Consider the following 288,358-nt stretch of genomic DNA (forward strand, 5'->3'; position numbering starts at 1 on the left):
TGTAGTTTTGAAAGTACTTGTGTGTGCCAAAACATTTTTTTTTAAAGTGTCATATAGGCGTTAGGAATCTGTGATTTCCAAATGTCATTTGGACTCCAACCCCAATAAGCCCTAGCCAGCATGGTCAATGGACAGGGATGCTTGAAGCTGTAGTCCAACAACATCTGGATGGTCACTGGTTCCCTGCCCATGATCTACAATGTACAAATGTGTGAGTAGTCTTGTGATCAGAGAGTGGTCTTTTTGTCACTTTGAGAGGTAGTAAAGACACTGGGAGATGCCAATGCATAGTGTTTTCTGCCTGACAGAATGGGGATGAATTTGCGTGTCTAGAGCTCAGTTTTTTGATACTATTCTGTTTAAAAGCTGTTCCTACAAAGGAGCTCATCGCTCAGAATTTCTACAGTCAATAAACCACCAGGACTGCAGTGCTATGCACACTTATGTGGGAGTCAATAATTGAACTTCTAAATAAATATGCACAGGACCAGACTGTAGATTAGTGTTGCGGACAACAGTCCAAATACTGACTACAAGGCCTTCAAGTCCAGACCACTGGATTCCTCCTGACCCCTTCCAGGGGTCCCAGCAGCCACTCCATTCAAGTGGTGTTATATGAGTAAATGAAAGCTGGCCAGTCAAGGTTGGCTACGAGGAAGCGGTGTGGTGGTGGTGGTGATGGTGGTGGTGGTGGTGGTGCGGGGGGAGGAACCTCTTATAGCTACTCCCAAAACTCACAATCCAACTTTGGCTCCATCTTTGGAATGTCCTCCAGGAAGCCTGAAGACGCCCCAGCTGCTGGCATGATCTGTGGGAAGGAAGAAGTGATGAGGGGGAAAAACCAAAGAGGAAGGCCCAGAAGAGCCTTTGTGTGTGCTGTCTCCCTCCTCCCACTCCAATGGGGCTAACTCGCAGGTAAGAGCATGTAGGATTGTAGCCGTAGAGTGGGAGATGAAGGCGCTATCCTGTGCACACTTATATGGGACACACACATCTACATACATAGATACATAGAGTGTAGATTGGGTGGAGACACTGTCCCCCATGGGCCATATGCAGACCTCCAGGCCTCTCAGACTGGACTTCCAGACATTCCCCCCACAACCTGCCCTTCTCTCCAGCTACACCTCACAGGCCCCATTCCAGGTTATTAATACCATTTTCCCACTCTCCCTCAACTCTAAAGTTGACAGAGAGATCATTGCACAGGCTGGGGAAGGGATGCAAATGTCTCTTCCTTGTTGTGCACAAGACAAAGGTGACAGTCACATCAGTAACTCTGCCCACATTTGGTGTAGATGTTACTACTTTCCTTTCTAATCTCCACTAGGCTATTCACCTTTACTGGTGGGTTTGGCCCACCAAATAACTTATCTTTCCTGATTTTGATCTTTTATTATTCACACATCTAAATACTCAATATTCTAAATGGTAGTGGAGTGCGCCTGGCATGCAGCAGATCGCAGGTTAATTATTGAACCCACAATTTGCCAACGCTACGTGAGAACTGGGTCTGTGCCTTAGTGCACAAGCTTGAAACCCTGACTTTGATTTCAAGATGTCATGAAGGAAGTGGGGTTCCTAAATCCCTCATGAAAAAAATGTCAGGGTAGAGCTTATCCAGATAGGGGAGAATTGCTGGGCGCAAGTGGGAGCCCAGGCATTCATGTAGCAGAAGGGGGAATGGCTTGGGGCAGGGGAGAGTTTGTGGGTGCAGGAGAGGTTGAGCACCCCTCTGCCAATCCTCTGTATAGTGTCCCTGCAGTCCCATTGTCTTGGCAAATGCCCACAAGTCCTCAGAAGGCCACATCTGAATCACCCCAAAACTGGAACTACATCACCAAAAAAGAGGACGGATGGTGCCAATTTGCATGAAATTTGCATATTCTAATATATAAATGTGTGTAGATGTAAATTTAGAACTAAGAATACTTTAACTAGAAATACAGTACAGCTCACCATAGTGTGGAAGACAGTGTCCAAGTGACGTGTGCTTGCCTGTTCAGTCTGCTGTCTAGGTTCTGTTGATAGGGGGTAGTTCTTGTGGGTGTTTTTTTATTATTATTATTCTTTAAGAACATAAGAAAAGCCGTGCTGGATCAGACCAAGGGCCCATCTAGTCCTCCAATCTGTTCACACAGTGGCCAACCATCTGTCAACCAGGAATCCACAAGCAGGACACGAGTGCAACAGCACCCTCACCGTATTTAAACCAGGATTGGACAGGACGGCTGTTCAAATGGAGGACGGTCCTCTGTAATAAAGGGAACATGACCACCCTAAATTAAGTCCCTTTGAAGCAATCAAGTTTTCCTGTAAATGGCCTGCAAGGATTTGGAGGGCATAGCTCAGTTGATATAGTACATGCTTTGAATACAGTGGGTCCTAGGTTCAATGCCTGGCATCTCCTACTAAAAAAAAATCTTGGGTTATGGGCCTGGAAAAGATAACTGCTGACATTTGTGAGAACCACTGGGCCTGTTCACACATAACACTAAGTCCCCATGAGTTGTTTTCCACGCGGCTCTTAATGGATCATGCTGGCTGCCATTTTGAATATGCAAGCAGCAGTGGTACACTCATAGCTTGCTGTGGGAACCTGGCATCATGAGTTGTTTGAAGGGGTTCACATCCCTCAAATAACCCATGGCTTGTTTTATGCACACCAGTAGGTCCCATGCAAAATGGGTGCCATGGGCACCGCGGCTAAAGTAAGCCATGGTGGGCTGTTGTGTCATGCGAACTAAGACATTGTCCGTCAAAGTTGATTCTACTGAAGTAGATGGACCAATGGTCCAATTCAGTATAAGCGTGCTTCATCTGCTCAGGCAAAGTTTTCAGTACTAGGCAAGGATGAGTTCCTGAAAGTGCCAAACCCATGTTTTTGACTTTTCTGAGTTGCAATGTATTGATTGATTGCATTTTCTAGAGGTTTGATGCTCAGATAATGACCACAATCACGGCATGCCTTGGCAAGGGCATTTTGCCAACTTGGGACAGGACAATGATGACTCAGAACCAGCTGGGCAGTTCTTGAGTCCATCCTAAGAAAACAACACCAACCTTGCAGGTTCTGGTTGCTTTTGAAGCCAACCCATTTTGCTCAAGCCAAATTAGCTATTTGCTCAGCGAACACGTTCACAGATTCTAGCCTATCAGAGGAATGAGAAGAGCAGGGGCGGGGGGACTATTAGGTTATAAAAAGACAAAGGAAGATGGGAAGATCACAATCTTAAGTTGTAAGTGGCATCCACCTTTGTTCCTTAGTGATCACTATGAAATGGCCAGTGTTGTACCTAATTCTGGTTGTCGGTGTATATGTCAAAGGTAAGGAAATTTCCTGTAGACTTATTTTTGTCACACTTTCAACAACTTGGGAAGGTTCACTATTTGCCTGTTATTTTTCCTTCATGTTTATAAAGCAGATTGTAAGAGAATACCAGGAAAACAAGATGTGTATTCTTGCCAGTTGTCATCCGTGAGAGAAACAGCAGGCATGGAGTGGCTCAGTATAGAACACGTAGGCAAAATGAGCTGTTTGCGATAAGCACAGCCTATACTTTTGGCATATCATGGCTCAAACAGCTTTAAAAGGGTTCTGCTGGCATGCAAAACCTGGGTTTGTGCTCATCACAAATCATTCACACACCCGATGGAACACAAACTTTTTTTAAGGCCAGTGTGAGAACAGGGCAATTCACAAGCGGCATGAGGGCTACTGCTGCGGTGGGGAACACGTGGCCCTGCAGACGTTGGACTACAAACCCCATCACCCCTGACCATTGGCTATGCTGGATGGGGCTGATGGGAGTTGAAGTCCAACAACATCTGGAGGGCCACAAGTTCCCCATCCTTGGGCTACATATTAGCAGGTTCATCAGCACTCGGCTATTTCTGTAAGAGCTTCCCAGCACCATTTTGAAAGCCAGAGATTTGAGTTTCTTTCTTTCTATAAGAAACACCTAGAAATCAAATGAAAAATTTAAATAGAATCATAGATTACACATTAATTCCACACACACCCCCACCGCTGCATGCCCTTTCTTTTTCTATAGCATTCATCAATGTCGGTATTGGTGATCACTCAGAAAGTGACAAGACTAATGAAAGTGACAAGACTAATGAAGAAGGTGTGCTAACATTATTGGGTAAGATCCTTGTATTATCCTCCTCTTCCTAAAGTTTCTACCCCCTAATTCAACACCAGATACTGGGGAACTTGGGTGGGAGGAAGCTGTCATGTTCATGTCCTGCTTGTGGGTTTCCCACAGGTACTTGTTTAGTCACTGTGTGAGCAGAATGCTGGACTAGATGGACTTTTGATCTGATCCTGCATGGCTCTTCCTATGTTCTAGGGTGACCTTAGGAAAAGGAGGACAGGGCTCCTGTACCTTTAACAGTCACATTAAAAAGTGAATCTCAGCAGGTGTCATTTGTATGCATGCAGCATCTGGTGAAATGCCCTCTTCATCACCACAGTTCAAGCTGCAAGAGCCCTGCCCTCCTTTGTATCCAGTCACGCTAGGCAGATCTCCTGCAGCTTTAACTGTGGTGATGAAGAGGGCATTTCACCAGGTGCTGAATGCGTACAAATGACACCAGCTGAAATTCCCTTTTCTATACAACTGTTAAAGATACAGAAGCCCTGTCCTGCTTTTCATAGGGTCACCCTAAGAGCTTTAAGCTAAAATATCCTGGCATTTTTGGTATTTACCCCTTTTGCCTTCAGCTGAGCCTACCGCTGGAATGTCAGCCCTGAAAACTATTCTCAAATGGAATTTGGCCCTCGGGCTGCTAGGCCCTGGTCTGTAGCGCCCTGCTGTGCTCAATGAAAGCAGGGTCATGAATGGTGCCGCTCCCACAGGGCCCAGTCATAACCCAGGTCTCTGCCACCGGCGGCCCCTTTGTTTAACGCTGCACTTCTAAATGCACTGCTACTTGGACAGGTCACTTACGTCCCAAGACTTACCTGCCACCATCCTTGCAAATGCTTTTCCTGATATGCCTGGCATTTGGGGCACCAAGGGCCTAGGGAAGAGTGACACCAGGACACTTTCTTTCCTTCCCCTGGCACAGAAAGCCTCAGCTGGACTTGAATGAGCTGCCCAAGTCACAACCTGCTCAGAAGAGCAACAGTGTGCTGGGCATGGAAGTTGCTGATGTGGAGGGGGAGCTATAATGGTACGGGAACAACTAGGCACCCAGGCTGCTTCCAGATGGAGGGCCACAAGCAAGAAGGCATCATCCAGCCAGCAATGCCAACTTTTTCTCCCTAACGGATTTTGTGTATTAAAAGAAAAAGATGGAAGGAGTGGTGGGTAGGGTGACCATATGAAAAGGAGGACAGGGCTCCTGTATCTTTAACAGTTGTATCAAAAAGAGAATTTCAGCAGGTGTCATTCATATGGAGAACCTGGTGAAATTTCTTCTTCATCACACCAGTTAAAACTGCAGGTGCCCTGCCCTCTTTTAAATCTGGTCCCATATAGCTCCTGCAGCTTTAACTGTGGTGATGAAGAGGGAATTTCACTAGGTTCTCCATATATACAAATGACTCCTGCTGAAATTCCCTTTTCTATGCAACTATTAAAGATTCAGGAGCCCTGTCCTCCTTTTCATATGGTCACCCTAATGGTGCGAAAACATGGGGAGGGGGGGGTGCTACGAGTTCTCTGAAATCTCCTGTTCCTATAAGTTTCTGTGAATGAGGCAGTGCTGAAAACCTCATCTGGAAGCACTCCCCACCCTGCTTTTTCCATACATGCAAGCTGCAGGATTGTGGCCTCAGAGTTATATTTCTGAATTTACAATTGATACATTAATTTGATTTTTAAAAAAAAAAAAAAAAGCCAGTAACTTCCTTGTTCATTTTAGGGAGCTCACGTGACACCACAGCACCCAAGATTTCAGTTTCACCGTCAGGTATAGTAATGGTGTTAAAATACATATTATCTGTCTATTTTCAAAGTCAGATTTTGTGTACAGCCCCAGATGTTGGAAAATTGGGGGACAAAACAGGGTAGAAGAAATTAACTCAAGGTAGAAACTAGAGCTGTGCTCAAATGGCTGCTCCAAATCATTTGTGGTCTCATGCCCCTTTCACCAAAGAAAAAAAAATGAGGGTGCGTATCACCTTCTATGATTATCTCCTATACATTTTCATGTATCTCCATTTGTAGTGTCATAATGTTCTTAGATATTACCTCCACTGTGAGAATGGAGGTAATATCTTTTACAGTTTCTTGAGAACACAACCGAAAGTATTCTTCCTGTGCTCATGTCCTGCTTGTAGGCTTCCCACAGGCATCTGGTTGTCCGCCATGTGAACAAAATGGAGATCTAGAGAGTTCACAGGGAGTGTGAACAGAATGGAGGTCTAGAGAGGCCATTCATCTGATCCAGAAGGACTCTTCTTAGGGTCTTATGTTTCAGCTATTCTAAATGTTCAAAGAGCAGATATATAATGATTTACATGGTTGGTGATGGATGTTAGAACACAAAAGGTTTTGCCACTGTAGTTACAGGAGATGCGTTAATTAGGGGGTGGGTGAGGGAAAGGCCTATATTTGATGTGGTATGTGTATCAGTCATCAGCTCATAACAGTCCTATACATGTTATTATGAGCAGATGGTACAAATCCCACACGTGGGAATTTAGAATAGTACATCTACATGACAGGGCTCTGCCAGTATCTGCTGTTGGCCATGATTAGCTACGGCACTGTAGCAAAGGCTAATCCTCAAAGTGATGACTAAGCCGCTTTGGCACGCACAAACCGACAGGCTGATGACTTCATTCCACGTTCTCCTTTGACGTTCGGATGACTCGCAGGAGCACTTCCACTGAGAAATCTAAAATAGGCTGCGACCTTTATTCTCTGGTGCTGCCTTGCTATTTCTAACAGCCGCTCAATGCTGGCAGGCAAGAGGCCCACCCACTCTTTGGGAATAACTTGGCCTTCTGCTTCAGATTTATAGTTTATTGATGTTTCCTTCTGCAGATAAACCACAGCATGTTCCAGATACAACACCGCTCTACTCAAAAAAAGATACCGATGTTCACACAGGTAAAAAAACAGAAAGTTTGTACAGCCTTGCAAATGGCTTCAGAACAGCCCCAGCACCACTCACCCATAATCCTCTCCTCCCCTTGCCTACCAGCCCGCCCCCCCTTGAAACCCCGCCCCCCACATATTGTGATAGGTTTGTGCAGTCTGCCTCTTGGTCTTAAAGAGCCAGAACACTGCTGGTTTCAGTTGCTGGAAAAAAGTAGTGCAGAGAATTGTGAATATTTCTCCTGGCTTTAAACAGATAAGATAGATTGCACTGGGCTTTTTTCCAGCTAAGGTAAAAACACGTGAACACTATTTAGCTCCTCCTTGCATGTGATTATTCCTTGGGAACACCTAAATTTTTGACCAATTAATTGGTTCTATCCATTGAGTGACTCGAGCAGCGTTCCCCAACCTGGCATCTTCCAGATGTGTTGAACTGCAACTCCCATAATCCCCAGTCAGCATGGCTGTTGGCAAACATATCTGTAGGGCACTAGGTTGGGGAAGACTGTACTAGAGTAACAAAGAAGTCTCATTGATTCAATTGTTATAAAGCAGCCTTCTCAAACATGGTGCTCTCCAGATGGTTTGGATAGGAGCTCCTAGGATTCTTGACTATTGGCCATGCTGATGGGAGTTGAAGTCCACCACTTTTGAAGGGCATCAAGTTGGGTAAAGCTGGTCTAAAACATCAGCCTGGATCCATCCCAGTGGGCCTATTCAGACAACACGCTAATATTTTGCAGCAAATGGTCAGTGACTGTGCTTAAACTGTGGTTATGTAGCCACCATGGTTAGGAATAGTTCACTTGACATGCTATGTGTTCACACAACACTCTAAGCCATACTGTTTAGAGCAAAATGCTTAATCACCAGTGTGATTGTCTGAACAGGGTCAATATGTCCAAACTGCAGGCCTTTAAACCTTCCTAAGAATATTAGCCCCTCACCATAACCCTTTTGACCACTTACACTGAAATGGTGACTTTGACTGTGTTTATGGTGGCTGCGGAAAAAGCAAAAAAGTAGGCAACAAAAGAGAAGAAAGGCAGAGGTGCTACCTACAACTCATTTGCTCAGTTGTTATTACCCTGCTAGTAACTTTTTTTAAAGGGAGACCCATGATGGGAATTTTCTGAATTATATCTATTTTGGATCTGACAGAGTGTTTACACAATTGGAATGTTATAAGAGACATTTGTTTACCCTGTGAAATAATAATAATAATAATAATAATAATTAGTATTATTATTATTATTATTATTAGATCACACCCTCCTCCCCACTCCATATTTCGGGCTCCTCCCTACTCCACATTTATCCACACAACAACTATGTGAGTTAGATTCGTTTGAGAGAGTGGCCCAGTGTTACTCAGTCAGTTTCATGGCTCAGTAGGGTTTAGAACCTGGGACACTGGATCCCAAAAGAGTAACTTTGTGGACCTCTAGGAAAAGCCCTAAACTGGAGACAGAGAGGGTCTTACTCATTTTCTTCTCCTCTGTTCGATAGGCAAGGCTTCCACATGGGGCAAAGGGTTATACAAAACCTTTGACAATCGTATGTTCACTTTGAAGTCCATTTGCAACTTTACTTTTTGTCGTCATTGTGTTGAGTCGGGAAGAGAGTTCAACATTGAACTGCGTCGGAACGGGGAAGGAAAGATTGGCCAGGTATCGATTGTGCTTGATGGCAATGATATTACGGTGAAAGACGGCAGAATTCTTGTCAACGCAAAATAGTAAGTGAACCTTAAAACCAATGAGATTATTAGATGCTGTTTGATTGCACTGCTGCTGCTGTTGTTGTTCTAACACTTCACTATTTCATTATTTCTTACTCTCATTAAATTGAACTTTATACCAACTGTATACAAGATGGGGTGAGGGCACATGGCTATAATGTAGCCTGAAACTGGATTTCTGTTCACTTTCTGTGGATAGTTGAGATGCTTAAGATGGGGATTTTAATGTGAAAGTTGCACTTGACAATATTTTTCTATATTGGAACTCCCTCCGCTCCCATCCCATTTACAGTGTGCAAGTGCCATTTGATAATAAAATGATCCATATTAAGAAATTTGGGGACTACACCAAGCTGGAAAGCCGTAGAGGTATTCTGACATTACTATGGAACAATGAAGACAAATTATCGGTAAGTCTATCTTGTGTTTTGCACTTGCCCTGTGTGAGATATTCAGTGGCACGGTGAAGTGGTTTCTAAATCATAATAAACACAGGAACCATCTGTACTTGCCTGCAATTAATATAGCTGAGGAATATGTAGAAACCGGTGTGTTCTCTTTTTCTGCTTAATTGGCGCAAAATCATAACACTGGACCATTAGGGATGATTTGGATATATTGCTTATAAATGGTTTTTTATGTTACGCAGCTTTTGTTTCATTAACCCTAAAACCATCAGTTACAGGCCCATAGGTAGATCATCCGTCCACCTGGAACAGTGAGGGCAACTGTGCTTGTGTTCATACGCATTCTTGGTTTGAAGGTGCCATTTCAGAGTGCAACTCTGACCTCCTGAGGTTGCCAGCTGAAGGGGTCAGGATATTTCTCCAACAGAAAGGTGTTCCACTGACAAGGAGGCTCTTTCGTGGAGTGCTCCATTACACCAGCTGGGAGTTCAGCAGATGAAAAGCTGCTCCCAGGAGAGTTACCATCAATGTTTGCTGATGTAGGGCCCCCAAACAAGACATTCTGGGGGGTAGGAAGGAGCTAATGTTGGCCCCACAGGATCCAAAGCCACTCTGTTAGCCCAAAATGAGCCCCAAACGAGCCCATGACATTATCTCAACATTCCTTCCAATTCAAACCTAGGCAGGTACAAGGAACAGGTTTTTGTTAGTTAGTTTGTTTTTGGTTTGGTGGCAGCGGCAGCAGCGGCGGCGGCATCCATCTTCTGGGTCTTTATCTCAAGGAGAGTTTGCCAGGCCTGTTCACTCCTGGCCTTTAGAAGACTGTTGTTTTAGGTTGTTTTTTTATCATTAGAGCACTGGTTTGTTTTAGTGCTGATCTTTTCTTTGTTTATTTTATTGCTTTAACTGTCAGTGGGGCAATCCTGTGGTTATCTCAGACTCTCCAACATTTCCAATATCTTGGCAGGTTCCTCCTTTCTTCCTCCCAGATTTTTTTTAACCCCCCAAAACCTGTAGACCATCTCTCGTGCTGATCTGAATCCCACCTCCCTGCCCATGTTGGGGGGCATGGCGGTGGAGAGCTGGCAGGGCTTTGGATATGGCATACCTAGGGTTCGCCCAATCTTCCCCTGGCCCAGATCTACCCATTCCCGGCCCCTCCGGTGTCAGAGGGAAAGGCCACAGAAAGATCGGTAGAGGCAGGGAGTGGGGATCTGAGATCAGTTCTCCTCCTCTGAGGTTGGAGCTCCAGTCCCAGAACTCCAAAGTCAGAGAGTTCCAAACTCTGGGCCACCATCCCAAGGACCCTAGGATTGCAGTCTAAGGCTGCAATACTATGGGTTACACCCTCGATATTCATAAGCCCCGAGGCTCGTGACAATCTTATACAGGGAAGGAGGAGTGAAGGAGGTCATCTTTGAATCCCCATCCTCCTGCCCTGCATTTTTCATTAGACAGGCTTTTTGGCCCATGTAGTGAAGATGTTTTGGAAAGGTAGGAAGGGAAGCTGGCAGAGGCTCATGATAGTTTATAACCTGGATTCTCCAGTCTCCGCCCCGCCCACCAAAATGCCCCCCTGCCCCCCACCTCCTCTGAGGTTAGGTTTCCGACCTTGGGGGCCACTGACTATGAGGAGGATTGGGTCAGATCCCTGATTCCCCCCTCCAAAGTTGGAGCACTGTCTGTGGGCCATAGGATTGCTCCTTCCATGTTTTTAATACGTAAATTCTAAATTTCTTAACATACTTTAGGTAGGTTTTCTGTTTTGTGGGCCTACTGCAAGCTGAAAGATGAGGTATAACCTGGATTCAGGTAGCATCAGCACCCAGAATGGTTGGGCAAATGACAGGGCTCATGCAACCTTAAGGGCCACATTGCAGCCAACGCTGGGCTCCTCTTAAAACACACACAACCCAATGCTGTAACAAAAGTACTGAGCAAGGCAGTTGCAGCCTGCCACTACCATGGCCACCATCTTTCTTCTCTTCAGTGCCTTTGGGCCCCACATCCACTGGGAGGGGCCCAGAAGGATTGAGGAGAAGAAAGATATTGGCACTGGGAGTCCTGTCCAGCAGAGGAAGGAAGTGATGGTATCTCAAATGTTCTACACCTTTAATTTAAAGTTTTTCTATTTATTTATTTATTTCTTATTTTATTATTTTATTTATTTATAATAAATAAATAGATAATTTAACATTAAATGTTCCATTATTCTCTATGTGTTTTTAAAGCTCACTCTGCATAAAAAATATGACACCTGTGGTCTTTGTGGAGGCAGCCATGCTAGGATTGGTAAGAACATTCTATAATATATGTTCACCATCTTTAACAGAGAGACGTTGTGATATTTAGCAGCAATAAAATCAGTGTTGTTCGTTTGCCTTCTTGTGACATGTAGATATGAACTATTAGTATGCAACAAAGAAAATAATAATCTAATTTTACCCAAATGTGGGAAGTATTTTCACAGTCCATATGAGTTCAAAGGCCATTTTAAAATGATTGTATTTAGACAGAGCTATATTAGTAAACTTTAAGAAATGTTACTGATACACAGAACAAATGCTTCATGTTTGGACTATGCTAATCTATGGATGAAAGTAACATATAGTAGAGTAAAAAACCTGTACTCTATAGGTTCCGTACATATGGCAAAATAGATGTTTGTTCCATTTTCAGTCATGATGCTATGCTCATTTCCCTAAACCCACATATATCTGGGTAAGAAAAAGGTGGTGTGAAGTTGCCCAAGGTACCATGAACTACCAAATGACAAAAGCAAGCTGCTGGTTGTTCATATGTTCTGAATGCAAAAGTCTAGATCAGAAGTAGGCAACCTGGTGTCCTCCAGATGTTTTGGACTAGAGCTCCCATCAGCCCCAGCCTGCATGGTTCAGGATTATGGGAGTTATAGTCCAAAACATGTGGAAGGCATTGGGTTGCCTACCACTGCTCTAGATGGATTTACAGAATTAAATTCTGCTTTCCCATATATGTGAAACTTAATGTCTTAAATCTGTTTACTCCATTGACTGGGTTCGGACAACACGATAACTAATCGTGGGTTAAATAGTCAATGGTTGGGCTTTCAGGAATCTTTCACACCGTGGTTGGTTATTTGGCCTAAATAAGCAACGCAAATAACCAACACTGTGCAGATTATTTGAACAACCGTTGGTTATCGTGTTGTGTGCCAGGCACCGTGTTGTGTGTCAGGCACAGTTGGTTATTTTTGGCAACTGCAGAGTCCCCTGGCAAGAGTGACCAAAGCGGCAACTGTTGCTTTAGTCCAGTTGGCAGAATTCACAGTGGCCTGAATGATCAACTCAATGCTGGCCTTAATCCACACCATGGTTGATTATAATCATCATCATCATTATTATTATTATTATTATTATTATTATTATTATTATTATTATTTATTTATTTATTTATATAGCACCATCAATGTACATGGTGCTGTACAGAGTAAAACAGTAAATAGCAAGACTCTGCCGCATAGGCTTACAATCTAATAAAATCATAGTAAAACAATAAGGAGGGGAAGAGAATGCAAACAGGCACAGGGTAGGGTAAGCAGGCACAGGGTAGGGTAAAACTAACAGTATAAAGTCTGCACAACATCAAGTTTTAAAAGCTTTAGGAAAAAGAAAAGTTTTTAGTTGAGCTTTAAAAGCTGCGATTGAAGTTGTAGTTCTCAAATGTTCTGGAAGAGCGTTCCAGGCGTAAGGGGCAGCAGAAGAAAATGGACGGAGCCGAGCAAGGGAAGTAGAGGCCCTTGGGCAGGCGAGAAACATGGCATCAGAGGAGCGAAGAGCACGAGCAGGGCAATAGTGTGAGATGAGAGAGGAGAGATAGGAAGGAGCTAGACCGTGAAAAGCTTTGAAGGTTCATGTCATGTGGGGAGTACTGCCTTGATAATCAACTGTGGAGTTGACTATTAACCTGCCATAGACTATTTTGTTGTCCGAATGCAGCTATTGTGTGACTACTGATTTTTTAAAAACAGTAATATCATAGTCAAAAATACCCACCCAGCATCCCTCTGTCCTCCCTTATTTGCTATGACATGCATCACTGTGAAAATAACAGTAGATATTGGGTTAGATCCAGATTTAGCCATACTTGGAGTAGACCCATTGAGAGCCATGGAACTTCAGTTAGTTATTAACTTCAGTCCCATTGATTTCACTATGTCTACTCTGTATATGACTAAATCTGAATTCAACCTCTTGTGTAATGATTGTTTGTCTTCAGGGTGTTTTTTTTTTACTCTGGTATGTTGGCTCATTCTGCAGCTACGTCTTTTAAAGTTGTTTTACTCCTGTATAGGCTCAGAGGGCCTGATCTTAAAATCCCCCCTACCCACTAAAGTAGATTCTTGATCTGGATCGGAGGCCCTACACTTTCTCTAGAGTAAAAATTAGTTGCAGATTTAAAGTAATGCCTGCTTTGGCCCTAAAATCAGAAAATGAGCGTTCAAACCACTTTCACCTCACTTAAAATACTTATACTGTATTTTGTATTTGTGTTTTTAGACTGTGGGTTGTTTTATTATGGTTTTAATTTTTGTGAACCGTCCAGAGAGCTTTGGCTATTGAGCAGTATAAAAATGTAATAAATACAATAAAATAATTAAAATGTCAGTCTTCATTGGCCCTATGAACCTTTGAGCATTTTTCAACCTTTGAGCATTTTTTGTAAGAAAGCATTTAATTCAAATTCTTTGAATATATGTAACTCATCCCTTGAAACACAATAATAGTCTGTGCTAATAATATGGGATATTTTTTGTATGTTGATAATTGTTTAGACAGGAAAAGTTCCTACTAGCTGGGGAATACTGGGAGTTGTAAATCTTTTTTTTGCCTACATATGCATAGAATTGTGCTCTAAATTTTGTATATATATACTTCTATTTCTCTTAAAGGAACAGATATCACAAAGATCATTACAGACAGCAAAATCCCAGGCATGACTTGTCCAGAACCTTTAATTGAACGAGGTCAGCACTGTGTTGAGGGAAGTACGGTAAGAATGAACTGAATCTTCCTTGCAACATACATCAGAATCGCTTCCTCTTCATTGTCAATTCTAAACAAACTTCAGATGGTGGATGTAGCTGCCTCCTCTGTAACTCATATTGACTAAGAGCTCCATCACACCAGTGATTTAATGCACTTTAGGCATGCCTGGTGTGTGGATTTACAGCATGGTACTCACATGACGCAGTGCCTGTCCTGCTGACACATCGCCTCTTCCCCAGCCTTTTCCATCTTTTCTTAGAAAGCCTAAAGTCTGGATTATTTTCCCTAAGCGTGTTTTCCTTTGTGTTGTGATGGGAGACTTGCTGTTGGCTTGAATGGATTGCATCAGGTCCTGGCAGGAAAAGCAATATCTCTCAGCAGTCAGCTCCAAGCCTCAATATAAAACCCAAACCTTGCATCTCAGGCTTGAAAGCATTTTTTTTTAAATCGTACAATGCCTTAATCTCTGCAGAGATAGGATTCTATTCCCTCAATGCCCCCCAAAGAGCCAGACTAAAGGGTTGTTCCATTTTTGCCAGGCAGAAAGGCAGTCTGGTTGAAGTACTCATCTGACAGGACCTGTCTTGTTAAAGGGGGGAAGGAGCTACCAATGAACTGGAGGGAGAAAGGGAAGGGGCGGGGCGGAGTGGAAGAGCAAACAAGCAAAAGCGCATCCAAGGTAAAAAACGCGGAGACAACGCAGGGAAAAAATTACGTGTGATGGAACCCTAACTCATATTTTATTGTAGGATTGCTGTTGTGGTGGAATTAGATGAATTGTGTCCCACCATTATATCAAGAAATTGGGGTGCAGAATAGGTACTACTAGGTTTAAACTTAGAAAATGGCTCAGATTGATCTGATATTGGCAGTGTAGGAAAAGTCAGTTTGAGGATGATTCACACTGATCTTAAGATAGAAAGGGTAAAAATTGGCTTATTTATAGGTGTTTAACATTTGATGATGACTTCCAGCAGTTTGGCATTGTCAGTGTCATTGTCGTCGTCCCACCCCTGGCAAGTCTTTGCAGGGAGAAGTTATTACCTGGTTGTTCTGTTTGTACTGTGTCTTTTGGGAAACTTTTTTTGTTCTAGGGAATGTCTAATATTAGTAGCGTAACATGTTAAGAACACAAATTTCCTGCCCATTTTATAAAAGTGCTAATTTCCTACCCCTTTTATCTGATGGAGGCGATAGGTGTCTCATTGCATGTGCTCAATAGTAGGGGGACCATATGAAAAGGAGGACAGGGCTCCTGTACCTTTAACAGTTGTATAGAAAAGGGAATTTCAGCAAGTGTCATTTGCATAGCTGCTGAGGCATGCTGGGGGTTGTAGACTTTTTTCTGTCTAAACATTTATTTATTTTATTTTATTTATTTATTACATTTTTATACCGCCCAATAGCCAAAGCTCTCTGGGTGGTTCACAAAAATTAAAATCATGAAGAGCATAAAAAACCCAATTGCACCCTAAAGTACTTTACCTGTGGCAGGGGGTTGGACTAGATGACCTTCAGAGTACCTTCCAAATCCTATCATTCAATGCAGATAGTATTGGTTGCCAGTTGGGTACATGCAATTTTTACAATATTTATATACCACTCCCCATTCAGAATTTTGGAGTGGTGGGCAAAATAAAATATAAAAACAGAATAAAAACACATTAAAAGTATATTTTTAAAAGAAACAAATTGCAAAGTAAACCGTGGCTCATCATTAAGGGAAGGCTTCCTGGAACAACTATGTTTTCAGGCGGTGCCGGAAGGAATACAAAGTTGGCGCCTGCCTGGCCTCCAGAGGCAGGGGATTCCCTAGGTGGGGGACCCAGCGTCAGCTGCATAGATTTCATGTGGCAATGCCAGCGAAGAGACAAATGTGGGACATGGGTCCAGCACTCTCCCATTGACAGCTATCCAGTTCCAAGGTAGTAGTGAAGTTGGAGCTTGCCACAGCATAGGATACAATGTCATATCCGTATTGCCTAAATAACTCTTCTGTTAAGGGCATCTGTTAAAGGCATCTGCTAAGCATTTTGAACTCTTTATTCCAGTCCAATCCCATGATCAGGTGGAAGGCTTTCTATATCTAATGTTAAGATGTATGTTTGCATTCAGTTACACAGGATGACAGTATTTGCTTAAATGTGCAATATGAAATGTTTCTGACTTTATAGTCTCGAGCCAAGACAGCTCTTCATGAGATTATATTATTTTTCAGTACTGCCGACGTATAATTGCAACGCACTTCAAATCATGTGAAAATGTTGGCAACCTGTACGATGAATATGAACGGGTGTGCACTGAAGAATACTGCAGAACTGGGAATGGAATAGATGTGTGTCCTACATTTTTTGAATTAGCCAGGGAATGTTCATCTGGAGGTCCTGGTCCGTATGAAAGATGGAGAAGTGATCCTGATATAGTTTGTGGTACGTCTTCCCCTCGCTGATCAGTGTGCAGCCAGTGCAGATTGAAAAGTCCTGGCATAATATGATCACATTGACCAGTCCCCGTGAACAACCTTGATGCCCTATTTTGGCCAGCTGAAGTTTCCGGACCATTTTCAAAGGCAGCCCTGCATGTAAACGCATTGCAGCAACTCAGATAAGAGGTTATCAGAGCATGGATAACTGTAGCTCGGCTATCTCTGTCCAGATAAGAACATAGTTGGAATAACTGTCTAAGCTGAAAAAAGGTGTTCCATGCCACTGAGTCCATCTGTGCCTCCAATGATAATGCTGGATCCAACAAAAACCCCGAACTACGAACCTGTTGAACCTCACTTAGGCAGAGAAACCACCCACTAACAGATTCGTCAACTTGACAGTCTTTTAGCATTTAAAAAGGCTATAAAGACTGATCTATTCTGGCAGGCCTATCCAGTGGAATTTTAGAATGTTTTAAGGATGTTTTAATCATGTATACTATGTTTTTCATCAGTTTTTATGTGTTTTATATTCACTGTTGTTCCCCGCCTCGATCCAAGTGGAGAGGCGGGTAAGAAATAAATTATTATTATTATTATTATTATTATTATTATTATTATTATTATTATTATTACCTCCACCGTGTCTGGATTGAGTTTCAGGCTATTGGCCCTATGCCAGTCCATTACTGCACCCAGTTCATGTGAAACCGAACCATGGTTTAGCATTCTGTCTGAATCAGACAGGGTGATTGTATGATGGCATAGAACAACCTTTTCCACCTGAGCACCCTACAACTCCCATCAACCCCAGCCAACATGGTCCACAAAACTGGAGGGCACCTGGTTGAGCAAAGCTGGCATAAAATTAAAACCGAACTGTGCCAATGGTGAATACAGATTTGTAGGGGTGTGCACTGACCCCCCAATCCGCTTCGTGGCCCCATCCGGAAAATCTGGATCGGGCCCGATCCTCTTCGCGCCGCTCTACCCGTCTCCCGCTCCGCTCCATGGAGCGAGATCCAGCTTCGCCGCCGTCACTAAATGGACGGCGGCAGCGGCGCAAGAGAAACCCCCCCCGCCCCCTTACCTTCCTCCGTTGTGGGATTCAATTGAGGCCCCGGTTGAAGCCGGAAGAGGCCTCGGCCTTCACTTCCGGCTTCAACCGGGACCTCAATTGAAGCTGGCGACAGAGGAAGGTAAGCGTCCCTCATCCCTGCTCCCTTACCTGGTGCTGCCGCCACCGCATGGATGGCGGCGCCGGCAGCGCCAGATTAATCCCCCTCCCCCCCCCACTTACCTTCAGGCGAAGCTCCGGATTGAGGCGATCCTCTTCGCCTCCATCCGCAGCCCCCCTGACTCTCTTCGCCTCCGCCTTAAGGGTAGGCGAAGCCCCCCGTTCCGCTCCTGCTTCTCCGGTCAAGGAGAAGCGGAGCACATCCCTACAGATTTGCATACCTTGCATTTTCTAAAATCTCATGCATTTCTATTCCAGCTACGTTGGCATGCCCAGAACCTGAGATTTACAGAGACTGTGTTCCTCCCAACAAGGCAACATGTTCTTATATGTCTCCTTACCAAGATGCTGGATGTGTGAGTGGTTGTGTATGCCCAGAAGGTAATGGACAGTATACCCAGTGTTTCATTTATCAGTAGCACTGAAAGAATTTCAATAGACAAGTTGCTCTTCTCTCACCTATACAAAAATATTTTTATTTTTATAAGAGTCAGCCCTTAGGCAACTATTTCATGGCACTGAGCATCGCAGTATGATTGGATCAAATCCAGGAATATGCTTCATCTCAATTTTGTTTATACCACGCAGGTGGGATCTGCTGCAACCACTTCTTCTCTTAATGAAAAAAATCCTTTGGGGAATGTACTCAGCATCTCTAGGGATATATATCTTCCTACTATATGGACATTTGCAGACTTGAGCTTTTGCTTGCTCGACAGGAACAAGTTATAGCAATCAGTGAACCTTAATTTAGAGCGATGCAAAATGTCGTTTTCTCAATAGCTATATAGATTAACTATAATTAAGTTTGTACAGAATTACACTTGCTCACTGTCATCATTTTTATTGCATCCATCTCTCCCATGTTTCCCTGTTCTGTTATTCTTTTACTCCTATCTGAAGTTTGGGCTGGGTAGGACTTTTGGATTTAACGTTGCAGATATCTGTTTTGATACACGCAAGGGCTAAACCTGGTAGTAGAGGACTTGCAAAAGATCTCAGGCCAGTCCCTGGTGGTGTTGCTTGATAGGGCTGAGGAAAAAAACCTGTCTGAAACCCTGGAGAATTGCTGGTTGTCAGTGTAGACTGGACTTCACCAGCCTGGCACCCTCCAAATTGGGACTGTAATTCCCATCATTCCCAGCCAGCATGGCCCTTGGCAACTTCCTTTGCTCTATGAGGGAGCCAGACTGATAGTTCTCTGATTGGCTGACAATCCTAGTAGTTGCCTCTTCCTTCTGTCAGGGGCTGAAGCAAGTAGTGGGTGATACCAAAGCCAAAAATGGGAAAGGCCACCTCTCTCTCTCTCTCTCTCTCTCTCTCTCTCTCTCTCTCTCTCTCTCTCTCTCTCTCTCTCTCTCTCTCTCTCGGCATTCCCTTTTCTCTGCCCCCATCTATATAGAGGCGCTTTGGCGCCAGGAGGCACCTTGCACCCACATTTGCCTTCCTTCTCGGCATCTGCACGGGAAGGAAGGCAAGTGCGAATTTTCCTGCCTGGCGCCTCTGAAAAGTTTTTTTAAAAAAAGAAATGGGGTGGGGAAGGAAAGGAACGGAGCTGGGTTTTTTAATTATTATTTTATGAGCTCTATCTGCAGAACTCTGCATAAACATAAATGCGGGTGGGTTGGGAGGGACGGGCAACCTCCAGTCCCCCTCTCGCGTCCTGCTCTGGCTGCCTCGTTCTTTTCTCTCCCCCCCCCCCATATATAAATCTGCGGATTTATGAGCACTGCTGGAATATAGAATTACGATACAGCTCTCTAGCTCTCTCTTTCTCTCTCTGGTCACCCCCTGCATCTGGAAGAGAGCCTCTAAAGATGACCTCAGTTCACAGGCAGGATGATATGGGAGCAGAGGTCCTTCAGGCATCTGTGTCCTGAGCAATATCGGTCTTTCAAGATGGCTGTTTCTTGGATATAATTTGGAGGTGCATGAAGTGGGGTCTACACGGAGCTGCATCATCTGAAAGAGTTCATTGTACAAAGGGGATTCTGAACACTGCTCAAAGCAGGGTGATCTCCATAAATCCATAACTGGAATCCTTCGGATTCCAGATAACCCAGATTAAGATTTAAACCTTAGCGTCTATGTAATACTGCAGCCAAAGTCAAATCCTACATACTTAAATGAACAGCAAAGAACCGGCAAATCCACAAGGACGATATATGCAGCGCACACCTGAGTTCAACTGATATATTCTCATCCATGAATTAAGCATCACCATCATGATTTCCCCCTCCTCCTCCCAATCCTCTTTCTTGTGTCTCATAAGGAAGCCTGAGGACAAGGGCTGTCTGGTTGTTGATTCTTTGAAGCTGCTCTGGGAGTCTTTTTGACTGAAGAACTGGATGTAAATGCTCTGAATAATTAATAAATGTGGAGCCCCCCAGCCCAGTACTGAAAACACCAGATCTTTAAAAGTATATATATACTCTGAGCATCAGCCCTGGCGGGGCCCTCTGGCACCTGTGAGCCCCGACATTTGCCCAGACATTTTATTATTTATTTATTTATTTATTACATTTCTATACCGCCCAATAGCCGAAGCTCTCTGGGCGGTTCACAAAAATTAAAACCACAGTAAAACACCCAACAGGTTAAAACACAATTACGAAATACAGTATAAAAAGCACAACCAGGATAAAACCACACAGCAAAGTTAATATAAGATTAAAATACAGAGTTAAAACAGTAAAATTTAAATTTAAGTTAAAATTAAGTGTTAAAATACTGAGTGAATAAAAAGGTCTTCAGCTGGCGACGAAAGCAGTACAGTGTAGGCGCCAGGCGGACCTCTCAGGACATGTGGGTGCTGATGTGGAGCTCGGTTCAGTAGAGCTGACACCACTCCCATGAGATTTAATTTTCATCTTCGGCAAGCTACTGCAGTGCAGCAGCATCAGATTGGGGGGGGGGGATTGTGGTTCCCTACCATCGCTTCTCCACCTCTGCTCCTGTCCTATGATACTTCCTCTTTCTACCGGGAGAAGAAAGAGGAAGTAAACAAAGGCCACACGGCCCATTCAGGGGCAGTTTTTATCACGCCGCTTTTCCTGCACACAGCAGGAATTGGCAGCACATTCCATTTTTTTTTAAAAAAAAAAGTCTGATTAAAAAGGTCCATTTTGTGATGGAAAAGAGGCATGAAGGTGCGTGGGAGGAGTATGACGTTGTTTAAAGGAGGCACGAACATCTGTAAGTGGGCAGTAGTGAGCGGGCGATAAAACACTTGTCTGATGACGCTCTTAGTCTGCCAGCCTGTTCTTATAAACAAGTTTAAAGCCCATGTCACCATGGGCGTTATTAGTCAGGCTCCTTTCCCACTTTTTTGTCCCAAGTCCCCTCACCACAGAGGGGCTCATGAATAATGCAAATATGGCTGATGCATAGTGAATCCCCCTCTGAAATTTGTATGCAACACGGCCCCATCTCTTCCCTTGTCCTGATTGCCCACCTCCATCCCCTTCCCTCTGGCAGTGACAGCCAGGGCCGGTGCCAGACTATTTTGCGCCCTAGGCAAGGCAAGCTACTTGCACCACCACCACCCCAATTGCGTGGAAGTCCGAACATGTGTGCCGAGTGGAGAGCTGGGACTGACTCACTTCGATTTGGGACCGAGCAGGCTGGAATTCACAGGGACTTCTGTGTGAACACAACCCGCTATGCAGTCTGGCATCCTGATCCCCTCCGCACGTTTAATTGGGGGACTAAGGCTTCCGAGTAAGGAGTGCGGATTGGGCCGCACTGGTGCCTCCCAGTGCAACACTTTCTCGGATGCAAGTCCTGTTGATTCACGCACACAGGATCGGGAAGCAGGAGAGTTTGCCTTGCGAGGAGTCCACAAGTCCTTAGCTTTCCTGGGGGAAGGGAGAGGGAGTCCCGCTTGCCCGCCTGCCTGGACATTGTGGCCTGTTTGAGGAGAGAGGTGACCTGGTGCCCTTTCCTCAGGATTAAGCCAGAGGCTGTCTTGGGCCGCGGTCGAGCTTGCCACATGCTTTTTCTTCTTCTGGTGCCGGTGGCCTCCCGGCTCTGGGAGGGCAGCTTCCAGGCAGCCGCCTGAATGGTCTCTATGGTAGCACCGGCCCTGGTGACAGCTGCCTGGGGCTCGCCTTCATGCCACACTCATTGGCCAAGCAGGGCTGTCTGTCATCCTGTTGGCAAGGGGCTGCCCTCCCTGTTGGGTGCAGAGGAAATTAATTGCTGTTAAATCTGAGCTTTGAATTTTCGTCAGATTTTTCTGCCCATCTATACTGCTCAAGCTTCAGTTTAAAACAAAAATGAGCAAAATAGGTCTGGGAAATCTCAAGTAACAAACTTTCACTACTGTGTACTTACATAAGATGTCCAAAGTTCAAACCTGTCATCTACACCTTTCTATGGCTTTCTAATGAGGTGTTCAGTGTTTTTTTTAAAAAAAGGTCCCACGTTCTGGATGCATATAATAATGTGGGAAGTTCTTTTTAAAAAACAGAAAAGAATTATAGGTAGGTCATTCTGCAAAGACCCATGTGCCTGGATTGTACCTTAAAAGTTGTTTAAGTGCTGTGTCTCGATCATGTTTAATTCTTTCTCCTTTTCCCTTTCTTTTAGGTCATGTGCTTGATGATATTGGAAGCAATGGCAAATGCATTGCGAAAGCAAATTGTGCTTGTCAGTTTCATGGGAAAGTATACAGACCTGGCGAAGTGAGAAAAAGTACTTGTAACTCAAAATGGTAAGTGTCCAAAATAAATCTCGATGCAGCGAGCCAAAAGTTGAGTTTTCATTGCCTAGATGGAGAAGATCCCATGCGCTATTTAAGTAATGCAACTCTGTAAAATTTAACATACTGTGGCATATTTGAAATCAGGCTGCAGTTTCTCTCAATTGTGAATCAGACTCTTTGTCTTTGCCCAGACTGATTTGATTTTGAACTTTTAATTGCCGTATGGAAAAGTCTAAGCTTGGTTTAAGCCTGCCCTGCTTATCAGGCAGGATGAAGTAGTGTGCTTGGGGATGATGGTGCAGCACAGTCATATTCCCTTATAGAGGCCAATACACTGCTAGTAAATGTGAAGAATCCCACTTAGCTTGGTGGCCACCCACTCCCACAAACTAGATTCGATCTGGATTTGGTCCCCTGCATCTATTCTAGAATAAAAATGAAGAAAGAAAACAATGTCATAGCTCTTACAGATTTAAAGTAATAGGCTTCTTTAAATTAAAGGGAAATTGTGTTTGCTTACCGGCGCTTTGCTTGCTGTTTCTCTTCCGCAATTGTAATGAGCTAAATTACATGGGAGGAGAAGGGCAACTCCGTGGTCTGTAACGAAAAACTTCCCTGCTCATTTACTTGAATGGGACAGCACCTTCTAGTGGGTGTTTTGTGGAGCAATATCAGCTGTGCACCGTTTGTTTTTGTTAAAACGGAATAACCGGGGGAAGGAGCAGGAGACATGCAGGAGGCTCATGACGTTGTCAAAATGACCCACAAACCTCTGCGAGTGGCCAGTCACGAGCATGCTATAAATCGCTCGTTTAAAGAAGCCCAATGTCTTGGCCCTGACACTATCACTGATGGAACCACATTGCTAGGTAGGCCCCAGCTCCTTGTGGGACTCTATAGAATATCCAACCAAGTCAAAATATGTACAATCCATGGGTGGGATTATATTTATTTATTTATTTATTTATTTATTACATTTTTATACCGCCCAATAGCCGAAGCTCTCTGGGCGGTTCACAAAAATTAAAACCACAGTAAGACTCCCAACAGTTTAAAACACAATTATGAAATACAGTATAAAAAGCGCAACCAGGATAAAACCACACAGCAAAGTTGATATAGGATTAAAATACAGAGTTAAAACAGTAAAATTTAAATTTAAGTTAAAATTAAGTGTTAAAATACTGAGTGAATAAAAAGGTCTTCAGCTGGCGACGAAAGCAGTACAGTGTAGGCGCCAAGCGGACCTCTCTGGGGAGCTCGTTCCACAACCGGGGTGCCACAGCGGAGAAAGCCCTCCTCCTAGTAGCCACCTGCCTCACTTCCTTTGGCAGGGGCTCATGGAGAAGGCCCCCTGTAGATGATCTTAAGGTCCAGGTAGGTACATATGGGAGGAGGCATGAATGGAAGGGCTCTGCTCATGGAAGGTGCCTCCGCCTGATCTTTGGTGATTCCTCGTCCCTCCACATGCCACAGCTCATCCCATTCAGCAGGGGACCCTGATCCTCTATGTAACATTTTGTCATGGGGAGGAGGGATGTGTGAGGAAGCCAGATTCCACCAGTGCAATTACAAATGCCTCAATCTGGATCCAGCATCTCACAGCCATTTTTGAGGTAGGAAAAGACATATTTCTCCAGATGTAAACGGTAAGAAACTTGCTGTCGGGGCATGGTTCCCAGTTGAAAATGATCATGACACATCATGGCCATAAGGTGACTTCACTGCGAAAAAGGAATATGGCCCCACAAAGATTTGGTCCTAGTAGCTCTGCTCCATATGGTGATGTTTCCCTCATGGAAACAGTTGTGTGCATCAGGCTTTAGATGTGTTCAACTGAAAATCATTGGGCTTTGGGTAATAGCGCTGCAGAATGTGTTCTGCTCAAAAGCAAGGTAGCAAGGATGTACAGCCACACAGTAGAGCTGGGAGAGCAGCAAGGTCACTAAGGCAGGGTGACCATACGAAAAGGAGGACAGGGCTCCTGTATCTTTAACAGTTGCATAGAAAAGGAAATTTCAGCAGGTGTCATTTGTATATATGAGGAACCTGGTGAAATTCCCTCTTCATCACAACAGTTAAAGGTGCAGGAGCTATACTAGAGTGACCAGATTTAACAGATGGCAGGGCACCTGCACCTTTAACTGTTGTGATGAAGAGGGAATTTCACCAGGTTCCCCATATATACAAATGACACCTGCTGAAATTTCCTTTTCAATACAACTGTTAAAGATACAGGAGCCCTGTCCTCCTTTTCATATGGTCACCCTACACTAGGGGGCTGCCTTCACGGCGCCGAGTTGGCGTCATTCCGCTGCCAAACCCTGCGGTATCGGTGCTGCAGGGTGGCTGTGAGCAATCTTAACGGAAGGAGCCAGCGTGGGCTTTCTTGTAGCCATTAGGCTTGCTGCCCCCTCCCAGCTTCTGGCAACCAATCCAAGGTTGCCTTCCACCCAGGAATGCCTCCCACGCAGCATTGGAGTGAGGCCAGACAGCAGAAGAGCTGTGTTGATCTTGCTCCTGCAGGGAAAGTCAGGGTGAGTTCCCTACTTTTCCTCCGCATCCTTGCCTCTTTGCTGCACGGCGGCTCTGAATCGGTGGCTGCGTCATATAACCGAAGCAGCGCCGATTCGGGGTCACTGCAGGGCAAAGACAACGTTTAGACAGCCCCCGAGACTACTCATACATTTCTGCTTTGGACAGATCTACAAGATGCCTTGTCTACCACCCTTTCAAGAGTAAAAGAGGAAGAAACACCACAGAACTTTCTTCCACGCTGAAGAAATGCAAAATTATTTAGAGACTAGTCATACTGTATTAAACTCTTTCATACTAATCATCACAATCTCATGATATCATTTCAGAAACTGATGTATGAAATAGATAAGATTACAATAAATCTGAAACAGAATGCTTTCAGAAAAAGAATCTTTCTTGCAAGCTAAACTGTCCAGGGGAAAAAAACAGGCCTAACACCAAATCTCTGTTAGGAGAAGCAATGAAATGTTTTGCACTGTATTATACAAGAAAAACCATAAGTTACACAGCAGCTTCCTTTCATTACCCCTAAAATTGCATCCTACTTTGAAAGCTCCTAGGAGTCCCTCACCCGAGAAGTTCTGTTATCAGTTTAATTTTTGCTGTAGTCATTTATTTTGTACAATTTCCTTCTACACAATACAGATGACTCAAAACATGGTCACTTCCCTCAAGACTCATTGTCAATGTTCTGGGAATAATTCCGCTATAATGAGAGGCTTATTCTGAGTCATTCATTTGGGGAACAAATTCTAGCATTAAGACATACTAGCCTTGAACAAAATATGGGGAGAATCTTGGATATTTTCATGTTATAAAAAATGTTGTAGATCATTAACAGCACCTTTTGCGCTTGGCCTTTTCCACAATGTGTCTTTTTTTCTCCTTTGTGATCTGAAGCTAGAAATGTGCCAAAACTTGCTTTTCCCTAGAGTAGGCAATCACCTTCTTTCATACGTAAATAAAGTGGAAGGGTTTTGACTAGAATAGAAATGCAAAAAGGACCAGGACATCAGCTCTCTGTTTCCTGCTTTGACTGTCCTTTTTTTTTTTTTTAATGTGTCTGTAGTACTGCACTGCACTGCACTGCAAGACCATTGCTTTCCTGCTTTGGCTGCAGCAGGAGAAATGGCAGCAGAACATGACGCACAAGAACACCACGGCAACATTGCTCCTAGCTGCAGTGCTTGACCCTGATTGTAGTGGAGGTGGATGTTAGCATGGCAAAGTTGAGACTTCCCATCAGTCTAAATAGCATTTCCCCATGCTTTAGATACTCCTTTATTCCCCCCTCCCTTTAAAGTGGGATCAGAAATGGTACCTCTTCTAGAGGTGAGCAGTTTATAACCAGAATCTGTTCATTCCCTACCCCTACCCCCACCCCCATTTCCATTTCAACAGCACTTGCCAAGATGCAAAATGGACATGCACTGAACCTTTATGTCCGGGAAGATGTGAAGTGGAAGGACCTTTCATCACGACCTTTGATGGCACCTCTTTCAGCTATGCCGGAGATTGTCACTTCATAGCAATCCAGGTTATTAGCTTGTTGCTTACATAAAGTTTGCTTGGCTTGTATGCTGCAGTACCCTCCCCATTCTGACTTTTGTTCAGGAACTCCTGCTTATCCATATTTCTTAGCTGATTTTTCCTCGAATCTACGAACTCGTGGCTGCACACTCTTGTACTTTGTCAAAGAATTGTGATCAACTAAACGTTTTACCCCTATGAACAACTATTTAAGGCAATATTTTTGGACCTTATCCAATTGGACCTTATCCAATTCTATTTAATCACAACTACTGCCTAAATTCAGTGGGATTTGTTTCCAGGTAAGTGTGCAGCCATATATATATATAATTTACTCCCAGATAAAGTGAATATAGGAATGCAGCCTTACAGTTCCAATTTACTCTGAAGCAAATCCCAGTGTATACAATGGGGGCTTACTCATAGGTAAGTTTAGGACTGCAACTTTGTTCTTATTTAAATCATAGAGACTAACCTACTGACCTTTATATTTCACCTACTACCAGCAGTCCCATTCTAAAAATCTATTTGTAGGACCATCATTATGGTTTGATGTGAAATTGGTTAAAATATGCATTCTTAAATGTAACTAAGCTTTGAGTCATGTAGGTTGCTTCTTATAACTAGGCTGTTACCCAAAAATGAAAAATCACTGCATTTTTTCTTTTAAAGTTTACATCAGTAAGATATGAAATAGGCACAGTGCATATCACAAGATCTAGGAATCAACGACAGTATAAGACTTATAATTAGAAACCTGGACAAAGTATTTCATTCAACTGAATGTTTTGATATTAAAATTAAAAGCTCTGGTCCATTTTATTTTTATGCTTTACTTCAAATATCTATTCCCAGCTTTGTAAAAAGATCAAAGAGGTTCCTTTAGTATTTTGTATAAATAACAGCAGAACAAAATCAGAAACATCTTTTTTTTCTCCTTTCGCTTTTTGCTAAATGCACCGTAAAGGGGAATGAGTTAAAGCAATGTAGCCACTCTGCTTTTCCTCTGGTTATTGTGACCTTGGCTTTCTTGTGCTGGAACTGTTTTTCAAAACAGCAATTCCCTTAGAGACTTGCTGTGCTTTTCCTGTGCAAAATTGATGCTGACTCTCATATGCAAACTCCCACGCTGAATATTTCTATCCAATTGGCTGCTGAATGTCTCCATCCTCCCATAAATTTGCTTAGGGGTTTTAGGAGATAGAGAACCTGAGATTATCTTGAGCAGCAAAACTGTCCTCCAGGTTTACCCTCCCAAATAAATGCAAATTTGTCCATGACCTTTATTTTCCTACAGGAATTTGTTGATCAGACACCTGCAAGACTGCAGGTCCTTTACATTTCAAATGGAAGAAGCATGAGCTGAAAGGGCAGGCAATTGGCATATAGAATTAATTAAGGGGAAAAGATGCTAAGGCTGTTTATTTATACAACCTCATAGGGTTGTAATCATTTCCTTAGAATTTTTTCCTGCAGACCAAATATGAATGAATTATTATTTATTATTATTATTTATTGCATTTTTATACCGCCCAGTAGCCTAAGCTCCCTGGGTGGTTCACAAAAACTAAAACCATTCAAAGTATAAAACAAACAGTATAAAAACATGATATAAAATACACGTTAAAAAGTGATTAAAACCATACCACACATGATTAAAACATCTTTAAAACATCCTTAAAACATTCTAAAATTTCACTGGATAGGCCTGCCGGAATAGATCAGTCTTTATTGCTTTTTTAAACTCTAAAAGATTGTCAGGTTGATGAATCTCCTCCGGCAGGCCATTCCACAATCTGGGGGCAGCAGAAGAAAAGGTCCTCTGGGTAACAGTTGTTAATCTAGTTTTTGCTAGCTGAAGTAGATTCTTCCCAGAGGACCTGAGTGTGCGGGGCGGATTGTATGGGAGAAGGCGATCCCGCAGGTAGCCTGGACCCAAACCTTGTAGGGCTTAAAAGGTAATAACCAACACTTTGTACTTCGCCCAGAAACTAATTGGCAGCCAGTGAAGAGATTTTAAAACTGGAGTAATGTGGTCACCTCTAGGTGTACCAGTGACCAGCCTGGCTGCCATATTTTGGACTAATTGGAGTTTCCAGACTAGGCACAGAGGTAGCCCCATGTAGAGCGCATTGCAGAAGTCAAGCCTTGAAGCTGCCAGTGTTGCCATTTCAGGATCTCCTGTTAGGATATCAAGGCAGTAACTGTGATCTGCCTTTGGCTGACCTTGAAAACTTTCCTTGCATATGCTAAACCCTGTCATTGTTGTTTTTGTTGTGTTAGCATCACAAAGAACAATTACAAGAAGCAAGTGCCCTAGATGATCCCACTGCCTTTCCCCTACTTCCAACTAATAATACAAATGTAATGAATGAATAAATAAATAAATAAATAAATAAATAAATACTCTTTATGAACACCTAGGGCTCCTCTGAACAAGGGATTTATTGCATCCTCATGATTGGCCACTCATGAAAGTTTGTGGGTCTTTTATACAATGTAGTCAATGACCAGGATGTCTGCCATGGTATCCCCTGGAAATTTCATCATGAAAAAGAACCACTTTAAAAGTGGTAACATCCTGAAAAATGGGATCTTCTGCCACATGATGGTGCTGTCTCAATGGAACTGAACGGAGGGGAAGTATTCGATTCAAACCATGTGGTCACCTCTCTCCGCCCTTGTAATGCAACCCATAAGAATTGCGCCAAAAAGCAAGAAGTACAAACACTCCAGGCAAGCAACGCAATTTCCCCTTAATATAAAGTTGCCCCTAGAATCCCCGCTTGCTTCTCTTCTCCCAAACTTGCCTGGTAGTGGACAGGGGCAACTGCAGCAAGGTCTGTCCCTCTCTTTCTCTCCCTGGAAGGCTCTGCCTTCTCTTTCCAGTCCCTAGAATGCTGTAACAGCAGCATCTCAAGTGAAAGGAGGTTTGGGAAATGTAGTTCTCCAGGGCTCCCGTGTCTACAGGAGACTGAGAGAGCTTGCTGCTACAGCAGCCAATGCCCCTGTCTCACTGCCAGCAGGAAATTTGGGGTGGGGGAGGGGAGAGAAGGAGAGCTGGCTGCCTGACATTACTACTCGTGACAGGCAAATCCTAGTACAAGGCAATATGAGCTCAGTTCCAAATCTGGAAGAGTCTAAAGTTCATCTCATATTATGGCAGAAGCATTTTGAACTGGGGGAATTCAGATTCAGAGCTCTCCAATCGAACTTCACTTCTATCCTGATATCTAAGCTTTGAATACCCTCCACCCCCCCTCCACACAGACATTTTATTTTGATCTATCTTCAAAAGCATATACAAAATTGTTGTTGGCCATCTATTAGTGTACACTTTTAATTTATTATATTTGGACTTGCCTAGGTTTTCAATCTCATTATCATAATTCGTTAAATAATTCATTACTGACTAATTGTGACTGAGCAAATAATATTAAACGGAACACATAACTGCATTTCTTTCCTTCAGCCACTCATATTATCATTTTAACAGTCTTCCTCACAGTATTCCCATTCACCCAATAATACAGGTTTGTTTTATTGCTGCTCATACACCAGTTTGAGAGTTCTCTCTAATCTAGGAGAAGCAGCAGCGGCAGCAGCTGTATTACACCTGTAGTTTGCCCCTGAGCAGCGTGTTCTTTCCATCTGGGTATGTCTTCCTCCATATAGATTAATGGGAAGCCCTTGCATCCATTGGGCTCTGGAACATGTGTTGTATGCATATGTTTGGATTTGTTTGCTTGTTTTCTTATTAGGACGAAGATTGGTCTCTGAGTATGGAAATGCGTCCATGTCTCAATGGTCCGGCTGAGACGTGTTTGGAGAGTGTGACTTTGGCTCTTGGGTTGGTAAGTATTCAAATACGTTAAAACACGTAATAGTTCAAATATCAGGGCAATAGTCTTTTACTGATACATCTAACAGATCGACGGATTTTAGTTGATTGATCATTGTAGCCAATTTGAATTAGTGAAGGCAAATTTTAATTACTGGGGCTGTAAGTTTGTTGGGGTTTTTTTTAATGATATTTTGATATTATGCTACTAGAGCAACAACAACAAAAACCCAACAAACAAACAAAAGGCTAAAACTGTGCTTGTCTTCTAACAACGAATTGTAGCTTTTGCTTATATTGCACTTACTTTAATATCTGGAAGCAAGGGAAATATTCAAATGTACCCACAATTAATCAATAAATTGGTTTAAACAGGGGTGTGAATCCTGTGGCTCTAGGGCCACAGGTGATCCTTGGCCTAATCTCAAAAGACCTCGGCAACTGATTAGTTCAGGCCTCTTGCGAGAATGAGCTGTCTCTCCCTCGGGGGCAGCCTGCTGGGTGGGTAGGGAGGAAAAGGGAGAAACACGCACTTGGGCCATAGCTAGATGGAGCTTTATCCCGGGATATATCCCTTGCTCACCCCATAGCTCTCCCCATTGGCCCCGGTTTTTCCACAGTCCCAGGCTGAGCCCGAGACCATGGAATTTGTGGCCTGGTGCCGTGGGTTAACCCGGCTCTGCATGATTCCTCGCGAGAAGCTGGGAGCTGCGCCCATCGGGGATAGGGTGGGGGGAGTGGGGAAAGTAATTTAAATTTTAAAAATAACTTACCTTTTGCGCACAAGTGTTCGTGTGCTGCTGGTCCTTTAATTTAAAAAAATGGCAGGCGTGATGCCTCTTCTTCTGAGGTCATCACACGTCATGTGTAAACAGAGGAGGGATCTCGCGTTAAACACAACAGGTAGGTCTAGCTAAGGCCAGAGAAGAGGGAGTGTCAGAGAGGGGGAATGACAGCAAGAGAAAGAAAAGGCGGTGACAGAAAGAAGGAGAGAAAATGAACGGCCCTGCCTATTTTTGCACCTTGCTCTGCCCACCCTCTGACAGATTACCCCAGAGGGAAGAGAAAAGCAAGTACAAGGGGCAGAGAAGCCTTGCTTAAAATAATTAAACTTGCTTAAATCAAGTGACATTCTTGCAAAGCACATAATTTCTTTTGTACTTTAACTTGGCCAAAATGGTAAGATCTGTATAATTGATATATAAAGCGGATCATGTTTTTATTAATACAATCTTGTGGATATTAGCCTGTTTCAGCAGACAGATACATATTTCATAACAATGGCAGCTTCTTCAATGACAAGATACACAATCAAGATTATTACACTTCAGGTAAGATAGTGCAGAAGAAGGCAAGGACAGAAACTGAAATCCGAATGGATACGTAACCCTATTGTTCAAATGTGTCTTTGTACAGATACAGTCACCATCTACAGACCGTCCTCATTCTTCATTGAAGTGGAATCAAACTTTGGCCTAAAATTGCAAGTGCAGATAGTTCCAACTATGCAGCTCTATGCCTCACTGCCGGCAAAACAGTTTAAAAAGACAAGAGGTAAGATTCTGGGGAAAAATAATGTTCTGGTGGCTTAACAGCGATCCTTTTATTAGGAGGTGTGTGTATCCGTGTGGGTTCATGGCGCTGGGTTGCCGCCACTTTGAGGAAAACCCCACTTTTTTGCTGCTGTGGGGGGGTGGGGGGTAATCCCGATGCAGGAGACAGTGCAGGCTTTCCAGCGGTCATTTGGCTTGCTGGGCCCACCCTCTTCCCGAGTTTTCAGCGACCAATCAGGGGTCGCCATCCACCCGGAAACACCTACGTCTCGGCGCCAGAGCAAAGTCAGATGGTGGAAGGGCCGTGGTGACCACGCTCCAGTGTAAAAAGTTGGGTTAAGTCCCCAACTTTTTTTTAAATAAGAAGCTTCGTGGGAAAGCCCCGCAGTGACTGTGAATCAGCAGCTGTGTTGTATAACCAATGCAGCGTCATTGGGCAGCTACCGCAGGGCTTTTAAAATGTATAGGTGCCCCCCAGATGTTGGACTGCAGCTCTCACCATGCCTCATCATTGGCTATGCTGGCTAGGGCTTATGGGAGTTGCAGTCCAGCAACCTCTGGAGGCCACACATTCCCCAGAAATATACACTGAAGGGCAGCTTTGGAGATATAGACATGAAATATACACTGAAGGGCAGCTCAGCCTCATAGGACGTTGGACTTGATTACCCATAGACATCCTAACCAGCTCTCTGTTTCTGTGACTCGTTATAACAAATATAAATTTATAGAAACATATGTATCTTCACTCTGCTAATTTACAGGGCTCTGTGGTTCATTCAACAACAAAGCAGAGGATGATTTTATGTCCAGCCAGAACATCCTGGAAGTGTCCTCTGAGGCATTTGCAAGTTCCTGGCAAATGATGACATGTCCAAAAGCCAAGCATCCTTCATGTACTAGCATAGAAAAAGGCAAGCATTTTAGGAATGTGGTTCTGTCTGTATAGAAACGCCTGTTACGAACTGTATTTATATGCCCAGTGGTCTTGTTCTGTTCACAACAGGATAGGTAGGTCCTTTTCTATAGAGGCCATTTTATAGCAGGACAGCTAGTTTCCTGTTTTGAAAGGGCTTAGCCTTGGAGAGTCAGCTCTCAATACCTGACTCAGCCCTGTAATATGTGAAAGAAGAATGCTTAAGTGTGTGCCCAAGCTATCTCCTAGGAGAAATGGTTTTCAGTTCAAAGGAATGGTATCAAACAGGGCCTGTATTCTGCCACTTCTCATTTTAAAAGTTAGATTCCCCCGGTATTTGTGTTCAGCATCCAGTGATAGCTGAAAAACTAACAAATAAGAACAAACCAACTCATCCTTATACAGTGAAAAGTTATATTTTGAATGATCAAAACTCAACTGAGTGCCAGGCTAAGAGTGAGACTCAGTGGGAGCTGAGCAACTATTGTCTTTAGAAGTCTTTGAATGGCCTTTCCCAATATTGTTATAATTAGATACAGCCTGGCTTTAATAGCTATAATTTATCTGGTTAACAACCTCAGCTTAGATGTCCCCAGCATGGGCCTGAGGGAGGTGAAGGCATCTCCCTCCCAGCATCATAGTCTTCTCCAGACAAAGTATTATTTATTTATTTACTGTGAATGTTAACAAAACAGAAAAAAAATTAATTATGAAAAAGAAAAAACAAAGAAACAGACAAAGTATGAGGTAGCAACGCTCAGCACTGGAGCGGGGCTTGAATCCGATGGTAGTCATGAGGAGATGAATTGCTACTTTGAGTATACACAACATCTACTCACAAGTACTGGAATACTATGACAGCCCAACAAGCAAATGAATAGTCACAGCTATTTATATTGTAGCAAATAAATAGTCACAGCTATTTATTCATTTTTGCCTCTCTATTTAAACTATACTATCCCTTGTTGTTAACAAAATGTGCATTTTTAGGCTACTAAGGAAAACAAAAATTGAAACTCCACTTTGGGATGGTTATTTATTGTTTATTGAAAAGTTTTAAAGATTTTTACAATGGAAGAATCCTCTTTTCCCTATTATACAGTTAGTGATTCAGGACATAAATAAATAAGCCTCCATTTCCCACAGTTCCCTCATCCTCCCCCCACCCCACCCCCGATTTCAATCCCTTCCGCTCTCTTGTTCACACACACACACACACACACACACGCCTCAGGTTGGTCATGCGTTAAGTTCTGTGCTTAACTAAAGAGCTGAATTTACATTTGTAGCTGACTCATATACTGATTTCTTTATTCTGGAAGTATATAAAGAAAATGGTGTGTCGTTAACAGCACTGGTTTTTCAGTGTATATTTTAAAATTGATTGCTTTTCTATACCGTCCAATAACCGAACCTCAAAATCATAAGTACTATTTGAAGTATAAAACTTAAATCATAATGTAGATACACAATATAAAAGTGCAGTATAAAAGTACAACCAGAATAAAACCGAGCAGCAATAGAAAGCTTTAAAATATAGATTTAAAACAGGAGTTAATAAAATGTTAAAATACTGAGAAAATAAAAAGGTCTTCACCTGGCGTCAGAAAGAGTATAATGTAGGTGCCAAGCGAACCTCTCTAGGGAGCTTATTCCAAAGCCGGGGTGCCACAGCAGAGAAGGCCCTCCTCCTGGTAGCCACCTGCCTCACTTCATTTGGTGTTAGCTGTGCTGATTATTGCAATACAATGTAGATTTTACATTGTTCTCAGTTTTAGGAAATCAATATCATCTTGTTGTGTTACAACACTAGGTTAAGGATTAGCAAGATGTGATTAGTTTCTTCAAGATGATTTTTTTTAAAAAAAAAATGCACAGGGTAATATTACATATTTAAGTCCACAGGAAATGTTGATTTCCCCCCCCTTGCATTTGGGATATGGGGGTGTATTATGACATTTAATTAATTCCAAATAGTTTCATATTCCAAAGTTCCAAAACAATATTGCTGTTTTCTGGGGTTTTTTATTTGTATTAGTGTATATTAAAAAAATATAAGTAGCTTTTCCACCCACAGGGGCCTTCAAAGTGGATTTATTTCTTATAATAATTCATATTCCAAAATCCCACTCCAAATAATGTAGTTGTGGAGTAGTGGTGGCATCTAGTGACTAGTAAGGCAAATGACAACAGCTGATAGGAAAGAATAGCTTAATTTTTTTAAAAAAAACATTCTTAATTTTCGGGGATAATTGTGAGATTGGACCACCAAACCATGTGCAAAGTATTTCCCCATACACTCAGGCCATATCTACTCCAAGCAGAATGCACTTTGAAAACAGTTTGAAAACTGCATACGGAGTGTGTCCTGGGCCCAAGCAGTTGTCACTGCTGCTCTAAGCCATTTTAAAGCAGTAGCGTAGATCCTGCCTCAGTTGTCCTCACACCTCTCAAGCTATGGATCATGTCTTCTAGGTCAAGGGTTTGACTTTCCTGATTATGCCAAAATTTATTCATTGCAGCTGTATAATTATGGCAGCTGGGATGTGAGGAGACCATGTTGTTGTAAAGGAGAACAGATAGGCTGCGCTGAGCAGGAGACCAATGGGTTATGTAGTTAGCCTGATATCAGTGAATACAAATTCTGAATGTCAAAAACCTTGGCCAACTGGAGGCCAAAGGAGGGGTGAAACGGAGGTCAGAAGGGTAATCCTGTTTAGCATTGATATGCACCAAGTCTGTATGACAAAGGGCCCTGGCCAAACACCTGGAGGAGGAAGGAGGGGCAGACAGCGGTTAAAAAAGGCAGCAAACCTTGGCACCAAGAAAGAAGGGGGAGGAGGAAAGGAAAGGTGGGAAAACAGAACCCTCCCCCAACCATCCAGTTCTGATCTTTTGGTGAAAGGATGTGGAGAGAACCATGATGAAGGGAATGAGGTGCTACCTGCGAGTAGGTAGCAACAGTTAAGGTTTTTTTGTTTTATACGTTACTGGGGTTTTTATGCTATACATGTTTTCAAGTTATTCTTGCTTAGTCTTCCCATGTATTTATCCTACCCTTAGTTTTAATAAAGCTTTCTGCTTTACAATCTGTGAGCTCTCTTTGTCTTGGCTTGGGTCCATGCTAAATCCAGTATTAACAGGTCACAGAAAACCATGCTCAGTCTTTACAGTTGTTACTAACGTTAAAAAACTGGGAGTCGGTAATCGTTGCCGAACTACTGCAAATCACCCAGAGATCAACATCTACCTTCTGCTAGCAAAGGATGAACCTGTCATTTCAGAGGAGAATTATGAGGGAGGAATGCATTTGGTTTGCCTTTAAATGTGAACTTACTAGTTTAGCACCTTTGAACCAATCCAAAAACTAAAAGTCAGTTATCCTTCAAAATTCGCTCTTCTCCAAATTTTGCAATTACATATATTAGTGAAAAGCGCATACACAAACGTGTAAATTAGTGAAAATAATGTACAAAATGCATTATATTAGGAAAATACTTATAATTAAAATACTTATACCATTTTCGTCTGCTGCCCCTTACGCCTGGAACGCTCTTCCAGAACATTTGAGAACTACAAGTTCAACCACAGCTTTTAAAGCTCAACTAAAAACTTTTCTTTTTCCTAAAGCTTTTAAAACTTGATGTTGTGCAGACTTCTACTGTTACTTTCTACTGTTAGTTTTTCCCTACCCTGTGCCTGCTTACCTTACCCTGTACCTGTTTGCATTCTCTTCCCCTCCTTATTGTTTTACTATGATTTTATTAGATTGTAAACCTATGCGGCAGGGTCTTGCTATTTACTGTTTTACTCTGTACAGCACCATGTACATTGATGGTGCTATATAAATAAATAATAATAATAATAATAATAATAATAATAATAATAATAATAATAAAAATGTGTATATTATGCAAATGTGGGTAGAAAAATGTATGTATTAGGAGAATTGCACACAAAAATACATATGGATTTTTTACAAACTTTTAAAAAAACTCTTTAAAAAATTATGTTCAGGACAAACCGAATTTAAGATTTGAAAAATGAGAAATTAAGAGAAGCCCAAATTGCTAGATTTGTCGGTCCCTACTATCAACATTTTCCCAAATCTGATATTACTACAAATTATAATCATACAGAGATATTTCCTAGAGAAACTAATTTATGCTGTGGCTTTATTGCCGATTACAGAAAGATTTGCAAAAGAAAACTGTGCACTGCTCACAGATCCCAATGGAGTATTTGCTTCTGGCCATTCCACAGTAGACCACCGGCCTTACTATGAGGTATGTAAATATTCATTATAGCTAAGTGTTAAGAGAGCCAAAGTTCACTTATGCGCTGATTCAGCAAGTTCTTACGGCTGCAAGGACAATGAAGAATACACAGAGCTTCCTCAGATTGGATCCAGGATCTGTCTTCTGAAAGCAAAAGGGACCTTCTGCAAGGGAATGAGCTCTGCTTGCAGAAAGTCCCTCAACTTTATTTTTGGGGATCCCTCTCCCTCACCTACCACAGCTCACCCAGTTCACCACAGTCTCCTGACTCTCTGTGTAGGATTTTTAAGGCCTTGAGGAAGTCCACTTCTGTCAGTGCTGCTGATCCAGCTAAAATCTGGATCCACCCACTTAAATCTGGATCCACCCCCACCCCTCTTCAAGGCTTGTCCCATTTATTACATTGGGATACAATGACTGTTTTATGCATTCCTACAGATTAGCTGGAACAGATTAGTTCTGAGTGGCTTTTTCTTGCACAATTTCCAATTTCCAAGTCCAATTTCCAGTATGGGGCTTAACTTGGGCCACAGCTAGACCTAAGGTTTATCCTGGGATCATCCAGGGTTCGCCCCTGCCTGAGCATTGGATCCCCTGTGTGTCACCTAGATGAACAGGTTTGACCCCTGGACGATCCAGGGATAAACCTTAGGTCTAGCTATGGTCCTGGAGTTTGCTTTAAATATTTTGGAAGGTGAAACGTTCATTGGCCACAATGCCATTGCACAACCAATTTAAAAATGAGTGTCTTTCTGTAGAAGACCTTTCCAAGGGAAATCCACCTGGTATCTTCACTGTATATGTTTAGATGTCATGTTAAGTCCTTCCTCTTCCAGCAGGCATTTAAGTTCTAATATGTTGCTCTGATTATTAACTTACTGCTGGCTCCTTTATTTATTTATTTTTTAATATCTTCATTCTTGCATTTAGCTGTTTTGTTTTTTGTTTTCGTTGTGATTATAAACCTCCCTGAGAGCATCTTCCAACTGGGCAGTATATAAATTTAATAAGTAAATAAGTACAATTTCTATTTTGCATTACCAGCGTTCACACATGTGAAAGAGAAGCTATGTGACAACCAAGTGTAAGTCAAATGTTATAGGGCCTATTCAGACAACATGCTAAGCCATGGTTAGGTCACTAACCCCTTTGCTGCAAATAGTGAGCATGTTTAAACCGTGGTTATGTAGCCACCATGGTTAGGAATGGTCCACACAACACACTGAGACACTAAGCCATAATGTTTAGCTCCAAGTGTTTAACCACCATGGCTTAATGTGTCATCTGAACAGGGTCATAATTTTGCTAGAGGCTCTGCTCATTTGTTTGCTAGACTGCTGAATAGGGGGCTGCATTGACGGCACTGCATTGGTACCGCGTTCCCCTTAAACCTCACATTTTTGCCCCTGCGGAGTGGTGTTGGCTAATCCCCATGCCAAGGTGAGAGAGAGTGTGGGGTTTCCGGTGGTCATCCAGGTACTGGAGCCACTCCCCACCTTCCTGGCTTCTGATGACCAATCTCTGGAGGCCATCCTCCTGGAACCACCCCCACCCCCCGAATTGTCCATGGGGGAAGGTCAGACAGAAGAAGAGCTGGGATGACTTCACTCCCACTGAAAATGTTGGGGCCAGACCCTGACTTTTGAACAGCGCAGCTTTGCGGAAAAGCCCTGCTGTGGCTGCGAATCTGTGGCTGCGTCATATAACTGACGCAGTGCTGATTTGCAGCCAGTGGGGAGACTTTGAACATGTATAGACAGCCCCCCTAGCCTCTAATCCTCCAAGGTGTTTGAGAAACTCGTGAGTGCATTTGATAGCAATTATAGAGAAATAATAACAATAATAATAATACATAGAGCTTTCAAGGAAGGGTATGAGTTTTTGTTTGTTTATTTGTCTTACAGAGATGTCTGATATCAACCTGCGTATGTGAAAAAGTCAAGGATTGTTTGTGCATAGCACTGGGAAACTATGTCAAGGCATGTGCTAAACATGGGATATACATAACTGGTTGGAGAAAAGGGATTTGTGGTAAGATGAAATAGAGCTGTCTAAGTTCATAGAAATTACCTGAACCCCAAATCTGGCTTGTGGAACTGTATCTTGAAGGCACCAGCCAGACTGTGTCTTGGGCTTGATATAATCGTGTTCTTTCTGGCTTCGTTAGAGCAGAGCATGCAATTGTGATGTGAAAAGTTGCCAAGTGCTAGGCCTCATTAACACATGTATAATAGCTTTTACCTGTTCAAGGGAGCTTTGCTAGGCCCAATTAGTCCTGAACACTTGGCTGGCGTCAATCATCAGACACTAGAAGAGAGCTGCAAATTGCTCCTTTCTGCAATAATGTGAAGTGGAGCTCTTATCGCTGAACTGGAGATTTATATAGATTGAAATTCATAGAACTTTCACATTTCATATATTTCATTTCTGTACTGCTCAGTAGTCGAAGCTCTCTGGGCAGTTCACAAAAATCAGAAATCAAAATACAACATGATAAAAACTTTATATAAACTATATATATATAAATAAAACAACTAAAACAGTTACCTATACAATAGATACTTGATAAACAGCTGACATTAAAAGCCCCATCACATGCCGTCAAATGCCTGGGAGCAGAAGAAAGTCTTAACCTGGTGTCAAAAAGATGACAGCCCGCCATCGATAAGGCCCTCTCTCTTGTTGCCATGGTCTCAGCCTCCCTCAGAAGAGTCACTCAGAGGAGGGCCTTAGATGTTGACTGTAGCATTTGGGTAGGTTTATATTAGGAGAGATGCTTTGTCAGGTATTGCAGTCCCAGGTCGTATAGGGCTTTATAAGTCAAAAACAACACATTGAATTGGACTCAGAAACATACAGGCAGCCAGTACAAACATGCTAAAATCTGTATTATATGCTCAGATCTCGTCCCAACTATCAATCAGGCTGCCACATTTTGCACAAACTGCAACTTCCAAATTGCCTTCAAGGGCTCTTAGAGTGCATTGCAGTAATTTAACTTAGAGGTTACCAGAGCAAAGACTACTGAAGCCAGGTTACACCTGTCCAGAGAGACACGTAACTGAGCCACCAGCAAAATCTGGTAGAAGGCCCTCCATTCCTCATGAACCTTGCAGCCTGTACTGGCATTTAGAAGTATTGTCACCAGTCAAGTTGGTTGTTGGGTGTACATACCATCCTCCAAATGGTAAACTCAGCATAAATCAGCTTCTGATGCCTGATCCAACCATGGTTGCGATCTAGTGACCAAAGCAGATTTGTGCAGACTTCAATGCTCGTACGTTTGCTGGTTCAGCTCAGGATAGCATATGAGATCTTTTTCTTGGATATGATGAGTAAGTACAGATTCGACCCATGTAAAGCCACATAGAAAATCCCATTGAACACAGCGAGGCTTACTTCTGAGTAGACATTAAAGCTGCTGAGATACGATACCTAAATAAAAAAGCTTTGCAGAATACTTTACAAGTCCTGAGTAAAAGCTCTCTCACTGTTGCTCTTTCTATCTTTATTTTTAACAGAGCATGAATGTAAAGAGGGCAAGGTCTTCCAGTATAATGTAAAAGCCTGCAACACCTCTTGCTGGTCCTTTTCAGAGAGGGATTTGAGCTGTGATGCAGAAGTTACCCCAGTAGAGGGATGCATTTGCCCTAAGGGCCAATATTCAAATAGTAAAGGAATGTGCGTTAAGAAAGATATGTGTGATTGTTTCATGAATAATGCGGTGCTGACATCAGGTCAAAGGATTCAGTTGGATAATTATACATGGTATGTATATATTCATACACTTGCATGATTTTGGGTGCAAAACATTTGCTGTTTAATATACACAGCATATTTTATTTATTTAGTTATTTATATTACTTCTATGCCACTTAATATCCTAAGATCTCCAAGTAGTTATTATGTTTTATATTGTATTTTAAAGGTTTTAATCTTTTGTAAACTTCCCAGAGAGCTTTGGCTATTAGATGGTATAAAAATGTAATAAATAATAATAATAATAATATTAATAATAAGAGGTTCAGTGTGTGTGTGTGTGTGTGTGTGTGTGTGTATAATAGAGTATAAAACAAATATAAAACAGTGAAAGAACAATGAAAATAAAATCATTACAAGACAATCATAAAAATGGAGCAGTGTCTCCCATTACAAGTCACAGAAATCCGTCTTCAAGAGGTGTTTAAGACTTAATATGTTTTCTGTGTCTTGAATAATGCATGGGAGTGTGTTCCAGAGGGTGGGTGTCACCACCGAGAAGGCCCTCATAGGTGCCGTTATGGCAACACTCTGTTGGTTGTAGAACAATCAAAAGAGCCTCCTCGGAAGATCCGCCGTGTCAACTTGGTTTATGTAGCGGAAGGCGGTCAGCTATGAATCCTTGTCCTGAGTTCTTGAGGACCTTATATACCAACAATAAAACTTTGAATAGATATATTTGTAGAGCAGTGTTGGAGCTGCCTTTCTGTGATCTGGTCACACTCATAATGGGTTGGATCCAGAGATCCGTCCTTGGCCGATGGTAGGTGAAAGTTGATTTTCCTGCCCCTCCTCTCCCCACCTACCCATGGAGCCCCCTTCCAATGTTCCTGAATGGTGTGGGCTGTGGCACAGGAGTCTGTGGGAGAAGGGGGATTTATGAAAAATGTAAGTGGAGCAATATTGCTCTGCCTGATTTTCCGTGAGCTCCTCCTTAGCTCCCCATGCCACAGCCTTACTCACTCAGTAGTCTCCCAACCCTTAGGGGACCATTTTCAGTGGTTCTGGAGGTGGGAGAGGAGGACAGGAGAAATCAGTTTCTACCCACCCTCGCTCATTATGGGACCCTTACATAGGGTTTCACACAAACATGGGTGGGCTTTTGTATGCTCTGTGTAGCTAAGCAGGGAAAATCTCTTTTTTTAAAATGTAAGTATAGTTATTTAGAGCTACTGTCAGACACTGGATACTTTCAGACCTTGCCAAAAATAATACATTTGAAAACAATAGGCAAAGAATCATACCAGCAGGTTTATTGTCAAATAATTAAATTTGGGATGAATAGTAAAGCAGCCTTCCCCAATCTGGTTTCCTCCCAGAATCCTCCAGCCACTAGATTGGGAAAGGCTGCTGTAGAAGCCATCTTTGGCTTTCCCAAAGAAATGGGGGGTGCCACAGTAGGAGGTGTCCTATGCTCTTGTGGAAGAAATCATGGTAAACAGAAAAAGCAGAAGGACTTCATTTACTGAGCTTAAGGCAGGGGAAGGTTCTTATGGAAGAAAGTGGTTTCTTACCTCCGTGAGGACGGTCTCAAGGCAAAGTGCTTAAGTTCACTTCTCCTTCTTTTTTTATTATTTTTTACATTTTACAGTGTTTGTAGAAGAGGCCAGGTTTTTTGCCATAATCCTTCTGACTTCAAACCTGGTAAGTATTTATGTGTCAGAGAATGACTACATAAACAGTGATTCTCAAACTGTTGTTCCAAAATGGGAAAGGACCCTAAGGAAGATAGTGTCTTCCTCTTAAATGCCCCTTAGGCCCTTTCTACACAATATGGGTGTAGAGGGAGGGGTGTGATCCCAGACTTCCCTTCTTCTGGGATCGTCCCCCGTGTCCAAATGGCCAGTGTGACATCCGGGATGGGAGGAGGGACGCGTGTGAGTGGAGGCGGGCATCTTTTAAAAAGCTACAGGAGCTGGAGCACACTCGTGCTCCAGTGAAACGTAAGGTATTTTTTTTAATTAAAAAAAAAAAGGCCTGACCCCACTCCCCACCCCACCCCCTATGGCCCTGGAATCCTCCCGTCCTGGCTCCTTCCTTCTGAAGACCCCCACTACTCGCGGGGAAGAGGGAAGAAGCCAGGACGGGTGCCCACTCCACCTGCAGTCCTCAGGATTGTCCTGACCGTGGGTAAAACCAGGATAACTGAGGTTTCAGTTATCCCAGGGAAATGGAGGGATCATCCCTCCCTGATCCCAGGATCCCCTGTGCATAATTTGGATGCACAGGGATGATCCCTGGAAAAATCCTAGGTGTAGAAAGGGCCTTAGAAGTTGACTATGTTTACCAGCTTTGGAAGAAGCCAGGACCTTCAGCAATCCTGGGTATTCAGAAGCCTCCAAAACCAGAGGCTTATGCACCCCTCGCTCTGCATTTAAGCTAGATGGCCATTTTTGCCAGGTCTAGTGGAAGCTTCGGGGAGGGGCAGGGAAGGAGGCTGGGGCAGCCATAGGATTTCTTGTGTGGCTGCCACCCCAGTCTCCTCCCCTCCCCTGCCCTGGGAATGCCTCCTTTCCCACATCTTCACGTTCTGTTTTGCGAATGTGGAGTGGGAGCTGGCGCAGTTCTCTCCATGCCAGCTATGAGAGGGAAGGGAAGAGGGTGGGGAACTCAGCTTCCTGGCTGCCAGGTCAGAGCCCCATCTGGAGACAGGAAACCAAACAATCCAACAACCTAAGGACCCCAATGATGTCAACAGGACATAGGATTGCTCCCTTAACCTACTTCAAACTATGGTGTCTTGGCATGTTCTAAAGCTGCCAACCCTAGTTTCTGGTTTGGACAAAATGGGAAACTATAGTTATTTAGAGACTTCCTGGCTTATTGAGGTGCATTGCAAGGGGAGGGGGTGCTCATGCATGGGGGTGGGAAGGCCATTTGAATTGGGCCACTGTATTAAAGGAACGGTTTTTCAAAAAGAAAGCATTCACATTCAGAGTCATGTAATCCAACATTTCTTCTTCAGTCACGTGTACAGGTGGAGCCGAATTTATCAGTTGTTCTGACCCAAAGGCAAAGAAAAGAATTGATAAAACCTGCAGTGCTCTGAATATGCCACGCTTCTCTGTAAGTTGAATGCCTATGAAATATTTTTCCCTGTCTTCCTCCCCCACCTGCCCCCAGAACCCACTGAAAATATACCGTGACATCTCATGATGCTGTTATGTTCTTAAAGCTAAGCTATATTGTACCTCTCTGAAAACCCCAAAGGAAAAACAGAAAATGAGTGTCACCCATATGAACCCGCCCGGGTTTTCTCTGCTCATTAGACTGCAATTAAGATTAGTAAGATTGGTAGGCACTAGAGAGAGATCCTTCTCTGTTGTGGCTCCTACCATATGGAATTCCCTCCCAAGAGATTTACAGTTGGCTCCTTCTTTGGCATCTTTTAAGAGGGCTTTAAACCGAGATAGATTTTATTGTATCTGCTGCTGCTACGTATTAGAATTTTAATTTATTTAACTGGCTTGCTCTAAAAAAAATTGTGTACATTTAAGGGGGTTATATCATTTGTTATTGCATTTTACTATTTTATATTGTAAGCTGCCTTGGGAAGACTAACAGTGTGATAATGAGTTTACTCTTCTGGCTCAGCAGTCCTAAAGATGTGTGCAGCTGAGTCAGTGTAAAGTTGTATATGCTGACAGAATTTCAATAGCACTGTGTGTTTCTTGCAACGGCATTCTAACAACGTACTGCCAAATTTTAGTCGTAGATGTTTGCACCAATGTGTTTGGCTCAATGATCATAGAATCATAGAACAGTAGAGTTGGAAGGGGCCTATAAGGCCATCAAGTCCAACCCCCTGCTCAATGCAGGAATCCACATTAAAGCATACCTGAGAGATGGCTGTCCAGCTGCATCTTGAATGCCTCTAGTGTGGGAGAGCCCAAAGTGATCTTTATAGGCTGGAGAGCTGGGCTGAAAACAACACAATGAAATTTAATAGGGATAAAATAGGGATAAATGCCAAGTTCTACACCTAGGAAAAAGAAACCAAATGCACAGTTACAAGATGGAGGACTCTTGACTCTGTAATCCTACAAGTGAGAAGAATCTTCGAATTGTAGATCACAAGCTGAATATGAGTCAATAGTATGATGTGGCTGCAAAAAAGCAAATGCTATTTGGAATGCATTAATAGAAGTATAACTTCCAAATCACGCAAAGTACTGGTTCCCTCTATTCAGCACTAGTTAGGCCTCATCTTGAGTATTGTGTCCAATTCTGTACACCACACTTCAAGAGGGATGCAGACAAGCTGGAGGGGGTTCAGAGGAGGGTAATGAGGATGACAAGGGGTCTGGAAACAAAGCCCTGTGAGGAGAGACTGAAAGAACTGGGCATGTTTAGCCTAGAGAAGAGAAGACTTAGGGGAGACATGATAGCACTCTTCAAATCCTTGAAAGGTTGTCACACAGAAGAAAGCCAGGATCTCTTCTCCATCATCCCAGAGTGCAGGACACGGACTAATGGGCTCAAGTTACAGGAAGCCAGATTCTGGCTGGACATCAGGAAAAACTTCCTGACTGTAAGAGCAGTACAACAATGGAACCAATTACCTAGGGAGGTTGTGGGCTCCCACGCTAGAGGCTTTCAAAATGCAGCTGGACAGCCATCTCGCCCACTACCTCCCTAGGTAATTGATTCCATTGCTGTACTGCTCTAAAAGTCAGGAAATTTTTCCTGATGATCAGCCAGAAACTTGAGCCCATTATTCCGTGTCCTGCACCCTGGGATGATCAAGAAGAGATCGAGAAAAGATCCTGATGGCTGAAAAACCTTTAGGACAACTATGTAAGACAAATCCAACTCAGTCCCACCGTAAGTTATGTGACATGTTTTGGCAACAACATCTGGGCATGGTGGTTATTTTACAGTCCACCTTGACAGAGCAAGAAGTTAAAACAGAGGACTCCATTAAACATTTCTTTAAAATCAATGCTCAACATGCTTTGGATGTTACAAACATCGACAAATAAAGTAATCTGAACTGATATGGAACTCACACCACAACACTGGAAAAACTCACATTCCTGCTTCACACATTACACAGTGAATGCAAAAAAAGGAATGTAATATACAAAGCAATTATACGGTCAAGTATGATGTTCAAAATCTCTTTTTCACTATCCCTGGCTTCAAATGCAATAGAAGGATTCATAATAGATGTACAGTAGAAGAAACATTTCTCTGAATATGTGCATTTTGTGTACAGATGGACTTGCCCTGCAAGCGCGGATGCTTTTGTCCTTTGGGCATGGTTCGAGATTCTGAGGGCGTGTGCATTTCACCAACACGTTGTCCATGTTCCTACAGTGGTCAGAAGTATGAACAAGGCAGCTCAATAGAACTTGAATGCAACACCTGGTAATATTGACCTTTGAACACTTTTAATTGTAAGACTGCATTTATGCTTATTTTGAGTTAGTTGAGAAGACACTTCCCACAAGTTTACAATGTTGTATGTACAGGTATATACAAAAGGTGCAAAAGCTGAAAGTGTCCAAAATAGACCCATGCATGAAAGAGAAACACCTCAAGATGCCAAAACAAGGATTTTATTTGTTAAAAAGCCCAATGCGTCTCAGCCTATTTTTATTTTAAGGTAACTCGCCAGTATGAGACATTATTACAGGAATTTCTGCAGATGTTTTTATAACCCCTTAAAGAAGGCCTTAAAAGAAAAATAGGCTGAAATGCCTCAGGCTTTTTAACAAATAAAATCTTTGTTCTAGCATCATAAAGGTATATGCCATGGTAATCTGGTTCCCTATGTAATATACTTGCCACTTAATGGTTGTATATCTGTCAAATACGGATCTATTTAATTTGAGTTTAAATATATCACTTATCTGTACTTCTGTCTTTCTCTTTAACTGATCAACTGCCATTTACTCATTGTCTTTATCATCTTTTCTTGCCTAGCTGACTTTGCTATGCTATAATTTATTTCTGTAAATTCATTAGATAATTTTTACATATTTGATGGTTTATCTAATAGCATTGGATGGGGCCAAATTTTAGATAGTCTTGAACCGGAAGAAAAGATATCCATTTATTCATCACTCACTCACCCATCCTAGCTTAGCTCTGTAGAAGTAGTGGCATGCCCACCCCACAAGTTAACCAAACATGTTTTGTGGCCTGACAGATCCATGAAAATCACTCCATTTTCTGCATCTCTGAACAGGCAGCGAAACTAGAAGGTTTTGCAAGCCCCTGGTGAACCACAGGTTCTGCAAATGTGACCTATGCAAGCCAGGATATTGTTTCCATAGGGCAGAAAAATCCCAGGTGCATTACAGAAAATCAATTACAGAGAAAGTAGTTGGCCAATCTTTTTAGCAAGAGTGTCACAAGTCCATACTATGAGGTAGTGTTACTTTAATGCAGGAGTGTTGAACCTCAAGACTGGGGACCAAGTCCAGCCCACCTAAGGTCCAGCTCTCTGGCATTCCCCAGTTGGCCATGCCACCTTTCCCACATCACCAGGCAACTCCCCCACCTCGTACCACCACTCGATGGTTTCCTGGCTTTTCTGCAATTTCTTGCTCTTTTCTAAAAGGTTGGAATATCTCTCCTAAAGCTTAGTTACTGGTAGCAAAAGCTTTAAGCAGAAATATGTTGGCATTTTTTAAAAAATTATGGCCCCACCCACTTTTGGCCCCACCCCTTTTGCCTTTGGCCCCACCCACTACTGGAACATTGGCCCAAAGAGCTTCACTGATATTGAATTTGGCCTTCAGGCTGAAAGAGATTCGCCACTCCTGCTCTAACGGATACCAGAGTAGCTATGCAGTCTGCTTCTCTTCCATGAGCTTGGGAACAGGCAACAGTGCAGTGCTCAAGGAGAAACCAGATTGTGGGTATGACGCTATGCATCAGGCAGACCAATAAGCCTTCCTGCTCCTGTCCAGGCATGCCATAAATTCCTACCACCTATGCTACAGATTATCCACACAGCCAGCCTTCTATCCCCCATAAGCATTTTGCCCCATATCTATTAAAAAATATTTAATATTGCAGTTGTGTGGTGGTAATACAGTATGTAAAACAGAGAATGAGGATGCTAATTTGTGTTGCACTCATTTTTAAAGCCAAAGATCTCCTTGTTGACTTAAGTTGGAGCCCAGCGTTTCTCTATGATTATAATCAATATGTGACTGGATTATTCCATCTCACCTTAGAAGGTACGCACGATTTTAAGGTCGTTTTTAATATCTCAGCATATGTATAGAAGGATCTTGGAACTGTACAGACAAAACATGCCAGAGTACTTGCCATATCTATGGAGATGGTCAGGTCCAAACGTTTGATGGGAAGTGGTACAGCTACGATGGACTTTGTCAGTATGTACTTGCCGAGGTAAGCACAATCATGGGTACTCCTCCACGTTGAGTATCCATAAGTTGTTGCTTTCTGTACCTGGGGTTGTACTATAACTTGGAAGAAAGTGAAGTGACTGTTATATGAAGGGAAGATTATAAGATTCTGAATGAGAGAGCTATGGTATTGCTTTTCCCCCTGGGAGTTGGTCACCTGTGTAATTCTCTACAGGCCCAGTTGCTTAGAAAGGGCATTGACGAATCCATTTATTGAAAATGCAAAAAGGGAGAGAAGAAATTGCAGGCAGCACTCTCGAAACAGACCCTTAGGCTGTGCTCGTTCTAACAGGCATTTATGCCACGCTTCTACATGCAACATCCAAATCAGCCAGATCAAAACGATACTTCCCCGCCCACCCAACCAATTGCTTGAACTGTGCAATTAGTTCTGCACAACAAAGGTTTGGGGCTTGTTTTTCTGGATCAGCAAAAAATGGAAATGACAAAATGCATCAGAAACTAAGAAACTTCCTAAAGCAGTTTGTGATATGGCAGGAGGGACAACTTGGGCACACCTAAAGTAGCTTTTTGCATCCCAGTCCTTGTGTTTTGATACCTAGGAAATGGTGCACATGCCAACCTGCATGATTTGTAGTCACAATGAAGTGGTCTGTTTGATCAACACTGATCGGTAGATTTCACCCTAAACCCTCCGTGAATGAAGCTCCTTTGGCGTTGTTGGTGGATCTAGCCTACATTTTTCAATATATAAATGTGTACCTGTGCATAACTTGTAGGATTATTGTGGTAAAGAAGATGGGTCATTCAGAATCCTAACAGAGAGCGTCCCATGTTGCGAGGATGGAGTCACATGTTCAAGGAAAATAACATTGATTCTAGAGGTAGGATTGCTCTTTCATGTACCACCCCCTCTGTTTCTGATGTTCAGAGATGAGTGTCACTGTTTATGTAGCCCAACTAATACCATCCACGCACAAGATGGAGGTGTCAGCAGACTTGGGTAAACCCTAAGGCTGTCAAAAGTACAAAGATACTAGCAAAAAAATCTTAAGTGGGGGAAAAATAAAAAACAGCCCAGTGAGCGATAGAATGTGCCCTGGGAGAGGATGCCAACTGGAACAGTGAACGAGAGCATGTCACAGTGCAATGCTTGTTGTAGGCCCCAATTGTTCTTTCTTTCAATAATTTCTGGGCAGATTACCAATATCGAGAGCATAATGTGTGTGTTTTTCTTTTAAAATATAATTTCAGAATGGCAGCCTTGTTCTAGAAGATGGAAAAGTCATGTTTATTAAGGATGCTGGAAGTACACAGTGTGATACAGACCCAAAAACATACACCGTACACACCGTTGGACTGTATTTGATAATCAAATACATACGTGGAATAACTTTGATTTGGGACAAAAACACAAGAGTATCTATTATAAAGGAGCAAATCTGGAGTGTAAGCGCAATGTGGACAGATTTTTTAAAAAAGCATTCATCATTGTACAACCTATTCTATATTTTATGAGTAGGAACATATTTTCACCTGGTGAGCAGTTTTCCCCATCATGCTAGGCTTGCATATTTCAAAGAACATCATCCAAAGCTATTTTCTGAATCAATTTTTAAAAAGATAGTATGGCAAGAAAATCTATGAACGCCAGGAGATGGTGGGGCGGATGGGTGGGATAGAGCTGTTTGTGTGAGTAATGAATCTCCTTATCACAACCTGAGCACATATTAGCCTAAAGATTCATCACATTCTTATAGCCACCATTGAGCACCTACACCTTACACCAGAGCAGGCATTGTGTATCCCCGGGGAACAAACATCTACTTTACTCTCACCAGCGTAGTTTCAAGACTGTTTGACTCAGGGCTCTAAATGGGGAGGACTTAGCAGTGGAAAGCTTTTCATCTAATCACCTTTGAACCAGAAATTGGCCCCGTTCATGCAGTTGCCCAGAAGGTGCTACAGAGTTACTTCCTCACTGTGCTCCCTGCCCTGGTAACTATCTTCCACAGTATCCAATCCTGTAAACAGGGTATCTCCAGGGAAGTGGTGGCTGTATCACCTAAAATAGTGCTTGCATGCATATGAAGCTGATACTTTAAACGTTAGTGGAATTTTAGGATGCTTTTAGGATGGAATTTTAGGATGCTTTTAGGATGCTTTTTTAGGAAGTTTTAACAATGTATACTATGTTTTTAATCAGTATTTTATGTATTTTATTATTACTGTTGTTCCCCGCCTCAATCAGGATGGAGAGGCGGGTAAGAAATAAATTTATTATTATTATTATTATTATTATTATTATTATTATTATTATTATTTTAAATCCTGTGTAAAGGACAGAAGTGCAAATTCTTAAAATAATAGATTATTCTAGCTCCTCTCTCTGACAGCGATACGACAAGCAGAACATTGATTAAATTTCTACCTCTTACACTAGGAATAAATAATAATAACACCAACTATTGTAAAGCCCATGTGGCCCTGGGCTCTAGCAGTCCTGCTCCTTTCCCACTTTTTTGCTCCTCGGTCCCACAGGAGCAAAATGAATAAGGTAGATGTGGCTCATGCATAGTGAATTCCCCCTTTGAAATGTGCATGTGACGCAGTGTAGCCCTGCCTCCTCCTCCACGTGCCATGATTGGCCGCCTCCATCACCTTCCCCCTCCCTGTTGGAGGTGACAGCCTAACCCATACAGCTGTGCCCGGGGTACCACACCTTTGTACCACACTGATTGCCCAAGCAGGGCTGTCCATCATCCTGCTGACGTAGGGGCTGCCCTTCCTTGTTTGGCGCAGAGGAAATTCATTGCTATTAAAGCTTGAACTTTGGACTTTTTTGAACTTTCAGAATTTTCTGCACATCTACAGTGCTGAAGCTTCAGTTTAAAACAAAAATGAGCAAAATCGGTCTGGCAGATCTCAAGTAATAAGCCTGACACTGCCTATTCTTATATAAGATTATAATAATGCTCCCATCAATGTATGTGCTTGAGCAAATAGATCGGATGCTTATTTATACATCAGGAGTGGACCAGAAGGGAGAAGTTTCCTTTCTTGTCCACACAGAGGTCCACCTGCCACAGTTGATTGGCCTAAAGAGCAGGGGCCATGTTGCAGTGCAGCCAGACAGTAGGCCACCCCAGGCTACCATTCATCCACACTATAAGAAGACCCTCTTGCCCTTCAGCTACCACCCCCCATGAAATGGGCACCGAGTAAGGGATGACCATTGAGCTGTGAATAGACACATAATGGCAGACGCTGCTTTTTTAATAAAAGAAGCATAGGTGACGCCTCACAGCATCTTTCTGTTTGCGACACAGGAAGAAGTCTGTGGCCTTTGTGGAAATCATAATGGAAATCTTCAGGATGAATTTACTACTAGACAAGGTTCACTGGCAGCTGGACCAGTGGAGTTCGGCAATAGCTGGAAGACCGGCCCTGCATGTTCGGACACAGTAGCTGAGTCTTTTCCGTGTGATGCGAATGCGTACTGCAAAGAATGGGCTGAGAGGAAATGTGAAATAATTAGAGACTATCGCTTCACGGCCTGCCACAGCAGGGTGAGTCTTTCCAGAGAAGCTTCTTCTAAGCTTCTTTGCATACAGTTTCCCCAGAGCCTTTGGACTAGTGCAGACATTGGCCCAGGAAGGCCCTTTCTGTGGTGGCAAATGGACCCAGGCCTTAGAAACACAAATCCCTGCCACCACACAGATGAATGGGTCCAGAAACACAAATACCTTCCACTACACCGATGAATGGACCCAGGCCTTAGAAACACGAATCCCTGCCACCACACAGATGAATGGGTCCAGAAACACAAATACCTTCCACTACACCGATGAATGGACCCAGGCCTTAGAAACACGAATCCCTGCCACCACACAGATGAATGGGTCCAGAAACACAAATACCTTCCACTACACCGATGAATGGACCCAGGCCTTAGAAACACGAATCCCTGCCACCACACAGATGAATGGGTCCAGAAACACAAATACCTTCCACTACACAGATGAATGGACCCAGGCCTTAGAAACACGAATCCCTGCCACCACACAGATGAATGGGTCCAGAAACACAAATACCTTCCACTACACAGATGAATGGACCCAGGCCTTAGAAACATGAATCCCTGCCACCACACAGATGAATGGGTCCAGAAACACAAATACCTTCCACTACACAGATGAATGGACCCAGGCCTTAGAAACACAAATCCCTGCTACCACACAGATGAATGGGTCCAGAAACACAAATACTTTCCACTACACAGATGAATGGACCCAGGCCTTAGAAACACGAATCCCTGCCACCACACAGATGAATGGACCCAGGCCTTAGAAACACAAATCCCTGCCACCACACAGATGAATGGACCCAGGCCTTAGAAACACGAATACCTGCCACCATGCATGAGAGACAGATGTTTGTACATACAGCATACAGGCATAAGGTTGGATCCAGATTTATGCTGGATCAACTGTGCTGATGGAAGTGGGCTTTGCTGCCCCCTCCTTATCACAGCAGCTCCTCCAGCCCCCCTGAAAATGCTACACAGAGAGTCACGACCTCCTGCTGAATGGGGTGAGCTGTACGGGAGCAAGGATCCCCAAAATTTGGGCAGAGGGAGCTTCCATGACCAGAACCCTTCCTCTCATGGAAGTCAGATCCTGGATGCAGCCCACACTATTTCCCCAACACCTTGTAGTTCTTCAGCATTGTTCAGAAGGGCACAGGAGCATGAATATCAGACAAACAGATGGTGTGATTGTATATTATTATTATTATTATTATTATTATTATTATTATTATTATTTATTTATTTATTTATATAGCACCATCAATGTACATGGTGCTGTACAGATTACACAGTAAATAGCAAGACCCTGCCGCATAGGCTTACAATCTAATAAAGTTGTAGTAAACAATAAGGAGGGAAAGAGAATGCAAACAGGCACAGGGAAGTGTAAACAGGCACCGGGTGGGGTGAAGCTAACAGTATAGTATGTTGTATGGTAGCAGGCATACCTGCCTGTTGTATGGTAGCAGGCAGACACAGTCCCAAGAACCAGGACAAGATGCTCCCTAATAATAATGGTAGTTCCTACAACGTGTTCTCCTTAGATTGACCCCACTCCATATCACAAGGCTTGCATTGAGGAAGCTTGTGCATGCAGCATGGAAGGGAAGTATCTTGGATTCTGTACTGCTGTAGCAATGTATGCAGAAGCATGCTCAGCAGTTGGCATCTGTATATCCTGGCGTTCTCCAGATCTTTGCCGTAAGTGAAATGTATTATTACAGTGTATTAATGCAGATAGCAACTAAGAGCATGAACTGGAAGCCATTTGATAATCTTGGATGTGCCACTATCCTTCAGCCTCATTTCCTACTTCTGTACTATGGATTTAATTAACAATGGCCTACCTTTTATCAGGCATGGGGAACCTCCGGCTAGGGGACCAGATCTGGTTTCTGGGGGTTCCCTATCTGACCTACCAGCTTGTTCCCCAAGCCCAATGCCCTGGCATGGAAAAGCTTATATGATTGTTCTTAAGAATGAGGAGACAATATTGTGAAACACTTTGGTCATGTAGATGCTATAGAAATACTAAGTTGTACATTGGGAGAAGGATGGATATCTGATTGAAGTGAGATCTTTGATTCAAGGCGTTTGACTTCCATTTGCAAGGTCTGGGCACCATTCTAGAGTTCAAGGAAGAACTTCAGCTTGACCTCCAAATCCAATTTCAAGGGCATCAGGAAAGGTGTAAAAACCCAACAGCATACCATCTTCACATATCAATTCTAGTTCAACCCCATGCACCTTTTTCCAAGGGGTGGGGGAATATAATGCAATGTGATATTGCCTTGAAGATTGAAGCATTGCAATGAACGTTGCTGTGTACATTCAGGACAAGATTCTGCTTGAATGGTTGAAAGATTAGCTCCCCTCCTCCCTTCTGAAGGAAGGCTGTTGTTGATGATGACAATGTGTCTGTTGAATAAATGTGGCTGTTCTGACATGACCTACAAGTATAAAGAAAGCCAGCCTATCAACCTATATAAAATGTAAAGATTTGTTAAACATCCTATGATAAAAACATTTATCAAAGATGTAGTGGATTCTGGGCAACAATTATGTTGTAGAACTTTAGTTTCTGGAACTGACTCCTGACATAACTTCACATTTTAGCTGTCTTCTGTGATTACTACAATGCACCTGGGGAGTGTAGCTGGCATTATGAGCCCTGTGGCACTGTAACAGCCAAAACGTGTAAGGATCATGTGATCGGCAGGACTCTTTCATCTATCTTGGAAGGTAAGTCCAAAGTGGTTGATCTAAAGTTCTGATAGTTGCCTCATTCAAAGGGAGACTCAATGTTTTCGTTTCAGTGAAAGGGTTCACGGTGAATCCTGGCCTTTTTCTCCATCACCCCCACACTTTTGGGTTGTTGTTTTTCCACAGTTAAACACTGACAACCCATTTTATCTGCTCAGAATATTTAGTCTGGCTCTATGTTGAGCCATTTTACTTTTATTTGGGGAATAGTCTATTTGGGAAGTACACTGCAAGCAGGGCTGGTGTTGGTGCCTGGCATCTTTGGGCTGCTGCCAGAGGCCCAGCACGCTAGCAGGCCCAGCGCTGACACTTTCCTAAGAGCTCTTTTTAAAGAATTGTTCAAAACAAGGTATTCTAAGCACTACCTCACAGCTGGAACAAACTGCCATTTTAATTTCCCACCATGTCCCCAAGGTAGCATCAATCTGCGACATGGAGGAAAATTAAAGTAGCTGCCCGGAGCTGCTAAGAGCACTGCTTCTGAGGTAAGCCTGCTGGGGCCATCACAGAGCCCTTTGGCAAGCTCCCCCAATCAATCCTGACGCTCCCGCACGCAATCCTGACGCTCCCCCATGCAATCCTGAAGCTGGCTCTGCTGCAAGACTTGAAGTTTGCTCTTCCCACATGAGGTAGTGGAATTAAGACTCCAGCCTTCCTGTGGTACTTTGGCAAGATTTTAAGTAAATGCCTGGCATTTTTGAATTGAAATGGTTTCCTTGATGTCACCATTACTGAGGATATTTCTTAAAGCTGGGAATAGGGTTGTGCATGGAAGATTAAACAGCTATGGCCAGTGACATTTTCCTCGCAGCCTATTGAGGACCTGTGGTTGTGATTCTCAAACCAAAGTTTGATATTCTTTAAACGTAGGTTGTTATGCAAGGTGTCCTGATAACACACCCTATTTAGATGAAAACACCATGAAATGTGTCAGGTTGGAAGACTGCAGTTGCTATCACAATGACGTCATCATGGCTGGACAAATTATTTATGATAACTGTGGAAGAGTATGGTAAGTCTTCTTTTAATTTCTCACCACTTATAATGCTTTCCTTGTGTCAGGGATACAGTACCCTGTACGGTGCCCCAAAAGGCCAGGCCACCTTTCCCCTAACCAGTGATCATGTGGGGGTTTCCTGGCTTTGGTGTATTTCTTTGCCCATTCTAAGGCCTAATCTACACCAAGCAGATTATATAAACGGCAGGAGCCACACTACCGCACTGATGTTGGGGCCCATTGACACATACCATATACCGCTTTCATAGTGCAATATCCTGCTTAGTGTAGATTAGGCATAAGGCTTTGTTACTGGCAGTAAGAGCTTTAAGCTAAAATGTACTGGCAGTTGGGGTATTTTGGCGCCACCCCTTTTGTCTCCGGCTACACCCACTAGTCGAATGTGGCCCCCAAGAGTGGGAAACACCTTGGATAGCTCCTTTAGTGTTCTGGATGGTTCTGACGGAAACCCAGAGTGGATTTAATGCCCCACTGACATCAGAGCCAACAGCCTCCACCGAACTATCCAGCGGCAGCTTTGTGCTGGTAGAAAGCATTTCCTTTCACACAAGGTGGAGCACCCAATTTTCCTCAATGCTCCCCTACCCACTCAAGCCTTCCTGCCCCTGAAAAACTGCCCCTGATAGTTGGGCGACCCTCCAGAACAGTATGGGATATAGCGCAGAGTGTTGCAGTAGGTGAGTTTTGGTTTTTTTAAAGAAAAAACTAGATATCCTCATGCAAGCTTTTTCTGCTAGTGCTGGGGGTCTCTGTTGTGGTGCCTGGGGGTGGGATTATCATGTCTTCAGGCACCTTTCTTGGTGCCCCTCCAGTCTCCCCACCCATCTTGATTTCCTTTAAAGATTTATCTTAATTACAAAATTGTTTTTAACTGGGAGGCTGACACGGTGAAAAGAAAGCACTGGCCTCCAGTGCCATCCTTATTTCCAGGAATGCCTCTGGACCCCATGTGAAACCTCTGAGAAACAATAAAATACTGTACCAGTCGGTTAAAGGGATATGTTTAAACGTTTTTGTAGTAACTTATTTTTCTTCTCCACACTTACACAGAGCATCATCAGACGGGGGGAATCATGTTTCTGTACTGTCGTTTCCTCCCCCCCCCCCCCGCTTCTGCCCCACAATACTTCCTCTTCTTTCACACGGGGAAGAAAGAGGAAGTAAATAATGACCATGTGACTCATTTAGTGGGCATTTTTATCGTGTTGCTTTTCCTGCACATGGCAGGAAATGGTGGCATGTTTTGCTTCCTGCCCCCCCCCCCCAATTGGATTACTGGGGTCTTATTTTGTCACGGAAAGACCAGAAGAAGTGGGAGGTGGATAGTGTGGTCAAAAGAACTGGCAAAAACCTGTGACTGGCCACTAAAAAGCGTGCAATAAAATGCTCATCTGATGACACTCATAGACTTTTGTTTCTCCAATTTAACACGCTTCACTCATCTTTTACCTATTCCTCAATAATGCCTTCTATTTTTGGTTTTTTAAATAGATCTTTGGTCTTTTTGGTCCAGTCTCAGTGTTAGTTATATCATTTTCATAAATGTCACAGTGACGGTTAACCCCTTTGCCCCACCCTTTGCCCCATCCTGTTGGGAATACTGATGCTTAAGAGGTGACAATCCTAAACCCACTTACCTGGGTGTAAGTCCCATTGAACTCAGTAGGGGTAGACAAGTATAAGCTTGCATTGTAAAACACTTTTTGCTCAATTAAATATTGATAACAATAATTTGACCTGATACTGATTTTTTCTTTCTTGATTTCTGTATTTTTGTATTGGCGTAATACTTAACAGAACGGAAGACATTTTCCCAGCACAACACAAGTAGCTGATCCTTACATAGATGTGTGCAGGCTATGTTTGCCCTTGAAAACCTCCTCAGTGACTTCAGCTAGTGACTGTGTCTTTATTGGCAATATTTCCTATGTTTTGTAAATGTGGTATTTTGAGAATTTTAACGAGTGAATATTTTTAATTGCTGTTATTTTATTTTGCATCTAGTATTTGCAAGGCTGGAGAGTTGGTTTGCTCCTGTGAGTACCCCAAGTTCAGTTAATGTTGTATTGGTGTTACATAACTTTTGTAACCACTGCTATTGAGATATATTCATGTTATTCAAGTAAGGTTGTTACTAAAACATGTTTTTCTTTTCTCTTTTCTTGTTTTCCCTTTCTTTTTTCCTTCTTTCCCTTTGGTGTTGCCCCTTTCCTTCCTATATGGGATAAGTAGAGGTGGCAAGCAACCCTAGAAACCCAGTTCATATAATAAGTCTTCAAAGGAATCTGATCCCAATCCCTGATTCAGGCTGCAATCCTATTCCCATTTACCTGGGAGTAAAACCTATTGAACTCAATTGGGGCTTACTTCTGGGTAGACATACAGGAGTCCGTTGTCAAGGATCTACTACATGAACTGTATTCATTGATTTTGGGCAACAATGTGCAACGGATTGCATTCATTATATTGTGTTGGGTCTCTTAGCATTTTGATGTGATCAAGATGATTATAATTACCTTGACATTTATTTCATATTGGAGAGTGTGTATATTTCACAGGATTATTTTATTTATTTCTTGACTGATCATTGCTAACTTTCTCCTATGTTCTTTCTCACTCTGTTTTTATGCACTTTCCATTCCTATGTTCTTTTTTACAATTATTAATGCATTTTTACACTGCGTTTCTTCTATCTCAGTGAAGGTTACATGGTGTATTCTCATTTCATCCAGATTTTCCAGGAACAAGTGTGGTACCCACCTCAAAAATGAAAGGAGCAACCACAACCACCCCTAACAAAGTATTTGAAGAAGAAACTTCTGGTTTTGAAGGTGTCACCCAAAGTACAAGAGGTGGCACTGTTGGATGGGATACAGGTATCACAAATGCCACTGAAAGTACAGGAATCGGAGGTTCAACTGAAGCCATGGAACGTGTGACGACAGAAACAACTGGATATCCTAAGCCCTATACTGGAGTTTCTCCTAAGACCATCCCAGGTATCACCAGCAGCACTGTCAATTTGAATACAGGTGTCACTGGAAGTACCCCTAAAACTGCAGGAATTAAAGGTTCAACTGAAGCCATGGAACGTGTGACGACAGAAACAACTGGATATCCTAAGTCCTATACTGGAGTTTCTCCCAAGACCATCCCAGGCATCACCAGCAGCACTGTCAATTTGAATACAGGTATCACTGGAAGTACCCCTAAAACTGCAGGAATTAAAGGTTCAACTGAAGCCATGGAACGTGTGACGACAGAAACAACTAGATATCCCAAGCCCTATACTGGAGTTTCTCCTAAGACCATCCCAGGCATCACCAGCAGCACTGTCAATTTGAATACAGGTATCACTGGAAGTACCCCTAAAACTGCAGGAATTAAAGGTTCAACTGAAGCCATGGAACGTGTGACGACAGAAACAACTAGATATCCTAAGCTCTATGCTGGAGTTTCTCCTAAGACCATCCCAGGTATCACCAGCAGCACTGTCAATTTGACTACAGGTGTCACTGGAAGTACCCCTAAAACTGCAGGAATTAAAGGTTCAACTGAAGCCATGGAACGTGTGACGACAGAAACAACTGGATATCCTAAGTCCTATACTGGAGTTTCTCCTAAGACCATCCCAGGCATCACCAGCAGCACTGTCAATTTGAATACAGGTGTCACTGGAAGTACCCCTAAAACTGCAGGAATTAAAGGTTCAACTGAAGCCATGGAACGTGTGACGACAGAAACAACTAGATATCCCAAGCCCTATACTGGAGTTTCTCCCAAGACCATCCCAGGTATCACCAGCAGCACTGTCAATTTGAATACAGGTGTCACTGGAAGTACCCCTAAAACTGCAGGAATTAAAGGTTCAACTGAAGCCATGGAACGTGTGACGACAGAAACAACTAGATATCCCAAGCCCTATACTGGAGTTTCTCCTAAGACCATCCCAGGTATCACCAGCAGCACTGTCAATTTGACTACAGGTGTCACTGGAAGTACCACTAAAACTGCAGGAATTAAAGGTTCAACTGAAGCCATGGAACGTGTGACGACAGAAACAACTAGATATCCTAAGCTCTATGCTGGAGTTTCTCCTAAGACCATCCCAGGTATCACCAGCAGCACTGTCAATTTGACTACAGGTGTCACTGGAAGTACCCCTAAAACTGCAGGAATTAAAGGTTCAACTGAAGCCATGGAACGTGTGACGACAGAAACAACTGGATATCCTAAGTCCTATACTGGAGTTTCTCCTAAGACCATCCCAGGCATCACCAGCAGCACTGTCAATTTAACTACAGGTGTCACTGGAAGTACCCCTAAAACTGCAGGAATTAAAGGTTCAACTGAAGCCATGGAACGTGTGACGACAGAAACAACTAGATATCCCAAGCCCTATACTGGAGTTTCTCCTAAGACCATCCCAGGTATCACCAGCAGCACTGTTAATTTGAATACAGGTATCACTGGAAGTACCCCTAAAACTGCAGGAATTAAAGGTTCAACTGAAGCCATGGAACGTGTGATGACAGAAACAACTAGATATCCCAAGCCCTATGCTGGAGTTTCTCCTAAGACCATCCCAGGCATCACCAGCAGCACTGTCAATTTGACTACAGGTGTCACTGGAAGTACCCCTAAAACTGCAGGAATTAAAGGTTCAACTGAAGCCATGGAACGTGTGACGACAGAAACAACTAGATATCCCAAGCCCTATGCTGGAGTTTCTCCTAAGACCATCCCAGGCATCACCAGCAGCACTGTCAATTTGAATACAGGTGTCACTGGAAGTACCCCTAAAACTGCAGGAATTAAAGGTTCAACTGAAGCCATGGAACGTGTGACGACAGAAACAACTAGATATCCCAAGCCCTATACTGGAGTTTCTCCCAAGACCATCCCAGGCATCACCAGCAGCACTGTCAATTTGAATACAGGTATCACTGGAAGTACCCCTAAAACTGCAGGAATTAAAGGTTCAACTGAAGCCATGGAACGTGTGACGACAGAAACAACTAGATATCCCAAGCCCTATACTGGAGTTTCTCCCAAGACCATCCCAGGCATCACCAGCAGCACTGTCAATTTGAATACAGGTATCACTGGAAGTGTCACCGAAAGTGCAGGAGTTGGAGGTTCAACTGAAGCCACAGAACATGTGACTGCAGAAACAACTGGATACCCTAAGCCCCATACTGGAGTATCTCCTAAGACCATCCCGGGCATCACCAGCAGCACTGCCATTACAGAAAGGGTTGTATCCACCAAACTCTACACTGAAATCCGTCCTAGGACCATTGCAGATATCACCAGCAGCACTGGTGTCACCAGAAGAGTCACTGAATATGTAGGAATTGGAAGCTCGACTGAAGGATATGCCAAGCAAAGTACTGGAGGCCCTCAGAAGACCGTTCCAGGTGTCACCAGAAGAAGTGTTGCCACTGAAAGCACACAAAAAATTACTGAAAGCTCGAGTTGGCCTGCCTCCGGTGGCTATAGTACTAGTCTTGCTGAGAAAGGAGGTTATACAACCTGGCCTGGCAGCACAGGAGTTACCACTGAAGGTACTAGAGGACCTGTCACTGTATTCATGGAAGGTGTCCAAACAGGCTTGTCTACAGCTACTAAAATTACTATTGGAGGAAGACCAGGTATAGTAGGTGTCATGGGAAGTGCTGGGCTGGGTAATGCAAAATGGCCTCAAGGCTTACAGGGCAGAATCTGCAAGAAGTAGTCTTGGAGGTGGGCGGGAAGCATGAAAATGTCGCCAGGGGTTCGGAGGCATTGGTAGGTGTAAGGGTAGAGGTGGAGGAGTGAACATTCTCTCTCTTCGTTTTATTACACCTCCCGTATTTTGCCAGACTTTCCCCATATTCTGCCATACTGTAGCATGACAAAAAAGGGGGAGAATGGGAGTCAGGGAAGGATTATACAGATAGGGTGGCACTATGCAGATGCTGGTTCTTTTCAGTGGGTCTCACTGAGATCTCTGGGACAAAATAAATAGGCTTTAATCTGGGACACGTTGAAAGATGGCAAAACCTAATTCTCAGTCCAAAACAGGGGCAAAGCATTACCAGAGGAGAAGACAACCCCACAGCCATAGGAATGATTATTCTGAATCATTCCTAGGACTCACATTCATTCCCGTGGGCAGAGGAGTAAATTGCTGCACTTGGAGACACTGTGAGATATGTTCCATATAACTGGTTCTAGTTAGCCATCTAGCTGCTGCATGTTGTACTAATTCAAGTTCCAAAGGACTTTTCAAAGGCAGCCCCATGTAGAACATGTTGCAATGATCTAACCAAGAAATCAACAGTGCAGGGATAATCATGGCAAGGCTATTGCTATCCGAGAGGGTGCCGTTATTAACTCCATCAGTGCTTCCTTATTCATTCCATGCATCCCACCCCCACCCCCGTAAAGGTATAACTTAATTGAAATTTCTTTTCTCCTTTTATACAGAATGTCCTACAGTACCAGGTAAGTTTTCTTCTCCTTATTTACTCCAAATGTATCAAGCAACATAAAGTACAGAAATATAGTTTTAAAGCACCATTGAAAAAAAAGATTAACAGTTCTTTGAGGCCTGGGTTTAAAAGAATACAAGTGAAATTTGCAAGAAAATGTAGCAGGATATTCTAAATATCTGCAGACTCCAAGCATGTAGATACCACCCTCTTGCTTCTTAGTGGCCCCATTTTTGGTTCACTTTTTGTTGGCACTTACAATTGAGTTCACTATTGTAGTGATTAGGGTGACCATATGAAAAGGAGGACAGGGTTCCTGTATCTTTAACAGCTGTATTGAAAAGGGAATTTCAACAGGTGTCATTTGTATATGGAGAACCTTGTGAAATTCCCTCTTCATCACAACAGTTAAAGGTGCAGGAGCTATACTAGAGTGACCAGATTTAAAAGAGGGCAGGGCACCTGCCGCTTTAACTGTTGTGATGAAGAGGAAATCTCATCAGGTTCTCCATATATACAAATGACTTCTGCAGAAATTCCCTTTTCAATACAACTGTTAAAGATACAGGAGCCCTGTCCTCCTTTTCAGCAGCACCCTAGGAGTGATGCTCATTCCCACCAACCAAAGTGGTTTGTGAAAGGTAACCTGTGCCCTTCCCCTAAGCTGCATTTCTTATAGTAAATAAGATTAACTTTTTTACCAACCCATTTAAGAAACCAAGTAACACAACTTTTCACTATGGTTATATAAACTAGAATGGTCCTGGGTTCAAGTTCCATTTTTACTTCCCTCCCAGATTTGTTTGCTTCTGATGTAATCGATGGGCTATGGCAGAAAAGATGAGGACAACTCTTTAGCTTGTGATTTTTTAGGGTGACCCTATGGAAAGGAGGACAGCGCTCCTGCATCTTTAACAGTTGTATTGAAAAGGAAATTTCAGCAGGTGTCCTTTGTATGCATGCAGCACCTGGTGAAATTCCCTTTTCTTCACAACAGTTAAAGCTGCAGGAGCTATACTAGAGTGACCAGATATAAAAGAGGACAGGGCACCTGCAGCTTTAACTGTTGTGATGAAGAGGAAATTTCACCAGGTTCTCCATATATACAAATGACACCTGCTGAAATTCCCTTTTCTATACAAGTTTTAAAGATATAGGACCCCTGTCCTCCTTTCCATATGGTCACCCTAGACTTTTTGAGCAGGAGTTATGTTAATGGATGCTACCTTTGTCCCCCCTACCTCTTCCAAAATGTGGTCTTGGACCTTTAAAGGCTGTACTATGACCACAAATTTAGCAGCACATGCTTTTCATATAACTATATTTCCTTGTTGGGGAAATTTACTTACTTCTTTTTATATATATTTACATCATTTATATACTGCCTTAAGTTTCCAAGGTGATACACTCACCCACTCTCCCAAAAACAGCATCTGTAAAAATTATTTAAAACACAAAACTCAAAGAAATACTGGCATCAGAAATTGGACCGTTTGGCTCCACAAAGCTTGGTGGAATAGGAATATTTCATTTGCTTCTAGAAGGAAGTCAGATAAATGGATAGTTGAACCTGCCTATGGAGAATATTCCAGAGCATTCCACAGTTTTGGGACCATCATAGAAAAGGCAGTTGCGGATTACAATTGAATATCTGTAAAGGACAGAACATGAAGTAGGATTTTACTGGCTGATCTCAAAGCATGAAGGGGGATAGGCTGAGGAGTACTATGTAACTTGAAAAGCTGTTTCTCCAGCTTGGGTGGGTGTATTTTGAGGAAACAGTGCCCCCCCCCAATTTATCAGCATTGTTCTTACCACTGTAAATATGCAGTAATGCTTACATTATCTGGATCTCTTAATTATAATTTAATGATAAATTTTATTCTTTCAGAACCAACCTCATGTCGATTTAAAAATAAATATTACAAGGTGAGCAAAATAAACACATCAGGAGAATTGTAACAGATGTTATGCTTCACAGTAAGGATATTTTAGTATAACTTTTCATTGCTGACCCTAGTCTTTGTAAACACAGCAAGGCAATGTTTTTTCCTTTACCATCATCCCATGCTGAAGACTGATCTGTAGTCAAATTTCTCTTTGGTATCACAGTTCATGTCTCTGGTGCATTTTCTGCCTGAAGGATCCCAGTAAAAATGGATGGGAATCATCTGACTAAAAATCCATGCCATGTTTGGAAAATTGTATGGGTTATTGGCAAAAATGCATACCACGGTGGTGTTGAGGAGTTTCATCAGAACATAAACAGAAGAAAATAAGAAGAGCCATGCTGGATCAGACCAGGGGTCCATCTAGTCCAGCACTCTGTTCATACAGTGGCCAACCAGCTATCAACTGGGAACCCACAAGCAGGAGATGGGTGCAACAGCACCCTCCATCCCATGTTCCCCAGCAGCTGGTGTATATAGGCTTACTGCCTCTGATACTGGAGATAGTCCTTGTACAAGGTATTGTTCCATATATTTATGCTTCTGTCTCCTAGAGCATGGGTGGGCAGAAAGTAGATCTCCAGATGTTTTGGAATTCAACGCCAAGCATTCCTAGCTATTTGGCCATGTTGGCAGGGGCTTCTGTGAATTGAAATCCAAAGCATCTGGAGAGCTACCTTCTGGTGATCTTTGAAGCAGGATTCTAGGAAGCTCTGGGGTTCCTCAGAAGCATATCAGAGGTTTTCCAATGAAAAGACCAGTAACAGCAAGCAAGAATACTTGAAAGACGACTTGTTCAGCACTACTGAGTATATACTTTTTTTCCTGCTAAGCAATAGAGGTGTGTTTTATCAGGACTCACTCCCTCAGTCCATGTAATTTAATAACTGGCTCAGTCAATATCTGTATGAACCTGAGTCTTGGCTAGAATCTTCTGCAACATTTGGTGGGAAACAAATTGACATGGAAAGGGTGCCCCTGAAGCTACAAAGTTTTAGAATTGCTGTTTTGGACTAACCTAACAGCCTGTAACTGTACAGGTTTCATCATCTTTTAAGATCCCCATCCCTTACACACATAGACATAAAAAATTACACTGAGTTGGATCCACATTTAGCCATTCTTAGAATAGACCCACTGAAATCAACACTCAATCATGACTAACTTAAGTCCCATTGATTTCAGTGGGTCTACTCTAAGTATGACTAAATCTAGAGCCAACCCACCACCAATAAATAGTTTCCTAGCAACTTTTTTGCAGTTCACCTTTCTTTTCCTTTCTTCTGCCTTTCCATGCATCATTGTAACCTGAAAGGTTGCATAGCAATTCTTCAACGGGGGATTCCCTCCAGTTGCAAATAGACGTTTTAGAGGGAACTTTTTCCTTGGGATTGTAGCAAGGGAGGAATTGGTTACATCCCTTCCCTTCTTGCTGCACTTCAAATAATTAGCAGCCTCCCCCATCAGCAGATGCTATTTGCATTTTCTTTAAGTGTGTGTGTGTGTGTTAAATCCAAAGATGCCTTTAGCATTACATCTAGTTTGGCCCATAGAAACTGGTTCACTAGACTGCCTCATTTTCTGGAAGTGGTCTAAACAGCAGTGTTTGAACAGTACAATCAACAACAACTTGAACAGTAAACTTGACTTCTGGTTGCTCAGTAAAATAACCTTCTGTAGCCCAACATTTGACATTTTAAAAATAAGCCGCCTTGGGAAGACTGCAGTCTTGAATGGTGGCTAACAAATGCAATCAATCAATCCAAAATACCAAAAATAGTGCATAAATCTCAATGTTCAAAGCTACGATGTGAGCTTATCAAAACTGCAATGGTCACCATCTCATTTTCAAGAAAATAATGGAATCTTCCAAATTAAATAGGTGTTGAATTGTTGGCGTAGGGCATATAATTTTGCTTTGAGATGAAGAAACATGCATGTCTTCCATTGTTTTGATTTTCTAGATTGGAGAAACGTTTAATGATCCCAGCAACCCATGTCTCGTGTATACCTGTGCAGCAGAAGGCTTTGCAACAAAAGTAGAAGAATGCGTTGGGCAGAACTGGTGTGCCAATGTACGTTATGAAAACAGATCTATCTATGACAAGTGTCTAGAAACCATCCAGCATTCACAAGGGGGTCAACTGCAACGAAATCTCTGAGAGATGAAGAAGGCCGAGTCTTTTTTTTCTTTCCTCCAAAGTGCTGGGAGGAGGGGGCAGCATGGGTAGAAGGCACTTGGGAATCTCTTGGGAGGGAGAGTGATTTGGACTCAGAGCTAGGATGCCAATTGCATGGAGCAGGCATGTGGATAAATACGTACATATGAAGTCAAAGCTTCCATTCTTGTAGGATGAGCTTAATTCTCAGAGGTATGACTGTCACTTAAGAAGGATACTACCAACTCTAAGACTTTGGTGTTCACAAGCTTTTGTCTTGGATCTATGTCTACGTAGGTTAGAAGTGCCCAATTCAATTTGTTGTAATGGCCTCTTCTATGGTTTTTATTAACTCAATTGATAAACATTCACGGAAAAGCATTTTTGGTTACAATTGTTACTCAGTGTGTGTTCTTTTTCACCTGTGGTTTGTTAACTGTTTAACCCTATTTTCCTCTGTGCACCCCATAGCCTGTTCTCATTTCTGTCTGAATAACTACAGATCTCTCTGAATCATCTTTTAGTTAACTCTCCCTTTCAGTTAACTCTCTCAATCTGTTCCCCATTCCATAAAAAGTCATGGAAAGAGCCACAAACAACAGGCATTTTCAATTCCCTTGGGAGGGCACAGATAGATGGGGAGGGAAGGGGCCATATTTCATGCAAGCCTGATGTATGAAAACTGTACTTTTCTTCTTTTTCATGTTAAAAACAGGAATCCAGAATATATCATGAGAACAAATGCTGCTATGATTGTATGTATATGTTTTACAGTTTACATAGAGATTATATAGAACATGCTTCTATGCTTATTTATTTATTGCATTTCTATACCGCCCAATAGCCGAAACTCTCTGGCCAGTTTACAAAATTAAGACAATTCAAAGTATAAAACAACAGTATAAAACCATAATATAAAATACAATATAAAAGCACAACAAAGATAAAAACAGCAGCAATGCAAAAATACAAATTTAAAACAGCAAAGTTAAAATTAATTTATAGACTTGTATTTATTGTTAACTTGGTTAAAGTGAAAGTCCAGTTACAAAGTGTTTTAACCAGGAGATTAGACTCAATTAATTAGGCTGAGGATACTTCCAAGAGAGGTTCTTAGTGTGCATTTGCCTTGTCTCATTCACAGAACTTTACAGGTGGTCTAGACATCATCCTCTTCAATATGTAGCCCTCTCATGTTTTCCTATCATTTCTTTCATCTTTTTTCACACCAGAAAAATCAGTAAGAGAGGAAAAGATAAATTAAGTTCACAATGCCTTTGACTGGTAGTGTTAGAAGCTCTCCATCTGGAATCATCCAGAGTTTCCACGAAGTTGAAATAACAAGAATGAGGGACAATGGAAAATTGAAAACTGGAGATTCTAGACTGTCCGGGATTATGGCTGGGAATATGACTTGTCTGTATAAGGCCATCATGTAGCCAAAATAGAGTGATGGCAGAAAACAGCCTTCACTGTGAATAGTCTTCTTGACAACGTCATGTCACTAATCAGATTTGGTTACAAAGTCAAAGCATTTCTTGCTTCTAGACCTCACTCTGAATGGGTGACTGTTTTTGCCTCATTTTACAGGACCCCAATCTCTGAAATGGGAGTTGTTTTGTAGAGATCAATTGTTTATTTTTTCATGAACCCCCCCCCCTTTTCCAGCTAAACCCGGGGCGGGGGGGACGGATGACTTGTGTTTGTTGTGGCTACACAAGTGTCTATTGTTTTCCACAGTAAATGCACAAATTTACTGCAAGAAATGCCAGTGTAACAAAGCGGTTGCTGTATAAACTGAACCACACATTTGCTGCATAAAAGCTTTTCTCAAATGCTAGCTAAATGCTTATGAAGTCTGATGGGCAGGGAGGGATGAGAGGTAGACAGTTCCAGACCTTCCATCAACCCCATTCTCCACCTCACCGAATAGCCCTGTCCCATTTCCTCACCCTAGACATCACCCTTCTGTCCATATAATTGAAGCCATTGCCATGTGTAGATCAAGGAATGTAGCTTGGCCTCTTTCTCTTAATTTGACCTCATCCCCTGCCTACTCAAGCCAAACATGTGCTAAGACCCAAGTCCAGAATTCTAGATCTGAGATAGGGTAACCATATGGAAAGGAGGACAGGGCTCCTGTATCTTTAACAGTTGTAGTGAAAAGGGAATTTCAGCAAGTGTCATTTGTATATATGGAAAACCTGGTGAAATTCCCTCTTAAAGCTGCAGGTGTCCTGCCCTCTTTTAAATCTGGTCACTCTAGTATAGCTCCTGCAGCTTTAACTGTGGTGATGAAGAGGGAATTTCACCAGGTTCTCCATATATACAAATAACACCTGCTGAAATTCCCTTTTCTGTGCAACTGTTAAAGATACAGGAGCCCTGTCCTCCTCTTCATATGGTCACCCTATCTACGAAGAAGGTAAGGAACATGTACTGTGCTGCCCAGCCCATTCAAAAGCAGCATTTTGGCTTTGCAAGGCTTCCTTCCCTTCTCCCCATTCATAAACTTGGCTCTTGGCTGTATTTGGGGGTGGGGTCAGAAACACATTGTCTCATCCTTCAACCCTGGAGTTGTCTTCTGGAGAGAGGGACTTATCCTTCCACTGTGGGATCTCTGTCGGTGGTGACTGAGAGCAGTGGATCATTTTTATGAGAGAAAGTAAAGGCATACTGGGCAGGTGACAAATTATTATATGTGTGAGAGCTGTAATGAGAGTAAATTAATATATATAAAATGTTATATATAAATGGGTTGTATCCAGACTTAGATATAACTAGACTAGGCCCATTTAAATCAATAGGACTTCTGTTAGTCATGACAAACTTAAGGCCCATTGATTTCAGTGAGTTTATTCCAGTCTGCCCAAGCTGGTACCCTTCAGATGTTTTGGACTACAACTCCCAGCATTCCTGCCCATTGGCTAAGGGGAGTTGAAGTCTGGAGGGCACCAGCTTGGGGAATGCTGGTCTAGTCTAAGTAGGATTCATTCTGGACACTTTTCTATTGGGCTGATCTATCTAGAGATGAACACATTGTATAGGGTCAAATGATGTCAGTTTTACTCCCAGCTGATTATACCCAACCGAATACCAGTTGCTGGGGAACATAAGCAGGAATGTGCTATTGCACTCATTTTCCACCTGTGGGCTTCCCATAGGTATATGGATGGCCACTGCGGGAACAGAATTCTGGACTCGATAGGCCATAGGTCTGACCCAGCACAGCTCTTCTTATGTTCTTAACTGGGATAGCTCTATTGCATTTCCTGCCTCTGAGTTTTGTTTGGCTATGACATGTGAAAGAGATTTCTACCCAGATTACGAATTTCCTGGTCAGACAGATCTTCCATTTTACTGTTTTGCCACCTCCATTTATTGAGGGTTTTTTTTCCCCTGGAAAGGATTATTCTATCTGACTGACTGGTTACCTGTCTTTATGGATTTAAATGCAGCCCTGTTTATGTTTTGGTTTTGGTTGTATACGTTTGGCTTAATTTGTTAGCTTTGGTTTGTTAGTTTGTTAGATTTTTTTAAAATCAGAAATGTCAGATATAAATCCCTTACAAAACAAAACAAACCCCCCAAAGGTCGCAGCAACAAAATAATAGCCCTAGTTCTTTACTGATGCTTTCACGTTGTTCATTGCTTTTTTTGGTGTTACTACTAGGTGTAAATGAATGCAGACCAGTTCCTGTGACGATGAAAGTAGTTGCAAATGGTTGTAAAGGTTACATCTTGATGGCAACGTGTACTGGTGAATGCAAAAAACTAAAAAAAATCATGTAAGTTGATTTAGATATTTGTTCATCTATCTATCTATCTATCTATCTATCTATCTATCTATCTATCTATCTTAGAATAAGATCTATATGTGGTATTGAACAGGTGACAGGGGAGTAGATTAGTCTTCCACAATCTGATACCCCCCAGCTGTTTTGGACTACAACTCTCATCAGTTCCAGCTAGCTGGGAATTGGAGTCAAAAATATCTGGACGACACCATTTTGGGGAAGACTAAGGTAGAGGTTTAGAAATTATTTGGCTTGATATTGTGTAGGGTAAGGATGATGTAGAGAATTTCCATCCATTCACTTGCACACAATTCCTTGTTTCAGCATGAGAAATGCACACAGCTGAGATGCATGTGGATTATTGTGCCCCTCTGAAAACTGTTGCCCTAAATGGCTGCTTCTGTTTTTAAGGATGTGTATTCAGGAGTATTCAGGGTCACAAGTTGTATGCAACACATACAGCTTGAACTGGATTGAAGTCAATTTTAAAAAATCTTGGCAGTTGTGATTTTAAGGTGTCCCCCTTCCTTCGAGCTGGGATGTACATGAATCCTGTCAAAAGTATTAAATGTCTTCCTCCTTTCAAGTTTGAACCTTCAGCACTGGGTTCTGTTTTATGTAAAATAACTATATTTTAAATCCACATTTTTCTTTCCTATTTATCTCAACTTCAGGTATGACCAGGTTGACCGTCAAATGCTGAATAAATATTTTTGTTGCAAGCCAAAAGATCATGTCTACAAAACTATCCCCATTTTCTGCCCTGGAGGAAGACTACAAAACTATCAATATAAGCATACTGTTGCCTGCAGCTGCCAGGCTTGTGAAGGGTCCTAATCCAATCATTTTTAAAATGGTCTCCCCCACCCTCCTCTAAAATGTGGCTTTGAGACTTGCCTCTGTTACCACTGCTAATTTAAATCATCATCATCAAACAATACTAAGAAAAATCCATATTATACTTTTTGTAGTACCTTCGCATGTTATAAATCAAAACATGAAAATAAATACTATTTTAAAATCACTATTCTCAGTTTTGTGTTTCATCACCACAGTGGAAACGTGAGCTCTTTACTTCTTTCTAGTATATGTATTGATTGTGCTTAATGATAACAGCAGCTAACACATTGTTACCCCTACTAATCGTGGAAATACAGGAGGGTATATGGTACCACCCCGTGAGCACACAACCCTCTGGGTTGTTAGTACTGAGGAAACAATGGGCCTGTTCAGAAGACACGTTAAACCATGGCTTTAACCATGGAGGTTAAGCCAGAAAGCCAAGCCGTTTTCAGAAGGCACCTTAAACCATGGTTTTAACCACGGTGAATAAGGTGTTTTGCTTTATTCACCATAGTTAAGGCTGTGGTTTAAGGTGTCTTCTGAATGGGTTGGATCCAGTTTTAGACATGTGCAATTTGGCTGATGGAAGTGGACTTCCCCACCCCCTGTTCCCCACAACAGTTGCTCCATCCCCCTGAAAATGCTAAGAACTGGAAGACCCTACTGAACGGGGCAGGCTGTGGAGCAGAGGGCATCCCTGAAAATCAGATGGAAGCACCTTCTGTGACTGGAACTCCACTCACCGAAGATGTCTCTGTCCAGTTTGTTGTTGTTTTGTGGTGGTGGAGGGGTCTTCTTTCCTTACTCCACAGCCTATCTCGTATTCTAGCAGGATGCCTTGACCCTCCATATAGCATTTACAGGGGTCTGGATGGGCTGCTGCCCATTCCTCTCTGCATCAAAGTCTGCTCTCATCACAGCAGTTGCACAATGAGACACATTTATATTTCACAATACATGATTTAAGAAATATGGCAATACCCGAAAGGGCATGTTTTTAGGGAGACTTTTGGGAAGGCTGTAGTTGTGACAATAAATAATGATCCAGTGGAATATCGTGAATTTAATTCTTTCAGGGGGTTGAATCCCTTCTAAGTAAACCGGGTGGGAGGGCACTCACCTCACCCGTGTAAGGCCTTCATGTGTTTGGCTCCTCCCTTTTGGGAGGGGTAGGAGCAACAGCATCTCTGCAGACAACTGCACTAACGTTATAAAGCCCTGAGGAAGAACGCAACCGCATTCGAAACGCGTAGGCACCTGGCACTTTAATAAACCTTTTACTAATATTATTGTAGAATATTCCTTGGTTCCGCCCTTGCCTTTGGCTTATTTTTTACTCCCCTATCGGGTTTCCTTCTTTTCGCACTGGCTTCCATTGTCAGACTGAGTAAGGCCACAGACTGTAATTCACTAGCTTTTGCATTATGAGATAGGACCATTATTTCTCCTTGGATATACATGTGTAAAATTAGAGGCTTTTTGTTTACCACACCGGCAGACTTCAAATGCTGTACCTGTAGATTTTTATTCGAAAGGTTCATAGGTTTTAATATCAACTATTCATAAGCCCCTAATTGCTACAGACCAGTTGTTCTTGTATTCAACTTGCAAATAAATGAAAGCATGTGTTTTTTCTCAGAGAACTTCCTATACAAGAAGTCAACTACGAAAAATAAAATCCTGAGGCAAAAATTAAGTCTGAAATCTTGTGTTCACTAGATCGCAACACTGTTAACTTTAATGTTCTATTACCATTTCCAGATAGATGAGTGCTGGACTGCTGCACACTCAGGATGCAATGAAAATGCTTCAGATGACAGAAAATGTCGTTTTTAGTTAGTGATTACATAGGTTAGTTACTACATACATCCAGACATTTTTTTAAAAAATGTAAGGAGAACCTATAGTTTAGTTAATATTGTATGAAGTCCAGCTATATAAAGAAAACAAAACAGAAATATAAATAACCCACTTTGAGAAAAATCATCACCCAAATTGGCTAAACCATACTTGAATTCCCTGCATAGCATATACATACCTCAAAACATTTTGGATGTCCCTAAGAGCCAGTGTGGTGTAGTGGCTAAGGTGTTGGACTGGGAGTCGGGAGATCCGGGTTCTAGTCCCCACTCATCCATGGAAACCCAGTGGGTGACTTTGGGCCAGTCACAGACACTCAGCCCAACCTACCTCACAGGGTTGTTGTTGTGAGGATAACATAAAGAGGAGGACTATGTATGCCCCCTTGGGTTCCTTGGAGGAAAAAAGGCAGAATATAAATGTAATAAATAACAACAACAACAAAGAGCAATCCTATGGCCCCTACACAGTGCTCCGACTTCGGACCCCTTCCCCCCACAGCCAGCATGGAATCGTGCCGGCTGCTTCTCGAAGCTCGCAAATGAGATCTCAGAGAAGCAGGGAGCAGGGGAAATGGGGGGTTCTGTGGGTCAGGAAGGGGGGAGACTGGGGCAGCCAGCTTACAAGCAATGCTCCAGCAGCCCCAGCCTCCTTCCTTCCCGCTCCGCAGAGCCCCAGCTAGACAGGCAAAATAGCCCATTTAGTGAAAATGCTCGGTGAGAAGCGAACAGAGGTGACAATCACCTCTGTGCGCCCCTTCCTAGCATCAGAAGACCTAAAGTCGGTAGTGCACATGCAGGTAACTTTGAGGTTCAACTTCTGCAATGCGCTCTATATAGGGCTACCTTTGTGCCTAGTCTGGAAACTTTAACTACCCTATTTCTTCGATTCTAAGACACACTTTTTTCCCCATATAAACATCTCTAAAAATGGGGTGTGTCTTAGGGATTTTTTTTTTCTGTTGGTGGTACTTAAATTAGTGTGTGCCTTACAATCGATGGCGTCTTACAATCGAAGAAATACGGTAGTTCAAAATATGGCAACCAGGCTGGTCACCAGTACGTCTAGGGGTGACCATATTGCACCAGTCTTAAAATCTCTTCACTGGCTGCCAATTAGTTTCCAGGTAAAGTATAAAGTGTTGGTTATCACCTTTAAAGCCCTACATAGTTTGAGTCCAGGCTACCTGCAGGACCGCCTTCTCCCGTACAATCCGCCCCGCACACTCAGGTCCTCTGGGAAGAATCTACTTCTGTCAGCTAAAACAAGGCTGACAACTATTACCCAGAGGACCTTCTCTTCTGCTGCTCCCAGACTGTGGAATAGCCTGCCAGAGGAAACTCGTCAGCTTGACAATCTTTTAGCATTCAAGAAAGCCATTAAGACCGATCTCTTCCGGGAGGCCTATCCAGTGGAATTTTAGGATGCTTTTAGTATGCTTTTAGGATGTTTTTAACAGTGTATACTATGTTTTTAATCAGTATTTTACATATTTTATGCTTGCTGTTGTTCCCCGCCTCAATCCAATTGGAGAGACGGGTAGAATTATTATTATTATTATTATTATTATTATTATTATTATTATTGTTGTTGTTGTTGTTGTTGTTGGCCTGCATTCTCAGCTTGGAAGCTGGGGGGCATCCAGACAGGATTGCACTCTAAAATATTAAGGAAAAAATGAAGGTGCCATAATAGGAACAAGATTAATAATGACGACTTTTTAATTACTCCATTTGTTACAGTTCGTACTTTGCCCTGTTTAAACGGCCATTGTATGAAACAAAACACTATTAAACTATTGCTAACTTTCGCCTAACCAGTGTGCTCTCTCTTGGTTGCATGATGATTCTTTTGGCTGGCATGTCTACTTCTTCATCATTATAGACATTTCTGTCTATGAAACTTCTACACCCAAGTATGTTGAATTCAGAAGGTTAAGGAAGTATTCAGAGAGAAGGGAGAGACAAACCAAAAAAGCCCTATTACAGGCTCCACCGTGCAGGAAAACTTCACCATTTTCTTTTTGAGTGGAAGAGAGAGAAGGGAAGAGTTACTTCCATGAAAGTACAAAAGAGCTGAAGACACTGTTTTCCGTGAGTTCCATTCAAGACAATCAGCACTCCATAACCAGTACTTTTGTTTTAATGGCCTTTTTTGGTTTTGTTTGTAATATACAGGGAATGTGAATACTGCAAAACAAAATAAGTTGCCTTTACCCACGCACAAGTGGTGGTGAGAGTTCTTACTGTCACAGATGTGTCCACTGCACATATCTATTGTGCTGCTGTTTTATAAGTATTGCAACCACAATTACAACCTTCCGTGAAGGGCCAATCGTACACTGTGGATCCCAGTACATGTGGGGTGTCATTGTTTTATTAGTATTTCATATCTTTCTCTTTAAAATAGAGGCAACATTTCCATTTCACAGGACGGCCATGCAAATGGGGCATGACCAAGACTGTTGGGGCATGGGCAGTCCTTGGTTGTCAACAGTACCATGAATGCACTAGACCAATTTTTATGACTTTCCTGAGAAAGATGCTTTTAAATTATTGAAGAATGAAGGAGACATTGGTCTTTTTCATAAGTGAACATCATTGCTGGACTTGAACATTTCTTCTAATTTCTACTCAGTCATGAACTCGCTGTTTAGTAGGGCTGTGCACAGACCCTCCCAACCCACTTCTGAATGGGGCAGACCTGGTCTGACCTGCTTTGGATCCGGATCCAAAGTGAGATTTGGTCATCTGAAGTGTTACGGTTTCCCAAGCCAGAAATGGCCCTTTACAGCCACCATAGTGCACAACATTAGATCTATGTATATACGGAGCCTTCATCCTCCTTAAAAATGGCAGTAGTCATGGAGGACGGGGGGCTGTCAAGTCCCGTCTGCTTGCATAACTTGGTGGGTGGGGGCAGCAGCTTGCCATTGACTGGAATGGTCCGAAGCACTTGGGACCTGGTCCGGACCTCTCTGGGTTGACCAATTCAGTCTGAATCGCCCCACTTTGGTTCGGGATTCAGATCTGAAACTGAAGGGTGCACAGCCCTACTATTTAGCCTCCTGCAAGCCAATCTCTCAAGTAATGTCAAGATGTTTGCCATGCTGCCAAAACTGTTTCTCCCCTTGCCCCCTTAAGTCTGGTAGCATTCTCCACATAGATCACTCATCATGTTGCAAAACTCTACACCAGAGCAGTCCTAGTAGCCACAAGGAAGGCAGAGCAATTCAGAATATAGCCATTGCAAATCCATGCAGTGAGTATCTCCAAGTATTATGCCAGAGAAAGGGCTCAATCTCAATAGAGAGGCTATTTCTGGCAGCACTTCCAAACTCACCCCTGGGAGTAAGCACCATTGAATTCATTGGAACATGTCTTGAGTTGGCATGTACAGGATTGCACTATTAAACCCACTGATTTAAGCGTGCCTAAACGCACTGGGTTTTTATCCCTTTTCTGAGCAGTCTCTTTTCTGACTACTTGTCATTATGGCTTGTGAAAGCTTACCAAAACACTCAGATTCAGGTGAATTTAGTGTGTGCACACACACGCACCTGTGCCTTTACATCCACATGGGGATCAGTGCGGTAGCCCAGGGAGATGGTTTGACACAAAGTCAGATGGGCACTTTCAACCTCCAGGAATTTAACTCTGTTCCAGTGGTGTCTTCCCCAGGTTCGAACCACCACCAACAGCTGCTTGTGCAGTCTGTCCTCAAGAGGCTCCAGGAAAATGCCTTAGACAATTTATGAAATTGCCAGCACACCACATGATTCCTTGTCTGATCCATTCTCTTTCTAGAATAAAATCTATATGCTAGAACTGTTTTCCCCCCACATTTGTTTAAAAACAACAATCACCAATGCACAAATTCGCATCCACTCTATGTTCCCAGTAACGTATTATAGCTTGCTTCCTTTTTGTGTGCATCATTTTCCATCTCCTGGATTTCCATTTTCTTGTTACAGAACTTACATGCTCATCATAGATGCAAAAAGAAAAGAAATAAATACATCTTAAGTCGCACTTTTGAAAACTTAACAAGGAAACTTCTGGTCTTAAGCTGGTCCTGCAAATATTCCTGCTACACATCCCTTCAACTTCACTCCTTTGCACGTTCACTTCTCTGGGAGTCTGTAACACTTGAAATGCTACCTGTTGAGATTTCAGTGGTCAACTGCAGTTTCTGTGAAACAGTTTTGTTCAACTGTGAACTAAGTCACATCCAAACAATGGTCCTGCTCATTCAAGAAGAGAGAGAGAGAGTGATCTCATAGGATTTCTTGGGCCTCTTTCTGAATTCATAAAAAGGACAGACAAGTCACACAGACAGGGTTTGTTTTTTGTTTTTTTTAAAAGGCTTGATTTTTTGGGGGGGGGCTGCCCATCAGCACTGTCTTAACATATTGCACAATGTTTTGTTATAAAAATGTCTTCTGCATTGGGCAGAAAGGAAGGAAAACAGTGTCTGAAGAAGGTGCTAATGCATAGCTTCATCTGTCATAAGAGGTACATGGTTGTTCAAGTGGCCATCTTGAAGTGTGACCTAGCAAAGAAAACATAAAGTAGAAAAGGTTACTTTTTTCAATTCATCCATTTTTATTTATTGTTGCTCACCTCTAGCTGTCCACTTAATCTATTTCTACAGCTAATTCCCATAGTGCTTTATTTGTGCACGTAAGGCGGTGGTGGGGGCACTCTTAAAAGGTTATGTCACAGTCTTCTTCACAACCCAGACTGTGCAATGTCTATGCAGACTTTATGTTTCAATTCAGACTCCAAAGGACCTTTGCCCCCGGCCTCAGTGGGATGCAGCCTGGACTATAACAGTCCCTAATTTATTTTTAATTAAATAAAGGCACAGTCTAGCTTTCTTGGTGCAATTCGTAGCCTGTCTTGTGTTCAGAGTAGTTTATAAGGCTCTGGATTGTGTCCCCATTGAAATGGGTTTCTGCTAGGGTGCCAGAAGTAGGAGGGGCAAGTTCTACTATTTTCAGTCTGAAGAACTATTTCTAGAAATGTTTATTAACCGGCACGCAAACCACACACACGGCGTGTCTTTAAACGTTAACAGATTTGATTCAGAATACACTTACAGATGTAGATTTAGAAGAGCCCAGTCTGAAACGGCAGCAGATAATTTCCACTATGAATCTTCCAATGCCATGTAAAATTCCTGCAAGAAGAGAACAGCTTGGATGTTTAGGAATATTGTCAACACCCCGTTCTAATCCCAGACTGTGAGCTCAAGTAGCAAAAGGAAGCATGTCCTTGATATACCCTGAACATAGTAAAGGGAATTCAATTTGTGTGTGCTGGGAAATATGGTTACAGTGCATCTCAATACACAGCCTCTCTCAATTGCAAAGTGCAAGTGAACACACCTGGAACCATCAGGATTAGAACCCATGACACTCCAATTACTAGGCAAATGCACTAACCCACTACAAAGAAGCCTCACTTCCAAGCCTCTCCAAGTGACATCAGCTGTACATTCTGCTTTACAGAACGGCATGACAGAACACAGCTCCCTGTTTCACTGAACTTACAATGTAACAAAAGGACAGAGGGGGAAAGAGGAAAAGCAAAGGCACAAGTAACAAGGGATGAATCTGAACATTTGCAGGTACACTTTGTTACCTCCAAAGCACAGATGCCATGGACATTCTTACAAAGGCATACAAACTGGGGTTTGATTTTCCAATTTACCCTTTCCTAAACTGTGTCCCTCCAGGTGGTCTGGACCCCAACTCCCATCAGCCCCAGCCAGCATAGCCAATGGTCAGGTATGATGGGAGGGGGTAGTCTAAAACATCTGGAAGGCACCAGGTTGGGAAAGGCTGGTCTTTCTTTTGTTATCTGCCTTAGAGGCAGTATCCAACTGTGTCAATCCGCTAGTTCAAATGATGTTGTGCCAGCAGAAACTAGGTTCCAAACTATGGGCAGGAGGAGAATCCATATAAAGTTACGTTTGCAGAATGGAAAGATTCGGCTGAGCACCGCTAGCACTATTTCAGTTTGTGGAATGACACTGTTGAATAATGCCCTTAGATAGATTTTTTTTTTTTAAAAAAAAAAGGAGGATATAAATTGACTGTTAAGTTGACCAATGTAAGAAATCCAGGGCTCCAGATACAAAGATTCTCATTTTTTAGATATTTTCACCTGTACTATCATTGCGAAAACAGACACACAAGCTAAAACTTCCATCTCTCCTTAATATGTATATAACTTGTTTTACTTGTATATTCCTGTTGCTGGAACATTTGGCTTTTGCCACATAATCTAATCCAGTGCTTCCCAAACTTTTTCAGGTCACCGCCCCCTTGGTTCCACAAACTCATGCCCAGTGCCCCCTACCCTACCCTATAAATATCATTATTCAGAATAGCGGTTTTCAACGACCCACTAAGGAAGATAATAACAATAAAATTCAAAATAGTAACAATTAATTGAATATTTATTCAAAATCCTCAGGCTTGCTGAGGGAGGGAGGGAAAAGGGAGCGGACGCCTCTGTTTTGCAGCCAGCGTGACGGGACACACCAAGCAGGATATGTCTCTTCATTAGCATTTTGGTGCTTTTGAAACATTTCAATTCACCGTTAAAAGGACTCTTCTTAAACGGTATTAATACATGTGTGGATTCTTCCCCTATATAGCTTGGGACCAAACTACCTTCTCCCATAAAGATATCCCTGGGTGTTAAGACCTTCTGGAGAGGCGCTTCTTGGAAAAGACCACCTCGAGCGCCCCCCTGCTGCCCCTTTGCCTCTTAACGCCCCCTGCTGCCCCCTTGCCTCTTAACGCCCCCCTATGCAATCCCACCGCCCCCAAGGGGGCAGTACCGCCCACTTTGGGAACCACTGATCTAATCTATTACCTGTAGTAGAAAAGATTCCTCCAATGATTCCGCAAAGTCTTACTAAGAACTGCCAGAAGGGCATATGTTCTTCTGTCACAGTCACCATAAGGGAACTGATGTCGTATTTCATGAAAATCCCAGACACCCCATGACTCCCGGCGGCATGGTTGATCACTCTTTCCTAGAGGGCAACAGCAAGGGGAAAATGAGTCAGACACAAATTTGTAACATTAGCAAAGACTGGGATTTGCATGTGCAAGACAAGAAAGTAGATAACCTGTAACTATCTTATTAGCAACAACTGAGATGGCTTCAAAATGGAAAAAAACAAACCTGAAATGCTATCTACTGACAAATGATAAAAACCATGCTGTGAAGGAGAAAAAATTGAAATCTATTAAGGGAGATCTGGCCTTTATTTTGAAAAAAGATTATTTAAGGCTCAATCCTATTGAATCTGCCCTTGAGTCTCAAATTCCACACCTCCCACTCTGCATTTTAGCTAAACAGGCATTTTCACCCATCTAGCAGAGGCATCAGGGAGGGGGAGGGATGGGGGCTGGGGACAGCTCATATTTTCCCTTCCCCTGTCCCCTCCCCACCCACCAGCACGCTCCCTTTCCTTCGTCTGTGAGATAGCAGAGACAGCGGGTGTGTTCCTCTCCATTCCAGCTGTGAGGGGGTTGGGGAGCTCAGACTCTTGAATCTGAGGTCGAAGCGCTGTCTCTGGACTCAGACCCAGGAATCCAATCCCCCCCCCCCCGCCTCCCAGATGCTGGATTGCTCTTGCTGCCTAAATGTAACTAGTTAGATAATACATGTCTTGCAATTTCTGTCCTTAAGAAAATGCACAGTTTTCATTAGGGATCCAAAGGAAACAGAATGATAAGTCCAAAATGTATTTTGCAAATGAGCCAACGGCTGTTTAACACGGACTTACCCTTTCTGTCACTGAAAACTGATGAGTTTCTGCTGAAATTTTATGTGTATGAAGTTTTGTTGGCACAACTGTGATAAAGTACTGGAACATCTGGTTGTCTGAAGGCAAAACAAAAAAAGGTACCAATGAAAACAAAACTTGGCTGTGGAAACTATAATCAACACCGCCACTAACTTCAACAACAAATTGAATAAAACATCTATACTAGTCCCATTTCTGCTGGGGGGTGAAACACTTACAATCTGATGCAATCTTTTCAGTACCATCTAAAGGATTAATAATCCCTGGGATGAGCTCTCCAAAAGACAAGTGATCTATCCTGTGGGAGAAGTTGTATGCTGAAAGATACAAAGTAGTTAAGAGCACAACATTAATGCTGCGGTTTCACTTTATGAGAATATCAACAGTTCTGTTTCAAATTACACAACCTTCTAGAGTTTCACACTATACCAATCAAGTTTTAATAGTTCATTTCAAGCAAGCAAGTCTTCTGTTCTTAGTATGAGCATCGTTTAAAAGATCCATTAAAAAAATGACATGGTGACATGGAGTCAAAATACAGGGTCAACTCCAATTGCATCTGCCTGCTGATAGAAGGGAGCAGATTATAACTGGAGCAGATTACACCTGTCCTTTGCACACACACACCAAATCTGTTCAACACACCCACCCCACACACCCGCAGCATATCTGAGGAGGCATGTAGGGGGCTACAGGAATGAGGAGAGAACTGAAAAGGCCCATCACAGGGCTGAATGTAACCTGTTGAGGTCAAGCGTGTGCCATCTCTCAAGAACAAAATACACATTTTTTTTTAAAAAAAAAAAATACAAACCTTTCATCTTCATACAGGATGGCTTAACAGAGAAAACACTATTTATAAAAATCGCTAACAGGCCCATTGGTGCAGAAATCTGGCTAGTCCTCTGATAAAACTGCAGATGCTAGACATTCTGGGAAAAGTCTTCTTGAAGGGTAGAGTAGACATTTCATAATAATCACTGAACACCGCCGCCAGCATTTTATGATGCAGTTCAAACCAATAACTGAAACCAGGATCGCACCCGCCTGCTTTTCCATTTCGTAGACTTATTCCTCTTGTTCCCTCTACCCAATTTCAATGTTGGGGAATCATAGAATTATAGAATAGTAGAGTTGGAAGGGGCCTATTAGGCCATCGAGTCCAACCTCCTGCTCAATGCACGAATCTACCTTAAAGCATCCCTGACAGATGGTTGTCCAGCTGCCTCTTTGAATGCCTCTAGTGTGGGAGAGCCCACCACCTCCCTAGGTAACCGGTTCCATTGTCATACTGCTCTAACAGTCAGGACGTTTTTCCTGATGTCCAGCCGGAATCTGGCCACTGTCGAACAGTTTAATGGGTTTAGGATGGGGTGGGCAACACGTATGCATATGAAACAGGAGGGAGAGGGAGAAGGTGTTCATTATCTTACAGCCCCCACCTGCTCCACAAAACCTGGTTTCACCTGTAGGCCTGAACTGCAGGTCTGCACACTATGAAGGGGCATATGGTGCTCTTTTAAATGCCGCATCCCAGTCAGAGTATTTGAAGCATGTGAAGACAATGCTGGACTAGACAGACCCTCGGTCTGATCCAGCATGGCTCTTCTTATGTCAGTTCGTTTCTACACAAATTTGCCTGAAACGTCTCGCAGCTAACAGTGCTTCCATGCAAGGTAACGGAGATGTCTTACATTCATGGCTCACAAGGGCAGCCAGATGGGCGTGGCCTCTCGGGTGCGGAATTGCCCTAAAGAGAAAAGGGGCAGCAGGGGGTGGAGAGACGGCAAGAAACAACATTTCAAAATCAAAGGCTATGGCAAAACTTAAAATACGCAGTTTATGAACTTTATCACCAGTTTCAAGAAATGAACCCCTTCACAAAGCGACACAGCCATTCCCTACCACTATGTCTCAGTGTATACAGAGGGGATGCAATTAAACTGTTAACTTTTCTCGGTCCATTCCATGAAATAAGGTTCTGTTCACAGGGGTCTGTCTTGCATTCTGACTTTATTCATTTACACAATTCAGTGAAAGACTTTTCAGAAGCTCTACTGGTGATTGGTCAGTGAGGCTCTCAATGCATACCGGAAAGACGGCATATCAGCCTTCCTCAATTTGGGGCCCTCCGGATCTGTTGGACTGCAACTCCCATAATCCCCAGCCAGCATGGCCAATGCATCCGAGGGCCCCAGGTTGAGGAAGGTTGCAGTCCAACGTATCCAGAGGGCCCCAGGTTGAGAAATGCTGCTGTATATTTTTGGATACTCTTATTTGATACCAACAACAACAGCAATAAAAGGATAGAAAAACGTAAGGGTGTAAGAACGAGAATGCAGCAGCAAAGGGAAGGCCTTTGGCGCATAAACTTGACCAGCATGAAAAACAAGCTTGTAATGAACTTCATCTTGCTTGGTGGAAGTTTAACACAAAGTTAGGAAGCTGACAGGGGAAGCTATCAAAAGATCCACAAACTGACCAAGGGAAGAAGAAATGATAAAGATCTTTTTGTAGTCTTATGGGGGTGGAAGGGGAGATTATTATTATTATTATTATTATTTATTTATTTATTTATATAGCACCATCGCTGTACAGAATAAAATAATAAAATAGCAAAACCCTGGCATGTTCATGAAAGGGAAGAAAAGAGAATGTGTTGATGGAAGAAAGCAAGGGAAACAGAGAAATAAGTTACTCAGTTTTGAAGAGACCAGGGAAATGGCAGGTAGGCTTCTACGGTATCTAAAAATAAGTGCCATGTAATAGTGAACAGAAGATACAAGAAAGAATGGGGGAAATGAAGAGTATGACTAAATGATGTGTGTCTCGCCTCTTCATTGAAGTAGGAAAGTGCCACCATGACTCAAGACTATTCAACTCCATAACACACTGATGGGACAGAATTTATCTCTGGAAATTGAGAACAGAAGCTGGTAGGAAACACAGAACTATAACAACGCTAGAAAAATGAATTCAGGTGCAATTAAATTCACAGAGAGAGAGAGAGATGCTGGCCCAGTTAAGGTTCATCAATTTCTCTCCTAGAAAGCAAAAAGCTCAAACTTATCTGAGTGCCTAAACTAGAATCCATAAAAGGAAGATAAATTTGGGCTGCAATCCTAGAGGGGTAAGTGCCATTGAATACAGTGGGACTTACTTCCAAATAAACAGATATTTATTTCTTTATTTACAATATTTATATACTGCTCACTATCTGAGGATTTTGGAGCAGTGAACAAATTAGATAAAGAATAAAAACAGAATGCAAACATCATTAAAATTACATTTTAAAAGAACAGGTACAGATTGAACCATGGTCGGTCATTCCGGGAAAGCTTCTTTGAACAATGAAGTTTTCAGGAGGCGCCGGAAACAATACAACCTTGGCGTCTGCTTGACCTCCAGTATCAGGGAGTTCCATAAAAAGGGGGCCACCATATGAAAGGCCCTTTTCCTGGTTGACTCCAAAAAAGGCCACAGGTCCATGAAGAACCCCCCAAAGAATGCCCTCAGATGACTTCAGTGACTGGGCAGGTTGATAGAGGAGAAGGCACTCTCTCAGGTATCCTGGTCCCAAGTTGTTTAGGGCTTTGTACACTAGTACTAAACCCTTAAACGTGGCCTGGTAGCGAATAGGTAGCCAGTGCAGTTCCCTCAGCCAAGGCGTTGCATGCTGGAAAGGGGCAGTTCTAAACGACAGGAGAGCCATTCTGCACTAGCTCCAGCTTCAGAGCAGCCCCACATAGAGCACACTGCAGTAATCCAGCCTTGAGGTTACTAATGCCTCTACCACCGTGGCCAAACTATCCCTGTTGAGATAGAAGCTCGCACTGTAGGTCTGACCATCAAGAAAGCTGCCCCCCAAACTTTCATGCAGGAAGGAGGGATGGTTAGTTGGTTGTTTATAGAGTTTTCAGTAAATGAAATGAACATACTTGCCCACAGTTATGTGAAAGTTCCCTGCTACTTTATTAACATACAGGTGCCCATGAATTCTGCAAGCATCTGGAGGATGCAACGAGTTGTCCTCCCTGGTTGAAGAAGGAAAAAAGAAAAGCAGGTATTGAAAACAGCACTTCACACATCAGACATATTGGGTCACCCAAGTAGGCTGTTTGCAGTACTGCGCAAACAGCAGCAGAAGGCAAACATTTAGCTTCTTGGCAGTTAAGATGAATGTTATCATGATCTGCTACCTCAACCTACAGTTGCTGAAGAGAGGAATAAAGGAAATGACTTGTTTCATCTCAGGAGCAAAGAGAACTATTATGCCTCCAAGTACAACATTTGGGGGAAACGTCCCGATAGGCCTGAAGCACTTCAGAATGCACGTGGGGGGGGGGGGGGGCGGGGGTCACCCCCAGTCTCCCTACACGTGTAAAAATCTCATCAGTTGGAAGTCTGTAGGTCGTGGGCTCTGGCCTATGAAACCTCATGCCTATAATACATTTTGCAGTCTTTAAGGCAGGGGTGAGCTGTAAGGAAGGGGTTAAGTGTACAAAGAATTGCTGTTTTTAAGAATCTTTATTCATTGTCTATTGTCTGTTATAGAACTGCAGAAGTACCGCTTATCTCTCCACCTGGTGAGAGAAGTGGCCTTGGGGCAATTTGCATCTGTGAAGGGAAAAAATGGCCCATCCGGAGGGAGGGGTGAGTAGAATAGCTGAGTGGCCATAAAAAGTCTACCAAACGTGGGGCCTGGCGCCTGAGCTGAAGGACACCTGGCTGGGGAAGTATATTCTGTAACAATGTATTAGTATTGCTGGTATTGGGGTTCAGGGTGTTATTTCTGTATCAATTTTAGTAGCTAATCTGATGTGATGCTTGCCTCTTACCCTTCCAATTTCAATAAAGGATTGGGCCTAACCCTTTCAATCTGAGAGCTGTGTGCTTTATTCCAAGATCTGTGCAAAATCCAGTGGACAGCCGGTTTGGCTGAGTGTGGTTTCCTTTACATGAGCAACCTCAGAAGATCCAGGGGGGCTAATTTCTGACCCCCAGAACACAAAAGGGGCCACACACTCCATCATATTTTGGCAGCAATTTGGCAGTGGCTAAAAACTACTTGTCTCGTCTTGTCTTAATGCAAAAGCGTACTCCACAAAGCCCCAGGGGAGCACAGGTTTGCATGAAAACAAGGAGAAGGTGCATAGACCCCACACACTTTGTTTCAAAGTGAAAATGTGGCTTTTGGCCACTGCTGAAACTCAGCAGCAATTCTAATTAAGCCCACCGCTGCTTTAAAGTAGCACACGTCCCTTAATCACTGCTATACTTTTACCTCTCTCTTACTGGAGAAAGGGAGAGCCTCTACCTTATACTTCAAGGAACCTAACAGAGGACTACAGCGATTCCTCACACCATTAACGAGCACATAAAAATGTAAATTTGCGATGCTTTCGGGAAAAATGACTACCAAGCTTAGAATAAAATGCCGGATGTCAAAAGTACGGGCCCATTTTTTCCAAGGTCGAGTTTGGAAACAGGCACAGCTTTGGAACACAGAACAAACGGGAGGCAGACAACAACCCAGTTCTACAGCATATTTGAAGTCCCATTGATTTAAGTGTTAGCAAGTTCAGCCTTGGGGTGTGGAAGAGACTACAAAAGTGACTAGCCCACAGACTCAGTCACTGGTGACATAAAAAGAATCCCTTGTAAAGCTTCCCTTCCTGAGCGCAATTCCTACTTGTCTGAGGTGACCAGGGGAGGGGATCGTTTCAAGCCATCAGCAAACGCTTTGATGGCAATGGCATTATTCTTAAAAACAATTTCCCCCTAGACCAGCGTTCCTGAACCTGGGGTGCTCCAGATGTGTTGGACTGCACCTCCCAGAATGCCCCAGCCAGCTGGCTGGGGCATTCTGGGAGTTGTAGTCCAACACATCTGGAGCACCCCAGGTTCAGGAAGGCTGCCCTAGACAGTCAAATGCTTGGAGCAAAGTGCAATGGCCATCTATTACATGTATAAAGCACCATCTCACCTGGGTGGCAGTGCTGTTGAAGCACTTTTAAAAGCACTTTTGAATATTATGTCTTGAAGGGAGTGTTCTTCCTGCAGCCTGCTCTGAATGATCTGCAGCATCCTGTAGGTTGGGATAACAAATAAACAGCTCAGTGCCTCCTTCCTACAACAGTGCAACACATACAGGATAAAGTTGTATAATAGTTCGCGCTCTCTCTCCCTCACATATACACACACACACTCACTCTCCCTCAACATAGCACAGCTGTTGAGTGCAAAACAAGAACTACACAACTCTGTGTGAGGCAAGGTGGTCTTTTAGATACCCACGTCCCAAGCAGTGCAGGACTTTATGATCAGCCGTTTGAATTGTTATTGGAAATGGCCTGGAAGTTAGCAAAGCTATTTAAGAGCACTGAGCATGTTTAGCCTGGAGAAGAGAAGACTGAGGGGAGACATGATAGCACTCTTCAAATACTTGAAAGGAGGGCCAGGATCTCTTCTCAATCATCCCAGAGTGCAAAAGACAGAATGATGGGCTTAAGTTAAGGAAGCCAGATTCCAGCTGGACATCAGGAAAAACTTCCTGACTGTTAGAGTAGTATGACAATGGAACCAGTTACCTAGGGAGGTTGTGGGCTCTCCCACACTAGAGGCATTCAAGTGACAGCTAGACAACTATCTGTCAGGGATGCTTTGGGATGGATTCCTGCATTGAGCAGGGGGTTGGACTCAATGGCCTTGTAGGCCCCTTCCAACTCTGCTATTCTATGATTCTATGATTCTATGATTCTCTTCTTGATCATCCCAGAGTGCAGGAAATGGAATAACGGGCTCAAGTTACAAGAAGTCAGATTCCGGCTGGACATCAGGATAAAACTTCCTGACCGTTAGAGCAGTACGACAATGGAGCCAGTTACCTAGGGAGGTTGTGGGCTCTCCCACACTAGAGGCATTCAAGTGACAGCTAGACAACCATCTGTCAGGTATGCTTTAAGGTGGAGTCCTGCATTGAGCAGAGGGTTGGACTTGATGGCCTTATAGACCCCTTATAGAGGACTATGAGTTCCAGTGACGGGCCCCAATCAACAGCAAAGCAGCTGAAATTCTGGACCAACTGAAGTTGCCAAGTAGCTTCCAAAGGAAGCCCTATGTACAACACTTTGTACATAGTACACAGTAGTCCAACCTGACAGCATCCAGAACATGGAGAGCCATGAGCAGACTACCTCTGTGAAAACTAATAGGAGGAGGGAACCTATAAGCACGAGTCTCAAAGAAGGTACAGGAAGGTGAACAAAAAGTTGAGAAGGGCAATGAGTAGAAGCCTACAGGAAAAGAACACGTCAGGACAAGGATGTGGGGAACACATGGCTCTCTACATGTTGTTGGGCTGCTACTCCTATAATTCCTCACCATTGGCTACACTGGCTAGGGCTGATGGGAGTTGTAGTCCAACAACAGCTGGAGGGCCACACATCCCCAAATGCAATTTTAGGGAACAAGAGCATAAGGAGGTGCAGCACATGGTGCAGCAGAGAAAGGACAAAATGGAAGAATTTGGCAGATTGGTTTATAATCATGCATGCATGGAAAGAGGAAAACAAATACAGAAAAATCTTTGTGGGCAAGGAGGGACAAGAAACAAACTCACCAACTGGGTGAATAAAGAAGAGGCAGAATCAAGCTGCCTGGATGGAATTTCAGGGCTTCTGGAAAAAGAGGGCTGATGGATAATTTAGTGGAATAAACTGACCTATCCCACTGAAATGTTCTCTCGCAGAGCCACAAATAAAAATATGAGGCCACAGGCTCCATCTATGGCAATGAGAAATTAGAACATTCAGATGAGGTCCCTTTCTGGAATGGCAAGTCCAATCATTTTAAGATCAGCATCCTTGGATGTCATAGCACTGGGCTAATAAAATGTAAGATGAAGGGTCTCCAAATACTAGAAATCAGCAAGTGACAGCTAGGCTTAAAACAACAGAAGCAGAAACCTTTTTTCAAGAACATTTCTTTTTCCATTTTTTACTAGCAAATATCCTCTGCGCTCTCTCTCTCTCTCTCTCTCTCTCTTCCTTATTTGTGCCAAGGATCTGCCAGGGATTGACAAATTGTGTCCCTCCAGATGTTCTGGCTTACAACTCCCATCAGTTCTTACTACTGGCTATGCTGTCTTGGGCTGATTGGAGCTGTAGTCCAAATCCAGGGTCTACTCCTGCATTAGACTAAGGGAAATCACAATACATTATGAGCTGGCTTCAAGGACTTGGCAGCCATTTAAATGTAAGAAAATAAACATATCACTGCTTTTCTGAAAATAAAGCTAGCTCAAAGAATTTCGAATGTTTTTAAAAAGCCAATGTGCACAGTCTGCGTCTTCACCAATGATTCGAGATCACCCAAAATGCAAAAAGGCACAATGCAATAATAGCACCTATGTGCATTATGAGCTATGATTTATTATTTTAATTTCTTAGTTTTAACTGAAGAGTTGAGAGCAGCCATATTTAAATGTATGAATCACACACACACACAGAATTTTTCCCATTTGTACACAGTGCATTGGGTTATTACCTTTGCCATTCTCTCTGCAAGGGACTGAGTTCAAATATGACCTGCAACAAAGGACGAAGATAAATAATTAAACCCAAGATGAATACTCAAAAACATTTTTCCCTGTACATGTTCATATAGTTGGCATAATACACGAACTGAATGGTCGGATATATAACAGTACTAAATTGAAAAATAAATCCTCTCCAAGGTATAACAGGCTTTCACCGCTTTGGGATACAGGAGTTCCCAAGATAACAAACTTCTGCTAATTAAAGTGAATGTTCTTTATGTTGAAAAGTTCTCTCAAAGGAAGCTGCAAGGAAAAGTAATTCAATACCTTGTGCATCCTAGGTGCTTCCGATTATTAAGGCTACTGGTTACCAGACACAAAGAATGCAATAGAAGAAACACAAAATGTTACTCTACATAACTGATGAAATAATTTAGCATCTCAGAACTAAAATTCTGATTTATTGATAAACCTTGCAGATGTCTAGCAAGCAAAGGGAAGCTGTTCTTGCATTTTTGGGCTTGCCTATTATTTATTTGGGCACCACCAGTCTGCAATTCCATAAGTACATTGCTCTTGTCTTCAGAGACTATACTTTGCTTACAGCCCACACTAACAGTTCCTGCATCATCAACAACTTTGGGTGAGAACCGTGGCCCTTTCAGAAGCACATCATTGCCATGTTGTAAAAAGCATGTAAAATCTGTCAACAAAAGCTGTCAGAGTTAGATATTAGCTTGGATCCTAGGTTTTTTCTGCCCCATATTAATGGCCTGTTACACCCAAGTAAATGTGCCTGCATTCATTCCTTGCTAACCTCCCCTTTCCCTCTTCTCTCCCACCCCCTGGTCTAAATTTGGGCTGTAAGATCCTTGGGGCAGGGACCCATCTTCTGCATATGTCATTCAGTAATTATTTATTTATTTATTTTATTTTATTTTATTTATTGCACTTATATACCGCTCCCATAGCCAGGGCTCTCTGGGCGGTTTACAGAAATTCTAAAATTAAGATAAAAACGAGTATACAAAATTTAAAATTCTAAAACACAGAACATACACACATAAAGCATTAAAAACCATTTAAAAAAACTAAACATGTGGGTGATTAAGATGTGCCGCCATATGCCTGGGCAAAGAGGAAAGTCTTAACCTGGCGCCGGAAAGATAGCAGCGTTGGTGCCAGGCGAGCCTCGTCAGGGAGATCATTCCATAGTCTGGGGGCCACCACCGAAAAGGCCCTGTCCCTCGTTGCCACACTCCGAGCCTCTCTCGGAGTAGGCACCCAGAGGAGGGCCTTAGATGTTGAATGTAGTGAGTAAGGTGTCAAGTGCAGTGATGCAAAGGAATAGCGTTTTGCACATCTGCCACACTGTCCATTACTGTGGATTTTCAGCCAGGCTCAATAAAACGAGACCACTTTGAGGCATATAGCAAACTAGTGGATAAGTGAATCTTTTTATGAATAAAATGGAGTAAACTTACTGGTTCATAAACTAACCCATCTGCAGAGGCAACCATGGTTTCTGCCAAATCCAGCACGTCAGCGCCAATATCTGTTTCAGAAGTTGAAAGGGACAGATGAGATGACAGGCCTTCAAAACTGATATCTACTGCTCTTTTTGAGCCTAACCACAAAGACACAGATTTCTTCCTGCTATTTCTTTTAGCGGGATCTCAGTTTGTCACAGCAACCTACACCACCGCACACAATACACACAGACACAGGAAAATGATGGTGAAACATGCACTTTTCAAACCAGCCAAGTGCAGCATGTCAAAACAGAGGGCCTACAAACAACACATTTCTTGCTAATGAGCACTTAGGAAATATCACAGCTCCTTCCAAGTTAGCAACATATTATGTTGCTTGTTATTACAGACTACTGGTCGGAACTTGTGATTAGCAAATTGGGACAGCAACTTTCAAGATGGATTAGTCCACAGGAAGGCTCCCAGAGACCAATCGATGCCATTATTTCAGAGCGTTTTTCTTAATGTTTGCTCCAACTTACACCTTGCATCCTATATTTCCTTTTCTTATAGGATGATTTTTTAAAAAGAAAAATATGGGTTGATCTGGGCCTGTCACAAACTTTATCTTCACAGATATTTCCTTTAAATAGTCACGGGGGTGGGAAGGGGAGGATTGCCAAATTGTTGCACGTGTGATGCAAGGCTTGTGTTTTTCCAGCTGATTTTGCACAGGAGAAAAAGCAGAAAAAATATGTTTAACAATAATTTGTGAATAAAGCAATAGGTCTGTGCTTAGAGGTTTGGAAAACACTAATGTCATAATTGTGGATGGTGTGAACACCGTTCTCTGTATCTTTCCCCCAGACCTAGTCAGGCGCCTGCGGCATGAGCTCAGACCCGCGTCTGAGCACTTGTGACAACCCAACAAGCCTTGGCAGCCATCTGCCCCACTACCAAAATTGCACGCACACACCCCGCTGCATCCATGGGGCCTTTACAGCCACCATTAACACAGCAGGGGGAAGTGCGCAATTTCTGGAACATCCACTGTGCACAATCGAAATGTGCTCAACATAAGAAGAATAAAAAAAATCCTCCTAGATAGTGTAATTCAGTCCTTTAAATAGTATTCAACATTATTAATTAGAATCACGGCCTGTTTTATTGCTAAGTTGAACCATCCGTTTTTATTAAGGCAAGCAAGCAAAATAAGCAGTGAAACGTCTTTTAATAAGAGCACATCCAAGCACACAGGATGAACATGTAGTACAGTCTTATGAAAACCCTACAACGAGTCTGAGAGATCTTTTTTTTAAAAAGTACACTGCATGTGGAAATTTATTATTGCATTTATATCCCACCTTTTTTCCTCCAAGGAACCCGAGGCGGCGTACATAATCCTCCTCCTCTCCATTCAATCCTCACAGCAACAACCCTGTGAGGTGGGTTGGGCTGAGAGTCTGTGACTGGCCAAAAGTCACCCCATGGGTTTCCATGGCTAAGTGGGGACTAGAACCGGGATTTCCCGACTCCCATCCCAACACTTTAGCCACTACATCACACTGGCTCTTCTAATGTATCCGATTGTTCCATTGTTGCTGAGATCTTTAGATTTATTTATTTATTTATTACATTTCTATGCCACTCAATAGCCGGAGCTCTCTGGAAGGTTCACAAAAATTAAAAACATTCAAAGTATAAAACAACAGTATAAAACCATAATATAAAATACAATATAAAAGCTCAACCAGATAAAAACAGCAGCAATGCAAAATTACAAATTTAAAACACCAAGTTAAAATTAATTTATAGACTGTTAAAATGCTGGGAGAATAAAAAGGTCTTCACCTGGCGTCTAAAAGCATATAATGTAGGTGCCAAGCGAACCTCCTTAGGGAGCTCATTCCACAGCCGGGGTACCACAGCAGATTGTTTTAGATTTTTTAGTGTTCTATGGATTACGATTTCACGAGTTTTTAATTTTATGTTTTTCATACGTTATGAGCTGCCTTGGGAGGCTAAACCTTGGGAGGTAGTCTACACATGCTAAAATAAATCTTAATATATAACTACCACAGAAGGCTGGGCAAGCTTTCCAGGTGGAGGGACATTCTGATGAGGGAGCACTTTCAAACACACAACTGCTATCTATATTGTGGGGCAGTCCAAACAGTGTGGAACACCATACCCCCTAGATGGCTGTCAGCTCAGAAGATGGAACTACAACATTATACGACCACCATTAAAATGGCATCCCTGGGCCACGTTCTCCCTTCAAATACGCCATCTCATGATGCCATTGCATTGGGTGCTTTCATGCCCTCATTCAACATGGCTGGCTGCTGCTGACAGAAAAACCTTCAAAGTGATTATATCTCCACATGAAGTAAATGATCCTACATAGTCCCAGGGGAGAGCTCAACATGGTGATGTCGTTTTTGGCATCAATCTTGTTTTTACTGGTAATGTACAGTTCCATGCTAAATGATGAAAATGTCAGAGCAGTAAGCTCAAATTGAAAAGCAGGCTGCGCTGAGGGAGATGAGAGGGGAAAGCAGGGCCATTCCACCAGCCCTGCTGAAAGCCTTACTTTCTCTCCTCTTCCCTTCCCATTCCGTTTTCCTTTTGTGGCATGTCTTTTTAGAAAGTAAACATGTGGGATCGTCTTGTTTGAATTATATGTAAGCTGTGCCGAGAGCCTTTCTGGCTGAGAAGCGGGATAAAAACACTTTAAATAAGAGCCAGTGTGGTGTAGTGGCTAAAGTGTTGCACTGGAGGTCGGGAGATCTGGGTTCTAGTCCCCGCTTGGCCATGGAAACCCACTGGGTGACTTTGGGCCAGTCACAGACTCTCAGCCCAACCTGCCTCACAGGGTTGTTGTTGTGAGGATAACATGGGGAAGAGGAGGATTATGTATGCCGCCTTGGGTTCCTTGGAGGAAAAAAGGTGGGATATAAATGCAATAATAAATAAATACAAACATACAAAAATACAAACATACATACATAATAAAAAGGAAACACATTGTATCACAATACTTACACTGACACTTCATTGCAACAGTAATGTCTATATTGATTCTTAATTTACTGGAAAAAGGAAAACACAGGACAAGTCAATTTCACGATGGTCAAGCTATAATTCATATGACATACAATAACTCATCTGTGTCATGTGACAATGTAGTTGATATACATTTGAACAAGTGCACAAGTACTAAGAAAGGTATGTGCTAAAATTTCAGGATGCCAAGCCAAAAAGACTAAAAGTAGATTTAGAGAGACACTGCCCAAATAATATCATGCTTGGTGGGTGTCACCAAAGATACTCTTTACCCCTTAAAGCCTCCTTAAATTTCAAAGAGGAATCTAGCTGCACATTGTGTTAGGAATGTTTTTGAAAAGGTATGTAACTGTAGCAACCTAAGGGAGCAATCCTATGCAGGTTTAGACAGAAAACAAGGCCTAAAAACCCCAGCATGCCGCAGTCAGCTATGCTGGCTGGGGCATTTTGGGAGTTGTAGGCCTGTCTTCTGTCTAAACCTGCATAGGATTGTGCCCTAAGAGTCTTGAATGATAGATGTCCAGCTTTCCTTAAACTCTGTTTGGAGGACTGGAAGAGTTATGACTGAGCTATTTCAAATGCGGCCTTTGCCCTAAAACAGCCTTCCTCAACCTGGGGCGCTCCAGATGTGTTGGACTACAACTCCCAGGGGCATTCTGGGAGTTGTAGTCCAACACATCTGGAGCGCCCCAGGTTGAGGAAGGCTGCCCTAGAAGTACAGGGAAGAGTTCATGTTGGCACAAGCCCTGCGTTCCTGTTGCTCCTTCATAGATCTCCCAAAGCCATCTAGTTTAACTGCTGGCTCCGGACCCCAAGTCCAATAATGGCTTGCTTGCTGCTTTATAAACAACCCATCTCTAGACAGTTTATTTCAATACTAAGCACAGTCAAATGCCAAGCATTTTCCTTTGAGGCCAATTAAAATTTCAACATTGAAGCTTGAAAAAGTAGCTGATTCTTACAGGAAGCCTTAATGAGGCTACCTGAGCATGAACAGCTTCATTTGCTTCATCTCTGCTTGCATTCACACCCACAAGAGAAAGAAAAGTAAGGAACCAAGCTCCTCAATTATATTTAAAGAAATGTCTCTGCATACATACATTTTCATCCAGTCCTGAATGTATCTGTGAACTGAACAGACACTAGTTACTGTCTGAAAACTGGGTTTCCTGATGTTGTGGCTATGGGCATCAAAGTGCCCACAGACACCTCTCTTATCACCCTCCAAGCTTCCTGCCCCTCACAATTTTAAATTTTATTTTTTAAGATTAAAAAAAAATGACTGGGAAGTTGTCATACTGCAAAACAAATTGCTGTCCTCCAGCACATTTTAATTTTGTTTCAAAAGATGGTTTTGTGTTTTGGACCTCAGACCCTACCTCTGCCTTATACTTAGGTTCTTGGCGAAGTTATTTTTCTTTTAGTCTGACCAGCTGGCCTTCTTGGTAATGGATGTTTTGTGACTGTCCATGGCAACCATGGCAGCCATGTTTTGAAGGAGCAAGCTCCACCCCCATGGCAACCATTTTGTGAGTGCCCACAATACTCTCTCAAAATTACAAATGTGCCCACTGAATCAAAAGGGTTGGGGACCCCACCCTACGGATATAACGTCTAAGCTATGTGATCTCCTTGTGAACCACAGCATAGCCTGTATGTATAACAACATGCTGAACTATCACAGTACTTGATGAAATGTTGGTTGGAATGGTGAAAGGTATGCATAGTCTCAGTTAAGGCTATAAACGGGAACACTTACACATCCTCATGCAATTTGGGGGGTGAGCCTCATAATCAAATTTACTTGATAAGGCAATACAAGAAATTGTGAAAGATTAGTCTTGATCTGGGACTTCCTACCATCTCAAAAACTGCCTGAACATTCTAAGATTAAGGCAGACACCACCCAATTATCTCTGCGACAACAAAGCATGGAGCCAAGATGCACAATAACTATTATTTTCTGAAGTGTAAATATCACATCAGCTTCCAACAGAAAGGCAAGATGTTTATGATTCCCCAAAGTAAATGCACAGCAGGAAAGCATGTGGCAAGAAAGTGCATCTATCTGAGTACAAAAGATAATAATAAACTCCCAACTTGGGAGATGCAATGCAGACTACCTACTAGCCATGTTGAAGGAAATGGGAACAAGACATGGATCGTATGCTTCCACCTCTTTTAGCATGAATTCCCTTGGGCCTCTTGCAACCTTTAGCTACGGTTAAGCGATACCTTGGCACTAACATTAACCATAGGTAAAACTAAACTGGGCTTGGCCTTAGCTAGGAACTAAAATCAGGACTTGAAACTGGTTTAAAACCTTCATCAAGAGCAAACCCAGATTTATATGAAAGCTTGGGGAAACAAAAAGGTCTTCACTCTGTGCCAAAATGACATCAAGGTGAGCCTCTCTGGGGAGAGCATTCCATACTAAAGGGGACATCACTAAAAAGGCCCTTTTGTCAGCTGTACTGGGGGTTATGAAGTAGATGATATTCCTTATACTGTAACAAGTTACCCCGAAGAAGGACGTAAGGGTCCAAAACGTGTTGGATTTGTTTTATCCCATTAAAAACATTATTTTTTTCTACCTCTTTGCCTTTTTTGGCATCTCTTGTGGGGTTTCCTTTTTTTGGATTTTGTACCCTGTGGATACGCCCAGAAAAGGGCTTCAGAAGAAGCAATGAAGGTTCAAGTATGTGTGTGTGTGTAATTAGGCGATCCTTCAGGTAATCTGTCTCGAAGCCGTGAAGGGCTTTAAAGATCCAAATCTGAACTTTGAATCTGGCCTAGAAACCAAATCAGCATTAGCACGGATGAATGTCGGCCACAGTGGAATCCCTTAGACATGTCTAAAGCCTACGGGGAGGGCAAGAAGAATTCACATTTGAAGGGAAAGACTCCCAACCCCGTACAGCCCATCCCTAACCCCTTAACTATGATTAAGGGATGGGGCAGCAAAATTAGATGATAAAGATGCAACAGCTGGAATAAATCCCTGATATTAAGAGTCCAATGGCAATCAGGCCTTTATATACTAAGGGCTGATGTATGGATTGCCCAAATTGATGTGTGAGTTGCTCTTTTGTGATTCCTAAAGATATTAGCAGCAAGCATATTGGTCAGGCAACTACCATGATCACTAGCCCAGGGCAGAAGGACAAAGAGTAGCATCAGAAGTAACAAGGTCAATCACCTGACCCACAGGATTACTTCCTGCAGACATTACTGTAGAGAAATGGGATCCAGACCCATAGAAATGTCTGCCAGGGTAACATGAGAACTAGCCCCATGATAACTGTCACGCTGGCATCCTCTTTTAACAGTTCGGACCCTGAATAAATATTTCCAGATTCTTCCATCTTCTGCTGCCTTCTATGTTAGAAGTAAGCATGTTTCTTTTCCTTCTTGCCCCTGGAGACAGGTAATAATTTTGTTTTTCAGCTTAAGCACCTGGGGATTCCAAGGCATCAGAAATAAATATGGAAATTGAAAAGTTATTGCCTTAAGGCAGCCAAGACGTTTCAAAATAAAATAAAATGAATGTACAAATCAACACAAGTTTATGAGAGAATAAAGTTACCTAGTAAAATCCTTATCTACTTCATACTCGTATTTCATCCAAGTATCTCGATATACCGTAAACTCCATTATGGTTAAGAGAGCCATAGTTGTAAACGCTATGAGAGAAACTGCGAAAAATCAAGAAAGAAAAAAACTATTTTAAAGGCTAGCACAAAAAAGATATCAGTTCATTGAAATTTACAAGGGAAAAAAGATATTGTGTGTATATTAATATACTAAACACATTAATACATGGAGGGAGCAATTCTACGGTCCTGAGACAGTGTCCCGGGCTGGGGGGGGGGGGGGGGCGCACAGGATATTTCAGATTCCTGGATCCAAAGTTGGAGAAATAACATGGGGTACTTTTCTTTTTAGCTTTGTTGTTTAGTAAGTGCAAGTAAAATAAACGTAATAAATTAGATCACTCTCTATGTAGGTTTCCAATGTAAACTAAGAAAGATTTGATGCAAATTGGCCTAATACTAAACTTTATAGAAACTCACATCGCGTAGGTAATGGTTTGCAGTCTGGATAATATCCAGGCTGTTGGACTAGAGAGACCTAGGCTCAGCCATGCTGCTTTCAAGGTGAGATTGAGCCAATCACTCTCTCTCAGTTTAACAGACCTCACAGGGTTGTTGTGAGGATAAATTTGATGTGTGTGTATGTACTTATCATCCTTAGCTCCTTAGAGGAAAAGTGACATTAAAAAGGCAATTGATACAACAGCATTTATTATAATTACACAGGAGTACACATCTTTATGGTGCTGAAAGGAGCACCAAAAGCAAACACCAGAGTGGAAATCCTGTTTAAGAACTAACTAGATAGTATTCATATATTAGACAACGTTTACACAAAGTGCTCATATTAAATTTTTCATAGCAAAAATACAAGACTTTCACAACTATAAGAACTTGATAAGATACACCAAATATATACCAAAATACACAAACTGTGCATAATTATGTACAAATTGTGTAATCAATGTGAGCCTGCTTTTATTTTGTATTTGTAGCATAAAGCTCAATAAGATTTCAATCTTTAATATATACATTTTGTGTATTTTGGTGAACGTTCATATGTCTTACACAAGAACTTACGATCCTAACAGCTTTGCATATTCGTTATGAAAACTTATATTATGTACACTTTGTGTAAACATTGTATAATATAAGGGCAATACGTAGCTATTGTTCAACACATTTTCCAGTCTGACAGCTACTTTTGATTCTCAGTAGTGACAACAGTCTTCCTGTTATCGGTTTACTGAAAGGAGCAAGCAGCCCCCTAACATGATCGTGACAGCACAGACCCCCAAAATATGATTCATCTCCCCTCTTATCCCCATTAAGACTGCTCAATTCTTATGGTGTCCCTGCCAGGAGCAGAGATCATATAAGAGTAGCATCTAGCCCTTTTTTTTTCCATTTCATTTTTGCTAGCATAACAAGGCAAATAACAGCAACCCTACAACCAGGGTGGATTTGATTTAAATCACTACTCAGAAAGTCTTGATTTAATCATGTGACTTCCCCCCTCCCACCCCCAAACTGCACTCTATTCATTGAATTTTTTGAAACTTAGCACTTAAGAGGTAATGGGTTTATTCTGTGTACATAGATTTGCAATGGCACAATGGGATTGTGATCCCTGCAGACACAAATTCACAGTTTTGAGAACTGTAAAACCAAGCATCTGTGATAATATCTTCTAGATAGAAAAAATGCCCAATAATCTTACAGAAACCTCTGGAAGAGCATGACATTGTGAATGGATTAATGGAATTTATTTACCAAAATGTTTAAACATTTCATACAGCCTTATGCTACATAATTAAAAACTAATCCTTATTTCATTATGAATAACCTTTGGACTATAATGTATCTTAAAAAGAAAACTATCTTTAGATAGATTTTTCCTTAAAAAGCATTTTATTAAAAAATCCAATTTAAATTTAAAAAAATAACATTTTTTTTATTTTTAAAAAAAAATCATTGATTTTTATCCACCCTGCCTACAACTCTCAGCATGCTGGCTAGGGAATGCTTGGAGTTGTAGGCCTTTTTTTTCAACACACCCCCTTAGTAAGGCAACCCTGCGCATGTTGTCTTCATATTCCATTGTTGTGCTGTTATTTTCATATTTTATTATTGCTTTCGTGTGACTTTCTTATGCGGTTTTAGCAACCGCCGAGAACTGCCATTCAAGGATACTTTATCCTGAAAGAGGTCCCCATCCTTTTCCTGACAAGCATTCATGGAAGGTAGCTCTTACTCTCAATCCACCAGCAAGGCTCACCTGTTCCTCCACTTGCTGAGGTTTCTATGTAGCTTTCAGGAACTTTAGGAAAGGCATCCAACTCTTTCATTAAATTCAAGGTCTTCTTCCGATTCAGTCGCCTCATCTTCAGCAGATCCCTCAACGTCTTCCTTCATATATCCACTCTGTATTTAAGAGAGTATTGTCCAAATGTAGTAAGTGCCAAATGCCCCTTTTCCACACCGAAACAGAATACTCAATGCAAGACCTGAAACATAGCTTTGGGATTTAAAAACTCCGTCTGTAAAGTTATTTCATCAAAAATGCATCTTACCCCAGGATCTGAGCATTAACTGTTATTTTCTTGTTCTGCTAAACTATCAACGGCATGAAATTAAGTCAAAATTAAATCTATTTAGGGCCCATATGTCAACCTCATACTTTTTTATGACAACCAACAGCCAATATGCAACTTGATACTTCAATATTTGTGCTTTTCCAAATTTTGTGATGCAGTCCTCCATCCAAAAAATATGCACCAAAATGCATATATTAGAACATGCACGTGAAAATACATATATTCATGAAAACAATGTACAACAGTGTATTATATATGCAAAAATGCATGTATTAGGAAAACACACACAACTTTATATTAGAAGAAACGTACAAGAAAATGCATATGATTTTTTTGTGCTGACTTTTAAAAAACATAAAGGGAAGCAGAAATGGGACAAAATGAGCATAAGATTGGAAAGAATGGGAAACTGAGCAAAACCAAAATGACAGATCTGCCTATCTCTAGTAAAATTTTATTAATCACAGCCCGTGGCTCAGTTCAGACAACGTATTAGTCAACTCAGTGTGAAAATTCCACTCAACGGTTGAGTTTCTAGGGGATACTCACCACACAACGTCTTCTAACTCCACCGTTGTGTGACTGTGGGCTACCATGGAGTTCAGTAAAAGGCAACACAACATTTGATTGACAGTTTCTCTGCTCTCTCTCTCTCCCCCAGTCCTCCTGATGGTGTCCCATCAGCCATTGCTGGGGAAAAAAATCCCGGCGGCTCTCCTAGAGCGGCACTTGTTCCTTTTGTAGCTCTTGCCAGAGAACTCTGTAGCCAGTGGGAAAAGTCAACATAATTGAAAACTCCACGGAGCCCGCCACACAACACAACCGTTGTGCAGGAATTCTCCTTTGTACAGCATGGATATTCAGTGTGGAGTGTTTTCTTTAAAAAAAACTCCACCGTGGGGTGAAGTTTTCCCTCCTGAAAACACATTTCTCAATAGTGGTGGAAAAACTCCACTGTGGAATTCTAAAAACACCATTGAGAAATGCGTTGTCTGAACTGAGCCCGTACCTCACAGATCAATTCCAGGCATATTTCCCATTTTGGAGCCTGCCTGGTGGAAAGCAGCCTTAGGGAAGGGAGAATTGTGAGAGAACTATAGTGACAGGGAAGGGTCAAGCACTCCCCTGCTGATTTTCCTTTACAAATGCTCTCATCCCACTGTGGCATTAGTGTTAACTAGCAAACATGGATTCGGGAGCACTTGCTGGCCAAGGTAATGTGTGGTTCCAACCTGAATATTATATCTCAATTACAATAATGACATGGTTTCTACCTTATATGCATTCAGATTATTATGAAGCACTTATGAAGTCTCCCACAGACCATCATTCTATTTTAGGTTTCACAATCCCAAAAGCTTTTATTTTCTTACAAAATGTGCCGTGAATTATGCTAATTCTGCCGTTTGCTTCTCCCATTTACAGATACCAAGCTGGGCTCAAAAGCACTTTATTTGAAATTCCCTTGGAAATTCAAACACATTAAAACCCAAACACAATTTCACTCATGAAAGCACAAGATGATAAAGAAAAGAAAGAAAAACAAAAAGAAAAAAAGATTCTAGCACATGAACAATCTTACCTTGATCTTCTGTTTCTCTTGCAGCTTCTATTCAATAGCAACAACAGATCACGAAAGCATGGCAGGCAGAGATTCTGAAGGAAGAGAATGTCGACATGAATTGGGGTGTTCTAAAGCAGTGGGCTTCAGCTGGTCCGAACCTGAGACCCACCTCGGCCCCCCAACCTGCAACATGGGGCTCACTTTCACAATTGCCCAACATGGCATCAATAGCTTTCTGGCAACCCATCTGGGTTGATCTTGGGGTCATGACCCACCGGTTGAAGATCACTGTTCTAAAGCACCTCAACTCTTGAGGGAAATGCTTGGTTTCACTGCCCCCTGGCATTTAGAACAAGCTTCCTCAACATAGCCATGCCCTCCAGATGTTTTGAACTGCAACTCCCAGCATGACCAATTGTCAGGGATGATGAGATCTGTATTCCAAAAAATCTGGAGGACACCAGGTTGGGGAAAGTTGCTTTAGGGTGAAATCCTACATGTATTTAGTCAGAAAAAAAGTCCCACAACTCCCAGTAGCTGGCTGAGGAGTTCTAGGACTGTCTTCAGTCTAAACCTGCATAGGACTGTGTGCTTTCAAGCTTCGCTTTCTTTGACAGCATCTGCAAGGGAACCGGAAAGATGATAATCAGCCCATGGAAATACTGAATTTGGTTGAGGACAGAGAAGTAAAAACAAGGGCGCTGAAACAGGTCAAGAGAACAAAGGTGGGTGGGAAAAGATTTCAAGAGTGATCAGAGATAAAAAAGTGATGGAAGCCTGTCTGCAATAAAATACATTACCTGCACAACGCATTGACTCCTATGTGATTGTTGGGTATGGAAGGGCAAGTTTGGGGAAGATGGAAAGAATGAATGAATTGTACTGATCCATCAATAGGGCATCCATAATTATGAATTACTAAGCTCTCACCTTTACAAGCATCCATTTTAGCGCCAATCGCACAGGAGGTAGAACAGAAAAAAAACTACAGTTGCTCTAAATCTACTGTTGCTACAAATTCCTGAACAAGCTACTTATCTAATTGGCAAGTACACACAGTGCGACTGCCCACACATTGGGTAAATGAATCTGCTGCCCTTTCTTTTCTTTTTTTTTGCTTTACGCTACATTTAAACAGCATTGTTTAAAGCTCGTCAGCAAGCATACAAAGTGGGCAGGGGTGGTGGTGAGGTGGCCAGAGAAGAAAGAGAGGAGTGCCTAGAATGGGAAAGGAGTGATCAGTAGTGACGGGGGGGGGGGGAGGGGGCTAGAAAGTCAAAATTACAGTAAAACGAATATTGAGAGACACAAAACACGTAAGAGGAAAACATGCAGGGTTCATTCACATGTAACAACAAATCAAGTCCTGGCACAACGGGAACAAACTCTGTGCGTCACTAAGAAACAATCCTATGCATGTTTAGACAGGCAAAAAATCCTAGAATTCCCATCATTCCCCCAGACAACCATGCTGGGAGCTATAGGACTTTTTTCTGTCTGAACATGCATAGAATCTCACCTTTAAGTAGTTACTTCCTGATTTGCAGCAAACCATAGCTTGCTATTACATCCAAATTGGCAAACTAGGTTTTGCTCCAAACCAGGTTTGCAAACCACAGTTTGAAGCCGAATTAAATGGAATATGGGAGGGGAAGGAGAAGGGAGAGAGTACGCAAGCTCAAGGCTCAACTATGTGACATTAAGCCATAGTTTAGTGTTACATGCGAACCAACCGTAATGTCAAGCAGAAAATTACAATTTAGCAGGCATTCCAATTATCTCCTATTTTAAAGAGGCAGATTCCTCTTACTTCTAATCTTTAATATGCAACCTATGTAATAATTTTAACTAAAATGAACTAACATTTTTGTAATTATTTATATTTCACCTCTGATCTTGAAACAGCATGTACAGAACACACTTTTCATAATATTTCACGTTGACTTATTATGCTGTGTACCCAAAAGGTATTGCTTTTACTATAAGCCTGTAATAAATGACCCTCTCATGAGTACCTCTCTACATCTAGTGATATCCATGACATTTCCATGAGCGAATTTGCTCTAGAATACAGAATTAACCCCACTGCCTTTCATATCCACTTTTAGGGTTATATCCAATGGTGTCATTCTGCCAGCAGAAGGGAGCTGCTGGTGGAAGGGATTTTCTCTTCCCCTCCTGCATGACCCCCATCTGCTCCTGAGGATTGGGGTTCTGCAGGGGGGAGAAGAGGACAGCCAAGTCCCTTTGCATGAACTGACCTCTGCTTGGTTGGATCCACACGAAGGCTGCAATCCAATACCCACTTAACTGAGAGTCTGTCCCACTGAACTCAATGGGACAAACTTTTGAGCAGTCATGTGTAGAAATATCACACAGAGATCAGGTTCTTCATCTCCAGGAACGGCCTGTGCTGTACTTCAATCTAATGAATATTTTGAAAAGTGGGTGAGCTTTTGGATAAGTTGGCACTTTCAAAAAGAGTTTGGCTCCAGCACAGAGATGTGAGTGGACACATTGTGAAAGGTACCTCATCTAATGGATGTGCGCTCAGTATCAGGACATATTTTAATTGGCAATAACAAAACAGCCTTTTTAAATATATATATATGAAATCCCACTCCTTTTCTGAAGTGCTTGAAACCTTGTATTAAAAAGTCAATACCCTTCACCTTTACGTTCTTTCTATAAATACAAAAATCATGAGAAAGATGACTAAATTTGGAGGAAAGCCATTGCCATGTACTAGAGGAGAAAAGATGCTTAAGCCAGAAAGTGCCACTAGGTTCCCCAAAATATGAAACTGAGCCCACATTCGGAAGGCATCCAAAAGAAGACACTCTTTGCTAGAAAGAAGACTCGGGTTGTCAGTATCCAGAAGAAACCGAACTGAAGAAAAGGAGTTGCAGTTTGACTTGGGAAGATGATAGAAATACTAGCATTCTAAATCTGCCCTGGCTAGCTGGAAGCGTTGGCAACCTTAACATAAACATACAAATAAGAAGCAATAGAACTGTAACTTCTGGACCTATTCGAAGCCTCTGATCCCATTAAAGGTAGTCATAACTCTCACTAAAAGCAATGGGATTTAAATTGGTTGCGACTCAATTGTTCCACTGGGACTTATTCATGACTAACATTAGCTGGAGGCCAGAGAGGTTTAGGCTGCCCCCTTTCCCCATCCTTCTTATTATTCTGGAGCAAAGTAAAAAATCTCAAGGTTGGTTTAAGCTGACTTGTGGTGCAAATTCATGCCCCCCTGTACACTGGTGTCAGAGCATGAAATCATGTGCTAGGTTCCCTGCACCACTCAAGGGGACAAACAGTCTCCTTGTAATGTGAGTGCCTATTCCATCCTCAGTTTCACCACAACAGCATCAGCCACTGGTGATCCTGAGCTGAAGAACAGAGCTATTCTCTGTAGGTGGATGTACGGAGAAGCAGCACACGTATGCAATGCTGATGGCAATGGTTTCATCCCTCTAACACAAACTTGTGCCACCAAGTAACTAACAGTAGAGAAGTTTGACAGGTCCACCTAAATTCAGGAATAAATGCTGCTACAGCTGTTGCACTAAGAGCATCATATTGCATTAGCAGAAGATAAGACTGGGCTGTAGTTATTTTACCAAACATAGAGACTTTTGCCCCTCTCTAATATAGCCTTTTGCGTCAATGAATAAAGTGACTGGCATGCAGCAGCAAATTTTAAAAGTCAGTAAACAACATAGCAGCTATAGAAACAAAAATCCGTACAATGTACTCAGATACAATAACCATTTTTGATATTAACTTTTCATTTCTGAGGTCAAACACTAATCCTGTTCTGCAACAATCTTACCTGAGCTTTTCTAAAACACACCTCTTTCACTGCAGCCTATCAGCAGCTGCCAGATTACCTTTTAGCAACCTATTAGACAAATCCAGAGAAGGAGGAAGTGAGCCTATCATATGCTTCCAGGAATTATTATTATTATTATTATTATTATTAGAACCCTATTCTATTCTGACAGTGTACTTGAGACTCCAGAATTTAACAACTGATTTGCTATTTCTTTTTTAAAATCTTGTTGTTCTACTAATATGTCAAGCAACCTAAAAGAAACGATCAAGAAAGTATTTACAGCTTGTAAAAGTAAGTACCACTGTGTGAAACTGAACCTGCTCCCAAATAAACATACATGGAATTATGCTGTAAATGTATGTACACACACAACTGCCCATTTAGTTGAATATAATATTGCAAACATTTCATTATGAAAAGCGAAAACTTTACATGCTGCTTCAGTATCAGAAGTGAAAATGAACTACAAAATAACAGCATGTTAACCCAAACAAATACAGTCCTCCTTCCCTATACTCTTATATCAGGTAATGGATCATGCAAATAAGAAAGGGGAACATCAAGGAAGAAACCATTGGGGACGGGGTATTTGGGAAACAGGAAGGAAAACCCTATATGAGATGTAAGAGGTAAGGAAAGGGGACACAGATAGCAGATATTTACAAAAAGTCTCAGTCAACTCCTCATTACAACCACTCAAGGGAAAAGCCTGATAAAAGTGAAGGCAAACAATTTACTGGTCACACATACATCTCAAGGTATCCAAGTCTTGTTACAGCAATATGGGAAGGAAAGATCTCTCCCCAAGGCTATTTTAATTTGGAACACATCATTTAGGGGACAATCCTATGCATGTTTAGAGGGACAAAAGTCCCACAACTCCCAGCATTCCTCAGCCAGCCACTGGGCTTGTAGGACTTTATGCATAGGATTGCATCATTACAAGTGTTACCATGGAATATGTTAAACGGATTTTCGCACAGGGCACATCAGCGATTTTGAACCTCTCTTTCACTATCTGTACATACATGTGAGAATGCGCCAATGCAAGATAGAAGACACAAGAAAGCTATTTGTAATTAATGCAGGGTTTACATTTGATATTGCAAACCTACAGTATTTAAGAGGTTATTCACACATGATGCTTGAGTAACATGCAAATGTAGGCATCGCCATTAACTCCAACATACTTTAGAATTTAGAAATGAATCACTTTTGCATTCTACACTTCATTAACAACAATCACACACGGCACAAACAGCACAAGACGAGCGCTCAGGCAACGATACATAAAACGGACTAAAGGCATTTTTCACACGTGTCACACAACGCCGCCCTGTATTTCTGCATTCTAAGTTTAAAAGCTACTTTGGGTAGAAGCCCGAAGTGGCTTTCAAAATGCGCTTTCCAGTCCGCGTGAACAACATCCACACGTGTCAGACACAAAGGGGGGCTTTTAGCGTCACGTGTGAAATGTCACTTCTGAAATGGAGCAAAAGATTGCACTGCCGGGACTTCGGAGAAGGGAAGACAGCGAAACCCTCAACACAGGAGGAACCCCGATCCTCCCCGGGGGGTGGTGGTGGTCTGGATGTAAAGGGGAGGGGAGGGGCATTCGGGGTACGGATTGCCTAGGGCGGGCGGAGGGAAGGGGAGAAAGGGGGACTGCGGCGGGAGAGGCGCACGGGACCTCCCAGCCTTCCGCGCTCACCGTTCCAGCCGCATCTCCACCCGCTTCCCCGCAAGCCCAGCGGCGGGAGGCGCTGCACCGCCTGCTCCTCTTCGTTCGTGATCCGGATGGGGAGCAGAGCTAAGCCTCCAGTCTAGGCAGGCTGAGCGGCGGCAGTGAGATTACCGGAACGAGAGAGGAGGGAGCACGCGATGTCAGTCACCCGGACCAATTAGAAAGCAGCTCACGACACTACGCCCCACCCACTTTTCGCTTCCAGGAAGCGGCAAGAACGGAGGAGAAAAGAAGAGGGATCGGAAATGACGGCCCTTCTACGTCTCAGACTCTATGGTAGGTTTTACGCCTCTCGCTCCCTCCCCGAGAGCAGGAGCCTAATAAACTCTCCCAGCATCGCGGGAGCCGTTTCCTTTGTAGCCTGCAGGGGGCGATGGTGGTCTTCAGTGCCTCAGCAGGGTTAGGGCGAAGGAAGCGATCTTTTCATAGGAAGACACACAGACGGAAGCACCCTAGAACCTCGTCCCAGTAGAGGTTGGTGGCTCCGATTATGGTGGGGCGATAAATCCATTCTGGCTTTCAGTCAGAACCAGCTAGAAATCTAAAGGACCTGTCCAACGTGCTGAACCCTATACCAAAAATAGGTTCAGTACTTTGGATAGCTCCTTCCAATTTCTGGCTGACGCTCAGAATGGATTTACAACCCCATAGAAATTGGAATCACCAGCCTCCACTGCTTCGTTCTTGTTGGTTCCTTAACATTATTATTATTATTTATTTATATAGCACCATCGATGTACATGGCAGGGTTGGAAGAGTTTCATATCCTCCTTTTGAATCAGAATTTTTGTTTTGTTTTGTTCTTAACTCCCACCCTAGGTTCCTCCTCCTGCACCCCTCTTCTCTTCCTTTCTCATCAAATCCATTATAAGCCGCTTCACCTCAGGAAAATGCCTGGGGTTTAGCACAGGCACCACATTTCTCAAGAGATTTCCTATCTCACCTCAAGCAACAAATAATCCTAGCCATAGCAGCTACCACTTTCACCTAACCTAGTTTAAAGAGGTGCTGTGTGTCCTTTTTACAGCTCCTTTGCTGGTTTACAAGAACACAAGCAAGCAAACAAACAAATTCTTTTTATTGTGAATATCAACAAAACAGAACAAAAAAAACCATCGTGAAAACAAAGAAAATACAAGCAAGCGAACATAAAAAAACTGTTCACTTCCCCAGCAGTGCACCTCCAAAAGGAACTAAGAACATAAGAAGGACCGAAATGGATGACCAAGGGTCCATCTAGTCCAGCACTTTGTTCACACAGTGACCAATCAGCTGTCGACCAGCAGGATCTACACTACTACTTTAAAGCACTTTATAACAGTTTTGATAACTGTTGGGGCCCAGGACACACTCCATATACTGTTTTCAAAAATGTTATAAAGTGCTTTAAAGCGCTTTAAAGCAGTAGTATAGCACGGTATATTGATAGATCAGTTTCAGACACCTCCAAAGAGAATGGAATGTGGAGCAACTTCCCATTGTTCAGGAAGGATATCTGAGCCAGATTCCATGTTCTATCTATTGCATAACCAAGCTAAATCCCATTGAAAAATCATAGTTAATGGGGATAATTTCAGATAAGTAGTTTGATAGTGACATAATTATGTCCATCCCGTCCCCATCTCCACGTCCCCTGCCCTGATGGCAGCCTTTGAAATCTATCCTAACTATCCTCAACTTTTAAATGATTCTCAGGTGGGGGATATAGCATGTATTTGGCAAAAATCCCTCATATTCTTTGCTGGTAAACTCTTCAAAATTAATGGTATTTTTAATATAAACCCTTGGCCATTAGATCCATTAATAGCATACCTTGCTTTTTGTAAGTAAAATTAGCATCCAAAGCAAACTAGTTCCATCTCATCTTCTTTCTATTGTTATGTGAAACGTCTTGCCCTGGAAGATCTCCACCTGTCCAAATTGGTGAAGCAGGGCCTGTTGCAGCAGATCATGTTGAGGATCTTTGCCTGTACAAAAGCTCCCTAAGCAAGTTGACTCCTGTGCAGCAGGTGTTAAATCCCTTTGGAACACTTCAAAGCGGACTTCATGCTCCATTTCTCACTATGAAATATTTCATTTGCTCAGTTAGGAGGAACAAAATTCCTCAAATATGTTGCAGGCCATAGAGAAGAATTGGATTGGAAAGAAAATAGATTTTCCGAAGTACAAGATTTCCTCCTTAACTCTAAGCACATGTTTTGGCCCTGAGAAATTGCCATAAGAGTTTATAGGGAATATTATTTATTTGTTTGTTTGTTTGTTTTTGTGAGACATTTCTGAGGAGTGGAAGATTTGAAAGCATCACACAGAGCAGTAAATAAAAAGCACTAACTGGAGAAAGCAGCAAAGGGAACTGCACACCTACCCACACCCATAAGGGTCTAAATCCATGTAGTAACACATACTTTGATCCTGCAAGGTCACATTCCATTGCCAAAGAAATAGGGATTGCGCATAGAATCCGCTAGATTCCCTTTGTAACAGAGATCCCAGTAAAGATGCCCAATGTTGTTCTGGACCTGTATGACATTATGAAATAGCTGACTATTGTATTGCTAGAGGAATCCTCCTGCACCTGTTTCTAGAGCTAAACATATAAACTATGTAGTCAGTTCCGCAGGCAATTTGTTTCCCAACATTAGATGGCTGAAATTTTGAAGCTTGCCATTTCCATGATTGTGGGAACTGTTGGTAGCCAGGCTTCCACTTTTACACTTGCAATGCTTGCCACAAAGAGTGTGGGGCCACCTCAGTTAAGCATGATGAACAACTAATTTCCTCCCAACTTTGGAGCTGGCGAGGTGGGCAGAGAGTGTCCCAGCAGCTGCACAGAAAACTCCACCGTCCTCTCGGCTCCAAGATTTGGGGAAAGGCTGGTGGTTGTTTGGAGGGGAAGCACCCAGTATCAATGGTGGATGTAGTAGGACCCCACAGCCCCCCATGCATGACAACTTAGAGAGGAGCAGGTGAAGGGGCAGTGGCAAACAGAGCCAGCGTCAGCCCTTAGGCTGGCATGGCAGGCCTTACAAGGGCAGATGCAGAGATCACCATAGCGTCTTTTCTTTCTCCTTTTTTAAAAACAGAACCTCATTTAACCCGAGGGGGGCTGCATTTCGGGGGTGGGTGGGCTGAAGGCAAGAGGGGTGGGGCCCCAAGCAAAAAGGCTGAGACCAAAATACAAAAAAAATATACCAAGATATTTTAGATTACAGCTCTTACTGCCAATAACTAAGGGCACCTTCAGCTGGGCAATTTTTCATGTGATCATCATTGGAAAGACTCAAAGGGCCCCACGGTCACCAGATGGAAAGGGAAAGTGTGGGGTATAGCCCGCTCCGAAAAATTAACTTACTATCGTAGAGTTTTGTCGGGCCAACTCAGCAATGACCCCTTTGTAAATATATGGTCTCCTTTTGTCAATTTTATTAATGGTACAACAGGATTACTTAACTCTTGTTTATTCGGTCTCCTTCTGACTGTAGATACTTGATAGAAATTTGTTTTGGTATTGCTTTTTTGCAAAATTGGATAGACAAATATTCTCTTTCTTTGTAGTGCAAGATGGTACATTTGTAATTTGTTAAATTTAATAAAAAAAAATAAAAAATCATGGTTTGGCTACCATTTCCCCCGGGCACTTTACACGATGCCAATGTCATGCAGTTGTTGTCCAACCTCTTCTCCTCCGACACTTTTCACATGTTATTTTCTATGAAGAAAATGCAGTACTTTTTGGTGGTCATGCAATGAAACCGCATTCATCTCCCCATGTAATCCTCCCGTCACGCTATGTCCTGCTTGAGTGGGCGGGTGTTGGGCGATGCAGTGTTGACATCACTACTGACAAGGATCAGTTGGGAGTGAATCTCCCCTTGCCCCTGCTCGGCTCCACATTTCAGGCGAGGGGTATGTGAGCACATGAAATCTGTTTCCATTTAATCCCCTCTCTCAACGAGAAAAGTTATTGGCTGCTTTTACAGGGACATCACTGACTTGCACATGGGGGAGGCAAGCTTTGGAAGGCACAGACTTCTGAACTTGCAAAGAATCAGCACTTAACAATGGGAAGGGGGTTGCTCTACTCTGCATGTGCTGCCCGGAAATCTTTTAGCCCTTTCTATTCACTCACCATAGGAGAAAAGACATCTTCAATTTCACACTGAGGCTTTAGCTAGACCAGGCTATATCCCAGGGCGAACCCCGGGATCGTCCCTGTGCGTCCAGATGACGCACAGGGGATCCCGGGATCAGGGAGGGATCATCCCTCCCTTGCCCAGGGATAGAGCCCTCCCCTTTGGGCCTGCTTTTTCCGCGGTCTTGGGCTCAGCCCAAGACCATGGAATGTCTGGCCTGTTTCCGTGGCTTGACCCTGCTCCACACGATTACTCGCATGGGGTGCAGCGCTGCTCCCATCAGGGTGAGGGTGGGGGGAGCAGGGAAACCAAATTAAATTTAAAAAAAAGACTTACCTTTAGCGCACGAGCATTCATGCGCTGCGTCCTCTTTAAAAAATAAAAAAATGGTGGGTGCAACACCTCTCTTCCTGAGGTCGTCGCGCCTTACGTGTAAACGGGACAGAGATCTCGCGTTAATGACAACGTGAGATCTCCCCTCCTCTGCCCTGGACTTTCAGGTAGGTCTAGCTAAGGCCTGAGAGAGGGAGGGGCTGCACCAGAGGGGTGGATGTCCGATAACATCCTGCCAGGCTCCACCCACCCATGAAAATGGCATATAGCATTATGCATAAAAAGGGAAAACGGCAGTATGAAGACCTCATTTAAATCCCGAAAAGAATCCATAACAAGAAAAAGTGGTAAATCTTGGGAGAAAAGCTCTGTCTGAAGATTCCCTAAACCTGAGGAAAGGTATTTCAACCTTTTAGAATGTGTGGTGGTGGTGGACTGCATAAAAGCCAGGAAACCACCAAATGATTTGTGGGTTTATTTATTTATTGCATTTCTATAATGCCCAATAGCCGAAGCTCTCTGGGCAGTTTACAAAATTAAGACAATTCAAAGTATAAAACAGTATAAAACCATAATATAAAATACAATATAAAAGCACAACCAAGATAAAAACAGCAGTTGGACGAATGGGGTATGGGAAACATCAAAAATCCTGGCCTGGGACCCCAGGAGGACCAAATTGGGAACCTGGGCCTAGGGCTCTCCACCACTTCTATAAACCAACAGAATTCTTAGTTCCAGAAAAGAATGGGTGCATCTGCTGGACATAGATGCAAACTGATGGAAAGCATATTACATCTGCATAGAACCTGCAGTTGTACACATTCAATACTGTTTTAAATGTCAATTCACTGCAGGAACTATACAAGTGTCTTTCTAGTGGTATTACCAACTTTATTTTACTGTAAGTAGGAAGGTGAAAAGAAGGTGAAGGACTGTTATTGCCTTAAAATCTGTACATAGAGTTCCATTCATGGGCATTCTGTTCCGGCACAATTCAGTTTGAGCTGCATTCACATTTCATTATAGTTTGTTAGATGAAACCTGATAGCTCAGTTATTCAACTCTGTGGCAATGGATGCATCTGGATGACAAGATATGATTAAGCTTTGTACTCTTTGGAACTTAGCTACTTTGTTCCTCCCTTCACACGAGTAAGTGAGCAAACAAGCCAGGAAGTCTTCTATTAACTATAGTTTCCCATTACATCCTAACCAGGAAATAGCATCCAAACAAGACAGGGTATGGATCCATGGTTTAAGGTTGGCTTAATATTCTGGTTTGTCCAGAAGCTGTTATAAAATATGGGGCACCGTGAACACTGGTGTGGGGGTATTTTGACCATAGGTTAATTAATCCAGGTAATTTCAAACATTATGAAGTATGGGTGGAGGATACATTGCAATAAATATTGGGGCTTCTGCTTGAGTGTTAAGTTCTCTTCCCCTGCCCTGCCAGTAGTGTGTAGTAAAACCTATTCTATGTTCTGATGTCACTACAATGTGTGTTTCTCAGTCCCCAAAATAGTAATAGTTTGTGAAATGGAGCAGTGGTGGCAAATATACAGTAACGCTGAGACACAGTAAGGTAGGGTGACCATATTTTGGAAACCAAAAAGGAGGAAAACATGGTCGCCCCCAAGGGGGCGTGTCCAGTACCAAGGGGGCGTGCCCACCCGAAAATAGTCTTGGTCACGTCTGATTTTACAGCACACATTTAAGACAAATCTGTTCTTCGTAACATCTTAATGTTAAAATCACTGAAATAAAGAACAAGTGAGAGATTCAATGTATCTGAAATTAACTTCACTCACTCCTACTTTTGTAGGTTTTGCTGTACTTTGAAGCTTTTGCTGTACTCTGCGTGTTACATTCTCCCCTTCCCTCAAATATCTTTTCTGACTGTATCTTCACTCATTGCAAGCTGTTGTTGTTAATAGGGTTTGCTACCGGCCCCAGATCTGTTTCAAATTTGGTATGGCTGAAGCTCTACCTAAAAGCTATCATGGTGCCAACTTTCAGCTCTTTATCTTTAAAAATGACAGTTTAAAAAATAATAATTTTAAAACCTCAATTTTAAAAAAAAATTCTAAAAAATCAATGGATGAACAGATCTGTTTCAAATTTGGTGTGGCTAAAGCTCTACCTAAATCCTATAATTGTGCAAAGTTTCATCTCTTTATCTTTAAAAATGACGATTTTAAAAATAATTTTAAAACCTCAATTATTTAAAAAAATCCTAAAAAATCAATGGATGAACGGATCTGTTTCAAATTTGGTGTGACTAAAGCTCTTCCTAAGAGCTACCATTGTGCCAAGTTTCATAATGTTATCTTAAAAAATGACGGAGTTATAAGCATTTTTGTTAATTCCCATTAGAACTGCTCTTTGGGGGGAAATCCGGATTTCCCCTCCCCCTCCCGGATTTGCCATAAAAACCGGCCAAATCTGGGCAAATCCGGTCATCTGGTCACCCTAAGTAAGGCCATGGCTAGACCTAGCAGTCTAGCGCAACGGAGCGGGAAGGAACTCGCGATTTTATGATCACGAGTTCTCCTCCTCTGTCTACACGCAGCGTGTGATGTCCTGGGAGGAGGAGGACATCGTGGCTGCCATTTTGTTTTGTTTTTTAAAGGGGAAAGAGTGGTCAAGCACAAAAGGTAAGTGGTAGGTTTTTTACAAAAAAACCCTCCCGCTTCTGTGCCCCGTACGGCTCCTCATGATTACTTGCGAGGAGCTGGAATGAAATTGCAACGCACGCCCACACATTCCGCAGTCTCAGGATCATCCCAAGACCAAGGGAAAAAGTGGGATTAAAAGGCTATGCTAGCATCCCAGGGCAAAGGCGGGATCATCCCTCCCTGCTCCCAGGATCCCCTGTGCATCATGTGGATGCACAGGGATAATCCTGGGGCAATCCCCAGGATATCAGCAGGACTAGACTTGGCCTAAGTTTGACTACACTATGGAGAAGGAGACCTTGAGACAGGACTGACTTTTTGGGTGTTAGCCCCATTTTTAATGTAACATGTATTTCATTCTAAGGTGCAAATAAATTCATTAGTGCTCTTCTGAACGTTTTAATCCAGATATAAGCACATACATTAATGTCCCCCCCAAGAGTTTGTTTACCTAAGTGAAATTAATGCAACCATCTACCATAACTACAGATATACCTTATGCTGTCTCCAATAAATGTGTGTGCTTCTGCCAAAAAAATAAATTAAAAAAATCAGGCATGATGGCTTAACAAATCACCTCTTTGGCAGGTTTGAGACTACTTCTCATTTTCATCTACACCCAGGTGCCTGAGGGGAAACACTTTTGCGTCTTCGTTCTGACACAGAGGTACGTCTTTACTTCACTGCCTTCATTTTGCTGCATCTGTTTCTTCAAAGACTTAGAATTCAAAGGCCAGGTAAGACATTTTATAAGCTTCAATGTTCTTCCTACATAGTGGGAATTTGGGATGTCTGCTGAAGTCTGCATTATGTTGGTCTAACTGGAGAATACTTCAGCGAGTATTAGCTTGTGCTATGCTCTATGAATTGTTAGACATACAGGAATCTTAATGTTAAATGTCAGCTTAAGATACTGAGATAACAGTAAGATATTGTTACAGGTGACATAGATGGTTTTCTAAAGTTGTCATGTTGTTCAACGATGGTCCCGAACCTGGTGTTGTACCATGTTGATCTATGTAGTATTTGCCAGCAATGCCTCCATTCGGAATTCCAGTTTATTAGAAGTATTTTGATACTAGTAGTTTTGAGATGCACAGCCAAATATCAAAGCAGAGTTGGAAAGAAAGAATATGCTCTTAAGGGACCATCCTGCAAAGATGTATTTGAGCAAGGATGCTCTCTAAAGAGTGACAGTCCTTTGGAATCAATTACCCACCTTGGTAACATTATATACTGTTTCTCATTATGGTGGTCCCCATTTATCTATGTATAAATTATAACATGTTTGTTTGAAGATTCTTTCACCTCCTTATGAATTAAATTAACATGTTTATTAATACATTGGTTGTTTCCAAAACTATGTATGGTATATAAATGTCTGGGTAAGTGGGGTCCAACCTGCTCTAAATGGGGGTGCACTCACCCAGAAGGACTAATCCTTGGTGCACTCACCCAGACTCAATTTTGGTCACCACATCTAATAAAAAGAAAAGAAATTGTAGACTGGAAAAGAAAATACAGGCATGAGCAACTAAAATGATCGAAGGGCTGGAGCAACTCCCCAATGAAGGAAGGCTGAAACAGCTGGGATTGTTTAGCTTGGAAAAAAGGAGAGTAAGGGGAGACATGATAGAAGTGTACAAAATTATGCATGATGTGGAGAAGGTGGATAGGGAGACATTTTTCTCCCTCTCTCATAATACTAGAACCCAGGGTCATCCCATGAAGCAGATTGGTGGGAGATTCAGGACGGATGAAAAGAAGTGCTTCTTCGTACAGCACATAAACTATGGTATTCACTACCAGAAGATGTAGTGATGGGCCACCAATTTGGATGGCTTTAAAAGGAGATTGGACAAATTCTTGGAGCAGAAGGCTGTCAATGACTATTAGTCCTGATGGCTATAAACTACTTCCAGTAGCAGAGGCAGTATACTTACGTACAACAGTCGCTGGAGAACATGGGCGGGAGGGTGCTGTTGCGTTCATGGCCTGCTTGTGGGTTCCCCATGAATAGCTGGTTGGCCACTGTGTGAACAGAATACTGGACTAGATGGACCCCTAGTCTGTTCCAGCATCACTCTTCTTTTGTTCATAGTCTGGGGATGCTCCTAGATCCAGCTCTGTCACTTGAGCTGACATACCAGTTATGACCAATTCAATATAATAGACAGAGGCACTGTTCAGATGTAATGGTCAGCATCTGATGACAATTTGTGAGGTAATTTACCCATTAATGGTGGGGATACTTACCACTTCCAGTTTCCTGCAACAACCTATGCATGCTACATTTGTCGGTTGTTTCCATGATGTCTGAATCTGGGGTTGATTAGTACACCCTGCATATCCCATGGTGGCTGCACAGTGGTGCTGCATTGTTGATATGACACAGCCACCAACTTGCAGCCAGCACGGGCTTTTGGGACGAAAGTGCGTGCTGGAAAAGTAGCCGACTTACTGCAGCTTTTACCTTAGCTGTGCGGTCACCACCTTCTTTCCGCCATCTGTCAGTGGTGATCTCTCTTCACAAGGAGAACAGTGGGAGGGTGATTGCTTCCTGAGGCATCTGGAAACATTCCCATTATTATGAACAGACCTGCATTAAATACATCTTTCTAGTTAATGTTCATATTAAAAAAGAAAAAGACAGAAAAAGGCAGCCCGGGGGTGAGTAATTACTGGGGTCACTGCAAGTGTGAAGAGGGTGTTCAACCCTTTAATCCACTGCTACAGTCCTCAGGAAAATGTCTCATCTGAAGCTGCTATTTGCATAAGAGAAAATCCCCAATTGGCATATGAGTGTACATATATCTGATACCATAGCTGAACACATTAGGATTTATCTAAAGATGATCAAATAACAATAAGATATGCACATTTTATTTTTAACTGACCATATATTTAACAAAATTGCAGTTCTGTTATCATATTTCCTTGGATAATATTTTAAGAAACAAAATTCTTGTTAAGAGACAGTATTCATTAAGAAGAAATAAATGTATTTGTGTTCATTTAATCCCTTTCTCCTTTTTTCCTATAGCCCCCTTAGTCAGTGCAAACTGAGTTGGTGTACAGTGTACCATTTTGCTGTTTTTGGAAGCTTTAACCATAATACAATTTTTCTTTCTTCTTCTTTTCTTTGCATGTACCACTGAAGATCAGCCAGCCAGCCAACATTTTTTTAGTCTAGATCTACAAGATGCACATGAATAAGTGGTTTCCACTTATACTTCTTATGAAATTCAGTAAGTTCAAGGACTTTAAACATACTCAGGAATGGTGACTGTACATTTCATTTGTTTCTTTTATATATCCTTTTGAAAATACGTGGCCTGCCTGGAGCCTATGGGCCTGGCTGTGATATAGTCAATGGGGTATTGCCTATTCCCAGGCTCAGAGGCATAACTGCACCAAAGAACTGTATCGCAATGCACCCTACCGTGTCACTGGGCTTCTTTAAACAAGCGTTTTATAGCACGCTCGTGACTGGCCACTCACGGATGGTCGTGGGTCATTCTGACATTGCCATCAACTTCCTGTGTGTCTCCCACTCCATTTTCCAGTTTTAGTAATAAAAAATAAACCTCAAAAAACCTGACTCATTGGGGATATATTGATATTTGTTGGTTTTTCCTGCTGTGTGCTGGCAAAGTTGCACTATAAAATGCCCAGTAGAGGGTACTGTCCCATTCAACTGCATTGAGCTGTAGAAGACACGTGGTCGCTGCTCTCTTCCTCATGTAATGACAGCTTGCTGTAAATACGGAAAGGGAGCAAGAATCAGAGCCACAGTAAGGGAACGGGATTTCCCCCCGTCTGAAGGAGCTCACTGTCTCATTCTTCCAACTTGTGGCACACACTTGTCAAAAATAGTGATTGCTACTGCTAAGAGATATTACTATGTAGTTTATTTTTGGTAGTCCTTTATTTACCCTCCAAAATAATTCTTCAAGTTTTTCAGACTCATTATAGAATCCTTTTTAAAGAGACCTGCAGTCAAAGATGTAGCTAATTGTTTCCATGCAATATATGGCATTTAAGCCCTTTCTTCTCCAATTCTGCTTTCTTGGCATTTGTGTTCCATCTTTTTGGAACATGGTTTGCTTGGCTCTCTAAATTTGTCAACAAGCCTCTCCTGTTCCTAGGCCTATGTAAACTCCACCCCACAAGCCAAACTTCTGTTATCCTTGCTGTTTTAGTAATTCACTTTCATATTCTGCCCTTTCTCCAAAAAGCTCAGGAAACCTGCTACAAAGGAAAGGTTTCAACATATGACTGACCGTTTGTCCTCAGCAGGTACAATGTTCATAAAGCTACGGTGCTTGGCAAATGCTGGGCAGACCTCCTAGGGTGATCCCAGGGCCTGGAATGGGGGCCAGGTACTGCCTCCTTTTGACTGTATCCCAGATCAACCCTAGGCAGGCGATGAGATGCACATGACCCAGCACTCAAAAGCAAAACAAATGACCACCAGTAACGCCTCCAGGTTATACATTTATAGATTTATTTGTGACTTAAGCTGGTGTTTTATACCAAAATGTTCCACATTTTCTAGATCTATCTATGTAGAAATTTGTAAATTTTAAAGTCTATACATTTATAACCTGGATGTGCTACTGCTGGTCATTTATTTTATTTTGGAGGGCCCAGATTGCAGCCCATGTATTTCTCCCATAGATCCCGACGCCAATGTGGAGCCATATAGGCAACCCCTGAATCGGTCTCTATCTACCTTGCTCCACACACCCCTTTATCTGCATTCCCCACAGTTTCATTTCTAGGTATGATTCATGAGTGAAGTGGTGCATTTTGGTATTTTAGAATCGAGATTTAACAGTCTTAAGATGATGATAATAATAATAATAATAATAATAATAATAATAATAATAATAATTCATTTCTTTCCCGCCTCTCCATTTTGATCGAGGTATGGAACAACAGTAAATATAAAATACTGATTAAAAACATAGTATGTATTGTTAAAATATCCTAAAAAAAAATCCTAAAAGCATCCTAAAATTCCACTGGATAATGTTAGTGTGTATTACCTCAAATGGCCTTTGGGGAGCTCTTTAGATGATCGTGTGCGTTACTTCCCTTACTTCAAGATGTGATCAGCCAGCCCTGCTGTGGTTGGGGGAACCTCCAACTCATTTTGTTAAGTGGAGCTCTGGCTCTCTGGTACAAATACAAAGTCCTTCCCTGATGGCGCCACTGTGTGAGTGTGATAGACCCCCTTGGAACTGGCTTTTTAAATACATTGCTCATGTTCAGGGGCTGCACTAATTGTTTCAATTCTGTTGCATCTATCATAAGACTATTGGCAGTAATATACAAAAAAAAACATAATCCTGCGTATAGAGGCAGCCGCCTCATGCCAAAATTCACACAGCCATTTTGAGCCAGATGGTTATGTGGCCTTAGAAAAACAAAAAAGCAGGAAGGGTACCTAACAAAGTACTTGGCTTCTGGACAGATATCCAAGGGGTAACTGTGCTGACTGTTTGAAGCATATCCTGAGTAGTAAATAAAAATTCAATTTACTGAGTAGTAAACAGAAATATTGAGCTTCAATGCTTTACTTGTAATAAGGATGGAGCAGTTGTTTCTAAAACTGTATGAGGGGAAATCTCTAGATTTCCTTGTAACCAGTACAAGCTTCTAAATAACTCACGCGCTCTATTATAACAAGTTGAGCCAAGTAATGGTAAGCAGCAGATGAAGCCTCGAAGGGTCCCATACTTGTTCAGTGTTTCAGGTGAGAACATGTTTCAACGGGCAAAAAGCCTGAAAGGAAAGTTATCTCACTGGAAGAAAAATGCTTAAAGTCATTTCAGGCAAACGCTTTGCCTACAGTTATTCTAATTTTCTATGCTCTCCTAGCTTCTGTCAGTGTGTGGAAAATATGATTATGTATGCAATTTAGTTAGAACTAGGTGAAATCTCAGAAATTGTGGAGCTAGCAGTTGGTTCAAGCTGTGGTGCCGTTACTTTTTTTTTCTCCTCTGAGTCTGAGGAAATCTAAAACTCGATCCAGTTTTTTTGTTAGCCTAGTTTAAGATCAAAGACCAGCCTTCAAGATGGAGTGGAGTCCCTCACAATTTTATCATTAATTTCAGTAATGCTCACTTCATACATAATATATGATAAATCAAATGTGGGCAGTTACTCAGCAACAATGGTTATTTAGAAATGCCAGAGGGCCACAACAGAGTTTCATATTGTATGAAGGCTTCCTTCTTAGTGGCTTTGGAATGCAAGGTTGACAGAAGGTAGATCTCCAGATTTTTCCCAGCATTCCTGACTATTGGCCATATTGGTAGGGGTTTATGGGAGTTGAAATCCAAAACACTGGGAGAACTACCTTCAGCTCACCTGTGTTATAATGAACACATTATCCAAATTAATTGAATGGTGTTGACCTGTAGGTTATGAACATCTATCTATTGCAAGGATGGGGAACTGCTTTTGGTGGGGGATGGATGACTCCACCCAATCAAGCCCTCCGTGGGCTAAATGACATCAGGAGGCAGACCAAGGTTTGCACTTGTAGCTTAATTTGCAATTTCCGTACGTTAGAATTACTAACCTAGGGTGACCATATAGAAAGGAGGACAGGGCTCTTGTATCTTTTACAGTTGTATTGTAAAGGGGAATTTCATTTGTATATATGGGGAACCTGGTGAAATTTCCTCTTCATCACAACAGTTAAAGCTGCAGGTGCCCTGCCCGCTTTTAAATCTGGTCACTCTAGTATAGCTTCTGCAGCTTTAACTGTTGTGATGAAAAGGGAATTTCACCAGGTTCTCCATATATACAAATGACACCTGCTGAAATTCCCTTTACTATGCAACTGTTAAAGACACAGGAGCCCTGTCCTCCTTTTCATATGGTCACTCTAACTAATCCCAAATATGAACAATCTTATTTCCTTCCACCGATAATGGAATGGACTTAGAACTAATCATTTGAAATGCATTAAGGCGTTGTTGCTTCCTTAATATTTTCTTTGAGTTTCCAAGTCAGCCTTATCCATCTTGGTGCCGTCCAAATGTGTTGGAGTGCAGTTCACATTATTCCAAGCCTGTTTTGTTTGGAAGGGATGGTACCTCTGGAGGACACCAGGCTGGGAAAGACCTGGGGAGTAATTGTTATCAGATTTATAAGCTTATTTCTCTCAGCCTAAAAACTTACTGTTCGGTAGGTAGATTCTCACCAACTCTACACAAGATAGCTAAGGGTTGCCAAAAAAAGAGAAAAGAATTGTTTTAAGTGACATAAGGATAGGTGAAGGCCTGGCCAGTTTCTGTTTTCTTCTCGCTCATGCAACAAGTTGCACTTCATCTGTTTCGTTTGTGGACAGTACTACTGATAGACTTCCTGGATGGCCAGAATCACTGTGACAGCGGATCCTGTCACCCAACTATTGGAGACCTGCTTGTGGGCCGCAGTGCACAGCTAACAGCTTCATCAACATGTGGATCATTTGGCCCTCAGAAATACTGCATTATTGGCTACCTTGAGGTAAGTTTCTTCTAATTTGTAGCTCCAGCTGCCCAGAAGGTGAAGATAAATGTTTCAATTGGAAATAACCCTGGAGAGTCTGTCTGAAACAACAAGCCACAGTTCTCTCCAGCATATGCCTCCTCTCTTAAAATGGCTGTCTGTTTGCCTGCAGGGAGCATCGTCCATTTGACAGAACATATTCTGACTGTTTCCACACTGCTGCTGTTTACTACAACCTGACTAACAAACTGTCAGGAGGTGCTTCTAGACAAGGCTTTTATGGTACAATTTGCCCTGCCTCATTCATTAAATTTTACTGGAGGTCTAGATGACATTGTATTCTGTTCTTAACTCTCCCATATTATCCCACCACTCTCTGTTCTCTTACCGCAGAAAATCCACTAAAGAGAAAATAGCTGCATGATGCTTTTTGACTCTTAGCGCTAGGAGTCCTCTGGCTGGAAGCATCCTTATACAGTTTGTTTCCATGTTTTATTGAAAATTCCTCTTCGTTTTGCATTATTCAGAGGTATGCAACCTAGGGGCTGTCTATATGCAAGGCAAACCCCACAGTGGCTGAGAAGCTGCACTGCGTCAGTTATATGACACAGCCTCAGATTTGCAGCCACCGTGGGACTTTCCCATGAAGCTGCGCATTGAAAAAGTCAGGGACTTACCCCCACTTTCTTTCCACCATCTGACCTAGCTCTGGGGCCAATCTGGGGAGCGGTCATGGGGCTGTCCTGGTGGAAGGCGACCAAGGATTGGTCACCTTCCATCAGGAAGGGGGCAGGGGGCAGCTCTGGTACCCGTGCTCAGTCCTTGGTGTTGGGATAACACAACACCACCCCGGGTAAGAAAAACCACCGAGTTTTGGGGGGAAGGCAGTGCCAACTTGGCACCATAAAGACAGGGCCTTCGTATCCAAAATGGTGAAAGCAGGCCCTGTACACATTTTGGGAGGCTTGAACTGTTATGTAAGGGTGTGTAGGCCTTCACTGTACATGTGGTGCTTCCTGCAAGCAAAGGCTGTCCTATTCACACCAATCCATCGGCTGCGTGGAGCTTGCATATGTAATGGAGCCTCTGGATCTGGACCCTGGAAATGTATAATTGTTATATTAAAGCTCTGTGTTTAGTGTTTTTTGGTTTAGTATGGTTTTAAAAAGCCATGCGTTTTTTTAAAAAAAACACAAGAAGGGAAAAACCCTTTGTTGGAGCATTTGTGAGTTTCTCAAGGACAAACGTAATCGAGTACTTTGCTAAGTAGGCATGCATATGCTTGTCAGTGCCACAGAGAGTCTTTTAAAACATCACCTTCAAGTCAGTAGGCAGCACCAGGTTATACATGTCTCTGCACACCAGTAGTCCAAGGAACTCCACCCTTCACAGATGCTCATTTGGTTTTAATTACGCATATAAATAGCACTGAAAATTGAGCAGTGTAAAATATGTTAAGAAGCAGCTTAATTTTGTTTTCAATGCACCAAGGCCATAGCTAGACCAGGCCTATATTCCGGGATCGTCCCAGGATCATCCCTGTGCAACCAAATGACACACAGGGGATCCCAGGAGCAGGCAGGGACGACCCCTCCATTTGCCTGGGATAATCCTTAGGTCTAGCTAAGGCCTATGACCCACTGGGCCAGTTCACTTGTTTGGCTTCTTTGAGAGGGAAATAACTCTTAAACAACCCTACAACAGCCCATGGTTATTTGAAGGTTTTTTCCTCCTCAAACAAGCCATTCTGTCCAGGTTCAGATGACATGACACCATGCCATGCCCAGGCAAGTAATTAGGGAAATGGTGCCTGGCACACACCAGCATAAAACAAGCAGGCTATCTAATCTGCAGCCAAATTATAATTTAAATCCATGTGCCTGAGGCAGGATACACACACAAAGAAGTAGTATTGTGGAGGCCACTTTAAATGCAACTGGGGAATGGAGGATGCGTGGGATTACAGTGTGGTGTGTGAGCCAGTGTGGTGTAGTGGCTAAGGTGTTGGACTGGGATTCGGGAGATCCAGGTTCTAGTCCCCACTCGGGAGACCCAGTGGGTGACTTTGGGCCAGTCACAGACTCTCAGCCCAACCTACCTCTCAGAGTTGTTGTTATGAGGATAAAATGGAAAAGAGGAGGAGGATGTATACCTCTTTAGGTTCATTGGAGCAAAAAAAGGCGGGATATAAATGTAATAATAATAATAATAATAATAATAATAATAATAATAATAATAATAATAATAATAATAATGGGGAAATGGCACTTGATAGCTTACCTTGCAGAGCAGTTGCCACACAGTTTAAAGCAGTTGAGAGATATTCCTGTTTCTTTTCCTGAATTGAGGCTAATAAGTCCAAAATCCCAAACCCAGCTCTTAAATGTTATACATTAGCTATATTGATTTTATGTAACCCATGAAATATATTCACTGGCAGCCTCTGTAAGGTTCCACTGATCACACAGTGCCTGTTTGATCAGAGGATTTCCTATTTACTTTAGTGCTAGGGAATATTCAGTTAATGGAAGCACAGCAGCCACCGAAGCAGAGCTACACTCATAAATCTGGAGTCCTGCATGATCAAAACAATTATCTAAGAGTCATTTAACAAACTTGTTGAATAGCTTTCATTCCTTCATCCCTAAATAATCCACATATTTAAATTGTACCTTCTTACATTAATCATTCACAATTGCTTTTAATTTGTCATAAAGGAATTCCTTCTCTCTAAACCCTGCCTGACCTTAAGGCAAGCTGCTTCCTAGATCAGTCCTATACTCAATCACTTGTCACAACTTAAAACTTTTATTCTTCCAGGAAAAAAGAAAAGAAAAGATAAGAACAGGTTGTCCTCATGACATCTCCCACTGTTCTCCAGTTTGAACAATGAAGGATTTAATCTTTTAAAGAAATCATTCTCAAAGGCTGCGTATGAGTTGTTTTTTTCACATAAAGCGTTACAGTCAAGAGTCAAAAGGATTTCCGGGCTGAAGTTTGCTTTGACTGAGCCCGATCTAATGTATATTTATTCAAAAGCAAACCCCACTGAGATCAGAGGAACTTACTCCCAAGCAAGTGTGTACGAGACTGCAGCTTTAGGCTTACCTGGCAATAAGCCCAACTGAGTATAGTCATAGTTGCTTCCTAGACCCCATCTATACGACAACGGGATTGCTCCTCATTGAATATAAAACCGAATTTTCGTTGATTCGAATCTAGGCAAAGAGCGTCACACTGCAGCAGCAACAGCGATTTATCTTCTGAATTTTTTTATAGTGCAGTTATTAATGTGCATGTGTGCATTATTGCATTAGCACATATACGGTGCTATGGAGTAGAGATGAGTGAAGCTATAATTTTATCTGCGAAGATCTGCAGATTCATAGAAGTGGAAAATGGAGGGCTTAAAGGAACAAGGTGGCAGAGGATGCGAGAGGGGAACTGAACACGTCTCCTCTCTCTTGCTGCCCATTCCCCCCCCTTTGTTTTAATTTTAAAAGCTGTCTCTGCCCATTCCCCTTATAGGAGGAAAACAAAGTGAGGAAAAGAACGAGGGAGTAGGCGAGGATGTGAGCGGGGGACTGAACATGTCTCCTCCCTCTCTTTGTCTCCCAGTTCCCCCCTCTTTGTTTTAATTTTAAAAGCTCCGTCTTCGGACATGAAAACGGTGGGAAGGAATGAGGCAGCCAGAGGACGCGATTGGTGGAAAGGCGGGAAATCGGCCAATCACTTTGTCCTGCCCTGAAAGTAACATCCACATGTCAAAATGCAGTGATCCAAAAGTTACGGTAAATCACAAATGTGAATATGCGCATTATCGCATTAAAGAACCGGCACTGCGGCGAATGGGTGGCTACGTCATGTGTCCTAAAACATGAATATGCGCATTTAGGTCGGGATAAAGAAGCTATAGAGACATACCCTTAGTAAACATGCACAAGTTTGCATTGTTAGCATCCGTAAAAATCAATAAAGACACAGCAGCCAGTTTGGAACTGCTTCAGTTTTGGTTCACATGAACAAAATTAAAATATGGTTCTTGAATTCTGTACTTGCCTTTCTTTTATTTTATAAATGTGTGTTAATCTCACCCTGTTGTTGGATCTAACTATATATCTAGGAACCTGAGGTCTGCTACAATATTATTCACATCACAATATTGGCATGAATTTAAATGTACTTAAACACATATATATGGTATAAACTAGTTTGAAATAAATATAATATATTGTACCTGAATCTTAATACATGGCAAAAAGCCCAGTGTGTCATGAAAGCCAAGGTTTATGTTGTGGATGAGTGTTTGCCTGGGACTGGGGAGGTCTGGGTTCAAATCCCTATTCATCCATGAAGATCGCTTGGTGACTTGGACCCAGTCACTGATTGTCAGCCTAACCTACCTCACAGGGTTGTTGTGAAGATAAAATTGAGGGGAGGAGGATGTATGCTGTCTTGGACTCGTTGGAGGAAAAATAAATAAAGTATAAATATCAAGAAAAAACATACGTTTTAAAAGCCTGCAATATTACAGGAAGATGAAACATGGTGGGAACAGGAAAGAGGAATACGGAAATGTTCACAAGTAAAAATATGTATTGATTCTGAATTATGACAATATAAAAAGAAGAAATATGGGAAATAGCATTGTATGGAACTTAAATTATATATATACCCACTCCATGCCTCAGCCATACAACAGTCATAGAGAGCTTCATCCACGTACCTGTTTCCCTTGAATTATCCCCTACAGCGCTAAGCTGTCAGCGTTGTTGTTGCTTCCGGGTGGCAAGATCCTTTGCATACCAGGAAATGGGTTTAAGAGAGGAAATGTTAAAAAATCATAAACAATCAATGGATTACCCAATCTGATTCAAATTTGGTATGCTTAAAGCTCTCTTTAATATCTATTACTGTGCCAATTTTGATGTCTTTATCTTTAAAGCTTACACAGATGTAAGCATTTGTTTAATTTTTCTTCAAATACTGCTCCTGCGCCCCATTGGCCGCTCAGATGATACGCTCGAAAACTAGTATCAAAATAAGGCGAGTCTTTTGCTTTTATAGCACAATTAAAGCAGGTGCATGGGAGTACTTCGCAATAAAAGCAGATTATAAGCTGGAAAACTTCGGAGTCCTTTTCATGCAATTCGCAGTGATTGCACAGTATAACGCTGGTGTGATAAAGCTCAAAGCATGGACTGATTTACTGTGCTGTCAGTTTCTTTAGCTATTTCCCTCAGACATTGGCTTAATCACTGCAGAAGCTGCCATATAGGTTAAAAATCAGCATTAAAGAAAAGGTTTCAACAACTTGTTGAGCACTGAGGGAGATCTTCATTGGCACCACTGCACATGCAGGTACATTGGAGACTCCAAGCCCTGAGTCACTGTGCGCTACAGGACATATCCCTGCTCGGTACTCTGTAAAACACTATATACACTGATGGCACTAGATCAATAAAAGTACTAGACACATTGAATTGAGGCTTACCAGTAATCCCTTTCTAACATGCTCATAGCTATAAAACGAGGCTATGTATGCCTTGGCAAACACTGAATTCATTAGCAGACCATGGCTGAATTCATGGCTTGTCAGCTGGCCACAGTACTCAAGCATTGTGTAGCCTTCTTGCACCAGGTGCATTTGATTCAAGTTTACAGCTTCAGAGCCACTGTGGTGAATTGGTTATAGTAGGGCTGTAGAGACCTGGTTTCGAATATTCACACTGCCCTGTGTGACCTTGGATAGCGATACTGGAGAAATCTAAGACAGACTAAAATTAATTTGGACTTCTAAGGGTCCAAACCTGTGGAATCTGCTGTGGACCGACCTCCTCAGGTCGTGCGGAGTCTGTGGACTTTCAGATTTTTTTTTCCCCTTTCCTGAAATTTACAGAAAATTATTTGCATATTTCTGCTGAGATACAACCAAAATAGTGCACAAGGCACACAAAGGGGAGAGTTCAAACCTCCATTCCATATGGATTCTCTGTCAAAAAGTATATATGTAACTACATTATATTGTATGGTTTATTGGGTTTTGAAATATTGAAGAGACCTATCCGTGTCCCAATACTGTTGATTATTATTACAATTGTACAACATTGTAATTGTTTATAACTTTTATGTTATCTACTAAAGATTGTTTTTGTTACAATATTGTTGAATTTTTGTTCTTGTTATAAAACTTTCGGTTTGTTATAACTGTTCACCCCGTCTTTGACTTTAATATTCATACTATAGTAGTTGTGTGTCTTGTGCACTATTTTGGTTGTATCTTGTTTGTATCAACTACTGCCTTCTCTATTTATACACATCTTTCTACTTAGACATATGCCATTCCAGGAAATATATGCAAGGAAAAGTTGGATGGCATGAGAGACAATATGCTAAAAGTTACGTAATAACATAAATTACATAAATTGTTGCAAACTTTCTTATGGAATTATTTGTGTATTTTTCTGCATTCTGGCAGAAAAAGCGAATCTGTCTGTGCACAGACAATGGAACAAACAACACTGCACTATCCATGAAACACACATGGGATGGATTTCACAAAATCCGACATCCCTACCTCTGACCAGTTATACGTATGCATATGCTCTCTGTCTGCCTAACCTGCTTCACATGGCCGCTGGGTGGATAAATTCAGAGCAGTTGGTGTGTCAAGTTCATGGTTTTCAGTAAGAGCATGAAAATTGAAATGCACAACTCTGCTAAGAGGAAAGCACTGCTGAAGCTCCAATATGATCACAAAAGAGAGTCATGCTTATCATTTGTCTTGCATATACTGTTTTTTCTAGGATGAACAGAAATGCTTCACCTGTGATTCCAGATATCCATATCATCCAGTTTTCCAGGCCGACAGTCACTTGATTGAAAATGTTATCACTGCTCTCGAGACAGATCGGAAGAAGTGGTGGCAGTCTGAAAACGGTCAGTGGCTCTCCGTTAACTTTAGTTCCCTGGCCCAATTTTATATTTTATTGTGCTTTCAGCTCAAATGCCACGTATACTAGCATCCTTATAGCAGGACTTCTCTGCTCTCTGCCTTTCTGTTGCTTTCTGTTATTGCCAGGATAATTTATAGAATTTAAGATTATCTGATAAAACCAGCTCATAGCCTGAAACCTAACATCTATCCACAGCATCTGCGTAACTCAACAGCATGACAGTTATCTCCAATAGGAATTAATACATTATGTTTAAAGTTGTTGAAATGCCATTTGCCTGTAAAATTGTATGTGCTGCGTACCAGGGAGAGAGAGAGAGAGAGAGCGTGCACAAGCAGTCCTTACCTTACAGTGAATACAAGAGTGCATGCATATTGCCCGGGGCCAAGGTGGATTGAGGAAGCCAAGACCACTGGATTCTGTCCTGTCTTCTAACTTGAAACAACCTGCTCCCCCTCTGGCAAAATGTAAAAGCGAGCTCATACATTTCTTGACCCAGGATGAGCACAGATGTTGTTTTAAAAAATGCACGTAGATAATATTCACTAGTAATGTGCAGTTTATAGCCCCTTTCTTCCCAAGGTGTTCAGTTGCTCTGAAGGAAAGAGCATCTGCTGTCCTGCAAGGACATTATCAAGGAAAATGAGCTCAACTTTAAAGCCTCATTAAAATTCTGTTAACTGTTCTGGTTAGATGTACCCTTATGCAGCGCCATGAACCTTTGCATTTGGCTATACCTGGGGTTCCCAACATGGCATTCCTGGACGCCACTGTTCCTGCAAGACAAGGCTAAGGCACATGGCAGATGAATTTTCCCCTTCTGCAAATGAATGGAACATTTCCCCCATTCAGTTGTATGGCAGGGGGCAGGAGAGGTGAAAGTAGACCTCCCTGCTGAAAAACAGGTGAAGGGTTGTAGAAGCCCAACCCACCACCACCACCACCAAGGACCCTTGGGGCAACAGGGTCTGTGGGGGAGGGTTCTTACCCCCTTCAGCCAATTTTAGCAGGTCAAGATTCTCCTTGCTCCATGCAAATGAATTGCTCCATTCACATTCTTTAGCTCCATTCACTTGCATAAGAATGAGGAAAGGAAAGAGGAGCCAGAGAGAGATGGAGAGAAAAGAAAGAGAAGCAAGACACACACACACACACACACACACACGCGCGCGAAGGGTTTGTGTGCTCCCAATATCTTTTGACTGGCCATCCCATCCCCCAAAAGCAGAACATTTGTAGTGGTGCCCAACCCACTTTTTCAAAATTCAAAATGTATCTGTAAAGTTTGGGGAGTTGCAGATGATATTCTTCTGAAACTAAAAGGGAAGGGGCTTTGTTGTATTTCTGTATAGATGAAGCTTTTTTGAAATAAAATATGTTCACTAGGATTTTCCCCTGAGTTTTTGATAGTCATGGGGATTACACTATATATATTTTTAGACGCCGGGTGAATACCTTTTTATTCTCTCAGTCTATAAATTAATTTTAACTTTGCTGTTTTAAATGTGTATTTCTGCACTGCTGCTGATTTTATCCTGGTTGTGCTTTTTATATTGTATTTTATATGATAGTTTTATACTGTTGATTTATACTTTGAATGGTTTTAATTTTTGTGAACCACCCAGAGAGCTTTGGCTATTGGGTGGTATAGAAATGAATGAATGAAAGAAAGAAAGAAAGAAAGAAAGAAAGAAAGAAAGAAAGAAATTAAACAGGCCAAAAATGGTCTGTTTCAGAGCCAGGGATTTAGTCCTCCAAAATATGCAATCTCTAGCACAGTATTATAGGCCCTAATTATAGGAACAAAGTGGCAAAATATTTAGGAGAGTTCAAACTTCCTAAATATAGGCGTACTTTAACACGAGTGGAGTTTTATCTTCTGTACCTTCTGTTCACTTTGAATGAACTAAAACTCTACATGCAGTTTGTTATAATTAATTTTAACTTATCAAACAAAAGAGGTAATTCACATTACTAAAACATGTTCATTTATTTTCAGGTATTGACCATGTCAGCATTAGGCTGGATTTGGAAACTGTGTTTCAGTTCAGTCATCTTATCTTGACTTTCAAGGTATCTGTACAATCTGTACAACAACATCAGATTTAAGTTGTTTTACAATGTTGTGGTTTTAATTTAATCTGGACTTTTATGTGATTTAAATTGTTTATTTAGTATTTTAGTACTAATTGGCTTAGATTTAAGATAGAAGGAAGCAGCTAAGGTTTTGCAGAAGTATTATACATTTCATATATAAACTTTATACTGATATGATCTCTTTCGTTATGCTTTCATACTCCTGGAGTTTAGGTAGGGTGACCATATTTGGGAAACCAAAAAAGAGGACACCTAGTGTGTGTGTGGGGGGAAGCAGCTTTGTGAGTCCTGCAGAAAGTATGTTATTCCCCCGCCACCTTAAAGAACCCGATTGGAGTGAAGGAGGGGAAAGGATTTCATTCTGCACCACCACCATCCACTCCAATTGGGGCCTTTTCTATAATGTCCACGAATGACCCACTTTCCCCTTTAAGACCTCAATTGGAGCTCGGGGTGGGGGAATGATGTGCCTCAATAAAGCATGTCATTCTCTCCTGCTATGCTAATGGCAGCCTTAAAGGGGAAGGTGTGTCATTCCAGGACATTATTGAAAATTATAGAAAATCCCCCCCTGACACCATGGAAAGAACAAAAACCAGGACAAATCCGGGGAAATCCTGACAGTTGGTCACCCTAGTTTAGGGTGTTGAAATATGCATGGTAACATGACTTCATGATGCCACAATCTGTGTCAGATGTCCCTTCCATGTCTAAGACATCTTTCTACCTTCTATGTCTCAGACATCTTTATAGCAACAGTTCAGTTAAGTGTGTCAGCTTATGAAGTTTGTCCAATGACTACATGGATATAGTGGACAGATTTATAATCCGTACTTCTATAGAAAGGTGAACATCTCTAACATTCCACTGAAGTTCTAGGGTGTCTTCAAATATCCACAAAACCTGGTCAGGCTTAGCTGACCTTCAAGACTGCTGGTCTGCCTAGCCTGAACAATTAGCCCAGAGTGCCAGATAGATTCTATTGTCCGATACTGACCTGAGATATTTCTATAATGTGTGCATATGAAAATATATAATTCATTGCATAGGTGGTGATGTACACCCACTGCTAAGCATTGAATTATATATTTTGCATGCCACTGCGAAAAAACACAAAAACATTTGTAGTGGCATGCCAAAAACTGAATCCTGTTCATCACCATAATAAGTGGAAAATATGTGAGATCTAACAGATGTAGGCCTTTCCCCCCAGAAGCTGCCAACTGGTCTTGATGGTAATCTTTAAATTGGGAGTGATCTGTGTCTTTTACAGACCTTTCGGCCTGCAGCAATGTTGGTGGAGCGCTCCATAGATTATGGTCAAACCTGGAAGGTATTTAGATATTTTGCACAAGACTGCGGTGCATCTTTCCCCGCTGTTCCTTCAAGTCCAGCCAGAGCAGTTGGAAACGTTGTTTGTGATTCAAAGTATTCGGATATTGAGCCCTCGACTGAAGGGGAGGTATGCATATTATTTGAGCATTTCATCTCAATGTTTTTGATTCTTAGTGCACTTACAGTCCAATCCTATACAAATCGACTTAGATGTTAGGTGTCATTGAGTTCAATGGGACTTTTCTCCATATAAGTGGCTATAAGATTGCAGTGTTAGAGAACAGTCTTTAGTTCTCTGTTGGAGTGCTCCAGTATCAGAGCCTCCAATGTATACTAAGCACTGCCAGGTTTTTTCCACAAGCGTGGAAGAGAAGCAAAGCCTTTTGCTTTTGCTTTTCCATCGCATCTAACAAGGTTTTCTGTGAAAAGTGGACAAAGTCCCTCCCTTTGGGAATCTATTCATACCAGCTCCTGGGCCAGTCTAAATGTTCCCCCATATTGGGGATGGTGTTCAGAATCTGTGAAGGCAGTGAATTTGCAGGATCCATAGCCCCTCCCTCTCTCTCTCTCTCTCCTTGCCCATACCCAACACATTATTTCTCTCTCCCCAACCTGAGGTTTGAGTTCCAGTCTTGGGGAATAAGCCCCTGGAGAGTTTTTCGCAGCGGCTGGAGGATCTGGAAGACAAGATCTGTGTTTCAATTTTCCATTCCAAGGCCAGAGCTTTGCCTGCAGCTTCGGAGAGGAAAATTGGCACAATCCAGTGGCCCCTGGGTCACCCATCCAGGACTATAAGATTGCTCTCGTAGTCTTAGTGGTGCAGACTTCAGTGAAGCCTGTGTTATACTGGAACATATTTTAAGTCACTGTTTTGCTTCCATGTGCTTAAAATGATACCGATTACTTTCCATTTCTACAGGTTGTTTTCAAAGCTCTGGATCCCACTTTTGAAATAGAAAATCCTTATGTCCCATACATCCAAGGTATGAACAATCTGGATTTTCCCAATTCCTTTAGTAAGGGCCATAGCTCAGTGGTGGAGCAGAGGGTCCCCTGTTCAGTTCCCAGCATCTCCAGTTTAAAAAATAATGGTCTTGGTGGGAATCTACACTGATGCTATTCTAACGTTTTGAATGGGTTACTGTGACGCACAGCGTCACGTGACCCTGGGTCTCCAACGTTGTAAATGAGTTGTACTTACAGGTTCTATTTCTTAGTTCCAGCACGGCTACAGATTCATGTGCCTCGTTCTACCGGTAATTTTCCTCTTCCTCTTCTCTGAGCAGAGCTGCTGGGTTTGCTCCGCCCACTTCCTGTTCTCCTTCCTTCGCCCCGTTTGCTATCTTATCTGCTACAGCAGATAAATCACACCAGCGTTATACTGTGCAATCACTGACAATTGCATGCAAAGGACTCAGAAGTTTTCCACCTTAGAATCAGCTTTGATTGTGAAGTAGTCCCATGCATCCAGCGTTAATTGTGCTCCTTTTGCAAAAGATTCACCCCAGCCGCTGCTGTGGGCGCAGGAGCAGGATTTTAAACAAATGCTTACATCTGCGTAAGCTTTATAGATAAAGACACCAAAATTGGCACAGTAATTCAAATACCAAATTTGAATCAAATTGGGTCATTGGTTGATTTTTTATGATTTTTTTTTAACATTTCCCCCCTCTTTGCAAAGGAGCTGAGGAGTGCTCAAAAGATCGCTGTAGCTCCGTGCAGGAAAATTAACAAGGGTCTCTGTTCCCAGTCCAAAACAGGGCTGCTGCTAAAACTGTTCAATTTGGTCTCCCATCTAAACCCTGACCAGACCCAGCCCAGCTTAGCTTCAGCAAAGTGGCTGGCTCCTATGCATTCAGGCAATTCCCTGGGACTTGTGTTAATATGTTTTGGGAGGGGGTTTGTGTGTGCTTATGACTATTGCCCTGCACTGCTGGCTAGGAATGAGGCAGGCAGTGGGCGGAGCAAACCCAGCAACTCTGCTACTCTTAAAGAAGAGGGAGAACAACGGAAAGGATTTAACAATGTGCCCTACAGTAACGTTACAGCTAAACGTAAGTCACGCTAGTGTGCCCCGTGACACAGAGAACCGATACAGAGAACCACATTAGAAAGGGACACTAGCAATGGTATAAGACTAGTGTAGATCCGGCCTTGGGCTGAAGGGTCGGGGAATGCTATTGGGAACCATTGCCGGTTGGGGTTGACAGTCCTACACGGGATGGGAGCAGCGGTCTGGCGTGATATATAAGGAAGCTCTGTATGTTCATATGAAATTAATTTAGGAGGTATATTATTCCATTATTTCTCCTTATTCCTAATTACAGAGCTCATTACTTTTACAAATCTGAGGATAAACTTTACGAAGCTTCACACACTTGGAGATACTTTACTTGGACAAAAGCGGCACAATCCCCTGGAAAAATACTACTATGCACTTTATGAAATGGTAGTTCGTGGAAGCTGTTTTTGCCATGGCCACGCTAGCTCCTGTGGCCCTGGGCAAAACCTGCGGGGTGATGTTTTCCATGAGCCTGGCATGGTAAGCCACAAGTCTTCTCATTCTTTAGGGAGATTTTATTTGAGGTGAAAATCCAGCTGCCTTGAGGATTCCTAAAAATAATTCACATATGAATATTCGGATATTAACAGGAAAATACCACAGCTGTAATGATGCAGGTATATTTCAGTAAGTAGCCTATGCCAAACATATACTTGAATGGCCTCTTCAGTGGATAAATGTAATAATTCTGAACTTGCCAAGAACGGTGTGAGAGAGAAAGAGAGGGAGTTGCCCAAGACTTTAGGAATGTAACAAGTATTCCTCTACAAGTAGGGCCTGCAACAAATTGTTGCAGTATGGAATGCTCCTGCTTAGGATTTCATCCCTCTTCCAGGATACTCCATCCCACTCCTTCCTGGTATTCTATTTTTTGGGGGAGATATTTTAGCTTTACCTTCAGGACGAAATCCATAATATTATCTTATGCCATCTACTGAAATACAGAGCAGCAGAGCTTCAGAATGATTTGTCAGAATTAACTGCTCTAGATCAGAGATCAAAACCTGGATGCCAAGCTAAAGTTGTAACAGTCTTCTCATTTACAAGCCAACAACTCCCAAATAAATTGACCAGCTACAATGAAGGATGGGCTTCTGTAACCTTAATAGTTGTGTTGCAGGAATTTTGCTTGGTCCATTTTGTCATGATGAATGAGAAAAGTAGCATATATTTAAATTTCCTTTTTTACACAGCTATTAAAGGTACAGGGTGTTTGTACTCTTTTTTTGCATATTCCTCTACTTTTGAAGAATTATAGCACGCCTCAAAAAGTCTAGTGTAGCCATAATGCTAGCTCCTCCAAACTGTGGTCTGCAGATCAAGAGTTAGCTTCAGAGTTAACTTTCTCACCCCTTTCTGATATTACTTCCACCTTTCCCTTGTCACCCTTATTCATGGTGTGATACTACAAACTTTTCTAGATGAGGCTTTTATTGTGCTCTCCCCATTCCTCAATCAAGGTTGCTCACAAGTGCTTTAGACGACGTCATCCTCCAGTTTCACCCCTGTACTTTCAAAGCACTTTCATGGGGAGGGGGGGTGTTGAGGAGAGGGGAATTAGTATTTTTTTAGTATTTCAAAACAAAGTGCAAATCTCTGTCAGTGTAGTTGCGTTATTCCGCTGTATCACAGCACCACCTAGAGGTTATGTAGTGGAAAGGCAGGAAAGGTAAACAGCTTTGCATAGAGGTGCAATCTTAATTCTTTAAAGAATCTGGGAGGAGAAGCAGTTGGTTAAACAGCCTCATCTAGAAAAGCTCATTACCTTTCCCAGTGCTAACCAGGATTCTCATCTTTATCAGGCTTCAAAACCTGGGCTTGAAGCAGGTTTGTAAATCATGGTTAAGAGAAAACTTAGCATAAGTGCAAATGTGATCTTATAACATTCAACTAGACAAAGGGAGAGAGGGAGGAATTTGGACCAGGGAAAGACGGATGGGAACACCTCTTTCTAAAGCTTCCCTCAATTAATACTTTCCCTAGAGCAGAAGGGATCTAGATTTTTGGGTAGTTCTATGGGTGAATTGCAGTAGATTGGCAAGGGTTCTTGTTCCCAATTATTTAACAATAGCAGCCACTGAATGACTCTCCTCCTGTCCTAAATTATACTGCTGAAATGAAGAAAGCTTGGGGTTACCAGGAGTGGATTTTTGTTTGGAAGGGCTGTAAGCTCCATTCATTTCTGGTGCTGAAAATAAATTCTTGGGCTCTTTAATTCTAAATATGTCTTCTGCACCAGCCTGTGGTTGGTGGATCTTGGGATTCTAGTAAAAAAACCCAAAGCAAATCCTGCCTTCCTGAAATCTGCCCACCCAAGCCCTAGATGGCACCAAAGACCTCTAAGTTACAGATTATGTTGTTGAAGGAAATTTATGGCACGACTCAATCATTCCTGCCATTAGATGTAGTATTCTCTTCCCTGCCTCCCTTGAACAGATCTTAGATCACCCTTGCCCAGGTTGTGCCCAAGCTAAAATTGTACCAGTCTTCTCTTCTACAAGCCAACAGCTCCCAGATACGTTGACCAGCTACAATGAAGGATGAGGCTTCTGTAACCTTAATAGTCATGTTGCAGGAATTTTTCTTGGTCCTTTTACCCAGCCTCGTTATACTACTGGTAATATATATCTTATAACCAGGATGTGTGTGTGTGTGTGTTAGTGTGTTAGTGGTGTGAGTATGTATATCCAGTTCATTTCTGGGGGACTTGCACGAGAAAAAATCCTGGTGGATCCAAGGAAAAGCAAGGCACTGCTTATAATTTTGTGATTTACATTTATTATCATTGACATATTGCAGGTCCATGGGAGTTGCCTCTGCGAGCATAACACAGATGGTTTGTCCTGTGACAGATGTAAACCTTTCTACAATGATGCTCCCTGGAGGCCCGCAGAAGGATCACAGGAAAATGCTTGCCAAAGTACCTAAAAATTAAGTAAATTGCTTTTTATGGGACTTGTGAATGGCAGTCTGCCATCGCAATGCATTGGCTAAAAATTCCATCCTCTGATAGGTTGAACTTTATGTTGTGAGTTCCTTTCTATGTAAGGACTGCCCACAACCTCTCCTACAAAGTTCAATAAGTTCTGGAGCCTGTTTTTAATAGTTAGATTTATACTGTCTCTCTCCTTGCATACAGATACAACTGATCTTTGTATTCTCTTTCAGAGTGTGAATGCAATGGTCATTCTGAAAGATGCCATTTTGATATGGCGGTGTATCTTTCTAATAATCGCATCAGTGGCGGAGTATGTGAAGACTGTCAACATAATACAGTGGGACAACACTGTGATCAGTGCAAGCTTTTCTTTTATCAGGATCCCCATAGGGCAATTTCAGACCTTCATGCATGTATCCGTAAGTATGAAAACTATAGGATTGGATCCAGAAGAGGCATAATGACTCGTCCCATTGATTTCAATGGGATCCAGTCTGAATCTACTTGTTAATCAAGAATTTAGTATTCATGAGCCAAGATGCTAAACAACAGGGAACTAACTCAGTAAGGGCATGTCTACACCTGCCTTTTTTCCAGGGATTGTCCCGGGATCATCCCTGTGCATGCACAGGGGATCCCAGGAGCAGGCAGGGATGATCCCTCCATTTTTCTGGGATAATCCTTAGGTGTAGAAAAGGCCTAAGTTGTACATATTGGCAGAAGCCATTGATTTAGATCTCGGATGGCAGACCGGGAATGGATGGGGAATGAACAGGTGCAGACGTAGGTAAGTTTCTGCTTTTTGAAAAACCTTAGAGATACATAATACAAAAACCAAAGAGTTCTAGGGAAAAGCTAACTATGATTTAGGATAACGTCCTCTCTCTTTTCTTCAGATGAGGGAGTTGGCCTTTATGCACCCTTCTTTGCTTAAGAAAAGGCTGAAGGCTTAGCCAAGGAGTGGGGAACCTTTCAGCCTGAGGGCCAAATTCAGTTTCAGAAAAGCTCTTGTGGCCACATTCTAGTGGGTGTGGCCAATGGCAAAGGGGGCGTGGCCAAAGATACAAAAATACTTTAAAATCCAGCATATTGTAGCATAAAGTTCTTACTGCCCATAACTAAGCCTTGGGAGAGGCATTTCAAGCTTTTAGATTGGGGGGGGGAACTGCACATGATCTGGGAAACCAGCAAATGATTGGTGGACAGGGTAGTAGGAGTGTGGCCATCTGGGGAACCCCAGAGGACTGTACCTGGCCTTTGGGATTGAGGTTCTCAGCCCCTGCCTTAGCCTATATGCGCTGCTCTGCAAAGGAAACCTGACCTGTGTTTTCACGCCGTGTTCTTTTGTCTTTCTCAAGTGTGTGAGAAAGTACTCTTGTTTAGCCAAATTATTCCTGTTTGCATTAGGTACATAAAAATATGTACAGCTTCTCATTCTAAAACTATAACACTTCATGTGTTCTACAATAAAGGAGTCGTTTGTTCTCCGATGTTAGTTTCAACTCCTCTTCCTATATATGTATATATTTTACATTTGAGCTTCTCAATGAAAGGATATTATGGTCTGTTATGTAAAGTTTAGCAGCCTCGTGTGGCGCAGAGTGGTAAGCGGCAGTTACTGCAGCCGAAACTCTCCCCACGGCCTGAGTTTGATCCCAGCGGAAGCTGGTTCTCAGGCAGCCAGCTCAGGTCGACTCAGCCTTCCATCCTTCCGAGGTCGGTAAAATGAGTACCCAGCTAGCTAGGGGAAAGGTAACTGCGACTGGGGAAGGCAATGGCAAACCACCCCGCTACAAAGTCTGCCAAGAAAACGTCAGCGAAAGCAGGCGTCCCTCTAGGAGTCAGTAATGACTCAAGTGCTTGCACGAGAGGTTCCTTTCCTTCTTTCCCTATGTAAAGTTTAGCAATACAAAGACCGACTAATAGGCTAACTAATGTTATATTGGCTATTGCTTACATGTGACCACTTACATCAATGTCTGTCTATGTGTCCATAGCCTGTGCCTGTGACCCAGATGGTACCTTGTACAATGGGCTGTGCGAAGGTCGTACTGACCCTGTTCTTGGAACTATTGCTGGCCAGTGCCATTGCAAAGAAAACGTGGAAGGAGTTCGTTGTGACATGTGCAAGCCAAACTATTATGGAATGACTGGAAGTGATCCCCTTGGCTGTCAGCGTATGGGTTTTTCCTTCTTTTCCTCCCTTTCTAAATATTAAAAATAGATGTGGATGCAAAAGCATGATCATGCTCTGATTTCAAAACATGTTAAGTTGCAGGTCTTAAATCTATTCACCCTATTTTACAGCAGAGTGACTGCGCCGTTGTTTATACAGTGCAGCCCCCAACTAGCAGTGGCTTTTCCTTGAAGCTGCACATTTAAAAAGTAGGGGACTTACTGCACTATGAAGACACACACGCACACACACGTATGTGTTATTTCATTGGCTCAGTTATTGTGATGAAGGGCATGTAAAAAATTTCATCCCAAGGGAAAAGTTGCACTATAAAACACAGAGGAAAGGAGAAATTGTCCCTCATATCTCCTAGCTTTATATTCGCCTTAGATATGTTGCAGAATTGTTCTGGCCTCAGGAAATACGTAATAAATGGAAGTCTATCTCGTGGCTTTTTCAAAATTAAATATGAATGTAGCTTTTTATCTAGAGCGGCCAGACTTTGTTTTAACCTTGCTTATTCCCAAATTCAGTCTGTGCCCTGCTGCAATCTCAGATAATACCAGTTGTATATTACTTGAGGCTTGTCTTGATGAAGGGTTTGCCCCGGGGTGGATTCGGAGTGGCGGCAGGTCATCTACATGATGCAGCTGCCATTGTGAACCCATCTGGGGGCAAACCCCAGAAACCCTGCCTGAAAAAAAGTCGGGGATTTACCCTGACTGTTTTGGCTGCAGAGCTAATGGCACCCCCTGATTGATCGCCATCGGCTGGGCTGGAGAGGGAAGGGGGCAGACAGGGAGGTCCAAGTCGGGGTCCCCAATGTAAATAAATAATAATAATTAAACAACAACAATGAGGGAGGAGAGGAACGGGGCAGCCGGGAGGCCGGCGCTGCTGCTGGGCCGAGCACAGGGGAAATGGGAGGAACGGGGGCCAAGCACCCGGGAGTGGGGAGGAATGGGGCAGCTGGCTCTCCTCCCTCTGACTTCACTTTGGCTGCCCATCTACAAATTTTTAAAAAACGGTGGGGTGGGAGAGAGGAACTCGGTTGGACTACTGCAACCTTCTTCTCTCTGGCCTTCCTTCGTCGCACATCAGTCCGCTGGTCTCTGTCCACCACTCTGCCGCTAAGATCATCTTCTTGGCCCGCCGCTCTGACCAGGTCACTCCACTTCTGAAATCTCTTCATTGGCTTCCAATTCACTCCAGAATCCAATATAAACTTCTCCTGCTGACCTTCAAAGCTCTTCACGGTCTAGCTCCTGCCTATCTCTCCTCTCTCACCTCACACTATCGCCCCGCTTGTGCTCTCCGCTCCTCTGATGCCATGCTTCTCGCCTGCCCAAGGACCTCCACTTCCCTTGCTCGGCTTCGTCCTTTTTCTCCTGCTGCCCCTTACGCCTGGAACGCTCTTCCAGAACACTTGAGAACTACAAACTCAATCACTGCTTTTAAAACTCAGCTAAAAACTTTTCTTTTCCCTATAGCCTTCAAATATTGAGTTTGTTCTGACTCTATACTGTTAGCTTCACCCTACCCGGTGCCTGTTTACACTTCCCTGTGCCTGTTTGCATTCTCCTTCCCTCTTTATTGTTTACTACAACTTATTAGATTGTAAGCCTATGCGGCAGGGTCTTGCTATTTACTGTGTTATCTGTACAGCACCATGTACATTGATGGTGCTATATAAATAAATAATAATAATAATAATAATAATAATAATAATAATAATAATAATAATAAAGTCCAAGGGAGGAGAGCCAGCTGGCCTGTTCCTCCCCCTTCCTTGGTGCCCAGTCCAGCGGCGGCAGCAGCGGCAACTCCCCATTGGTGCTCCTTCCCATGCAGATGCCAGAAGGAGCGCCAATTTGGAAGCCCGATGCTTCGCAGTGCAGAGCCGCCGCCATCAAGACAGGGGCCAGATCTGCAAAGAGATGCTAAATACGGTATTTCTTCAATTCTAAGACGCGCTTTTTTTTACCATATAAACATCTCTAAAAACGGGGTGCGTCTTACAATCGCGGGTGCGTTGATTATTTGTTAGAATCAAAGCTTTTTTTCTGTTGGCGGTACTGAAATTAGTGTGCGTCTTACAATCGATGGCGTCTTAGAATCGAAGAAATGGTATCTCCAGCCTGCTGCCAAGCCTTTCATTCTGGGAAGGAGGTGCAAAGAGGAAGAGACAGCTGGCTCTGTGGTTAGCAATGATGGCCAATCACCCATTTCTTTGTGCCATTCTGCATCCTTTTCCTCCTTCCCTATGATAAGCTCCCAATGTCAATGCTTCGAAGATGACATAATAATTAGAAGTGATGTAAGTGGCATTCAGGAGTAGAGTGGTGTGGTTGGCAAAGGCCCATACTTGCTCATTCATGCTGTATCTGGGAGGTACATTCCCACACTGTGAGATGTGGTTCTCACACACTTCTGGGGGGAGGGGAACGGGGTACACTAACAGAGGTGGTGACTGTACATTGTGTTCTTTCAGCCTGCAACTGTGACCCTTCTGGAAGTTTGCCTTTCTCTGCTTGCAACGCAGTGACTGGAGAGTGTCTGTGCCAGCAGTTTGCCACTGGGCAACATTGCGAAGAATGTCTTGTACGTACTCATGAGGGCTTTCACAGGGAGTTCTTGCAATATCCCATGTTTATGAATAGTTCAGTGGCCGTCTGGGTTAAATTTTGTGCCTTTCAAAGGTCTATAGGATACCAACGAAAAGGAAGAAATCTGAAGCAGTTCTGAACCAAATGGCAGTATCTCCGTAACGCTTCGTTACTACATTTGCAACGACAAATAAGGAAAACAAAAAGTATGAGCATTAAACTGAGAAGGCTTTGTTCCTTCTAAGGGACCAGGGCTCAGAGTTAGCATACTATCCATAACGGAAACCCAAAAAGTATTGTTTGCTGCTAGGTTCCACACCCAAGGGAAACACAAATGGGTTTCACTCATTCCAGTTTTGGCGGGTGGAAGAGGGCTGCTTTGAGTCTGGTAATAGGAGAACTCAACACAGTACCTTATTTTCCTGTATCCATACAAGTATCACTCAGTTGCACCTTTTCCGATGTTGCTCTGTTCACATACTTACTTTGAATGGAGTCGAACAACCAACATGTTCATTAAGTAAAACAATTTTTATGTACAATAGGATAACCATTTTTCCCTTTTCTTTTCTTTTCTTTCCTTGTGTGTGTGTGTGTGTTTTACTGCAGCAAGGATACTGGGGTCTTGGAAGTAACATTTATGGCTGTTCTCCATGCAACTGTGACATTGGTGGTGCCCACAATAATTTGTAAGTTTTTGAGTTCCTATTCCAGATATTTCATTCCAACACCTAAGAACATTTGCCCCAAGAACTCCCATTCAAAGTGGTGAATGTGACACAGAAATGCCTCTAATGTCTGGTCAGACCTTTCCTTTCTTTGCCATTAGAATCAGAGGAAACCACAGGTATGAACTTAAGCATTAGACTTAAGCAGGATGGCTGTCAGCTAGCCATATCGGGAGGCTTCTTTGGCTACTATAGGGGCATGTCTAGATGGGGTGATATCTCGGGGATCATCCGGGATCGTCCCTGTGCGTCCACATGACGCACAGGGGGATCCCGGGAGCAGGGAGGGATGATCCCTCCCTTTCCCCGGGATATTGCCCTACCCTTTAATTCTGACTTTTCCCGCAGTCTCGGGATGATCCCAAGACCGTGGGACATGTGGTTGGCTGTCCCAGTTTTGTCCCAGATCCTTCGAGTAACTGCGAGGAGCTGGGTACCGGGCATGGGGCTCCTCAGGAGCTCCGTGCCCATCGGGGGTGGAGTGGGGGGAGCAGGAGGTTGTTGTTGGGTTTTTTAAAAAAACCCTCACTTTTTCATAGGAGTGCTCCTGCGCTCTTTTTCAATTAAAAAACAAAAACAAAATGGCGGGCGCAACGTCCTCTTCCTTCCGGGATGTCACGTGCCATGTGTAGACTGAGGGGGAGGATCTTGTGATCATCATATCGTGAGATCATCCCCCTCCACCTCCTCGTCTAGCCATACCCTAGGAGAGCATTTACATTAAAGGAAGAATGTCTCCTGGTGCAAAACATTATATGTACATTTATTGTATCTATGACTGTAGGGGGGCTTGCAGTGTTTCCTCTTCCGGTCTTTTCTGCCAGGTGCACAACTACCAATGGTCAGTGCGAGTGCCTTCCTAACATCGTGGGCCGTCAGTGTACTGAACCAGCAACAGGATACTTTTTCCTTCCTTTGGACTATTATATATATGAAGCAGAAGACTCAATGCCTCTCCCGGGATCTTCACCTTTGGTATTATATTTATCTTCACTGACAATCCAAGTTATAGTTATCGTAATACAGATCAAAATATGGATGGGAATCAGTTAAAGTTAGCAGGAGGCAGAGGGCAAGAGAGGAAGCTGTAGAAAAGAGAGTCGCATATTTTATTTGGTATTTTTACTTCACCCTACAATTGTAAGATATTCATCTTACTACAACCATTCGTCTTACTACAGCTGTAGTTAGGTATCTTAGTACACCTTACGACTGTAGTAAGATATTCATTTACGCAGAGTTATGTGTATGTCATAGCCCAGACTTCCCCACAGGGGTGCCTTCCAGATGTTTTGCACTATAACTCCTATGATCCCCAGCCAGCATGGCCAATGGTGAGGGGTAATGGGAGTTTGGGGTAATGGTAGTTCTAGTTCAAATCATCGAGGGTACCGGATTGGGAGAGGCTACCATAAATCATAACAGGAAGTGTACTGCAGGGCTCCTTAGAATCTTGGCTTTTATTTTAAAACAAAGAGCAGGTTGCTAGTCCCTGTAGCTGCAAAGATGTGCTTGGAAGTAAGTAGGCAATGTGTAATGAAATTGTGTATACTGACAACTAAAAAAACTAAAGTGAACACTCTGACACTATTACCACTTCAAACGCCTGTTTATAAGATTCAACCCACAGCTATACCACGGTGTGATGTCTATTTTCGACAACAAGGTTATGATTTTGCAATTGAAAATGGAAAAATCATCTTGAACAGGAATAAGAAAAGAGGCATAAGAAAAGCAGTGGTTAGACAGGTAAATCTAATGTTCTATTAATTGCTCTGTAATAAATGGCAAGAAAAGTTAAAGATTGTCTGTCAAAAAGTCAGACTGGTTCAAGATCCTTGGAAAGGTGTGCCTTATTTGGGTCTCTCCCATGTTTGTCGGTTATGATATTGGTGAAATGGTTAACAGTAGGGATGTGCTCCGCTTCTAATCGGACCGGCGAATTAGAAGCGGAGCGGGGGGCTTCGCCTGCCCTTAAAGTGGAGGCGAAGAAGATTGGGGGGCCGGCAGAGCGTGGTGAAGAGGATCGAGGTGAAGGCAGATCCTTCGGCTCGATCCGGAGCTCCGCCGGAAAGGGAAGTGGGGTTTACCGGGCCCTGCCGCTGTCGCTGTCGCCCATGCAGCGACAGCGGCAGGGCCTGGTAAACCCGCCCTCCTCTCCCTTACCTGCGTCCATCCGCAGTCCGTTGGCTTCTTCAATTGAGCCCGCGGTTCAACCAGGAAGTCTAGGCCGCGCTTGCGGCCCAGACTTCCTGGTTGAACCGCGGGCTCAATTGAAGAAGGCAACGGACCACGGACGGAGGCAGGTAAGGCCCCCTCCCCCTTGGTCCCTTACCGGGCTCTGCTGCTGTCGCCGCACGGGCGGTGACAGCGGCAGGGCCCGGTAACACCCCCCCCCCCGCCCTCCTCTCCCGGCCTTACCTGGCGCCACTCCCCTCCACTGCGGAGCTCCGATTCGGAGCCGGAGCTCCGCAGCGAAGAGGAGCGGAGTATGGGCGGAGCAGCGCGGAGCGGAGCGGGGGGTCCGTGCACACCCCTAGTTAACAGGAACTTTCTGTTAGAACTCCCAAAGGACATACATTGCCTCAAAAGAAATGCCTAGGGAAATTAGTCCTCTTCCAATCCACTTCAGGTTGGCCTGAAATTTTGTTCATCCCATGAGACTGAAATCCCGCATCCTTACTGGGGCTCTCTTATTCCGCTTCCTTTGCACATTTTACATTGGGCTCCTTTAGATTTGAATTGAAAACTTCTTTTCTCAGCAAAGCTCTATATGTTCAATGCCATCTGCGCCATCAATGCCCACATTGCCATCTGGTGGCTGTATTATATAACACAACGCCAACAGTACACACTATCGATATGACACATTAACTTTCATTTCAGCTTATCTCTGATCTTTTTAAAAGTGGGATAACGCTCAAAAAGTGCAGGAGATGCTCTGGAGGATGAAGACATCATGTAAAGGACCCCCTAAACCTCTATGAGTGGCCAATCACAAGCGTGCAATGAAAGCCTCATGTAGAAATGCTCACTGACACATCAAGGGTACAAAATGCAAACGTTTTGCATAGCTCATGCATGGTTCCGATTATGTGTTAGCCAGTTTAGCTGAGATATAAAACAGAATGCTGATTAATGGCTGAAGAGCATTGGTCACAAAGTTGAAGATTTGAAGTGTCAGTTGTGAGCGAATGCGTAGGTGTATGCCTAGCATAGAAACTAATAAGGCTATGGAGGCTGTGTCCCTTGTCCATTTAGAGTTGGATGGAGATAGTTACCATTCAACTTTGCTGCTACTCTTGTTTGGTCCACTCACACTAATGTTGAGGTTGGTGCTGGCCTAATTCATTCTTCCTTTCCAGAGAGGGCAATAGAACTGGCAGGGTCTCTCCACTCAAGAGGAGGCCTTGACGGTGGTAGAAGAGAGGGAACAAAAGAGTCTATGGCAGCTTTCCCCAACCCGGTACCCTCCAGATGTTTTGGACTACAACTCCCACAATCCTTCCGATTTATGGGAGTTGCAGTCCAAAACATCTGGAGGGTACAAGGTTTAGGAAGGCTGGTCTGGGGTACTCTGACTAGAATGGGATTGGATGATGGGGTGGGTGGGTGGGTGGAGGTTATACTGAAGTTTCCAGAATAAACTTGTTTGTTTTGAAATGCAAATATCTCCTTTCAGGGTTCAGCTCTGTCTGGCAGGAACTCTGCTCTGGATGTTGTTATTAGGGAGTCCATTCCAGGAAAACCTGTGACATGGTCAGGACTGGGATTTGTACGTGTCCGAAGCGGAGCAGGACTAAGGTTTACAATCAACAACATCCCTTCCCTGATGGATTTTAATATCATCATTCGCTATGAGCCCGAGGTAGTTATTGTTCTTCCTAATTTTCTCAGGATCTGTTCAACTTGTTTTGTAACACAATTAAAATTAAAAGCCAGGCCTTTGAAATAAAGCAAAACACAGGACATATTAAAAATGTGTGCATGGCATATATTGAACAAAATCCTGCCAAATTTGTTGTGATCTTCAAGGTTAGCTCTGACATGGTAAAAATCACTCATTGGTTTGGTGGGATAAATATTTCTTTGGAACGGCTCCCTGTGTGGTAAGAACTGAGAATTACTGCATAGTCGGGGGCCGTTAAGAACCAAAATACTTCCATGATAAATCTTAGATCTAATTGCATGGGTGAGGTTTTGCCAGCCAATGATTGCATAGTGAGTCTTTTATAGCCAAATTGCTTGCATTCATCCCTACAGGAATCAGACAAGTAGCAGGGTACGAAATGCCCAACCTCATGACTAGCTGCCACATGGCTAGGGTGGACCCTATGGAAAGGAGGACAGGGCTCCTGTATCTTCAACAGTTGTATAGAAAAGGGAATTTCAGCAGGTGTCATTGGTATGCATGCAGCACCTGGTGAAATTCCCTCTTCATCCCAACAGTTAAAGCTGCAGGAGCCCTGCCCTCTTTTGTATCTGGTCAAGGGCTCAGGGTTCCTGCAGCTTTAACTGTTGGGATGAAGAGGGGAATTTCACCAGGTGCTGCATGCATACAAATGACACCTGCTGAAATGCCGTTTTCATTACAACTGTTAAAGATACAGGAGATCTGTCCTCCTTTCCATAGGGTCACCCCAAACATGGCAATATGTATGGGTTAAGATACGTGGATTATATACTGCTAAATTGGACTGTTTGTCCAGCACACACAGACTGGCATGCACCAAGACGATCTGTATGCAGAAAACTATTTTCACATGGGGGTTGTGTTCCCTGGCCTGGAACAAATGTTCCTGGTGGAGCAGAAGCATTCATCCATGCCTTGTTGGGTTTGCCCTTGTTCCCTTGTTAAATAATTCAAGATGTTTCTGATTTATTGATTTATATAACAAAATACTAAATATTCCAAATTGATATGAAAACCCACTTATTTATTTTCTTCCCAAACATGCAGTCTTTAGAAGATTGGATAGCAAGCATTGTTATAAAGCCTTCTGGTACCACGGAGACTGAACATTGCAGGAACAATGCAGCCCTTCAAGAGCTGCACTCACTTGCTCTACCATCTACAATGAGGTCTGGATATTACCTGTTTTTTCAGACTACTATTGGAACATACATACTCTTGCAAAGTTAATGTGTTGGGGAATAAGAGTCCCAAAGAAGAAGGTGTCCCTGCCTTTGATCTTTCCCCGCACTTCACCTATCCCCATTTTTCATGCACACAGAGACTTCTAGTGTGCATATACACATCAGAATAATTAACTCTAAGTTAAAGGGTAACTGGATTTTTTAAATTCATGATGATTTATTCCTTCTCTTAAACAGAATGGAACTGCTACCTACTCCAGTATGCTTAGAACCAGGAAGAGAATATTTTATAGATGTCTATTTCTCCAAGTCTTCTGCCTCTGACCCAAAGACTCAATCAACCATACTGATTGACGCAGTAAGTAGATGTGCTAAATAACAACTTTTCCTTCCTGTGTGATCTCATTTTCTTGAGCAATTGATGAATGGATACATAGAATCAATGTATTCCTTCCATTATATGATATAAATAATCAATCAATCAATGTAAATTCTACCTGACAGACAGGTGAGTATCAATCACAAAACTACATAAATTAAGCAATAAAACAGATTCTGTTTTAGATCCTTGCTCATTCCCTTTTTTTTGCTCAGAACGTGGTATTCTTTTGGCCTTAAAATTCTTCTTTATTAGCTTATTTGTTTGATATCTCTTTCTATGCAGAATCATTTCCTTTGCCTTAACCATCAAACCTCTGTCCTTTTCTCCTTTTATTTAATTATTTTTAAAATGTATAATCTATCCTTCAACCAAGGGCTCCTTTAAGAAGCTATTTTATTTTATTTTATTTTATTTTGTCTCTCTGCCTCAAACTGGTGTAAGTATTTGCCCTCCAATGATTTCATTAAGAGGAAAAAGGAGGGGTGTGAAACCTGTGGGACAGAAAAAAAAGTCTGCCTCCTTCCCAGCCACTCCCAACCCTGGGCCAGGGAAAGCAACTCTTTCTGGGCCTAAATGGGTCTCACAGAGGGGTGGGACTTAAAAGGATTTGTGCCTCAAGAGGGCATCCCTCAACGCCAAAATATGTGACCGAAGAACAGAGGCTATGAGCTCTGTCATACCTATTTCTTTTTCCTGGTATGCACCCACAATTTCGAACTCCGTTTCATTAGCACGTCAAGTGTTGGTCACTTTCATGTGTGTGCATTGTTGCGCTATAATCCTTAGCTGTAGAAAGGGTCCATGTGACCTCACCCTCCTCAATAATCTTCAAATAAGCACTCCTGGGACCTGAAAATGTGAGGGTGTTTTAAGGAAAAGAATAAATAGAAAGAAAGAAAGAAAGAAAGAAAGAAAGAAAGAAAGAAAGAAAGAAAGAAAGAAAAGCAGAGCCCTCAACAACTGGCTACATTTAAAAAGTTATGTGGAAAACCTGTTCCCCTCCCCAAGGAGAAAATTCTCACCTCCCCCAACCTCTTTCGCTCGAGTTTTCATTTTTGCCACATCCCCCATGAAATGCTGAAAATGGAATGGTCAAAATTTTCAGCACAGCACTAGTAGAAACATACAGATGAGTCGACCGAGTCTGACGTCCAGAGTTCTATCGCTATTTCATCTTGCCTTGTTGCCATTTTGTAGTGTGGTACTCACATAACATCATGCCTGTCCTGCGGTTATCTCACCTATTCTCCATTTTCTGTGATTTTTTATAGTGGGGAAAGTCCCGGTTTTTTCCTCCACATAAAATAAAACCACTCTTCTGTCCCTGTGTATTGCCAGCCTTGCGCTATATCGCAGAACCTCCCTTCTTGGGGGGCATCTGCGTTGAAGGGCAGTCTTGCTGATGAAAGAGGAGGGTGGGGCGATCCTCCTCCAGTCCATGTTTGCTTATTGGCACTTTGCTTCCTACTTCTCTTCTGCATTTGAAATGAGTTGAATTACACGGGAGGAGAACAGCGGCCATGTGGTCTGTAATTTAAAACTTCCCAGCTCATATCGTTGAATGGGATAGCGCCCTCTAGTGGGTGTTTTGTAGGACTGCACACAGCAGGAAGAATCGGGATATTTCAGAAGAAGCATGTTTTCCAACATTTATTTTTAAGTGGAATAACCAAAGGAAAGAGTGAGAGAGGAGCAGGAAGCTTGTGACATCATCCCAATGACCTACAAACTTCCATGAGTGGCCAGTCATGAGTGTGCTATCAATCGCTCATTTAAAGAAGCCCAAAATTGTGTCCCTATTTCATCCAACCACATCTGCATCATCTCTTTATTCCTGGGTAAGGTCACAACTGGAATGTGGTATTTTACACCCACGTGCCTTTTAAGTTCCTGCACCAAAAAATTAAGTTATCCACTTACAGGTGTACTCGGGATGTGAACTGATTATGTGCATCAAATGTACAACAAAGGAAAAGAGTGATTAGCTTGAGGGATGTTAACAGTCTTTGCAAGCCAATAGTGCCTAGAAAGCTGCAATGAATGGGCCAATAATGATACATCTTTATGAGTCATCAGGCAATAATATTCCCATTGGAAAAATACATTATTAATCCAATTCAACTATTAAATAGGATCTTGCTAAACTATACTTTTCTATTCAGTCGGCTAAAACGTTGCTTTGCTTTTGTCAATTCTAAAGCTTGGACTCATTCCCAGAATCAGTTCCGTGGAAAACCTTTGCAACAAAAACGATTTAGAAGAGTACCAGCGGTACCACTGCATTGAAATAGCTTCAGAAATTGGACCGCATATCCTACCAGAAGTGTGTGCAAAACTAATAGCAAGTCTCTCTGCTCGTATTCACAATGGAGCAGTTTGTAAGTATTCATGGCGCTTGCTTTTCTGGTTGCAACCTTCGCAAACAGTCCGTATTTTCCAAGGAAGTACAAAAGGGTACTTCCAGGAAAATGGAGGGATCATCCCTGCCTGCTCCTGGGATCCCCTGTGTGACATTTGGATGCACAGGGATGATCCCCGGGCGATCCCGGGGGGAAAGGCAGGTGTAGAAATGGCCATACTATAGGAAGCGGAACAAAGTGTGTTATAGGAAGCAGGACAAATACTGATGGTATCTGAGCCAGAGGTGCCTAACCAAGGAAGATATCTTGGGGTTATGGTAGACAGCTCAATGAAAATGGCAGCTCAGTAGGCATCTGCTGTGAAAGAGGCAAATTCCAAGTTAGGCATCATTAGGAAAGTCATTGAAAAATAAAACTGCCAGTATCATTACCCCTCATACAAATCTGCGGTGTGACCACTCTTGGAATACTGGGTACAGTTCTGGTCACTGCAACTAAAAAAGGATATTGTAGAGCTGAAAAAGTGCAGAAGAAGGCAACTAAAATGATCAAGAGGCTGGGGCAACACCCCTGTGGGGAAAGGTTACAACAACTGGGGCTGTTTAGCTTGGAATGAAAGGTGAGTCAAGGAGGACATAGTAGAGGTTTACAAAATTATGCATGCTGTGAAAAAAGTGGATAGGGAGGCTTTTTCTCCCTCTCTCATTATACTAAAACCCAGGGCCGTCTCATGAAGCAGTTTGGTGGGAGATTCAGAACCGATAAATGGAAATGCTTCTTCAAGTAGTGCATTGTTAAACAATGGACTTCACCTCCACAAGATGTAGTGATGGCCAACAATTTGGATGGCTTTAAAAGGGGATTAGATAAATTCATGGTAGATAAGGTTATCAATGGCTACTAATCCTGATGGCAATAATAATAATAATAATAATAATAATAATAATAATAATAATAATTTCTTACCCGCCTCTCCCTTTGGATCAGTACCAGTATCAGCAGAAGTATACCTATGTAGACCAGTTTCTAGGGAACATGGGTGGGAGGGTGCTCTTGCACTCCTGTCCTACTTGTGGTCTGTTGGTTGGCCACTGTGTGAACAGAATACTGGACTAGGTAGGCCCTAGTTCTGCTCAAGCAGGGCTCGTCTAATGTTCTTACGTAGAAATATTTGGGTTGGCTTCCCTGTTTCACCATTTATGATGCCACTTTTAATTAAGTTTAGGTTACGTTGATAGTATTTTAATCTTATTATTTTGTTGTCCTGAAGAAGGGCGAGATATAAATAAGTTAAATGAGCAAACACAGAATTGCATAGTTCCATCTATTTTTATGAAGTTATAAATAGAGTGTGTATCCTCTGAAAGCCTGCAGGTGTCATCCGCAAGGTTCAGTGAACTTCAACTGTGAGAAACTTGGAGGGCAATGTCAGTGCAAAGCAAACGTCATGGGCCGCTGTTGCGATAAATGTTCAGCTGGAAGCCATAGTTTGGGGTCCCATGGTTGTCTCCGTAAGTACTGGTCTGCACTAGTTTTAAGTGATAGATTTTGTTCTTTAAATGTGTAGCTGCTCGCCTTTAACTTGCCTCCACATTAAAAAAAAAACCTTCAGCCTTCCCCAACCTGGTGATCCCCAGAGGTGTGGGACTACAACTCTCACAACCCCAGCCATCTGTTTGGGAGGGGGGTTATGGGAGTTGTAGTCCCACACCTCTGGAGGGCACCAGGTTGGGGAAGGCTGTTCTACTGTATGGAACAATGGACAGACGTTTTTCCTGGAACTCAGGAGATCCAAATATCAGACATGGATGCACTGGGTAGCCTTAGACATGTCGTTCTTTCACAGCCTGTATTCCCCATCTGTAAAAAGAGAAATAACATTGACTTACCTCACAGAGATATGTAAGGCAGTTTGCACTGAAAGCAAGAGGTAGCCACAGAGATTCCTGGCTTGCATCACATTGAGGACTTTATATTAAGGTAACTAACCCATATGTCACCCAGACATCCTCTCTGCTTCTTTCATCAAGCATGTGACTGTCATCCACAAGGATCAGTGAGTGCTCTGTGTGACCAGGTGACGGGACAATGTTCATGCCGGCCAGAAGCGGACGGCCGACAGTGTAGCCGATGCTTGGCTGGATATTTTGGCTTCCCCCATTGTCGGCCTTGCCCTTGCAACGGCTTTGCAGAGCTTTGCGACCCACAGACTGGAGCATGTGTCAACTGCAGCAGGTTTACGACGGGAGCCAACTGCGAAAGGTATGGGTGGACAGGTATTTTGCCCATGCGAATTTAGTACACATGTTTAAAGGATTGGAAGGGAAATTAGCAGGGGACGTGAATGGTTGAGGGAAAGTAAACTTATGGAAAGGTTTGATGGGGCATATGAAAGATGCATACAATGGCCTTTGTGCTGACATCATGCATGCAAGCATGCTCATACCGAGGGAGAGGATGAGGGAAAATGGAGTTATATCAGGGCTGAAATACAGAACCCTGGGGAATCCTGCTGTTGTGGGCACCGCATCTGTGCTGGGACTGGATTGGTATTTATCAAATCTACAAAGATAGTGCATTTTAACTTCCCTCTTTAGCACTATGTATATTTATGAGCCATTATGTCTTACATGCAAATACTGTTTACTTTTTAAAAATTTCATATTGGATCTAACATATTAACGGTTTGATTTGTTTTAGAATTGTATACATTGTTCTAATTAATATGTATCATTTTATCCTTGAGATATAGGGCGGGATATAAATGTTTAAATAAACAAATAAATAAATCTCAAATTGGAGCATATTAAAAATGGTCTTACACCAGAAATTGTACAAATGGTACCAATTGAAGGAGAATTCTATGTTGTATTGGCAAGTACATGAATCCTCATAACATTGAAATTATGAGAAAGATCCATTTCTTGCAAACTATTTTTCATCCATCCCCTGATCTCTTGTATGGTCCTTAGTCCTGAACACATTGCCAGTATCAATAGTGGGTACTGATCATGGTGGGTATATCTTGCCTCCTGTATCGGAGGCAGTTTGCGTCTCAGTACCATCTGGTGGGAAACACAAGTGAGAGGGTGCTGTTGCATTCACGTCCCAGAGGCATCTGATTGGCCACTGTGGGAACAGAATGATGGACTGGATGAACCCCTGGTCTGATTCAGCAGAGCAGTTCTGATGTTCTTAGAACAATACTGTAAGTACTCTTACAGTCGCAATTAGGGAAAGGATGAACTGTCATTTGTTTTTATAGAATAGAACCTTTCTGTAGAAACTCTGGGCAGTATCCAAATTGTGGCCTTCTGCGTGCAGCCAGCCCCACTACCTCCAGTCCACATGCGGAAGGCCACAAGGGGCCCCTACCACTTGACCGATGCGACATCGTAGAAGGGAGGTCAGCAGAGCTCTATCCCTTCCAGAAACAAGTGTTTCCACTCATTTCAGGACTTGCGCCTGGAAGCGGGATATTGTGTCGCACAAGGAGTAGGGGCTGGTGGGGCTGACCATGCACAGACTGGAACTGGAGGGGCTAGTGGTAGGCCCCAATTGGATACTGCCCTCTATATGCCACCTTCAGGTTGACAGGCAGTCTGTCTCTTCATATGTAGTTGCTGGAGAGGGTGTGGTTGCACTCATGCTCTGTTTGTGGGCTTCCCAGAGACATCTAGTAGGCCTCTGTGGGAAACAGGATGCTGATCTAGATGGGACTTTGGTCTGATCCAACAGGCAGTGTTGCAGCTAGGGCTGGACCTTGGGGCCAAAGTCCAGCCCCCGCCACCATGACCCACCCCGAGAGCAGCAGGTGATGAGGGCAGCAGGAGCAACCTCCTTTTTATTCCTGTAGTCTTGATCCTCCTATGATTTAAGCGCAATGCACATGCTGCTATTATTATTATTATTATTATTATTATTATTATTATTATTATTTTAAATCAGGGTTGGAAAGTAATAATAATAGTAATAATAATAATAAATTATTTCTTACCCTCCTCTCCATTTGGATCTAGGCGGGTAAGTATAAAATACATAAAATACTGATTAAAAACATAGTATACATTGTTAAAACATCCTAAAAACATCCTAAAAGCATACTAAAATTTCACTGGATAGGCATGCCGGAAGAGATCAGTCTTTATAGCTTTCTTAAATATTAAAAGACTGTTAAGTTGACGAATCTCCTCCAGCAGGCTATTCCACAGTCTGGGAGCAGCAGAAGAGAAGGTCCTCTGAGTAATACCTGTCAGCCTAATTTTGGCTGGCTGAAGGAAATTCTGCCCAGAGGACCTGAGTGTGTGGGGTGGATTGTACGGGAGAAGGCGATCCTGCAGGTATTATTTATTTATTTATTGCATTTTTATACCGCCCAATAGCCGAAGCTCCCTGGGCGGCCTGGACCCAAACCATGTAGGGCTTTAAAGGTGATAACCAACACTTTACATTTCACCAGGAAACTAACTGACAGTGAGTGAAGAGATTTTAAGACTGGTGTAATGTGGTCGCCCCTAGGTGTACCAGTGACCATCCTGGCTGCCATGTGTTGTTGTCGTTCAAACATTCCAGGAATACAGAAGCAGTTGTAAAGCAAGGAACAGGAGGTCAGAGAATGTTAGTTGTGTGCTTCAGTAATACACATGGCCATCTAAACCCCCCTCTCCACATAAGGCACCCAGAGAGCTTCAGCTATTGGGCGGTATAGAAATGCAATAAATAAATAAACAAAATAATACATCCAGGCTCTGAAATTATCTAGCTGCACCACTGCCAACACGATTTTATTCATGTTCTTATGATGTTATTTTAAATATGTTCACTATGCTTTTGGCAGATGCATAGATGGTTATTATGGGAATCCTCTCAAACAAGAGCCCTGTCGCCCATGTATGTGTCCAGATTCTCCTTCAAGCCGTAGGTACTTTGCACATTCCTGTTACCAAGATGCTTGGACAATGCTATTAGTCTGTGACTGTTTTGCAGGCTACTCAGGTAGGAAGCCTGCCATCTTTTATGAATTTCTTCATTGTATATTCTGCTGTTAAGGACTGTGGAAAATCTCAATCCATTTCAGTTCTGTTGAGATGCAACTCTCTTTCAAAAATGGTTATCAATAATTAGATTTAAATTCAATGTGTTTCTTTTTAATTATTTCGTTCCCTTTTAATTTTAATTTATGTATTTTCTTATGGGTTTGGTTGACTACTTTTGGGGAAATATTTTTAAAATTGGTTGCCCTTGTTCACTCGACATGAGGCTAACATAAATTGTGATAGCATGGAGGGATTTCTAGCACAATGTCAGTAGACTTGCCTGATGTGACAGAATCCTGTCATGCCAGCCAACACTTATTGTCATTGCACTAGAGATCCCTTATTTTAGCACAATGTAATTTATGTGAGCACCCATGTTGCATTGGAGACTGCTCATGGGTAGCAATAGGAACTGGGAGAACACTGGGAGGTTCTCACAGTGAGAGCTGAGCCAGTAGAACAGAGACAAAGTAGAAGTGAACTGATAGATCCAGCAAAGTTTCTGTGTTTGAGGGCAATGGAAAATGTATTATGTTTTCAAGTGAGGTGGCACATAGAAGGCCACAATTTCATAATATTTGAGCATTTTCAGTTGCTTAACAATGAGGGCTCTGTGTAATTTTACTGTGAATTGGGCAGCATATTTTTACTTTTGGAAATGTGAGTCTTGTTCTAGACCAGCCTTCCTCAACCTGGGGCACTCCAGATGTGTTGGACTGCATCTCCCAGAATGCCCCAGCCAGCTGGCTGGGGCATTCTGGGAGTTGTAGTCCAACACATCTGGAGTGCCCCAGGTTGAGGAAGGCTGGTCTAGACAGTTGTGATGACTAATTTATGATGAAAATTCAATCCACTAAATTCTGTGTAAATTTTGGTTTGTTAGGTGATCGCTGTGATGAGTGCCTTGGTGGGTTCTATGGGAATCCAAAGGTAGCAGTGGGTCAGTGTCTCCCATGCTCCTGCAATAATAATATTGATGCAGCAGACCCAGACTCGTGTAACAAGGATACTGGAGAGTGCTTAAAATGCTTATACAACACACACGGACCGAACTGCCAGTTCTGTAAACCTGGTTACTTTGGATCAGCACTTTTGCGGAACTGTAGAAGTAAGCAACCTCTAAGATTGGGCATTAAGCATTTTTTAAAAAATAATAATCAAACTATGTGGCTAGAATAAATTAAGCTCGTCAATAAAATTAATGTGAGTTTTCTTATCTAGTAAAATAATTCTGGTTACAACGTTTTTTGCAGAAGATGGAATGTTTTGTTTGTGATTAGAATAACAAATGGGAAGAAAGGATAAAACTTTAGAGGGCCAGAAGTGTACTGAAGTTGCTAGGGAGGGTCAAGAAAGCATGTTCAAAGCATTCAATCTTGTGAGACAGTAATTGTACAACACCCTATCCATCACAAAGTGCTTTAGAAATAATAATATAAACCTTAAAATAAACTCAAAGTGAACTTGCCCTAAGGCACCATCCCTAATACTGTTGTATTTACAGATTCTGAGACAATGTAAAATATGGGCTTCCAAGCTATTTCCAATATTTTCTCCGGGAACAAGCTTATCTCTTATGCAGACAGTGCCATAACGGTGTAGGTGACTCAGGCTGAATATTGGGAGCCCAAGAGAGGGCGGAATCATAGAATCATAGAATAGTAGAGTTGGAAGGGGTCTATAAGGCCATCAAGTCCAACCCTCTGCTCAATGCAGGACTCCACCTTAAAGCATACCTGACAGATGGTTGTCTAGCTGTCACTTGAATGCCTCTAGTGTGGGAGAGCCCACAACCCCCTAGGTAACTGGTTCCATTGTCGTACTGCTCTAACAGTCAGGAAGTTTTATCCTGATGTCCAGCCGGAATCTGACTTCTTGTAACTTGAGCCCGTTATTCCATTTCCTGCACTCTGGGATGATCGAGAAGAGAATCATAGGATCATAGAATAGCAGAGTTGGAAGGGGCCTACAAGGCCATTGAGTCCAACCCCCTGCTCAATGCAGGAATCCATCCCAAAGCATCCCTGACAGATAGTTGTCTAGCTGTCACTTGAATGCCTCTAGTGTGGGAGAGCCCACAACCTCCCTAGGTAACTGATTCCATTGTCGTACTGCTCTAATAGTCAGGAAGTTTTTCCTGATGTCCAGCTGGAATCTGGCTTCCTTTAACTTGAGCCCGTTATTCCATGTCCTGCACTCTGGGAGGATTGAGAAGAGATCCTGGCCCTCCTCTGTGTGACAACCTTTTAAGTATTTGAAGAGTGCTATCATGTCTCCCCTCAATCTTCTCTTCTCCAGGCTAAACATGCCCAGTTCTTTCAGTCTCTCTTCATAGGGCTTTGTTTCCAGACCCCTGATCATCCTGGTTGCTCTCCTCTGAACATGCTCCAGCTTGTCTGCGTCCTTCTTGAATTGTGGAGCCCAGAACTGGATGCAATACTCTAGATGAGGCCTAACCAGGGCCGAATAGAGAGGAACCAGTACCTCATGTGATTTGGAAGCTATACCTTTATTAATGCAGCTCAAAATAGTATTTGCCTTTCTTGCAGCCATATCGCACTGTTGGCTCATATTCAGCTTGCGATCTACAACAATTCCAAGATCCTTCTCGTTTGTAGTATTGCTGAGCCAAGTATCCCCCATCTTGTAACTGTGCATTTGGTTTCTATTTCCTAAATGTAGAACTTGGCATTTATCCCTATTAAATTTCATTCTGTTGTTTTCAGCCCAGCACTCCAGCCTATCAAGATCACTTTGAAGTTTGTTTCTGTCTTCTAGGGTACTAGCTATCCCACCCAATTTTGTATCATTTGCAAATTTGATAAGCGTTCACTGCACCTCCTGGTCCTCCTCTGTGTGACAACCTTTTAAGTATTTGAAGAGTGCTATCATGTCAAAGATAGAGCTCCTTGGTCTGGTGGTCTGGTTCAGGCCTGGTTAAACCAGGTGGATGCTGATGACAATGAATGTGGAGAGAACTCAAGGAAGGGAAGAATGAGGACGTTTGAGAAGCTCAGTCTTGAAGATATTACATTTGAGTAGGGATTCCACAGAAATTGGCAATGGAACTAAATGAGTTCAGATTTTTATGAATCCAACCCATGGATCCCGCAGAAGACTGGCCTCTCCTCTGTCACGCAGATTCCACAGACTTGCAGAACTTTCTTTAACCTTCAGGGATATTGTGCAAATTTCACTGTGGAAAAATACGCCAGAAAAAAAACACACCCCAGCCAAAAATGTGCATTTCCCTCATAAGCTAAACTGTGAAAATGCACATTTGGGGGAAATTTGCACATTTGGGGAAATTTGCGCATTTTCACATTTGTGAATTTGCGTAAATTCGAAAACAGAAAAATCTGATTCTGTCGCTAGGCAGACAGTGGTATGAAAGGCATCTGACAAACTGAACCACAGATGGAACGTATTTTAAGCAATCCATATTTCCCTACATTTGAGATGGCAATGAGACCTTGAAGTGCAAATATGAGGAATCCATGTCAAAATATTGGACTGAATAGAGTGGGAGACTTGGCTGGGGCTTTCTATGAATGAGCTCCTAAAAACCATGGGATCAAAGTTTGTAGAGAAAATAGCAGGGGACCAACAACAGAAACCCAAGAAACCCCACCAGAAAGGGGTTAAAAGCAGAGGAGCACCTGTTCCTACTGGAAAAATAGAACTATTAGGCAGGAACAGAAGCATTTGAGGACAAAGTCATAGATAAATGCAAGTTATCTAATGTTAACTTACAATGCTAGTGGAACATGATTTTATAAAGGATCAATGATCTCCATAACCATAACTCTTTTTTTTTTTCAGAATGTGATTGCAACCTTTTGGGTGTAAACCCAGCAGAATGCCCATCTGGAAATGATGACTGCATGTGTGACCAAACAACTGGAGTGTGCCCTTGTTTGCCTAATGTCATCGGCGCCAAGTGTGACCAGTGCGCTTCTGGTTACTGGAACCTGATCCAGGGAACCGGATGTCACAGATGTGACTGCAATCCAAGGCACTCCCAAAATAACTTGTGTGATCAGGTACGATTATTGAGTTAATGATCAAATTATACGTTATAATGTATATTTTAGGATTTCTTCTGCAACAGCTAGAAGAAGGAAACACTTGTACAGGAAACACATGTGAAAATTTATACTGGGGTAGTGAGGGGCAAAACAAAATGAGAACTGACAAGTTTGCTAGCCTAGATTCAGTAAAAAAAAAACATTGGTGCCTGAAATCTAAAGATAAAGAGTTAAATACTGATTAAGCTGCTTTGCATGGATCAATAGTCAAGTGACATTACCGCCTCTTTCACACAAACACTCAGGCTGTAGCTAGACTTAAGGTTTAACCCAGGATCATCCCGGGTTCATCCCTGCCTGAGTGCTGGATGCCCTGTGTGGCTCTTAGATGAACAGGTTGGACCCCAGGACAATCCTGGGATAAATCTTAGGTCTAGCTATGGCCTCAGTGATGCAGGAACTACTTGCCCATGGTGCAGTCCCATGCCTGTGAACAATGTGTGTGTATCAAATAACTCCATTGCTGGGAGCAATCCCATTGGTCTTTCCCATCCCAGGAGGGTGCAGTTGGGTGGAAATGAGCAATGTGATAGGGCCCTGCCCGTGTGCCAAGGGACATGGGACTGCACCATGGGAAAGTGGCTCTGTTTGCCTGTAGAGAGAGGAGGCCTTTTGTATATCCTCTGTGCGTAAAAGGCCTTTTAATTAAAGAGGTATCTCCCAAGACATCTAGTGACCTTTGGATTTAAGCTGCAGCACTTGTTATGTTCTTATGTTCAATGCATGCAATTGCCTATACCCTGATCATAATTCTATAGCAAGGAGCAGCCAGCTCTAAGTTGGTGCTTTAGTCAAACTGTGGGGGACATTCTTCATTGCTCCAACTTGTTGGTGGAAAGAAACAAATTAAGCAAATTTTGAAATATATATTTTAGAGATCAGAACAGGAACAGAAAATAAATGCTTACATACAAATGAGTTGGCAGACAAATTAGCACATCAAAGGCAACATGTATTTAGAAGGTAGGCAGGGAGCCAATTCAGCCCTTTTCTTACTGTAGACTCTTTTACAGTTTACAGGTCAATGTCCATGTAAATTGGGCTATACTGGAAAACGTTGTGACGTATGTGATGAAAATTATTTTGGCGATCCTCAGGCCCACTGTATTTGTAAGTAGGATGAAGTTTGTTTCCCCACCTGTAACTTCGTTGGCTGATAACAATAATGATACCCTATCATTTTTATCCCCACCAGCATGTAAGTGTAACAAAGACGGAACTCTGAAGCCCGAGTGTGATAAAGACACTGGAGTGTGCAACTGCCGTGCTGGAGTCACTGGAAGGTTCTGTGACCAATGTGCCAGGGGTTATGACCAGGAATTTCCTTCCTGCCCCCGTTGTCATGTTTGTTTTGATCAGTGGGATAATATTATTAGTTCCCTGTCTCAGAAAATCCAAACATTAATGAGATTTGCTGCAACCTTAGGAGACAAGAGGAAGACAATGCCTGGCTGTGATATAGACTTCAAAGGCTACGATAATACAATTTCTGAAACAGAAAGAATTTTAAAAAGCCCCATCCTGTCCTCAGAGATGCTCTTGAATATTAAGAAGGATCATGACCACATTAGGTAAGATTTATTACTTAGGTAGTTATATCCCACCTTTCTACCAAAAATGGCATTTAGGATTTGTTTCCTGTAACAGTACGTTGCTCAGCCAATCATCATATAACACAACTATAGGATTACAAATAATATCACTATAGACATCCTGAGGTCTTGGGGCAGGAATAGGCTCCTTGGAAGCCTGGGGTCCTAGTTCAGCCACCAAAGATTCACATCTCACCCACCCACCCACAACACAACACAGTTCCTGATCCCAAGCACCTTTTGAAACTTTGGTGCCTCAAATTGGTATTTCCTTTACATTTAACCTGTGCTGTCATTACAACTGATGCTACAACTGACCTTTTTAAAAGTTTTGAATGCATCGATGGTAAATATTAGTAATGTGAACCACAAAGCTATTGTTAAATTGAATGTACACCCTTGTCAAAGTAGCTATTTTGTCTGACAACCCCTCTCTTTTTTCTTTTTCTTTTGCAAGTGGCCACTTCTGAAAACAGGCTGAAAGAATTTGCATTATTTGCACATCAATACTAGGCTAGATGCTAAATCTAGCTAAAATACTATTCTTAACTGTAAATCAAAGATTACTGCTGCTCTGCTGTTCTTTTTAGAAAAAAGATTTCACAAATGTATCTGCAGTCTGACTTTGAGGATCAGTTTCCTGAGTTCAGCAGGATGATGGAAGACTTAAGGAAAGATGCTGACCAGCTTTCTGTAACCCTGCAAAAGAAAACTGAGCTGCATCACACAATTAATCACATTCGACTCCAAGGTAGGAAGGCCAAGTATTAAATGTCACAGCATTGAAATTTAAAAGGTTTTCACCAGCTTCCAGCACAGATGTTTCAGGCCTTCAGAATTTAACTTTAACTGTAACTTTCTAATTGTTTATGGTGAAAACTTGACAACTTGGTGACTTGCCACGTTGAACAGCTTGCATAACACATGGTGATATAGGCCTTAGCTAGACCTAAGGACTATCCCAGGCAAATGGAGGGATTGTCCCTGCCCGCTCCTGGGATCCCCTGTGTGTCATTTGAATGTACAGGGATAATTCCGGGACAATCCCGGGATATAGGCCTGGTCTAGCCATGGCCATAGTTTCAGAAAGCAATCCTATGGGGGCCCACAGGATTGTTTTGTTTCTTGGCTCCAAGGTTGGAGACCGGGCTCCAAGACAACTTTGAGATCTGGAGCCTAATTCATTGGTTAGGAGCAATGAGTATCAAATAGGCCTAAATGCACTCCCATTGATAACGGAATAGTGTTTGTAAGACTTTTTTGTTCTGGTGTGTGAATAACTCTGTAAAACTCAAGGTGAAGTTTCATTAATTTCTAGCTTTGTACCATTTAAAATATGTGTGAGTAGGGACCCACTCTTGGCCCAGCTGATGTTCACATGTATATTAAAAGTAGGACAGGGTGAAGATACATGATGTAACCACCTTGCTTAAGCTAAGCAATCTGTGCATGGTCTATGCCTGCTTGGTAAACCCACATATGCCACCTTGAATTTCATGATAGAAGAGATTTAAGTGGACTAAATAAATGAATGGTATTATTTCCATACCTCAGTCAATTCTATTATGTAGCATTTATTTTGTGCTAGCAGTATGCTAGGAGCATGGAGGATATAACCTGGGTGTGTGTGTGAAGGGGGGAGGAACAATTACTTCTGTTCTGGGGCTAATAGCAGCTTGGGGTGGAGGCACAATTGCCATTGGGACTGTGGCAGGGGAGGAAAGGATTAAAAAAAAACTTCCTCACACACCATGATTCCAGCAAAAATTGGGAGCCCCCATGGCAGCTATCAGTTGACAGTAACAAATAAATAAATAAATGAAACAAACACAAGTTCAAGTGACGCATTTAGTGTCACTTCTAGCTTGGCAGTGAGTTGTCCTTAAACAAGAACCCACGTAATTTAGTGGGTTTTGTCCTGAAGATATTGTGATGTGAAAGTATGTTACCTGCTCCAGGTAAATCACTGTCATTCAATTCAGATTCCCTCAACAAAATAAGGGATTCTTACCAAATAATGTTATCCGCTGGAGAGAGAATCAATGGAACAAAGTCTATCATAATGCATGGAGGAAAAACCAGAAGCACTATACTTGCCATGTTAGATGGTCTGGTCCCAAAGGAAAGCATGACATTGGATCCACTGATGAAGTTCAAGACTTCAGATATTCAAAATCTAAATGAAAAGGTGAGATGATTACTGTACTGGATAAATTACAGCTTTACTGCACAGAATGAAGACACAACACGATAGCTAATTAATTACAATATGGCATACCAGTAGTGATGCTGGTGTGACCTCAAATGTGTGTGTTTTGTTTTGTTAATTGTGTAAGCTGTCCTGAGAAATAGGATGTTGTTAGGCACTTTGGAAGGCTTTCTCCTGATAAAGTTTTTTTTTCTTTTTTGACATTAATTAAAATCAACCCATAAACCAATCTTAGCCCACAGGCCAATGGGACGATGGGAGTTGCAATCCCGTCATCCCAATGGGCCACCCAGTTGGGGAAGAGCTGCATGAACTAACCCTTTACCCCTTGCATGTTTCCTCCCTCACAACACACAGGAGTTCCAGGGTATGTGTTGTTGGTTTCTTGGCAGACGTGTAATTGTGAAGGGTTTTCTAATGGTAGATTGTTTTTGAACATCACCAGCTTAAGAGAAGGCTTCCAACTTCCACCCTTTTGAGAAAGAAGTATACAAATACGATACTTTAAATAGGGCTGTACACTGCTTCAATTCTGGATCCGAATTCTGAACTGAACCAGGGCCCTTCGAGCCATTTTGGTCCAAATCCAGAATGGGTCTGGAGCATTCCGAAGTGGGTCAGAGTGATCCGAAGTGCTTCAGATCACTTCAGAGCCCAGCTTTCCCAGCTAACCACCAAGCAGCTGCCTTGCTCGTGTGTGTGTCCCCAACGTGCTCCATGAGCCTCCTGCTGAGCTGTATGAGCCACCGGCTCCTTACGTGGACCCATTGCAAGCACCAACAGCTGTCTACCTCTTCAAGGGTCACCATTTTCTTTTAAAATGGCGACTCGTCTATTTCCATATACCAATTCCTTCACAAACGGCGCCATCAGGCAGCCATTTATACAACATTACAAGAGTAATTTTCACAGTACATATGTTTTCATGCAGATATGTGGGGTACCAGGAAACTTGCCTTGTGTTGTGGCAGAATGCGGTGGCGCTTTATGTCGAGACAACCAGGGGGGAAAACATTGCGGTGGTCCAAATTGTAATGGAGCACTCCCTCTTTCTACAAATGCTGCTGAAAAAGCTGGTGAAACAGCCGCCTTGTTAAATAACTTGACCAATCAACTGCAAGGATCTGACAATAAGGTATTGTTATGTACAGCCAGTGTATGTTTCAACATCTATATTTATCACATATGCAGCACTTTTGAACTTCAAGGAGTGTTACAATATTTATATTCCTTGCAAGACAGGACAGTAGTTTTCCTACAGCATACAGTGGGTTATAAGTCCACAGCACCAAGTGAATCCAGGACTTCAGAAAGCTTTGCATTCAGATGTCCAGGTCAAGTCTAAACAACTTCCTCCTCCTCCTCCTCCTCCTCCTCTTCTTCTTTTATGTCCTAGGAAATGGAATATTCTATGTCCAAGACAGAAGGACCAGTTCTTAATTGCAAGAGTAGTAAGGTAGCTGCTCCTCAGCGGCTGTTCCTGTACTCTGTCAGCAGTGTAGGAATGGAGGGACAATGTGGGAAGAACCACACTAATACTCCCCTTCTTTCTATACTCAGTTATTCCCACATAATCCAGCCCCACTTATATACTTCCTCCACTACTACATTACCACAGTAATGAAGGTAATAGCAGTGAGGATACAGCAACCATGATTCCTGTTGATTTAGGATAATTTTGATTGCTAAACCAGGTGCTAGATATGTTAAGCTTCAGGTTCTAGGTGGTACTGGCATTAGGGTAAGGAAAACTATTTGGTTTAAAACGAGTTCAGTTGGTGAAAAATATTCCCTAGGACTCGACTTCAAGCTTGTCCATCTCTCATCACCCCACCTATAGGCTCCTTAGCTTAATGCTAGCATTTAGGATGCAGGTGAACTGAGAACCTAAAGTTAGGGGGGAAATGATGAGATGATTATGCTTTGGAACATCCTATCAATTATGGATGTAGGGAGATAAATACATTGAAGAAAGATCAGTTTACCAAATCAGTAAACGTTAATACTAAGAAAAATCAGTTCATTATTTAAATATATATATCCATAGATTGAAAGTATCAGGAAGATGACTGAGGATACCAAGAAGAAAGCCTCACAGATAAATGGAGAGCTGGTGAAAAGTAAACAGCAAATACAAAAGGAAGGAGAAAACATCAAAGAGCTGATCAAGAAAGTGAAGAACTTTCTCTTAGGTAAATGTGCTGGAATGCCCTTCTTCCATCTTCAATAAGGCTGTATGTTTATCTAATATGTTAGAGGAATCCTGTTTGGTACATGTTTTATAAAATCACTTAATACTTAGCATTTTTGAGTGTTCGACGTACTTCAGAGGTATTATCCCATGTAACTATAAGGATTTTTTAAAAATTGTAAACAAATAGAATACAAAAGAGAAAAAGCAAAAAAAAAAAAAATTCTCTCAGTCCTTATATATCTACAATGGGACTGTTCAGACAACATGCTAAGCCATGTTTAGGCTGCTAACCCTTTTGCAGCAAATGGTTAGTGAGCAAGTTTAAACCGTGGTTATGTAGCCACCATAGTTAGGAATGGTTTACATGACACACTAAGTCATGGTTCACATGACATGCTAAGCCATAACGTTTAGCTCAAAATGCTTAACCATCATGGTTTAGTGTGTTGTCTGAACTGGACCAATATTATATATCCACAAACATGACCATTTATTGGCAACATTAAGCATTTGATGAAAGCTAGCTAGTTCTTCTGTGGGTTACAAACCCTGTAAGAAAGCAAAGGTGGCCAGACTTCAGGCTTCTTGGATCTCTTCTGGTTTTTTACTAGAACTGCAGATTTGGGTTCAAAAGACACACGCTTTGAATTAAAGAGCATAGTGCCTCCAAGCACCTTCTGAACTTTGGGATTTGTTTTCAGTATCAGAACTGAAATGAGCTCATGGTCCTTCTACACAAAAGGACATCTACACATAGCTTAAACTCCATTTCTACTCCACCCACAAGTCAATCATGTCAGATGATGGACGTTGTCGTCAACCTCCAGGTCATCTCCTGCACTTCCCCCCTTTATTCCACTTTCAGAAAAAATGGAGATGACGTGAAACGGGGCGTTATTCCGATCTATTGTCTGTGTGAAGTGCCGGCATTGCACTATAATTCAGCCAATAGATGGCTCCGTGTAATGGAAAGGATAGGGCAAATTTCATACAAGTATCATACTTAAGTAAACATTTATTAACAACAATGAAAAGAAACACAAAACCACAAAACATAAACAGCTTGGGACCTCGATACTTGAGGGAGCACCTCTCCTTATATATGCCTGCCCGAGACTTGAGATCCGTTGGAGGAGCCCTTCTCCGCATCCCACCAGCACGACACATTCGCTATGATGGGACAAGGGAGAGGGCTTTCTCTGTGGTGGCACCCCGACTGTGGAATGCCCTCCCCTTGGAGGCCCGACTGGCGCCAACGCTGATTTTATTCCAGCACCAAGTGAAAATATGGCTTTTTAACAAAGCTTTTAATGGCTGAGTTCACTAAGTTGGCACATTGTTTTAACTGTTTTAATAGTTTTACTGCTTTTAAATTATATATTGTTTTAACTTGGTTTATGGTTTAGTTTGTTTTTAGCTGTGTATATTTACTCTTTTATACTGTATGCTTTTATCTGTACGCCGCCCTGAGATCTTATTGATATAGGGCAGGATATAAATATTTTAAATAAATAAATAATCATAATAACATATAATAAAATGTTCAAAGGAATAAGATAGATGGGAAGCTGACTTATACTGGATCAGACCATTGGCCCGTCTAGATGAGGGCTTGATGTTGTCTGCACTGACTGTCCCTGTTCTCCATCGCTTCAGGCAGGATTCTCTCCGAGTCCTACCTGGAAATACCGGGGATTAACCCTGGGGGCCTTCTGCATGCAAAGCATGTGTTCTACCACTGAGTTATTTCTTCTTTTCTGAGCAAATCAGCTTCACAGTATTAATGCTGAAGGTGCAAAAACATTGAACTTATTCTGCCCTCTCCTCCCTTTTCCCAGAGGAGAGTGCTCCACCAGAAGACATAGAGAAAGTTGCAAATTATGTCCTGGGCATCAACTTGCCAGGGACGTCCCAAGAGCTTACAAATGTACTTGGCAAACTCAAGAGCCTGATTTCACACTGTGAGGACTCTGAAACTTACGTGAACGAGTTAAATAAGCAAGTGGAAGAGACGCAGGAAGTTTTGGCAAAAGCACAAGAAGCTGAGTAAGTTCAATAATCTCTTAGTTCCTGCTGCCATGTGAAAACCAACTCTAAATCATAGGAAATTATATTTTTATATCTGCTTTTGTTTACATTTATGAAGTACAATCAAATGCCTACATGTTACTGGTCACCCAATGGGTAGACCAGTGTGAAATGAATCATCTGAATGGTCTCTTTTATAGAGAAATTCTCTTTTATAGTGACGTTCTTACAGAGCCAGTGTGATGTAGTGGCTAAACTGTTGGACTGGGAGCCGGGAGATCCGGGTTCTAGTCCCCACTTGGCCATGGAAACATACTGGGTGACTTTGGGCCAGTCACAGACTCTCAGCCCAACCTACCTCACAGAGTGGTTGTTGTGAGGATAAAATGCAGAGGAGGAGGATTATGGACACACAGCCTTGGGTTCCTTGGAGGAAAAAAGGTGGGCTATAAATAAATAAATAAATAAATAAATAAATAAAATATTCTCTCCACCCCCATCTAAATTTTGATTGTAAAGTTTTTGGGACCAAGACCTTGCTTTTTTTGTTTGTTTGTTTATTTCTCTGTAAAGCTATGGTGTGATATAATTATAATAATACTTGAACCTAGTGAGTCTCTTGCATTTCTGAAAATTTGGACCATATGTTTTTTTTCCAATTAGGGAAATAGTGAAAGCTCTCCCAGCTCCTGATGAAGTAATAAGCAGCTTCAAAGAAGTGGAAAATGTTCAAGGGCAAGCCAGAGATGACATTGCAAAGTTTCATGGAAAAATAGAAGAAACAAAAGCAAAAATCTCAGAGGTAGCCTCATATCTTTTGCAATTAGCTTAAATCAGAGTATTTGAAAAGCAACATATGTGCAAATGAGAAAATGTCAATGGCATTTATTTTCCAAGACTTGCAGCTCTTGGTTCAATTGGCTTTAACCCAATATGAAAGCATTCAGTTTTCTTGAAACGCTACGAATGTGTTGCAATCATATCAACTTTTGAAGCTAACAGAACTGCTTTTATTCATTGTGTCAGGTTTTGAGTCAAGTGTTTTCACGTTACATTTCTAAAAGGTGGGGCATGAAACTTCTCAGTAACTTACATATTCAAAATAATACACACACATGCTTAATGCTGTTTTTTTCCCCTCTCAACGTTGAGCTTTAACATAGTAGGAGGAAAAGCCAGACACCATCCTATAAGGCTGCTGTCAGGGCTCCTGCTGATAGAGCACTACCCTCCCTACTTTCAATCTGAGTCATGTCAAGTCTCAGTTAGGTAGGAAAGGTTTGCTTGAGATGTGAAGTCTACTCACACACAAATAGGAATGTTCCTCCCCTTGATCTGCAAAGAAGGACTTTGTACATGTGTGTAAAGACCAAATGTGCACGACTGTGTGCATTTGTACTTTGCAGATCTGGTTGTCATCTTTTATTCAACCTGGACTCCTTGTGCCCTCAAAAACCGCCTTATACACAAATTCAACAGGTGCAGTGATTTAAAAGCATCATCTGTTGAACGCCTGCCTCAAAGGAGCCCTTTCTAGTGGGGGCAGCAGTGGCAACTGCATTTCCAGACTTAAAATGGCCCCAAGCAGAAAATTTGCATAGTTGAGTTTTTGCCTTATTATTCAGCAAAATGTGTTTTTATTTCTATTTAGAACCCCAGCTTTTAAGATGGGTTTTTCCCCTGCCACTATCTTTCCTATCATTTCAGTTCTCGGCTTGCTCACTTGGTTTACCCTCTAGTGCAGCTTTTCCCAGCCTGATGCTCTCCGGAGGTTTTTGACTTCAATACCTATCTGCCACAGCCATAGTCAGGAATGCTGGGAGTTGTAGTTCAAAACATCTGGAGGACCCCAGGTTTGGGAAGGCAGTGTCTCCCCCATCCACACTGAAGTATGTCTTCATACAACTGAAGTACATCTTCTCAGTCCATTTCATGCATCTGGAGAAGCAGGTTGTTGCCTTAGAAAAGCGTACGTCAGAATACACCAGTTAGTTCCCAAGATTCCACCTTGCTCTCTTTGTCTTGTTGAGTGACGAATATCCCATTGATTATTATGGTCCTTTTGCAGGCTGGGGACCAAATGAATAAGACGGATGCTGAATTACAGGACTTTTCAGAAAAACAGTCAGAGCTGGAAGATGAAATAACTTCCATGAAGACTAAAATGCAAATGAATAGGAACCAAGTAACAAATGCAAGATCAGAGGCAGAAAAGGCACAAAAACAAGCTATGGCAACTAATAAGGTAATGTATCTTCTTTTCCATTTGAATAAGAAGCAGAAAATGAGTATGATAACTTACATGCCTTTATTTACTCCTGTTAGGCTTTGATCCATTGAAAGTTAGTTGTGATTAAGGCTGTATTTCTGTACCCACTTTCCTGGGAGTAAGCCCCCTTGAACTAATTGGGAATTGATTTGGTGTAGACTTGAATAGGATTACAGTGCAAGTTTTGTTGAAATGTATTAGACTTAAGATGGCTTAGTTATTTTAAAATATTCCTAGGCTACCTTTAAGGGTAAAAACCCTTTGAAGTCAAATAATAATAATAATAATAATAAAAAACAACAACAACAACACAAAACTAAAACCAGGATGAACCAATAAGAGCCAATAGCAAAATTAAAACAAGCCAACTAAACAGAGTCCATTCAACAGGTCAATTAAAAACCCTTAAAAGAAGGCCACCAAGAATAAATGTATCTTTAGGGCTGATTGAAAGAACTGTAAGGACCCCAGTTGGTCATAGGTAGGCATGGGTGTCGTGATTACAAGTCCTCCTGCTGAGATGTGAGATAATAAAGAGGTCTGCTGTGCAATCCACAAGGCTTTATTCAGTAAATAGACAGATCTTCACACCTGAAGGGAGTGTGAATGTTAGGAGCTATCCGCTAAGCTTAATTAGCCTAACAAAGCAAGGCAGTTGCCTATCAACTAAATGGACAGTTTCGTACTGTGCCAGACAGGCTTTCACCTACATGCTTCAAGTTGTAACCCCTGGAGAGTGGCTAGCGCAGCAAACCACCTGCCACCTCCTCCCAAGTCCCCCTGCTTGACCCAGTGCGGTGGACTCTGGGATCTGTCAACTCCAATACTCCCTCCCCCTCTGACAAAGACTGAGTTTCCAGGGAGGGGGAGAAGCAGGAAGACCATCTCTGAACCTGGGCCTCCTGTTTCATAACTTCCTGGGAAGATTCTCCTTGACTCCTGGAGTGCCTTAGACAATTTCCTCCACCACTTCCTGTCTTGGCTGGTCTACTTCTCTTTCAGGCTCTGAGTCTGATTCAAGATACACATCAGGGAGACTGGGCATCAGCCTGACAATAGGACCACTATAAAGAAACATTGGATGAGTAAAATATGAAACTGTCATTTCTCTCTCCATCTTCTGCCCCCCCCCCCCGTTTCCCTCTCTTTCTTTTACATGTCATTGAATCTATTGGGAATTATTGTCAAACTCGGTACTTGTAATTGTAGGAATTTGCTAATCTTAAAAAAGAATATGCCAACTTGCAAGAACTGAAAGCCAAAGGCCTTCCATTCAAAACCTTAGAGAAACTGAACCAGTTGAAAAAAGAGGCAGAAGAATTGGCTAAAGAGACGGAAGAGAAAACAAAAAGAATAGCAGGTATACATCTTGCATTTACACACCCACAATGACACATGAATATTTTGCATGACATGAATATTGTTATATTGTAATGGTACACAAGTTGATCCAACTTCTTGCCTTACTTAGCAGACCACTGGAAGGAGTTTTACAGCAAGTGGGACTGTACCCACAGCTGCCAGGTTGGCAATCCAAGCCCACGTTGCAATGGCTTCTCATTACATGCAAAACTGGCGAGGGGTTGTTGGTCTGGTTGATAAGCCACCTATAACCCATTGACAAGTGGGTTGCTTGTCACCACCCCCAAAAACCACCCTCGCCAGGTTCACACATAACGAGAAGCTATGGCATGCCACGGCCACACCCTGAATATTCAAAATGCTGGCCACCCCCTATGATGGCTTCTCATTGAGTGTGAACTGGGCCTATGTCTGACATAAACTGCAGTATCCTCTTACAGACATTGGATTCAACTGGAATGGGGAAAGAATGGCATTCTCTTTCCTTTTCAGATGCCTGCTGGCTATTGAAAACAGTCAGCCAAATATTTAGTTCCCAGGGAAACATATTGCTTCTAATTTACCTAACCATAAGGAGATACTTGGCAGGCTATTAAAATAATCTTCTATCCAACCAGTTTAGCCTTTTAGCAGACTCTTACCCAGGCCCCAGTTCTACAATCATGAAATCACCAAATTGGAAGGGATCTTTGGAGGTCATCTAGTTCAAATGCTAAATCTCATAACAATATATTGTACTTTATTACACACACACACACACACACACACACGATTTGAGTAAACTAACACTAGCAGTCTTAAAAGATAACATCATCTAGAAAAGTGGTTTCCAAACAGTGTTCTGGGGGATCCTAGGGTTCCATGCCAGATTACCATGGATTCTTCAATTAGAAGATCAATAATGGAAGACTCATATCTCAGAAAAAAGAGGTTGCTCAACACTGCTGATGTTCCCCTGCAATACAGAGCCATTCTGTTTGCTGCGTTCTACAGTAAGCATGGACCACTTCAGACCTCCAGGATCTACTTTGTGTGTTTTTTTATCAGAATTCCAAGATCTATCAGTTGAAGCCAGGTGCACAATAATGGCACATGAGCAGGACTAGTTACCTCCTACAACCAATGAGCCATACGTTGGGATAACCTGCATATACAACTATGGAAGCAACAGCTAAGCTATTACAGAATATGATTCTAACAGTCTAATTTACAAGGAGGGAAAAGCTATTGAAACCTTTGCCAATCAACTGCCAGTCACCCAGTATTCTACCAGTATCTACTAACTTCTTTCTGTCCCTCTTCTGAGGCACGTTCTCTATTCAGACTGAATCATTCAGTAACAGAGAGGGGTTCTGTGACAGAAATGCAAAGAAAATAGGTATGTGTGACATACCTGTATTTCTGCTCCCCACAACCGATGGGAGAGTGATGGCGGCTGGGTGACGGGACCAGGAAATGAGCAGGCAGGATGTGCCATGGCTGCCTCTGCATCACAGAGGTTTAAAAGTGCCTACGTTGCAGTTGCAAGGAAGTCGATTTCACCTAAACATTAGGAGAAACTTCCTCGTGGTAAAGCATTGTTTAAGGATGGAACAGACTGCTTTGGAAAAAAGTGGGCTCTCCTTGGCTATAGATATTTAAACAGAGGCCTACAAGCCATCTATCAGGGATGCTATCGTTGCAGATTCCTGCACTGAACAGGGGGTTGGACTAGATGTTTTAAATTATATTATTTTTTATTGTAATTTCAACAACAACAACAACAAGAAAAGGGGTAGAGCAAAAACAAGATGTTCCAAAAGAAAAGAAAATATATAGTAGAACTACATGCTTTATCAATCTCAGTTCCAATTATTACAGGATTCTAGGAAAAGTAGATTATACATAAATTTCAATAAAAGCAGGCTAACATATTCTTTAAACGAGTGCTTTATGGCGCTCTCTTTACTGGCCACTCACGGATGTTCACGGGTAATTTTGACAATGCTGTCAGCCTCCGACATATCTCCTGCTTCTTTTCTCAGTTTTAGCGTCACAAAATAAATCTCAGAAAATCCAACTCTTCTGAGGTATGTTGGATTTGTTAGGATTTCCTGCAAGTGCAGGGGAGTTTGCGCTATAAAATGCCCACCAGAGGACACTGTCTCATTGAAATGTACAGCCAACATGGTTGCTGGTCTCTTTTCCATGTAATTCTGCTCGTTTCAAATGTGGAGGAGAACCAGGGAGAGAGCCACGGTAAGGAAATGTGATTTTCCCCTGTGTGAAAGTTCTCAGAATATTCATATATATGTCCATTCAAAAGTAGCACCTATATACCACCCTTTCAAATGTTGCTGGTATTGTTAGGGCTTCAATCCATTGCATGATAGGAGGTGAGCATTTACCTTCCAGTGCTGTAGTATCAGTCTTTTGGTCTTTCGGTCATCTACCAGGGATATTCTAGTTGCATATCCCTGCACTGAGCAGGAGGTTGGACTACATGACTTTCAAGGTCCCTTCTCATTCTAAAATTATATGATTCTATAACCCTAATGCAGGGATTCCTTGACTGACAAGCTTATATGAAAAGGGTTCCCTACTGATTTAGAATCTAACAGAGTGATTAGGGTTTCATTTACCTAGTGGTGCACATTATGTTACTTTTTCATTTCAGATTTAGAAAAGAAGATTCAAGATCTGAACCAGATTAAACAAAGTAAGGCTGACCTGCTGAAACAACTGGAGGATCAAGTCATAGCCATTAAAAATGAGATTAGTCAGCAGTCAAATACATATGAAACTTGCAAAAGTTAGTCTAAGAATATAACAAAGAAACTGGAAATCAACAAAGCGTTTTCTGTAACTATTTTGTAATGATGAACATTTTACAAATTGCATTATTCTTATAACACGAAGGTGTTGTTGTATGGGTTACTGATTACACATAAAGAAATATAGTCCTGCTTCTTGCATGGCAAAATCTTAGGCACGTTTACCCAGAACTAAATTCCATTGTGTTCAGTGAGGCTTACCCTTGAGTAAGTGTGCATAGGGTTGCAGCCTTATGCTCCTGTTTACAAATTTAGGGAATGATATAGTTTGGAAGCAGGCAGCATAAAAATTGCTTGGATTATACTAAAGGGCCCATCTAGTCCAACATTCAAGTGATCAAAGTTCTGTCTTCAAATAACCCTGTTGTCATTTATGTTATTATTTATCTTACAGTGAAAAAGATGATCTTGCTAAGGCTTACTGACTTTCTCAGCTCATGCTGTCATCTGATTCACTTCTTGAGCATGTGAAATAACTGGGAAATTATATTCAGATTTTGAATGGAGGAACTCAAAATCTCTCTCCCCTCTGCTAGCTACTTTCCCCTCCATAGAGTTTTACATAAACTATGTAAAATCGTAAACATGGATCTGGAATCCAGGAGGATGGAGCAGCTTTGGGAAATGTTATGCAAAGAATGTTTTTAGTAACCTCACCCCATCCCTCACTCTAAACTGCCTTCCCCCAAGGCTTTACACTTTGAAAAAAGGCAAGAAAAACCTTTGGGTCTTTGAATGTTGCATTCCTTTTGAATGTAATTTGTCCTCTAAATGTTGAAGAGACTTTAGAGGATGCTGTAATATTATAGCAATATTATAGCTGATCATGTAAAGGTTGTCTTTGTGTGACTTCTAGTTCATTTAGAAATTAGAAAGAACTCCACATCTCCTGTGCACACCAGAATGATACAAATATAGCATAACTGATTGAAGATATAATCTTAAAACAAGGGTGTGGATGATCTGTTCTCAGAAAACTATGTGTTTATGTAGGATACACTTACATTCACTAACGTGATCCTTAGTTTAGCTGATGCCAAAGTATGAAAACTTGGTCAAATCACCTTTTCTGTACCTGCCTGGTGTCAGTGGTGAAGAGGTCCCAGACCTGGACTGGAGAAGAACACAACAGATCAAGTTGGTACTGGATCCCAGGAATTTACTCTTCTGTAGTGCCTTATTTCTATTCACATTCCTTTCCACAGCACTAATGTTACTGGGGTCTTATCAAATGATGCTGTATATGCTGTGGGCGGCCTGCTGGTTGGTGGGACTAGATAAGGGATCTATTATTGCAGGGCTAGTGCTTGTCCTACTAGTGGATTAATGCTTTGCAGCGATGAGAATCATAAGGGGGTGGCGTTACTTACAAATTTAAGGGAAAATTTCTTCATGCCCACTAGGTGGCAGCAAGTAGCCACTTAAAAATTCCCTTCATGTCCTCACCAGTACAACATTATGACTCTCGAGTACAACATTATGACTCCTTTAAAAAAAAGTAAATTGCATATTAGTAATTTAGGTTGAATATCTCTTTTAGCATTAATTAATGAAACCAGATGGGAGAAATCAAGCAGAGCGCTAGTACATATAACAGTAGATGAGCTATTAAAACTCTACAGCAGGCCCAATTGAGCAATCATGACCAAGAACAGCTAGTACTGGGAGGGCAGCAATAACTATTAGATGAAATACGTAGCAGCGTTTATGTACCTGGGCTTATCGGAAAACGTAGCCACACGCATGCAAGGGCTACGCTGGCCCTTTCTTTCCCATGGGGTATAAATTCAAGAGCTGGATGGACTGTTTTATGATTAAAGGGCAGGCTGTGTAACACTGTCTTCCCATATATTCACTGCATCATATAGGGAAGGCTCTCACGTTCATCAATAGAGGAAGTCTGCATGCATAGGCTCTGATGGCCTCTGGTCCACCAACCTGTAGGAAATACCATGCAAGTTGAGCATCTTAAGATCTGCTAGTTTCTGTGAACTCCCAATCTGTGTTTTGATGCTATCATGTTGATCCAAAATCGGGCAGTATCACGCATACAGACTACAGATGCATAATCCGCTTCACACATCACTTTGTGTGGACAATATGGGCTGTGAGTGTAACGTCTAAACCCCACCTCATGTTAAACCTTATCACAGTGTGATTGTGTGGCACAGCTCATCAGCCTTTATGCCCATACCAAGGCAAACATCCTTCCCTTGTTTCTCCATCCCACATTCAAATCTGCTTTGAGTATATTTATTCTGTTCCCCATCCTGCACAAGCTTTAAATTTACCCACAATTGAAAACATGAGCTCTACTTCCAGCTCGAGTGATAAGAAAAACACCTCAAGACAATATTCTCAAATAATCACAGTTAGTGCCCCCTTTTTAGCTTCAGGATATAATGACTTTTCTCTAATAAGTCTGTAATTTAATCAGAAATGTACGAAACCATCAACATGTATATGTGCTTTGAAAAGTGTATATTTTAATTTAATATTGCAGAAGTCTTGAGTAAAGACCGACAGGAACTGGGCTTCTATTTGGGAGTAAAATGGCACACAGCTAGATCATTTATGGAAATGGCTTTGTTGCCTCGCAATGAACACATTAGTGTGTTATATCTCACACTAATTTGACCTATGTTTTCATAACGGGCATTCCTCAGCTAGCCATGCATAGGATTGCAACCCAAAGTAATCACTACCAGGTTCTTAAAAGCCAGCAAACACAAGGTTCCACCAATGCCCCACCAGATTTAGCATGCCCCAATCAAAACTTTCTCATTTGGGACTCTGCTAATGGTGTTGTTGTTATTATTATTATTAATAATAATTACATTTACTGTATATATCACCCCATAGTTGAAGCTCTCTGGACAGTTTACAAATATTTAGCCCATTTGCCATATTTGGCCCATTTTCTCCAAGCCCTGCTCTCTGGCTCTGCCAAAGGGATTGGTATATTTTCAATCCAGGCAATGGCCACAGAAATCTTCAGAGTGTGTAATGTGCCCTTGTTTTGATGCCCTCTCCTCCAATCTGATGCCCACCAGATGGTTTTGGACTACAACTCCCATCATTCCTGCCCAATGGCCATGCTGGCTGGGGCTGATGGGAGTTGAAGTCCAAACCATTTGGAGAGCCACCAGATTGGGGAAGGTTGCATAGGTCTTCTTGAAACTTTCATTCGAGCAAATGAGTGCCGCCTTGTGGTGACCCTTAGCAGCATCTGAAATGACAACTTCCAGACTGCTACTGAAAGAACAAATATAAATATATATTAAAATCATCATAACACCAACACAAAAGCTGAGCTTTTTTAAAACTCTACTCAAAATATTGTATGTCACTGAGTGGTTGGAATTTCCTGTGGGACAGGAAATCTGTGTCCTGTCCTGGCTCTTGTTCTGACTTGGCTGATAACTTGAAATCATTACCATGGCTCTAGACTTGTTTAGGAATGAGTTACGCCATTGACAGTAATCCTTTCCAGCGAACAGATTCTGTTCTTAGATTATCAGATCACCAGATGTAGAACCGAAAGGGCTATAAAAGTTTCTTCCTCCTACAAGCTATCACATTGGGAATGTTGTCTGAAACATTCCTGAATAGCCAGTAAGCCAAAGTTTTGATCCACCAAAGAGAGAACATTCACAATGCAGACGGGTGGTTTTATGAGTTAAGATAGTATTTGTCTCATCTATAATGAGTAAAGGGGATTTATAGCAGGCAGCAACATACATTAAATTTAGTTGAAACGTTTTCTAATTATATGTCCCCCAAGGCAATAGACAACATGCATTTGTTGTGAAAGCAACGGGACGCAAATGTGATTACATCTAATAAAGTATTCTCAGCACAGGAATGCAAGATATGTGCGGTTTTAAACTTTATTGCATTTCCCTCATTTTTCAAAAATATCACTGTACACTGTAGAAGTTACTATTAGGAAACACATTCAGACAAAAATACAAGACCAGCAGGACTTGCAACTGATCTACTCATGTTTACTGAGCATGCACAGGATTACAGTCTTAATCAGTAAATGAATCAACTAATATAGTTGATTAATCATGGCAACAAATTTTAATCAGTGCAGTTAACGGATAGCTGTTTTTTAAAATTCTCGTTTCTGGTTTGTTACTGTAAATAAACAAGAAACTTTAAAAGATGGCCTTTCTGTCCAACAGATGGCTGCTTTTGTTTATTAAGATTTTCTCATGCTTCCTTCAATATCTCAGAAAAATGCTTATAATAGTAAAGGCAAATGATTTACTCAACTAAAAGGTCTTTAATCTATTACCAGAACTTTAAAAAAAAAAGGTGTGTGTATTTTTATCTGCGCCACCAGGCACAGCACAAATGTCAATACAGCCAATTAGTTATACCTATAACACTTTCAGTGCAGTCCTATATATGTCTACTCAGATGTAAGTCCCATTAAGTTCAACAGAACTTACTCCCAGGTAAGTCTGCAGAGGAGTGCAGGCTTAAATTCTTACAAAGAAACCTGTTTCTATTTTGAAATTATGGGTTGTATCCAATGTTAGTCCTACTTAGCGTAGACTTGTAGGAATGAATGGGACTTAGGTTAAATATTGGATACAACCCCATGACTTCCGAACTTCCATTAATTGGAGGAAAATGAGAAACTGACACCAGAATGGATATTAGTCTAATAGTCTTTATACACTGTATAGCATTTATACATGGCAGCATTCTGCAAGCTGGTATCCTCCCTAAGTGTTGGAGTACAATTCCCACAATCCCCAGCCTGCAGAGCTGGGTGGGGATTATGGGGGTTGTAGTCCAACAGATCTGGCAACACCTAGTTGGGGAAGGCTGTTCTACACCATTTGCCTTATGATCAGGTTCAGTTCCTCTACAGGCGGCGTGCTCCCTTTCTCAAGCATTGGATCACTTTTTTAAAAAATAAACCACAGTGTGACTCTCTTGTCTCCTCTGGCTGACATGGCTGTTTCCCTGTCCAATGCAAGGTCATCCCCTCTTCCAGGATGTGTGTAGTGGATATTTTTCAGCTATGTTTAAATTTGGACTTTCTGGATTCTCCTATGATTACTAAAACTTTATAAGTCATACTTTGCGCTGATTTTCTGGATAAGCCCATCTAAATAGCATTTTTATAAAGAGTACATTGTTGTCTAACATTCTCATGACCTTTCAGGTGACCAAATGCCTTTGAGACCTCCTGGATCGCAATGATTTTGAACCCCTGGTGTTGGCTATCTTGGAGATTTTTCACACGCAATAACTCTCAGGATCTAAAACATTTTTCCCCTTTTTCCAATTATAAATCTTCCTTCTCCCTGTTCATTCCCAGAAGGCATCAACAGTCTCAGCAGGAGAGAAAAGCTTTCGTCTTGCATAACACTTTACTTACCAACATTTATTTACCAGTGGACCATTTTCCCTCCAGTAATATCCTAACCTCACTGCCTAATAATTAAACCCATATGCCTTTCTGGAGCCTGGGGAGTTTAATAATTAGGTCAAAAGCGTAGGAGGAGACATTGAGAAGTGGCTGCTAGACCCTCACTACTATTCCCCTGCACCTTCATTCCCAGATTGATTGATGAGGAGGCAAAAAACTTTTTAACATTGCTACAATAAATATTCTCTCTCTCTTCCCCTCACCCATTAACATCTCTTGCCCCCACACAAAGTCCAGGTAAAGAAGAAGAAGAAATGCATTACCCTTTGGAATAATGTAGAGCTGAGCATGAGGGCTTGTGTTTATACTCAGATGTCTGGCAGTGGGGTGATGTCTCCCCCTAAATCACCTCAATCCACAAATGTCCCTTCTAGCCCATAGCCCACATCTCACATTTCCACTAGCGCCCAGCCAGGACTGGTCCTACCATTATGCAGAGTGAGGCAGCTGCCTCAGGCAGCAAATTTTAGGTGTCTTGAAAGGGCAGCCAATTGTTAGTTATTTAATTAATGATGGTTGTATTTTTACTGCCAGGAAGAGGAAGAAGCACTTTTGAGATTTTCTGCCTCAGGTGTCAAAATAACTTGAGCAGCCCAGGTTATTATGCACTGTGACTTGGATGGAGAGACAGGCACCACGTGCTCCTCTGCCTCAGGCAGCAAAATGACTTGGGCCGCCTCAAAGCCCGATAAAACCGCCATCTTTGTTCCAGGCAGTTTAAATTAGGGGGTGAACAACCTGCAGCCTTCCAGATGCTGCTGGATTCCAGGACTACTGCCCCTGCTGGCTGGGGCCAATGGCATTTGCAGTCCAACAACATCTGTGTGGCTGCAAGTTGCAGACCCCTGCTTTGAATCAGTTGAGGGCTTTGAAGAAATATAGGCTAAGATTTGCATTTCAACTTCCACATGTTGTGAATTGATATGCCTCATCATTTCAGATGCTTCAACATACCATTATTTGACTTTCACAGAGTTACGTACTTTCTGAGCTGGGCAAGTGAGGGAGTATCTTTTCCTGTACTATCTGCAGGGGAGTATAACATATGTGGAAGGGCAGGAGCTCAGTGACAGAGCATGCAGAAGGTGTCAGTGCTGGACATGCAGAATATCTCCGGCTCAGTCCCCAGCATCTGTAGAAGGGGCTGAGAGAAACTCCTATCTGAAACTCCAGGGAGCCTGCTGCTAGTTATCATAAACATTCCTGAACTAGATGGACTGAGTTTCTGACTCAGTATAAGTCACATTCCTATATTCCAATGGCAATCTTTACAGCAGAAACCTTATTTTGTGAATAGAATTAAAGCTAAGCAAGTAGTAGCGATATCCTGTGCATAGTAAAGTAATTTATACGGTCTGTGTGTGTGTGAGAGAGAAAGAGGTAGGGGAAGAAAGAGAGAGAGAGAACAGCCTTGATCTTTGTACGTTAAAATTTATGGGCATGAATAAAAGCAGCCACTGATCACAAAAAGATGCCTTTATAGGAGGGTTTGTTGTTTATTCGTTCAGTAGCTTCCGACTCTTCGTGACTTCATGGACCAGCCCACGCCAGAGCTTTCTGTCGGCCGTTGCCACCCCTAGTTCCCCCAAGGTCGAGTCCATCACCTCCAGAATATCATAGCATTTTGACCATCTTCCGACCTGGGGGTCCCATCTTCCGATGGTATACCGACATATCTCTGGTTGTACTGATCCATTTAGTTTTCATGGCAAGAATACTGGGGTGGTTTGCCGTTACCTTCCCCAGGGATCGTATTTAGTCTGACCTCTCTACCATGACCTTCCTGTCTTGGGTGTCCCTTCACAGTTTAGCTGATGGCATCCTTGAGATACTCAAGCTCCAGCACTACAACAAGGTAACGATCTCCTTTGCTGGTACAGAACCTTTTTCAGCCTGAGGACCAAATTCCATTTGGGAGAAATTCTGGAGAGGTCCAATTCCAGTGGTAGGCAAGGCCAAAAATACCATCATAGTTTAGCCCTAGGCTCTCTTACTGCCAGTGACTAAGCCTTAAAACAGGCATTTCATCATGGATGGAGCACAGTGAGATGTATACAGAGAAAAAGCACTATATCCCCAAATAACGTGGAAAGTCCATTGCAGTTTTGCTTGTAATATACAACAGAAGAGCAATGATTTCTTAGCGTTAGAATAAATCCCTCTGGATGCAACCCAGAAATGTTTCCAGCCTAATTTATCACTTTATCCACCTTGTTTCTCTAGACTAGATATATAGACTCTGTACATGTTGGGTCTTTCTGCATCCTCTTCCCATCTTCATAATAACCAAATAAAGATTTGTTTTCCTAGCAGAATTTCACACATTTGACTGAGTGAAAAGTTATTAAGTGATGAAATAGTGAGTGGTGTGTGTGTGTCCATTGCAATATATGTGAAAAAGATTCCCTTTGTTCAAATCATACTCTAACAGCACAAACTTATGCAGAAGGAAGTTCCATTGTACTGAGTGGAGCTTACGCCCATATAAAGTGTGCATACGATTGCAGCTTCCTACTATCATTACTTACTACACTTAATAGTAAACATTCATTACTCCACTCCCAGCAGTGTGTGCTAGGTGCTGAGCAGAGCATAGAAGTATTGTGCTGACCCTAAAGGCTTACAACCTGAAATAAACAAGGTAGGAATGGAGGAGATGGAGTAATACACAAGCAATAGAGTAGGTTCTATCTTTCCCTCTCACAATATAATATATTGCAGAAGAAGAAACTGTATTGTTAATTTTAAAAAAGCAACTGCAAGTCCTGAGGTAGCATGATCTTTGATAGGTAAAATCCTGTCCTTGATTAGGTTAGCCTCTTGCCCTTGAAAACTCATGGCATAACAACAGTCTGGCCCTATGCATGTTTACTCAGGAGTAAGCCTTACTTCCTTTGGCTTAAATCCTAAGCATATTTACTAAAGACTACATGCATAGGATTTAAAACATCAAAGAGTTTTGCAAATTCCTAATGGCATTAACTTTCGTGAACTAGGGTCTATTTCATCAGATGCATCTGATGAAGTGGTCTCTAGTCCACAAAAGCTTATGCCCAAATGTTTAAAGAGCCACAAAACACTTTGATGTGTCAACAAACTAACAAGGCTCCCACCCTGAGTGTGCTGCAAGTGTGTACCATTTAAGAATCCTTTGGGCTCTGTTGTGTTATGTTCATCAAATATAATTAGTTTAAAGAATAGTATAATCTTTCTGCTGGATCCTATTGGCTCTTTAAAATTAATGGAATGTTATCCTCAATAAAGAACTTAAGAATTTTCTTCCTTCACTGTCTACTTAAAGGGTTAACTAGCCTTGCCTGTCTGTGACTTTTAAGAGCCTTCTGTGTTTTCTCATGACTCACCTCTCACAAATGTGTGTGGCCATCTCAATGGGTGATTGCCCTTTCCCTAGACTATAAACATCTGGACACAAAATGTATCCCACAGCCAGTCCCTGGTCCCAGTTGTCTCTGCTCCCTTTTCTCACCATATTTGTAGGGGGGTTGCTATATTCATTCATTGTTTTAAAAAACAGGATTTGGGCAAGTCTACAAAATTGCTCACATATGGCCTAACATGTGGTTAGAAAAATGTGCTACAAAGGATTCCAAATTTTATTGCATTAATTAGTACAATAACCAGTTAAATCTGAAATAAGTACTCCAGCTAACTGGCAATATCACTAGATTTCTGGAACAAAGTGAGGAGGCACCTTTGACATTAACTAGTTTATTGTGGTATGTGCTTTCATGAACAGCAGCTTTGTAAGCTGTTCCAGAGTTTTAGTGATTTTGGTCTGTTGCAGAAGATAGTAACAAGAGTCTTGTGGCACCTTAAAAAATTAACTGCAAGTCCAATTCATCAGATGTCTGAAGCATTATTCTCGGTTTGCAAGTAAATATATAGATGGGGGAGCGGTTAGAGGATTATTATTTTTTAAAGGTGGGGTTAGATGGCCATGAAATGCCAAAGTATATGACAATTCAACTGAACCTTAAATGTATGTAAATTAAGCACAGTGAGCATTCACAAGAGCAATGGGTGCTAACACAATCATCTTAGCACAGCTGAGTCAATTAACACTTGTCCCACTAGAGATACTGATATATTAGCACCTAGAAATGCTTTTGTGAATGGTCAGTCACAGTGCTAGCTTTGCATGTATTTAAGCTTTAATTAAATTGTTATACACTATTTTGCATTTCATTGCCACCTAATGTCACCTTTTACATGCACATACACACATTCTCTACCCACCCACCCAGCATCTATATATTTGCCAACTGAAGACAACACTCCATCTGATGAAATGGATTCTAGTCCCGGAAAGCTTAGGTGAGTCTTTAAGGTGCCACAAGCCTGTTGTTTTAGTTTAGTAAGTACATCAGATGAATGATGGAAACTGAAAAGGAAATGGACACATGAACTGAAGGATCAGGGGGGAAATGACAAGGAGAAACCAAATCGTAACAGTGGTTGCCAACTTTTTTAATGGGCTTGCTCCTCCTGTGCCTTTAACATGGCCCAAGAAGCCTTGTTTGTGCCAATTGAATCTACAAACCCAACTTGTCAAAATCCATCATCTTCATAACTGTCTAATCTGCTATGTGTTCCAAATAAAGAGATGAGCTACAACTTTAAACACATTGGCCCTGTTCAGAAGACACCTTAAACCATGGCTTTAACCAGGATGAATAAGGCAAAAAGCCTTATTCACCATGGTTGAAGCCGTGCTTTAAGGTGTTTTCTGAACCTGACTAGAATGGAATGTTTGGGCTTGGTGCAGGACTAGAATCCATCCTAGCGTCTTCTTACTTCAGCTCTCCACAGATTAACCCAGTGATCCAGAATACAGAGTGGAACAAGCAGAGAGCAGAACAGGAGGGTTCATGTTAATACACACAGGCAGCAAAGCCACCATTGCTCATAATTTTGCTAAGCAAACTGTGATTTTCACACATATAAAATCTTCAAAGACCAAATCCCATAACAGATGCTTACGATCAACATCAGCACCATTTTGATCCAATCTAATTGTGAATGAACATTCATAATCTAATTGTGAATGAGCATTCATAAACACAAGGCTCAAGCCAAAGTAGAGAAATAGCTTTTATTAGGGCCAACTAAAATGTCACAAAACAAGCTTTTGAATTCTCCAGGTCCTAAACAACACAAGATGGGCTGGGGAGAGAAAAACCTGGGAACTTTATTGAAAACCCAAAGTTTACAATTTGTAAAAAAAAATTAAATGGAGTGCAGGAGGTATTAAGCAGACTAACAGTGCAATCCTCTGCATGTCTACTCAGAAGTAAATCCTAATTAATTCAATGGGTTTACTCTGAGGTAACGGTGTATAGGATTGCTGCCTAAAACTATTCCTAAACCTTAGGTTATTATCTTATGCACACTTATCTGGGAGTAAGTCCCATTGAATTTTACTACTGAGTAGACCTACGGTATATACATATTTTGTAAGCCTACAATCCTACTTCAATCCTAAAACATGTAGTATTGCACTGCTAATTAGATTTGAGTTTGCTAGGAACAAAGTTGATTTAAAATATTAAAGGCTGCTGGCACAAAGAAACTATAATGGCTCTTCTCCCATTTAAAAACCCCAATCTATCAGTTACTTGGATCTGAGTCCAGCAATGAACAAAACACTTACGTCCCTGGGAGGCAGAAAGCAGAAGTAAAGAGAAATCTGGCAGTAAACCATGAACACACACAAGACAAATAAAAATACTTGGAATAAGACACTGAAATGGAGCCATCTTCCCTTATACCATACATGGTTACTATAGACAATTACTTACAAGGAACAAAACACATTTTTGGGTTGCTGTTCCCATTTAGTATGAGCGGAGTATACTGCTTATTTTACTCACACACCATATACTATACTATTCAATACACAGAAACAGTAAAGTATTCCTAACATAACTAGGTTCTTAAATCTTCAGGGATTTAAACTGCATAATTATACAAAATCTGAATGGAATGCTATCATTCTAAAAAGTTGCTGGACCTGAACCCACTAGGATACTAAATGGCATCTGATCAGGAAGTTTTGATTGTGATGCCAAACTTTTTTTGATGCCAGAGTTCTGCAGATCCCCTGTTATAGCCATGGGCCAACCCAGGAGCATACCGAAGTGAAGCCCTACATCTAAATATTTGCCCCAGAAATAACCTGAAGGCGCTGAGCTCTTTGCCCGACTGTTAGGTAAACAACTGTCATAAGGCAGCGTTGGTTTGGAGACAAAGGACAGGAGTTCCTGTGCAAAACTCTCAAGGGTCTCTCTGCAGCAACTCTCCCTGTAGTAGCCTGGGTTGCAACCTCTCGCCCACCCCCCTCTAGCGCTTGCGTGTTGGAGCCGCCTCCACTCTCTCTAGTTTCCTCTCTCCCAGTGTCAGACTTACATTCAGGCTGGAAGGAAGAGAAAACCGCTAAAGGGTAAGGAGAGGATTTTGCCTGCATCTCCCCCTGGTTTACTGTGGGAAGGAAAACCCTTGCAACTCATTCATTTTCTTCTCCCTCTCCAGATAGAAAGGTGAAGCTGGGTGGCTCCTTCCTCCTCCCTTTCCTAACAGAAGTAATGAGATGAAGTTCCTCCAGGTGCATGTTTGCTGTTTCCTAGGTAATCTAGTATTATTATTATTTAAAAGTAATCTCTCGCCTTATCATTTTAGGCAGCTGGTCTGAGGATAACTTGGTTGTATTGGAAGAGTTCGTTTGTTTTTCATTCAAAACATCCTTTTGGGGGAACAAATTTGAGATGTGTTAGTCTGTAGCAGGAGAAAGTGCTGTAGCATGAACTTTTGGAGGTAATGGCATTCGATCCAGTATGTGTAGTTGCATTTGTTCACGTTTGTCCCTTATTGTAACTATAATTCTCCCTACCCGCTGTTTCTCATCGCTCCATTGAGACTGCAAACTCTTTGGGGCACAGACCTTAACGCACTGAGAACATCGAAACGTTCTTATCAAGTAAGCTGTTGTCTACAAAAGTACTTCTAACACGCTAGCCTGGAACCTCGATTCAATGGGACATTTATGCCTTAACGATCATACGCCAGTTTCATAGGAGTAAGCCCTCTTAAACAGAAGCACTTACGTCCGAGTAAACACGCATAGGATCCGCTTGTGAGACTGTAACCATGTGTACATTTATGTGGGAGTGAGTTCTGCTGAACCCAGAGAACTTACTTCTGAATAACCATGCATAGGACCGAATGGTAAGGCTGCAACGTGTAAGATTGATGTGGGAGTCGATTGTTTAACATAGTGGCCTTAGTTGTGAGTAAACGTTGCAAATAAGTTAGGTTTGAGAACTAAGGCAGCGTTGCAAATAAGTTAGGTTTGAGAACTAAGGCAGCGATCCTAGGCATACTTTGTGAGTAATATCCCTTGAACACTGGGTAGCTTACTTCTGAGTAAACATTTATGTATAGGATTGCTGCTAATCTTCAGCCTGTCTTAGGTGTTACCTCTGTGCTCGGTTGGGGGCGGGGTGATACTCGGGGGTTCGTCCACACCATTTGAGAAACTAGTGTCTCCCCCCCCCCTTTTCTAAGTGATGTTAAGAACAGATTTAAATCTGGAATGTATCGCTTATGAACGTTAAAATGTAGACGCTAAAGCAGAACAGGTCCATTAAAAACAAAAAATACAGCTTTATGGGTTGTATCCAACACTAGTCTTGTCCCATTCATTTCAATGGGTCCACTCTAAGTAGGACTAACATCGGATACAACCCTTAAGATAGGTAGGTTTTACTTTTGGTTTACAGATCTGGAAAAAGCAAGCAAACAAAACGGTTTGGGCTACAATCCTCTCTACTCACAAGGGAGTAAGTCCCATTGAACTCAGTAGGACCTACGTCTGAGTAGACCTGCGTGGAATCGCGCTGTTAAGCGAATGAAAACAGTTTCATGCGATACTCAGGAAATGCAAACCCTAATTTATTTATTTTTAAAAATCAGAGCATCCCTTGTGCAGCTCCGAAAGAACCGAATAAGCTCCTTTATTTGAAACGACCCCCCACCCCGCGGTTTCTTGAAACCCCTCGCACCTTAAAGCCGCCAACTCGTTTACTTTCCCCCGCAATTTTAGCTATGCCAACGCAGAAGCGAGTCCCAGGGAATTCAATGGGGCTTGCTGCTCCCGGGTAAGCTAGTATAAGATTGTTGGAACTTCCCACCGGATTCCTGCTCTTCCTCGGAGTCCGTGGTAAACGTAACACTACCCTTCCTTGTATGTACGCGCGCCTCTTTCCCGGAGAAAGGCCGGCGTGCATTTTGAAAGAGGAGTCGTCTGGCGCCATATGGCTTTAATTGCCTGCTTGTTCTTCGCCGCTGGATGGTCCCCATCGCAGCTGGATTGTGTTCCCTTCGCTTGACGGGAAGAGCTGGAGGGAGGGAGCTTTAAAGCGACCCAGATGGAGTTACCCGCGGGGAGAAATTGGCGGGGTTTGTTAGAGCGCCCCCAGGGGGGACTTCTTCCTCAGCAAGTCCATGTAGCCGCGGCCCCGCCTTCTCCTGAGAAGCGCAAACACACAGCGCAACTTCTCGTTGGTGTATCTTCCCAGAATCCTGTTTGATTCCAGTGGAGTTTGCTTCCAGGTATAGGATATCTGGGAGAAAATACCAGGGTTTGCTTCTGAGTAGGAAGTTCCACTAAACTCAATGGGACTTACTACCGAGGAGTAAAATCCAACAGAAGGGTAATATAGGGTAAAATCCAACAGAAGTCTTACTTAGAGCAGATCCATTGAAATGAACTGGATTTAAGTCAGAGTAGTGGCTAAGGTGTTGGACTGGGAGCCGGGAGATCCGGGTTCTAGTCCCCACTCAGCCATGGAAACCCAATGGGTGACTTTGGGCCAGTCACAGACTATCAGCCCAACCTACCTCACAGGGTTGTTGTTGTGAGGATAACATGGAGAGGAAGAGGATTATGTACGCCATCTTGGGTTCCTTGGAGGAAAAAAGGCGGGATATAAATGTAATAAATAAAATAAATAACAGAAGTCCCATTCATTTCAGTGGATCTAGCCTAAGTAGGACTTAACGTTGGATTTTACCCACATATAGGATTGCATTATAAGTCAGTGAAACACATGCATGCTATGATTTACCAGTGACTAGTATTGATGTGAACAACAATTCAACCAAATGGTTTTGTATTTTCTTTTACTTATTTCACTTATATCCTGCCTTTTCCCCCAAAGAGGTGAAGGCAGCAGTACAAGATTCCCCCTCCCCCCATTTTATCCAGTCGTTGCAACCCTGTAAAGCTGAGAGAGAGGCTAGGTTCAGACAATACGATAACCAGTGGTGGTTTAAGTCGTCAACTGTAAGTTGAGTGGTCAACAATTGGTTATTGGCTGGGTTCAGACAACAGAGGGGGTAATAACACACCGTGCATTATTTTTCCTGTACTCCTCACATGACATGTTGCCCCCACCCCCCATCGCGTGGCTGAGAGTCTCAGCATCCTTCTGGGCTGCTGGTTTTCCACCCTCCCTCAGTCCTCCCGGCCGTATCCCATCAACCATTGTGAGTTCTGCTGGATGTACAGGAGCAGCCGTGGTGTTTTGGCTGCTCCTGCCAGAGAACTCTATGGCCAATGAATTAGTGCACTCAACGAAGGGGAAGAGCCCTCCACACGACTTTTTAATCGATTAATAGACAAACAACGGAGCAGCCTGTTGTTTCTTTGCATTGCTTAATTAAAAATAATAATAATGTACTGTGTGTTATGTGTGCATTGTGTCCCCCCCATGACACAATAATCAACCCAGTTGCTTCCTTCCCCCACCCTATCAATTATCGTGCCATCCAAACCCAGCCATGGGCTGAGTTCAGACGATACACTAATCAACGGTTGTTTCTCATTCTGTTCCTATTAAGCCCCCCACACACACACAGTTGATTAGCGTGTCATCTGAACTCAGCCAGAGTGTTGTCTGTTGGGCCAGAACCACCCCACGGTCGACTACTTTCCCAAGATAACCAACTGAGATAACCAGCACTCTGTGGAGTTGACTATCTGCACAACTGTTGGTTAGCATGTTGTCTGTCAGGCTGAGTGGTTATTTTGCAGGGTTGAGTGGACTATTTTGGCAGGCCACAGAGTTCTTGGGCAAGATTGGCTAAAACCGCACCAGCCACTCTACTACAGCTGGCACAACTCGCAGAGGCTTCTGGGATAGCACCAGGAGGACTGAGGGTGGGGGGAGGGGAGGGGGCCGTGTCCGTCAAACGCCAGATTGACTATTAGTCCACTCAATACCAGCCCCAACTACTCCGCAGTTGTGTAGGAACATGCTGTTTGGGGAGTACCCGCAAAAAAACCAACTGTGAGTTGACCATTAACCCACCATTGGCTGGGTTCGGACAACACAATAAGCAACAGTTGATTAATTAGGCAAACGTCCATTGTGTTGCTTTTTGTGTTCTCTGGCGAGCAATACACAATGGACACACAACTTGTACTTTATTTTGATGATTTAACCAACAAGAGAAAACAACAGGCTGCTCCATTGCTTATTCGGAAACTCATTGCTTAACATATCGTGTGGTGGGCTCCATTTTCAAATTTAACACGTTGATTGTGCCATTTCGGGAGCACATAGAGTTCTCCAGCAGGAGCGGCCAAAAGCACCCTGCCACTCCTCTACAGCTGGCAGAACTTGCAATGGCTGATGGGATAGGGCGGGGAGGAGCAACAGAAGGCTGGAATGTCACTGAACTGCCATGGGGAGCCTCAGCGGCAGGGAAACATGTCATGTGGGGAGTACTTGCGCAATTATGCACGGTCAGTTGATTATTCCCCCCTCCGTTGCCTAAAGTGTCATCCGAACTCAGCCATTGATTAAAATATTGTCTGAACACAGCCAGTAACTGGCCTAAGGACACTTTGTGGCTGAAGTGGGGATTTAAACCTAAGTTTTCTCTATTTTAGTCCCTAACAACTACACCTGCTTTAGAATGGGTCAGGGTAACCCTGCTTTAGAATGGGTCAGGGCGGGGGGTGGGGAATAGCAGTCCTTTGGAATTGCCTTATATATAATCCTAGCAGAAGGTTCCTTCCTGTGCCTTTAGTTGCTGAATGAAAGACAGAAATTTAGTGGGCAAAGTGTTGTTGTTGTTGTTATTGAATCTGTACACCAGGAAAACTGTTAGCTGTTGAATACTTGTCTGTCCTGCTACTGTTAAAGACATAGGAGCCCTACTAGAAAGAAAGGAGGCAACCCTTTTCCTTTCTGACTTCTGTTCCTATCCTGACTGTGAAATTTGCCACAGTGTTAAAATTATAGCTGGGGAGAGAGAACATATGTGCTATTCTCTCTTCTTCACTATCTTTGGATGCGTTTACATTGAGGGGAAATCAACAACAACAACTACTACTACTAATTATAATAATAATAGATGCGTGACAGCTTTTTTACCCTGGAACTAACTAAGGGTATTAAATTGAAAGAGCTACTTAGGCAGTTCTTATATGGCCATTTTGCCTCACATGTGTTTGAGCTGTTTTTGTGGTGACTTATTGAACATCACGGATAGAAAACTGAAGTGTACCATAGTTTCCCAACTAACGCACCCATTCAAACAGCTTTCTAAGTATTTACAGTAGTGCACTAAACTAGTGTCTAGTTGTAGGGTAAAATGCTCTGATATTGTTTAATCAGTTCATTATTCCATTTATGATGATCAAAATGGAAAACAAACACACTTCACCAGCGATGGAAATGAAACAAGGTGGGATGAATTGTCCTGGAATTATAGGTCATTTTATGGCTGTTATATATTCAATATACATGATTTTTGCTGCTTGTTTGTCACAGAATGTTGGTCACAGACTGTGGAATGCTTTGATTTCACTTTAGGACAGAAATTGGTGACCCAAGTATAATAAAGGCATATGACAGGTAGCTCTTATTTTTTTAGGGAATGGTGCCCTAGTGCAAACTATCACAATTCAATAGGGCATAATGTATATTCCAGCCAGCATTCCAGAAACGCCCTCCAGATGTATTGGGCTAAATCTCTGATTATCCCCAGCCGGCATGCTGTCTGAGGATGATATGAATTATTTATTACCTTTCTATACCATCCCATAGCCAAAGCTTTATGAGTTGTAGCCTAATACATCTGGAGGGCACCATGTTGGGGAAAGCTGGGATATCCGTTAAACCAGAACAACACAGATCAGATGCTTTCCCTTATGTTTTGAATCTGAGATATAGTACCCAGTGTGGAAGACGATGTTAATCATATTCCCACCAGAGAAACACTTTCCCTTCCCCAGGCTAATCGTCTCTTGGCTCTTCCTTTCTCTCTCCATTTTAGGCCTCTGGGCCATTGTAGTAGCTCAGGAACCAGAATACAGCTATGGATGTGCAGAAGGGAGCTGCTATCCAGCTACTGGAGACTTGCTGATTGGCCGAGCTGACAAGATAAGTGTCACCTCCACATGTGGGCTCCGAAAGCCTGAACCATACTGCATTGTTAGCCACCTTCAGGTAAGTACCCACAGAAAGAGGCACTCTGAGGGGAGGATTTGATTGATTATAACTGGAGGACACTTGATCGCAATGGTCCTGCCTGCCTTCCCCTCCCCCCACCCCCCTGGTTGACCAAGCAGCCCCACACCCTCTCTAGATAAGTAGAAACATCTGGTGCTGTCTACAGATTGAGAGGAAGCAGACTCTATCCCTCGGGCTCAGATTTGTTTGTACAGTTGCATGTGTCCCACTACTTCCTGCCCTTGTTTGTTTTTGCTCCCTGAATGCACTGAACAACCTTCTCCTAGGATTATTAGGAGTGTAAGCCTTTCTTTATGGCAGTCCCAGCTGTGATACCAACAAATATTCTTGTCTCAAATTCCTGGGAGTTCTGTCTCAAAATGTAGACAATCCTCGGAAACATACCACAACTTGTTTCAGTTTGCACTAATAAAAGCTCTAACTCTAATTTAAAAATCTTTGTCTTAAGGCATGTCTAGATGGAAACTTTTCCCATTCCTTTTTCCTAGTTCAGCTTCTTTTAGTGCCAGAAAGAAGGTGCAGCAAGGCGCGGGGAAAATCTCTCGCCAGAATTGTGTTGTGAGTTATTTGGGCAGTGCTAGCCCAAGTTACTTGAATGCCCAAAGAAGCTGCAGAATGCAGTTCAGGTAGTTCATCTCAGGATCCCCCATGATGCTACACTGAAGTGCAACTCTTGAGTTGCATGCTGTTTCACTGGTGCCTCTAAAACTGGGAGAAAAACCATGATCTGAAAAACCAGAAACACCAAGATCTGCATTTATTTAATATTCTTTCATACCCCATTGAGGCTTTAATCCACAAACTATTTTTTCCAGAATAGACAACTGAAGTCCATGTCTAAAGCTTCTCTGAAGTATGTGATTTATAAATTGCAGCAGAAGTAAGAATTGAGCAATCAAATGGAATTAAAAACAATAAACTGAAAAATTGTGTGGCTCTTGACCCATCTAAATAATATTATATGGGTTACATACTCTTTGGTGTGTGTTTTAAGACTTTCACTTTGAACTTAAATTAAGCACATTGTAACATTTTGCAAGTTCTACGTTGTCACAAATCCTAATGTAACAATGTTCAATTTTAATTCAAAAATAGTTTGAAAGTGGGACATAACCTACCAAATGTGGAAACAATCTTCAAATCACATTTCAAAAATGAAAAACATGACCTGTTTTCTTTTAAATGCCATGTGTGACTACAGACAGAGTAGCAGTAGTTAGTAAAAATCAGTAAAAAGCCCCTTTGAGTGGATAGATCTCATCATCTGCATCCCTGTATCAAGACTATAGGTGAGAACTGCTCCTATGTACACTTGGCTGCAATCCTCTATACACTTACAATGGAGTAAATCCTGTATAACACAATAAGATTACTTCTGAGTAAGCATGCATAGGATTGTGCTGTCATTGTCTATTGGTTCTTATAGCTAGTAATCCTGTGTGTTTTTGTATGAAGAAAAAAGACAGGGTTTTCTGCATCAGGGTCAAAGGCTGTAGTTTTGTTTACAACTAGGCATGTATTATTATTATTATTATTATTTATTTATATAGCACCATCAATGTACATGGTGCTGTACAGATAACACAGTAAATAGCAAGACCCTGCCGCATAGGCTTACAATCTAATAAGTTGTAGTAAACAATAAAGAGGGAAGGAGAATGCAAACAGGCACAGGGAAGTGTAAACAGGCACTGGGTAGGGTGAAGCTAACAGTATAGAGTCAGAACAAACTTGTGAAAATATGCCAAACTTCAGCTAAAGTCTTAACACTCTTAAATTGGAATTGTTTACAATCTGGGAGTGATATAATACATTTGCAATCTGTGCAGATATATTAATAAGAAACATTCAGTTGATATTTTCCCCTCCCAGGCATGACATATGAGAGCTGTCTAGACTACTTCCTCATTACAGTGTCTAGCAAAATCTATAGTTAAAATTCTAGTAAATTTCAGGATGGTTATAGGTATAGATCTAAGCGATACAATGTGAACAAATCATTCTTTTTCTAGAGCATCCTTTAAATAGAAAAACAATATTTTTTAACAAAGAAGAAAAGCTAATACTTTTTTTAATCAAATAGAAAGTGATTTAGCTAAACCCCATTTGCAAAAAGAGCAAGAAAAAATAGAACTAAGTACAGTTTTTTGTTTGTTTGTTTGTTTGTTTAAAAGTCAGAGCAGAGCAGTTTTTAAAACTGGCCTCTGGGGAAAAGCTGACACGAATTGGGGAGCATCTGGTTTGGGAAAGCTCATTCCTTACAGATGATGGTGAAAATGTTTCATGTCACCTAAGTGGGGTAAAACTTTAAAGTAAGTATACCAAAATAAATGAAATTTATTTAAAGAGACCAAAGGGTTGTAGGAGGAAATTATACACCGGAAGGACATTTGGGAATTGTATTGATTTATTTACTTATTTGAAGTATTTTTATGCCACTCTTCACCCAAAAAGGCTTTCAGAGTAGCTTACATATAATCAACAAAACAAGACAGTCCCTGCTCGCAGGCTTACACACAAGGAAAAATGTATGGGGAGGGAAGAAGGAAAAAAAATAACTCTTTTATCAGAGTTAGTGGAATAGACCTCCTTTCCCTCTCATCTCCCTCAGTTCAGTCTGCTGGAATGACTGCTGGTGGTGACATTTGAGGCAGGAAGGGCCTTCATGAGGGAGGTCTTCAACAGGGCTGGCGGAATGGCTCTGCTCTTCCTCTCATCTCCTTCGGCTGGAATTAAGAGAGTGAATTTCTCTTTCCTCCCCTCCCTTTTTATTTTTTCTTAGGGTCCCCCCTTCCATATTTTTGTGTGTATAATATTTGTTCAACATTGTCACAAATTTCAATACCTATTCCAAAATTCTGCTGCTGTTTTAAAATCAGCTCCATTTTGTAAAACTTACTGACAGTGCAATCCTGTTGATGTCTACTCCAAAGTAATTCCTCATAAGTTCAATGGCGCTTACTCCCAGGTATAGAACTGCAGCCTGAGTCAGACTGATAGTCTTGAGACATCCAGGTGTGAAATGTCATTTGCTAGAGGGCTCAATGTCCTCCAACAGAGATTTTACACCATCTGTGATTACAAATAAAGACAAAAAAGCAACAGCCAGACACTAGTGTGCTCAGAGTCCTACTTTATTGAGGGTTGTCAGGGGATAGTTCTCCATTTGAAGGCATCCTCTATTTTAGAGATGGGGATCCTCGGGCCCTCCAGTGGTCCCAATCCAGTCCTTCACTGTTCACCAGTAGCCCATGAGTGCATCCTGCAATTCGTCTTGAAACTACTGAGGCTAATCCAATGCACAACCCGCCTTGCACTCCATTTTTAGAGTGTTATAAACTACGAACTTTGTGGCAATAGTATCATGCCCAATATTTTTCTGCCTGATGGAAAGCTCTGGAGCACTCAAAAGCTTGCTCACGACTTTGTGACAATTTGACTGATCCTAATAAAAGTATTTCCATAATGTGCCTTTTAGATCTTTTCAAAGTAATCAATCAATAAATACAGCCCCTCAAATAATTCATGGAAGATAATCCAGGGGCTCATAGAATGTGTCACCTCCAAGTTAAAAGCACTGGGCAGTATCCTGTTTGGTACTAGTGCTAATGTAAATTACATTGCACTAGCATAAGCTGCTTCTTGCGCAATAGCATTTGCTGGCACTCTGGGCTTCCCCGAAAAAGCCCTTGATCCAGCAAGTGGTATTGACATTGCACTAGAGTTAGCTTAAACTAGTCCAACAGAATAGGATACTGCCCCATAATTCAATAAAATACAGTAATAGATTCAAGCATCCTTGGCATTATCATTTTGCTATAGCATACTATTTGTCCTTTTAAAGGAAAGGTGTATGCAGTGTCTTCAGTCAGTACACCTCCTGGCACCATATTCAAGCAGCAGCTTGAATAGATAAGAGAACAACAGAGTACAAATATGTATGGTCAACCTGAATGTGTTTTTCCAGGAATGCTCATGGGCAGTTGTATACAAATCGACTGTAGGATTGCTCAGATAAAGATGCTATAGACCTTTTGAAAACAATTTGGAGCCTTCAAGTATTATGTAAATTGAAACAAATGAGAACCTCCAATGGAGGTGACACTGGCCTTAATCCTGAATGGTGGTCAGGATCAAGGCTTAAGTGTTATCAGATGACCACAAGTACTTATCGTATTCAATGTATATGTAAGCGAAAAGTTCCCCAGAAAGTCCAACATGGTCTCATTTAATTTCAAACAGAGGAAGGGGAGGAAGTGAATAAATGTAGAGATAAGAGGTTGTTCAGTTGCACATGCTTAGGTTTAGTTACAGAGTAAGTTGCGTAGGGTAGTTTTCCCCAAGCTGGTGCCTTCCAACTCCCAGAATTTTTGACCATTGGCTATGCTGGCACTGGCAGGTGGGAGTTGAAGCCCAAAACATCTGGAGGGCACGAAGTTGGAGTGTGGGAACTAGGAGGCTATGCCAAAGGATTCACAGAGGAGATTTTGAGGAGATTTTGGGTGAAGTAAAAGAGGTGTCTTGGGAGTCAGTTCCAAGCATATGGGCAACAAAGGAGGGATCTCTTGAGGGACCAGGAGACCTTTGGATAATGGAAGGTTTTGAGCTGGACAGGTGGTATATCAACATATAAAAATGGGATAAAAGTTGTGGGCAAGTTCATGGAGGGCTTTGAAGGTAAGGACATGGGTCTTGGGCAGGTTCTAGGAGTGGACAAGAAGACAGTGTAGAGATTTAAGGAAAGGTGTTATATCATTAGAGCAAGGAGAGAGGTGATTAATTTTGGCAGCAGGTTGTGTTATGTGAGGTTTGTTTAATTCTAAAGTAACCCACTGTGGCCAGTTTTGCATGACACAGCCACCCACCCACCTCTGATTGTTCCAATCAGGGGTTGCATATTAAAAATGGCACCCAGCACACACCAGGATTCATCAGGGGTTAAGCAACCCACATTGAGCTCAGCATGTCATACAAATTGGATCACTGTAATTCCCTGCCCCTTTATCCTTAAATTTACATCATTGTATAAAAGCTGTGTGCATGTTTAAATTAAAACAAGATATTCAGGGTTTGCCAAAGTCTTTATTAATAAAAGCCAATTATTTTGAGGTGTCATCCACAAAAGTCACTTCACTGACATGGCCTTCCCATAAGCCAGTGCAGGAAGCTGCACCATAGCAAATCCCAGAGGCATACCTGGGGTTGGCTACCATAGGGTGCTAGTGCTCTACTGCTGCCATGGGTGCTACTCTGTGAATGATTGGAGTGGAGCAGTTTGAACACACCTCAGGGAATAGGGTACTAAAAACCAGTATCTCCTGGAGAAACACTGTTAACTGCACTTTTCTGAGTTACTGCATGATCATGGTAGATGGGCTATGTGCTCTTTAGACCCCTGTATGCCTTGTGTTTGCCAAGGCTGTAAGGGTGTTTCAGCATAGCATGGTTGTGAATTGGGGACAAGGTGGAATTTTTTTGACAGAAATAGTAGCCACTGCAAGAATGATTTGTCTGTTTATTTCAGGAGGACAAAAAATGTTTCACATGTGATTCAAGGTACGAATTCCATGAGACGCTCAACCCTGATAGCCATCTCATTGAAAATGTGGTGACAACCTTTGCTCCAAACCGTCTTAAGCTGTGGTGGCAGTCAGAAAATGGTATGCTACTGATGTGAGAGGAATTGCTCCAGAACATAACTGGCTGCCCTCAATTGATCTTAAATGTTCCTGTGTGCTCATAATTATCTGTACAGCTGTCTGCCTTGTAATTACTGCTTCTGCTTCATAGAGTTTCGATCCTTTGAAGAGGAGTTGTTTTTCTTTTGTAAAACTATAGCCTTTAATTTGATATGAGATTTTTTTCCCAAGTAAAGTTTTCAATGCCTCAGAATCTTTAGGATAAAAAGTAAAGGCATTTAGTTGTTAAAAAAAGAGAGCATATTTCACATATGGGACCTGATCTTCTTTTCACAGATTACTATATAAGGAAACGTTTCACCAGCAATAATCCTAGTATTATCCTAGTTAACAATCAGGACCTTCTTGGTAGTGGTGCCTAGAGTTTGGAGGCTTATTTAGTCTCCTGTCAGAAAGATTGTTAAAGCTGTTCAGATATGCTTTTGATGTTGTCTGATGCTCAGAGTTTGATGAGTGCTTTTGTTTTATTTGAATTTATTGGGCATTATTATTATTATTATTATTATTATTTCAATTTATACCCCACCTATCTACAAAATGTGCATACAAAGGTGGCATACAACGTTAAACAATTTAAGCAAGTTAAAAATATCAGTAAAATTTCATAGGCAGCATAAAAATGTTACAAAATTTGAAAACATAAAACAACCAATAAAACCATACAGCATAAAAAACAATATATAATGGTCAGCAATAAGATTCCAAAATGGGAAGGCCTGCCGGAATAGTAGAGTCTTTAATGTATCCAACAATGTCATTCTGTAAATTCAGATAGCGCTAGCAGAGCTATGCTGATTTTTTTCCATTGCGCAAGCAATCCCTCGGGAGACTTATTTAGCCCCTGTAGGAAAGACTGCAGAAGCTGTTCAGATGTGCTTTTGATGTTGTCTGATGACTGGGTTTGATGAGTGCTCTTGTTTAATTTGAATTTATTGGGCAGTATCCTGTGATGTCATTCTGCAAACTCAAATAGCCCTAGCAGAGCTATGCAGAATTTTCCCAATGTGCAACAGGTAACACAATGGATTACAGAACAGGTTGCACAAGTATAATGTTCAACCGCTTGCAAACTGTGCTTGCTTGTGCAACATAACTTTAGTTGGATTCTTCTCTTGAGCATAGTTCAGAACCTAGTGCAACAGTATTCATGCAAATAGAATGATATAGTTAGATAGTGTCCATTTATTATGCTTGTGAACTACTTTGGGGGCCTCATTTGGGGTTAAAAGGCAGCATATTAATATAAAATGAACATAGAATTTAAACCTCTAAATGTATGATATTTACAGAAGTTGCAAGCACAGGCTTAAGAGTTCAATAATGAACAATATTAGAGGACTGTTGCATTAACAACTTCCTCAGTGTGGTTTGTTAACCATGCACAAGCAACCCTGGGAACTCATGGCTTGTTGTTAGCTTGTTCAGGATGGCTTGTTTTCAGAGTGGCTTGTCATGAAATGCAAACCCAGCAGAGCGGCATATGCATGGCTTGTTGGAAATGGCTATAGAGCTGCCTGGCAAAACTGGTGAAACACCCAGTTGCTCTTCGTGATCTTGCTAGTGCCGCCTCCTGTCTCTATCCTCCCTTTTCATCTGCCCTTCCTCTGATACATTGATAAGAAAATACACTTGTCAGTTTACTCTTCTAGTTCATCGCTTCTCTAGACAGCAACACCGTCTTTTTTTTTTCCCCACCAGGGAGATTTCTGTAGATTTAACTTTTTTCTTTTCTTTTAACTTTTGGGGAAATTTGCAAATCTCCCAGAAAATTTAAAATAATGTTAAATATGCGCATATCTCCCCCCCCAAGGTTGAAAAGAAAATTCTATAAATAAACCCCTCTCTTCTACTAGTGAGCACATTTAAATATTTAGCTTTTAATTAGAAATGCAAACAATCTTGCAACAAAGCGTTATCATTTAAACTGCTAGTGTGGAGTGAGTAGGAATCCCATCAAAGGAAAGGAAAAAAGTATTCACTTGAAAGCCTCATTTGCACCTTATTCACTTGCTAGAACAAGGAGTGTCCATCTGGTGCTTTGTCATTGTTCCCACTGTAAAGAAAAAAAGGCTTGGAGATCTGCTGTCCTGCATTTCCCTTCCACTGCAACAGGGGTGGGCAGAAAGTAGATCTCTAGATGCTTTGGACTTCAACTTCCAGCATTCCTGGTTAATGGCCATGCTGGCAGAGGCTTCTGGGAGTTGAAGTCCAAAACATCTGGAGATCTACCTTTTGCTCACCTCTGCACTACACCACTGCCTGAGAAGCATAAAGATAAGGTAGTGATCTGTTAATTTCACCAAACATACAATTGTTGTTGTTTTTTAAAAAAACTTTTAAAACAAATTTTAAGATAAGTAGAAAAGATAAAACAATGCTCTCAAAACAGCAAAAATTTAAAATTAAATATGAATAATTATAAATATTCTTATTAGAGCCTAGTGTAATGGAAAAATATATATAAACTGGGCAGGAAGAATTGTGTGCTACTGATTTCTGATATTTGTCGGAAGTTTCATGCTGAAACATTTTTGCATGCCTGATGCCAAGTTAGTGCAATAAAATTACATGACAGATATTTAGAAAATGAATGAACAAAAACTGGAGACACAGGCTTGTATCCAGTGGTGTTGTTCTGCCAGTGGAAGGGAGACCACTGGCAGAATAGATTTCGCCTCTCCCATGCAGCCCCCTACATAACCCACAAATCTGCACTGGAGGGTTGAGGGATCACCCAAAGCAGATTTGGGGGTTACATGGGAGGCTGCAGGGGAGGGGAGAGGTCAGAGAAGTCCTGTTGCATGAGAGTCTCATTGTGAGAGTAAAACATTGGCTCCCAGCCAGAGAGCTTGTCTTAGTTAATCCCTGTAATTTTACTTGTAAATCAGTGCTGTGACCTGAAGATCGCAGTATTGCCTGTAAGTTACAGCAAGATAAACATAACTTTACCCATGCAATTTCTAGACCACAATGTCTTATATCAATGACTTCTGCTTGATATAATACAAGAGCATAAAATGCTACTACAGTTCAGTCTCTGAATGCTGTGATTGTCCAACAAAAACATTACATTAGCATTTATTTGAGAAAAGAAGAGCTTTTGGCAAAGGTACAGAAGTATCTTTTAATTCATGCTCAATCTAATGCATTTTACAAATTAGATGGGGCAGTATCCAATGTGACACTACTGCTAATGTAAATTATATAATGCTAGCGAAATCAGCCTCTAACGCTCAACCCCAATAGCACTTGCTACCGCGGGACTATTTGCTCTGTTCTTTAAGATTGTTTAATTACATTAGTGGTAATGTTGAATTAGTTACTGCCTATGCAGTTGGAAGTAAGTAAGCACCACTGAGTTCAGTGGATCTTACTCTCAGGTTACTATGCACAGGATAATAGTCATACCCTGTAAATTTAATTGAGAGTTTTATTAGTGGTTGGTTGGTGTCGGTTTTGGATGTCTGCATTTTATGACCTTTTTTAACCACAGTGCTTAGCTCTTTGGGGTATAAATAATAGAAAAGTAGGATATAAATATATATCCTTGGGCGTGGCTATGGATTCTCCAGGGGATTTTTGGGAACTGACGGCCCTTCAAAAGTTGCCATCACACCTCTGTTCTTAGGGCCATCCGTAGGTGCTGCCAGATACAGCTATTCTTTTGCAATCACCCTGCCTCATTCACAGAATCATATGGTGGTCCAGGCAACGTTGTCTTTCAATTGTAACCCTCCCATGTTTTCCCACCACTTTTTCCTTTAAGGAGGAAAAGATGGAATAGCTCACAATGCCTTTTGATTGATAGCACTAGGAGCTTTCCACCTGGAAGCACTCCGGAAGTATATTGCTTCTGTACGTATATGCTCTGTTTAATTACAGTGGCTATTGGCTCTGATAGCTAAGTGGAACATCCATTTAGTGGCAATGACTGGATTTGCACATAATGTCAGTGGAGCATGCCTGGGTTGTTTAGCAAAGCAGATGCAAAATGGAAGTGGTGAACGAGTGGGAGGCAACACTCTACTCACTTCCATGCTGACCCACCGATTCATGGGTTAAGCAATCCATGAATTGGTGGGAGTGAGCAAGCTTGCTGCCTTTTGCTAGCTAGCTTGGCTAAACAAACCAGGAATGCTCCATTGTGATGTGCAAACACAGTATTCTGGGTTGTTGAGAGTTAAACAACCCAGAGTTTTAATCCAAGAACATATCATGTGTTTAAGAACTCAGGTTGCCATTAATGCAAATCAGGCCAATAATTTCTTTGATATAATAGGAGGGATGGTATTGGAGGTAGTTAAACTTTGTAAAATGTATAAAGGTTTACCATTCTTGTCCTGCTATTCCTGCCAATGTTATCTGAGCAGTTATGGTCATTGCAACACACTTGGATAAACTATGGGTATTGTTGCTGTTTATTCAAATTAAATGTTGTATAAATGTTAAACAATGCATTGTGCTAGCAGTATTATAGCTACTCTTGGAAAATGGTTGTAGGATAATATAAGAATGGTAAACTTTGTGTATTTTGTGGGTGCTCTTTGACTTTTTTTTTAAAAAAAAGTATAATGCTTGTTACAATAATCCAGAGTTCACTGGTTAGAACTTAAGAGCTATGCTGGATCAGACCAAGGGTCCATCTAGTCCAGCACTCTGTTCACACAGTGGCCAACCAGCCATCGGCCAGGGATGAACAAGCAAGACATGGTGCAACAGCACCCTCCAACCCATGTTCCCCAGCAACTGGTGCACACAGGCTTACTGCCTCTTTTATTCAGAGGTCCTATTGGTTTTTGTAGAATTTGTTTCCAAATAACTATACTCAATATAAGGAGCAGATGTAGACTTCTCACTTTCCTTTCAGCTACATGAATGTTTCCCATATTGGCTGTCGTATAACATAATCTCTAGAGAGCTAGCAGATATTATGCTTTCTACAACAACTAGTTAATTATTTTTGTAGTAATGTTAATCTATATGATCCTCTTTATAACACTGGAGGCATAAAACAACAACAACTAAAAACATTTTTGGTTTAACCAGACTGATTCCCCTCAAGAAAAGAAAAAAAAGATGAAATTTGATTCTTGACAAATGTTCTTGTTTTCAGTGCAATATCCTCTCCTTTTCTCTCTTGGTCCTGTAGGAGTAGAAAATGTAACTATCCAGTTGGATCTGGAGGCTGAATTCCATTTCACTCATCTCATTATGACCTTCAAGGTAAAGAATCCATAACATTCCCTCAAATCACAAATGAGCACTGTATAATCTGTTACTGGTCATGGATGGCACTTAGAGGCTTAACTGGCTATTTTAGAATAAAACAAGTGATATTCCTGGTTTTGAGGAGATTTTCTTTAAAGGATTTTAAAAGCTATTAAAACTGGAATGCAAGAGGAAAGATAGACCATAGCATCGTTAGTTTTACGATACATGTTTATTGGCTTGTTCTGTATTCTTTTATAAGTCTGGTTGGAATACATCCAAACACTTAGAAAGCAGAAAAAGATTAAGTGTTGTTTCTTCATATCTTCTCTCTATAGCAGTAAATTGTAGCTGGCTTATTTTTGAAGGTATTGAGCACTGTATTTCTGCTGGTGCAGAATTGTATGTTGTGTTATAAGTTCATACCACTCCTTACATCTGTATCAAACGCCAAGCCCTAGTACTATTATTCTATGAGACCACAGAAATATTGGCTTTAAAATTCATTCAAATTTGGCAGCTGAAAATCATCCACAGGGGAAAAAAAAGAAAACATCTGTATACAAAGTACTTTTGTTTTCTTCTAAACAGATGTCCTGGCAGGACAAATGCACCATATGGTTTCAAATACATTTTATTGGGAAGGTACACAATGATTTGATTCTCCTGAGATTTGCATTCAGAAAATCTCTGTGGGGATTGCATTAGTTAAAACTTAATGCGTAGCTTATGTGAAAACAATTTGAACACTTAATTTTGTTCTCCATGAACAGGTGTTTTTTGAAAGGAGATAATAATTTCTTTAATTAAGAAGCACTATAGCTTCCTGTAGAGTAGACATTTTTAATAATTAATCATCTACCTTTTAACCAATTATTCGTTAAATAAATTTCTTAAATATTAACTATATTAGCCTATTACCAAAACCTCAATATAGTTGCCTGTTTATATACTGAAGGAAGTGTGAGAGGATTTACAATTTAATAAAGATACCACTCATTAGATTAAAAATTATTTTTTGCTCCATATTGTAGTAAGAAAATAATCATTATAGAGGCAAAAGAACTTTAAACAATAAACAAATGTTTCCTTTATCTCAATCCCATCTGTTACAATTGCACCACAGTTATTAATCAACGAAAAGCTTTGGGGAGCAAGAGTAAGGGGGGCATAAGGTATTTTAGATTCTTGAATCTGAGGTCAGAGACAGGATTCTGACCTCGGAGCCAAGAATTTGAGCTCACTCCCTTGCCCCCTCACAGCCGGCATGGAGAGCACTGTGCTGGCTACCTATCCAAGGTTGCAAAAGCAACCTTGGAAAGGAGGGAAAGGTGGTGGTTCTGTGGGTGGGCAGGGGACTGGGGCTTACACCATCTCCAGATGCCTCCCAGCCATCCCCCTCCACGCTGCCTCAGTTAGATGGGTAGAAAAAGCTCATCTAGCTAAATTGCCAAGTGAGAGGTACAGCAGAAGTGAGGATTGCTTCCTTTGCTCCTCCTGCTTTGCACTGGATACTCGTATGTTCAGCGTCTTATAAGTATCAAGGATGAATCCAATACGATTGCGCCCTTGGTTGATTAACTTTCCAATTAAGTCTGTAATCCTGTGCATACTTAACTTGGGAGTAAGTCCCATTGAACACAGTGGGACTTGCTTTTGAATAAACATGTATAACACTGTATACAGCGCACCAATTAAACCTTGCACCCAAAAATACCTTCAAAATAATTTTAGCTCTCATCTAGTCAGAGGTAATTTAATGGAGAACATGTTAATAAGAACAGATTGTTAAATATTTGTACATAATTCTGACACACACAGCATTTGCTAACCAGAGGTGGAGTACAGAAATTTATATGGCAAAATACAGACATATTATAAATGCAAAGCATTGCTCTACCAGTGAACTATAGCCCTTATTTAATTAGATTGGCTGATGGTTTTCCAGTGTTAGGGAAGTTAGGCTGGGATTCAGAGACATAAATGGGTACAGGTACCTGGTTAGTCAGGTACACCTTTAGTTTTACTGTTACATTTGCCCTTCTTGAGACTTTATGGGGATCCCATCAAACAAATAACTCCATTATTATACGATCAGTTGATTTTGTTGGTGCAGGTGCACCTTCTGCTGGCACAGTCTGGAGAATAGAATGAATATCATTAACGTGCTCCTATGGCACATTGACTGGTTTCAGTATTTGCGATTACAAGAGGCTTATTGTTGTTTTAAACATATTCTATAGATTGGCATGCAGAGCCCATACTGAGATCTGACTACAGCCTTTGGGGAGGGGGGGGAGGAATATAGAAGGAAATAAAGCACACAAAAAAATGAGAAAAATTGAAATCCATACTGTGAAGTTATTTTAACACAAATTCAAATATAGCTTAAGAGTCCTTAAAAATCTACTGCTGTTTTTGATTCTTAGACATTTCGCCCATCTGCAATGCTGATCGAAAGATCCTCAGATTTTGGGAAAACGTGGCAAGTGTATAGATATTTTGCCTATGATTGCGACAATTCATTCCCAGGTGTTTCCATTGGACCTATGAAGAAAGTAGATGACATTATTTGTGATTCCCGGTATTCTGACATTGAACCTTCAACTGAGGGCGAGGTTGGTGGTTTTATGTTTGATTGAACTGCCTTCTTTGTGAGGCAGTAATTTCTATGATACTGATTAAACCCCATGTTTGTTTCAGGTAATTTATCGTGCTCTGGATCCTGCTTTTAGGATAGATGACCCATATAGCCCAAGGATTCAAAGTATGTATGCATCCTTTATCATCTTTTAAAATTCTTTATGATTGTACTGGAACTGCTGTGCAATTATTTCCAGTCGAAAAGAAGTACAAGTTGCTGTAACAAAAATATTAAAATGCATCCATATAGTGAGCACTACATTGCCTTCTAGGGGCTAATTTGTTTTTTCAGAGCACAGGTGGTTTCAGATGGACTTCATGTGAGCTCTGAAGTGTATCTGATTGCAGGAGTGAGGGCTGAAGAATTTTCATTAACACCAACCGGTGTTCCCCACCGGGGATCAAAGGAGCTGTTAAACATGCATGCTTTTAAGCTGATGAAAGGGTGCTGAAATGTCCTCAGGTGTCCATCATGAATAAGGATTCATGTAAACATACTGATGTTTTTAGTGGCTAAATGTGCTTAAATCCAAGCATATCAGCAACATCTACATGTTTCATTTCGGCATCTAATATTAATGAATGATGTTACAAGGCGCTGCTACCAAGTGATCTCAATTCATTTCCATATGTTTATTTGAGCTTCTTATCCTCCCTGCCCTAGAGACTCAGAGTAAATAAAAACAGATAAGGCCCAGGACATAGACTGAAGGTATGTGCAGCAACTTTGCTGAAGCTAAGCAAGTCTGGGTCTGGTCACTGGCTGGATGGGAGATTGCCTTTGAGGCTGTGCTGCTTGAGATCCATGATAAAAGAAAGGCAGGATGTAAATGCAACAAAATAAATAAAAACAGATAAATTGAGTATAGAAATTAATTATTTAAGAATGTAGTGCTTAATCTCAGCCTGTCTAAAAATATGTTCAGGAGTAAGGAAAACAGTTGCCTCTCTATGAGCTCTTAACATTTGTATATAGATGGTACTACTATTATTAACAAGAGATGCTTATCTGAATTAAATATGTATTAATATCAAAAAAATGTTTTAACATACATGGTATATAGATGGTATTACTACTAACAGAAAAGGAATATCTGAATTAAATATGTATTAAACAATATCAAAGAATGTTTTTTAACATATGAAATAATTTTTAGATCAACAGGCACTTCAAAATGATGAAGTACCTAAAATAATATGACTGCAGTAAAGCTGGAAATTATCAATTAAAGATTTACAAAATAACAAGGAAGAGAGCATATAACCTCCTTTTTCCCCTGCTCCCAACACATAATGAATATGTTAATTGTGTTGGACTACAACTCCCATCGTCCCAATCAGTACAGCCATTGCCCATACCGGCTGGGGAGATGGGGGTTGTAGTCCAACACTGGCAGAGGAGAAAAGTGTGAGGAAGGCTGCTATATCAGACAATAACTAACTAAATAGTTTTTGGGGTATCTGTCTTATATAGATACAAGTAGATATTACTGTCTTTGGTTTAAAAACAACATTTTTTTCTGTCCATCTTTTCAGATATGTTAAAAATCACAAATTTAAGAATCAAATTTACCAAACTACACACACTGGGAGACAACCTTCTTGATTCTAGAATGGAAATCAGAGAAAAATATTATTATGCCATTTATGACATGGTGGTCCGTGGGAATTGCTTCTGTTATGGACATGCCAGTGAGTGTGCACCAGTGAATGGACATGATGAAGAGGTGGAAGGAATGGTAAATGTTTATATTGTTTTCCTAACAAACATTTTGGTTATGATTCTTCCATTCATACTCTTAAGAAATTCTCTTCTCTAAACAGTCCCTTTAGGGAGTTACCAGTATAAACAAAGGCAGCAAAACTAGATTGCATATTAACTTAAATTAAGGGAGCTGTTTTATTTATTAAACATTGTCCCCCTGAATTTGGTAAAAAAAAAAACTGTTTTGAAAAAAACACACCCGAAAAGGCACTCATTAGCTTGTATGTGAGCTGATTTTGATCCTTTCTGTGCTCTGTAACTCGTATAGAACAGCAGTTAATTATTTTTTTGGTACCCATGGGGTGGTAGTATGGCCCATGGGGGGGGGGGGTGGCTCCAGGTGATAAAAGTAGCCTGCAGACCTCCTGAAGTTGCCCTCCCCTGATTTAGCACCACCCACTTTTTGGGTTTAGACACTGGACATCCATTCTTGCATTATACGTCATAGGGGCAGACTCAAAATTAAACAAATAGTGCTATCACATCTTTAGTCTGTTCTTCTCAGCATATAACATGTCGTTTTCTACCTTAAACGGTTGAGGAGGGAGCGTCTGTTGCCCTGCCAATCAACAGGCTGCATTATCACCTTCCCAATCAAAGATAAAATACTTCATACATCTTCCTGCTCCACTGCTTCCAATCCTTTGGATGGAGAAAAGCCTCTTGACATGAACAAGTACCTTGCTCTTAACAATCAAAGACTAATCTTTCGGTATTCAAACCTTTAATCAATGGAAGGAAATTACCTTTGCTTGTATGTTTAATCTTTATACACGTGTGTTTGAATCTCTCTTTTTAAATTAAAGGTCCACGGCCACTGTATGTGCAGGCACAACACCAAGGGCTTAAACTGTGAGCAGTGCTTGGACTTCTACCACGATTTGCCGTGGCGACCTGCTGAAGGACGCCACAGTAATGCATGCAAAAGTAGGTGTAACAAATTTTAAATTATACTTTGTGAAGTTTGTGATATTAAAGCTGTGCTCTTTTGATTATAAATGACACAGAGGTGTTACCAAGGTTCTCAAGGGGTGAATTTGGAATTACCTTAAGTACTGGACAGCTAGCATATGCTTAATCATTTGTGTTACTTAAAACAAATAGTACAACTATTTTAAGAGCAGATTATCACTCAGAGTTTGTCTCTTTATCTTAGAATGCAATTGCAATGAACATTCTACACAGTGCCATTTTGATATGGCTGTTTATATTGCTACTGGAAATATCAGTGGTGGAGTGTGTGATGACTGTCAGCATAACACAGTGGGGCGTAACTGTGAGCAGTGCAAGCCTTTCTACTTCCAGCATCCAGAGAGAGATATCCGGGATCCCAACATTTGTGAACGTAAGTATATCACCCTTCCGTGGGGAACTGCATTTACCAGCCTGTTACAATCAGAGATACAGTTAACAGTCCACCCACTGTCATCATCTTTCTAATTTCACTCAGTCATTTCCCCCCTGAACCACATTTATATATTAAATATGAGTGGGGTGTGTGTGTGAACTTGTCCCAAAATCTACAAATGGGAGAGAAATTAGTGGCCCAATATTACAAAAATATAGTGTAGGTTTTTTTTATAACAGTAGAACTTCTGTTTTTAATGGGTTAGGGCAGTGGAGATGTTGCGCTGTCAAAATATTTTAAGATGTGGATAAATGGGAAGGCTAGTTTCCAGCTTCAAACTGCAGGAGATTCAGATGGTGAATGTATTTTGCTGTATGTATTCTGCACAGCAACTAAGATTACACATTAAATAATTTGTTTGTTTGTTTAGCATGTGACTGTGATCCAATTGGCTCCCAGAATGGTGGAACATGTGATCGCTACACTGACTACTCAACTGGTCTTATTGCTGGACAGTGCCGTTGTAAATTATATGTGGAAGGGGAACGTTGTGATTTCTGTAAAGAAGGATTCTATGGATTAAGTTCTGATAATCCTCTTGGTTGTCAGTGTAAGTAAAGCAAAACCACTCTAAGTTTGAGAAGAGAATTGCTAGTTTCCCGAATGTTCAATTATCATGTTTGGTTTTTGTTTTTATTTATTTTGGTTTTGATTCAAAGGAAATCTAACTCTTGTTACTTGTAGAGATATGCAGGTGGGAGGACTGGAATGCCAGTACCTGCTTTCCAGTATTTTATCCAATGAGCGCAAAGGTATTGGGATGCTTCCCAACTACATGAGCACTATTTTTTCTGAAAGTGGTATTAAACTTAAAATAAACACTTTAAGGGTGCAACCCTATGCATGCATAGACATAAGAAACTCTTATAACTCCCATCATTCTGCAGCCAGCATGGATTGCACTCTAAATGTATTAGCCTACTTGTATTTAGTTTTGGGGGGATTCTGTGTGTTTTAAGTTTGTAAATAGTTGTTTGTTATTCCTCCCCCTCACTCCCAATTGAAGATTAGTGCTGGTTGTAATTTTTTATTGTTCTCTGTGACCTTGGGTCTACAATGAAATTCATCTATCGATAAACAGTCAAGAAATTAGTTGTGACTAGCAAACGGACCCAGCTTCGCATGTTTGGAATTGCCTTTAGGTTGATACAGGCTGGGTTCGGACAACATAATAACCAATGGTGGGTTAAATAGTCAACGATGGATTAAATAGTCAACAGTTGGTTATTGTGTCATCTGTCAGGATTTTTTTAACATGATTTGTCTGAAATAACCAATGCAAATAACCAACGCTGTGCAGAGTTGATTATTTGAACAACAGTTGGTTATCGTGTCAGGCACTGTTGACTATTTTGTTGCACCCAGTTGGTTATTTTCAGTGACTACAAAGTCCCCTGGCAAGAGCAACCAAAGCGGTGGCTGCCACTCTAGTCCAGCCAGCAGAACTTGCAATGCTGATGGGATACCAGTGGGAGGGGAGAGGGTGGGGGATGTGTCAATCAAACACACCTTTGACTAGTAGCCAACTCAGTGCTGGCCTTAAGCCACCGCACCCCACTATTGACTATTGTGTTGTCTGAATGCAACCAAAGAGAAGCTTTCAAGCAAACTTACACAGCTGTCACAGCTGGACACATTGCCAATCGCACCTGAGTGAAGGCAGGCCTTCTGGAATCACTAGGCCCAGCCCCTGCCATGGCCCACCCCATAGCCCCCTGAGGGGTTGAGTCTGTGCATTCCATACCCCTTAGATGGAACTGCTCCTCAGAAGAGGTGAGGTGGCAGGCCTATAATTTGTACTGATGTTTGCTGTCTTAAAACTGCGTTCCTCCCCCTTACTTCAGCCTGTTTTTTTTTCAATATTTGGGGCTTGTTTTTTTAATATCTGAAAAACATGAACGTTGTATGGTTAAAATCTGCTCACCACAGTGCTGAATTATGATGGGAAGTTTGATTGAAATTGAACAAATGCTACTGAAGCAGTATATCTTTGGGAAAAAAATCGCCAGCTTTTTAGTTCAAGAGGGCAGTCAATTTTTTCACTATGCCTAAAACTATCCCAAATAGAGGTAGAACAAATCCTAAAAGTTTCTTAACACGCCACAAACAAACACTTCCTTTTTTACATAGAAGATTAAGGAATGGGAGAGCAATTTGTCTGCAATGAAAAATGAGGGACAGTGTTGAGATAAATATTTCTCTCAAATGTGTGTGAATTATAACTAAGACAACTAGTTCCTGATTTATTTACTCATCCTTCCTAACATAGCTTGTGCATGTAATCCTTTGGGCACACATCCTGGAGAGAACCCTTGTGACTCTGAGACAGGAAACTGCTATTGTAAACGTCTTGTTACAGGAAAGCAGTGTGATCAGTGTCTGGTAAGTTGTCTTGCTCAAAAGAATAAAACTTCTTTTTTAAAAAACTCTTCCAGCTAAAGAAGCAAGTGTCATATGTCTTTTTGGCTACTTTAGAAAGGTCTGAAATAAACTGATTTGCAGCAACAAATCATTCCTCCATTTAAAAGTCCATGATACATTAGCAATACTTCAGTTTCTTATTTAATTTCACACAAGTTACATACATTAGCCTTAGGGTTCTACTTGGCAAGGCTTGCCATGTCCTCCTTAAAGGTTCACCCGCCTTCCCCGATGGTGCCCAAACCACACTGTTGCATCACATGGCAGCCTAAGGGCCTAGGCCTAGCCACCATTTTGCACAAAATCACAGGTAAGCTATTTACAGAAATCACCGTTTTGCACAAAATGGCAGCTGTAAATAGCACCATTTCTGCAAAATTGTGGGTGTAAATGGTCTATTATGCCTGCAATTTTGTCTGAATTGCACTACTTTTGGGCGCCATTTTATCCAAATTGGTGGTTTCTGTAAATAGCGATTTTGTGCAAAATGGTGACTTGTGGGACATCACAAACTCTTGCTGGGTACCTGCAGACCATCTGGCAGTTTGTCCCATGCACCTGCAAGCACAGGGGAGTTTGCCCCATCTGTACTCTAACAACAAAACAGTTAAGCCGGAGATCCCCAACTTTTTTAGACCCATTAGCACATTTAGGAATCTGAGAACTTGCTGTGGGCGCTACCACAAAATGTCTAATCAGTGTACTGCCACTTTGGTGTCTACTGTCATATCTATGACTCCTAGGCTACAAGTTATTCAGTAAAAAAAATCTGTTCTGTGACTATTGGACATCACAACATCTCTTAATAAGGGATTGCCTAATTCAGCTAATTGCTAGCAGTGTTCTTTTAAATGTATGTTTGGCAATGTCCAGTAGTTTCTTCTTTTTGTGGGGAGGTTATTATACAGAAAAAAGTTTGTTCTTAACAAACTGTCTTCAATATTCAATGATATGCATGCTCTTTTAAAATTATTTACCTGATTCATGGAAATGATCAGTGTAAATGGATTCTCCATGCCCTTTGGACAGCGAAAAGATTGATATTACAATATTGAAAGGGTAAACACTCAAGTCCTATAATACCATGGATTGAAGACCTTAGAATGATTTCAATATTTGAAGGAGTAGCATATAGGCACCACCTTCAAATGGATATTTATTTGGATATTTGATTGCTTTATGTATAATTGCTAGAACGTCGTGTGCATTTCATATGTACTCATTGTTATGGATATATACAAATCTATTTACATATATTTAAAAAACGGGAAATACATATTTTAAAAGACTTGCATGTATCTGTGTGTGCCACATAGGGGATTCTAGACCTAAGCAAATAACAATTATGGCTTTCAGGGGGTTGGGTTGGGTTCTTGCACTGTGTAGGGTCATGGTTGCAATTCAAGAAAGCTTCTTTTCCACACCTGTAGTGGCAGCGTCTTAGAGATCTATATAGTTTACCCTACCTATCTCTTGCATATAATATAGATGCAATGTACTATAGTAGTATTAAAACAGTGGAAGGAGGGCATTGATCTTTAGTACTCAAGAATACCTAAGGGAAAACAAAGGCAGATGGTTCTGCAATCAGTGTTTGACTGCGCATTTTCAGTATTTTGCACTGTTTTGAAATGACCTGTGCTTGAGGTTTAAAGCTTCTTATTATACCAATAATGGCTAAAATTTCCCCTTGCAGCCTCAACATTGGGGGCTGAGCAATGATATGGATGGGTGTCGACCATGTGATTGTGATCAAGGAGGAGCACTGAACAATAAGTAAGTCTCATGTCAGTGGGAAGCTTGCAATTTTTTATTTTAGAAATATCTGCTTCATCTGCAGCCTAGCTCTGTGTGTGTGTGTGTGTGTGTGTGTGTGTGTGTGTGTTTTAGTAACAATGATAATAATAATGAATTTGAAGTACTTAAATCACTTGGTACATTAACTGAGTAATATTTTACAACCCTGTATAAGGTAGGCGAATATTATAATTATACTTTTGCAAATATGGCGGGGGCTTGGGAGGATGGAGAGACTAGTGGTTCCTTCCTCTTTCTCTATGTGTGTGTGTGTTTTGCTTCCCAGAATCGTTATTTGCTTCTGAGTGTGGAGGAGGGTCGGCAAGGGTAGTGCACTTTAGACAGAGTGAGAACTTTTGTGCTTATACAATGTATGTAATTTTGCGTTATAAAAACAAAACAAGATGCAGTCCTGGGAATGCTGAAGAGTAGACTTGAGTCATTATGTCCTCACAAGTGTACGATCATAAGAACATCTTGCCTTGGCCGTATAGTCCACTCTTCCTCAGCATGGCACCCTCCAGATGTGTTGGACTACAACCCCATCACCAATACCCACCAGAGCTATGCTGTTTGGGATGATGGGAGTTGTAGTCCAAAATAATTGGCTTGTGCCAGGCTGATCTAGTATTCTGTTTCAAACGGTGGCCAACTACATGCTTCTGGCAGCCCACAAACAGAACAGGAAGGCAACAGCCCTGGTTGGTTCTTAGCCCATAGCATCTGGCATTCAGAGGTATGCTGCAGTTATTCAGAGGTATGCTGCAATTATTTCTTAATTTGGTTCAGCTGGCTAGTTTACACTTGGGATAGCTGTTACACAATCAGATTGCCTCAATGCAAGTCTTTCTTTTGTTTCAAACATACCTCTCCCATCTGTCTGAGAATGGAATGCATTCAGTTAAACAATTTGTCCCTAGTTATTTGTTCACCATGCAGGCATCAGACACACTCCTATTAAAATTGAGTAGTGGTACCATGAAGCTGCCTAACCTTTGCATGTGTTAACAGCACTGATTGCAAAACCAGCTGAAAGTGGGCGTCACTTGCTAGCAGAAGCTGAGCCAATATGCCTTTCCTTTTTGGCTCTCCCAAGAAAATGGGTTCATTCATCCCAAATGTTCTGTTTAAAAACTGCTGTAATTGAGATGCCTATTTTTACAAGCCTGTTTTCTAATTATTCAGCAGCCTGTTTGGAAGAAAGGAAGTTCCTAACTGCAATTTCTGAAAGCATAGATCATGGTAGCTTGACACCAGCACCTGAAATGCACAGCTGTGTTGAAAGCCTAAGTTGTGTTTATGAATGCTGGGAAAAAACCAGGGAGGCATAACAAAGGATGGAGTCATTGTCCGAAGGATAGGAAACTTCTCATACAAGTTAAAATCTATGTGGGATAGATATAATATTTTCACAGGAAGAGAGAATGTTTGATGATGACAGTTTTTTTCCATAGGGTTTTTTGACCATAAATTTTATCTGTCCCCAAAGTTTTCAGCTGGCTCCTATACAAGAAAATTACTTGCAATTGAACCTAAACGTATGTGCTAGGGTGTCTGCCTATACAACAAAAACAGTGGCAGAATTCCTAGTATCGAATTGCTATAGGCTCTCGTCTATTTGTATCAACTTTTGCAAAGTATTTTCTTAGAAGATGTGCAATATAAATTCATTCTCTCTTTTTCAGCTGCTCAAGCGAATCTGGCCAATGCCAGTGCAGGCTCCATATGATTGGCCGTCAGTGCAATGAAGTGGAACCAGGGTATTTTTTCATTTCTTTAGATCATTACGTCTATGAAGCGGAGGAAGGCATTTTTGGCCCTGTGAGTACCGACTTTAACAATCAATCAAGAGACACAAGATCAATTGCCATCGAACGTTTTCTAATGCCCTATCATTTCATATATAGTCTGTTCTATTTGGAGTTGTAGCATGCTGCCGTGTTTTTCAAAATCCTCCTGCCTTCTTGGGAGACAATAACGAGGCCTGCTAAATAATCCACAAAGCTTTATTTAAGCAATAAACATCTCTTCCCACCTGAAGAGAGTCTAATCTCTTGGAACATTCTCTTAGGCAAAACTATGCAAACTAAGCGAGACAATTGTCCTTTCCAAAAGAATGGAAAGCTTTTTCTCAAGACACATAATTCTGAGGCGGCTTCTGATGTGATGTGAGTCAGGCCGACTTTCTCTCGCCTTCCTTTCGCTCCACCCGTTTTAGTCTACGGCGTACTCTAGGATGGGCTAACCTGTCGGTGCTCTCCTTCTGAAGAATGTTGGCTTCCCACTGACTGTGTATTATTTGCCCTTGACAAGATAAGCTCTGGAGAGAGTTCAGCACCAGCTGGTGAAGAAACCGTGAGAGCTTTCTCCCCCACTAGTAAAGGCTGGCCTGTATCTGGCGCCGACTCCTCTACTTCAGAGTCTGATTCTGATTGATTACCTGAAACCCCTTCTTCCAAACCAGGGGGAGCAGAGCTAGATATAACACATACTTACCAGAAACTGACTGGAATGTGAACTTTCTTGGCTGACCTGCATAAGAAAGGCAGTAAACAACGGCAAGAAAAAGTTTGTGAACCCCTTAGGATTGTCACTTATTTCCAACCTAAAATGTTATTGGATTTTAATCTTAACCTCATAATCTTAGGTAAAGAACCATAGATAGCCGGATTAAACAAATGACATGCAATCATGATGCTTTTGCAATATTTAGTTATCCATAACTAACTCAACATTCAGTATCCATGTGTGAAGAAGTGTGTGAATCTTTAGAGTCAGTACATGGTGGCATCCCTTGAGCAGCAATGACTTCAAGTAAGCATTTCCTGTAACTGTTGGTCAGTCTCTCACATCAGTTCTGAGGAATTTTAGCCCATTCCTCTTTACAAAAGTGACATATGAAGGCTTCCTTGCATGAACAGCTTGCTTCAGGTCCTGCTACAACATTTCAATAGGGTTTAGGTCTGGACTCTGACTAGGCCATTCTAAAACATGCAATTTCTTCTTTCACAGCCATTCTGCTTGTGTGTTTTGGGTCATTGTCTTGTTGCATTCCCCACTTTCAATTCAGCTTCAACTCATAGACAGATGACCTAACATTCTCCTCTGGAATCTTCTGATACACTGCAAAAATCATGGTTGTGTCAGCGATAGCAAGCTGTCCCATTCTTGAGGCAGCAAAGCAGGCCAAACCATCGTATTCCACCACCATGCTTGCTGGTTGGGATGCGGTTCTTCTGTTCAAACTCACTGTCTGCCAAACATAACGTTTCTCATCAAAGCAAAAAAAACCACCCTACCTTTGACTTTGGGGATCATCTGTGTGATCTTTAGTGAACTTCAGAGGGGCAGCAATGTTCTTTTTAGAGAGCAGTGGTTCCTCCTGGCCATCCTCCCATGAACACCATTCTTGTTCAGTCTTTTTCTGATTGTTGAGTCATGAATACTCACATTAGCTGAGGCAGATCCCATGATGTAGTTAGGATTAAAGCTTAATCAGTCCAAATTCTTGCTACAAGGCAGCATAACCTAGCCTTAAGCATTCTCCAATAGATTCCTATCTTGCTTTGATAACTCTATAAGGAAAGAGACTTTACAACCTTAATAGCTTGGGACCACCAGGATGCCCGAAAGGTTGCCTTCCTCCATATAATCCTACCTGAAACTTGGGATTCTCTTCAGAGGCCTTGCTTTGCAGGCACCAAATAAATGCCTTCTAGGGAGAAGGCATTCTTAATGATAGCACTCCATTTATGGACTACCCCAGTACCAGGTGAAGACTTTTTTTTACTCTTCCAGACCGTTTAGGTCTTGTAATCAACTGCTTATCTGTTCTGAATTTTTAACTGCTGTCAGACTAGATTGTTGCAATGTGCTGTTTTATGGTTGCTATATTTTATTATGTTGTGTTTTGTGAACTGCCTAGAGAAATAATAATAATAAAAATAGCACCTTTAGGAAGCTCATTCCATTGATGAACTTCTCATATAAATATAATTAGGAATAGTTTCTAATTATATTTACATAGTGCTATATAGTGTCCTTAGTTTTTCCAGGAATACTTGATGTTTCTATTTTCTCTGATTTACTTTGTGCCTGATAAATAGGTTAATTTTACAAGTGGTTTCAGGTGAATAAGTGCAATGTAATTTCATGTCAAATCTCCATGAAGTGGACTCTGTAAATATAGGACAAGACGTATGCTGGTATAAAAAGCATTTGTCAGCAAACAGAAATAAGCAAGTGATGGATGTGAAACGAACCTGTAATGTCACACTTCTAGCAATTTTTTGCCTACATTTCTCAGCATACCAAATTAAATAACATATACTAATTTACTTACTGTTTTGCAGGGAGTGAGCATAGTTGAGCGTCAGTATTCTCAGGATCGTATACCTTCATGGACTGGAATAGGATTTGTAAGAGTTCCTGAAGGAGCATATCTGGAATTCTACATAGACAATATCCCATACTCTATGGAGTATGATGTTCTGATTCGCTATGAACCACAGGTAAATGGTTACCCTGAAGATCCCTGCTGCTTCAAATTATTGCTTCTCAATGGGAAGTAATATTTTCAAGAAATTTTAAAACTAGCTTATGGAGGTTGACTTGGCTTACCTACTTTTTATCTTAATGTTACACAGATATTCTAGTGACTACTTAATTGGAATGAAATCCAAATCTGAATAAATGCATTTGTTTTATATATGGTACTAGCAGTTGTATAAAGTCTTAATCCGGTACAGTAATTTCTCAGGTCTTTGTAATTAGCAGTGGAAATGTGTTGACAGTGACTAATTATGCAAATCAAGTCATCAATATAGGCTGCATTCAGACAACGCAATAGTCAATGGTGGGGAAATAATCAACTTTACAGTTGTTTATCTAGGGGGTACTCCACACACAACATGATAATAATCAACTGTTGTATAGATTAGGATCAGCGTTGAGTTGACTATTAGTTCACGCTGAGTTGACTCACTCATCCCCCGCCCTCTCTCCCCCACTAGTATCCCATCAGCCATTGCTGCAGAAAATCTATCCTGCCAGCTGGACTAGAGCGGCAGCCACCGCTTTGACCGCTCTTGCCTTGCAACTCTGTGGCTGTTGAAATAACCAATGGTGGCTGAGGAAATAACCAACGGTGCCCTCCACAAAACAAGATAACCAATGGTGGTTCAAATAGCCAACTCTGCACTGTGTTGGTTATATGCTTTGGTTATTTCGGCCAAATAGCCAACTGGTGGTTAAAAAACACCCTCCACACAACACGATAACTCACGGTGGGTTAAATAACCAACCATTGACTATTGAAACCACCATTGGTTATCATGTTGTCTGAACCCAGTCATAGTAAACATACTATTATGCATGTTTTACATTAATATTCTGAGTTTGCATATTATTGTTAGTTTTTTTATTTTTATGAACATTTTTATGAAGATTTTTTGCATGCATTAGCATGTTGGCATGAGGAGAAAGATGCATAAATAACAAGTAATTGGGATATAACATCATTGGATATTATGAGGAAAATGCATATAATAAAAATGTAATGTAATGCTCAGAAGCAGCAATCCCTTGCATCCTGAAACCTAGATGATGATGATGATTAGATTTAAGAAACTATGAGGGTACTGGTTAAAATCTTATAATTATTTGCTATAGGTAGCAGTGTTAGTGTTATTTATTTATTTATTTATTTATTACATTTCTATACCGCCCAATAGCCGGAGCTCTCTGGGCGGTTCATAAAAATCCTCTGCATGTTTCTTGAGAAAGAAGTCCCGTAGGTCCAGCGCACATGTAATGACAAACCATGCATTGTTTAAACCCATGATTTGTTAGTGGGTTAAAACTTTTGGTTGTTTAATCTTCCACAACCCAGAGTGCTGGGTTCAGATGTCATGACTAACAACTGAGGTATGGGCATTCCTAGGTTGCTTCAGCAAGCTGATGCAAAGCGAAAGTGGCAAGCTGGTAGGAGGCAGGTCTCGTGTGATTCTGCCAGTTCATGGACTGTTTAATCCATTTATTGGCATTACTTATGAACCAGAGCACTGTGTTCAATGAGGCTTAGTCCAAAGTAAGCACACATAGTATTTCAACCTAACATTTATTGCTTATATAGTCCCAATTCCTGCATCAGACAAAATTGGTTCATATCCATGTAGAGCACTTTGAGTACAGAACAATTAACATGGACGAATTTTCCCCAGTTACCAGATCAATGGGAAAAAGCTAGTATCACTGTATATCGGCCCGGCAGAATTCCGACTAGCAGCAGATGTGGCAATACAGTTCCTGATGATGACAATCAAGAGGTATCATTATCTCCAGGTTCAAGGTGAGTATAACTATAGCAGGATGAAATTAAAGAAAAATAAAGAGTAGAGGAAAAAGGAGGTTTGAAGGTAGAGGAAAAAGGAAAGGCTTGATTTCATATAACCATCAGTCTCAAATTTTATGTTACTACCTCACTGCTTCTTGCAAACTTTATCACTAACATTCTCTTTTCTTTGTGGATGTTATCTCCTCTTGTAAATTCAGGTATGTAGTCCTTCCACGTCCAATATGCTTTGAAAAGGGGCTGAATTACACTGTTCGCTTGGAGCTGCCACAGTACTCCTTAAATACCGAGGTGGAAAATCCATACACACTCATTGATTCAGTAAGTGCATATTATTTTTAGCTAAATTGTTTAGCTAAATCCATCCTTCTCCAAGGGCATGGCTCTTAACAAGAGCAGCCTGCATGTAGGGACAGCTTTAAGAGGTGCAGGGTGAATGGATACCTCCCCACGAGGCACAGAAAGTCTTGATTAATTCCAGTATGCCTGGCATAAAGTGTGAACATCTGTGTACCAACAGGCAGGAAGGGAGGGAGAATAGATTCCCTTGCACTTCACTCACAAAGTTGTGAGGGAGGGAATAGTTGTGTCCATATATATGTAACTGTTGCTAAAATCTACCAAAGATTATGCATGTCAGGGAGAACTATGCCTCTAAGGTATTATGAGATAAGGTTGAGAAAACCAGCAAAGTACTCTGCTGTTGTCCTATTTATGTGGGTTCAAGGACAGTGCTCCAGGGAGCTAGTCAGGATTAGAACCAAAGGTACGATGATAGGCAGTCCAATCACAGGAAGGTGCAGAGAACAGCAAGGTTACCAGGAAAATGCAAGGCAGGAGTCTGGGAACTGGTACAAACCGACATTGTTCCAGCACTCTGTACCAAGAACTGAAGCCCCGTCAAGAGCACAGCGGCCCACCGTTAGTACCACTTGAGGAATGGTTTGCTTGTAAGCAGAGCCTTGCTCATGAGTATACATTTTACTCATCAGGAGTCCTTTTTTCCACAGGCAGGCACTTCTCTATTTAGCAGCCAGCTGAACCTGAAAATTTAGGCCTGTGTACTCCCTGGGGCTAGGTGGTTACTCAGTGGCGGCCTCTGAACACAAGAGGAGACCAAATGTATCTTGAGGGGGAGGGTCAGCAGCTGTCTCTCCAGAGAGCTCAGGATTCGCTTGGTTCACCTCAAGGTCCCTTTGAAACAGACAGCTTCTCAACGATGTTCAGTTCAGGTGTTTTAGGTCATCCTCTGATCAAGACTCCTCCAGAGGATTTTAAAAGATAATCTTGCAGCTGTTCTGGAAAACGTTGATGGCACTATATTTTACATAGAGCTTGATAAATAGACATACTTGTTAAATTCATTTCACAGCTTGTTCTCATGCCATTTTGCAAATCACTGGACATGTTCACTGTTGGAGGCAGAGGTGATGATGTAACGACTAACAGCGCCTGGGAAACCTTTCAAAGATATCGCTGCCTGGAGAACAGCAGGAGTGTTGTTAAAACACCTATGACTGATGTTTGCAGGAATATGATTTTTAGTATCTCAGCTCTGTTGCATGAGACAGCGCTATGTAAGTAGGCTTCCCAAACTGGGACTGCAGATAACTAGGAGGAAATTGTGGGGCAACTGCACAACAAACCATGGGTTAGCATAACGTCTGAACAGCCCCATAGATCAAAGACAAAACATCTGAATCAAATACTGGCTGGATAGGGTAAGGGAGTAAATGTGCAGTCTTTTAAAACGTGTGCCCATTTAAATCCCAAACAATCCTTCATTCAATTAATCAATTAACTTGGAGAATAAATAAAAGTTTTCCAGCTATACTATATTCTGCTTATATCCCAACTTAGTCCTAAAAGCTACACAATTCCTCCAAATCCAGACATAATTTCCACTCATTCTTTTCTGTCAAAAGGACTGGAACTAGTGCTATCTAATGATGATGTTTGTACCACTAATTTCTGTCCTATCAGTTCTGCACAGATCAGTCCTTTATTAGCACAATAGCAGCTTGTAAAGTACTATTGCTGCCTGTATGGTCTACATGTCTGCATTTGTAACATCTGCAAAGCCTGTGTCTTTGCCTTTTTTCTTAGCTTGCCAGTGTGACCCACAAGGCTCATTAAGTTCTGTATGTGATCCTAATGGAGGCAATTGCCAGTGTCGGCCAAATGTTGTTGGAAGAAGATGTGACAAATGTGCTCCTGGAACCTTTGGATTTGGACCGAGTGGATGCAAATGTAGGTTGTTACTTTATTCCAATAAGAATGGCTAATAAGAACATAAGAAGGACCCTGATGCTGGATCAGACCAAGGGTCCATCCGGTCCAGCACTCTGTTCACACAGTGGCCAACCAGCCATCGGCCAGGGATGAACAAGCAGCACATGGTGCAACAGCACCCTCCCTCCCATGTTCCTCAGCAACTGGTGTATATAGGCTTATGCCTCTGATACGGGAGGTAGCACATAGTCATTAGCACTAGTAGCCATTGATAGCATTCTCCTCCATGAATTTATCCAACCCCCTTTCAAAGCCATCTAAATTGGTGGCCATCACTACGTCTTGTGGTAGTGAGTTCCATAATTTAACTATGTGCTGTGTGAAGAAGTACTTCCTTTTATTCGTCCTGGATCTCCCACCAATCAGCTTCATGGGATGACCCCGGGTTCTAGTATTTTGAGAGAGGGAGAGAAATGTCTCCCTATCCACATTCTCCACACCATGCATAATTTTGTACATCTCTATCGTGTCTCCCCTTAGCCTCCTTTTCTCCACGTTAAACAATCCCAGTTGATGTAACCTTCCCTCATAGGGGAGATGCGAATAATAATAATAATAATAATAATAATAATAATAATAATAATAATAATAATAATAAGTTGTTGCTATCTAACCTTGCTCAGTAAGTTACTGAAAGGAAGAAGAAGAAGAAGAAAATATGTTGTTTATTTTTAAGTAAATTGAGACTTCAGATCCTAGCATCATAGCTATATGAATGTAGGCAATGTATCCAGTTTCAAGATATGGTGTATTTTTTATTTACTTTTTTAGCTTGTGAGTGCCATGCCCAAGCTTCTGTTAATGCGTTTTGCCACCCGGAGACTGGACAGTGCCACTGTTTCCATGGAATATATGGCCGGCAGTGTGACAGATGTTTGCCTGGTTACTGGGGATTTCCAAGCTGCCAACCCTGCCAGTGCAATGGCCATGCAGATGATTGTGATCCATATAGTGGACAATGCTTGAACTGCCGTGATCACACCTCTGGCCACAACTGTGAAAGGTAGGGTTTCTCTTTAAGTGAACTGGAACATATGTTAAATGAAATATTATTTTTTTCAAGCAAGACTTTTTCATGCTGCACTCTGAAATGCTCCGTTCTAACCCACTTATTTAGGTTGCAATTTCCATGGGATGTTTTGTAAGTCAAATGGATTTATCTCCACAAGCCGCTCTTATCAGTGCTCTGATTCCTGTCTGATTAATGCGAATGAACCTTGGGTTTGCACACTCCCACATGTAGAATGGTTTTCCAGCTTAAGCACTGTACCTCAACTGCCTACCTTTTTATGAGGCCTTTTTTGTTTTTGTTTTTGTTTTGACTTACAGAATTGCAGAATTTGTAAGCGAGAACATATCTTTGCAGAAAGAAGAGAAACTAAGGCTGCAATCCTATGTACACATATTTGGGAGTAAGTCCCATTGAACTCAATGGCATTTGCTTCTGAGTAGATATAGGATTGTACTATAAATCTGGAATAGTGTGGTGAGAAGGTGAACTCTGTGTAGAATTTGTACATACAGATTTCGTTATCTGTGCTTGTAGTATATATAAGCACAGATAACATTTGAATTTAGAGTTATATAGTAGAATTAGGCCTGATTTGACAAAATGCTATTTTGCACCATTATACTGAATGTATCAGTTGTGAATTATTGGAAAAGCTGGTGTTTGTTCCAAAATAGCGATGTTATGAGCTAAATGAGGGCAACAGGAAAACTGAATGAATTACGGCTTTCAAAAGAGAGTAACTTTTGGTGGGTACATAGTTTGTTGGTATTTGCATTTCAAAGACTGCACAAGAACGAGCATGTTATTTCTGGATGAATCAGGGGGTTGGGATGAGGCAAAAGAAGGTTGAGCAGCTCTTCACATGGTAGAAACACATTTTACCTGCCAATATTAGGACCAAAAATTACTCCACTGGCTTGATCTAGGGTCATGTACAGAGCTGGTTAGGAATGTAGAGCTGGACTTGCTGCATATGTATGGAGGGCTTTTGTAGATGCTTAGAGAAACAGTTTAAGAAACTAGCATCATTCTGTGCTGTAAAGTATTAAGATTGTATTTCCTTGCAGAAACTTTCCAGAAATCCACACTTGCTTGTGAACTAAAGTGGCATGTGAAAATGAATTGGTCTGGCTTGGCACTCCTTCCATTAACAACAAGCGAGAGCCAATGAAAATATCTGTAAAATAGCGTTATTCAGCTGGTGTGTGTGTGGAAAATTAGAACTGCTATTGGCAGTTACTTGCCCATTTTGGTTATGCAAATATATTCCTTGGGTAATCCTAACAGACTTTTGCATTATAAAACTAGGTGCCTTGGTGGTTATTATGGAGATCCTGTCTTGGGATCCGGAGATCACTGCCGTCCTTGTCCTTGTCCAGATGGACCAGAAAGTGACCGCCAGTTTGCCAGTGGCTGTTATCAAGACCGTATTACACTCCAGGTGGTGTGTGTCTGTGAAAAGGGATATAAAGGTAAAATAAAGGATCTCCTGAAATGAAGTGTACCTAATGCCCTTAATTTGTATGGGTGGTGAGTCTGTGAACATGCATGTTTTGATTATTACCATGCGTAATACTTTACATCATTTAGATTCTTAATTGTGTGGCTCAATTTTAGGACTGCTTCTCATATTAATAATAACAATGACACAGTGCCATCCATGTATATGATGCTTTACAAAGAATGAGAGATGGGTCCTATCCAAAACTTTGATCTTCCTGCTTTTTTTTTTCTTACATCATTGTCTCATGAGGATCAGAGTTGCATAAAAAGGAAGGCATTTTAAAAATAAGACTAAAGGTGAATGGACCTTGAAGTGAGAGGACAGAAGACCCATTGAAAACATGAGTAACTTGTCTTATTGATTTCAGTGGGACTACTCTAAGTAGGACTAAATCTGGATCCAACCCAATGAATAATGGGTTGAATAATTGGTCATGAATAATGGTCAGTCTAAGTTATGCTTTATGGCAGCTTGGAAATATTTTCAGTGAGATAGAGAGATAACAAGTAGGTTTTGAAGCCTGTGACAAAGGGCTAGGTTCTCAATTAGTCTAAGTTATTATTTCTCCTTTGAAATTAATCATTCTGTAACTTAATAGCCTCCCAGGAAGGTCCTCCAGTTGCCTTTCCTCTCTTGTTTATTGTGTTAACAGTTTCTCCTTCCATCCTGTTTCTCAGCACCCTGAGTTGTCTCTTTCTATTTTCCATGCTTTCCTTTTCAGCTAATGATTTACATGTCAGTGAGGGGCTGTGGCTCAGTGTGAGCCACACATGCTTTGTATGCAGAAGGTCCTAGGTTCAATCCCTGACATCTCCAGATGGGGGAGGGAGAAGGTTCTTGCCTGAAACCCTGGAGATCCGCTGCCAGTCAGTGTCAACAATACTGCACTAGATGGACCAATGCACAGCTTCCTATGTTCTTTCTTTGATTCTCTTGATGAACAGGGAGCAGATGTGGGGAATGTGCTTCTGGTTTCTTTGGAAATCCTGAAGATGTCGGTGGGAATTGCCAGCCCTGCCAGTGCAACAACAATATTGACTCAAGTGATCCAGAAGCTTGTGACAAGAGGACTGGATTGTGCCTGAAGTGCTTGTATCACACTGAGGGTGAAAACTGCCAACTGTGTAAACATGGTTATTATGGACAGGCTCTTCAACAGGATTGTAGAAGTAAGTGGAGGGAGGCATCTGCTGCTGACCTTGGCAAATTTCACTTGTCTTTGAAACCCTAAGGCAAGGCTGGGCAGACTTCAGGCCCTGAGATCCATCAACTTGAACCTAGTGCTTAGACATAGGCTTAGAATTAAAGAATACTAAGCCCAGGAATTTGCTTTGCCTATTGAGAAAAGCTCATGGTCCTTCCACACCCAATCTGCCATCTAGCCACTCTTGCACTAGGATATTTTTTTGGTGCAGCAAATGCTGAGAATACACATATTGGAAGATTGACACTTCATTGAAGGTCAACAGATAACTCCAAGCTAGTCTGAATTGGCCGCTGCCGGTTGTGAGCCTTTTGGATTTAACCTAATACTAGAAACTTAATTACTTCAAGGTAATCTTCCGCATGCAGAGGGATGTGTTTGAAATAGTGGCTCTTCAACTGAAAAAAAGGACTCCTGCCTAATCAGTAGCTTCTGCATATCCTGAAAAGATTAGGCTTTTGTGAGAGGAATGGCTTTCTTGTTAGCATTCATTGTTTCCCTCTTATCAAGAGAATAGTCCCAGCTGATTCCTGCTGCCCCTTAGGCTTTGTGGGGGGAAAGGGCTAGTCTTTTGTTTACAGAAACATTCCTACTATGGTGCAGAAGGGGTGGATTTCTGAAAACTCATTTGGGGGGGGAGAGGTAGGAGATTAGGGGAAAACAACAGAGAATCTCGTGGCAACTTAAAATTTAAGACCTTTATTGCGGCATAATATTTTATGCATATGAGACAGTGGCTACTTGTCAGCAAAAAAAATGTGTGTGCATATGTGTGCCTGTGTGTGTTTAAAACAGCCTTCCCCAAACTGCCACCTTCCAGATATGTTGGATTACAACTCCCAATGTCCACAGCCAGCATGGCCATGCTGGCTTGGAATGATGATGATTTATTTCATTGCTGTACTGCCCAAGAGCTGAAGCCCTCTGGACAATTCACAATATCATAAAATACAGCATTAAATTTCATTATACAAAATTTAAAACAATTTAAACAGCTAAAAACAATTTCAATAAAATACTAGACCTGTTAAGACAGCTGACATAAATGCCCCATCATATGCCGTTAAATGCCTGGGGGTAGAGGACAGTCTTAACCTGTTACTGAAAAGACAGGAGTGTTGGCGTGAGGCAGGCCTCTGGTCATTCCATAACCAGAGGGGCATCACTGAAAAGGCCTCACTTATTGCTACCTTCTGGCCTCCTTTGGAAGTGGCACTTTGAGGAAGATCTCAGGCATTGGTCGTAATGTCCAGGTAGATTCAGTACTGGAGAGAAGCTCCATTGTGGTCCCAAGCCATGTAAGGCTTTAAAACCAGAACCTTGAATTGGGCTCAGAAACATACAGGCAGCCAATGCAAGTGGTCCAGAATTGGTCTTATGTGCTCAGACTTTCTGGTCCTGGTTATTAATCTGGCTGCTGCATTTTGCACAAGCTGCAGCTTCTGAACAGTCTTCAAGGGGCAGGCCCAGGTAGAGTGCATTGCAGTTATCTAACTTGGAGATTACCAGATTACTGAAATGAGGTTATCCCTGTCCAGATAGGAATGTAGCTGGGCCCCCAGCTGAAGCTGGCAGAAGGCACTCTGTGCCACTGAGGCCACGTGAGTGTCAAGTAACAGAGATGGCTCCACAAGAACCTCCAAGCTATGAACCTGCTCCTTCAAGGGGAGAGCAACTCCTTCCAGAACAGGTTGAGCACCCTTCCACCCAGTCAGAAGAACCACCCATTAATGGCATCTCAGTCTTGTCTGCACTGAGCTACAGTTTAGGATGGGAGTTGTAGTCCAACACATCTAGAGGATACCAAGTTAGGGCAGATTAGTTTAAAAGCTGTTCTGCAATTTTCATTTTATGCTATAATGTGTGACTTTGAAACTAACATTTTAAAAAATGTTTAGAAGTATAGACTAAGCCATCCCAAGAGTCAGTGTGGTAACAGCATTTCCTAATTTTATTAATCCGTTGAAAACAGTTGCGAAAGTGAATCAGTGGTACTCCCATTTTAAACGTTGGAAATGTATACTGAGAAATAGTTGTTTGTCCAGTTCCTTTGAATTAGTCCATGAGATCTCTTTAGGTCCCCTAGAATGAAAGACCTAAAGCAAGTGAGTTTGTTGGAGGAGCTAATGTTCACACATGAGGGAAGTGAGCTTTTGAGTGGCACAGAAGTGTCTTTAGGGATAACGCACCAGATGGTTCTGATAATGAAACCCATCTTGGGCCTTTGGAATAGAATGTGGGAAGAAACTTAAACCAATAAATTGTGACCAGTAGCCAGCAACTTCTCTTTGCTCTGACTTTATGGTGACAAAGTGGGAAAGGTTCCAGATCATTGTATCACCATTATATTTTACTGTCCACAAGACTTGTCCCATTCCTAGGATCTTTTGAAATTACACAAGTGTCTTTAAAGCAGGGAAGGGGAACAATGTGGCCCTCCAGATATTGCTTGACTACAACTCCCATCATCTTTCACCATTGGCTATGCTGGCTAGGGATGATGGCAGTTGCAGTTCCAACAACTGGACTAGTGCCATATGTTCCTCACCCCTGCTATAGAGACATGGTTGTAAGTTTTCCATGTTCTGTTTGGATTGCATTGTCCCAGCAAGACTGTTAGCTTCTTACAGTTCTCAATTTGTTGACTTGCTTCTCACACAAGCATACTGCAGCATATCACCCTGGCCTCTCTTCCACTCCAGAGTGTGTCTGCAATTACTTGGGAACTGTACGTGAGCGTTGTGACAGCTCTGAAGACTGTGAGTGTGAGAAAGAAACTGGTCAGTGCCAATGTCTTCCTAATGTGATTGGACAGAACTGTGACCACTGTGCCCCAAACACATGGAAATTGGCCAGTGGGATTGGGTGTGAACCGTGTGCCTGTGATACTGAACGTTCCTTTGGCTCATCTTGTAATGAGGTAAGAAGGCTTTTTCACTGCTATAGATGATTCTGACTGTTTAAGAGTCCCTAGATGGAAGTTTCCCCCTCCCAATTAGCTTGGAAATAATTGGATGAATATTCCCTGTTGTTCGCCTTAGCCAGCCAAGTTTGGTACTCAGCTAGTCAATGAGCTTTACATTCTCAAAAACTAACAATGCAAACTGGCCATGATTCACAGTAAAACCCATTCATATCAGTGCAAACCTATTTAGAAGTAAATGTGTTTAGGACCATGGTTTATGAACATCTGTTCATCATCATCTGGTTATATCTATAGAATGCATGTCTGTGCAGTAATTTGTATACAATAGAAGTGATATTTGCACTAGGAAACATTGTGCACTGTGGCTTCCTAGCAATGTGTATATGCAACAAAATACGCGTATGTGTAATTGTCACACATGATGGATGGCACCCTAACTGGACTTTCTCTTTAAGAATTTTGTGATGTTTCAAGTGCCTTTTCCCATCATTGATGTAACATTTGACTTGCTTTTTCTTTTTTACTGAGCCTTTACAAGTATTCAAAGTTCATAAAAGAGTAATTAATAATGGGAGGAGGATGGGCAAAATTGCATGTTGGTGAGGTTTATTAGATGATGCTATATTTTTAGGCATTAAATAATATTTATCATTGTAAGCCCTTTGGAAACTCTATAACTGTTAATGTTAAAAGCCACAGTAAGACTATCTAAAGTGTTCTTCATCCTGAGTGAGATATGAAATAGGAACAATGGTCTATTGTTTAGTCATTTTCTGTAGTTGCAAGGAAAAGAAAGTTATGATGAATGTTCCATCCCCTAGAAGACAGAGAATCTATATAGAAAATAAGATTGCATACTACGGACCAAACTAAATGTGGTGTAAATCTTTTTTAAAAGATTAGCAGCAAGTGGCACAGGGGAGAAATTTAAATCACTACTGTTACACTAGAGAGGGATTAACCTTTTCCTCTGCACCATTTTTCCAATGAAAAGCATAAACACAAAACTGCTGTTTGCCCTATTGGGCAAAACCTATAAGAACCTGTTTCGTCCCATGGGGAAAATAGCTTTAAGATGGGACATTATTCCATAAGGAAAGCAGTGCAAGGAAAAGTCAGTCTCTCTCTCTCCCTCTCTCTCTCTCTCTCTCTCTCTCTCTCTCTCTCTCACACACACACACACACACACACACATACCATAGACCCAGTTCAATGATCAAACAACCCATGATTAACAAACCAATCTGAATCTCCAGTTAACTTTTAAAAAGCTGCGAGATCTTACTTACAATCTTCCATATCATGTCCTGGTGTGACCTTAATGCTGATAGCTAACTATGACCTAATTACATTTTTAGCTCTTTGGACATTTAATTCAGCATGCTGATCAGCCAGCTGACAGATGGTGGTAATAACCCAATAAATTGTACGTGTTAGGTTCACTTTGTGAAATGCATCTTGTTCAGCAAATTTTCGTGCTTTCTTTGAATTAACAGTTTTCTGGGCAATGCCAATGCATGCCAGGATTTGGAGGACGCACCTGTAATGAATGCCAGGAGCTTTTCTGGGGTGATCCTGGTGTGGACTGTCAAGGTGAGAACATTACTTTAATTTCACAATGTGCACTATTATTGCCCCTTTGAAGGAGTACTGCCAAATGTCAAATCTTTATATGTTTCTGATACTGTAAATACTAATCACTGGTGATAGTTCGCTCTTTTGCTTGTGTGTATAGAAAGAAACAAAGCAGCATTCATATTGCAAGGAATTAGATACAAGAGAGAACAAGTTTCAATAGTGCATTCATTAGCCTCTTTCATAATATTGCAATATTTTTACTATACAGTACTTACAAAGAATCTCACTGATCTTGGCTGGCTTTTTTCATTTACTATTTTAGTGAAGCTAAATTTAATTGCATTAAAAATCTGATTACAAAGTCGTTTTTTGCAGCTTTGTAACAGAAATGGTTGTCTGAATTTGGATATAAACTATTAACTTGTTCTTTATTTTCTTGATTATAATGCTTGTTTTTTCCATATAATTAATACAAATGTTACAAGGGTATTTTCAATTTTTTAAAAAAGTGAATATTAGTGGGGGGAAATAACAAGCCTTCATTTAAACTAATTAGAATTCCCCCCCCCCCGTTCAGCTGTAACAAGAAGCTCTAGTTAGTTAAAACTAGAAGCAAAAGCAGTGTGATTAAAATGTTTAACTTCTCTAAAAGATGCTTGCAAAAGTGCTGTTAGCAAGAGTGGTTTAATTGATGATTTTCCCCCTAGAAGAGTATATGCCCATGTACATCATCAGACATGAATATTGCATGGGGGAAGCAGGGGACTTAATAAACTGACCATAACAATTTCCTTTTCTATGTTTGGAAGCTACATGCTGTGGACAGAGAATATGTTATTGGTGGCATGTCCCTTTGGGCTTGACAAAAACAAACTGGTATTGATTACATTGTTTAGAAAGCTAGATTAACTATGCTGGTTTGTAGTTATAAACATAACATATGTGGTTATGGAATTAAACTTCAAATGCTGTCTAGAACAGAACAAATTGGAACTGGCGTATGCGTGTCTAAATAAGTTTTAACCTGGTCATTTTGCCTCTTATGTGTCCTGATCTGCTGTGTGAGTGGAGAAAGTTTATATATTCTTGAACCAAGGATCACTGCTTGAATCTACACTGCTGAGGGTCTTTTCTGCCTGTTGCGTGCTATGCCGTATATTCATTTACCCAGCCATAATCTAGCCACGCTGATTTCTGGAGTTCTACAGTTTCCTTCTGTAAACCTTTTCAACAGAATATTTACATCTCGTCTTGTGTTTAGTTGACTTATTACAGAATAGCAGCAATGTAAATGCATTCAGCAGGAGTTACTAGCTGGATAGGCTTCTTTGAGAGAAGAGAAGGGAACGGAAGGGAAGTTAATGTACTTTTGTACATGCTAACAACTTTTTAAAAGACACTTGTTTGGAACTAGAACCTGGTAAATAGGGATATGTTGGAATATACAGAATGGGACTTTTCTTCTTATAGCATTTTCCATCATGGACCTGGTGGATGATACTATCCAGACCTCACTGGTTGCTTGATACAACCCAGACAGATAGAATTCATCAGCATATGCTGGAAATATCAAATCTTTTGCTATTAGGTAGCATTTATGGGTGCTAGTAATTTGTATCTTCTAATTACTAAACTCACAAAAACTGGGAAGGCTTCCCAGTGATGATTCTGAAGATTTTTTAAAGAAGTATTATTTTAATCAAATAAGCAGAGTGAGCACTATGTATTCAAATGCACATGCTGCTCAGTTTGGGGCCAAGAGAGTGGGACGCATCTTCACTTCCTCAAGATCTCAACTTTCAAAAATACAAAACATAAATGAATGGGGTTCTTTAGCCTTCGTTCTAGCATTGAAAGATTTTCAGGTTTCCTAAAGGCCTCAGAAACCAAAATAATTATTGGGCAGTGATTAGGGGTGCTTCTATGACCTATACAGATTTCCACATGATTTCACTATACTGGTCATGGTAAGCAGTCATACAGTTTCAAAACAACTTCTTCAGTGTGTCTTTGAAGGGAAAGTTTCATGTATCGGGGTACTTAGAAACGGCATACAAAATAATGGAAACAGTTACATTAAAAGGTACAAATAAGTTCCTTTTTTGGCATCAGGCAGAGAAGGGATTAGCAGATACTTAGTACAAAAGAAAAAGCCGTGCCTGGTAGTCCTGGAACCAGATCAAAAATTTTCATCGTTAAGAAGAACTGACTGTGTTATAAAAGTCCAAATCCTGCTGAACCCCCCAGATTTCCTCCTCCTTCCTGGAAGAGTATGCTTAAGACAATAATACTGGCAATTCTGGGATTTAACATTACAATTGGGCATATTGCCAGGAACTTCTAGAGTATTATTTTTAAATACAATAAGTGCACATGTGCTTATTTTAAGTTAAGAAGACTGCAACTATTTGTCATGTATTTGCTGTTGAACTAGAAACCCCAAGAACAGGAAGAACAGATGGGGAAATGTTTTGCAGTTATTGTTTTCCAGAATTGATAGTTACTGCAGTTAGAACATCTAAATTTATCAAAACTTCCAGAATTTTTAAAATAGTGTATATAGGTGCATGTTTGTTTCTACAAAATAAATATAAAAGCCCTGTAAACATGTACAAAAGCTTAAAGCTTCCTATAATATGAGATTTCTTGTAGTAGAAAACATAATTCAAGCTGATATGGGGTGGTTAACAGATGACATGCTAAGCCATGGTTAGGCCACTAACCCTTTTGCAGCAAATGGTTAGTGAGCGTGTTTAAACTGTGGTTATGTAGCTACCATGGTTAGGGATGGTTCACACGACACGCTAAATCGTGGCTCACACCACATGCTAAGCCATAATGTTTAGCTCAAGGTGCTTAACCACCTTAGCTTAGCATGTTGTCTGAACAAGGTCATTGTTTCTGATCCTCCAAACCATGGTTAGAAGCTGAGGGATGTGCTCTCCTACTTTCTCCTCCCTCCCACCTCGCAATCATGAGTCCAGGGGAAATGCGTTACTTTAGGCTTCCAAGTCTGGTTGGGAAAGCAAGCACAAACCATAGCTTGCCAGTTCAGATGTAAGAGCAAACTATGGTTTGCGTAAACTATGAAGTAACTGACACAAGGAGGGAGAGAGCACGTCAGGGGAAGGCTCATTTACTGTTACATTTCATTCAGCTCAGATCCATGTCCAAGCTCAGATCCATGTCCAAACTTGATATATATATATATATATATATATATATATATATATATATATCACATCACAAACCTCTATGGGTAGTTTTTTCTATTGTGGGACTGTTCTTATAGTTGTCTATTCATGTTCTTATATTCAAATTCACATTGGCCCATTTGAACATAACATAGGTTGTTTAACCCACAAATAACTCACAATACATCACAAAAAAATCAGTGATCATGCTGCTCGCAGGTTGATTCTGTGAAGTGGCAGTGGCATGTGCTGGGCATATGACCTGGCAAATTTGCACAAAAAACAGGTGTTGGCCTTAACCATAAACAGTATACTAGAAAACCAAAGAGGTTAAGGGGATGGATTTCAACAAAATTTTATAGTAAAATAAGATGAAATAAACAATCAAGACTATAGAGCACTTACAATATACAATACATTACACATTTAAAAATACAGTAATTTTTAAATGTGTAATGTATTGTATATTGTAAGTGCTCTATAGTCTTGATTGTTTATTTCATCTTATTTTACTATAAAATTTTGTTGAAATCCATCCCCTTAACCTGGCAAATTTACCCACGATTTGCCACCGTTATATGTGAACAAGTAGAAAGACTTTGAATGTTAACTTCCTCTGTCTTGTTTGAGACACTTAGGGAGCAATCCTATACCTCCCAGATGGTGTCTGGGGGGACACAGGATTGTTCAGTTTATGGGCTCCAAGGTCAGAAACAGGGATCTGACCTCAGAGCCCAGAAACCGTGCTCCTGCCCCCTCCCCCCTCTTGGAGCCAGCACTGTTCTGTCCATGCTGCCTATGTCTTCATGCTCGGAAATGGAGTGCAGATCAGGAAAAGGGGACGTTCCCGAGGGTGGGAAGGGGAGGAGATAGGGGAATCAGACATATGAGGAATCCTATGGGTGCCCCAGCCTCCTTCCCTCCCCCTCCCCCTCCCCCAAAGCCTCTACTAGAGGTGCAAAATCACCAGTCTAGCTTAAATGCAGAGTGGCAGGATTGTGTTCTTAACTATGCAAGCTTTTTCATAATTTATCATAGGAAAAGGCTACTGCTCATATCAGATAAAGTAATTATTTTAAAGAGGTCTAAAACAGCAGCAGTAGCCAATAAAAAGGTTAATATTTAATTATAATTGTTTTTTCTGTAATAAACTTTCTCGTCTTTCCATATAAATTGCAACAAATAGCTTGGAAAAGACTTTGATTTTTTTAACTCAATGTTTTATTTAGTGCTTTGGACTTCTGAAACGTTCAGCAGCAATTCATCCTGAGATTTCCTTCATCTCTTCATTTTAATAAATTTCTTTCCATCACAAGGAAGACTCTGATATGGAAATATTTGTCATTTACTCCCACTGCTTCTTTGATGTACCCTCAGCTAATCTAAAATTCATTGCTTGTGGTTGGGTCTGAGATAAGAAACCAAATCCAGACATATTTGAGCATTGGGTTTTTTTAAACAAAAATGTTAGCAGTGATTCTTCTTCTTTTTTTAACCTATCGTTGAGTTGCTGTCCCAATTATCAACAGCAACGTGTCTCTCTCCTCCCATACAACAGTGGATAATTAAAAAAAACACCTCATGAACTTGATTATGACATATATATTCATGTGGGTACAATTCCATTGTGTCTAAAATATAATTTTTTAATATCTCTTTATGAATAGGCTATCATACACATTTTACTTTATTATTAAGGGTTTGGGCTATATGGTCCCACGTTGTAAGACCAGATTGAGTTGTACAATTGGTGTGACTGGGATTAGTGCAAGTGTCTCCCTAGAGAAGATGTATTTGTTTCTCCAGACCAATGTAGTAAGATCGGCGTCTGCTTTTTAGAAAATGTGAGATCTCTGCCAAAGTAACACAACGGACATGTTGAGAAGACACCTTAAACCATGGCTTTAACTACGGTGGTTAAGCCAGAAAGCCAGGCGTTTAGAAGACACCTTAAACCAGTAGTTCCCAAAGTGGGCGGTACCACCCCCTTGGGGGCGGTGGGATTGCATAGGGGGCGCTAAGAGGCAAGGGGGCGGCAGGGGGACGCTAAGAGGCAAAGGGGTAGCAGGGGGGTGTTTGAGGTGGTCTTTTCCGAGAAACGCCTCTCCAGAAGGTCTTAAAACCCAGGGACATTTTTATGGGAGAAGGTAGTTTGGTCCCAAGTCATATAGGGGAAGAATCCACACATGTATTAATATCATTTAAGAAGAGTCCTTTTAACAGTGAAGTGAAATGTTTCAAAAGCACCAAAACGCTAATGAAGAGACATACCTTGCTTGGTGTGCTACGCCACGCCAGCTGCAAAACAGAAGCGCTCACTCTCTTTTCCCTCCCTCCCTCGGCAAGCCTGCGGCGGGTGCTTCCCGTGCACAGCACGGCCCCTTTTTCATGCTCAGCTCCTCCGCCCAGCTGCCGCTGCTCAGACCAGGTGCTCAGACCAGCAGGATCCAGAGGAGTCCAAGAAGGGAGAGATGTGCTATATAGGGATTTGCATTAAATACATTTTTATATTCCTATATTTCTCATATGCTTTGTACAATCCAATATTGGATGATCCAGCTCCAGTTAGTATTCCCAAGTTGTTCTTCAGTACTAGGAAGTAAGCATGGATATTTTCCAAGTATGTGCTGTCCTGGTTTTAATTGCTATAAGAAAACAGTCTGCCAAGGAGTATGGGATAGCTTCCAGGGTTGATTCTGAGTTCAAAAATAAAAGAAGGGGGAAATCAGGCACCTGCACAACTGTAGCACACAGAAATATCACCGTGTGGAGTGTTCCCTGTTCAGCATTACAGCTTAGGGATGGATGGACATGACATTCTTGTTTTCACAGGGGATTAAGCTCACTGCATCCCATTTCCACATGAGTTAATGAGGTTTTTTTTGTTTTAATTCCACATGAAAATTCATGTTTTGTGTTTGCATTTTCCAGTTGTATGCATTTTTGCACATTTTCCAACATACGCATATTTTCCAAGTACTTTTCATTGATGTACTAGTTTTATGCACACTTCCTTCAAATGATTTTGTTTGGACTTTTCACTAATATGCACATTTTTCTGTGCATTTCTTCTCCCAAAGAGCTGTTTCACCAAGCTTTGTCTTGGCTCCCATATTGACACATTTGCTATGTTTGCCTAAAAATTCAACAGAATTTTTTTCCACTCATCCTTATTCCAGGTACCTCATTCCAGTCTTCTCACCCCGTTTCCCCCACAACAGTCAGTCAGCATCCTGTGCTGTGGCGGCTGGTGGCTGCAATGTCAGTGGGGTTGTGAATCCACTCTGGGTTTCAGTAAGAATCAGTCAGAACTCTGTAGGAGATATCAAGTGTGCACCTTGGACGTTAGAGCCACCAGCCTCCACTGATTCTGTGGCCCCACTGAGCTCACCCAGTCATTGTTGGGGTATTTTTGGTTTTCTAGTCATCCCCCCACCCCAGTTTTTTCCCTTAAAGATTTTTTCTACTTCTGCAAACCTTGGGGCTTCCCCTAGCCTATTGATACAGTTTTGGCATCACTCATAGCCTGAACATCAGGAATAGAGAGAATGGTAGGATTATACTTGATTCAGTGCTAGTGCTAGTCAGGATATGTTTATATGACACAATTTTACAAGGCAATGTTCCCATCGGGCTCCGTATGAGCACTGGAGCATACGTACTGCTCTGCAGCAGGCCAATTGGCTATCCTGGAAGGTTTGTTTTAAGGTTAGGTTTATAGATCAATTTATACAAGATTTTAACTCCTCTGCAGTTTTTCATATAAATGGTGAATTTTATAGGAAAAGTAACATTAACTTTCAGTGGAAGGTTTTCACATGGTACAACATTGATCCCCCCGCCCTGTAATGCTGTTTTGTTTTTGTCTTTTACTGTACTTCTACAAATCCCTGTTACCCAAAGCATGCTGACACCTCTCATGTTTCTCAGGGCTCATCTACACCAAGTAGGATATTCCACTATGAAAACAGTATGAAAGTGGTATATAAAAGGCAGGAGCCACACGACTGCTTTATAGAGGTACTAAAGTGCACTGACAACTGTTTGGGTCCATGACATATCTACACCAAGCAGGATATAACACTATGAAAGTGGTATAAAAGCAGTATGTGGTATGTCTCAATGGGCCCCAACGGTTGTCAGTGCACTTCAATACCGCTATAAAGCAGTCGTGTGGCTCCTGCCTTTTATATACCACTTTCATAGTGTAATATCCTGCTTGGTGTAGATGAGCTCTCAGTATTCCTACGCTGGCTACAGTCCTATCACCACTCACCACCTTAATTTCCCATTCAAAGGAATGATCATTTAGCCATAGTGCTTCAGTGATTTTTAAATAATTTTCTAATTTATCCATTTAAAATAATTTAGAATTTCAGAGTTAAATACAATGTCATGTTAGTGGAGGTCCACAAGTGCAAGAGGACTTTATTCTGTTTTCTGCAGTTCTCTGCACCAGGGGTCCCCAACACGGGGCCCACAGCCACTTCCAGTGGCACCCACAAAGCTCTTCACTCTCTGCCCCCTTAAAAAACATTTTAATAAAAAATGGGGAAACTGGTTCTCCTTCCTGTCCCTTAAACTGCTGCTGAGCAGCTGTTCAGCATGCAGAAATACAAAGCAAAGCAACAGGGTAGAGGGAAGATAAAGAGCAAAGCCAGAGGCCAGGAGTGGGGAGAAACATTGAGCTAAAGAGGTTGAGGGGAGAGAAATAAGCCTGGGACTGGGAGTGGAGAGAGGTGAGTGGGAGAGAAAGGCTAAGGGCCAAGAAGGGAGAGAAAGAAGAAGGATAGGGATGGAGAAGGAAGACAAATAGGGAGGAAGTGGGTTATGGGATGGAAATAGTGAGCAAGAGAGAAAGAAAGCAGAGGAAATGAATGAATGGAAAGAAGAAGATTGGGTGGGCCAGGAAGCAGTGTTTTCCATTTTTCCCTGGAGAAATTCGAGACATACTAAAATGGCTTCAGATTTCTAGGAATCTGGCCTACGGAATCCGCTGCAGACTGGCCTCTCCAGATTTCTGGATATTATTTTATTTTTACTTCCCCCAAAGTCATGCAAGTCCTTTGCAGGAATATATGCAAGTTTCTTCTGAGACAAATGCCATGCTGGAAAATATACACGGGGGTGGGGGGAATTGGCTGGCTTTATGTGGCTAGCCACATCGTCCATGGGAACCATTTTGTGGTGGTGCCCACAGCATTTTCTCAAATTCCCAAATGTGTCCACAGGTCTGAAAAGATTGGGGACCGCTACTTACACTGCCCAAAAACTTACTCCAGAGGATTTCCCAGCCCTCTGGAGCAGGTTTTGTTTGCGTGCAAGGGGGAGGGGAGAATCACCCTCTTCCTGGTTCTGCTGATGGAAGTAACTACATCAGCATAATGGGTTTCACCCTCATTGTTGAATATTTGATCATTGCAAGAGACATACTTTAAAAGCATTTTCCAAGATGTTTCTTGAATCAAGAAAATGCACATGATAGCTGATTACAATTCCATGTCCTGAAGTGAGTCCTGAAATTTAACGTCCTGCCTTATATATCATGGTGATTAATACCTTCAATTATATATTATCCCTGTTCCTACAGTTACTACAGTAATTTGAATTCCTCATAAATCAGTGATAATGAAACTATGTTTTGCTTACTATGATTTTTCTGGAGCTGCCTCTGAATCATAGGCATTTGAAGGAAAATCCTGATGCCTTAAACAAAAGATATATATATATATATATATATATATATATATATATATTAATTTTGCCTTAAACAAAAGATCCCATTAATTTTCCTGGGATTTGGATTGTGTGCTGATTCCAAAAACAAAAATGGCAACTTGATATGCTAAAATGTACTGGCTATGTAATTTGATATAATCTGGGGATCTTCAAAAGAAGGCAACCATTTACTGGTGGCTATTGTTTTTGCTACACCCACATGAGGAATTTGAATAATTACCCATTACTCTGAGGGTCTTATTCCCAGAAACTAATAGTTAGTAGTGGAAAGGGTTAAGTGGTTCCTTTCCCCCTCATCCTTCAAAGAAGAATGAATTGCCTGAGGGAGTTTACGTTCCCCAGCAAGCCTTTCACTGTGGGAATGCTGGAGTTGCTTTGATGGAAATAAAACCCCTTGTGTTGGCATCTAATGCGGAGAACAAAAAAGCCATTTTGTTAAATTGCAGCAACATAAGTTGAACAGCAGGACAACACTTTTTTAAAAAAAACACTTTCTGTATTGAAGGAATTCTCTGCAAGAGTGCTGCTTTTGTTTATGGTAACTTATTCTTTTAAGTGCCCTTTTAGCAATCTGGCAAAGAAATGTGAATATATTTAAATAACTGCATATACAAAAGTACTGAGGCCTCCTAGTGTTGTATTTCCCTATGTATTTTCTTCTCCTTCTTGCTGCATCATATTTTTGTGGAAAGTTGGAATGTTTTGGGAAGAAATCTCTACAATAGACTGCAACTCATATCTAGATAATACTTTACAGGACTCCTGACAGATTTATGGATCATTTGTATGTGTTAAATTTATGAGGCCTTCTTGAAAGATGTAGCATATTTCTACAGGCTTTAATCTGATGGAGGTTGAAATCCTGTCATTATGGATGCTCACAGTGCTTGCCTTTGATCTATTTTGGGTTCCATTTCACCACAATTGTACCTACAGCTTAGGCGGAAAGGACTTTCCCATTTGTTTCGGGTCTTATTAAAACAAAGCTTTGAACATTGGCAGCTTCCAGTTGTCTTGTTCTACCTGGCTATTTGGGGTAGATTAATGGAAATGCACCAACGCCAATTGATGGTCAATTCAGTTTCTGTTATACAGTGGGAATTTTGCTATTTACCTGGGTGGGATGTCGAGTGCACCCATAATACAGAACAGGGCTGGAGTACCTTTACGGCTCCAAGGTCCACATTGGGGTCTCACATATGCATATTTATTTATTTATTACATTTATATACCGCCCCATAGTCAAAGCTCTCTGGATGGTTTACAAAAGTTAAAAACAATGAACATTAAAAACAAATATACAGAAATTTAAAAGCATAAAACCAGCAATCTCCACTTAAAACAGCTATTCTGGAATCAGTTAAAAACTCAGCATATGTTGTTAACTGCCTGGGAGAAGAGAAAAGTTTTAACCCGGCACCGAAAAGATAATAATGTTGGTGCCAGGTGAGCCTCGTTGGGGAGATCATTCCATAATTGGGGGGGGGGGCACCACTGAAAAGGCCCTCTCCCTTGTTGCCATCCTCCGAGCTTCCCTCGGAGTAGACACTCAGAGGAGGACCTTAGATGTTGAGCATAGTGTACAGGTAGGTTCATGTTGGGAGAGGCGTTCGGTCAGATATTGTGCACAGAGACACACAATTCATACACATGCACACACCACTCACATTCACCAGCAGCAACAGCTCTTGGTCTTGCAAGTAACCACATCTGTTTCATGTCACAGCAACAAGGTGTTGAAGCCCCCTCCCCTTCCCAGCCACCTGAAGCCCATTACAAGATCAGAGGAAAAAATGTTCTAGAAAAGGTCTCTGGTATTCCTTCCATATAAACTGCATTCCTAAAGCATCCCCAGAGCATTCTTGGAAGATGGCAGGAACCTTCAAGCACTGCTTTCCAAGATGCTCCAGGCACACTCAAGAGCAAGGCTTCTATGGCAGGAACCATGCAGCCTGCTTCTCAAATGTTTCTTTCTCCCACTTCCCACCTCGCTGCTGTTTTTTGGGGGGCAGCACACATTGGATTAATCCAATTTTAGGTATAGACCCCCCCAGTCCAACTTCATGCAGTTGGCCCTACACCATGTGATGTGCCTGTTAACAAGGGGGATCCAAGATTTTTTAAAAAATTGAGTGGTCAATTATTGGCAGAACTGTCACCACTTTGTCCAGCGATAAATCAGTTTGCCCATTTGACGGTGGTGTGTATTTTTTTTCCTCGTGATTTGTGACGTTTCCATTCATTTCGGTCTCTTTCAGCTTGTGATTGTGATCAGCGTGGCATTCAGACCCCCCAGTGCAACCGCACGACTGGCCAGTGCATCTGTAACGAGGGAGTTGAGGGACCCCGTTGTGACAAATGCACCCGAGGCTACGCTGGCACCTTCCCAGACTGTGCACCTTGCCACCAGTGTTTTGCTCTCTGGGACATCATCATTAGCGAGCTGACTAACAGGACGCAGAGATTCCTGGAAAGAGCAAAAGCCCTGAAAATCACAGGGGTCAGCGGTCCTTACCAACAGACACTCAACTCTGTGGAGGCAAAATTGAATGAGATTAAAAGTATCATTGCTCAAAATCCTGCTGCTGAGCCTCTTAAGAACATTGGAAATCTCTTCGAGGAAGCAGAGTAAGTATGGCATAAAATAACACTCCTTCTCATTTGCTCAGCCATGGGAAACTGGGGATCTCCTCGTACAGTGGTTTTAATGAGAATTGTAAGCAGAAAATGAAAATTGGAACTGTGCCGCCCAGTGATTATGGAAAATGTAAAGGAAACTGAGGCTGCCTAGCAATTAGCAAGGAGGCACGCTTGTTGATTCGTTCAATTCATCTTGTTTATGTGAAGGAATGTAGGATGAGAAATTATGTACTTGAAATGTTTAGCCTCTAGCAGATTTGCCCTTCCCATTCTTCCTTTCAGTCTAAGGAAGATGAAATGCCAAGACCGATGTGGTCTGTTGATACCACCAGTTGTTTCTTCAGTGCCCTTAATTGCCAGTGAGTTGTCAGTTGAGAGACAAATTGGGTAGCTGCTGTTGATGGATGACCTGACAAGCCTTTCAAGTTTTCAGTATAACCAAACAGTTTGGCCAATTGTAGCATCTAGTGTGTACTTTTCCAGCAAAAGTTGGTCTGTATAAGAAAAACAAAATACAGATATTTCACTGCTTAATGGGTTTCGCACCAACCATTGCTAAGCACTGGTATTTCTCTTGTCTGTTGCTTGGGTCTAGTTAATTCGCTTGGTGGTCCTCACATTATCACTTCCAAAAGTGCTCAGGGCTGCTGGTTCACGACTTAGCTGGGATCACCTGAAGATGCCTGATGTATGAACCAGTACTTCTGTGTGGGTGCTATTGATGTGCTGCCGCTGCAAATTGCGGAATAATCTGCCATAATTTGGTCAATTGTAGCATCTAGTGAGAAGCCAGTGACTCCAATGTCGGTGGGGCTATGAATCCATTTGAGGTTTTAATCAGAACCAACCAGAACTCTAAGGCACTATCCAATGTCCTGAACCATATCCCAAAACTAGAGTCAGCATGTTGGATAGCTTCTTTAGAGTTCTGGTTGGTCCTGACTGAAATTCAGAATGAAGTCACAGCCCCACCGACATTAGAGCCACCAGCCTCCACTAGTAGTCTGTGTATCTACTTTGAACATTGTTGGTGGTGGTGTTTAAGGCTGTGTTTTAGGGACAATATGAATGTCTTGGAGATATCTATTTATATAATGAGCACTTTTATGTGTTCTTGGGTAGTTTGCAGGCTTTCTTGTGTGTTTTCGCAAGCAATCGCTTGGAAGTCACTAAGCATATGAACCAGACCTTGTTTTCTAAGGACCAACAAGCAATGAATAATATGTTTCAAAGGCTGTGTTTTAAATTCTTCTCTTTTTTAAAAACCAAAATATATGAAGCTGTATATTGCTTAAACCCTGTCTGATGTTTTACCATCACAATGCATCTACAAACTTTATTTACAGCTAAAATTAAACTGAAAACATTGTAATAATAATTGTTTGGTGTGGTGAGATATTCCCATGTCCTAGAATTGTGGCTTTCAAGTTTTCTTCATTCAAGAAATTATTTCCAGTGTCTGCCATAAAATCCCAAATCATAACTTGATGTGAATATGCAATTCTTGCAGGTCAGTGTCTAGAATAGTTGGTGTCCCATTTGAACTCTGAGTGTGACCTAGAACACACCCCTGCAACAAATTTCAGCGGAAGATCAGTAGTGGTGGTCAAGCTGCCTTTCAGGGAAGCTTCTTCACCATTTCTGATATTTTTATTAAGGAGCCCTTGACAAGTCTCGAAGGAAACCCAGAGTTTCCTGGAGCACTGCACTAGAAATTTGTCCTCAATTGCTACTGTCAGAATGAAACATTGTTGAAAAGTGTCTAGACTTAACTTATACCCACCCTGACTTGTCATTTGCTGTGAAGAACTGTTGTACTTTATTTAGATTTCAAAAGAGAGGAACTGTCGCTTCAAGATATATTTCAAAATCTAGGGCTTGGCAGCCCACCAGTCTTGCCCAAGCACTGCTTCACAGGGCTTGTAATACCTTTGTATCTGGCACTCTTCTCTGAGAGCTGCCCAATTTAAGCAAATCCTGTATAGATTAGCCTGTGTGGAACAAATGCTTCCAGATATTATTGGTGCCAGTGGTTGTTTTTGTCTCACCCTGTTTGGAGGTTTTGCTTGCTCTATCATTGTTCATACTATTAGGACACAAACTTATGCATGTTTTTGTGGCTCTGTCTATAACTGGTTTGCCTCCTATCTAGTGGGTTGCTCTTTCAGCGTGTTGGCTAATGGCAGCTCGTCGTCTTCTTTTCCCCTTTCAGTAGGGGTTCCACAAGGCTCGGTACTTGGCCCGTTGTTGTTTTCTTTATACATGTTGCCCTTGGGTAATCTTATTCAATCTCATGGCCTCCAATATCATCTGTATGCCGATGATACACAATTATATCTTTCATCTCCGGATCTTTCTCCAGATGTTCACGATCGTATCTCGGCATGTCTTTCAGATATCTCAGCTTGGTTGCTTCATCGTCGTTTGAAACTTAATATGGCAAAGACTGAATTGCTTGTTTTTCCTCCTAAACCTTCTCCTCATCTCTCATTCTCTCTTACTGTCACACTTACTCCAGTCAAGGAAGCTCGTAGTCTTGGCTTTATATTTGATTCCTCGCTCTCCTTTATTCCTCATATTGAGGCAGTAGCTAAATCCTGTCGTTTTTTCCTGTATAATATTGCCAGGATTCGATCATTTTTGTCTGTCTCTTCTGCCAAGGCTCTTGTTCATGCATTGGTTATTTCTCGGTTGGACTACTGCAACCTTCTTCTCACTGGCCTTCCTTCTTCTCACATCAGTCCATTGGTTTCTGTTCACCACTCTGCTGCTAAGATCATCTTCTTGGCTCGCCGCTCTGACCATGTTACTCCACTTCTGAAATCTCTTCATTGGCTTCCAATTCACTTCAGAATCCAATATAAACTTCTCCTGTTGACCTACAAAGCTTTTCACTGTCTAGCTCCTTCCTATCTTTCCTCTCTCATCTCACACTATTGCCCCGCTCGTGCTCTTCGCTCCTCTGATGTCATGTTTCTCACCTGCCCAAGGGTCTCCACTTCCCTTGCTCGGATTCGTCCATTTTCTTCTGCTGCCCCTTACGCCTGGAACGCTCTTCCAGAACACTTGAGAACTACAAGTTCAATTGCAGCTTTTAAAGCTCAGCTAAAAACTTTTCTTTTTCCTAAAGCTTTTAAAACTTGATTTTGCTCTGACTTTTATACTCCCTGTTTGGTGCATTCTCTTCCCCTCCTTATTGCTTTATTATGATTTTATTAGAATGTAAGCCTATGCAGCAGGGTCTTGCTATTTATTGTTTTACTCTGTACAGCACCATGTACATTAATGGTGCTATATAAATTAATAATAATAATAATAATAATAATAATAATAATAATAATAATAATTTATACATAGAAAAAGTCTTACAATCCTGAGCATGCACCAGCCAACAATTATGTAGGACATGCATAGGATTACACCTTTAATAAAAGAAACCCCCCTGGAAAATTTGCAAAAGAACCTTAATCTGCAATCCTATACACACTTATAGGAGTAAGTCCCATTAAATGTAATGGATCTTACTTCTGAGTAGACATAGGATTATACTGTTAAGAATATAAAAGCAAAACAATTAACCATGATCCAACAGGGATCATGTATACACACCTTTTGAAGACGAGTTCACTATAGCATCCCTTTGTGGAAGAGGTTTTAAAGCTATAATAAAATCTGTGTAGTAGCAATTGATAGATTGCTTGAGGTTCTAATGAAAAACATAGATCCTGCAAGCCTGATGACTTCCCACCCTGTTCTTCTGAGAAGGAAACATCCCAAAAGCTAGGCAGATGGTTTATATTCTAAAAGTCTGGTTAGATTTTATGTTGAATGTGCTTGGAGAGGAGAGTGGGATCATGCCAACTTGCACCCAGTGGCCGCACTCCTGAGCCTACATGTATTCAACATACCCTGTGGTAGATTCTGCACATATTAACGGTATGCGTGAGTAAGGAAGGGTCCCCAGTCACTTACACGGAGCATATGCACTTATAGCGTTGTCCACTAGCAGGATAGATTTCATCCAATACTGATCATCCATTAGCAGGACAGATTTCCTCTCTCCCTTGAAGCCCCCTGCATTTGCCAAGCTACTCCGAAGTGTTAATTTCGGACACATGGGAAAAATGCAGGAAGGAGAGGAGATGGTGGGGAAATCCTGTTGCACCAGCAAATGTCTTGTTGTGCCAGCAGAAGTCTGCATGTGCGACACTGGATCCAACCCACAGTTTTTACTATCACAGCTTATGCTGAACACTCAGGGGCTTGTGGCCCCAAATTTCCTCTCTGTGTGCTTTGTAGATAGCATGTTATTAGTCCTCATGAAGAGTACAGAAGAAGATTACAGATACCTGGCAGTAGGACAGGAAGATTTTCATTTAATTAGCAGGATAGTCATATTTGTTCAGGAGCTGACTATAAATAATTTGCATACACAAGGACTGACTTGCCAGGTTTGGGCCCTGCACTCTAAAAATAAAATAAGCTTTAAAGTGTATATGTTGTTCTTCATAAGAAATCTCAAAGAGGTTTATAACACAAAAATTAAGAAAACAATACTATTAAACACTAAAAAATAGTTAACTCCATCAGCAGCGATACAAACATTGCTTATATGCATTCCAGTAAAGCCTACTTGGCCTTCAATTTGGGGTACATCTACTGTACAGCCGATTCTCACATTTCTCTTTTATTACATATTTTATAGAGTCTTGAAAAGAATCTATTGTGCAATTCAATCCGCCCCGCCGCCCAGAACGAGTCTGTTCCGTAGTCTATAAAAATATATTTTAATAGCGCATTTGGTAATTATGTGGGATATGAAACAAATTATGTATGGATTCTAAGAGTCAGTTCTCTGACCTATGCAGTTGGCAAAGTGCAAATGCATTACAGCAGAGTTTTGGAATTCAAATAGAATTAAATCTCACACAAAACAGCTGTTTTCTGAGTCCTTTACTGATTATAACATCATGATGATAAAAAGTGGTATCTCCTGATAAACTAGTAATTTAGGCACGGAAGTTGCAACAAAATAATCTACCACATTGTTGGGGAGGAAAGGAAGGAATTAACCTATCATTTTGATTTATTTTTTTCTGTTTAATTCAAGGCCAGTAGGTTTTTGTCCTGTTAATGTTAATAGAGGTTCTGTTCGGTTCACAGGAAGCTAACAGCAGATGTTACTGAGAAGATAGCTGAAGTAGAAGAAAAAGTATCCAAGGTGGCAGCAGAAAGTAATATCACAGAAGGTCAACTAAGTGCCTTGGAGGCAGATGCAAAAAGCCTAGACAATGTTGTAAAAGAACTTGCAGAACAACTGGAGTTCATAAAAATCTCTGATGTTCGGGGTTAGTGCTTGTATCTGGGGAGTTTTGTTGTTGCTTTTGTGTATTCTTTGCTTTTAAAAAGTATTGGGGGAAGACTCCATAATAAATAAATGTAATGTGTGTTTTAGTTAGGGCACGATCCAACCAAAGTTAAACATGTTTAAGCCCCATTGATTTTAGTGGAACAAATGTACCTTTGTATTCCTTTCTCCCAGTGAAATCAATGGTATTTAAAGGTGCTTAACTAGGGCTGCATCATGCCATTAATTTCTGAAGGGTCCACAACCTGGATCTCTCTAGAAGTTTTAACTCCAGTTCTCATCAGCCCCAGTCAGCATGGTCAGAGATTATGGGAATTGTAGTCCAAACCATCTGGAGGGAGCTGTGTTGGCGAAGGCTACTTTAGGGGAACAAGTCGGTGAAGATCAAGCTGATCTCCTATTGACTTCAATTGGATTACATTAGTAAGACTGACCACTATCTTGTCTCCCTGAGGAGTGCTTTTCATTTACAGTTTAATATGGTGTTTGTCCTTCTCATGCACACCAAACCAATGTAATTCTGGGCATGGCTTTACAATTCCTGGCTACATATAACTTTGAAAACATCAAGGGCAGGCAGAAGAGCATAGTATTGTCCATACCCACTGCGGGGAGTATGGCCCACAACCCAACTCTATGCACACAGCAGCCAGGGCTTTGTATGTAGAGGCCTCTTTAAAGAATGGTTGAACATGGAGTTAATCAGTCCTGCCGGCTTCCCACTCCAAAACAAGTGATAGGCAGGTACACACTACACTGGTTGCTGAATTAGATCGAGGATCCACATGCACAGCAAAAGGATATGCAGCTTCCATCCATGCATGTATTGGCCTTAGCTGGATCAGGGCAACCAGTGCTGAGTCAGGGTCACTTAAATCCATTAATTTGAACTTAGGAAGCTGTCTTCAACTGTCTACTCTACTTGGAAATACAACACAACCATAGCCAACAGTTCTGCTAACAAATTTGGAATAGCTTTGTGGAGGAACAACCTATCATAGCTTTGTCATCAGCTAGGTTCCCTTTCCTTTTGATTTTTACAGGAGCCTTGGACAGCATCACCAAATATTTCCAAATGTCCCTGGATGCAGAAAAGAGAGCCAATGCCTCAGCTCTTCTTCCTGGAAGTACAGTAGAGCAGTCAGCTGAAATGCGGCTAGAAGTGGAAAGTATGATCAATGAGACGGAGACGGAGTTCAAGGCTAAGCAAGAAGAACAGTCGCGCCTCTTGGATGAACTCGCGGGCAAGCTGCAAAGTCTGGATCTTGCAGAAGCGGCTGAGAAGGTAGGTGGAGACTGAGCCAGCTTCTCACGGCTAGACAGAAGCTGGTGGAGAGGACAAAATCCCTCTCGCATAAAGAGAGCTGGGCGCTATCGGTCGGTTCCAGATTTAGTAGTAGACCTATGGAAATCAATGGGATTTAAGTTAGAGTACACCCATTAGTAGTCATTACTTATTAGGATTAAACCTGGAGCCAACCCTATGCACATAAAGGGAAAGAAAACTGGGAAACTGTTTTATGGAACAAAAAAGACTGGGAATTACAGTGCTTTTGACCAGAATATGCCTGGAAGAAAGCAGGTTGCATGTTTTTTTAAAAAAATGCAGTCAGTGTTTTCAACCAGAAGGGAGCTTTGGGTTAAGAACATAAGAACATAAGAAGGGCCCTGATGCTGGATCAAACCAAGGGTCCATCTAGTCCAGCACTCTGTTCACACAGTGGCCAACCAGCCATTGGCCAGGGATGAACAAGCAGGACATGGTGCAACAACACCCTCCCACCCATGTTCCCCAGCAACTGGTGCACACAGGCTTACTGCCTCGAATACTTGAGATAGCACACAACCATCAGGGCTAGCAGCCATTGATAGCCTTTGCCTCCAGGAATTTATCCAACCCCCTTTCAAAGCCATCCAAATTGGTGGCCATCACTACATCTTGTGGTAGTGAGTTCCATAATTTAACTATGCGCTGTGTGAAAAAGTACTTCCTTTTATTTATTCTGAATCTCCCACCAATCAGCTTCATGGGATGACCCCGGGTTCTAGTGTTTTGAGAGAGGGAGAAAAATGTCTCCCTATCCGAGCTGTCCACCACAATCCCAAGATCTCTTTCTTGCTCAGTCACCACCGCTCAGATCTCATCAGGTTACAGTCTCAGGCAGAAGATTAGAATGCTCTCTAGTTTTAGAAATTCCAGTAACAATTTGAATGGTAGTTAGTAATAGGGAGTGAATGCCATGCACTCTATTCTGAAGGGTAAAACCTGGGTGAAAGGAGACTCTCTCTGTCTTGTTTGAGAAAGTCATGGTGGAGAGATGAGGTGAAGTAAAGGGAATGCTTACTTTTCAATGTTACTTTGTTCCCTCTCTTTTGAGTTGCCCAAAGGAACCTGTTCTTTTCAACATTGTCAGCTATAATTAAAAGTAACATACAATAGCTCAGTTCATGCATAATCTCCTCCCTAAGGCAAAAACGTCTGATCCAGGGATTTGTCTTCCATGGTGGAAGAGTCTCATTATAATCCCTTCTTCTCTAGGCACTTCCCACTGGAAATACTAAAGTGTACCTAAATTTGATAAATATCAGAGAAGACACACAATCCAATCACCTAAGGGGGCATAAATAAGGTGTCCCACAGTATGGGAGGAGATTCGTCAACTTGACAGTCTTTTAGAAATTAAAAAAGCAATAAAGACTGATCTATTCCGGCAGGCCTATCCAGTGAAATTTTAGAATGTTTTCAGGATGTTTTAAAGATGTTTTAATCATGTATGGTATGTTTTAATCCGTTTTAATGTGTATTTTATATCATGTTTTTATACTGTTTGTCTTATATTTTGACTTGTTTTAGTTTTTGTGAACCGCCCAGGGAGCTTCGGCTATTAGGCAGTATAAAAATGCAAATAATAATAATAATAATAATAATAATAATAATATGGGCTCAGTCTGGCAGGTGGCTGGAATAATTCCCTTATGATGTGACAATACTAGGGGCTTTTTAGTTTAGAAAAAAGACAAATAAGGACATGGTGTTGATATTGAAGGTTATGTATAATGTAGAGAAAGTGGATAGGCAGACGTTTTCCTCCTTTTCTCATAATTCTAGAGCCCGGAAACATCCAATTAGGCTGAATGGTGGGAGATTCAGGACAGACAAAACAAAGGCAATACATAATTAAGACTATGGAATTTTCTATCTCAAGATATGGTCATTATTCACATGATCATGGGGGAGGGAGGGTAAATTATCCATGGAGTGAAGAGGGGTAAGAAAACCACGATGCGCACATGCAGTCACACAATCATTACCCCGGCGGAGCACTGTGGTTTGCTTACCCCTCCCTGCTCCATGGATAACTTCCGGACACCAAAGGGCCACAAGACCATAGAGATCGTGTGCGCTGGCAAGAGCATCACTGGAAGTGGTGGACGCTCTTGCCAGCTGACTTCATGGTCTGCTGTTTTTTTTATGTTCAGCCAGCCAGCGTGACCCACAAAGAGCTGGTTAACACCACTGTAGAAGGTATGTTTGGGATCTGGGCAGATGTGCCATCATGGGGGGAACCTCACCAAAACAAACTAAGCCACCGTTGATCACATTTTTGAGCGATCTATAGTGGCTGAGTGTGACATCTGAACAGGCCCCAATGTGGATGCCCAAAAGGGTAATTCAGGGACGATGAAGTTGTTTATTCGTTCAGTCGCTTCCAACTCTTCGTGACTTCATGGACCAGCCCACGCCAGAGCGTTCTGTTGGCTGTCGCCACCCCTAGCTTCCCCAAGGTCAAGTCCGTCACCTCCAGAATATCATCCATCCATCCTGCCCTTGGTCAGCCCCTCTTCCTTTTGCCTTCCACTTTCCCTAGCATCAGCATCTTCTACAGGGTGTCCTGTCTTCTCATTAGGTGGCCAAAGTACTTCAGTTTTGCCTTTAATATCATTCCCTCAAGTGAGCAGTCTGGCTTTATTTCCTGGAGTATGGACTGGTTTGATCTTCTTGCAGTCCAAGGCACTCTCAGAATTTTCCTCCAACAGCACAGTTCAAAAGCATCTATCTTCCTTCGCTCAGCTTTCCTTATGGTCCAGCTCTCGCAGCCATAGGTTACTACGGGGAACACCATTGCTTTAACTATGCGGACCTTTGTTGACAGTGTGGTGTCTCTGCTCTTAACTATTTTATCAAGATTTGTCATTGCTCTCCTCCCAAGAAGTAAACGTCTTCTGATTTCCTGGCTGCAGTCAGCGTCTGCAGTAATCTTTGCGACCAGAAATACAAAGTCTGTCACTGCCTCCATATTTTCTCCCTTTATTTGCCAGTTATCAATCAAGCTGGTTGCCATAATCTTGGTTTTTTGAGGTTTAACTGCAACCCAGCTTTTGCACTTTCTTCTTTCACCTTTGTCATAAGGCTCCTCAGCTCCTCCTCGCTTTCAGCCATCAAAGTGGTATCATCTGCATATCTGAGATTGTTAATGTTTCTTCCCGCGATTTTAACTCCAGCCTTGGATTCGTCAAGCCCAGCACATCACATGATGTGTTCTGCGTACAAGTTGAATAGGCTGGGTGAGAGTATACAACCCTGCTGTACTCCTTTCCCAATCTTAAACCAGTCCATTGTTCCGTGGTCTGTTCTTACTGTTGCTACTTGGTCGTTATACAGATTCCTCAGGAGGCAGACAAGATGACTTGGTATCCCCATACCACCAAGGACATGCCACAATTTGTTATGATCCACACAGTCAAAGGCTTTAGAATAGTCAATAAAACAGAAATAGATGTTTTTCTGGAACTCCCTGGCTTTTTCCATTATCCAGCAGATATTGGCAATTTGGTCTCTAGTTCCTCTGGTATGGGGATATATTTTAATTATGAAGGCTACTCCATTTCTTCTGTGGTCCTCTTTTCCGCAGTAGTAGATCTGGTGGTGATCTGAAGTGAAGTGGCCCATTCCAGTCCATTTCAGTTCACTGACACCCAAAATATCTATATTTAATCTTGACATCTCACCAATAACCACATCCAATTTGTCCTGGCTCATAGTTCTTACTTTCCAGGTTCCTATGGTGTGTTGACCTTTAGAATATCGTCGTTCACCACCAGCACCGCCGGCCGCTAGCCGTCCTTTCGGCTTTGAGGTAGCTGCGTCATCACATTTGGGGCTAGTTGAACTTATCCTCTGTTCCTCCCCAGTAGCATTTTGACTATCTTCCAACCTGGGAGTCTCATCTTCCGATGGTATACCGACATATCTCTGTTTGTACTGATCCATTTAGTTTTCACGGCAAGAATACTGGGGTGGGTTGCCGTTACCTTCCCCAGGGATCAGAAGCAGCCAGCAGAAAGGGGCTATCACACTTGTATTCTGCTTGTGAGCTTATTGTAGGCATTTGGTTGGCCCCTGTGGGAAGCAAGATGCTGAATTAGATAACCCTTTGGACTGAACCAAGCCCAAGCCTGGCACCCAGCTCAAGCCCTGGCCAACCAGGGCCTAAAATATGTGAAGGAATATTTGTACTAAAAAAAATAGCTGTGGATACTGAATCTGGATTGTGTACTGGGGCAGAGAGGTGAGGTTATTTTCCCCACCAGTAGAAGTCCCACTCACTTCTCCCAAACCAGCTAGTTACTTCCGGGGGAGGGGTAACCGGACACCATAGTTTTCCTTTGGAGCAAGTACTCAGGCATGGGGGGAAGGATTAACTAACACATTCACACACACAGTCATTCGTATCTAGATTGTGTGCCCCCCCTACACACACAGCTTCTTTTTTTTAAGTTAAAGAACTGGAAATCTAATCATGCATTTCTCAGTCTCATCTGATTTATCCCTATATGAGTGCCATGTTACTGATGTCATTCCCCACTCTGTCAGCTCTCTAGCTATCATGATGGGTTGCAAACTGGTTCAGTAAGGTGTGTGTGTGAGAGAGAGAGAGAGACACCCAAGTGGCTATCACACAATACTGTTCAGATAATTGTAGAGCTGTGAGTTGCAAAAGTGTCTCTGTTCCCCTGGTCACTTCATTCTTGGGACCTAAACATTTCCCAGTAGCCTTTGTTTTCTGGAAAGGGCTCTGGAAAGTTCCAGTGCTGCAACTTCTAGGAGCCTCAGTTGATCACCATATTGTTCTGTGCTGATGATAGTGCTTTAAGGAGCAGGCTCTTGATCATATTTTGAAAGAGCGATAACCCCTGCCTCTTCCCTCTGTCTAATCCTGCCTGCTGCAGACATGTGGAACTCCCCTCGGGCCTTCCTGTGCAGATTCAGAATGTGGTGGTCTGAGCTGCCGAACTGAAGATGGAAAGAAGAAGTGTGGAGGACCAGGCTGTGATGGATTGGTTACCGTGGCCCACAATGCCTGGCAGAAAGCTATGGATTTCGACAGAGACATACTCAGTGCTTTGGCAGAAGTTGAACAGCTCTCAAAAATGGTAATTATTCTTTTTAATGTTGCTCAAACATTAACGATTAGAGAGAAAACAAGTTCATCAGCAGATTGTGCAAGTCTAGACAATTGGAGACAAACTGTTTTGCCTAAATAAATTGCTTCTTGTGAGTTCCATGATCCTGCTAAGTGCCCTCGTAAAAAGATCTCGCTTACACAGAAATTCCCATGGGTGAGCTTCACCCAGTAACTTGTCTTGTTTAAAACACCTTGGTGGTGGTGGTGGTGGTGGATTGCCTACATAATTTTAAGAGTGTTTTCTGGCTGTTATGAGTGTCTCACATGGCTTCAATGCCAAGTAATTGCTTTGTCAGTTTTTCTTTTTCCTGAATAGGTTTTTTAAAATGTATAATTGGCTTTGCTAGAAATTGTAAACAGCAGCTCACTTACTCCAATTAGGTCTCAGAAGCGAAACAAAGAGCCGATGAAGCAAAGCAAAATGCACAAGAAGTTCTGCTAAAAACCAACGCCACCAAGAAGCAAGTGGACAGGAGCAACGAGGATCTGAGGAATCTTATTAAGCAGATCAGGGACTTTCTGATGAGTAAGTATTGTTCTAATATGGTTGGGCTGCTGCAATGTATCTTTTCTGAATAACTCCTGTGGCTTCTTGACCCATTATTTCGAAGCTCTAAAGCATAGGATTTTGACTAGAAAGCTGCAGGCAAAGATTAGACTGGATATTTCAAATCAAGTTGTGAACTTCAGCCTCTTCCTCACCTCTACATTACCTAGCCATTTGCAACTTTGCCCATTTCCTTTCCTCAACGGCCTTATTCACTTGTATGCTGTCCCTTTATTCCATCATTTTGGTGTCACATCATTCCTGAACACACACAGGGAGAGATGGTTGTGCAGCCCTTGATAAACATCCACTTTTAGTGGCCCAAGGTGTGCATGCAGAAACTGGACATTTGCAGGGCTGTACTTTGTGTTCTCTCTCTCTCTCTCAACTTCTGTGACTAGTTAAAGAGAAAGAGAGAGAAGCCTGGTTCACACATAACAAGAAACCACCATGAGTGGATTTCCCCAAGTGGCTTTTCATGCTGGCAGCTGCCATTTTGAATATTCGGGGCGCAGCCGTAGATTCTTGTTACATGAAAACCCGATGAGGATACGTTGTTTCAGTAGTTCACAAGCCACCCACAACCCTAAAACCGCCCTTGTCAACTACCCCAACAACACGCCTTGGCCAGGTCTGCATGTAATGAAAAATGGCACTTATTAGCCATGGTGGGTTGTGGGGATCGTGTGAACCAGAGAGAGAAGAGAGCACAGCCACCTTACCTTACATGGACTTCTGTCTTATAGAGACATCTGATTAATCAGAGACTGAAGTAAGTTGAATGTGAGAATGTTAGGCACTTTTACCTTGCCTCTCTTATCTTCAAATAAAGCGGCTGTATCAACAATAGACAGCAAGCTTATAATCTGATTGCTGATCCAAATTCACTGCAGGCTTCAGGCCAGATGCTCACTTTTTTTCTGTCATGACCTGCTGTTGTCTCATGGTGAGCCTTTCTTTCAAATATTCCAAATACCTGATAAGATGCAAGATTCCTGTGACATCTTGAGAATTCATCAAAGATAAACTTCTTCTGATGTGAAGGGAGTGGACATTTCCACCTTAAATTAGTGCCGCCTGTTTTCTGGTTTCTACCTATTGAGTTCCACTACTATTTGTCTGGTCTATGCTGAATAAAAATGATGGGGAAAGGAGGTCCCCATCTGCAGTGGTCCCACTCATGGTTTCTGCTTACTGTTTTAACAGAAGACAGTGCTGATCTCGACAGCATTGAGGCAGTTGCCAATGAAGTGCTCAACATGGAGATGCCCAGCACACCTGAGCAGTTACAAGCACTGGCGGAGAACATCCGTGAGCGGGTGGAGAGTCTTTCTGATGTCGAGACTGTCCTACAGCAGAGTGCTGGAGATATAGCAAGGGCAAAGATACTCTTAGATGAAGCCAAAAAGGCCAGGTACCATATGATGACTCTTCTGGGGCAGACAGACTTTTACAGCAGCTGAATGCCAGGGGGCATTCCCCAACTTTGGAATGTCATGTCCCCCTGGAGCAGTTGGGCACGGTCCATCTATCTTCCTTGATTCTCCAGGAGGAGAGGCTGCCATGCTTTGGCAGAATGGCCCTGCATAGTGAGCAGAGCACTTGGGTCTGGATGGAGCTCTATATAGCTGTATATAGCTGTATATAGTATATAGCTCAGCTGTATATAGTGTTTTGCAGGTTTTTTCTCATTGCTGCTGCTTTTCTTTGATCTCCCCTACCTTGTGCTGGAAGGGACTTGAGGGGTCATGTGGGTGGGAGATGGGGGAGAGAAGCCAGCAGTACTAAACCCTCCCTACACTTAGTAGGGCTGGGCGGGGATAGCAGCAAACTATGTGACAAGCAGAAGTTCCCACCAGCAGCATACTGGGAATGACACAGCCAGAAGATCGCTCTGGGGCCCAGCAACCAGTGCTAAAAGAGGTTCTGACTGCTTCTGCCCTCATATAGTGTAAGGAGGGAGCAGAATAGTGCACTACAGTGATATTCAGGCAACAACATCAGGTGCAGGGAACGCGTCTACCTCATACTTGGAGCAGAAAAGTCAAACAGCATGGAGGGCGGGAAATATGAAATGCCTAGAACTGAGAGCACAAAATCAGAGGGGTGCCAGGACCAGGAGGGGATGAGTTCACCATTTAACAACCTCCTCTACCCTCTGCCAAGTGTCTCTGGTGAGGGAGCTTGCTGCCAGCTTATGCAATGGGCTAATGTCCTCGTCTCTTTAAGAGAGAGAGAGGCCTTAGCTAGACCTAAGGTTTGTCCCGGGATTGTCCCAGGGTCATCCCTGTTCATCTAACTAAGGCCAGAGAGAGCACACTAGAGGCAGAAGGGCTGCATTTGCTCTTCCAGTCTGGAAGAGAAGGGTAGCCCATCCTTGCGTCTGTGCTCAAGAGAGGCACAACTCTGATATTGAGACATGTCCACAAAGGATAGAAATTCATGGTTATTTATTTATTTATTTATTTGGCACCCTATAGCAAAATGTTTTCAAAAACATTTAAAAAACAAAAAATTACAATACAAAATTTAAAGGCCTTGGAAAATAAAAATCACAATAATAAACATAAGAAAATGTCTGTTTTCTGTGACTAATGTGTTCACTATATATGGTGGACTTTTCAGGGGTCAGATGCAAACAAGTTTAGCTGATTGTGTGTGCTTTGAAATGAAGCCCAGAGAGCTTCAGCTATGGGGTAGAATATAAATGTTGTTGTTGTTGTAATAATGATAATATGCTTGCTGTTACTGATTTTAATTAACCAGTAAAAGTGCAACAGATGTTAAAGTCACTGCAGACATGGTGAAAGAGGCTCTTGAGGAAACTGAAAAAGCCCAGTCTGCAGCTGAAAAGGCCATCAGACTAGCAGATGCAGATATTCAAGGAACACAAGACCTGCTTACCTCTGTGAGTTTGGACTACCCAAATATTTTGGAAATAGTCACTATTATAGATGCTCCTAGTGCAGTTCCACCCCCACCCCACCCATCCCCACTCCCCAGTAACTTGGTGTTAACAATTAGCAGGCAAAGACTGAATTCAACTTGGGGCATGGGTTTAGAGCAGCCTTCCCCAACGTGGTGCCCTCCAGATGTTTTGGATTTATACCCCCATCAGCCACAGCCAGGATGGCGAAAGGTCAGGAACGCTGGGAGTTGTAGTCCAAAACATCTGGAGGGCACCAGATTAGGGAAAGCTGATGTAAAAGGTAGCTCAGCCCAGCTTCTATCTCCACCTTCTTTCCTTGTAACAACCCTTCTCCTTCTAACATCATGCTTCCATTCCTTTTCCTTACCTGTTTTTCTCACAAAGTGCAGTGCAGCAGAGTAGCCACAGCAACTGAAAACAATAAAGCTTAAGCATGAAACTGGTCACTGCATCCATACTCAGTATCGCCAACACCGCTTCTGTGATGGCACAAAGGGTGTGTGGTCTCTACCACATACACCATCTAGCGTGCACATGCAGGTATACGTCTTAAGTACTATGTCATATGCACTGTGGGAAGGGCACATGCGTCCATATTGCATTTATGCTGCTCTGATGTTGCACCTGTGTGAACCAACCCTTAGTCACAATAAAAGTCTTGCTACATTGCACCCCCTATACTGCTACCAAATTGTAAACGATGACACATTATATTACTATGCTATTAAACTTAAGGGGAAGAATTTTATTTTAAATTCGTCTTGAAAGTTTACATCTATTCCCATAAGATTTGCCATGGAAGTGTACTATATAACACCAAAGCTATTACTGGGCAGGGCTGCCTTCCCTTCCAGCAACAGTCCATTTCTGACCCTCGGTTTTCCGCGAAAGGCCCAGAAAAGAAACTTTTAACGCATGGCAATTTTGGAAAAAAAACTGTGCCTGCTCTGTTCATTTATAACCGGTTAGATTGAATCTGAAACGACGGCATCGGAAGAAAATCTGAACAACGCTACGCTGCGTATCGCTGAACTAGAGAAGAATGTGGAGGCACTTAGACAAAAGGCGGCCACAAACACAGAGGACATTCAAGCCACGGAAGAAACCGTTGCTACTGTGAATCAAACTACTGCAGACATTCAACAAGTAAGAACTTCCTTTTGAAATTATTTTGTTTCAAAACACGAAGGAATTTTCTTTGGGGGGGGGGGCAGGTTGTGCTGTCAGATTTGCCCGTGAATTTGTCAGCTATGGCCAAAAATATTAGTACTATTATTTAAAAGGCAAATACTAATTTATTACTAATTGAGGCAGGTAGATAACTCATTTGTGTGTTTGTTTGTGATGTGTGTTAAGTGTAATTCAGGGTACAAAAAAAAAAAATCTGGCATTTCACCATTCCTTGAATCAGCCTCCCCCAACTCAGGCCTAAGCTAGACCTACCTTCTATCTCACGATGGAGGAGTGAAGATCTCGCATTGTGATTAACGCGAGATCCCTCCTCCATTTACGCATAAGGCACGATGACCTCAGGAAGAGAGGCGTTGCGCCCGCCATTATTTCCACCCCCACTCCGCCCACCTTACCCCCGATGGGCGCAGCGCTCCTGCACCCCATGCGCGGCTCTGTGCGAGTAATTGTGCTGAGCCGGGTCAAGCCGTGGCCACGGGCCACACGTTCTACAGTCTCGGGCTCAGCCCGGGACCGTGGAAAAAGCAGGCCCAAAGGGGAGGGCTGTATCCTGAGGCAAGGGAGGGATGATCCCTCCCTGATCCCTGGCTCGCCTGTGTGTCATGTGGACACACAGGGATGATCCTGGGATTCACCCCAGCATAAAGCCCAGTCTAGCTAAGGCCTCCGTGTCTTGCAGATGAGTTGGACTCTTGTATCCTACCCACTCTGAGGAGCTACAGGTGGGATCCCAAGGAGAGGAGAGATGCTTTCACAGCATAAAACAAACATCACCACCAGGTCTAGCTTTCCGTGGAACTCGGGGGATGCTTTCTCCCACAGGTAGCAATTCCAATTATCATGGCCCTGCCTGCCAGAACAAAGAATGTTCTTTTCCCAGCCAGCATGGGAATTATGGGAGGGTTTGTATTTTTTTTTTTTTGTACCTTGTACTTTTAACACTTAACATGAACACATAGATCAATGATCTACCTGCCCTGATAGGCAGGACCTTGAATGGAAGGAGCAACCCGTACTGTAGAAAATTAACTTGTAATGTTCTTTTCCCAACCAGCATGGGAATTATAGGAGCTGAACACATCTGAAGGGGACAGATGCCTTTAATTAAATTTGACGAAGTGTGTCTTTCTCACTATTTTCAGGAATGGAATGTGGGTTTTCTTGAGGCAGGGGACTTAAATTCAATTCCTGTTTCAGCAACATTTCATATCTTGATATTCCACGGCCCTTTATGTTGGCAAATCCTATTGGAGAGTTGTTGGAAAGACTAAAATTGAACATTAAAACCTCCCTCCTTCCCCATTACTAGCTGCGTCCCCTCCACTACGTTCCCTAATGCCCGGTCCTTCCACTCTCCAAGCATTATGGCTGAGATTGTGAATTGCGAAGCCTGCTCTACACACATAGGCTTCCCAAGTATTCAGGATTAGGGTTTTAAATAGTGCTACAAGCCTGCACACAGGGAATATTTCACAAGTTCAGCCCCAGTGTGTAGTGGGCAGTGGGGCTAGCAAACATATACCTGCTCTCCTCCTCACCTAACAGGAAATGCATGAGGTTTTAATGCCCAGATAGGGCTTAATGTAGGAGTAATATGCACACGCCAACAAAAGTAAAACTTTTGTCAGTGGTTGATCTTAGTAAGGGGAACTACAAGTAATTTGAATTATTTAACTGATGACTTCAGGAAGAGTTCTTTGCATTTTTCCAATGAGGAGCTTTTCTGGTAGTGGGTATGGGTGATTCAAGACATCGGCTTATGAAAATGCCTAGTTAGCACATTGTATGTCTCCTAAAGGAGGTTGATTGAAGAAATATGGGTCTCTCATGCACTCTTCAATGTTAGAATATACTTCCAAAACCTTTTTCCATACCTATTTTTTCTCAGTTTAAAATCTTAAATACTGCAATAGATAGCTATAGTTTTGGTGAGGAACTGACTTATTTACAAAACAAAGGATACTAGCTCATTGCTATGGCAAAAAAAGAATTCCCTGCTGAAGGGAATCTTGTTGCCTTGATTCATTCTCTAACTGAAGGTCAACTGCTGCCAAAAAGACAGCACCAATATTCTTTTCGCTTCCAAAAATAGTATAAACATCCTATCTAGTCCAGCTGTGACTCATTTGAAAGGATGGTAATAGCAAACCACAACTGATAAAAGTTTCCTTCATATGGGGTAAATAAACTAGCAAGAAAAGAGAAAGGCTGCTTTGCATTACACTGGAAGATAAATTCCTTTCTGTGGACGCTGCTTATGATGTGCATGCAATCATTAAAAGGCAAAGACATCAAACAAATCTACGAAGAATGCATCCCTTTTCTGTGTTCTGAGTAATACTGCCACCTTGTGTCTCTTGCTCAAATTGCAGGTACTAGATAATGATGTGGACAAGAAGTATAAAACGGTAGAAAGCTTAATAGCCAAAAAAACAGGAGAATCTGCAGATGCCAGGAAGAAAGCAGAAGCACTACAGAACGAAGCTAAAATACTGTTAGATCAAGCAAACAGCAAACTTCAGCAGCTCAAAGGTAAAACCCAATAGAGAAAATGTTTTTTTCCACTGATTTTTTTAAAAACAAGTTTATGTTCTCCATTATAACTGAACATTCCTTCCCCACCTCCCAACCCCTTTTGCAAAGCACCATTATGCAAAACACTATTATCAAAGGCAGAACTTTCTCTTTATTATTAGAAGCCTCATTAGTAAAGCCAAACAGACATGTTTCCAGTTCTGCCTTGACATTGCCTTCAAACTATCCCACATGCATAATCTGCTGTAAGAATAACCCAACCCTTATGCTTCCTTTTTTCTTTTCTTTTTTAAAGAACTCGAAGATACATATGAAAAGAATCAAAGAGTCCTGGAAGACAAAGCCAAGCACGTGGTACAACTGGAAGAAACAGTCCGTAGCCTTTTGCAGGCCATCAGCCAAAAAGTTGCAGTTTACAGTACCTGCTAGTAATTGAAAAAGGGAACAAAAATCCTAGGAAAAAAGAAACGTAAATCCGAAGACAAGTCTTAAACTGATATGAGAGCTGATAACCTGACTGAATTCCAGTTTTAAAACCAAAGATTTTCCTCTTTTGCTTTATAAAATAAAACAGTACTTTTATAACAAAGTATATGATTCATTTAACCAATGTTACTTTCATTATCCCAAATGATTAACCCTTTTATTCTGCTAATAAAATCTTAGCTTCAAAGATGGGATTTTAACAAATTAGTTTTAATTTAGCATATGTCGCTTTCTCATCTTGGAACATTGCATATGATGCCATTATTTTCTATGGGCAAGAGGTTTCTTTGCCTGCCACTATATCCACTTTTATGAAATCGTCTTTATGAACTCACTGCCTCCTGCACTTCCACTTCTAATCAACAACCTACAATCAGCTGGGTGTGTTGTGCGAACCTGGAGTGCTGGGTTGTTTAGGGGCTAAACTACCAAGAGGTTAGCCAATGTTTTGTTGATGGGTTAACTGCAAAGTTGCTTAGCCTCTAAACTACTCAGTGTCCAGATCCACACATCATGCTCTACAAAGTATGACCTAGCCGATTCCATGAACAACTCAAAGTACTCCTTTTTGGATATCACGGAAACAACCTACGAATGCTGCATTTGTAGGTTGCTCCAGGAAACACATCCTCACAATTCCTGGATTAATTAATCCATGAATTGCTGCTGGACACTGCTGTTCCATCTGAACAGAGCCATTGTGCATGTGCACAAGTAGCATGAAGAAAGTATTATGGGCTAAAATCTAATGTTGTGGTTTCACATTTAAAAATGTAATGCTAGACATCAGAAGGGTAGTGACATGGATGAACGGGTTTCAAACTATCATAACAGCAATCTGAAATCCTATATTTGAATTATTTTCTTTGATAATGGCAGTTTTGACAATGCTGGTCTGCATGTACATGTGAACATTCAGTGTCGATCCACCAAATAGAGGTGGTTATGAGATGCATCATGTGAGGCACAGAGAATACCAGAGAGGAAAGGATGCAAGAGAGAAGCAGGGAAAATGCACCTTGGAAAGTATGGGCTGGATTCAAATGTGCACTTCTGCTCATGGAAGGTGATTCCCACTGATACTTCATACCAGTTCACCATGTGAGAAGAGTGATGCTTAACTCCAAAGATGTTGGTCTACTTGTATAACTCCTGTGTGTGAATGCTGAAGTGTTTACAAAATAGTATTAGGTTCTATTTTTCTTTTCACTCAATATTTTCTTACATTTTATTTCCAAATGGTATTTCCCCCATAGTATATCATGTATTAACTGAGTTTGAAATGATAGTTTTTAAAATCTGTTCATTTGACTTAAATATGTTAAGGAAGCTTGGAAAGGTGTTTGCTTTCCATACATTTTTGTGATCCTTTTTTGCATACTTCCTCATTTCTATTCCAGGCATCATTCCACACAATCTGTGCCTGCATTAAGACATATCCAGCATCGTATGTAACTCATAGCTTAGCCTTCCATTCCTAAATACAAGCCTTGTTGAAAACATTGGGGGTGGCAACTATAATGGAAAGGGAAGACCTCTACAAAACTTGCTGCAAAATATTACCATTTACACATCACTGCCAGGAGAAAAACCATCAGAGAGCAGCATGCCAGGGCCTAAGAGGATACAACAGGTGAACTATGTAACCAACAAGAGAATTTTAAATCCCATGTTTGTCCAGAGTCCTCATCCTCCCAAAGTGATCTTATTTAGCAGGTTTTCACTTACTACTTCTGAAAATATTTAACTTTTGCAACCAAGAAGCTTCACAAGTTAAACTGAGCAAGAGAAGATTCTTTGTTTTATTTTTCCTAAACGTGTTGACTTCCTTTTGCAAAGTTTCACTAAAATGGAAGTGTTTTGAATATGAAAAATGCCTGGATGTAAATGGCTATTCATATAGCCAAATTAGTTTTATGCTTTTCAAAAGTCCTCTACACTGTAATCAATAAGTACAGCTTAGAATAAGTACAGCTTCAGGTCAAAATAACTAAAAAGTTTGTGATTTGATGAAATCAACTTCTACCCCTTTCATTAAAATTCCAACAGCATTGGCAAAGGTGACAGTGGCATAATTTGTGTCGTGGCACTACAGTGTCAGTCCCTCAGCAATGACAAAGCAACACCACCAGATAATATCAGCTATTATATTTTGCCCAGGTACACGATGGAACCTTTTAAGCGCACTACGAACTTGCGCTGTCATCTCTGTAGCTTGTCTTATGTAAAACTGAGAATGTACAAAAATAAGCAGTAATGCAAATAACCTTTTAATATACAGCTGTTGGGTGATTCCCCCCAACCCCCTATTTGTTTTAAATATCTCGTGTCTTAAACAAAAGTTCGCTTAATTAAGTCCCAGAAGTATCCAAAAGACCCAGCTTTCCACAAAGCCTTTAGTCAGTTTTCACAGGAAAGTGTGCGTAGTACATTATGGATATCTCTTCACTTTAGAAGTTGATAGCTTTGCCAAATGATGCGGCTAGATTGGCTTCCCTGAAGGCTTCAGATACAGTCTGTTAGGAACAAAAGAAAAACATCAGGAAATTGATTGGAAGGAGAGGAGAGAGTAAAGAAAACAAAACACAACCATACAATTATCTGGATCCTTAACTAATCCTCGTAAAGACAGGGTAACTAAACAGCTCACACCAACTTACTGGATGTGCGTGGCAAACTCTGGCTACATCTTCACAGGATGCTCCATATTCCATTGCAAGAGCGGCTTCATTAATCATTTCTCCAGCACCCTGGAAAAATAATAACGTAATAAATGAAAGAAGCATAATTAGAGTAGGCCTCCAGGGAATTATAAATATGACTACATGTACTGTGCTTTTAAAAGACCTATCAACATTTGGTGCCACCAAAGGCTGAATTATGTGATCTGTATAAGTTGTGCATTATATACCACAGCTTTAAAGCTGTCACACAATGGATTCTTAATCATAGATGTTTTGATAATTCAAATCTGCATATTAATAAAAATACTTCTAAAAGAATGTTATTTTAGATGGATATATGCACATATCATCACATCAACCTTCAAAGAGGTATTCCTTCGTATGAAAGAGAAAATAAGGGATGTCTCCTTGAAAATGGGATCTGCCCCTAATTTTTCCTGTGTACCTGTATTAAAATACTAAAAACAACTGTTGCCTAATTAACTGATCAAAAAATGTTAATCAATGCATCTAACTTATTGAATCACACTGCAGCCCTAAATAATTTATCCTGCTTCTACTAACCATGAGAGGCGAAGGCTAGAGACCTGTGATGAGCAAAGTAGTCTTAGGGATATGAAAATATTTTGAATTTCTATTAAAAAAAAACCACACCAGCAAATGTTTAGGTGCCAGAATTGCAGATAACAATATGATGACTTCCTAATCATCAGAAGGAAAGACACAAGATTCTGCAGTGTTATAGCACAAGAAGATTCTTTATGGTACTCACCGAGCCTAAAATGTGAGCTCCAAGCATCCTGTCTGTTGACTTGTGACTTAGTATCTTCACCAAACCATCTGTGTCAGCATTGGTCTTAGCTCTGCTGTTAGCAGCAAAAGGAAACTTGCCAATCTTGTATTCTGTCCCCTAAAAAGCAAAGGGCTACTACAGATTACTGGAACTAATCCTTTGCACCTTGAAAACAATAAGTAGCACTTGTCTGCTGTATGCAGCCCAAGGTTTCATTATGCTAAGTCCCATATACTAAGGCTTAATTCTCTTGGAAGGGGTAAATCTCTCTGCCAGAGCTGTACCACTTCAAAATGCAAGTAGAGGGCTCACATGATTGAATGCTCCCCCATACCAAAAAAAATATAACAAAAATCCTACATGCTGAAAACTTGATGTCAGGGAGGAGGGTTCTAGTCTAGCCTTCTGCAATGTTTTTGTATGGAGGAATATTACGGAGTCCTCACCTGCCATCTGATGTGGTACAACCCACAGGTTTCCCACTTAGTGAGGTTCTAAACTAGACATGACAGCTGCAAATCTTTGTACAGGATCTGCTGCAGTGTCATTAGTGGTGGTGAGAGGAAGAGGAGGGGCTTAATTTAAGAAACAAAAAGGAAAGCATGTGCAAGGAGTGCAAAACTAGACGAAGAGAGGAAGCATGGTTTTTCCAGAGGCATTTTCCATCAATTATAGAAATCACTTGTTGAAAGTAGAGTGTCCAACGCAATTAATTTCCAAACTGCTTCCACATACAAAACTAACTCCTATCTGCTACAGTGTTTCTCTTGCTATAGTCCTAACAGATGCCTTGTCATGTATAATTTTGGCTGTCCTTTTGGCTGTGGTCAGTAGCAATGCAATACGATTTGAATAAAGAAGAACTGAACTGAAGAACAATTCCTTGAATTGAAGAACAAATCTATGTCTTAAATTAGTCATGATTAACTTGTCCCATTGATTCATTGGGACTAAAGTGTGGCTAAACTAGCCTGGATCCATTCCATGGCATTTTTCTCCTATTACAGGCTAAATTTAAAGCCCGTGTGTGTGTGTGTGTGTGTGTGTGTGTGTGTGTGTGTGTGTGTGTGAGAGAGAGAGAGAGAGAGAGAGAGAGAGAGAGAGAGAGAGAGAGAGAGGAGGGGGGGAGACTCAATGGTGTCAAGCCGGTAAGCTTATGACCACCACAAAGATTCAAGCGCCACCTGCTGGTGTAACTATGTTTGACACCCAGATTTCAGCAACAAACCTCATCATTATCATCCATGGGGCTCTTCCTCAAATTTTCAGTTTTTGAATTATGAAGGGGAAAGATAGGAGACCTATAGTGAAATCTACACACACACACACACACACACACACACACACACACACACACACACACACACACACACACCTGAATCCACCCTATTTTACCTAAATCATGCCCCTTCTATAGCTTTCTAAAAAGTAGCTACGGGGGCCATCTCCAAAGAGAAAGGGCCCAGATCCCCTGTACCCGCTCTATAATTCAAACAATGGTTCTCAATTACATTACTGTTACCACCAGCTTCATTAACATGCACCTTTTGGGCAAGCTGGATTTGTATTTTGCTCTATACGAATTCACCGCTCTGAAATCTGTTCCAGATATGGAGCGGTATACAAATTTTGCAAATAAATATACTGGGTGTTTTCAAAAAGAAATAAAGGCACATGCTCTACTAGAAGCAAAATGAGAGAAACCAAAATCAGCACCTCTTCTTTCAGCTGTTCTTCGGATTTGCCAATCCAGGCAACTTCAGGGTGTGTGTAGATGACTGAGGGCACACAGTTGTAGTCAATGTGAACTGCGCCTCCAGCTATGCCCTCAATGCACAAAATGCCTTCATCTTCAGCTTTGTGAGCAAGCATCGGTCCAGCGACAACATCGCCTATAGCGTAGATACTGTCAGGTAAATGAAATATTGCAGAGGTTTATACATATAAGCAGCAATGAGAGCTTTAGACACACTGGCCTGAACACATAGCATTTGTTGAACAGGTAAAATATATATCAAATAACAGTCTGATAAATAATTTGATGTTTCTAATCAAATTTGGAACTTTTCATTGTCTAAGGTAAAACAATTTTCAGCTACAATGTCTTTTAACAGAAGAGCCAGTGGGAACCTTTTTGTCCTCTTCTGACAAGTATCAGTGCAAGCAATATACATAATATTTTATAGAGTAACACAAGCAATAAGGGGAGATCAAAACAATTAATACGATAAATTATAAATCTTCCTCCACTTAAACTAAGCTCTTAAAACCATGTTGTTAGCAGATTAGTAAAGCTGCTTCTTAAGTTCAAACTTAAAATAGCAGCTAATGACATTAAAAACACACACATCAGACTTCTAATAACCCATCAAATCCCATTATTTTACTTACTTTGGAACTTTGGTTTGGAATCGGTTGTTGATTGGGATTCTACCCCTGTTATCTAGTTCAATACCCACATCTTCCAGACCAAGATTCTTACTGAAAGGACGCCGGCCAATACAAACTAGAAGCACATCACAAGTAATCACTTCTGCTTTGCCACCAGCAGCAGCTTCAATCCTAAGGAAAAAGGGAGTACAAAAATCCTGGTGATGTAACTGAATCCTGAGCACTTTCTATTATTCAATAACTATGCAGAACTACACAGATAATCCATTCAGGGCCTGCAAAAACATTATTTCTAACTATGGTGAAGTATAGTTAATTTGTATCAGATTTATATGTTTATTATATTCACGTCATCATTCAAGTCACTAGACTACTTTATTGATGCATAATGGTTAGATTAAACCAGAAAGGCATATTATAATCAACTCATGATGAGTTTACCACAAAACTATTACATCAATAACAAATGAGTGGATTATGCCCTAGGTACCCCTTTAAAACTGCTTCAACTATGTCTTCTCCTGATCTTTTTTGCATCTTGTCAGCTGTGCCATGAACACAAACATGAATAGTATATATCACTTCCACTTGTGTTACATGCCCGATTCATACTTATCTCAAGGTTTGTTGAATCTATTTTTGGTAGGAAAGCAGGCACGGGTCTTGGGTGGCAGAGCCATCCCCCACCCCGCTTGCTCAATTCACATCCACACTTCGGATGTAATACAGGTACGGAGACTACACATGTGCAGTGTAACATGTCCAATTGATGTGATTCTACCCACCCACCTTAATTATGCGGGCTACCTATCATGCAATGTGTACAGGACTTTGAACACATAGAAGTAAGTGTGAATAGGGAGCAAATCAATGCCTTTTACATCAGAAGTGTTGCTTACAATTGTGTATCATAAGAGCCAGATGGTATAAGCAATAGCCACGACTGACAATGGTATAAGTAGTAGCCCTCACTATGATAAGCAACACTCTGTCTAAATAAGAGTGTATCTGATGACAATAACAAAGTAATAAAGACTCTTCCTTGAACTAGTGAATTTAATTCAATAATGCCGTTTCCACGCTGAAAACTGCAACATTATCTCCATAGAGATATACTGTGATATTTTTTCAGGTATTTTTCGATCACAGCTAATTGTAGGTTGTCACAGGAGAAGACAACCTACTTCTTTAAGTCAAATACTTGGTACTTACGAAACATCAATCTTTCCATCTGGTTTCTTCGTAGCACCAGTAACTTTAGTATTTAATTTAAATTTAAGTCCTTGCTTCTGGAGAATACGCTGGAAGTTCTTAGAAATCTCCATATCGATACCCAATCCACCAACATGGCCCAAGAACTCCACAGCTGTCACATCTGCACCCAGACGCTGCCAGACAGAACCCTGTGGTCAATACAACAAGCAGAGATTTTTAAAATGACTTCAAAAAAGGGAGAAGTAACTTTATAGTTCCTTTGGTTACATACTCATCAGGTTAACAGCACCATACACCACTGAAAGAACAAACTCTACTAGAAATCTTTAAACAGGTTGGTGAAATTTTGAGATTTTCTGCAGAATGCCTACTATACTACCATGCCAATTTTACTTTCTTAGATAGCAATCCTATTACCCCAAGATAGAGTCCAGGGTGGGGTGGGGTGGGATAAGATACTTCGGGTTTCTGGATCTCAGTTCGGAGACAGTGCTCCAACCTCAGACCCAGGAGTCCAAGCTGGCCGCTCCCTCCCTCACCCCATCACAATTGGCATAGAGAGATCCAAACAGCTCCCTCTATGAGTTGAACAGCCAGTGGGTGGGGAGGGGACTGGGGAAGTGGGGAAAGAGGCTATCCCCAACCTTCTCCAGTTTCCTTCCCTCCCCCTCCCTTGTGCTTCAGCTAGATGGGTGAATTGCAGAGCAAAATTACAGAGCAGAAGGAGTATGGAGGCAAAGTTTGCCTTCATGCTCCTCCAGCTCTGCATAGGATCCTCATCAGACTCCGAGTTTGGGAATCCCGGTTGGATTCTGCCCTTAGTCTCTTAATTTTTATTTTAAACTAGAATATATAGTTAACACAGACAATAGCCTTGCCAGGTTCTCAAATATGTGAAGCCAAACAAGACGGGAAAATGTCCTTCTCACATGGTAGCATTCCTTTTCCTTTTTCTTTTCTTAGAAAGGTAATAATGTAATCTCAAAAATAATTCCTAAAAAATTATGTGAGACAAATCAGTTGTTCACAAAGCAGTTATCTTCTATCTGCAAGCAGAAAAGAGAAATGCAAGAACACATGCAGAGAAGATAAAATGCAAAAACCTGCATTGGAAGTGACTTTGAAAAGCCTTAATCCTGGAGGCCTCTAGAAGCAGGAGTTTGAATCACTATATAGTCCTTACCTTTACTTTCCTGTTAAATCCACCATTAAATACACTACTGTATTAGTTCGCTGTTGTGGTGGTGCTGTCTGCAAAGGTCTACATGGCAACCAACTTATAGTAGAGGAATGGATCAAAAGGGCCAAGCACCGCATATGTGAAAGAAAAAGATTCAAAACCTACACACCTGAACCCTCCCCTTTTTCTGAACAACGCTTTAGCGTTGATACTTCCTCTTTCCACTTTCTCACAGCTTTGCTGCTTGCTGCTCTCTCCTTCCTCACAGCAGTTTCACCATCCCCTTCTGTTTTCACCAACATTGCTCTTCACCTCAACAATACCCACTGCTTCTCTCTTCACAACTCCAAGACTTCTTCATCTTTGCATCTTCTTAGCTCCCACATTGCTCCATGCCAAAGCACCATTTCACTGGCCCCATATAGAGAAAGTTTCCATGTACTTTTCATGGGAAAGGGGAGGGGGTGTCAGATAGCAATTGTCTACCCAGCTTGAACTGGCTGGAAACCATGTGCAACTCCTAAATCGGAGGAAGTCCATTAGATTTTAGGATGGTTAAAATGACAGCAGAAATGACATTATTGAAAAACATCCTTGTCCTACTGAATCCCTAGTACATTCTGGCCCTGTGCAAATATTCATTGGGTTTCATATGACCAGCTCTGGTAGCATGCAGAGCTACAACTAAGGACTTGTCAGGATCTGTCCTGTCCTGTCCTGCAGCACCATCTGGCGGCAGCTTGCCATATAACCAGCCACAGGGCTTCGCAGGATGCGAACCCTGGCTGATAAAGCCCTGCAGGGTTCAGGCCCAGACCAGCAGGCACTCCCAGGTGGGCTCATACGAAACAGCTGGGAGCTGCCAGGAAAGGCCTATATAAGAGCTGCATTTCACCTTCAGCCTTTGCCACAGCAACACAGTCTCTCATGCTAGCTGCAGCCGGTTCCTGACCATTTGCTACCGCAAATCTTGCCTCGCCTCACTGGATCTCTTGCTCGTCTCGACTACGCCTCTGCCTCTGGCCCCTTTGCTACCTGGTACGTGCCTGAACCTTGCTTTGCCTTTGACTATCAACTTTTGCCTCTGGCCCTTGTTTGGACTCTGTTCCTCCTGGACTCTGCCTCTTGCCTTGACCCATGCCCAGACCTTGCCTCCATGTTGACTGGACTTCTCTTCTGCCTCTGGCCCCTGCTTGAATTCTAAATCTGTGTCTGACCTTGTGCCTGTTTCCTGGATCTACCTCCTGCCTTTGGCCCTCTGTTGGACTCTGCCACCCAAGACCCGTGCCCCACTCCCAGCTTGCTCCACCAGTATTCCAACCACCCAAGCCGGTTCCGTCTGTCCTGGCCCCGGCATTCCTGCCTAAGGACCCTGCCATCCACGCCCTGGATCATGACAGGACTGCATGGAAGCATAGGCTGCATGAACTGGCACTTCCATGCAAGGAGTGGACAAACAACTGTTGTGATTTGCATAATGTTGTCAATTCAAAAAATGACCTCTACAATTGCCAAAATTGTAGTAGCTGTAGCAGTTAGGGCACTTTTCCATGGAACCAATGCTTCCATGCAATCTTGGCTGGTTTGCAAGACTGCTGAATACAGCCTCTATGGGCAATTGCATGGGGTCCAGGTTATTCACAGCAGGCCAGTAACAAGAATTTATAGACACTGGAAAATAAATTAAAAAGCACTTCTCACCAGTTCCACACCAATCACTCCTGCGCCGATGACCACCATTTTTTCAGGGACTTGCTTCAAAGATAGTGCACCAGTGGACGATACAACTGTGTCCTCATCAATCTAAACACATTTTGCAAGGGGACAAAAATGATTTTCCCCTTTTGTATGAAATACATTTGTATAAAAACATACACTGCATATATACTCATCTAACCACCACCTCAACATGCTACCATAACATTTCTGAGAGTATTATTCAATAAAGAATTGCTGTGTGAGTATATTTTGGGAACCACCAAGAGAGCTTCGGCTACAGAAATGTAATAAATGAATGAAATGAAATATATAATGATTTGACTTTTTGTTATTTTAAGTTCCTGTTGTTTTAAATTGTCGCACACATCCTTGAATTTAGCAGATAAGGCAGTATTTAAACATTATATAAATTGTGAACACTGCTAGAAAGGTTTCAAAGTCAAGCCATACCGTAATTCCTGGAAAAGGTGTTACTTCTGAGCCTGTGGCTATGAGAATGTTCTTTGTATTAATAACCTGAGTGCTGCCGTCATCTTTGGTTGCTGTGACCTGGTTTTTGCCAGTTATTTTTCCAAACCCAGCCACATGTGTCACCTTCCAAAGAAGAAAAGAAGTTTATTCTTCTTAAAGCAAACATTTCAGTCTCTTGCTAATCATACCATCAACTGCAGCAACACTGTCCTTCGCACTTTTTAAAAAGAAGGTTTGACATTTGATATACAAAGGAAGATGGGAGTAGAGATTTTTATCGCTCAGTGGCATTTAGATCTTGAGACACACACTCTAGAGCAGTCTTCCCCAACCTGGAAGTCCACATGTTTTGGACTAGAGTTCCCAACATTCCTGACCACTGACTATGCTGGCTGGGGTGATAGGAGTAGAAGTCCAAAACATTCAAAGGCACCAGGTTGTGGAAAGTTGCTTTAAAGAATGTTTTCATTTCAAGCAAGCATCTCTAACTTTCCACACAGTTCATGAATAAATCTTTCTTCCATCAGTAATCAGGGTCCAGTGATTCTGAAGGCCTTGTTTTGTGAAGTGTGAAGAAAGCATACCTTCATTCACAAAGGAAGTTCAGCACCAAATGGTGCAGATTAGGTGGCTCATATGGTGTGGTGTTTGTTTTTTAAAAAGCAGACATTCAAGCAACCCTTGTTTAACAGTAAGGGGAAAGTGCAAGGCATATAACAGTGGTGGAACCTGTACCCTTCAGCAGGTTCTGGTGGATATAAACCAGTTGAACCAGCACAACTTCCTGCCTGTGGTTCTTGCAGGATGTTTGGACCATGATCTTAAGGAATTTGTTTGAGCTTAAGAATTTACTGTTGTTATAGCTTTTCCACTCCTATTGCCACAAACCATCAGTTTATTTGAATATGGGAGTAAAACCATTAAGGGTGAGATCCTATGCATGTTTAGATCGAAAAAAGATCTCCAACTTCCAGCATTTCCCAACTATCATGGCTGGCAGGGAAATGCTGAGAGCTGTACTACTTTTTTCTGTCTAAGCATGCAAAGGATTGTGCCTTAAAGAGAAAGCCTACAAGCCTAACGAATGGGAAATTGGGTTGCTAGCCAGGCAACCTGATCGGCAAGTTATACAAAGGCAATCTATGCAGACACAAACTCTAAAATAAAGTAAAAATCCAAAGATTAAAGGGATGCAAATTGTCTAATAACTGGCTAGAAAGAGTGCAAAAAAACAAACAACCCCCTAATTTTGTTCATAGGTCAAACATACCTTATTCTGTTTAAACAAGTGAGCAATTCCACCTGTTAAGGACTTTACTGCACCACTCTTCTGCTCCATCATCTTCTCTAAATTCAACCGGAGTCCTGTAACTATTTAATACAGGCTTTATTTTTGTGGTATTTTGTAGTCTTGAGCCCTTAGTACTCATAAGGACAGTTTCCTGTTCAACTAGGTGCTTCAGTACAACATGTAACAAGTTATATGTACTTAAAACAAGTTAACTATTAATTTAAAGTATTCAGGACACCATGATTATGCATTCATATTACCCTTCATAGCTGAATCTTCCCATTCTTTGGGATCTTGCACAAAGGCCCTTCAGAGATGATGGAGTGATGACTGGGGTCACAGCCCTACCTGGGGCCCTCACACTGTCAATTTTTAAGTGCCATTAAGCTCTTTCTAGTTTTCTGGACTTTCAATGGATGATGCATTTTTATGCCACTAGTTATGCCTCCGTTGTTTTAATCACAGTTTTTGTGGCTACTCTATTCCATAGATGACTAGCTACTGTTTGTAGTTAGTCATTTTAATGTATTGTTTTATATTTTTAATCCTTTGTGAGCAATCTTGAAGTCTCTATTAAAAAGGAGAATGTAGATGTCTTAAATAAAGAACAACAAGGGCTCCAATATTCAATCAATTCATCAGTTAATCTATTAAAAAGGTCCCCCCACAATTAATCTGGCAGCAGTTTTTAAAATATTGCAGTGGTTTGCACAGAATACTAAGTCATGATTTAGCATGATGTGGATGAACCCAGGCAAAGCATTAGGACCGCACATTCCTCCGTCCCCTCTCCGCTTCTCACATGGCCATGAGGACAATCCTGGCAGACTTGTTTCACTGTTAAAAATTCCAGCTTAGCATTACATTTGAACCAAGGCTTGCAGTTAAAAACAAACTCTGGTCATTTGCTAAACAAGCCACCTTCAAAACATGCACATTCAGAAGGTGGTAAATTAATAAACTTGTTTTAAACCAGGATCCCTGGTTTGAACATAACACAAAACTGGGATTATTTAAAAGTGAACCAAAACTCTGCAAAAGCCTTGTTCTGGCTGTAGAGGAGGAAGAGAGAGAGAAGAGGACTTGTCCAGGTTTGTTCATGTAGCACTAAACCATGGTTTAGTGTTATGTGCAAACCAGCCCTTCATTTTTAATACAATTATGTATACAATTGCAGATGGCAAGCCCCATCTTAAAAAGGCACTCCTCCCTTCAGAAAACAACTCTTCTAAGATGATGCCTACATTGTATGATTCTTACTCATATGTGCATTTATGCAAATTTAACCAATAAGTTAATCAATCGACTAAAACCCCTATAGTTCATCAATTAAACTGCTTAATCATGCGGAACTCCTAACACGCCATTTTACAATCAAATTGGCTTAAATATACACATTTTCCAATCATTTAAGTTTACTTAGCAACAGGGCTGTAGCCATGGTATGACCCAGCCCTCACGGTGACATTCCATACTGCTTTCCTGAATTTTTATCCTTCATTTAAAACAAAAATAAAAGCTAGGCATGGATTCAATGGTCCTTCTGCTTGTGCATGTGCAGGCCAAGGAACTGCTGGTTCTCCGCTCCACATCATACTGTGTTTAAGGAATCCCAAGATTCTCAGGAGCAGACTGGGGGAAGGGACAAGGCTCTACATCAGGAAGCAAGGGAGGAAAAGCCCTGTTGTATGTAGGGAATATTATATGTGCCTTTTTTATATCCATCCATAACCCTTTAACCCTTTTATCTACAGAGAAATAAAGAAAACACACAGACAATACTCTATGTAGTTACTTACTCCCTAAAATAATTAAGTTTATACCTAATAGACTGCCTATATTCAGCATTGTATACTAACTTATGAAGTTGGTTATGAACCAACACATCAACTCCATAAAATATCTGGCAAAACCTGAGATATGTGGAATGTCAATAGATGTATTGCATACTCACTTTCAATTCCCCTACTAGCAAAGTCTTTTCCATGGGCCAAATGATAGAGGTGCGAATTGTTTAGCAAGGCCTGTCATATAAAACAGAATTAAATTAAACATACAATCTACACAGACAATATTGTATTAAATAGTTACTGTGCTTGACAGCACTGCTATTTCTTCAAAAATCAGAATGAATCTTTGAATAAGATTGGTTATCAACATAACCATGCCACAGGGTTCAACATTTGGTGTTTGCAGTAATAATGAATGAATGTATTCGAGAGTGGCAACGAGGGACAGGGCCTTTTCGGTGGTGGCCCCCAGACTTGATCTCCCTGACGAGGCTCGCCTGGCGCCAACGCTGCTATCTTTCCGGCACCAGGTTAAGACTTTCCTCTTTGCCCAGGCATATAGCGGCACATCTTAATTACTCACATGTTTAGTTTTTAACAGCTTTTAATGTTTTATGTGTGTATGTTCTGTGTTTTAGAACTTTAAATTTTGTATATTCCTTTTTATCTTAATTTTTTAGAATTTCTGTAAACCACCCAGAGAGCCCTGGCTATGGGGGCGGTATATAAGTGTAAAAATAATAATAATAATAATAATAATAATAATAATAATAATAATAATAATAATAATAATAATTGCCACAAAGAACTTCTGCATTAGCTTACGAAACCTTAAACACAATGCTGTTCAATGGACTTGATTTACACAAAAAGCTGCCAGTCATGAAGGAATCAACTGATATACATGCTTGTGCAAACCAACCCTCAGCTAGCAACCAATACATTTTACTAATACAGCTACATAACTTACATGCAAATTCACAATGAAAAGCAAGCCTGAAGGTATCCTGAAACAAGTCTTTACTACTTTACTTTACTTCGAACTCAACCAAGAGTCTTCTTGTCCAACATGATGTCAACACTGACAAACTATGATAATGAAATTTCTAAAATTCATTTTTCCTTCTCTGAGCCAGCTTCAACAGCTAACTCTCCTACAACTGCACACTGTTAGCGCAGAACTTCAAACAGAACTCTTACTGTCAATGATGTTACGCTTACTCCGGTCAAGGAAGCTCGTAGCCTTGGCTTTATATTTGACTCCTCGCTCTTCTTTATTCCTCATATTGAGGCAGTAGCTAAATCTTGTCGTTTTTCCTGTATAATATTGCCAGGATTCGATCATTTTTGTCTGTCTCTTCTGCCAAGACGCTTGTTCATGCACTGGTTATTTCACGGTTGGACTACTGCAACCTTCTCTCTGGCCTTCCTTCTTCTCACATCAGTCCGTTGGTTTCTGTTCACCACTCTGCCGCAAAGATCATCTTCTTGGCTCGCGCTCTGACCATGTTACTCCGCTTCTGAAATCTCTTCATTGGCTTCCAATTCACTTCAGAATCCAATATAAACTTCTCCTGTTGACCTACAAAGCTTTTCACGGTCTAGCTCCTTCCTATCTCTCCTCTCTCATCTCACACTATTGCCCCGCTTGTGCTCTTCGTTCCTCTGATGCCATGTTTCTCGCCTGCCCAAGGGCCTCTACTTCCCTTGCTCGGCTTCGCCCATTTTCTTCTGCTGCCCCTTACGCCTGGAACGCTCTTCCAGAACATTTGAGAACTACAAGTTCAATCGCAGCTTTTAAAGCTCAACTAAAAACTTTTCTTTTTCCTAAAGCTTTTAAAACTTGATCTTGTGCGGACTTTATACTGTTAGTTTTACCCTACCCTGTGCCTGCTTACCCTACCCTGTACCTGTTTGCATTCTCTTCCCCTCCTTATTGTTTTACTATGATTTTATTAGATTGTAAGCCTATGCGGCAGAGTCTTGCTATTTACTGTTTTACTCTGTACAGCACCATGTACATTGAAGGTGCTATATAAATAAATAAATAAATAATAATAATAATCATGTTACAAGATTCCTTCCTCAAAGGAAATTCCCTCTCTGATTAGGGAAGAGGCTGTGTGACTGGAAATCAAAAATGACCCTTAGACATTCTCTTTATTCTTGCAATTTCAACTACAGCAATCACCCTTTAACATTCCATATCTATGCTAAGTCAAGGTATTAGGTAGAATCGTATTTTATGTCCCTTTTGAAATGCCTGAAATTATATTCTTTTGTACCCCCAGACATCCCAGAGGCATAGGTTAAAATAAAGGGATAGAAATGGTAGCAGCTACAAGTTTCACCCATGAGAGTTCAGAAGTCACCCTGGCATGGTTTCCAAAATGACATGTGTGGATGGTTTGTAGGCCATGCCATATTGTAACTGCTTATAGTTTATTGTACTTTCATGTTGATTCCATCACAGTTTTAGCACCAGAAATGTGATAAGACACTAAGAAAAAACTAGTGTAGCTTCACATCTGGTTGTCAATACAGACACCGTACAATGTGAAAAGTAAATCTTGTACCTACCTTTGAAGGTATGCATCCAACATTCAAACAGGTTCCACCAAGTGTTTCATTTTTTTCCACACAGACAGTCTAAGATTTAAAAAGAAGCCACATGTTATCATCTCAAGTAATTTTTCAGTTTTTCATATCAGTTTTGTTGCAGAAAAATGATTCCTGGGTTTTTATTATTATTATTATTATTATTTATTTATATAGCACCATCAATGTACATGGTGCTGTACAGATAACACAGTAAATAGCAAGACCCTGCCGCATAGGCTTACAATCTAATAAGTTGTAGTAAACAATAAAGAGGGAAGGAGAATGCAAACAGGCACAGGGAAGTGTAAACAGGCACAGGGTAGGGCAAAACCAACAGTGTAAAGTCAGAACAAACTCAGTATTTGAAGGCTATAGGGAAAAGAAAAGTTTTGAGCTGAGTCTTAAAAGCAGTGATTGAGTTTGTAGTTCTCAAGTGTTCTGGAAGAGCGTTCCAGGCGTAAGGGGCAGCAGAAGAAAAAGGACGAAGCCGAGTAAGGGAAGTGGAGGTCCTTGGGCAGGCGAGAAGCATGGCATCAGAGGAGCGGAGAGCCCGAGCGGGGCGATAGTGTGAGATGAGAGAGGAGAGATAGGCAGGAGCTAGGCAGTGAAGAGCTTTGAAGGTCAGTAGGAGAAGTTTATATTGGATTCTGAAGTGAATTGGAAGCCAATGAAGAGATTTCAGAAGTGGAGTGACATGGTCAGAGCGGCGGGCCAAGAAGATGATCTTAGCGGCAGAGTGGTGGACAGAGACCAGCGGACTGATGTGAGACGAAGGAAGGCCAGAGAGAAGAAGGTTGCAGTAGTCCAACCGAGAGATAACCAATTAGAATACAACTGGTAGAATTTTTTCCAATTGAAAAAGTTTCATTTTCAGCTTAGCAGTTGCCAGGTGCTAAGTGTTACTAAGAGCACTTTCAGAAGTGATTCTAAGAATACATTTCTTGGGAAATTAGGACTACGGTTATATGGGAAACAGTGTCTATGTAATGAAAATGAATTGGCAGACATCTATTTTACTGTTCCTCTGAGCTGGCCCAGTTTCAAAGACATAAATAATTTAGCCAGAATTTCCCTATAGAAACACAGGATCTAGCTTCTCCTTCTGAGGACATTCCTGTTATAACCCTTATTAGGGTGTATTGATTTAATTTATGATTTAAATCAGCAAGAAAAAAAGGTTGATTTAAATCAAATTTCCTATTGAAATTTTTTCATATATTTCCTCAAGGCTCTTATTTCAAAATGAGTAAGTATGGGTGCAATCCTATGCATGTTTAGATAAGGGGGGGGGGAGACTTTTTTTAAATGACAGATTTTTTTCTGTCATGGATTGGATTGTGCCCTAAATGATTTTTCTACTCATTGGATATCTAGCCTCCTTATACTATATGTGTGCATGTGAACTTTGTGCATTGTTTTTACGTGTGCAACAGCACTTTTGTCAAATAACATATAACAGCTTCTTTAAGTTTTACGTAATAAAATAGCATTTTGCCTTTTGACATCATTGCAAGAATTCTTTGAAAGATTATCTGGATTATAGCTACATTATCTGATTTATCTCACCATGTTTTCTCACCTTAAAGCCAAGTTGAGCAGCTTTGATAGCAGCAACATACCCCCCTGGGCCAGATCCAACGACAGTAACATCAGCATCAACTGATAGGAAAAGACAGATGCAGTTTTTTAAAAAGTGCTGGGGAAAATGTTGGGAAATATTTAACATGTTAACATTTGCGTTAAAGATATAATTTCACATGCATATTTAAAGTTGGCATTAAAAAAAATTACTGTCCAAGCAATTATTCCTCCAAAGCTGCAGAATAGTACTTTTATCACCTTTTAATTACATTTAATATCACTTATCCCAAAAGTATGTTGCATTCCAAATACAGCCGCAATGCATATTCCAGCAAATTATAAAAAGAGTCGATTTATCCAGACCTTCCAGCACAAATCTATTTCTTCTACTTACCTCATCAACAAGTTTATTCATTTCTGTTATATTTAACATCTTATCAGCTATTCTGAAGCTGACAGCATTCAAGCAGATTTCCTGTATCTTGCAAAACTATCCCTGCTATCAGCAAATTCAAATTCAATTACTTAACTTTGAATCCCAACAAAATCATCCTAATAATTCAAAATGGCAATCTGATATTAAAGTAGTTCCATTATTTGAATGCTAATATCTATCACTTGGTCCGATCCTCTGAAATATGTTGACAACCTACCAAAATTGATTTTAAAAATCTGAATAGTCAATTTGGGATTTCCAGCAAAAGTATCATCATTTATTCTATTTTTTCTTGTGGAACTTAGAGAGCAAACATGTACCACTTTGAAATGAACTTCTCTCAGTGATAACTACAATAAATTGAATTAAATCTCTTGTATTCACAGCCAGATAAAATAGGGTGAGCATATGAAAAGGAGGACAGGGCTCCGGTATCTTTAACAGTTGTATTGAAAAAGGAATTTCAGCAGGTGTCATTTGTATATATGAAGAACCTGGTGAAATTTCCTCTTCATCACAACAATTAAAGCTGCAAGTGCCCTGCCCTCTTTTAAATCTGGTCACTCTAGTATAGCTCCTGCAGGTTAAGACTTGCTTCTGGTGGAAATGAAAGCTGCCTGAAACTTTGGACTCTCTTTGGGGTTGTGGCTATGGGGACTGCCCTGGTGAATGCTTGCCCTTCACCACCACACCACTGCTCAAACTAAGCCCCCATGAGTTAAATGGGTCTTACCAGAGCCAGCTTCAGCTTTGAGGGGGACCTGGGCTCTCTCCTCTATCGCTGGGTTCTGGTGGGCTTACCTGGCTGTGGAGGCAGGACTCTGAGCAGCACAGGGTAACTAGGTCTAGTCCCTGCTTAATTTTGCATAATGCTCAAAAGTAACACTAGGTTGGTGGCATTGGGAGAAATGTAAGTAGTGGCCAGATCCAGCCACCTGGTGTCAGGTTAGTTGTGGTGGAGGGGAATCAAGGAGGGCCCAGGGGAGGCATTGACCCTATTGGGGTGCTGGGGCCCTGACTGCTGCCCAAGGATGCTAGGCAGCGATGCTAACCCTGCAACTTACTACCATATGTGGATAGGATTACTGCTTTAAATAGACATGGGCAGCCATTCCATTCTGCTGAAAAGCCTTGGCTACATTTAAACAAAACAGAAGAGCTGCAGTTTTAGATATTTTAGCAACATTATCATACTGAATGACTTACTGAAGTTGTGAACAGCTTATTGAATCTATGCTTACACCTTTAATAAAGCTGCCCATATTCTGATGTTTCCTTATCATATTGTTAAATGATAAACCACCCAGAGAGCTTCGGCTATGGGGCGGAATATAAATGTAATAAATAAATATAAATAAAATTCAGTGTAAAAAAATGTTCAAAATATTAAGTTGCCAAAATTATTGCTAGGTACATCTGGGGAAATATCACAAAATGGATTTTAGCATATCCTGTGGCATGATCAGGTATGGAAACCCAAGTACAAAATATGATAACATGCAAAATTAAGGTATTTTAATAGACACTCACTCTTCTCAACTATATTTTCCTTTTAAATACATGGAAAAGGGGCCTTTCCCAGGCACTGCTTCCATGTATTTTAGGAAGAAAGCACAACTATATTCAAGCTTGTTTACATTTTTCAACCAAAGTATAGTGAGTATGTTCTGTAGGCCAGTATCTGCACATCCAACACAACCCCTCTAACAAAAAACATAAGATTGAGAAGCCACATTCAGATATTAGCTTGACAAAATAGTGCAGCTCTATATATTTAGACTTTTTTTTAATAATAATAATCCTGGGGAACACCATTCAGGCAGGAATGGTGAGGCTACGACCCAAAACGTTTAAATGTGCAATCCAACCTTTGAGTTTTGAAAGGAATTTAAGGACTCATAATATTTACCTTGGTCAGCATAGGTTCTTAAAGGAACTGCAGAAATGCCTTGTAAGCCATGTTGGAGCCGGCTAAAATGGTTTCTCTGATTTAAAAAAGAAAAGAGAAATTAAAAAATATATAATATTTAAATTCTCCCAGAAAGATTTAATATAGTTGAACACACAGAGATCAAAGCAAAAACAGATTGATCTGTCACTCAGAGGATGCACCCATTGTTACACTGACTGAACATAATTATTCATTAAGTGGGAATAGAAGTTAAGGTAACTTCTATTCTCACGTCTCTCCATGACAACCAGCCCTAGGGAGGAAAAATTATTCACCATTGTAGCTTTGTATCCTCCTCAAATCTCCAATGTCTGCCTTTTTAACATAATCTGAATCAACTAGGGTGGTGTGGTGTATTTTTAACATATATTTTGTAAAACCCCTACCTCACAGGTGCAATTTCTGCGTAATGAATGGTACTGTGAACTGGTTGGCCACTGTACGAACAGAATGCTGGACTAGTTGGACCCATGGTCTGATCCAGCATGGCTCTTATGTTCTTCTTATTTCTGTTTATTACACACAGTTAATGTATGGAATTATGAAAGCACAAGCTAGAGAAATACCTTTGAAATCCTTTTTGATGAGTGGGTGATTTTGGAGATCATTTTCTACTGCTGATAGAAGTAGCAAAGTCTATATGTAGATAATCCCACAAGCCAATACTTCCTCTCTACTATTTCACATTTGGTCTTTGGAATTAAACCCAAGGCCACATTCAATTCTATGTACATAGCTAGAAGGTGCTTAACGAAAGATAACGAAGGGGCTGACAACTTCAAGTCACAGCAAAGCATGTGAAAAGCCCTCAAAGATGGCTAGATATCTCTTTACATAAATGGTGAGCTTTATTGCAAACAGTCAATAACAGACACCGTTTATTTCAGACTACTACAGAAGAAAAGGCAAATGTCCTTATTTTTGTATTTTCAATGTGGGAAAGCCAAAGGAATAAGTCTTCTTTGCCAGGTTCAGAGACAGATGACCTCAAAAAAGGTAAGTAACATATGGCAGAACTAAGTGCATCAACTGTCAAGGCAAAGTTTGAAAAATAATAACTGTTCCTTAGCTCTGGCAAAAAGTTTTAATGGAGGAATTTTCATAGGAATATAAAAGGTTTGGACCTTTTGTTGTTTCACAGGAGGGTTTTCAGGAAAAATTGTACCATGTTACTCACTGCATAAGAACATAAGAAAAGTCTGCTGGATCAGATCAAGCATCCATCTAATCCAGTACTCTGTTCAAACAGTGGCCAATCAGCTGTCGACCAGGGAACCACATGCAGGACACATTGCAACAGCACCCTCCCAACCATGTTTCCCAGCAACTGGAGTACTGCCTCTGATCCTGAAGGTAGCACATTGCCATCACGCCTAGTGTTGTTGATAGCCTTCTCCTTCAGGAATTGATCCATTAAGCAACTGTTGTGCCATGCTTAGGATTTCTGCAAGCACCATGTCCAGCTCATTCATGAACCACTGCCTGTCAATTCATATGTGGCCAACCCGTGTCAAAGGTGCCATGAGGAGCACAGAGAGCAAGACTTGGAGCCAAAGCAGACACAATTTTAAACCTGCATCTAGCAGCGACATCTTTTTTCATCTTTACTCTAGAGTGGGGAAAATACTCCCATCCTGGATCAGGATCCTAGTATGGAGGGGGGGGGGGCTTAAGATCCAGATTGGGCCACCTTCACTTACTGTAGAACAGTGGTTCCCAATTGGTGGTCCATGGACCCCAGGGGTTTGCATAACCCACCCAGGGGGTCCGTGGCACCATTCAATTAGCTCTGGAAGATCCGCATTTTAATAAAAGAAAATACACTTTCTTTGGCGCACCGTTTGCTTCGACGGTGACGTCATGCGCAAAAGTACCTGCATGATTTAGCGACTAGCTTCAGGGATTACTTCTCTAATACTGAAAACTCATGGAGAAGGAATCCTTTTGAATGTAGTGATGTACAACTAACAACTCTGTCTGCAGAAGAGCAAGATGCACTTGCTGACGTGACTTGTGATGGTTCATTGAAATAATTTTTCAAAGAATATAGACTGGACCAATTCTGGGTGAAGGTTTTTCCTGATTATAAGAAGTTAGGTGAAAAAGCTTTGAAACATCTAGTTCCTTTTTGTTCCACATATCTTTGTGAACAAACATTTTTGACATTTGTTATATGAAGAACAAGCACAGAAATTGGCTCGATGTTGATCCAGATTTGAGATTAAAAGTAGGGAATATTGAACTGGATGTGGAAGGGATTGTTCAGGACAAAAAGAGGCATGATTTCTCCCATCACATTTAGGTTTAGTAGACAGGTCACAATTTGTTCATTTGTAAACTAGACGCTAGTAAAATTAAATTCAGCTTTATATTCCTAACTAAGCCATTGTCATTTTTGCACGGTAATATCACGAATTTTATGTCTGTTTTTTAGTATACCTAAAATCCTTTGCTTATTAGGGGCCACCCCTTATTTTCTCCAAAAAATTGTTTTGCACAGGTAACTGCCATAGAGATAACAAAATTTTCAAAAGTAAGGGCTCCATGGCTTGGCGCTTGAAAAAAAGGGGTCCGCAGTACTTAGCTAATTGGGAACCACTGCTGTAGAGTAAAACAAAACATACAGAGCAGCTGGACACAGATTTAATGATCCCATTCAGAAGACACCTCAAACCATGACTTTTAACCATGGTGAATAAGGCTTTTTGCCTTATTCAAAAAGCCTTATTCACCATGGTTTAAGGTGTCTTCTGAATGTGGCTAAAGTAATATCTGGTTTGACCTTTGATGGACAGAACATCAGGGCCCTGCCTCTCCCACACCGTGCTTCTGTCTACTCCAGCTGAGTACTGACCTAAAAGCAACCCAAAGCAAGGGCGGTGAGAATATGTATATGTACTGTAGCGAGCATCAGATTAACATGGGCCACAGCTAGACCTAAGGTTTATCCTGGGATCATCCAGGGTTCGCCCCTGCCTGAGCACTGGATCCCCTGTATATCACCTAGATGAACAGGTTTGACCCCTGGACGATCCAGGGATAATAAACCTTAGGTCTAGCTATGTCCATGGTCGCCTACTTTGGCTTGCAGCACCCTTCCACCACTGGCACTAATAGGTGCTGGGTTTTCTGTGTATAACAGTCTTTCCCCAGCACAGGACGTCATGGGACAGTTCCACCGGTTGAACAGCTGCCTGCCCCCGCACTTGCGAAAGGCACAGGACAGGAAGCCGGCCAGAGGGCAACCAGAAACCTCCCTCACAGGAAGAGGCAGGGAGACCTGCGAGGGCCCAAGGGCGGCGCACGGCCTTGCTGCGCGTAGGCCAACCTCCCGCCCGCCGAGGCCGCTCCAGCGCCCCACGTCCCCTCCCGCAGCGGAGACGGTGGGTGTGTCCGCCTATCCCAGCAGGCCCCAGAGCGGCAGGCCTGCAACTGGGCCCGGTGCTCCTCTTCCCTCGCTTCCCGCCTTGCCCTCTCCTGGCCAGGCATGCCGGTACCTGGGCGAGAGAGCAATAGACCCGGCTCCAGCTCTGCATGTTGGCGTTGGGGTCTCTGCCGTCACCGGCGCCGGTCCGGACCACCCTCAAGGTTCACGCGTCCGCCGAGGCAACAGCAGCAGCGCCAAGGACTCCTAGGACTCGCGCAGGCGCACGAGTGGGGAAGTCGGGCTCAGGCAAAGGCCGGGCTCATCCTCCCTGGCGGCGCCGCGGCCTCCTCGTAGAGCCGCAGCTCCAAGGCGTTGCCCCTAGCGGAGGCGGCCTCCCGGTGCAGCTAGTAGCGGGTCCCAAGTATCGCCTGGGATGCTGAGGAGGCTTCCTGGGGCAGGAGCTTTGAGCAGGACGTGGTGGTGGTGGTGATGGTGGTGGTGGTAGGAGTGGAGTTTATTTCATCTCATCGCCGCCGTTGCCCTTACCAGGGTGTTGAATGGCTCACCCACCAGTGATAGGAAACTCCATCGCTCTCCGTCTCGTCCCATTGTGGAACTAAAATGTATATTGTGTAATGTGAGAAGACTCGCTGCCCGTGATATGTTTAAGCCCAGCACATGCAAGGACCGAGTACCAGGCACGTTGATCAGGCTGCAAAAACGCGCTAACATAAATTAAATTAAACTATGATTCCAAAGCTGCAAGGAGAAGTAATCCGTATTAGAATACTGTTACTACCAGGTAAAGCATACATAGTCTTGTGCTGCAAATCACATATGGGTACATGTGTACAGCTGCTAGCCCATGTGTTTACTCAGAAGTAAGTACCACTGAATTCAATAAGACCTTTTAATCAGTTGGGCAATACACTCGTGTTTTTAATTGTGTCTTTCTGTTACGTTTTAATCTGTATTTTATTGTTAAAATAAAATACAGATTGAGCACCATTTTATTGTGTGTGTGTAAAGGCAGGATATAAATTAAATAAATAATCAAGCACCTATTGTGGTTCCTGGTCCACACTTTTTGCACTGCTGCTGCCAGCTAGTCCTTCTCTCTGTCTTTTCTCTTGTTTTCCACAAGTCCAGGATCTATCCTGCATCCTCTTCTGTGCTGAGCACAAAGAAGGCCCACCCCATAACCAGCAACAGTATTTTATTCTCCCAGTATTTTGACAGTATATAAATTAATTTTAACCTTGCTGTTTTAAATTTGAATTTTAAATTTGTATTTCTGCACTGCTGCTGATTTTATCCTGGTTGTGCTTTTATATTGTATTTTATATTATGGTTTTATACTGTTGTTTTATACTTTGGTTTTAATTTTTGTGAACCGCCCAGAGAACTTCAGCTATTGGGCGGTATAGAAATGCAATAAATAAATAAATAAAAGCTATTCCATCATAGCTTATTAACCTACTTGCTCCAGGCAGGCTCTTGAACAGAGGTGGAAGTTAGGACTACTCTAGATAAGCCTGGTAGTACCTAATTATTTTAAAGAGCAGACCAAGTCTACGTAGCGGTTATTATATTAGGGTCTCAGTATTTAACTTTTTACAACAGAAATATTTAGAAAAGTTAATTTCAGTATGCTACAGTGCACCTTTTGTAAAATGGGTAAATGTTTCTAACCTGCCCAGCTTTGCAAACACGGAAAGAAATTTCCTGAAAAAGAGGAATCGATTTTCTGCTGTTCACCTTTTAGTTTATCCCAATTGAACTGTTCTGCTCTGCAGCTGCAATTATTTTGTAGGCTTCCAGAAAGGTTTTATTGCTTGTATTTTATTAATGTTTGTTGTCTCATTGGCTTTTGATTATATGGATTCTGTTGCACTCATGTCCTGCTTGTGGATTTGCCATGGATAGGTGGTTGACTACTGTATGAACAGAATGCTGGACTAGATGGACACTTGGGTTGATCCAGCATGGCTTTTGTTATGTTCTTATGTTTAATGCTATAAGCAGTCTCGGGAGGGTTTCTGCCCTGTAAGGCAACGTAGAAATATTTTAAATAAAATAAACACATTCTTCCATAAGATGGCAGTATGTGCTCATTTCAGATACTCTTAGCATTCCTTCCCTCACTATAATGTTAATACATTTACAAATTATGGAGCTGTCCTACCCTCCTGTTAAGGAGGATTCATTCTTAGAAACTTGGTTCGCCTTGACTGCATAAATCAATGCAGTGTCTACAGACCAGCACCCACAAAATGTACAGTCCGACTTTTGAAAAGATATAACTAATAAGACTAACAATTGAAAACTGATCATTGTTGTAGTGGTAACAGATAAAAACTTACGAAACAAGTGTATGTTCCAGGGACAACAATTCTAAAATAATGCAACCTCCTGTTTACATGTGTTGTACATGATTGGTATTTTGCTTTTATATCATTGCTATTTTGTATTTCTAAAATAAAATACTTGTTTAAAAAGCAAACAAATTCTATAGCTGCTCAGCCACCCACTGAAGAGCTGACGTGGGGCACCATCTCCCAATTTGTGGTGGTGCTCAAGTCCCTTTTGCAAGCCTCGTGTGCTGCTGCCAGACACATACAATCATCCAAGGCAGTGAAAAGGCTGGAATAGCTTCTGATAAGTTTATTTATTTATTTACAATATTTATATACCGCTCCCCGTTGAAAATTTCAGAGTGGTGTACAAGATAAAATAAAATAAAAACAGAAAACACTTTAAAACATTTTAAAAGAAGCAAAATGTACAGTAAACCATGGCTAGTCATTAAGGAAAGGCTTCCTGGAATAATGATGTTTTCAGGAGGCACCGAAAAGAATACAAAGTTCCTTCAACATTCCTCCCCCCCCAAAAAAAGCACTGTGATTGGATGTTAAAAGTAGAGCCTTGATAAATTCATTCCCTGATTGGAAGCTACAGCTGCCTGTCCCCATCTTTTGCTGGTATTTCCCATTTATGGAAAGCTTGGTGGTGTTTTTGTGGGGTTCAATAATGCATCAAATTGGCCAGAGTAAAGTAAAAAAAACATTCTCCATGACAGTTCCAAAGCCTTTGGACCAGTCCACTTCACTTGTACCCCTTCAGACTTGCGCCCCTTTGGATCTGCATCAGATTTGTGCTTTAAACCAAGGTTTGTGTGCAGCCCTAATCACCAGTACATAAAGCCCATGTAAAGAAGCCACAACTCAGATGTCAAGACACATGGCATGGGGCTATAACACTTTGGCCTCATACTGCACACACTTTGAGCTGGCTAGGAGGAACTTTGGTGAAGAGAACCTATGGAGAAAGGGCATTTTGCATTTTAAAAAATGTTTTGCACAGTAAGTTCTCACAACACACATGAGAAGGTGAACCCACTGCTTACAGTTCTCTGCCTAAAACCCTAACAGGTACCTTGCCTTGATACTCCAGACACAGAGCTTTATCACACCAGCGTTATACTGTGCAATCACTGTGAATTGAGTGCAAAGGACTCAGAAGTTTTCCAGTTTATAATCTGCTTTTATTGTGAAGTACTCCCATGCATCCTGCTTTAATTGCGCTTCTTAACCAAAAGAAGTGCAATATTTTGCTACTAGTTTTTGAGCGTATCATTTCTTGTTTTCCGAGCGGCCACTGGGGCACAGGAGCAGGATTTGAAGAAAAATTAAGCAAATGCTTACGTCTGCATAAGCTTTAAAGATAACGACATCAAAATTGGCACAGTAATAGATACTAAGGAGAGCTTTAAGCATACTAAATTTTAATCAGATTGGGTCATCCGTTGATTTTTTAATATTTTTTTACATTTCCCCCCTTAAACCCATTTCCTGGTATGCAAAGGATCTAGCTGCCCGGTAGCAACAACAACAACAACGGTGACAGTTTAGTGCTGTAGGGGATA

At 41.7% G+C, this 288,358-nt stretch overlaps 4 protein-coding genes across 5 annotated transcripts; 2 read left to right on the forward strand and 2 right to left on the reverse strand.

Annotated features, from left to right (window-relative positions):
* Positions 1-77,197: 77,197 nt before the first annotated feature.
* On the reverse strand, positions 77,198-107,125 carry ERGIC2 (ERGIC and golgi 2). Of its 2 annotated transcripts, none has more exons than XM_063134144.1 (15): positions 107,031-107,125; positions 101,494-101,567; positions 99,593-99,738; positions 97,308-97,416; positions 93,701-93,747; positions 90,668-90,738; positions 89,192-89,232; positions 86,631-86,732; positions 84,583-84,678; positions 82,339-82,394; positions 80,863-80,961; positions 80,624-80,721; positions 79,702-79,864; positions 77,916-77,995; positions 77,198-77,365 (listed from the first exon to the last, which is right to left on the reverse strand). In XM_063134144.1, the coding sequence occupies exons 3-15, from the start codon at positions 99,696-99,698 to the stop codon at positions 77,300-77,302; spliced, it is 1,134 nt and encodes a 377-aa protein (XP_062990214.1). In that variant the 5' UTR covers positions 99,699-99,738; positions 101,494-101,567; positions 107,031-107,125; the 3' UTR covers positions 77,198-77,299. The 2 variants fall into 2 exon arrangements, with proteins under 2 accessions (XP_062990214.1, XP_062990213.1); XM_063134143.1 differs by having other exon boundaries at positions 99,593-99,821.
* Positions 107,126-121,535: 14,410 nt separating this feature from the next.
* Positions 121,536-174,080, forward strand: LAMB4 (laminin subunit beta 4). Its single transcript, XM_063134145.1, has 33 exons — positions 121,536-121,736; positions 128,525-128,657; positions 130,674-130,747; positions 132,045-132,233; positions 133,026-133,089; positions 134,434-134,648; positions 136,968-137,088; positions 137,337-137,525; positions 139,104-139,283; positions 141,774-141,883; positions 142,498-142,577; positions 143,441-143,593; positions 144,221-144,365; positions 146,299-146,484; positions 147,577-147,698; positions 147,951-148,071; positions 150,296-150,473; positions 151,823-151,966; positions 152,486-152,717; positions 155,293-155,450; positions 156,375-156,599; positions 159,314-159,534; positions 160,593-160,689; positions 160,775-161,150; positions 161,762-161,922; positions 163,154-163,359; positions 164,312-164,515; positions 165,428-165,572; positions 167,413-167,620; positions 168,266-168,404; positions 169,671-169,847; positions 171,081-171,231; positions 173,890-174,080. The coding sequence occupies exons 1-33, from the start codon at positions 121,536-121,538 to the stop codon at positions 174,027-174,029; spliced, it is 5,445 nt and encodes a 1,814-aa protein (XP_062990215.1). The 3' UTR covers positions 174,030-174,080.
* Positions 174,081-186,047: 11,967 nt separating this feature from the next.
* Positions 186,048-261,214, forward strand: LAMB1 (laminin subunit beta 1). Its single transcript, XM_063134141.1, has 33 exons — positions 186,048-186,142; positions 191,862-192,034; positions 197,583-197,718; positions 202,907-202,980; positions 205,395-205,583; positions 205,669-205,732; positions 207,145-207,347; positions 208,180-208,300; positions 208,530-208,718; positions 209,152-209,331; positions 211,051-211,163; positions 212,899-212,978; positions 214,685-214,820; positions 217,352-217,510; positions 219,221-219,348; positions 219,552-219,672; positions 220,724-220,928; positions 221,458-221,601; positions 222,415-222,646; positions 223,964-224,127; positions 225,104-225,328; positions 228,066-228,283; positions 229,786-229,882; positions 241,059-241,428; positions 246,604-246,788; positions 247,852-248,093; positions 253,040-253,243; positions 253,657-253,801; positions 255,029-255,236; positions 256,589-256,730; positions 257,721-257,897; positions 260,315-260,474; positions 260,773-261,214. Exons 1-33 carry the CDS (start codon positions 186,106-186,108, stop codon positions 260,904-260,906), a joined length of 5,355 nt encoding a protein of 1,784 aa, XP_062990211.1. The 5' UTR covers positions 186,048-186,105; the 3' UTR covers positions 260,907-261,214.
* Positions 261,215-263,217: 2,003 nt separating this feature from the next.
* On the reverse strand, positions 263,218-284,683 carry DLD (dihydrolipoamide dehydrogenase). Its single transcript, XM_063134142.1, has 14 exons — positions 284,564-284,683; positions 281,025-281,100; positions 278,678-278,757; positions 277,078-277,146; positions 274,662-274,731; positions 272,687-272,787; positions 271,396-271,539; positions 270,928-271,029; positions 268,044-268,234; positions 266,832-267,002; positions 266,157-266,346; positions 264,420-264,557; positions 263,624-263,713; positions 263,218-263,479 (listed from the first exon to the last, which is right to left on the reverse strand). Exons 1-14 carry the CDS (start codon positions 284,600-284,602, stop codon positions 263,414-263,416), a joined length of 1,527 nt encoding a protein of 508 aa, XP_062990212.1. The 5' UTR covers positions 284,603-284,683; the 3' UTR covers positions 263,218-263,413.
* Between the last annotated feature and the right edge of the window lie 3,675 nt (positions 284,684-288,358).

This window comes from Elgaria multicarinata, chromosome 9, assembly GCF_023053635.1.
Source record: "Elgaria multicarinata webbii isolate HBS135686 ecotype San Diego chromosome 9, rElgMul1.1.pri, whole genome shotgun sequence".
Classification (NCBI taxonomy): Eukaryota; Metazoa; Chordata; class Lepidosauria; order Squamata; family Anguidae; genus Elgaria; species Elgaria multicarinata.

What these genes read in the sequence shown, in the direction of transcription:
- LAMB1 (XM_063134141.1), top strand. Translation starts at nt 186,106, where the DNA reads ATGAAGTTCCTCCAGGTGCATGTTTGCTGTTTCCTAG. An exon ending in GTTGCATGAGACAGCGCTAT is followed by an intron (nt 220,929 to 221,457) that starts GTAAGTAGGCTT and finishes CTTTTTTCTTAG; the next exon opens with CTTGCCAGTGTGACCCACAA. An exon ending in CAAACTTCAGCAGCTCAAAG is followed by an intron (nt 260,475 to 260,772) that starts GTAAAACCCAAT and finishes TCTTTTTTAAAG; the next exon opens with AACTCGAAGATACATATGAA.
- ERGIC2 (XM_063134144.1), bottom strand. Translation starts at nt 99,698, where the DNA reads ATGAGGCGACTGAATCGGAAGAAGACCTTGAATTTAATGAAAGAGTTG. An exon ending in TTTCACATAACTGTGGGCAA is followed by an intron (nt 82,395 to 84,582) that starts GTATGTTCATTT and finishes TTTTCTCTTTAG; the next exon opens with GGCAATTCCGCACCCGAGAG. An exon ending in TGAAAAGATTGCATCAGATT is followed by an intron (nt 80,722 to 80,862) that starts GTAAGTGTTTCA and finishes TTTTGCCTTCAG; the next exon opens with ACAACCAGATGTTCCAGTAC.
- DLD (XM_063134142.1), bottom strand. Translation starts at nt 284,602, where the DNA reads ATGCAGAGCTGGAGCCGGGTCTATTGCTCTCTCGCCCAG. An exon ending in GAGTGATTGGTGTGGAACTG is followed by an intron (nt 268,235 to 270,927) that starts GTGAGAAGTGCT and finishes TATTGACCACAG; the next exon opens with GGTTCTGTCTGGCAGCGTCT. An exon ending in GAGCTCACATTTTAGGCTCG is followed by an intron (nt 263,714 to 264,419) that starts GTGAGTACCATA and finishes TTATTTTTCCAG; the next exon opens with GGTGCTGGAGAAATGATTAA.
- LAMB4 (XM_063134145.1), top strand. Translation starts at nt 121,536, where the DNA reads ATGCAACAAGTTGCACTTCATCTGTTTCGTTTGTGGACAGTACTACTG. An exon ending in CAACCATACTGATTGACGCA is followed by an intron (nt 148,072 to 150,295) that starts GTAAGTAGATGT and finishes TCAATTCTAAAG; the next exon opens with CTTGGACTCATTCCCAGAAT. An exon ending in CTGTTTTGCAGGCTACTCAG is followed by an intron (nt 155,451 to 156,374) that starts GTAGGAAGCCTG and finishes TTGGTTTGTTAG; the next exon opens with GTGATCGCTGTGATGAGTGC.